Source organism: Toxotes jaculatrix, chromosome 11 (genome assembly GCF_017976425.1).
Source record: "Toxotes jaculatrix isolate fToxJac2 chromosome 11, fToxJac2.pri, whole genome shotgun sequence".
Taxonomy (NCBI): Eukaryota; Metazoa; Chordata; class Actinopteri; family Toxotidae; genus Toxotes; species Toxotes jaculatrix.
Genome location: NC_054404.1, coordinates 15,151,580 through 15,439,937, shown reverse-complemented (window position 1 = coordinate 15,439,937; position 288,358 = coordinate 15,151,580). Strand labels below are relative to the sequence as shown.

Sequence of the window (288,358 nt, the reverse complement as noted above, 5' to 3'; positions counted from 1 at the left end):
TATTTTTTTCACCCTTGGAAATAGAAAATAGTGAACAATTGTGGACATTTTAGCAATGGGTACAGTCCCCTCACAGTGCGTCTTCATGGAGTGTGACGCTATGCCTTCAAGTTCAGACAAATCCAAGGTTGGACTGACTAAGGTATGTCAATGAATCAATAAAAGACCCTGTAATCTCTCTCTCTTGTTTGGTAACCAAGTCTCCTAGAAAGGAAGTAATGCCTTTGAACAGAGAGTATGCTGCAATCTCAGATCAAGGACGATGTGTTTTCTACAGGGTATTTTGTGGAGGTTGTTATCAACGCAGCGGGGGGAAGCTGTTGTAGGAGCAGAATGAGACAGAGCGAGACAGACAAAGGCAGACAGAGCGCGAGAAAGAAAGGGACAGACAGAGAGAGATAGAAATTAAGAATCTGTTGAAGGCTCTTGTCATTTTCTCTACTCATTAAGACGTTTTCATCATACAAAAAGCTTTACATGCAGAACACATGGCTCACTATTATAAAAGCATGGTGTGCTTACAATGTTGCCCGTACTCTTGCCTTTAAAGCCTCTTTGTGCTGAAAATTTAAAGCTGCTATAAGCAACATTTTTATGATAACAATGGTCCACATTACTATTTGTAAAGTAAAAGGGATCACTTGAATTGACGAACAGAGGGAATTATCACCCAAATGAAACTTCTAGCTGGAGGATTTAAATTTTTTTCAGTTCATTGTTTTGATTTTTTTGATCTGCAACATTACTGTTTTGGTTCACTCACACCGCTCTCATCAGCCAAAAACAGACAGACAAACAAACGAAAAATCTTACTGATGATTATAGCCTCTTTCAAATCATCTGACATAAATGTTTGTTTTTGAACAAATTAGACAACTTCGATAAAACAATACTGCTTTTGATACTACCACTAGGAGTCAACAAAAACAGGAGTTTTCAAATCCTATACATAGGGGCATTAAACCATAAAAGCACATCAAACACTTTGATTCCCCCAAGCATGTTCTCCCAATAAAGAAGATAAAGGGAATAAATTAGGAAATAAATTAGTGAAGGGAATAAACTTAGAAGCTCAATGTGCTTCATATGTGTGCTTGTTACAGTTAACTGAAGGTTTTAGGTTTCATCTCTTTCTCATCCATGACTGGCCATGACTTCAGGCTAACAATGCTACCAAGTCAGTTTAAAAGGCATTCAGGGGATTTCCCTCAGATTTTCCACAGTTCTGTGTTGAATATCACGTTAATATCTGGATTGTGAAGGTATATTGTTTAAAGTCAGATACCTACACTAACTTATACTGGAGTATTTGAGAAACTCAGGAGGGCCAAGTCCTCAGGTCAAGATCCATCAGTTATAGTTAGACGTTACAGTAGAGAAACCATCCCTCGACAGAGGAAGAGGTGAAGCCTCATGTGACTCCAAAAACTCCAGCGACTGTTGCTTAGACTTGGCCTCAGTTGATTCCAACTGCCATTACAACAGCCAGGAGCACTAACGAACCAAGTGATTAACGCCCTTAATAACGACCTTACAGAGGTTAAACACCATAGACTTGGTTGTAGATGCTTGAACGTTTTCAAGCATCTACAACCAAGTCCAGGTGCCCTCGACTGAACTCTTCTTGGATAACAATGACCTGGATGATTCAGAATCTTCACACACATATAATTACATTTCTCTTTTAGAAGAAATATTCACCCCCTTTATAATCTTAAAACTGTTCAGTTCAGTCATCCATTGGTGGTGTCCACTGTGTTCCAGGGAGTTATTATGACAAGTGTGCAGTTTTTCCTGTGAACCTATTTTCCCCCAAAAATGTTTGGTGAGCTTTTGCTTCAGTCAGTGATTTCCTGCAGTTCCCACAGTGACTTTGAATGGCCTCAGAAAAGAGGTTTCTTTGTACCGTAAAGGTTCAGAGAGTAATCACAAAGGCAATATGTTTTTACAGTTGAGAAAAATAGGTAATACAAGGAGGGATCAATGCTGTGGTGTTTTGTGCCCATTTGTTCAAAGTACAAACAAAGAAATTATTTGTGATGCACTGTGAATGCCTCAGCTCTAAACTGACTCAGGATTAGGACCGGGATCTCTGGTGTGCAACCCAAGGTGAACCCGTGTTTCCGCTGTTCGGTTCATGAGAGAGTTTGTAGCTTGGCTGTGTTCTGCAGCGCCACAGGGACAGAAGATTTTTGCTTTTTAATTTTGTCCAAGCGACCCTGAGATTTAAGTAGTTGGCAGACACAGTTGAAAAAGGTTGAAAATGAAAGTGTTGTACTTTTGCATGCTTGCGTAATCCTACTGAGGTAATGAAAATGTGATCTTTAACCGAACTTCAATGAATTTTCATCCCCTTTGATTCGGAGGTACTGACACCAAAACTTAACATTTAGTACTGAAAATGGATGACATAAGCTGACAGCGATTTCTCTTACTGACAGCTGAGAAGAAACGGTACTGTAAAACAAGAACTGTGTCACTGACACATTTTGCCAATTAACTGTACAGGACTAACAGAAACCTGTCACAAAAACATTTCATTTTGTTGTTTGTCTGATGTACACAAATTAACATGGTACCAAGTACAAATGTAAAATGGTATAAATGATAAATATTCAACAAACGCAGCGAAGTGGAATACTCTATCCACTCTGTGATAACTCTAAAGTTGGCATTAGCACACTTAAAAACACACGTCGCAACCAGTCACTCATTTATCATTCTTATCACTGTGATATTTCTGCTAAATAAGATTAAAATATCCTTCGACTATAATGCTATATTGTATACAATATAAGCTGATTTTCACAGAATCATTTTGTAGCAATGCACTGAACAAAAGTGAGGTAAGACTTGTTTGAAGCTGCCTCTATTGTACATAGGCACCATGAAATAATGTGTGTGGAGGCGTACATTTCTCAGAACAGTGCAATCAAATTAAAAACATTTTTTATTTCTCGTGTGTGGCTACAAATCAAGGTTGTATTTAGCAGAAAGTAGAGTCCATCTGCTTCTGAGCTGTACATAATATGAACGTCTTTTCAAATAATAAAACACTGAAAATACATGGTTATCATAATCAAACAAATACCTCTGAAGTAGGTAGCCAAATTACTCTTTTTGTGTTTATCCCTTACTAAAAGTCCATTTGGATTGGCTGGAGCTACAATAGTTTTATGTGTTTTATGTTTTTTTCTTTTTCAAGGACATACCACTGCTTCACACAGAGACTGCTGTTATGTACTAAATGTACACTGAATTATATGAAGCTTATCTTATTTACAATATTAGTGTTATCTATAGTAATTCACATTGAGGCAACTCTCTGATAAATTAATTTCACATTTAGCAAACAGATTTATCAGAAACACTTTATCTAGGAAATGCCTCATTATACCGATACTTAATGAAGTCATGGAAAGATGAATCATTTTCCTTGTGTCCTCTGTCAAGCATCAAACACTCATCCTCACACAGCAGAGATTATGGCAAATCTAGTATGTGGAGACAGTTTGTTGCTCTTGCTCTCGTAGGGAATCTGTAAAAGTACACAACACATGTATATACATACACATGCACAGACAAAATACCTGTTCTGAAATGAATTCTAAATATGTCTGACAATTTCCTTTAATCAGACTTTCGCTTAGCTCTTTGAGAATATTTGATTTTGCTTCTGCAGCCATCTGACCCACTGTGGTCAGCTCAGCCTGCAATTGTCAACCCTCCAATCACCAGTCAATGATATACTTCTAAGCCATCAATCAGGGAAAATTGCATAGTAATAACAGAAATATAGACTGAATAAAACTTTTCTAATCTAAAGAACCAAACAGAGAGGAAAAGAATAACTTCAGTAGCTGGTAAGATGGACTCAAATCCTATGTTAGCACAACACTGAGTGTCTTGTAGAAAAATGAAAGGTCACAAGTTCAGGCCAGTGAAGTACTGGCTGCATGATAATGTATCAAAATGGTAATGCAGAGTTTCACACCTGACCTTTTGTTAACACAAGACCAGAAAACAATTAGCGAGATGAAATACTATGGAAACACAAGGAAATTTATGGGTGCCTTTATCTTGATCTTCATCTATAACAGTTAAACTTGTGTAGAGTGCAACACCCTGTATACAACGAATTTGGAGAATGTTTTTTTTTCTAGACCTTCCAAAAACAAAAACAAAAACAAAAACATGAGAGCAAAAGTGTTAGTAATGGACTGAACACTATGTTTATCTGCTTTAACATAAGCTGCAACCCTTGCATGCCTGGCTAACTAGCTTACCTCCTACTGTAGTAACTTTATATACCTGTCTTTTACCTGAGACAGGTAACAAAGCCTCTTCTCTTGTACCATTAAAAGTGAAAATCTACAGTTTGAAAATACAAACATGGATATATGTTGAACAGCCAATGCCATGTTACATTATTAGAACTATATTGGGAATAGTGAACATTGCAATACAATGCTGTTGCTTTAGCCTCAGTCTTTTAGCATGATGTGAAATATTTAAGCCATCAAGTGCATATTTAGGGACAGCCAAGTTCTGTTCAAGGTTTCTATCTGTTAAAGGGGAGTTCTTCCTCGCTACTCTCGCCAAGTGATTGCTCATGTTTGGATTGCTGAGTCTCTGTAAATACTATTATAAAGAGTATGCTTGCTCTATATAAGTGCCCTGAGATAATTTCTGTTACAATTTGGAGCTATTTAAATAAAATTGACTTGACTTGACTAACTGAGCTGACATTAGCTTAAAAAGCTAGCAACCTACAGTTTGTAAAATTAGCAAAAGTTGTAATTTCAGAAGACAAAATTGATGGTTTTGGGCCAGAAATTTGAAGCCTACATTTATCTACCTCTGTCTGAAATCAAGGACCCATTGTTTCAAAAATTACAGAGTTTCAAGAGATAAATCTCCCACTGTTATGATTGTAAACTGCATTTATCTGCTGTGCTAGAGTGGAAAGCATATCAGGGTTAGCAACAGTACCTAATGGGGGGTGGAGCTTAGCAACCAATCAGCTCATGGATATTCAAGATGTGATGAAAGAGCATGCTGTATTGTAGCCTTATGTATCAAATAAAGACCTGTATATCATTGTGGAGAACATACATGTAGATGTAGACTTTAACTGCATCTGAATGTAAGGTTAAAAAAAAAGAAAAGAAACAGGTCAGTACGTGGGAGAGCAGCTGCTACTGAGGCCTCAATCTCACTATTCAAGCACACCTTTCCTCTCACTTCAACTGTGAGAGCAGGAAAAAAATGTACAAATTTAATTGTAAACATGCAGCCGACAAAAAATATTTTTTAACAGAGGCGCTTCAAAAAACCCATTATACATTCAGATCAGAGTCATAAACTGCTGCCATTTTTCTTTTTCTTGAACCAAAATCAGACTCAGAGCAGTGACAGTCTCTATATGTGACACACAGAGGTTCACAGAAGGGGGTTTCTTCTCCTTTTTGTCCTTCCTGTCTCAACTCTTTGTCAGTGCCCACATCCAAAACATTTCTAAATAGATCCTGTGCAAATTTGGCATCTCGCTGCACATGAGCTGTGCAGGGGAAACTTCATAGTACATTAACCCAATTTCAGTGGATTAAATCCTGCCTCACTTCCACCCACGCCCCCCCCTCCAACCAACCCTAAGGTCTTCTCACCCCCTCTTACCCTGTCAAAAGTCATGCTCCATTTCGTGGCTGCGGTGTTTGGGAGCATTCTCTGTCTGCTTCTCTGGCCAGGAAGATGTGAGCGAAGGAGGACATGAGTAATAACAAAAACCCCACTTTTCTCATTGGAGACCGCTTTAAAACTCACAGCATGAGTGCAGTGTGGGTATATCATTAAGCGTATCTGGGTCTTGCGAAAACCCCCAGGCAGTATAAATGAAACCTCTCCTAATGGTCTAGAGAACCATTTACAGCCAACAAATACACTGTCTCTGTCAGCTAAAGGGAAATTTGAGTGTATCTATTGAGTCTATTCATTTTCTGCTGGTCATAATACTGTTTCTCTTCAAATGGACCTATAGAGTAAAACGATTCTTTCAAAGGATAATCATGGGTTGTGTGTATACTTAGATGTGTTTTCAAGATCCTTCCTTTTCTACAGCACAACTTAAGCTGGGTTCTTGAAGCTGAAAAGTGCTTAACCACATTGTATAAGCTCACTAAAAAAGCACAGACCAGATATTTTTTAACTGCTAGGGCACACTTAATGAAATATTGATATTTTTCCTCCATTCATTGTATCTGTTTACCAAAACATTTATGGTTAGGATAAGGATTAAGGATAATTCAGACTCTCTGACATAACGTTATATAAGTACATTTATGTACATTAGCTCAAACTACTGATTCTGTGGTCGAGATATATCAGTCAGTTGGCATCTTGTCAGACAGAAATGAAATGTAAATAGGGCCAACAAAGTTTTCTAACAGAACATAGCATCTTGAGTGTATTTCTGTGAGCCTCCTCTTAGACCTCTCTGAATCATGAAAATGTCCACCAAATAAAGAGTTCCACGATACAGAGAGGTCTGAGAGGAGAATCAAGCAGAACACCAGCACACTCTGTGATGTATGTTCTTCAGAGTCAACCAGGAATTCAGGGAAAAAATCCCTGCACAGAGTCATATTCGATGCAGCACATACTTTTTTAAATCTCTGTGGGCTTGACACCACCTCTCACTGTTTCGTCAGTCCCAGCGCCTCCTCTCCCAGGGAGGCTGCTTGACTTGCAGCAGAAGCTTTCTCCCAACTCTTTTGAAAAATCTCCTCGGCGATGTATTCATACAAGAACGGCTGAAGTATTGGACTCCAAAGAAATGTGGTTGAAAATATTGTCACGTATTAGCACAATTCCACACTCGGTTACTTTGACATTGTGTTCTGATACAATGAGGAGCTGAGCTGTTGTCATACCTAAATAATAAAATCAGAAGTTTGTCAGTGGCATCCATAATGACCCTCATTATCATGAACGTTTTCTGATCTGCCATCTCTATAATTAAAGCTGAACTAATCAATGCTTTCAAAGGAACAATGGATCAAGTGACAATCTGCATTGTGAAAGCTGTCGCTCATAGTGACAAACAAACAGTTCAGTCTACTGGGCCTTTTAGCATCTATCAGCTCTCTGTATTGGTTTTCTCTTCTCCAACTTTACTGCTTTGGTTCATCAGCCTTGTTTCCAAGCAGCTTGCTGCTGTTTTAGGTGAAAGAGCTCTGACAAATCCAGTGTACACTATCTGCCCAGCATGAAACCACAGACCAAGTGTGTGACTAGCTAGTGAACAAAGTGGAGCATTTAGCAGCTAAAGAGCCAGATACTGCCTATAAGAGTAGATGGTGTCCAAAATCATGCTGGATGTGTCATGGGCAACTGTCTGGTAGCTTATCGAAACATATTGAAACTCTAGACTAACTAGACACAGATATCCTTAGAAATTATGGCCACAACGGACAAATATGCACCTCAAGATTTATGTCCAGTGCACACATTTTGTGTAGCCCCATCACAGATCTGCAATAAATGTTTGTCTTTTTACTAATACTACCATTTTTCCTAAGTCCGATGCAAAGAATGTCACAAAGACACAAAAACAAATACAAAGAGATGCAAAAACAACTCCAAAGACATAGAACAAAAGTCATTTTGTGTCTGAGTCTGGGTGTCTGGTTTCTTTGTAGGACATGCAGTAGGACTTTTACATGTCTGTGTCCAGGGCATGATTATCCAAGTGTTTTAGTGGCCTAGTTGCAATCTAACTATCCACACTGATCTCTTCAATATGACCTCTATACTGTAAAATGATGACACACTTCTTGATTTAGGAATTAAATGTAGGTGTTTTCTGCAAACTGACTCAGTAATACAAAATACCTTCATTTAAATTCCAGAGGCATTTTACCAATTAGGAAGCTAGTGAAGAAATGGGTTATTTCACTTTGAGATGCATTGCCTCCTTTATTAAACTCACTTATTACTGTTTAGGTTTGTGAACATTACCCAAATCTAATTTAATGCATGGATACCTAGTCAACACTTTTACAGCCACATATACATTTTTGAACACAAACTTACAAATCCAGTTTATGTTATGAAATAATGCTGCAGTTTAATATTCACCTAGACACATTAACATTCAAACAACCTGTTTTCAATCATTCTTTTCATCTAAATCTCAACTTGATCTTTAGGCAGTCTTGTTACAGTTCATCATACATGAATATTATTTGAACAGGAAAATAAGGACATGGAAAGTTAAGTAATCATGTTATGTGTGGAGTGCTGCCTATGGCACAAACACTGCATTTTGCTATGGTGATAACCATCAGCTGTGAAGCAACTCGTTTTCTTCACTGGAGGAGGAAAGATGTTTGAACCTCTTTTTGATAAGACTCTATAGAGACGCACCTAATATGATGACTGCCAGATAAAGCAGCAGGTTTACAAAATAAAAATCTTTGCTTATACATTTTGCACTAAGCTCCTCAGAGGGAAAGTGCTCAGTATGGTATACTGTGATGTGAGGGTATCACACAACAGATTTACAGTTTAGTATTTTTTTTTCCTTTATTTGAGATTAACAGATACAATATTTTCAAAAGTGAATTTCAATTTTGGGGTTCATTTTCATGTTATCTGATTAACTGCTAGCTTCCTACTCAAAAGTTATAAAAACTGGGAAGAATTTACATCTGGATAAATTGGAAATCAGCACAGACTATTATAAATGTAATTGGTTGATTATATTGCTCATTATAAGTGATGAACACTAAGTGGCAATATTAATTTGACTCATGAATGCCACCTCAGTATAAACAACACCAAGAGACAATGAGGCAGTCACATCTGTGGAGCCGGCAGTGTTTCTATGTGAGGAAACAAAACAGCGTTATCATTGTGTTAATGAAAATCTTTCCTTTCTGTTTGACAGTAACAAATTAAAACCACAAGTTTACTTTCATACAGAATTCATTTCCTGCCTGCAGTGATGTTATGCATCCCACAGCTCTTCATCCTGGCAACAAATGTGTATAATAAAGATGTTTCCATGTTCACATGCAGGGGGGTGGACAATGACATGAACACCTGTACAACATACTGCAGCCCCACACAGTCCCGCAATAAGTACCGGGTTTCTGAAGCCAAAGGCTTAATTTGTCAGCACTTCTGAGACACTGTCAAGACAAACTGAACATTATAAGCTTCACAAAGGCTGCATTTATTGCAGGATTACATAATATAATACAGGTGTTCACATTACTGTACCTTATGCCTATCAAGACTTTTATTGGAAATATTGTGGAAAAAAATGAGAAATTTGTAGAGGTCTTTCTGAAAACGTGTAATGGAGTTTGCAGGTGTTTTTGTGATCTTTTGCAATGAATTACAGAAATGTTCAAAAATTGCAGCTCATCAAGAAAAGACCTGTAATTTTGACCTGTAAAAGTAACAATCACCAGCACATGTAATTAGCTCCAGTAAGAGTCTGAAATGATCATCAGAGGTTTTAGTTGAAAATTGAATTTGCAAATTCCTCATGGGACATAGCTGTCAAGGGCATTTACTGTTCCACTGTCCTAAATAATATTTTTTTTCAGAAACTTTAATTCAAGAGTGCTTTTTTTCCCCTGTCATGGCAATATTGGTGCCTTTCGCTTTCCTTTTTAAAATCCTGGACATCTTTATCATGGATGCAGTGGTAACAAGAAAGAATGTGAAATGTGAGAAAACTGCTTGTTAGTCAACAAGGCTGCAGAAAACTGCAACACAGTGTCCTACATTTTCACAGTGAAAAATGAAGATCATTTTTCTGTTTTTTTTTTTTAAACCAAGATAGCAATAGACTTTATACATCAATTTGTTGTGGCTTGTGTTTGTTCTAGGTGCCATCACCAACCCTAACTTTTAAAAAGAACATTTCACACCATCTACTAGAAAGTCGAAGAGGTACAGCTTTATTTTGTGTACCACTGTATCACTTCTTCACAGTCTGGTTGGCTTCTGCTTCCTCCCACTCTAAGGCAACAATTCATCTGCAACACTGAGCGGCTTATCCTCCCTGCCAGTTGTCTTCCCTTGAGGACTCAGACGATGTCAAAGAGGAGCAAGAAGGCAAAGGGCAAAGAAGTTTGCAATTGATCTTATCCATGCAAAGGACGCCTGTGTGAGAAGAAGCTACACTCTGGGAGGACTGGCCCATGTTCAGTGCCTCCTCACCTCACAGACTGTGTATTTCTTTGGTAAGAGATGTTTAGCATTTGCTCATCACTAAACACACTTTATTTACTTAGAGCAAAACTAGTGTAGATCAGCCAAAATAAATAAATGAGCAGCTGGCTAGAATTAAAACAGTACATATTTATACATATGTGAAATTATTACTTTTTTTACATATATAAAATCTGTGCCTGTCTGTTTCTGAAATATTCAAACCAGCAACAACAACCATGGCACTTTCAAAGTCACTGAAATCACCTTTCTTCCCTATTTTGATGCTCAGTTTGAACTTTAGCAGGTTGTCTGGACCATGTCTACGTGCCTGAGCGCACTGAGTTGCTGCCATGAGATTGCCTGATGAGATATTTGCCTTGACGAGCAGTTGAACAGGTGTACCTAATAAAGTGGCCAGTGACTGTATACTGCACTGGTGGTGCGGGACTAAAAGGAGTCATATGTAAGTTTTAAATTAAGTGGTCTTGTTTTTTTAAAGTCTGTGATTCCCTTAACAGGGGTTAAAGGAATTCTTTGAACTTCCCTGAGTGTGTGTGAGTCAGTTTTCAAAGATACTTTCAGTTATGAAACCTTTCAAACATGTGCTGATTGTTCTTTAAAGTCACTGTCAACAGAACATTCTCCTTTGAATCCATATATATCCAACAACAGCCTCTTTTGTTTTTACAAGATAACTCGATGATACCAAAAAGTATTCATCTCTGTATTTCTTGTGAAGCGATTAAACTAGAATGTCAGGATGCATCCTAAGATGAATGCTGATGGACTGTCTTTCTGTACTGAAGGACAGAATCAAGTGAAGCATTTACCAAGAAAAATCTATCAGAGTAATGTATTTTAAAATAACAGTGTTGCGGAAATGAACGAAATAAAATCATCCTCCCTCTCCAAGGATCAGAATTACAAGTTTACAAGGTAAAAACCTATCCTGCAGTTTTTATCTGATAACTCCTACATATCATTTTAAAATGTGCTCTGTGAGGACTTACTGGAAGGAAGATGAGACGAAACACTTTTGACACCAAGAGCCAAGAGCTCATAATTTGAAATGTCAACACAGTGCACCAAAACTATAGTCTAAATGTACATACAGCTGAAAAACAAAACAGCCAAAACAGTAATCATAAGTTAAATTGAGCAGAGCACAGAGTAGCATGCTGACCATCAAAAAGTGCTATAACATGCCACTGAAGGGCTCAAATATTACTGCAGTGTGATTTATCAAACTGTATGTTATTTATAAACGCCCACATAATGCGTAGTATATCTTTCACACATCATTTGTAAAAGCATCATAATTAATAAGGTAGTAAACGGCTGACCTGTTTTACCATCATAAATCAGTGAGTGAAACAGATTAGTAGTATTTTATGTGCTGTCAATCAGTAAAGCAATGTAATACATTAACTCGCTTATCATCTGCTAAATGTGCATGTAAATAATGCCTGCTGTATCACTTGCTATTACAGAGTGATAAAGCACCATGGATTCAGCTTTCAGCTTGAGTGTAAACCTACTACATGCATTAACATCTGGTTTGCGTAGCTATTACAGAAAAAAAAAGACTCGTCAGGATTCCTGGCAGTGATATATTCTATATGACTGGAGCAGCAACAGTGGCTTGTTCAGAATAAACAGAGTCAATGAGTAAACATGAGCAGCGATGGCCAACGTGGCTGAACCGACTGACAGGAGCAACACCTACAGAAACCTTCATCAACAGAAACTCTACGTACAGCAGAGTGTACACCCACGCCGTCTGACAAGTGCAGAGCAAAAACACCACAACAATGACGGCTCAACCGAGAGCATGTCACCAAAAGAAAACAAACACACATAAATGAATAAGAATTTGATAGAATACCATGTTATATACTTAAAAACAATTAAAAGATGTCAAGAAATTTATTTTACCAAAAGAGGAGTCTGTATCTCAGAAGCTAAGTAGCAAGTCTGTGATTACTAATTGTAATAGTATACTGTTTCAGCAGTTAGCACACACAAAAAAAGTCAACATACTAAACCCTTATACTGACTTTGGAAACTCACAGCCAATGAATAAATAATTTCCCTGAAATTTAATACTTATTTCTTTGTTTTCTTAGATCTTTCTGCAGCGGCTTCACCACTACCCAAAATTTATTTAAAGCACGTACAGTTACGAGCAGCTCTACCATTCCCATTGTGCAGTGTATCATGGGAGACTAACGTCACCAGCACATTCACTCTTACGCATTCACTCTTACGCTGTAAGAGTGTACAGACCATACAGAATACATGCTAGTGTTTCTGTGAGGCTGTACTTACAGTGAGTGGTGCTTTAATGTTGTGTTCTTGTTACATCATTTAAACCATAATTGCGAACAGCCGAGGGGAAAAACTGTCACATCATCGTCCAACTTGTAAATCCTAGTCACAGAGGATTTCTGACGCCAATGATATCTCCCATTTGGTGAAAAGAACGACAGGCATGTCAACAAACTGCTGGCAGAATGGTTGCAAATGCGCCACCGCTGGCAGTTACATCCAAATAAAACCCAATATCAGGACTTACACAAATGATTCTGCTAATATGATAAGAGCTAAACACTGTTTATTTGTTTGTGGTTTCCCTTGGTAACAAACTGCTACACAGACGTAAGACTACACAACTAGGTGATTTAGAGTGTTTATCTGGTGTGACCACAATATTAGCACCGGGTCTAACCAAGAATACCAAACACTCCTAAGTCAGAATAAAGTGCATTTTTCTGTTCTTTTCATTCTGCTGACACTACTTAAATGCAACATGAGCTTAACCTTGACATCCTAGCATGCTGTCAATGACAATGTTAACATGTTTAGCAAGTATATTGTTTACCATGTTCAATAACTAACATGCTAAGTGTTGGTTTAGCACCTAATTTGCACCAAACACAGCTGAGGCTGGTGGGAATATAATTATTTAGTTTTGTGGCTATTTGGTCATAAACACCATATTAAAATTTTGACCTGATGGTAGCACTTACTGTGTTTCTTCTTGGGGTACATGAATGTGTGTATCAAGTGTCATGGCAATCTAGCCGGTAGTCTCTTTGCTGAGACATTTCTGTCTAAACTATGGGATAGCTACACATGTACAAGAGCTGATTACACTCTTCATTTGCAATAAATCATTCATAGTTAAAAGACCGAAGCTAAACTAAAATAAACATAAATAAAATATAACCAAATATTCCCACTATGAAAGTATATAGGTATAAACACTCGATGCAGTCAGACCTGAAGTGAAAAATCAGGTGATGTCCGGCACTATGAGGAGGCTGTCAAACCTGAAGAGATGAGCTGTCAAGTCACCAAAGACTGTGAGGCAGTTTACAAAGACTTTCGCTGTCTCCCAACTTTCCAAGCTACAGCAGGTAACCAGGCAACTCAAACTCCCTGTTGGCTGGGAAACAAGTTCCTGATCTCAACAATTTCATTTTTTGACACAAGTTTATCTTAGTTGTCTCTGTCTCTCTCCTCGTTGTCCCTACACCTGCCATTAAACCTTTTAGGAAATAATTCAGCTGTTGTAATTCTTATAAGAGCACATACAATGAAAAATAAAAGCGTTGATCATAAATAACCATATCTGAGCTTCAATATTTTTTCTAATCGACCAGGCGCAATAAATTATGTTTGATTTCATACGCTTGTTTTACATTATTTAAAGTTGTGGGCTCCAGTTGTTTCTCTGAACTAGATATTTGTTCAGGAGGAAATAATGAAGACCTCATGTGAAATTGTACTCTGCAGCGACACCCTCATTTATGAAATATGGATTCTGTTCCTAATCCAGTAATCATAAACTAGAGCTGCTGTGTTGCCAAATCTCACATCTTGATCATCAAGGCCTGATGTTGAATATATCTGAACAATCCACTTTGTTTTATGGCATCACAACCAAGTCAATTGGTTCCAAATCATAAAGTCCTTCGACGCAGGGGATGATATAGTCCTTTTGGCTCCCAGTGATTGGATTTAGCAGTCCTTGACTCCACATTTTATTGGTCGGTGGGACAGATCTACAGAGTGATCAATAGCTAGAAAAAAGACTGACCTTGCTGGAATCGTCCATCTTGGGGTCATGTGAGGATGGAGGCACTGATGTGTTGCTTCCTGGGTCGAGGGTTGACGGGAGAGCATAAACCGAACTGCAAATTCAAAAGGAAACGGCTGGTTTAATGTCAGCCAACCAGTGAGTCACAGGAAGACAAATCATGCTACTTTCCTTTTAGACATACTACGCCTCGCAGAGGAACAAAACATATCTAAAATAATTACATACAACTATGACTTTGTTTCAGGGAAGTTTAATAAACCCACTGGAGGCATGTGAGTGTTCCTTTATGCAAAGTGAAATTTTAATCTTGATCTCACAAGGCCACTCTAGCGGGGCAGAGATTTGAAACCATCTGTCTCCTGCAGTAAAAAAATATTTTCAGTACCGCGAGAGAGTAGCTGGTTATTATCTTTATAAAAGCAAATCTGTGCAGATAAAATGGGAACAAAAGTAAAGTACAAAGGTATGCTGTGAAAGTGAGAAGCAGTTTTTTTCTAATTTTATGATTAGAAGTTAGCAGCTTAAGGTAAACTTGAATTACTTATTATCTGAATGTTTTGCACATGATGAGCAGCCCAAGCTAAACATCTGTACATCTGTTTATCTGATATGAAACAAATCTGTTCGCACAGATCATTGATAATGCATGAGTGTAGCTAAGTACAGCCATTCATCACTCATAAATAATTTAAGAAACAGTTAAATAAATAAGTGAATAAGTTGTAAAAAAATAAATAATTTGTAATTAAGAGTCGATAGCCTAGCTAGGCAGCCCCATGAGGCTGTAGTGCTCAGTACACACCAGAAAAGAACATCTTTGGGTGGATGCTGGACAGACAACTTTGCTGCTCTTAGATCCTCACTACTGCTTACTTAAAAAAAAAAAAAAAAAGTAACCATGTGGTGGTTACATCAGAACATCTCCATCTAGAACATATTTTTTAAGACTACACTGACCATTTGAACGCAAATTAAAAGGAATAGTCTGTGATTTCTCTGAGATAGTGACTGCAACAAAACTTTGTTTTGGTCAGTTGCTTACTGTTTACTGACTTTAAACACACTTGCCTTTTCCAGTAGTAGCGCATAGAATGGCTTCCAATGGGGAAAAGAATTACATACCTTAAGCATGTTTATGTTTAATATTGTGATTAAAACAACTTATGATGTTGTAAAAACAAATGACAGATTATCCCTTTTAACAAAACTTGTGCCATGGACTTTGAAGTAAGTCCAACTTAAGTTGTATTTGTTGATTTGTTGCAAAATAAAAGTCTGTGTATTTCCACTAAACTGCGTATTTGCACTGCTATCTCTGCCGGGACACCAGTTTTTCATGAAACATAAAACAGCATAAAACAAGCTAAAACAAGCAATAAATTCCCTTCCAAACAATGTGCAGTAGTCAGTGGTGTAAAGAAGTATTCAAATCCTTTACTTAAGTAAAAGTACCACTATGCTAATGTTACCTGTTAAGGTGTGTAGTTACATACTCTTTGGGAAAACAAAAAAACAAAACGTATATCCGGCTTCCGCTCCTGCTTTCTCCACTTCTTAGCCATTACTTCCTCCAATTGTTCACCTCCACTCACTGGCCGAGCTTCAAGACCTGTTCACTAACCACCAGCACAAGACGACGCGACAAACCACGGGCCAACTCCCAACCGAGCTTTGAATGTTAGCTAACAATGGGCGCAACCAAGTGTGCGGTTGGGAGGGGGGAGTCACACACTTTTGTTTTTCCCCAACAAAAGGAAATAAATTGAAAATAACTAGGAAATAACAAAAGACAGATCAGTTTACAGGTCTACGGGGTTCATAAGTGAGGACATATTTAATATATTACTGCTAAATTTCTCTGCAGTATTTTCTCAGAATTGGGATGCGGATCCCCAGAGAATGCGCAGATGGAACGTTTCGCCATTCTGGTGCCAGAGTAAAAGAAATCCATCCTCTAGAGACGACGCGACAAACCACGGGCCAACTCCCAACCGAGCTTTGAATGTTAGCTAACAATGGGCGCAACCAAGTGTGCGGTTGGGAGGGGGGAGTCACACACTTTTGTTTTTCCCCAACAAAAGGAAATAAATTGAAAATAACTAGGAAATAACAAAAGACAGATCAGTTTACAGGTCTACGGGGTTCATAAGTGAGGACATATTTAATATATTACTGCTAAATTTCTCTGCAGTATTTTCTCAGAATTGGGATGCGGATCCCCAGAGAATGCGCAGATGGAACGTTTCGCCATTCTGGTGCCAGAGTAAAAGAAATCCATCCTCTAGAGACCATAAATGTCCTTCCAATAGTTGTTCATCATTACTGTTTGTTTGTTTCTTCTGTCGACAACAGTGTTTTGACATATGAATGTCACATATTCCTCTTATATTATCTTAAAGTGGTTTCCATCCTCCCCACACAAAACCCCCTGCAGGCTTTGCTGCCTTGCATTATGCTAATTAGCTTAAACCAATCATAATGAGTTGTATGACATAAACATACAGGCAAGGCCCTGGCTTGTCTCATGGAAATTACTTGCACCCTCACACTATGAGGGTTTTGACTTTGTTTACATGAAGAAGTTGCTACGCTATCTTCAGCTATAATAGCCTGCCCTTTGCTTGCAGCTAGTGCAGGCATTTTGCAAATATGCCAACGATTCAATGGAGACTTTAGGTGAAAAAGGCAAATATAGTGTGCTATGGCTGCATGAGTGGAAATAACCTTTTTGCATAGCCATCAGAAACAGCTCTGAAGCTGATGGGACACACAGAGTCTACTCTGGATCAACCTTATTCCAGACCTGGACAGGTGCCTGGATGTGCAAGGTGCTATAATATAAACATATAAAAAACATTTGTCAGGCAAGCAAGGCCAAGCTCAGAAGTTTTTGGCAACCATTTTGTGATGAGTCATCGCTACCACAGACCTCCAGTATAGAGATATAAAAAAAAAAACTTAAACACCTCACTAGAAAGGACATTTGAGTACAATTCCTTGATAAACTCTGAGGTGCTACACTTCTTATAAAATGTTACTCCAGGGGGCTTTAGAGCTGCATCAAAAGAGGCAATTCTGCCTTTGACACCGTATTACAGCACAGAGGCGCATCGCCCCACACTTGGCAGCATTCATAAAAAATGAACGCTATTGTGGGTTTTTAAGGTGTCTGAGAGACCCTTCTCAAATACAAGGAGATGATACAAACAGAATTATTAGCCTGTAGTTAAAGATATCTGACACCAGCCCAAAGCATTTAGCATCATAACATCAATATCAAAACCATCAAGACAGGGATGACATGAAGGAAGAATGATCTAACCTACATGTCAAACACATCATCATGTGCAGGCTTCAGTGAATGACTTTAAAGGACACCTCCAGCATGATTAGAGTTAATGCAAATTCCCTGCATCCCCTCTCTGTTTAGAATGACTGTGAATTGTTTTTAAGTGCTTTGATTACATTATGATCTGCTTGCTATTCTTCCCTCTTTTTTCATTATGTGAAGCACATAATCTGGAAAAAAAAACTGCTTAAATATTGCAAGAGTCTCTAGAGAAGAGAACCCAGACCTGTATAGTAGTGTGAAATCAAGTTTTAATTTTGATCTAAGATAAACTGACTATTGCTGGCAGAAGCATCTAAGGTTTGTCTGCTGTTCTTTGACATTTTCTTGCAAATGCATAGACATTCTATCCTTATACACGGAAAATTTCCGTGGTTGCACTTGCTACAACTTTGGCATTAACATTTGAGTTTATTCTTTACTGTGTGAGTTTCAGTGAGAGCCAATGAAACAAGGAGGGTAAATCTTTAATGTTGATTAACTGGACCCAAGTGCAAAGAAAACATAATACAATGACTTCTGACTTCAGAAACTTAACATTTATTTTCTTGGGCATACTATAGGCATACTAAACGAACTAGCCAAAGACAAAGGTACTTTTCAAACTAAGTAACTTGGCGCCTTGGCACTGGCATCTCCAAGACTCAGCTACCAGGATCTGGAACAACAAGGTATATATTGTGAGCTTGGAAGCTGAGGCAAATTACTAGCAATGCCCAGGGCTGCCCCAGATTCAGCACCATGGACAGCAGTTGTGCTAAAAAACAGATTAAAGAAACTAACTTGTATGCCCCAACCCAAAAAGACAGTATGCTTCAGACTTCCCAGTAAATGGCAAGGGTCTTTAGAATGACAGATATGCGACAAACACTAATCTGTTCTGTGGAAGTTTCTGCACCACCTTCAGAACTCTTCAAAGCTTTATAAAGTTATACTGTATACATAACTTGAAACAAAATGCAATAAAAATGCAATGCAATAAAATTAAGAATGACTACATTATGGGTTACAATTTGGGTTAGCATCAATATCACTCTGCATTGTTGCACTTAATTTAGTGTGCTTGCATCTGGAAAGCACACTAAATTAAACATACACTGGCAGAGCCAACAGGTGTATGCTGGGTTTGTCTAAAATGCCAGTGACTTTCTGTTGTAAGTGCTGCGTGCACAGCTTTTCTGCTTTTGACAATCCCTTTGTTGTTGTGACTGTTCACTGTAGACTCATTCTCTTTGCTCAAAAATAAATATATTAAACTATTTGAGGAGTACAGAGAGGATTTGTCATATTATGCGCTGAGATTGACTGAGCAACTTGCAACGTGAGGCCCAAATAGGTGAGTACAACAATACGCAGTCATTAGTCACTGATGGGTTGCAGCTAACTCTGCAGAAGAGAATGCCAGCAATCACTGTATTGCTTAGTGTGAGCCTATTTGATTTCTGTAGGCCTATTTATGCATGTTTCTCCCAGCTTTTATATTTATTGTTGGTTATTTGAGTTGAGTTTTGTGCTCTTCTGAATAATTTTAGGCTATAATTGGTATTCAGTTGTACGAAGCACGCAAAGTCCCCATCAATAGAAAGGGCAATAATATATGGTTCAGCCACAGGGCTTGGTGTGAACTTGCTCCTCTAGTCTGCAGAGTCTTGACATCTGTGAAAAGGTCATTATCTAAGTAAATGCACCTCTTTAAGTAAATCATAGCTCTAGTTCATCCAGCCCCCAGCACTCATGTAGAGGATTTGGACTTTCTACATAAGTGAGAAAAGCTGCTTGTTAGAACTACAAAAAAAAAGAAAGAACTCAGAGAGAAATTTGACAAGAAATACAGCAAGTGGAGAAGAAAATGGAAGAAAAAATGAATCTGGAGACAATGACTACTATCACACATGAAATAACTCTATCGAGGAACTCTATAAAGACTTGAAGGCATACAAGCTGAAGAAATTTGACAGAGACACTAAAGACTACTAAAATGGTACTGTTTATAACCTGCAAGGCAAGAAGATGAAGTTCTACTCTTTAACAGAAACCACAGAGTTTTGAGAAGACTACAGAAACAGAGGCTTCAGATTTCAGTGACTCGGATACTTGCACGGAAAGAAAACCTCTGACAAACCCCATTATAAGACAGAGAGGAGACAAGAGGTAGTTGATAACAATTGGGCCACCATTGCAGCAAGAACATGCAGTGATATACTGCATATCTCCTGATTTCTCTTATCAAAAAAATCTTTCTGGCTTCAGAATATCAGTGCATACATATCATGATGCATGTAAAATTAACACTGAAAGGATGGAAATGTAAAATTGAGCAAAAACTCAAATCATGCAGAGATAGATCGGGCTGTAGATTACATATTATTACAGCAGAGCTCACACAAATTTCTACACTGCTTGATAAATCAAGCCCCAATACATTTTCACTCCCACAGTGTGTTCAAACCACATGCTGTGTAGTTGTTTGGAAAAACGGGTCATTGCCTTGATCATGAAAGCTTGTACACGCTGTAATAGACCGTGATAAATTAAACTCACTTTAACAGCTTTCAAGCCATCATCTGCATTTTGGTGACGTTCATCTCAAAGCAAGCTCTATCCTCTTATTCATTACAGTAATCTACATCCCAGTCTTCTGGACTGGGCACAGAAAAGGTTCATTAAATCGCATTTTCACATATTGGATCACATTTCTTTCGTAACTGGCAGAGCAGGGGAAAAGGAAAAACATGACCTGATTAACAAGTGTGATACTTATAACTTATAAAACATGCGAAAGAAAGAGACAGATGAATTGGAGAATGTAATTTCAACTGCTTCCTGGAAGATTACTACACCTGAATATTTGATAGCCCCTCTTCTTTGTATCCGATATATATATCTATTTTTAAAGCACGTTTCTTCCACCCTGAATAGACATTAATCGTAACCCTCCTACTGATGTGTGCTTTCCTCTTTAAGGAGAGTTTATATTTCTCTATATCACCCCATAGCCTGCGCAATAATCCAAAGCTGTTACCTGCCTGTTCATGAGTATTTCCACACTTCTCTTAGAAGTGGATTAGAGCACAACACACTACCTGCTCATGCAGGGGCTGTACAGCAGCATTAAAGTCTTCTTCCAGCAGTATTCATGTCTCTCCTGGTCTTTACTCAAACAGTATTACATTGGGAACCAGCCTACTTTAGCGCACATGCCATCAGAAGTTACACAGTGGAACTGTGGATGTATGTGTCCATCTTCACTGACAGACAAAACACCTGAAATGTATCAAACCCATGGACAATTGTCCCTCTGTGATCCTTTGGGTGTATTTGTTGATTCACTGCACAAAGAGAATGTAGTATTGATCTGTCAAGCTGTCTCACTTTCTACAGCTTAGACTGAAGTGACGGTTTTCCGACTGATGGCCTTGCATGCTGCACCTTCCTTAAAGCTGGGATTCGTAAAGTTTAAGTCCTTACTATATTCAGCTTTATGTAGTATTGTAAAACAAACAGACTGATTTAAATGAATGGGCAAGTTCCCATACAATCTTCCATGAGCTGGCTGTGCTATGCAAGAGCAAACTAAGAAGCTGCTGCTCAATGCGTTATAGCCACAAAGGGGCCCTAAAACAACCAAGTTAAAATTCTCCATCTTCGTTCTTTCTGACACAATTTCAGTCATTTAATAAGGCAGAAATTTAACTGAGCAGATTGCATTCATTTTTATTCTCTCAGTGACTGTTGCAGTAGTGTGTTGTTCTCTACAATTACACATTGAACACAACAATTTATATCACTACGTCAAGTGTTGGGGTGGGCTGCACGGTGGCAGGCAAATTTAGCTCACGGCCCCCAAAAGGCCTGTGAGTCTACTACAGTGGTGGAAGATCCTTTCCTAAAGACACAATTAAAACAACACAAAAATACGCATTACAAGCAGTAAGCAAGTCCTGCATTCAAATTTCTGCTTAAGTAAAACTACAAATATTACCAGTGATACATGAAAGCCTAAGAAACGCTTTACAATTAGTTCTGCATTTTAGTTCACGATTAATGGAGTAGGAAAGAAGGAAAAACTTCAAATACATCTTTCTGTAATGTAGCATAGTAAAGTGTAAAGTAGAATGAAACAGAAATATTTAAGTATTTGAAATGCGCTAAAATATATTTACATTATTACATTAGTTTAGCAGATATTTAGCAAAACAGCAACAGCAAAAAAAAAAAAAAAAAAAAGTATTACAATTTAGAGGGAATCTAAAAATAGCTTCTATCTGAAACTCATTTTTTCCTCCACAGTTACCTGTCAGCACTAACACATTGTCAGGACACTGAGTATCCAGCAGTCGAGACTATTCAAGGCTAAGAGCATGTTGCCTCAACTGTCCTGCAAAAAATGAAGAAAGAGAGATGGGTTCAGGTTCAACAACAAATAATTCTAATTCCAAAATGTGCACTTCTTTCACTCACACACTTCACTAACATATTAGGTCATAAATAAATGGTCTTTTTAAAAATCACCGAAGCAACAACAGCAGCAAATTCAGAATAATTCTGAATATACACAACTCCCATGAGTCAAGAGGCATGTTTAATATAATTTTAAAGGTATTGCGTTTTTTTTTATTTTTTTTCCCAGAACAAAGTAGGACCATATTTAGCCCAATACCCTGATCACAGATATTAAAAGTAAAGTGGGTGAACAGACTGCCGGAGGCTTTTTGTTACACCTCATCGTAACTCTCTTGTGGTGACACTCATTAGTATAACCATTGAATATTTAAGCAGTCAGCCTTGCACGGGGCTAATTATGCATCCTTAACACATTCTATTTTTAAGGTAAATATGCACTCTGCTCTCACGTCTTTTAATTGCTTAAGTACAGCACACCTGGTCTATAGTATTCATGTTGAAGACTAAAAGGGCCCTTCAAGGCACTTACTGTATAAATCCAGAGGACAAAAGACAGGGTACTCAGGCTATTAAAGACAGAAAAACCATACAAAAGACAAATGAAAGTACAGAATACCTCAGCAGGGAGATGCACTTTGTGCCAAGCTTACCCATTAGCCCAGACTTTGACTTTGGTGCCATCAAGATGAGTTTGGGGGCTGTTCACCTCCTAAATGGATTCTGTCCACAGGTAAAAGAGTGAGACAGATAAAAAGAATTATCTGGATATGATGTGATAAAATATTCACCACTATAACACGGCTCCGTTCTTATCTCAGAGGGTCTGGCTTTTCTTGGCTCCGCACTTAGCGTCAAAGAGTTCATCCGCGTTCTCTAACAATCTTGTATTAAGCACTTCTTAAGAACCCTTGGGCTCTCATCTAGGTCCCCCCAATAAACCTGTCAGAAACTTTTCCCTTGAAGCTGCACTGGGATTTCCTCACTGGCTTGTAGGTGCAGCGTGTCCTTGAGTGTTTCTTTGTGAAGTAGGAAAACATAGCATTTGTAACATCATGTAAGAGCGGGCACATTTGTTTGCCTGAGCTTACGCTTCAAGTAGCACAAAACAATGTCTTAAGACCGAAAATTGTTAGAGATTACCTGATAAAAAAAGACATGAAAGAGACTTCCTTTGTGTCACACACAACCGAGGGAATTACTTTGTTTTACTACTTCAGCTTGAATTCCAAAAAAACAAAAATTTCACTTCAGATGAAACCACAAGCAGGCAAACAGAAAAGAAACCCAAACAAAACTAAACTAAAAAAAAAAGAGAACATAATCACATTTTATCACATTGCACCCTGCTGATGACTGCCTTGAACATAAGCCACGTAGCGTGTGTGGAGGATGTTTCGTTTGCAGAGCTCGTGGATTGATTCAATCCATTCTTGGAATTTTCTGCCAACATGCTGCTGTGATTTATAAATATCATTTCAGGATGTGGAGTCGCTTTTCTATTTCACAGTGTCTTTTCAGGAAGCTAGAGACCATAATGCAGTTTCCATGCCTTCCCCTCACAGAGTCGAAAGTACTGTGTGTAAGTTATGAATATTTTAAATTCCACCACAAAGGAGTGAAAGCCACCTCTGTGTTTGCACATAGTGCTTAAGGCTCATTTTTGACTGGGTTGAGAAAAACAACAATGGCTCCATTGCACAAGTATACTGTACATACAGTTTCAATGTAGTGATTCATTAGGCTCCACTGACACCCTGTGATCATCTCAGGAAAAAAGATAAAGGAATTTTAGAGTGACAGTGGAGGTTAAAGTCAGAAGTGAAAAATGAAAAGTCTGATATCCTCTAGATAAAAGGGGGCAGAGAAGGAAGGACCATTCCTTTCTCCCTTTAAGTTGTTGATAACAGCTGCAAGAGTCAACATAATACCCTGGAATCGGTCCCATCGATCGGACCCAGACTCCCTTTGAAGTCCTCACTCCTCTCATATAATATCAGTGAAGCTGAAGTTCGAGGGTGTGGACGTTATATTTAACCTGATTCTCTACGGTTGTGTTTCTTTTTTCATTCTATGAGCTTATTTTGCATAGTGTCTGCTTTGAAGTTGCAGAGAAAGAACTCTTTCAGGACACACGAGGGGATGCAAGCGTTCAGCCTTTCAGCTGTGCAAAAAAGTGTGCTTTTAGGAAGGGGATCAACATTTATTAGCTATTAGCTTAGTCGAGGATGCTACTTTAGACCAAAAACATCTCTGAGTTTGTGAAATTAAACCTTAAAAAAAAGTTGTCACGAAATCTTGTTGTTGAACTAAGTTTAATCTAAATTGCACTTGCAGTTTGCTTTTCATTTTCTGTCCAGTTCATCCCAAACCAGCTCCATGGGGTTTAAGTCTAGAGACAGTGCTGGTCTTCATCATATGAAGCCACAGTCTATTTCTTTTCTTCGTATGTTTTGGATCATTATTTTGTTACTTGCCTTTTTCTAACCATTCTGATAGTAACTGTAATTGTAATTGAACAAAAAATTCAACAAGCAGCAATTTATTGAACGTCACTAGTTACCTTAACATTAGCCTGCAGGCGGCTCCAGAATTTCTTGTTTGATAGAACCTGATCCCTTTTCGAAACCTCAAGCTACTGTGCCATGCTAGCACATCCTGGACCAGTCCACTGAACACCCAGGGACAAAAATAATAACTCCTGCATCTAACCCTTGGTAAAATAGGTAAATAACTCCTAAAATATCTGTACTGGAAAACTTGGTAGTAATCTGGGATTAGTAAATGCAATGTAACTACTGAATTTCAAACTCTAACCCCTGTGTGATGGAATACAACATCAGAATAGTTAACATTTGCATTTCAGGATTACAGGAGAAAGACTAACAATTGTTGTGCTTTTCAAACGAGTGCCCTTGAGGTCCTTATTGCATTTATTTATTGATTTATGGATGATGTATGGAGTTTGGCATTTTAATCGCTGTCATGAATGACTATTTTCACTTCCAGCCAGTTTCTCTCAGTTGAAATAAAGACAAACGGACAAGGTGAGCACATTAAACCCGAGCATATTCATTATATTGTAATCAGCACGTTTTAGGCTAAATTTAAACATGCTTTCCATTTTGCACGACACAAAGCTACAGCGCTCTCTCTATGGGCCATGTTCCCTTTGGCTTGATACCACCTGGAATGCTAAAGATGACCCAGTATCCATTTGCTACTATAGTGGCTCCATCCCAACAGTTTTCCCCTGGAGTCAAGCAGCTATGAATAATGAGATGAAGCTCCATGCATTAATGTAACAGCATGGCCCCTAAAGGAACGTGTGGTAGCAGGTGATTGTTCGCAGTCTCTGTGGGGCTGTCAGTAAACATGTGCCCCCTGTAGCGTGGGGCATTTTAACAGGAGCAACCTCCCTTGCCCACACCCCTCACCCTGCATCCTGGGAAATTATGGATGAGTTCCTACCTAACCCCAAAGCAGCATGTTAGCTTTCAGGCCACCTCTGGCTACAAGTGATTTATGAGTACACATCAACATGAGCATTGCTTATAATACAGTGACATTTAAAAGATGAAAGAGATGAGATGTGCATCATGGGTAATTGAGCACATTTGAGTATTTGTACAGTGGAATTAAATGTAGACTGCTTACCAGGAGATATCTGTAGGCGAAACACAAGCAATGCCTGGAAGCCTGAAATGACTGACAGATGTTACTCTCAGTATGCTGAATATTCTCATTCACGTGTGCCTGAATGTCAATAATCACAAGAGGATCCCTGGAATTTAAACTGATGTTTAAAATCTATCCAACTAGAAGCTGCCCCATTTGATCCAAGCATGGCTGAGCGAATAATTAGAAATAAATTGGTCTGGCTGATGCCCACAAAGTATGCCTTATTGACCACTAAAAGACAAGCAGCTGGTTTTGCTGGCCGTAACGATGAATCCAACAAGCGAGAGCAATCACACTTTCATCCGCTTCGGAAAACTTTTACAGCACCTGAACAAGCTCTTCATAATTATAACCTCATGGTAAATGAACAACCAGTAAATCAAACGTTATGCCAACTTGCATTAGGCACACATATACTACTTTCATCTTTATTATTATTAGTTTTCACTGTGTTTGTTATTATCATTATCATTTTATCACTATTCCCACACAGGCAATTTATTGATTAAAAAATCTTCCCGGGTAAACTGACCATGACAGGGGGCCCTCCACTTTGTCTGCAAATATAAAGATACAGTATATGTCAGCACAGTCAGTCAGCACTTTTTCAGATTTACAACATAATGTATCTTGCATTCAAATAGGATTATAGAGTGGTTATATTGGCTGTGAACAAATGAATTCCTGCAAGGAATTTAAAATAATACACCATTCATCAGTGAAGTGCTGCATTCAGGCAAAAAAAGGATTTAGCAGAGATGCCTTAGCTCTTTAGTTATTACCACTCTCCCAAAACGAGGAACACAATTTATTTTACATTAACAGGTACAAAGTAGGATATCCATATAAAGACACACATTTCCCATAGTAAGCATATAGAGAGAAGCACAGCACAAGAACAAGCCCATAAAACAATGCCTACAATTTAAGTCAGTTTATAAACAAGCACATGATGGAATTTACTGGACTGCAACTGACAGTTTGTAATAAAAAATGTTGTAATTTGTGTATGTGTCCTATATTACAAATCATGTATAGGATCACATCAAACAGCAGCCTTCATAATTTGGCTGTAATTTCTGAAATAGTTCACCTTGTTGTTGAGCACAAGATCAAGCTGCACTGTTGCCACAATTATGCAAGTAGAGCGTGAGCCAAAGTGAGAATTTTAAAAGTTTACTCCTACTAATGTAAAAGTGGAGGAACTGTGGCCCTTGCTGCTCCATTGCTTAGGAAACAGACACATGGAGTCCCTCAGGGAAAATACTTAAGTCTCTGTGATGGCATTTCAGCCTGCTCCAATGGTTTTCCTGTGCAATTTTTAAGCCATAAAAAGCAGCACTGTCTCAGACAGGTAATGGCATTATTACGCATCTCATTATATTATTTTAAAAGTGGAACAAGTGGTGTAGATAGTGTGTACAGAGACATAATGCAACCAGGTTAACCGAGTTGTGTGCTAATTCTGCAGGCCCCTTCATTATAAACATAAGACAGATTCCAGTCTGCTGAAAAAATAGATGCAAGTAAGTCCTTCTGGAGCTCTAAGGTTTTGCCATAAATAGGTACTTAATGACTAACAGCTGTCACTGCATGTACTTCTGTTTTGCTTTATTATTTTGCAAGTGTGGTATACATAGCATTCATTCATTACTGTTGCCTCAAATTAACAAAGAAGCCAAACTGAGCTTTATTTTAGTGCATTGTAGAGAGAGCACAAAACCAGAGTTTTCTGTACTGTAAATAAACCCAGTTATCCACAGTGTTGGCCTCATATTGACAGTCGGTGTCAGTGATGCTTGAAGTCTTTCTCTCATTTCTGGCTTCAGTTGTTCATTTATATCAACCTATAGCAAACAGTTTTATTATTGTAGGAATGACATTTTAATTTTCACAGAAAAACCATAAGCACTACATTATCACATATGTCAGTTTCCCAAGAGAATTATATTACATCTAGGCCTCGATGTGCACTCTTATTAGACTTAAAATGGGTACTGTGTGGGGTCTGAACACTCTCTGTTGCTGTGCTTACTGATGCAAGCGAGGAAATATCTAAGATGCAATCTTAAATAAAAAAAGAGAGAAAAAAGACCAAAACTGAGCAAAACAAACTTTGAAAGGCACCAGAATAATCCTGAATTCTTGATTACAGCACAGACACAAAACATCACTTAAGGTATCAGCTCCTTCTTACTACTTTACTGTCTTTTACACTATCCACCGTCTTTTCATCTCTAACACGTCTCAAGCACGTGTTACCAAAAAAATTACATAATCAACATGTTATCCATACACATCAGCCTGGCCCCCAAGAGTTTTCATTTCATTAGAGTTATCCACAAGATGTCCAAGATCAGAATGCATAATAAGTGCAGGAACACATGCTGTATCTGTACATGCTATATGTAAAACACACTGTTCAATGTACATGTTTGTATTCACAGAATATTCCCACATGATACCTCCTTGATATTTCAGGATATTTTTAGATTTGCATCCTCCAGGGAAGTATTAGGCTTGTCACCACACAGTGCAGAAAGTGTGTCTAATTTTTCTGGGGCGGTAAGAGCAGGACTGAACAGCAGTAGGTGGTGTTAGTTTCTATATTTTGTCAGATGTAACATACTGTATACATACTGTATACAAAAGACTTGTTTTAAATGAAAAAGGAAAAAAAAGGCTTGAAACTCTGCTTCTGACTGACTCCTTTTAAAATGAAAGAAAACTGCTGAAATAAAAGTAGTAATGTTCTTGCATTGCAGTACAGAGCTTATTAGCCCCAATAAGGTATCATATATAGATGACAACTGTATTCGTTCTAACATAACTAGATGATTTGGAGGCTAACTCTAGAAAAATATACTTAAAATTGCAGCAACGCAGAAGTGACAGTTTTACTTTATAGCTTGTAATTTCAGTGTTTTACTTTGTAAAGACAGTGTAACCCTGCTAACCTACCAATAATGACTGAGCACCAAAAGTAAGCTTTGATTAGATAGCTAAGTAATGGACCAGTTTTAGGTAAATGCTGCACTGTGTGACAGTCAGAAAGGTGAAAAATAGCCCCAGGGATGAACTTAAGTTGAACACTTTGTATTAGCATGACTTGCGAAAGAAACTGTGCAGAACTATAAATAAATAAGTTTTACAACTTAAATGCGGGCACTAATAAAAACACATCTACTAATCAGTGCACTTTTATGAAACCAGTAATATGAGCATCAACTCATCATCAGCATCATCAACAGAGTTTCAGATCAGAATTTCAACTCTGAGTTCAGTTCAGTTTCTCTTGTTCCAATACTTGAAGCAATTTATAGTTCTGCACAGTCTCTTTCAATCAGGTTGTCTAGTTTTGTCAGCTGTATCCTTTATGTATGAAAGTCAAGAGTCGTTAGTGCTCATCATCCTAGTAAAAGAGTCAGTTCAAGTTTCTGTAAGTGTTTTCCTTCTTTTGGGTGCACCCTATTATTTGTAATACCGGTAAGTCAACATCAGACTGGGGTCTGGGGACCACACCAGTGAACTTGTGCAAGGAAGAACGAATGGGTGAAATCCCTCTCTGATGAAGAAGCTATCAGATCTCCCAGTGGCTCGCCATCTCCCTCATCAGGGAGAAAATCCAGTTTCCGGAATCCAAGGAGTTTCCAGTGATATACACAAACCTAGCCTGCATTACAATATTAAACCCTTATTGTTTACAGTCATGAAATTTTTATCACTTATGGCCATATTTTAGATCAAATCTATATTCTCAGAAAATACAGTAGATATTACATTTATGACATAGTTCTGTGACAGCAGCAGCTCCAATCCAAATCATTTTGTGGAATATTTTTAACGCATGTTAAATGAATAAGAATTGTTTTTATATTTTAACCATGAAATAATAACTACTAGCTCTTTTTAGTCATCAACTATGGTTACAAAGCTTGATCATGAATTTTATATGCATTTCTTAAAATCTAGATTAAGGACATAATTTTTATCCTCACACATTCAATCTACTCAAAAATGCCAAATTAATAATAAAATAAGTAATACAGCTACAGTTCACGTTCATTTTCTTCATGTTAACAGTGAAATATACGCCCGGTCAATGAGCTTTTAACAGGTCAGCAGTAACTATCGTATTTTGCACGTAGCACATTAGCTAACAACTGCGCGCGCGCGCGCACACACACACACACACATCTAGCACGGAGCGTGACGAAGCCACACAAGCTACCGCAGTTAGCTACATAAGCTTAGCTAAAAATTACTCACCAATATGGTCCAATTACAGTAAACCCTCATCTTCAGGTTTTGGATCGCCTCAGTCATTTCTGGTATCCCTTCCACATACTTTTAACGGTTGAAACCAACTTATGTGCAATAACCGACAAGAGTTTAGTTCGCATTTGTCACTCATTCGGATAGTTCTTTCGATGCACGCACGACCGCACTACCGCACTACCGCACTTGCTACTTGAAAAAGGGCGGGGCTTACTTCCTCCCTCCTATAGCATTTCATTACTGTGTGATTGGACCAATAACAATAAAATAAACTTGACAGACACATAAATCAACCAAATAACTTCCAACAACTATAATTTTGTGGGCCAGAAAGTAGCAAGAAATTAAAATTATGATTAAATAGTTAACAAAATAAAGAAACTCATAAGAAACACATATCCTATTGTGTTTGGACAATGGAGCAAACTAATGACCATCTGATCTCAGGCTAGTCCAAAGTCCAAAGCTACACTCTTTACTTGCCACCAGCTCCCCAAAAGCCGTTATTGGGTTACACCAAGGTTTGAGGAAGGGGTGCAGGTAAACATATTGTGTAATTAATTCCTGCATTTGCTCTTGTATTTTTGGTTTGGGAAAGGCTAAAGAAAGACTTTGCCTTCCCAAGATACCAAATATTGCTGTTTATACAGCATACCACTTCAGCATTTGCTTAAATTCAAAGCAGGACAAGCCAACTGTGCCTAGTTACAGTTGCTAAGCTGTGAATGGGCAATCATCTTTTAGTGAACGGTCAGTTTTACATCCTGACATCTTTATGCATCTAATAACTAAGACAGATTTTGAGATTTGTTTGTGCATCTCTGTGTGTTTGTTTGCATGCGTGTAAGTGCACGTGTTTGGGAGCGGGTAGGGAAAGAGTGTGATGAGAGGTTGCCTCGTCTCATGTATGTTTGGCACGGAGCTGTTCTGCTCAGCGGTCTCATAGAACACAGACTGGAATGGTACATTTGGGACAAAATTATACTGCAAGGCATTGTATCAATTAGATAGATGAATGACCATGGGTTTTAATTAGAACACTGGGTACACATTCTACTTCATTATTCAGTGGAACCAAACTAATTCTGCTGCCCAACAGCAGCGAGGAGCCCAGCTGCTCCATCAGCACTCTGCCTCTGATAAGAGCACTGGGACTTTGAAAGGTGGTGACATAAAGAGGAATAATATGGTCTCATCAGAGGGAGGAAAAAATCCAGACAGAATGCAATGAACTTGGTTAAAGAACCACAGTACTGCAGTTTCTCCATATCTAGGCGTGTCTGCGTACTTTCCACTCATTGTCCTGAATGATAACAAACTTTGAGGACTTCAGAACTCATGTAATGTGTTGGGAAATGAGTGCACCTCATTGGCTGGATGAGGAAAAGTCCAGCTCTTTTTGGACAGTGAGCTCCTTTGCTTGTATTTAAAATGTGAGTTTGTATTTCAGACTAAGCTTTGATTAATCACCTCCTGTATGCAGGAAAGCATTCATAGATACAACAACACCAGAATTTTATCAAAGCCAAGAACTAGCACAACGCCATCTCACAGCTGGTAACATGGGTATAATTTTACATAAAAATTGGATTTACCAATGACAGAGGCATCTGTGATGTGGTGGCATGTACAGCAACAGTGTGCTGTGCAGCCGGTGATCTTTGAAGTCCAGCTCATAGTAATTTAATTTTGAGGGCTGTGGAAGAGGCTCGGTGCTGCTCTAAAAAAACAAAAAACAGTCAACCTGGTTCTGACATTTGCTGAAAAATCCAAAGGATGGCTAGGTTTGTTTTAAAATCTCAGTTGGAAATACAATGTGAATAAATGTATTAGTCACCCTAGTCTCCCTTCGTTTGAAATAATAATCTTTTCAGTATTAGAAAGCAGTGGATTTTTAACATTGCTCATATAACATTTCGGTTTCACCTCAACCATTATTGCAGAAAAATTCACAATAACTCAACTCCCTCTTGAATCACACGAACAGTCACATAGTTTTAGCGACTGGTTTGTTTTATTGAAAACATTTCCACCCTGGCAGATTTTTCTGATTTTTCTCATTTAAACTTTTTCAATCAACTCAGAGAAAAATGACTAATTATGGCTGAAGTGACTCTTGGGATGAGGGTAGTATATAGGTTTGCATAATAACTTCAACATTCTATTACGAAGGTCGATTACAAAAACAACTTACTTGTCTAATTGCGGGATTTTATTGCTGCAGATGAAATAATAATTGGCCTTACTAATGCCTACATTAGGGAGAAATAAGATTGCTGTGTTAATATATTTACTATGTATGAACTGAGTAAGTCTGCTTCCATCACATCTCATTCATCTATGGTCTGACCCATGTTATGCATCACTGACCCACTGCACCTCCTTCCAACATTACTCTCCATTGTGAGGATCAAAATTTCACTTTAATACACACTGTGGGAAAACGTGCTCATTTCCTCTTTCTTTGTTTGAACATTAATTTGAATCACAGTAATGGCTGTGTCATAATAAAGAGCAGCATATGGTCTTGGTCCAGTCTCTGGCATAAAGCACATTGAGAATATGTTTTTACTCCGTTCACCTCATTTTACAGACAAGTACTTTATTTAATATCAACAACAAGGTTAGATGACACTGTAGGTAATTAGATGAGAGTCAGTTGATGGCTTTTTAATTGCTCAGCAATGCACCACTATGATGAGAAGCAATAAGCGAGTGCCACTGTGTCCTCTTTGCAAACACAGCACTCCATTACGTTCTGGATTCCACTGCGTTGTAAATGTGACAGGGCTGTTATGCTGCATGATAAGATGTAGAGCTACCACCTCTTCTTTATAGTTTTCTCTAGTGAATCTGTCAACCTAACAGTTGTCAGCGTTGTTGATATCCTCTGCTCTCCTGTTTTGGCAAAAATGTAAAGCATAGCAATAGGAAAATGCTGAGACGGCACTTGCTGCCTTCATTTTGTTTTCTCTCTGTTTCTTTTTTTTTTCGGTAGCTCCAGTTGGCGTCTCGCTAAATTGCACAGTGACCCCAATACCCCACCCCTGCTACACACAAATGCACGCACACACACATTGCTGTCTTGTCCCCAAACAGCACAAGAAGGCCCAACAGATAGATACAAGTTAATGCTGCACACAGGAGGCAATTTATTGTTGCTCTTCTGCAGTTATCCGCCTCTGTAGGTCAAGATCAGAGGTGCCTCGTTGATCTAAGTGAGTCCAAAGGTGAGGGTGTGAGGCTGATAAGGCTTCATTCAGATCAACTGATGTCACAAAAAGTCGCCATGTGAAGGTAAATGTTTCACAGAAGAACGTAAGACTGGTGAAACAACTCTCAATTGACTTCCTGCCGTTCCCTGGCAGTCATTCAGAACAGATGATATCCTGTTGTAGTGACATAATACAAATAACCCTGACAACTGAAAACTGTACGTACACATCATACGGATGCACGGCCCTTACTGCACTTTCAATGATGTACGTTGTACTGTAGATGTGACTTTGCCACAGTGGAGCAGGGAAATGCAGAAAATGTCCTTGAGCTGAAAACAGAGGTACAGTGTGTTTTCCAGACTCGTAGCAAGAGCAACCGGCTCAGGAGTACAATAGGAGGAGGTGGTAATGGATCAATGACAAGTCTTAAAGAATTTGGTGCAAAGATATTGATCTCTGAAAAATAAAGGATAGAAAACAACCAACTGGCCTTTTCTTCAAATAACTTGTCTCTTGTGGCGTAAGCTTCAAAACGTAGGTGAGATCACTGACTGTAGAGTCAGCCACAGATTTACTGTGATTTGTAGCTTTCTGTTCCATCTCTTCAGTCAGTCAGCCAAATCAGGGGCTCTCCACACAGGCTGGAACTGAAATGGTACATTAACCTGAGACATTAATGAAAGTTACTGACTGATTAAAACACGAATGAGAACTGTAGAGGAAGTGCCAGCAGTGCATTTACAAAACAAAATTTAAATGAGGAGAACCAAACACAGCTGAGAAACTAAAAGTACAACTGCAGACTGTGGTCTCTCACCTATGTTGGAGCTCCAACAGGCAGGAAGAGATTTTTTTTTTCCTGTGACATTTCCAAGTTATAGCTACAATATGCAAGTTTTCACTTTGAGGTAGAAAATGTATTGTTAGTCCTGCCCTCCTCCCCCTCAGCTGGTCAAGTTCCCGCCCCCACACTTGTCACTCATCTTGACGAGCTGTCTACAATGAAACAGCTTCTAGCCTGAGGCTAATGTAACCGGCATCCATAAAGCCACCGCAGGTGTAGAAGAAGTAGACACTGGGTACAGAAAATCTACAATAAAAAATAAAGCATTTCTGGTTCAATGCTTTTTCTTTAGCTGTCTGTTTGTTGCTTGTATCTGCTGTATGTTTAGCTTTGCTTAGCTTTTAACTTCATGCTATGAGTGTTCTTGCCATGACTATCCTGCACTTAAGGTTATAAGTCAATTCCCTGCTAAGGTATATACAACCTTAAAAAGGATGCTACTGATAACAATTTTGGGGAACATGAGGCCATGAACTTTCATCTGGTCAATTTTTTTTATGTTGAATAATACTAGATAATAATCGCTCACAGCTAATTCTCTCTATGTTCAGTCCAGGTTTCCCATGCTCCTCCATCCAGAATATCACCCACATTTTTTTCCTTCCTTTTTGGCCTTTTCGGTACAAACAGCACTGTAGTAAGTTCCCGGGTGTTGTGAAATAAAAGACTGAAAAAAATCTGTGCAAGTTGGTGGAAACAATGTGTGGTTTGTCCAGTCTTTGTAGGTAGCAGGGGGTCTTCAGGTTTGTCCCAAGCTTAAGCTCAGACTGTCTGCTTGTTCTTGCAGATGTGCACATGCATGAATAAGCCAGTTTTGCTATGCAGTACCATAAGGAGTTTTTAGTCACTGCAGCCCCAACTGAATACATGAATACCTTTAAATGGATATCTCCAGTGGAAGTAATCACCCATAGAGATCTTATGGTCTTGGCAGATCACTACATCCTGGAAAACAAAAAGTGAATTAGAGCTTTAGCTACCTAACAGCCAGAAGTACACAGAGCTCATTTACTTGGTATACAAAGGGTCACTAATTTGCACTCATTTAAAAATAATTTGATTGCAAGATTCCCCCCTGTGGGCCTCAAGTAAGTTTGACTTTGTATTATTTTAATTAAAATAATTATGCTCACAATTTGAAATATTGTGGTTGATATTATCATCTCTTTGTCTGGGACTTTTTAAACAAATCCCATTCTGCATTTAGTCATTTTTATCCTGCTGTTTAAACCAAATCACTCTGGAAAGCGTAGATACTGTATCTGGGCTGAAAATCAATAACCCCGGGAACCTTGTTTTCAAAAAAGTAAAACCCCCACAGTAGATCACAAGAGTGAAAGAGTCAGTGTGCCATTCACTGATTTGTATGCCATGCTGTGGTTCTGTACATATTGTGCAGCTGATGGAGGCAAAGATGACTGTAGTCACATGAGAATGCACTTGTGAACAGGGGAGGCCTCACTATAATTACGGTGACTCAGTGCAATGTTGACAGCATGTCTGTGCACTGCTCTGCTTACAGAGAACATAACTGAGCATCCTATTAAACCATGGATAGAAAATGGCCTTGCCTTTATGTTCTCAGGCGGTGATGACTCAATTATGAAGGCAACAACCGCAAGAATGCACTTCCTTCGCTAGATAAATAATAAATTGTGACCTTGTCCTGCACAATAAAAACCACAGGAAGCAAGGGCTTAGATTTCATTTGAACTAGTGGGCGCATTCCTGATCTCCCGTGCACCCACACCCTTTTCCCTCCAGCACTTCCATGTTAAGTGGCATCACATAATACCTTTACAGTAACATGTTCACAGAAGAGACTGTAGGGCCTATTCATCCGAACATTTAAGAAATGTGTTGCTTCCCCTTTGTTACTGTTACTACACCTGCCAAGCTAGCACAGCACACAATGCAATTATTTATTTTTTTTAACCTTTATCTAACCAGGTAAGTTGGTGGAGAACCAGTTCTCATTTACAATGACGACCTGGCCAAGAGGCAACAGCATGAGGCATGTTATGCAATAACACAACAAACAATAAACAATAATCGTGATATTGAACACTCACATAAACAAAACATGAAGTCCACTCTCACAAATGTATACAATACATACAAGGAGATCCCACGAGCAAACTAGAAGCAGGTTCAGGAAATTATAGATCATAATGAGTTTTTGAAGGTAGATAAAGGGATGAAGGTACAGAGCTTTAGTGTTTTTTCTAACTCATTTCAGTCGCTAGGGGCAGCAAAATGGAATGAGGAATGACCGAAGGAAGTGTGGACTTTTGGAATGAAGTGATGAAGTTACTGGAGCGTAGGTTGCGGGTGTTGTTGGAAATGTTGATTAGTGAGTGAAGGTATGGAGGGGTTTTTCCAATGATGGTTTTGTAAATGAACTGATACCACTGCAACAACCTGTGGGAGTGAAGTGATGGCCAGTTGATGAGCGAGTACAGATTACAATGATGCGTGTTAAAAGGCACAATTCATTGTATCACCGTGATATATCTGTAGATTATCTGTAGATATCACCGTTATCAATTAACAGAACTTTGCAGTAATTGGTCTCTGGTTTCACACAGAAGTCAAAAGCAGGCTTCCCATCTGTGTGTCAGGACTGGAGCAAGGACTAGGACCCAAATGCACGACCCCACAGACGAAATCAAAAGTAATAGTTTTTATTCTAACAAAATGGCTAACTAAGGATCACCCATAAAGGGGAAAAGGGCACAAAAACAAAGTTACAAAACGTGAACACAAAATCACTCTTAACGAGGAGAAAGACGAAGCAAGGAACAAAACCTAACAAGAAACAAAGTAACAAATTAATACAAAAACCTGACCTGGGGTATAAAGACGAAAGGCAAGATGAAATCAAAGACAAGGCGAAAAACATGAGAGACAACAAGAGTCCAAAACATGAGGCAAAGGCATGGGACATGGCATGAAACTCAGCATGAGACAAAACATGAGACAAAAAAAGAACTGACATAAACACACGGAAACCACGATGCTTAAATACACAGGGCAAAGGGAAACAGGTGACACCAATTAGGGAGGGGCAGACAATCACACAGGCGGGAAACCAAACACAGAGAGGAAGTGAAACAAGACATGATACGCAAGGAATATACTTTCAAAATAAAACTAAACTGAAACTGAAAATGTCCAAAAGTCAACAACAGAGTTCGTAACATAAAGAGGGCTCAGAAAACAGCCCCATTAGGGGCTAGTCATGACACTGTGGCTGCCTGACCTTGGATTTTATCAGTTGAAATGGCGACTGTTGTTAAGATGTTTTATCAGCTGTAAGTAGCTACAAAGCTAATGCTAATGCTAAAACTCTGTGAGATGGTTGAAAACTTTGTTTCTAGTGCCCATTTCACACTGGATTAAAAATCCACTAACACCAAGTAACATCAGGCTTTTATCTTTTGTGGGGAAGGATACAATCGGCATTCATTCCCAGACTCCCAAATGCAATTTTTGACCCTTTTCCAACAGGATGCTATGACTTGTGTTCAAGTTCCAGACATTGCCGTGTAAATAGGCTAGAACATTTATTGCCTTTTACAGTCTTTGGGAACATTTTTTCTTACATTATCAATAACGCCATGAAATAATACAGTTGGCTAATAAACATAATGCTGTTATGGTTTTTGTTTTCTAAAGAAAATCCTAACAAAAAAGACACCACCCTCCACATCCCTGATCCCCATGAAAACCCCAACAGGCCTGCTGTGTCTCTTACATTTTCCAAGGTATGAGGTTAAACGCATGATCAATTGAAGCAATAATCAACTAATAAACTCTGTACTTTAATAAGGTAAAGGGATGTTTCGTTCTTTTACTCCATACACACCATTCTTGCACATCTATTTTTCAACCAGTAATAATCAGGCATAATCAAAGGCTGTCTTGAAGGTATGAGGAGTAAAAGCTTGGACATGTGACATCAAGAAAATTAAAGAGGCAAAGACTTCCACTCTCCATTGACACTAGTGCCATACATTCCCAATATTGGCCTCTTTTCTTTCACTTTCACTATTGCACATTTTTCCTCTGGAATACTGACAGAACCAATGCAAAATAAAACCTCATGTAACATTGATCCAAGGATATTAAATATTGATTTCAGCATAATGATGGATCCCAGAAGCAGAAAATAAATTTCATTTGAAAGAGCATATTTAATTCTGTGAACAAAGATCATACCCGCTGGCACAAATCAATCAGCTGTTCGTCATCTTCATCATCATCCTTACCACCACCACCACCATCGTCACCACCACCACAACAAAGATAATGATCGGCTCCATCTCACAGGCAAAGAGAATGTGACTTTAGCTAATGAGATCCTTCCTCTGAGGCTATGATTAGGAGTTGGCTGACAAAGATAAAGTAAATATGCTCTTCAGATAAGACAATAGATATGCAGGGTGAGTCTATTTGTGTTATGACCTGTGCTGCTCTTCTTCCTGCTGTAGCGCTAAAATTTCATGGAGCATCAGAAATATTTTTAAAATCTCCCATCACTTCCAAATGAAGGAAGATGTAACTGGTGTGTCTAGAAACTTTTTGGCAAAGGAGCTCTGTGGATCAAAAACTCCCTTCAAGAACACTTGTTTAACATCGACAAGTTCAGCCTGCGAGCTCCTCAGCTCATTTTATTCTGGCACATGGAAAATCTGAATAACAGACATGATTTAAAAAAAGAAATCTTCTATTTAAAATCTGTTATTCCATCAAGAAAATATTAGATTAAGGTGTGCAACAAAGTGTGGTTTAGTCTGGCTGCACAATATGCCTGTGTTACACATTTCTTTAACATCAACAACTTGCACAGCTTTCGGCAGGCAACCATTAGAATAGCTTGAGGCTGCTATTAATGATTTATGGTGAGTTTTCTTTTTTTATGCTCACTTTAAAATGTGTATAGTGTAAATTTTGTTGTGTCATTGATCGTTTATGGTGTTTAATCAATAATTTGTGAAATAGAAGCTTGTAATTAGAATGAATGAGTCCCTTGCTAACTTGCTAAAAGACCATTATTGAACAAACATTATTTTTATGCTGAATGCTAGTACAAGTTTGGCTAGACTAGACTATCAGCTCTCAGTATCAGTACTGTTTCTGTTATAGTCCAGGGTACATAATTCAAAACAAATGGGCAAACATCAGTGAAATTATGTTGAGATATTTCTGGTGTAGAGAAAAATTAGTTTGCTGGTAGAAACTCTGCGAGGTACAGGTAAAACAGGTATAGTTTCAGTTTCAACATGGTAAATATCAGTTCCTCGTAATCAAATTGCAAACCTCAATATAGTGCACAAACACAATATTGTGTGGACACTGATTCTATTATAGGCGAGCAGAGACGACCTCTGCAGACAATGCACCGTCGCGACAAGACCTGTTACGTCCACTGTCATTGCTGTGACTCTCACTGTTTCGGTGCCAGAGCCACTGGTGCTCTCTCCACCTAGCTGCACCTAAATTTCACATCATCATATTGGATATTACTTTTTTGGTTTATGTTTTTCTATCACAAAAAATCATAAAACAAATAAATGCAGGTGAATGTTGTTATAGCTTGACCTGCTTACACATTTTTTTCAGTATCTTGGCAGAATAGCCAGGTAGTCAAGAACAAATGTTAATGTACTCTAACTTCACTCCAGTCACGTATAGCCAGCAATGGAAAGGATGTTTCAGAGAAGGACACGCAACCTGAAGAAGAAGCAGAGGGAACAGATATCAGTAAAGTGGCTACAGCTCCAAGGCCAATTACAACACTTCACTGCAATGTTTGCTGATGTTTGTTGATATAAGGACTGGGATTTAAGAATATTCCTTTTTTTTCTTGTTCAAATCATTTATCCAAAGCAGTAATTTTGGATCAGAATTTTCCCGTGCATTTCTGAGTGCATATCTATTTGAGAAAAATCCAAACCTCTGAAAGGATTTGATTCCCCATATAAGAGTGAGGTCTGACTACCAATATGTGAGGGTATTAAGTCCCTGCTGCAAGGATGCTGATATGCAGCCTAAATCCTCAGGTACTGTATGTCCTCAAACTTGTAGCCAAAGTAAGAAACTTCACTTCCTCTTTGTTTTATTTTCATGTTCTTAGAAGTCATGTGAAGCGAACTTCATATAAAAGAGAAAAAGGGAGAAAAACTGTCACCTTGATGTTTCCACTGCAGTTTTTCATTGAGGCCAGTCTCAGAGGACAAGTGCTAAGGAAAACATCATTATGTGGGGAGAAATGTACCGGTAATAAACCCAAATGGCACTGAGAGGTGCAGTTGTCAACCATGATAAATGGCACCTATGCATCCTGAATGTGTTTGGTGCCCTTGCCATGTTGACTCCCTCTCCTGAGGGCGGGCTCTCGACTGCTGGGTTTGGCCTGGAGCTCCAACCTTAACCCCTCCACTCAGGGATCAGCACTGACAGGACGGAGGCGGCACTGAGATTGCCAAGAATCCTGACTCACAATACTTCACGTATTCTTCTGTGCACTGTGGTGAAAAAGCATGAAAAGTGTTATCTTCTTCTATCTTTCCTCAAAGAAGGACTGGCGCAAAATAATCAGGTTTTCCTTTTAAAATTGTAACATAGCCTAAATGGAAATACAAATTAATTGTATGTATTTATTTATTTATTTTTACCAGAAATAGTTCCCTGCTTCTCTTTTTGTTTTTATTTGTTACTGCTGTAGATGGATTCCCAAGTATACATACAGTGGTTAGATGTAATTTTGTACCTACTCCTGATAATGTATAATAATATAATGCAATTACCACAGGCAGACTTAATTTACATATCTTCCATTATCAGATTGTGTCTTATGATGATCTCAGGTCAGGTATCTCATAAAGTAATGCAAGATGATGGGGAAATAAAATGCTGAACAAGCAAATGTTAACAAATAAAGAAAAAATAATTTGAAACTAAACTGAATGAAAGGTTCAAAGGTTTTTCAGACTCTGTACTGTACTGTTAAAGGCCTGTAGACACAAGCATCGGTGAGTCATGATTCAGAATATTTTTGGAGCAGTTTACAGACATCACTCTGTCCCATTAATTTTGCAGAATTGCATCAGAGCAGACCAGGTTGTAAACTTTTCACAAATTGTATTGAGTTTCATTTTCAGGTGTGTCCTTGGGAGCAAGTGTTGTGTCTTATGTCAGTGCTCAGCTTCTCTGATTTCTACTCTTTCCTAATCAGAATTATCCAGTTACCCAACCCAGTAGTTCTGAGGTCAAACGGGGCATACCATCATCGGTCAGTCTCACATACTTACCAAACCAAGCTGCTCCAAGTAGCTGCATTCTATAAACTAAAGCAGAGGTTATGACTAGATTGTGCACAGAGGTAACTTCAAATTCCTAACATCTTCTTTGTCATAGTTCAAAATATTCATTTTGCAGTTATTAACTAGAGAGAGATTTACAGTGGTGCAAAGCACAATTGCAATCATTATAAAATTATTTTGTAACTATTCAAGATATAAAAGAACAGATGGAATTTAAACATACAAAACAAGAAAAAAAACAAAAAATATATTAAGTGTGTGTACCACCAAAACTTTTTGGTATCATAAATAGAAAGGAGGATCACACCACGCATTACAGATAGTTAGAAATTGTTTTGTGGTTTAAGCAGCCTCACTAAATGGGTGCTTACAGATGCAGTGAGCGTTCAGCGTGAGAGCACTGTTTTTAGATTGTGTGCCTGTAAAACGTAAAATGTTCCTCAGTAATCTTGTAAGACTAAATATTTTTCCTGCATGAACCCCGGTTCATTTTCATTTGATTCAGAACGTTAATATTAAATTGTAGTCTCAGACGAATGCGTGATTATATCTACTTTAACCTGGTCAGCGAGAGCTTCTATTAAGCAATGTCGATTCATAGCAGACCAGCATGAGGTTTCTAAACAAATACAGAATAAATGAAATGAAAACTGATGTAGTCTGGTGTACTGCTGTGAAATAGAATCCACAAGACGTGTCTCAAGTTCGGGGAGAGGGCATGAAAACGGGAAAATGGATGATTATAGAGAAGGCGAATTACATTAGTGTGTCGAATTAAAGGGACGTCTGGTATATCCAGCTGAGATAGAAGCAAAGAGCATGAGTGAGAGAGGGGGAAATGGCACTAGATGAATTCAAAAGACAGGGACAAAGACATTGTGTGTGAGAGTGAGAGATGCAGGGGAGGGAGGACAAGAGAAAAGGATAAACATGTTGCTAAAAATACTTCCCCACCCCATGAGTTTTTCGTCTATTGGCGGAGACGACGCAGGCTGAAATAAAGCCATGAGCTTGTTATTGTTATTTCATTATTCCCTGATTTTTGTGTACAGCATCTACAGTGTATCCTGGGGGCGGGGGGGTCGTTGGCTGTACTGGATAAAGAACAAAAGTGCACAATCGACCCACCGAGAGCAAATTAAAGAAAACAACATTAAAATTATGTCATTATGGACCTCTACTGCAATAATAACATAAAAACTGTCTGGGTCCATTATCTGAAATTCTAAACGTGTGAAATTGACTGGACAAACATCAAGCGTTTTGTGATGTGAGACACCTCTTTATGACTTTTGCATTTTTGATTGCACAGGGCATTAATACCCCAACTCCATGCAAACAATGCAGGTTCTAAAACAAACAACACACCCAAAAAAGAAAAAGGCTTTGTGAATGTTTTATAAGCTGGGAATATATTCAACCTGTTTCCTAGGCCTTCAGGATACACGCAATTCATTATGGTGAAAATATTTGAATGAAAACAAAACAAAAAAAAAAACAAAAATCAATTCCCCCCATCTGAAAGTGTTACACAAATCTATAGGCCCTCAACATTTCACCAGAGATTCCTCTCTTTGTGGCACGAGATGCTAACCCTCCTAACATCCCAGAGGCAGAACATGCTGTATATTAAGGATGATCTGCTCGGCCTTGAAACACTCTGGCTCACAGATTCCAGCTGTGGGTTCTTCAAATATATTGTAAATTACACAAGGAGGACATGACAGTATTTATTGTCCGTGGATAGCTTTGCCATTTTGTTGTGAAAGAAGTGAATAAATCACATGAAGATCTTAATATTCTTTCTCTCCTGCTGTCAGATATTTTATTCTCTTTAAGAGAGAAACTGTTAACACCATCATTTCCTCTTACATCCTACTTGTGTTATCCAGGGTTTAAAAACCACATTATGATTTTGTGATTGCCTCGAATGAAAAAATGGTTAGGCTTAGGTTCCTATTACACACTATTGAGTCTCTGACATGGTCCAAAGATGTGTTTTAGATATCCTGTGATATGGATGACTGAGAAGGTTTGTGCATTGCAGCATATGAATACCCTGAGATCAGTGCAGGAATACAAAATCCAATAGCTGTCAAGACATGGAAGCTCCATAGTGACACAAGAGGAAAAATGTGGTGATCACCACAGTCAGCAGGCTTCATCTGTAGGAGGACCATAAATATCTGTTTCAAATTTCATGACAAATCAACCACACACTAACAAGTCTTGGTCATTATCTTGTATATAGCTGGACTGCATATGGTCAATATGCAGAAACCACTGACATCACAGAGAAAATACAATATTGGACTTCACTAAACATGCACACTTAGCACAACAGAGCCGCTGTAAGAGGGAGAATAAGTTCAGCCCTTTACTGTTACAAGCCAGTAACACTGTAAGGGCAGAGAGTAAACCTGGAAGTGGAACTGCAGGACATCAAGAAAAGTGGGTAACGAAACACTCAGAGAGAGAACTTACCCAGACACAGAGAGAATTTGTAGCCAAGTAGTTAAATGTGCCCGTGGCAAATCTTAACATGGCTACGGAATCAGCTTTCTGTAAGAGCAACAAGGAAGAAGCAGAGGAAGAACAACTCAGGTCGAAAGTCTCTGCAGCCTTTTCCAGTGCAAAATCTTTGCAACCCAAGCGTTCAACAGAGCAGAGCTCTGACATCGATTAGCAGGGACCAGAATGTCACCATCCTGCTGCTGGAGGAAGGAAGATGCACTGTTGTGCTCAACAAAGCGGACTGTGCTCTGACTTTTCAGTGACAGATTCCTGAGCAATACACATGAAACAGTAAAGAGAAATCGCACTGCACTAATATCTGTTGGAAAGAGATCATGGACTATTTAAAACAACTGGAGTAGGACACTGATAGGAGCTCAGCTGTACACGGCTGAGAACATAGTGGCCTTATATTGCCATATCACATGTTGATGCAACATAACACACAGAGTAGCTGAATGGATCTGTTATTTCCCCTAAAGTACAAGGCTGGTTTCAGACAAACAGAAACACAGTTGCACTGTGGCTTCAGTGGAGTCTCCCAGTGTACACAGCACAACACCACTACACAGCAAGGAGGAAGGAGAAAGTAGAGCTTTGAACTACCTCTGGGGAACAGCAGTCTCTGGTTAAGATGCTGTATGTGGAGGTCAAGATAAAAATCCATGAAGTGCAAATCTTCGTGGAAAAGATGAACTCAGTGGACAGTAACCTGAATAACATAGATATTCCATATATGGATTGGCAAAACACAGGGACATCTCCAGGAAACAAAGCACTCTACTGCTTTTCAAAACATAACAACACATTCAGACAGGTAGACTCCCAGCCAGAGGAACACACACAAAAAAAAATTACAGATGCTTTGGAGGAGAAGTGAGGGATGCTCTATATATGAAAGTGTCCTTGGATGCTGAGGGAGGAGGTAATGGTTGGCCAACACATTACAACATATCAGCTACTTAGACTGATGTCTTGACATCTTTTCCCAAGTGACGTTGCAACAATTCACGCTTGAATTCACATGAATCTGACAACTCTCACATGCTACATGCTGTGTGACCTGTTCAACTTGTGTTTGACCTCAGTGACTCTCACATGACGCCAAGGTGTGAATGACCTACAGAGGTTAAATGAAGTCCCTATACCCTTCAGAAGAAATGATGAAGCCTCTTGTAAGGATGATGAAATGTCCATTTACTTTTACTTTACTTTAATATTAGATGTATGTGTTAGTGCTATAACTCCTCTACACTTTTGCTGGCCTGTGATTTGATCTAACCATATTTAATTTAACTTTGCATTATATTTTCAGCAGCAAGGCAGAAGATCCACAAGGACTGTACAGAAAATAAGTATATCTTTTAAATGTGATATATCTCCAAATGTGTTTTATAAATATTTTCCTCAACCGGCTTGATTTTATTTGATATAATATGTATAATTAGATTTATAATGTTTCTAATGATGCTTGAGGATTATTAGTCCAAAATATTTAGACGAGGACATCTGACAGACATAATTGGTGTTCATCATAATAAAAATTAGGTCAAATGTACACATAAACAGTCTGAGTGACTGCTGTTTTTGCTGCAAAAATAAAAAAAAATCAGACACACACACACACACACACACACACACACACATATATATGTTTTTTTTTACTTGGGTTCAGACCATTGCATTTCATCTTCTCACCAGTACTTGTAGCACCACACCCACACCAGCATAGGTCCTTGATTTTTTTTTACTTCAAAACACCGTGCTAATTTTGTCTGAATGTGCCCTGATGTGTGATATTGTGCTAGCAAGCACCTAGCCTGCTGAAGTGTCCTTGAGCAAGACTATGAGCCAACTGAAATGAGAAATTTCCATATGGAGATCAGTAACATACACTGCACATTATCACATTACAAAGCTGTTTGAGCAGCTGATGAAGAGTTGTGACAGTCGGGTGGACTCTCTCGAGGAACCATCTGTTTGCTGTAAGGGTTTAAATCCAGCTCATAGTCTATCACACCTCTGTGCTTTCATTCCTGTCCTTCTCCTCTGCTCTATCTGAAAATCAAACCAAGACTTTGAGTTGTAAGTAGGACGCAAAGCTTTAGCTGAGCTGTTCTTTTAGTATAGTTCAAGCACCATTTTCCGCTTCCTTTGTCTCTATTTGCACCTGCGTATAGATGTAGTGTATGTGTTGAGTCATGCTTCAGAGTCAAGTGCTCTATCTGATCCTTGGTCAGACTATCACTAGACTTTTGGGCAGATTTTCCACTGTGAGGCTGAGAGTTTATGACTTCAATTTAAAATCAAGTAATAGCTCAGTACTAAAAGTTAATTTAGCCAGACGAGTATGGGGGCGCCTTATCTGATGGGGGGCATACAGTTTACTTGGAGATAAAAACTAACGTGGTGACTGGATAGGTGTCTTCGATTTTATACAGCTGAATTCAGATGTGTTTAAAAGCAATCGATATAGTGCTTAAAAAGGCCCTAAACATGTCTTCAAACCTATATTTTAAATTTATAGTAGTTATTTTTATTTCATTTTACCAAAGTCATGTGGGTAAATAAAAGCAATATTTCAGGGAGTAAAACTGTTCATAGGCTGCTCAGAAAATTTAGGAACAACCACTGTAGATTTTGATATGTCAGTGTTTTCTTTTTTTCTTTTTAACAAATCATTATAATGCATGAATTGATGCAATAGTTAAATGTTACACTAAGAGCCAGCTCATGTCAGTACTAATGCTTAAAGCATAACTCCACCAATTTTACACATGAAAGTCTGTTTACAAGTCTGGGGAACCACTACTGCTACTTTAAACTTTCAGTCAGATAATGTTACTGAAGTGCAACGCCAGTACTCTTTTAATGAAACGAGTGTCTGCGTGATGATAAATGAAAATCATATAAAACCTGCATGTGTCTCTGATACATTCTGTCAGTAGACTGCTTCAAGTTCACTTAGGCAATATTTTATTCATTTGATTTTTCAAAACTAGTTTTTATAATTAATTTTTACGAGGAGTACAAGAGGAGTTACAGTTGAACATTTAAAAAAAACACTCGAGGAAATGAAAGAGGAGCAAACAAAGAGAATTTATAATCATCATTTATAGTTCATGGTCATTTTCCTCATACTCATTCCAAGTACAGGTCTCTGGAAAGCAGAATTGACGGACAGAATGACAGAACAAACACAGAACAGCTGAAATGGAGACATATTTGAGCTATTCTCCTCGGGTTTTGCATCAGCCCAAGCACACATTGGACAATCTTATAATACCACTTGGAAACACACACAGCAAGTTAATTTATCTTAATCATTGTCATCACCCATCATCATCATCATCACTCATATTCTTGGTCTTCATTCTCACTCATGTAAGTCAGGATTGAGGAGGAAGGCAGTGATTCTACCAGTATCCTTAAAAGATGCCACACAAGTTGTCATGCCACGCCTCTCCACTATCAACGGCCTGTGCAGTTTTTGGGAACAGTCAAGCTACTACTGGTCCGGGATCATCCATCTCTGGTTGGCATTTGTATAAAAACTATATAGGAACACATGTAAAAACAGGGGAGAATCAAATAATTATCCAACTGAAAAAAAAAATGCAGATGTCTTCATAAAATCTTCTATGTCTAGCAACACTTAATAACACTTATGTCTTCTTTTTGTCCATTTTTTTTTTGTTTTATTCCAAAATGGTTGAGGAGCAGTTATAGTTTGCATCATCTATACAACAGGCTATAAAACACCACTTTGTCACAGTCCAGAAAGCACATATAGATGTGGTTGTACTGTATATAAACATATGTACTGTAATAAGATAATTTTGCGTGCATGGCTCCCGAATGATCACTTTTGAGACATCCTCAGCACTTTGAGGAAACTTTCTCCTTTGAGTTCACATGATGTGAAAACGAAGGCCTCCAGATTTCTTACTGGCACAATGGACATATTCTTCTTTTAAATCGTAGTCTTTCAGGAGAAACTGCCATCCATTCTCATCTTTGCACTGTGGCAGCTCAGTCAGCCAGGTGTCAGTCTTTGCCGGCCATCACTGCCTCTTCTCTTCGGTGAGTACTTTGGCTGATTCCACAGACATCCATCAGGGATTTTTTTTTTTCCTCGCTGAATTCACTGTCACCTGATATTTTTTTTTCTCTTCCTCCACAGTAAATATTTGGCGTACTTATGAATGTATTTATTTATGCATTGTGTCATTTTCTCTAGAAAAAAGTCTCAACAACACAAACACAGGCAATGTAAATGAAAACATTAAGTTTGTAATGCTGGACCCCTCTTTGCAAAGTGCATCTGTGCTCCTCTGTTTACCAGAAACAAGGGAGTTAGATCACATCATCCTGGCCAAGGAAACAAGTCACAGATGGGTTAATGTTGTTTGGTTGACATGTTAGATATGTATTCAGTTCATTTTCAACTGGTTGCCAGAGCCATTTTTCCCATCAGTCTCTTTCTGGACTGTAAATCTTTTCGATCACCAGTGCTTGAGTCTAAACAAAGTTATTTTTTCATTTTTACTTTTCAGAGCGTTGTCTTTTAGGAAAAATGACTAAATAATGTTCATCTTTGTTGTTATACTGTACACATGTTGATGTCCTGATTTGTCTTTTTGATAAATGTTTAAGTTGGTCCTGCAAAGACCAAAGGTTTGACAATCACACGTAGTACTCCTTGTCCTTGTTCTTCTTGTTCTTGCTTGAGGTCTTTGCAGTATTGACTGGTTTCTCTTTGACTACTGTGCCGTTGGACTGTGCAGAGTTGCTGATGTAATTGCGACTCTCGTCTACATGGTACGAACCTTCGTCTCTGTTCCGGTATTTGTACATAGCGTAAAGGAGGATCAGAATACACAGCGCTGCTGCTGCTACAATACCAACCACCATGCCTGTTGTGCTGCTCGACTCCCTAAAGACGTCCGGTGTGCCTGGATAACCCTTCGGTCCGGAACCAGTGGGATTGGCTGCAAGAGAGACAGAGATATGATTACCACAAATGCACTAAATTCAACAGCTTCTACATTTTATCATTATTAGTATAACTAGATTTATGACAGTGAATAAATGCATTTCTTCTAGCTGCATGTGTGGATCAATATCACAGATTAAAGTTGAATGATAGTACAGGCATCATGCCTCAAGGTTGCTGGGGCAAAAAAAAAAAAGAAAAAGAAAAAAAGCAGGTATAGGCTGATAGGATTGGCTTTTTAGAAAAGCATGCAATTTCACAGTGACATGAGACAAAAACCAACAAGGGCTATCATTAATGATCCTAAATGAAATGGCGTAAAATGATGAGGATGAGAGAGTTCCTGTCAAACTCTTTCTGTGAAACTTAAAGCATTTAACAATTCCATTAAATACCAGCTAAAACTGTCAAAAACGACCCTCTCAGTTAAATAAGACACAAAACCCCTATGTGGATTTTCTTATAAAACTCTTAAAGATTATACTTTACATCCTTTGACACTCACAAAATCCAAAATTGCTGTAGAAATTATTTTGAAATGCCAAGTAGTCATTCATTCAGCACCCTGAAGAAACCCAAGTATCTATTAACTTTCAATAAATGTAGGAGCTGGACTTTTTTTTTAGACTTTGCTTTAAGTACATGCCATTTTATCTGCCTAATCTACTGCCTATCAGCATTATAATTCCTGCAGAACATTATTATTCTGATGAAATTCACTGAACTGTAATTGTTCATATTTCAGAGAGCAAAAAAGGTGACATGCTGTAGGATAGAGATTTGCTGAATTCAGAAGCAAAGCTGACAAGAAGAGTAATGTGTTAATGATTCACAGAGAAGCACAGTTAAAAGCTCACTGCTCATTACATGTTTAACAGCACAGTCATGAATGAGCAGACCGCATTTCCAGCATTCATTATATATCCAAGGAGCCTGACTGTATTACATAGTCTCTGAAAATAAATCTTTCAGGAAGAAACAATTCTTCAATTGACTCAGCAGATTTTGCCAAAGGCTGTCCCCACTTCTGTTCTGAAATGGTGCCATTCAGTGGAGCATATTCTGAAAACACATCAGCCCCCTGATATTATTCAGTCCTCCTGGCACATCTCTCTGTGTTTTTTGTAGCAGTCATCATTTCTGCTTAAGCTCTCTTTGTTGCATTTATGAAATCCAAACACTCAATACTAACATTTGGAAATGAAAGCACTCTGGTTCCAATGGATTGGGGCACTAAATAGTTGAGGGATTTACAGTTGGTTTCAGATCATAGTTATGTTGACGTGAGGATGGTAAGCTTTGCATTTACACTAGACAAACTAACAGTAACAACAGAAACCTAAATAGATGTGCTGAGATGTAGGTCTGAATAATTTCCTCCTTGTTGACTGGACAGTTGATTTGTGTTTAATATTAAGTAACATTTCAATATCCTCTTTTACTGCGCTTCAAAGTATAAGCTAGCAAGACTGCTAATTAGCTTAAAGAGCCGCAATTCTGTTGCTCCTCATGTGCACAGTGCTGCCAACTCACTCACACAGTTGACACAGATCTCACAATCTTACACCAGATGTGCCTTTTCCCATGCTACCTTTTGGTCTTGGTTCCCTCCAATGTAAATTTTGTGATTTCTAAGGGGAGGAACAGCAGTGCATGCAACAACAAATCATTGGGATGCACCTTCCAAACACTAACCGACCAACAATGATGGAGAGAGCCAGATCCATTTTATTGAATGATTGTTTACTGTGGGTGGCAGTAATGTGACAAATGGTGCCTGATCTGCCATTAAATCTGAAGAAGAAGAAGACAAACTTTGGAGGAACAAATACAAATTGCATTTGTCTAATTTTATAAATTCGTCGGGTATTACTCAGGATCTGTCGGTGTAAAGTTGTCGCACTGCAACACTTTTTAAAAATTTTATGCTAAAAACATGACAAAACATATGGTGTTGGTCAAACATCTGGACATGTCTAGCAGTGACGTGTGCTACAATGGCTGTCAATGACAGCTCAGCTCAAATTATTTTATTTATATATAATCATTTTGAAAATTATTAAGCATGTACAGATCTTTGATACTGCACAATTACAACTCAATTTTGCTTGTAATTGATGGAACAAATTTGAGCTGTCTGTTAGAGGATGTTCACTTCATGTGATGCAAGGTTATTTGATTTTTTTAAAAATTTGATTGATTTGATTTTACACTTGCAGTGACAGGTGTCAACGTTTTTGTTTTTCAGTAAAATGGGTGTTTGACATTTATTGAAATTCATTCCACGTGTGCCGTCCCTCATGTCCCATTTTGCTGTCCCACTTCTTTCACTTGCTTTTTCAAGAGCATTATGGTTTTATAATTGCATTCTTCAGCTTTGATATCAAACCAGTTTTAAAGAGAGATTTTACTCTAAAACAGAAACCAGACATTGTCTCTTCATTATTCAATCCTTTGATCTTGGCCAATCAGAGTAACATTTCCACACACGTAACTCTCTTCCTAAGCTGGAACCAAGTAACCACAGTACAGAACAACTCTCTATACTATCTTACATCAAAAGGAAAAGACATGGAAAACAAATTTTAGCTGCTACTGAAGTTTGTCATAATCACCTTCGTTTTATGACTAACTCTTCTGAGTGTGGGCAAAGAAGGAAGTTCTTGTTCTCATTGTACAAAAAGGTTGTTTCTTCCTGATCCATGACGGACAGGAAGAATTAATAAGATGATACAGCACATCCCATCCTACATACTACTTTTGTGGCAATTTCTCAATGTCGAACAAGCACAAAATAAACTCGAGAGAGTTCTCTGGCATTGTTCAGTGAATGTGTGAAGGTGCGTCTGTCCTTCAGATTACAGAGAATATAACCAGCCACTGGAATTCCAGTTTAAAGGACTGTGCCAATGGTTTTGCATCCTTTTTCCAATTTACCACAAATCCCACATGCTTCACACTACAGCTAACCATTTTTTTACATTTTACATTTTTGAATGCCATTTCCAAATGTTCATTGGTTTCCAGTTATTTATTAAGAATACGATACATAGAATATGATATTATTAGCAAACTCTCTTACACTGAATAAATCAGTCGCAGTGAATATTAATACCACTGTGAATTTTGTCAATGTTACATTATCATTGCTTGGAAATGTTGTATGGAAAGTTTGTCTTACTTTGTAGCCTGCAAAGAAAACGCTTCCTTGGCAAAGTAAAATGCAGATTTGATGTTTGCAGTTTACTACGGTTTCACTACTACAGTTGCCATTAAATTTTCATGTCATATGGGAAATGAATGGAAACCAATGCCTGTCTAGAGAGGAAGAATGTATTTTTAGTACGAGACCAAAAATGCATCTGGAAATCTAATTTAAAAATGCTCAACAAAAATGCAAAGTATGCATGATAAGTTGCTACAGCAATACTTACTTACCACCAGCATTATACAAACATTACCCCATAGCCCCCCCTCTTTGGTCTGTATTTCACATCTGTTTTACGATAATATAGTTATTTTTTCTGTCGTTATTATCCAGTGTTTACGCAATAAATAACTTTAAATGTTCCAAAACACTGAGCGCATGCTGCACTTATGGGTATCATTTCCACCAATGAATAAGGGAGTAAATGCACATCAGCATGCCCACTTCATATTCTGAATGCTGTCCAAGTTATAATACAGCACTCCCTATGCCTCTGACAGCTCTCTTCATTGTTCCCTCTCTTGTGTCTCACTCAGCGTTGATGGTTTTAGAGATAAAGAGCTTTTTTTGGATTGTTTTCATTTCTCTCCTTGAGTGACAGTGTATTGTTCAGACAAACATCGATTCCAACAGTGTAATATTAGCTAATGAATCACACAGATGGCACACGTGTCCACTTTAGGTAGATCTCGTTCATGTCAGACTAAAGAGCATGAAAAAGTGTAAACTGCAAAGGGCAAAAGTTCTCTAAGCTGTCTGCCAGGAGAGGAGATGCTGCAGCCGTTCATTGACATGTTTTCCACTATGGTTAGACTGATCAGCGGCCCATGTATGCTTCCAATGCCAGCAGACATTCAAGGACAAGAGCAGAGTACCACTGGGGGATTGAGTGTGACTGAGCGTTGCAACAGATTAGCTCTGCTTGTGACAAGCCCACTTATCCTTGCAGACAGGTGTGAAGAATGCTCTCGCCTTGTGGGCAAAAGCCACTGGTTGACACGGCTCTTCCCCACCAAGCCACTGTGTGGGCATTAACGGTGAGTTACTTTCATATTTGCTATCTATCCTTTGTTCGGGGTCAAAAAGTTGAAAGTGTAGATAACATAGCAGGTTGATGGAGGAGGGACCTCTGGATGTGGCACTTGAGGGTTGTATATGAGACCTCAGGTGGCTCCTACAGCGAGGTGACAGAGTTGGAAGAGTTCTGGAGGCAGGTGGCCTCAGTCTGCTGTATCAGGGGTGAGTCATGTGATAACAGTACCATGGTGTGCTATTCTTCCTTTAGTGATCTAACACCTCCAGCTCTGGGCTTTGTTACTTCCTCTTGCCTGGATCTGTTGATTGGCTCCCCATAGCGTCTGTTCACACAGATACTTGGGAAACCCTCAATCAACTGACCACCATTTTTTTTTTCCTATTACAGGAAAAGTAAAAAAAAAAAAAAAAGCCAAATAAGTAGGCTATGATCCATTCATTAAATTTTATATCTACACAGAAAGATTCCAGCCAAACTTCCAATCTTTTCCTGCAAAATCCAATTTAATATCTCAACAAAGAAAGCTGAATCGTGACCACTACTTAAAGGATTAACACTGCATTTAGCACAGTGCTGACACAGCCATGTTTTGTCCAGAAAGATTAGCATTCATTACAACTCATAAGTTTGCATTTACTCTCAGCAGTGTCTATCAAATAGTCACCTAATAGCAGGCACGGATCATTCCTAGTCCCTTAGATTACCTGATACACTTGATGTGGCTCAGTTGTTACACATGAGCCCAGCTGTGTACCCTGCCCGGCTGTCCCTTAAGATGGGCTCAGGCAAAGTTATATAGCAGACACAAGGCCTTCGAGAAAGCCTCATAAGACCTCAGTCAAAATGCATCTGCCTGTCTGTTCATTAGCACTCCATCACCTCAGAATGAAGGCACATAAACTGAGAGAGAAATAGCGCCTGAAACAAGTGTTTAAAATGATGGCTGCTCTTATGCGCTCTACTCGAGCGTACCCAACGGTAAAATTAGACATGGGGAAAATGACCTTAAAGTGGCGCCTAGCTTCATGGCAGCATAGCGGGGGTGCACTTGTGAAACGATAGAGGTAAACTCAGGGGGGTTAACTTTTGAAAGATTGCAGTTGTGTAAAAGCAGCCAGAATAACTTTCTCCTCTCTGTCTCATCCCACTGCGAGACTTAAATTACAGTATGACATCCAGACCATCATAAAGTCCTTGCTGTTTTATTCACAAGGACAACAGTTAATGTTTCAGGCATTTAGTCACAAATCATTTACATTCACCAGGCCTTGCTGAGATTCCTCCAGAACAGGTGTACAAGGAAAACCATAAACAAGAAGAAGCATACAGTGTATGATCTTATATATGATGCTGATCCATAAATGTTAGTGAAGAAAATGAAATAGCCCAGCTAGGAATTTCATTTGCCATACTAAAGAGGCAGTCTGTGAAGAGCACAATAACATGAACGCTGAGGTCGGTTTGGCTTTGATATTCTGGTTACTCTAGGGTTTATTTGATAGTATCTTTTCTCTTAATTCTACCTGGATTTACTATGGATACATGAGATGGCGTCTCGGAGATATTAACTTTGGCACAATAAAACTTGTCATTTGAAAGCCTGTGCAATGCCTGATGTGATTCCCCTTCTCTTTGCCTGACTTCTTTTTTGCCATGTGCTCTCAAGGAGAGGAATGGGATCAGAGATTCCACTCTGTCAGGCGGGATTTGAATAAATGGTCTTCTTCAAAGACTATTTTTCCTCATTTGTCTCCAGCGAGAAGGTTCATTTGTTTGGTAATTTGTTACAGGGTGAGCAGGTTGACGGGGGCCATGGATGAAGGAAAACACGGAGAGTGGAGCCAGGGGGTTACTTCAGGTGTGCGTGAGGCTTGTTGAGAGGTAATGGAGCAACCAGGACTACTTAGGATATATTGAATGGACAGAGTGGGCTTGACCTTTCATTAACTGGTGATGGTAATGGGTTGAGAGTTTTGCAGACTAAACACGGATAATGCTTTTTGGGAAATGGATATGTTGGTAATGCTCAGTTTATCTATCAGCCAAAATAATGTGAAGAATGAAGTTATTTTTAGTGAGAAGGCCATAACAGGAGACTCTGTGTGAGCTGACCCTGCAACCTGCAGCAGCTGATAAACATGAGCAGTGCATCATGCATCTTTGGGAGCTTAAGGAGGTGTGGCTGCGGGACGCCTTCAGAACGACCCAGGCTTAGTTGGCATGCTCGGTGACACATTGCTGTTATTCAGCCAGATTAGTGTTATACCATCTTCTTACTGCACATATCCAGCCATAATCACATGCTGTCAAAGCCGTCATATAGTTGGGGATCAGTCTGCAGACAGGTCACTGTATCAACTGCCGCAGAGCCAAAACACTTATTAAATCCCTCTTCCCTCTTTAATTATCTGAGTGTCCTCAAGAAGTGATGCAAGCCATCCTGTACTTGTGACATGCTGGCAGTATGCCTGATGACAGCATGCATGTGTGACTCTGAAGTGGCTCCGCTCATGCTGATGGTGGATGATGAACAGAGAGCTGAGTGAGCATGAAATGAGGTCCAAGTGAGAATTATTAAAAAGTGTTTGATTTATTCCAGTAAAAGGTATGGTGCAGTTTAAGCCTTTTGCCCAGAGGGGTTCCACTAAAAGAGGCGAGATGAAAGAAGAGGGCTAAGCTTACTCGGCTAAGTTTGCTCAAGTTCATCTCTTGATTAGATTCCTAAAGGGTCAGGTTACATGTTCTGTATTTGTGATATTTACAGAGGGGCCTATAGATACACAGCGTCTTTCAATTGTGTTGACAAGATCACACAAAATACATAGTAATTCCACACAGTGATTCTTTCATTTTGTAAAAAGCTCTTGCTTTTCTTTTACTGGAGGCTAGTTCTTGTCCTCTCAACAACATAATGGGCAAAATTATATGATAAATATTAAACATCAGAAAGTGCACTGATGAGAGGACTTTTATACTGTTGCTAGATGGAGAAGTCAGTTTCGTCTTTAGAAAGAATATGATTGATTGATTGATTGGTCAGCTGTGAATTGCTGGGTAATATTTCAAAGTCCTAACTTGCTTATACTATTATCATAACAGACCTTTGGCTGGGCTTCTTTTCTTTTCTCGGCTAAGCAAAGCCTTTCATGCCCTACTTAGACTTATAAACAGACACATTGTGTTAGCATCAATGTCAGCACAACCCAAAAGATGTGTGGTAGAAAAATAAAAATAATTGAAAATACAAATATGGTGGGATCAGTAAAGAGAAAGACTGACAGTGAGTGTGAAATCCTGTTTTCACTCAGAAACTTCATTTAGAATAGGATGTAGAAAGAAGACTTGGATGGCATAATCCTCACTGAAAGAGGGCGGAAAAACAAAAATGGCAGAATTCCACAAGACTCGCGGCATAAATTGGCAAACTATGCAATAGCCGCAGCGATATGTTTAGCGTGACACTTGAAGGTCATCAGTTCGTTTTGATGGGAATAAGCTCTGATCACATTCAATGGGCATGCAGTCTTCACAGGGGTTTTTCATTTGTTAAACTGTCTCTGCTAGTGGCAGTCTGTTGGCATGCAAGGTGCGTGCCACTGTGTTCAGTGAAGGAAGGAATGAACACACACACACAGAGTTCCAGCTGGGTATGATTGAATAACCTATTAAATGTGGTCAGTGACCTCTTAAGCCAGCGCAGTGCTCTTAATGTTTCATTAATCTCACAGCTCCTTTTAAAACAATAATTTACTCTATTTTTTTCCTCCTGGCTGGGTGCATTCCAGTCATTGCCATCGGGTTAAAGAGAGTATTCATTTGCCGTTTGATTTATTGGTTTACTCTATGTATTGTTTCTCCACCCATAAATTAAATCTATTAAAACAAATGTCAAACACATTAGTAGCTGCTAATGTCACTACGGAATGCTTCGGGACAGAAAAAGATGAGAGAGCATAGAGAGAAGTGAAAACTAGAGATGATTAACCTTAACCTGCCTATGGGCAATCCACAGTGAAGGGCTACTGGAGCTGAGAATAAAGGCACTAAGAGATTATTTGTGAAATGTAGAAGCTAAACTCTTACTGAGGCTGGTGGCCTGAACATATAATTGACAAGAGGCCCACTTTTTTCACAAAAATCGCATTTCACATGACTGCATGTTACATTATTAATGATGGCGGAATGGTGGAAAAGGTAAAGTTGTAAACATATAAAAGACAAACATCCGGCTGATGCACCCGATGTTATGTTAGGATACATCATTCTACTTCTGTGAGCTCTGTGCTACAAAAAAACACAAGAGGCTGAGATCAGAGAATTTCAAGTTCAGAAGAGAATCAGTGTGTATTCTGAAAACAACAGTAAGAAACGCTTCCTTATGCTTTCCTTAATTTTTCCCAGCATGAAGCACAATGTATGGGGTTTGCTCAAAAAAAAAGAAGTAAGTAAGATACTTGGACCAAAAGCCAAATGCTCTATATTTGCTGTAAAAAGAAATAACCCATGTCAAGAGACATATGACATATAAACGCACTACGTATTACATTGTGCATGTACACATTAACATATTACATTACATATTAATTTTAAATTACCATTATTTGTTTTTCAACCTCTGTCTATCATTTCAACCAAAAAGTGTTATGGGTAAAGAAAGCAAGACTGAGCCTGGGTTGGTGACTACAATTTGACTCATTTGAACAAATATGGAGGACTAGCAGCCGAGGCAAGAGCGCTCAGAGGGAAAAAACCAAATGATGAGGAACAAAGGCAGTTGCCGGATGTAACCTTGGATATGGGTCACCGTGCAGCAGCTGCCCTCCATCAACGGCCTGCATGACGCCCATGAAATGAAGCAGGTAGGTAAGAGACATCCGTTCCATCTGACCCCATGCGGCTCCGCAACAACCTGTTCCATTAACTTTCACCATGAAACCTGAGGTTGGTACTTGAAAATCAGCACCAGGCGGCATCTCGATAGACTGTTCACCAGGCTATTTTCACACAACCGAGACTACAGCTATATTTTATCCAGATGATTGGCCAACACTTCATACTGGCCTTAAAATGAACAATCACTTTTTTTTTTTTTGTAGGACTCTTTTAAGCTAAATGTCAGAATTTATACAGTATTTCTATAACATCAGAACAACCCTTAAAGGCATAACATTTTGCATAATATTTGCATATCTTTTGTTACATTTTATTTTGTTTTCCCCAATGGGCATTGCAGACATAGGTGCATTAATGTGTGTGCCTGTAATTGAAGACACAGTGAGTACATGCACACTGCCCGAACCAGCCTCCTATTACAGATCAGATGTGTTGCAGCATCATGGGCCTGTGTATTCCTTTGTGGTTTCCTGAACCAGGGGGGTGGATTCAATTTGCTGCAGTATGATCTAATCTGAGTCCTGCCGGGTGATAAGCTCTGCTGGTACCGCTGGCTTTCCATGGTTTCCGGAGGTAAGAGAAATAAAGCATGGCAATAAATAAATTTACCCGATTGATGTCACTCAACGGCTGATAGGGACTGCTGTGGGACGAGACTCCAGTGATATACGGGATGATCTAGAGCTGACCTTGGGCCATAGATAGCTCACATAATAGTCTGTTTCAAAGCTCACCTCTTGGGATCACTTATGCACCAACATTATCCTTTTGTATACATGTGCTGTGAAGCCTGGGTGCAAGAGAGAGTGAAAGAGTGAGATATCAAAGGTGTACGCGTCTGGTCTATGCGTTTGAGTTGGCAGACTGTCAAGGTGTTGCATGAAAAATGATATATTATTAGTGTCATTAATAGGAGCTTGCCGCACAGTAATCTGAGAAAGTAGTCCTTTATGGGCAACAGTGGATCCAGTTCTTTATGCACAGCAACACCATCTGAGATGTGGCAAGTGCTTGGCAGAGCGTGTGAATCGTTCTGAATGTAGATATTAATCAGGATACGGTGTTAGACAGCTGCCACCCTGGGAGCCCGCAGCTCTGGTGTCAAATCCCCTTCAGTGATCACAGAAGGAGAGGGATACTCTGCTCTGGGAGTGTGCGTCCCTGAGCATCACACAGTTCGCGACTGATGTTTTGGCAGATGCCCTTGTCAAAAAAATATCATAATGCAAGCTGCTGGTGTGAATCGGTAGGCACACCAATCTCCTGTGTATGGTATTTGACAGAGGTAGCAGATGTACATTGGAAGTACCTTTGGTGATGCTGCCCAATGGGAATATCACTCTAATGTGCAGTATGAGAGTTATAGGAAGAAAGTAACTGTGGCAAAAGCTAATCTTGCAAGTGGAAGTCCAGAGGAACAGGAAGAGAGACAGACTAGAAAGTTGATAGTCTTTGCTGTGGAGCAGACATTAATTTAGTGGAGGTTTTATGACCACATACTGATCGATACCACGTCTAGATGGAGTGGGGGGCCTTGGGTCTGGACTTAATTGTTCTCTGTGTTTCCCATCACTTCAGAATGCATTTGAAAATCTTTCTGTTCATAGGCATAGGGCACTAGGGTTAGACGTAATTGCCTACCATGTGTGGCAAGGTAAGAGATTAAAAGTTTGCCAGCATTGCAGGGAACAAACAGATTTACAATGCCAATTTGTACAGCTGATAAAAACAGTGGCATTTTCAAACACTTTGGGGGCATCGTTTCATTTTGAATACGCGGTTACAAATTAGAGGCCAAAACCGGTATGTTTGTTGCCGCAATCATAAACTCCACAGGCTGTTACGTGCAGCTATCGGGAATAATAGTACATGAGAAACAACAGGATGAACTCCCACCGCTCGCTGTCGAACTTAATTAACAACAGTGGGGACCCTCAACACACATGTGTAAACATCAGCCTTCACACACTCCTCTCTGGGTTTACCCTCCTTGATATCATGTGTTGGAGTCATGTGGGTCTGATAATTACAACTGTACGCTGTGCTGTCTTTCTCAGAACGCCCTTAACAAATTAACAAATGCCATGAACCGATGAACCGAGGATGAATAGGTGCACAATTAAAACACGTTAATAACAACTGCTCTAACACATACAGAACACCTCAAGCAGTGTGGAGTTTCAGTTATGCATGCAAGTCTCAAAGATGGAGCTGTGAGGTGACAGAAGGAAAAAAGTGCAATTTGTCATATTCAAGAAATAGCTTTGAGAAACATGCTTTCTTGCTTGCCAGCTAGAATCAGCAACCAGTTAGCTTAGCTTAGCATAAAGCCTGTAAATAGGGAAGCCTTTGCACTTAGCCCCAAAATAAACCCCAAAATTGTTGTATTTACATTCAGCTTTCGTGTGGATTAAACAAAGTAAATAACATGGTAATCAGTGAGTTTTACAAGTACTGGTAAGCACGTGATATTACCTTTGTACCGATCCAGGCTAGCTGTGTCCCATGTTTATGTTAGGCTCATCTAACTAGCTGCTGGTTATTATAGCTTCTTATGTTGTGGAAAGATATCAAGTTATTGTTCTTATTGGACTTGTAGCAAGAAAGCGTATTTCCCAAAATAATCTCCAGATAAGCTAGTTGGCTTATGACTGAATACTATAGTCATAAATGAGTGAAGTTTTTTTTTTTTTTTTTTTTACTGCATTTATATTTAACGTTCCTGGCCACTGAAATATAAGATCCAGTAAAAAGTACCCTGGCAGAAGGGAAGCTTTCCAGACAGACCTAATAGAGAGCCTGAAGCCTGCTGTATCTTACAGTCAGTGGTAGCCAAAAGAAGAGCAGCTCTGCCTCTGAGAAGTGTTTGAGCCTCAACTAAAACTCCAATCTGCTCGTTTAAACACTGTGTGTTAGCCTAGAGTGTCTTGGTGGGGGTGGACTATGACACACAGAGACACACTGACACACCCAGAGAGAAGTAGAATAAAAAGAGATGACTAACCTAACCCACCTGAGCTCGGCTCACAGGGATCAATGTCCTCATCATCACTCGGACACTCAGCTGAAGCCACCAGCAAGTCGTCGGTTGTCTGAAAAGAGAGAGGCACACAGTGGAGTGGTGAGTGCATGAAAAACTTAGCTTGCATCAGTGGGGTAAGATATAAAATAGTGGTGTTTCCAGAGGGTTAGGTTAAGGAGAGCAGGGCAGATGAGATGTGTGAATCCAGACAGCTACACTGTTTGGCTGCTGGATTTATCTGTCAACACGGTCACACGCTGCCTGGCGCTGCAGCAGCTGCTACACTGCTTTCCAGGCAACACTATACTTACAGAAATGAGATCTGATTATTGAGGAACAGTGGAGGCTAAAGTTCACAGCACAATTGTCAACTCGCATGCTCAATTTGTGCTGCAGTGTGTAGCTTTGCATAGACCTTCAAGGGATTGTTAAGAGCGATCACAAAACACCTCTGACATTTAGAGGACACCAGCCATGAAAACTTAAAAAAAAAAAAAAAAAGAGATACTGGAAAACAAATGGTAGAGGAGCAGAGGTTTAAATCAATATTTTATGTTATTTCTTTCAATGTGATTCAGTATCTCTTTTAAAAAATAGATTCAAAACAAACAAAAAAACCCAAACAAAACAAACAAATAAATAAATAAATTTATCCATCTGTATAAGTGTGTATTCTGTATACATATATATATATATATATATATATATATATATATATATATATATATATATATATATATATATATATATATAGAGAGAGAGAGAGAGAGAGAGAGAGAGAGAGAGAGAGAGGCGCTTCATTATTTTGCTGCCACATGCACTATAACACCAGACTTTTTTTCGATGCACTTCTTCACCTGCCAAACACGATACGTTCTACCCTCCTGGAAAATGGGAAAGGGCAAACAAAAGACCAGAAAAAAGTACACTGTAAAACATTATACTGCAATGTTCTTTTATAGTCTTGCTTCAGGCCATTTGATCAGCTCTGCGTTAAAGGTCATTTCATTTAAGCATGGCAGCCTCTTCAGGGCCGGGTTAGATTTTCGGTTATGGAGCTCTGCTAAGCAGAATAACCTGCTGCTATACACTTAGCCTTGCACCTCTGCTTACCCTTTTTGTGATAATATTTCTAAATCCCCAAACACATACTCAGCAATATTTATTGTACCTAAATATTTCATACTCTTGGTTATCCATGTGTTATGACAGTGACAAAACAAAAAGAAAAGAGATAGGGGAAATGCATAGGTACCAGAAATGAAGATGGACTTCGGCTTTTATTGAATTTGTGCTATCACTGATGTTTGACTGTGCATCAGAAAATTTCTGGAAGTTGGATTAGTATTGACTCATCTTAAGGAAATTAAAGGTGATGTCATTTTGCTTAACATCCATTTGGCTGCACATAATGTGATTTTATTGTGACTGTAAAATCATTTTGACATTCTGAACACGGACCAACATCATCTTTACATAATAGACCTGGAATTGATAGATCAAACCCATTAAGGGAGTTGTGGTGGAGGGCTGTTTTTGGTGCAGCTGTGCCGGTTGAGGCCCGGGGAAGCCGTCCAAATGTAAATTTAATTTGCTGTGCATGAGGCTGATATACAGTGTCGGCCATCCAGATGGCAAAACCGCCGGATCCTGGAGTGCCACATCCATCACTTCAGCCTTGTGATTTGTTTTTCCTGGCGGGAGATCTTGACACTACGCTCGCTGGCAGAGGTACGGGAATCAAGGAATCAATACTTCCTCTCTCTTCTTGCCACCTTACCACTCTCGTTGTCTCTCTCTCTCTACCTCTCACATCCCTCTTGTCCTCTCTCTCTCCCTTCAACTCTGTCCTTCAGATTTATTTGCAAGAGAAGAAGAGGAAGCAATGTGATGTGGGTGTAGTAGATGTAGGTTAACTCCCTGTAGAGTAACCCGAGTGGAGGTGTATGCCCGTTCATAAGTAGATGTTTCTGTCTCTTCATTCAGGTCAGAAAGCTACAGTGTTAGGCCTTCAGCTTCATCACCACAGTGAAATCCAATAATGAATATGGATATTTGTCTCTTTACAAGAGAATCTTTGATTTTATAATTAAAGGTACAGACACTGAATTGAGTTGTTTGTGAGATTTGTCTTTTTCTAGTTTGGTTGTATAGATAGAAGAAAATATTAATATGTTGTTTGAGTTCATGAAATTCTATCACCAGGTCTGACCTTTAGAAATGTACACTATAGGGCCGCACCTGTAACTGTAAGGAGCTGAATAAGGGTTGAACCTTGATTGAGACTTTCAAATAAGTGACAGGGAACCATGATATATACTCCCATAACAACACCATAAAATAGTCATTCTCATTTTACACTCCAAGGACAAAGGCTGTGTGTAGATCTGTTACTGTAGCTCAGTTGTGCCAGTAAGCCACCTCAAAGTTCAATTCTTTGATCTTATCAAAATATCAACCCTATGCTACACTTCTAAATTAATCTTATGTGTGTGTGTAGTGGATGTAAGCCTCTAAATCAACACTAAAATGAATTCACATGTTACTGGGCATCTGCCTGCCTTCCAGGATTAGTGTGTAGGTCAACAGTTTGATGTGGTCATGACCTGGTTGAAATCCAATAACATTACCAATTCATGGTGTCCTCCTCCAATGCTTGGCTTCTTTTTCACCCGTGACGATTCAATGTGGGCTATGTGAGGGGCTTACCATGCAATTTAGCCACTGTGATGAAAACTGACAGGTAGCTCGGCTGAGATGCCAGAAAAGGACACTGAAATCTCAGGAGAGCTTTTATAAGGGAGATGTCGTAAATAACACAGGATATGCAAGTAATGATTTTGACACTGCAGTGATTTTAAGTTGGAAAAAATAATTTAAAAAAAGTGTGTTTTCTCATTTAAATAGCATCTTTTTCTGAAGTTTTCCTGAAATACAGTGTGTTTTTGGGAGGGTTCATTAGCTCGGCAGAGTCAGGGTTACTGATGCGAGGAGCATCATGCCCACAGGAAAGATGCTCCAATAGATAAGCGTATAAACAAGATGTACCTGTAGTTCATTTTATGAAGGTACTTCTAAAATGCTAAAAGCAAAGGCTCGGGGCTTGCAAAGCATCATTAATCTAGCGGTAAAGTGCTGAAGCCATGGTGAACCTACAGCACAGCTCATTTATCTGCCTGTGCTCAGAGCAGCAGAGAGCGCGCTCCTATGAGATGAACTAAGAAAACCTGGGGAGACAGATGGGAGTACGAAATACACAAAAAGTGAAAGGAAAAGAGAAACCGTAGAAAGAAACCCTACCTTTAGTGTTCATGCAAAATGTATGAAAATGTGCACAGTTTCTAAGTATAATCTCATTTCATATACTTTACAATGACACAAAGAAAAATGAATCTTAATATACCTTGTAGTGAAATAAAACTATCGACTGACCTTGGCTCATGCCCTGATTGAACCATCAAAGGGGATGTGGACCAGGAAATTCCAACCTGACTCAGCCTAAGGCGCCCGGTGCTTTCTTTAGCAATGTCACGTTGGTTTCGATCTCTGAGGATTGATAATGGTCCCCTTAATGAGATGTCCAGGCCAGGCTGTGGTCCATGTGTGCTCGCTAAACCTTAGTCAGCAGTTTAATTCCGCTGGACACCAGGTTATCTACAATCCTACAAACACTTATGTGTTCCCTACTAATGCTCGACTACACGGCGTCCGATGCCACTCTCTAATAACTGCCGGTGGCTTTACTGTAATGCACTATATTTGTACACTTCTCCCTGAAATGCATATGTTCTCCCTCTTAAAATCCTGGGCTGTGCAGGGAGAAGGCAGGGAGGGAAGGGAGAGGAGGGCTGCTCTTCAGGGAGGATGCTGTGTGCTGCTGGCCCAGGTGCTCGAGAGCAAGAGACACCTTCTCTGTGATAACCTGTCGGCTGTCTCTATGGAGAGCTGTGGGTTTTCACATTGTTTTCTCTCTGGTCTAATTTGATGAATGCTCTCTGGCACACAACATGTCTCTTTGGAGACGAGCTGAAAGTCAGGAGGACACTGAAGGCATCTGAAGGGTTTATCCGAAGCATGCCTCTACTGTCCCGGTAATGTATTCCACTGAGGATGCTTGCTGTTTTCTTTTGCTGTTCTGCTTTTCTGTTTTTTTTTTTTCCTTAGTAAGCCCTGTTTTTTTTTCCTATATAAGCTCTTGTTTTGCAAAGCTTTTTCTCTTGCTGATCGGTGACAATAATAAAATTGATATTTTTCACTCAACGTCCATTATCTGTTGCTCGTTAAGATCTGGTGTAAATCCCAATAATTTTTCAAAATGCCAGAAATACTGTGCTATTACCAGCCAGTAAATTCTGGCTTGACTGAAAAATCAAAGAGAAAATGGCTCAGCTGCGTATTATCATCACACATAAAAAGCCTTCCTGTCTGCTAAACCTAACACAGATTTTGCCTCATAACTTCTCCTGACCTTTGTCTGACTATGTCTGATCCTTCATGTCCACAAACCGTATGCTCATACTGTACAGAGTCCGTTAGATGTAAGCATCCTACTGAATAACTGTTCCCCGGGGGCTGTCACCATTTTCAGATAACACCATTCAAGGAAGAAATCACTAATCATTGTGTATGAAAACACAAAAACAGCATATACTGCTACAAGGCTGCTCATAGTGTTCTTGGCATACTCCTCATGTTTCTTTTATTTCCATTATCTCATAATAATCCTTGATAAATCATATCATGGGTATACTCAAGACCAACGCTATAGCTGGAAATGTTATCTGTATCTTGTCTATAATTGGCACCAGTCCTTGAGGCCAAAGCTCCAAATACCCCTAAAAGCAGAGGAATCAGCATTCTGTATATGTTCCTACTCAAACCGTGTACCATTATTTCTCATACTGGCACAGATTTTCACTGATAGTTGTCTGCTACCCATGGCAGCTATCACACTGCAGCAGTAGCTCTTATCAGAACGCCTGATGACATCCAAGTATCTAACTTAGCACCCTGGAACTAGGTCGATGTTGATGAATAATTTAGTCCCAGATGCTCAATAGATTCCAACTGAATAATGAAGGCATGTGGGCCTCTAAGACTGTGAGTTCAGCTCAGTGTATTGCCTGGCCTTCGCCCACACTCTTCCTACTGCTGGTCTGCCAAGCTGTCAACATCATGGACTCACACAGCTACAGAGTTCAGCAAGGCCGGAAGACAATGGAATGGAATTATCACTATCACAGCTCAGCTGTGCAACAAACATAATAGGCATCTTATATATATATAAGATGCCTATTATTTTCAAAACTTACCATGTGCAATATAACTTGATTCTCTGGGCTTTTTAACAATAAAAAGAAAAAGCTCTGACGCGAGGCTTCATGGTGACACAACAGATTGGCACTGAGACTGTCACGTAGAGTAATGAACAATGGGGAACAACCAAATGGAGATGTTCTCTTCTGTGTCCTCACTGAAGAGGATTTAATTCAGATTCAGCATTTCTCAGCAAATGGATCAACAAAGCTTCAAAAACAGGCACTGCCAGAAAACATCAGTCAATAAACAAACCAAAAATATATGCAAAAGAGCAATAAACAAGACCAGGTGCTTCATTATTTTTTTTCCCAGGAAAAGAATTGTTGAGATGTTACTGCAGTGTTGTCAACGGTAAAATGAGTGTTTCACTGAGCACAGATGGTTCCTGCACTGTGTGTTCACATACAAAATGTAGTCCTGTCATAACAGCAAAGCTCTGCTATTCAAACAGCAGATTTGAAACCTGAGTCATCTGGTCATCACATAGTTCACACTGCAACTTCAATTTAAGGAAACATGAGGTCACATTACATTTTTTATTGTTCAGAGCTGTCAGTAATTACTCTAACTGCACTGTATTATTCATTATATGATTCTGATATGAGCAGGCCACTGGCTGTGTTCAGCAGGTAGTGTGATTCTTCAGAATACCAGAGAATTCCTGATAAAAAAAGCTAAAAGGCAATTAACTCTGAATAATTGGCATCTGCTTCTTTCTGTTTTGACTGCTTGTGTATGCCATAACATACAAACTGGCCATGGTGGACAGCTGTTTTTACTTGCTAAGCTATGAGACACTGTCCCTTTTGGGAGAAAGGCTTTGCTTTATTTAAAACGAAGCAGCTGTTGCTGCAACTGGACCTCGGGCTGAGTATCAGAGTGTCATTAAAAAAAGAATGGTCAGAGGCTCTCCATCTCCTCCCCTGGTACCCACATGTTCCTGTCTTGCCATACATCTTTCTTGAGGCTTAAGGCACTGCACCCCAGACAGTCTAACAAGGTGCTGGGAGGCAGCTTCACACACCTGGTACACCCACAGTGCGCAGTGTGGAAGCATACAAGCACAGTTTCGCACAGAAAAACACACACACACATGCCCAAGCTGACTGGTAATGGCATTTGTACTATTGCCTCAGCCATAAATTCAATTCAAAATTAGGACTAAATTGCATTCAGAAGGAACAGAGATTATAGAAAATATCTTAGGTTTGATTATTTCTGTTACACATCAACAGTCCAGAGGATCCAATCTGTACAGAATCAGTTGTTTATGAATGTGTATATCTGCAAAAGAGCATTGGATTTCATTACTACTGATGTGTGTGAAGACTGTTGGACTGTTGATGAATTTCTTACTGTGGAAGCAAAGTCTAGGAAACAAATGCAGTAAAAACAGAGGGTTTAGAGTCTAAAAAAAACCCCAACAAAATAATAAGTCTCGGGAATGAGTGAGCAGTGACAGGTCAACCGCTAACTTGGTGCACAGGTCCGGAAAAGCTTGTGCTGTGTAAAACGAAAGGCTGCATTTAAGAGAGTGATACAAAGGGACAGGCAGGGGCTAATGTAGGAGTGTAAAGGTGTACTGTACCAGAAGATGTGAATATGAGGTAATTACAGAGCTGCTTCAAGATGTACACATGCCTATGCCCTCGTTAAATACGTTCCCTCTCAGGGACCCAAGAACACTGCTGTGTGAGGACTCCTTTTAATGTGGCTGCTTCAAGGCACTGCTGCGCTGGTTTGTAGATGTTCCTCAGGACCTCATTCAACTTTTCCAGGAACAGACACCCGCACGGCCCTAATGCAAATGCAACACTTAACGTGGCGTATGATACGGTTCAGGCACCAAGGTAACCAGGAAAGTTGTCTGGCTGCGTGGGAGGAAACACAAAGTCCATTTCCCATTCAGCGCCTGCGTTACGCTGTCACCATGTCAATCACTGACTCAGAGCGAGCCATGTGTGACTGGCGCCCAATTTGTCCTCTCATACAACTCAAGACTTGAGACTCTCTGTGCGCCGTATGATAATCTGTTGATATTTTGATTTCTAATTAAGCAGGGTGCTTATTATTTATTACTGCGGACACATAAATAATGTGCACACAATATGGACGAGTGCCTGTAGTCACCTCACAGTGCAGAGAGAGTGCACATTGAGCAGCTGCCATGTAGCATACAGCTTCTAGCAGATTACAGAGGAGAAGGCTGGATGCCTTCTGTTAGCTACATGCTCTAAATGATAAAATCTTAATATGAAATTCATAAGACACTATCTGCCTCCATCTACCTCCTACGCTCCCCCCTCTTGTTCTCTCATTTCTTCTCTCTCTTCCCTATGCATAAACACTGCTCCATAGAAGTATATTACATGGTCGACTTCGTCCCTCCCCCTTATCCTTGCTTTCACACTTCTCAGATAAATGAAATCTGTCGGCATTGAAGCATTTTCCCCTCTGGATGCCCTGATATTTTTGTTATCTGAAATCGAATCTGGAGCTCTGTGCGTGTCTGTAGCTCGCCTTGGTAGTAATCTGGCCTGAGAGCAGAGAACTGCCCAGGAGGAATATCATACACTAAGGATAAGCTGGGGAGTGAGGGAGGAATAACAATTACCAGAGAATGGCTTGTAATCATAGCGCTTTCTATCAAAATGCTAACATACAAGCACTTGTCATTTTGGGGAAATAGTTCGGTTCAATCCAAAGAGACTGTGTAATTCTTCATTTTCTTGTTCCTTACCCTCAAAATCTAAAAATAGATGACAAATCTAACCATGTGACTGTGTGTGTTTTGAGAGAAGAGAAAGCAGGAGAGGAAGACATACTCAGCTTGGCCACAAATCACTGTCTTCCCGACTTTACCTGCGTCTTGACATGCAGTCCCAGTCCCTCATCAGGTGACAGGAACAAATTTGTCATCCTAATATAGATGCCATCACTGCCGAGATGAATGTACTCGGGCCTAATTCCCATGTGTAACGTTTGCAAAAACATGACATGAGGAAAGAGGAAGAGCAGCTTTGCCCTACAACAGCAGACCAGGTCGCCTGTAGCTCCCACAGAGTGTCATCATAATCAGATTCCTGTCCTCCAGGTCTGGATGTGTCATTCACAAAGGGCCAAGTGCAACCGCTATAAACTAATTCAGTGGGAAGGAAAGAAAAAGACGCTGTAATAAAATTTAGGGAGGAAATCATAATGAAAAAAAAAATCAAAACAATGGAAAGTCTAAATTGGGTACCATTTATGAAGTCTCTCAAGTAAAACAGATTTTTCATCACCAGTCTATCCCTGTGGCAGTGTTAATGCCAGAGTTCAGGACTGCAATTTGTGACTAGATGTACTCTTAATTGATTATACAAACTGTTTTCATTTCTAATGTTTTCCTATTTTATTTTATTCAGATTTAAATGAAGAGTTTAACATTTTTTGAGAAATAATCCGAGTAACTTTCTTGTTGAGAACTGGATGAGGAGATTGTTGCCACTCTCCTGGAACTCAATAATGGAGTTATATCCCTTTCCCAAGACCATTTCTCTGTTCCTCTCTTTCTCGTATCCACTTGTTTGATGAACTAACAGGCTTCATTTGCCGGCGTGCCTTTTATTTCATTCCTGGAATTTGTTTTACTTTAATTCAATCTATCTGGTAATGATGTTACTTTATATTATCCTACTCTCCATCCCCAAACTCGCCTTTGTAGTACTTAGGCTGGTGCTGAACATCGGATCAAGATGGCTGCTCCCTGAAAAGAACCAGACATCTTAATATGCGTACAGTACAATCTTATTCTAAGACTCTCAGTAACTTTAAACTCAGTTACCACACTGGGTCTCAAGATACAGAAAGCAAAATAGATGAAAATAGATTTACACTCAAGTCAATGTTCTTTGCAACCATATGCAGTGCATTATTGCCTACAACCGAAAGGATAAATTACGGGTTTGATCTGAGGATGTAACAAGCATATGATTTCTAATATGCTTCAACTAATATGTTAAATTTGACTCGTAGTGCGTGTAAGAAAAATAAAGGAGCTTTTTCAATGCACAAGCCGGTATGTGCCTGACACTTTCTACCAGCTTTTGAGGAAATTATTTATAAAAATGGAGAGAGAGCTCGGCACAGCTCAATGAGCAGCTGGCACGGAGATGGTGCTCATGAATGTAACGTATAAATGAGCTGATCGCAGAATCTTGCAGGTGGGAGCAATGCATTGTAGGACAAATTGTATCTTATGTTCAACAGTTGGCCCAGGACTAGTTTCCATTTCTACAAATCATAACAACAAATGTCCTGAGAGACAACAGTATGGTCTATAAAACATGCTGTAAAGCTGTCAGTGTCAGTATCTCCTCCACGCACAAGCCAACACTTTATAAAACAACAGCGACAACATTCACACTGCGTAGGTTTCATTCTTGTCATCCAAACAGACTTAGTGGGACAAACTGTAGTCCTCTGTAACACTGCCAGCGACACGAAACCTGCAAAAACAAACATGCTTCTATGTTGACTAGCTTAATACTGGAAGTAAGTACAACGATTTTGGCTGTGGCAAATTTAGAATCCTTTAAAACAATCAAACAGATGATAAACCACAAAAGGAAGACAATGTGTCTTGGTGCCTCAGCCGGCTTAATCATCTACCTACTGCAGCCTCTGCGGTCAACTATCAGAAAATGCAAACATTCATCAAATCATGCGAGCGCATGTCAACACACACTGGCATGCATGTGTTCACCCCTGCCAAGGTGGACTGGATCAGCGAGTCACATGGACTCTATGTGTACACCTCGATGTTGAAGGGCAGTTTCCATAATGGCCCCTGGTGAGGCCGAGATGATGGATATGATCTGTCGCTGGGAGTGAACGCTGTGGGCCCGGGGCCACCGCAGGTCTACAGCGTTACCTCCTTTGCCATCTGTCAGCACTGGGTGGGCACAAACCCATGACTGGGCCTGGGGCAGCACACACCAGGACCACCTACAAAAACACACACCTCACTTTAGGGGCAAGGTGGAGAGGTCAGCAAGACACACAAGTGCGGCACAGGAGCTGCACCGGAGAGTTGTCCGTCTACATATCCAGGGATTCAACTTGTTTCTGCTTTCATCAAATTATTGTTGTTGTCAGGGTGTGTGGCTGTTGAATTATCCACCCTGGCTTTTCTGTTTCTTTGGCTTGTGTAGGTGGTGACACCGTTTTCACAAGGGAAAAAAAGACAATAAATAAAATAAAACCAGAAAAATCAATAGTGCACCTCTCAGTGAAGGGAGCTGTTTGACAGCCTTCGCTCCTTTTTTTTCCCCTCAAGCTTACACTGTCTCAGTAGCATGATGGTCAATCCCATACATCTGCATTGCAGGGGAAATCTAATCCCGAGGATGTTTTCTTTCTGTGAATAATTGAAGGCACCACAACCTCACAGGGCACTGACACTCAGACTAAACACTGCAGTATTTCTTTGAGTCCATGAGACAGTTAGGTTTAATATCCTGAATGAAATAAGAGTCACCCAACACGACTGAACCCTTGCTGATTAATCCTGGGACATTGTGTGTTTCCTTAGTAACCTCTCAGTTTGCTGTGCATGTGTCTGTTTTTTAATTGGTGAGCACACAGAGGTAGAAATTAGAGGGAAAAAAAAGAAGGCCTGGATTTCATCTTACAAAAAGATCTGCCTCTAGACGAGTTGAGGAAAACAGTTCCACTTGGGTGGCAATGTGACAAGCAATGTTCCTATTAATACAAAGAAAAGGAGTCGAAGGAGAAAAAACTGTACAATCATCTCCTCAAATCACTAATTTCCCTTTTAGCTCTACTCAGCGCAGGAATATTAAAGTTGCAAAATTGGCTCTGATTGTATTCTGCGAAGACTCAATGACTTCCTACTGTACTTAAAAGACTCCCATGTTTCTGCTTGTGTTGTACGTGTTTTTATTAGTCTTTTTAAAGTGGAGCATTAAGATGACTCTCAGATGGATTTTTGATGAAAAAAAAAATGTGCGTGTGTGTGTCACGATAACTGGCAATGAAGTGTTTCCTCTGATGAACGGTCACTGACATTTCAGGGAAGAACCACCTGGGTTCAAAAGGTTTAGTCATGTTTTATATTTGGCAACATTAAATCAGAAGATCTGCCTAACTTAAAAATAAAGACAACACAGTACTTCATCACATACTATAATGAAGTGAATGCAATCAAAATATTTCTCTTATGTTCCAGTCACAAAAAATAATGATGTAAATAAAGAGAAGCAAAGAAATTTGTGAAATTTTATCTAAATAGTCAAGCAAGATGACGAATGGACTGATATTAGGAGGTCCCTAATATTGTGGACCTTTATAAAACCACGATTTCACTTTATCATGACACTCTAAGACTCTAATAGGATGTGGATCTGCTTGTGCATCATCCCTACATCTGCTGAAAACGAGCTGGGCATACTCTGTGTTTCATTAAACTGTCATGTATTTTCACTTTTGGCCAAATTGCATATCATTTAGCTGCAACATCCTGGTATATTTCCTCTGCCTCTGTGACTTCCCAACAAAAACAACAAGCCATAAAAGCCATCTTAAAAAAAACAAACAAAGAAAACAAAACAAACAAATCAAATATCTATCTTGAAATTCAGCAGTGAGAGAGGTGTGTATATGAATGGTGATCACATGCTTGACTGCAGCACAAACACAGATGGGTACAACTTCAAATGCCATGAAATGAACAAAGTAAACCTATGCTTTTTATTCTGCAATAAAACGAGCAGGAACATTAATTTTTACTGCCTGCTATTCAGAATACAGTTCTGGCAAATACACTATGCTTTCTTGTTAAATACTTGATTTTTTCTTTTCTATTGGTTGAAGAAAAAAGTGCTTTTTGTCTAATTGGGTGTATGCCTGTCAATCAAAGAAAAAAAAAAAACGTACTGTACTATTGATAGCAGTCTGTTGCTTAGTAACTTGGTAAAATTGAAATTGAAATGCAGGCAAACTGATGACCATCTTACTGATACAGAAACACAAAATGGCTGATCCTGTACAGTAGCAGAGGTGGGCTAGGCAAGTGAAAGAGTGGGGTCGGTTTATGCGGGTGAGTAATGTAAGCACACTGTTAGGCCCTTTCTACTATAGGAAGATTAAATGAGGCACAACCTAGAACCTAGACTACACTGCATCTTACAGGTTCAGGTTATGGGAGGCTCCAGATAACGGGTTATTACGTTCCTTTAGTGGAAATGAACTACAATAGAGATGTAGCGACCTGGACAGAAAATTAACTGCGCTGACTGGTGCCAGATGAGTCTGATCCGGCTTTAATGCCACATCTGAAAAACAAAAATTGTTACACAGTAAAAAGTAGCTTTTCATAGCCAGACATGAGTTTAATTCACTACCAACAGGTATGAACTACAACATAAAGCTGCAGGATTGGTCTTTTGATGATGGTTTTGGATATATTTGGCTATGAGAGAGTCTTGTTCACAGTCAAATCTATTCTTAAGATTAGAGGGGCAATGTCAAGATGTAAAAGCAGATATCACGCATCTAAAACTAAATGACTGAAACATCCTTAAACTCACGTCCAAGAATCATATCATGTAGCACAATTACAGAACCTGCACTGCATGTGAGCCGTTGCCTGAGGAGTGCTTAATACCCAAGATAAGTCTCAGGTCTGAATATTGATGCATGCAGGATTAGTATTAAATCTAGGCTGTGCAGACTTATTGCAGCCTTAGCTTGTAAAACAATAATCCCTACCAGTATCAGGACAATCACAACAATGCCTAAAGGTAATACCAGACACAATAAAGAGATACAGTGCATGGATGATTAAAATAGGAGAGAAGCTGCAGACTGAGCAGTTATTGGGTACTAAGTTACAGAAGATTTTTCACCACAAGATTACTGTGACACTAAGTTTATTATAGTGTGCTTGCAAGAGCCAGTGATGGAGGCTAGGAGGTACCCAAACACTGCACTGAAGGTGTAGCGGTGCAGCATGTCAAATCTTCGATTATTCCTGTGAATTATAAAGAGGCCAGGTTTCTGCCCCTCGTCTCAGGGACCAAGATAAACAGAGCCACTACAAGCCAGTTCAGCTGAAACTGAACCATGTGCTGTAAGCGCAAATGAAATGGCCCACACAATGTGTTTTGAATGTCCCTCACTTCCCCTGAACGGCCATTACACCCACCTCACCTAGGGTTAATTCAGAAATAGTGGGGCCAATTGGCTATTTGGTGGCAATGATATGACATAGTGGCCATTCATACTCCCTAGGAAAAGGCTATAATCTGCATTTCTTGAATTTCCAACAGCAACAAGCCATAAAACAGAAATTGTACATTGCAAAAAGGTTATGGAAGAAACATGGCAAGCATGAAATGTCAGATGAGGTCAAATATTACTGTTGTGTTTAAGAAATACCATATTGGTCTGAATGCTGTGCAAGTCAGTGCTTCTAATATTACATCTGAGAGAGGATAGTCTTATATGCGATATTCAAGGTCCCTTGAGCAGAAGTACTGACAATTTTGATTTTGAGTCAAATATCTTGACAACTATTCGATGGATTGCTGTGATTTTTTTTCTCTCAGATATTCAAGGTTCCTTCAAAATAAAGTCTAATATTTTTTGATTCCCTGACTTTTCATCTAGTGCCATTATCAGATCAGTTTATCCAGTACTTTATACAAAACTACATTCCCATTCCAATCAATCTTGTTAGCATTGTAAATGTTAGCATTTGGTTCAAAGCGCTGCCATGCAGCCTCACAGAGTTGCTAGCATGGCTTCAGACTCTTAAATCTTATATTTTAGTAACTTTTTATCAAAACAGAAACAGGCAACAACTTAAAGTACATGTCTATATTCATTTTTCATTTGAAAAGAGAAGGAATAAGCAATACATGTTACCAGCAGTAAAACCAAGCTGTGGTGTACAAATTTCCTGGGAACCATGTTTGGGCGTCTGCTATGTCAAATGTCAAGTCACTAACTCGTCACTAATTATAAAGATACTTAATGTTGAGAGTTAATATTACAAGGTAGACAACAGCTATTAACACTGACTGAAAAAAAGAAAACTCAGTTCACTTGATTGTAAACTGAACATTAACACCTGAACACAAAATGTTGTGTCCTACTTACTCACACATTCCCAAAACAAGGCCACCATTCTGTAACACTTCTGAATAAACCACATAAGACCTTACTTTACAATGTTTGTCTCCTGGAGTATTCTGTCCTTGTATCTCTCCATGATGCTGCAGCCAATACCATCTTTAGAGGATGTTCCTGCAGACAGCGCTGGTGGAGGATGGCAGCCTCACACCATGACCACTCGTGAGATTTATACACTGTATGTGAGCTGGCCAGGGTTGATAATACAGAGCAATGCAGGTGAGGATCCATCACTGTCAAGAGCTCTCAATGGCTCTTCTAGATAGCAGGCTTTCGAGTTTTTCTTTATTTTTTTTTCAAGGGGAGGGTAACGGCTACATAGGGCTCTATCTCTTATCCTTGAATGGTTTTGATTAAACATCATGTGGTATTAAATGCTATCTTTCTGCAGCTTGACATTTTCTTCCATTTTGTCCACCAGCCCTTAAAAAAGGTTTGGCTTCCATGTATTCAATATTTACTACAAACATTACTATCATATCCCACATTTACACATTTGCAGGAATTGTTGATAAATATTACCTAATGTAAATGAAAAAGTAAAATGTCAGCAGAGTTTCAACAACTTTTTCTTTTCTTTTTTCTAAAATTCAGCTTTCTCACAAATTAAATTGATGACTGAACCAGATTAATGAGAGCTAGCTCAGCAAAAATGCTGAAAGTGTCTGACCATTGGCAGCTAGTGTTGCCATTAGACCTGTGTGGTTTGGCAGTTTGGGCTCCAAATTGACATCAGGAGATACTGTACTCTAAATCTCAGATTCTTCTCCAGTTAGCGCAAACAAAGTTTACTACTTTAGGTGCAATGAGGGAAGTGCTCATTTTCCCTAACAATAAATAAATGAAGCTCAGGTACTAAATCCAAATCATATACAAGAGAAGTGAGTAGCACTTCTTGGTGTATGCATACAGTAGCTGCAGCACTGTTTGTGAATGCAAACACGAGTGCATTATGGTTTAATTGGATGTGACCAGGCACCACCTCAGGGAGCAGACACTTCATTAAAACATGACAGTCCAACCCATACAGTACGCTACCTCCCCCACGTAGGGCAGCAAACACACAACCACTACAGAGATGATTTGACACATAAGAGCCAAGTGAAGAATCTCCCAGTCCAGGAACCTTAAGATATGATCAAAATAAAGGTATGATCAAGGCTAAGTCTCACTACTACTTACTATCTCTGTATATGAGTGGGTTGTAAACCCTGGAATTGAACCAATCCAATTATCCCTTAAGCAAATGTAAAATTTTAATCACTACTAAAATAACAGTTCTGACTCATCAGCTTTTCTTTTTCCCATGGTGAATTTCTTTCCTGATTAGGCCCGTGTGGTCTAAGATGATAATATTCTTGTTAATAAAGCATGAGTGGACACCCAGTGGTTTGAGAGAAATGACATTAATGTAATGTTACCCATAAGCCGAGGCCCTCAGTATTCAATAACAATATAACCCCAGACGAGCATTTAGAGAACTTTTTGATGGGACACCTGAGAAAGCAGAATCCCCTCTGACCCTTCAAAATCATTACACTAATGATGATTAGCACTTATTTTACCCTCTAGGAGATAAGTGGGCCATTGCAAAAATACATACCCTAAATCTACAGAGCCAGTGACACTGCAAGATTTTTTTGGGCTGGCATTTTGAACACGTGTGTACAGTAGTGTTTTATTTAAGGCATGCAACCCAGCTATCACAGACCACGAGTTGTGTGTGCTCATAAGCAAACTGATTACTGTATTCTATCAAGCTCGGTTTCATGTAGTATTCTCTCACTGCTGCAATCCTGTGGACATCAGTTTACTGACAAACTGTCACAGACTCTGTCTTTGTGTTAAATGTTCAGTCGTACTTTGGTTTCTGTCAAACATATTCCAAAACAAATAATAATTTTGCAGTATTTTTATGTTAAAATCCCTCTTTTTTGTCTTGCTGTAAAACATAAAAAGACATTTAATGACTCAACCTGAACTCTGTGGTGTACACATGAGTGTAACCAGTCAAATGTGTCTTGGTTTGACAAGCTGGGTCGTACAAGCTGGCAGAGAAATATTACAAAAAAAAAAAAAAAAATTCTCCTTCACCCTCCTCCTCCTGACCTAAAAACGCAGATGAGGCAGTGGGTGGAGGTCAGCTGTTCTCTACAGCTTGGCATTATGTCGTGTTTGCCACTCACACTTTTGAGTGGTCCAGTCAAATGTAAAGGATTAAAATCAAATTCTTATTGTGTACCATGTCTTATTCACTGGGAAATGCTCTTCCTGCCATTTCATTGTTACTATAAGGAGTGATATTGAAAGCAACAGGCACTTTCAACAAGTGACTTTAACTGGACTTCAATATTTATATGTGTTAACACCAAAGTGCCTTGGTCATCACCTGTTATTGTTAGACGAGGTCTCAGATCTTTTTTTTTTCCTCACTCAACTGCCCTCTTTGTAAACCTGATACACATTTTCCAGAGCAGCACTTTCACAAGGCTTCAGTGGCTTGAGCCTGATACTGCTGCTGCCAGTGTTAGCCATTCCATTTCCACTGGGGCCAGCCATACTAAAAATGTACATGTCCCAGTAATGTAAGGCTCTCAGGATATAAAACCATTCACTGTACTGCATTTGCCATCAGAGGGGAGATGGAACAGCTGGACAATGATTAAAATGCTGACTATTCAGGGGAGAGGACAGTGAATGCGCCATCTCTTTTTACAGGGTCCAGACATAATGTCTTTCTAAGTGTAGTGTCCTGAGACAGTAATGTTGTACCGCAGGAGCTCTCCATGGGAAGGTCGTCACGTTGAATCTAACTGAACGCACTGACATCTCCCAGTGCACACGTTTTTGCTTGCCTCATTCATCTCTCCGCCTACATCGCAGAGCAACTTTTTAAGCCAACGACCTTTTTTTTCTGTATGAATGCATTAGATAACACCTAAACCTATAACAGTTAGCCTTGACTATTCTCCTCCTTCTGAGCCTTTATACGCCACTTTAAAGGTGAGTTTGCAACATAACGTGACAGTACAACACCTGTCTGAAGTTTATTTTGCCAAAACAGTATCAGCCCACTTGAAACCTTACTGTACATTTTTAAGACAAATCTCAAAACCTTGGATTCCCCAAAAACCCTTCAGATTGAACTTTACACTGCTTATATACAAAAACAAGAGCTGTACACATGATTGCTACAAGGTAAACGCTTATTGATGAAACAATTCAGGCAGAATCTGATTAGCATAAAGCCATAATGTCAGATATCCAAATATCAGATCAGATCTGAGGCACAAAATGAGTAAATTAATAAATAGATGTAGATGCCCTGCACATATTGCATATCTCTGTAATACGCTGCATTTTGAAATTGTCATGGTCATTTATATCCCTTTGTTTCTCTCCAGATGAAAAGGCCTGGAAAAGTCGGGCATCCATCTTGTCAAGCCTGTTCCTCTCTGCCAATCTCTTGGTTCCTTGGTGGCAATTTATAACACTGCATGGAGCTGGGATATAATTATAGTCTATTGTCTGATATTTCGCCTGCATTACACGCTCTTGCAACGGTTCAGGAACCATGCTGAGCCTGAGAGAAAACCATTCCACTGGATCAATATTTATGATTGTATTATTTGTCTGCATCTGCAGACTCTTACACAAACTGTTATGATCTCAGGTCAGTAAGAGAGAGAGAGGGAGAGTTAGGGGACAGCCAGTAATGTGGGGTCTTTACTGCTGCTAAGTTGAAATCTGTGGGAGTTTGTCATTTCATAATATGAGCTGTAGGTTGAACAGTCTGCTGAACTGAATGAAAAACCTGACACTTTGTTTTTCTTGGAAAAAGAAAAAGGTTTGAAAAAGCTCCATTTAAAAGCTTACGCCTGGCTTCACAGATACATCAACATCAACGCTTTTTAGTGCTTTCATTGTAGATAAAGGCAACAGTAGGTCTTAATGTGAACATCATTTGAGTTACGTCTGGACAATGAAACTAATCAACACAGAATTTCACCAACAAAATCCTTAAAAGGCGCTGAGATGTGTGAGTGTATTTACTGTTGTCTCAGAGAAACTGTAAAGACAGAAAAAGTTATACAGTTTGTCAAAAAGGAATTAAAATCAAATAATTTTGATTGTGTGTATATTTTTCAATATGAAGTTAAACTCACCCCCTCATGGAGATGCTATAATCTTCCTTTACCCAATCCGATTAATCCAAAATGAGTTAAATCCTAAATGATTTTAAACTATATTTGTGAAAGCTGATTAAGCCCCGATTAAAGGGTCATTTTAGTCTACGACTATGCTTAATTTAAGCTACTGTGTAGGCTTTCATTGCAACTGACTCACAGAATATTTGAAATTCTGACACATATTTTAACTTGTGTGTCGTCCCTGCATGTATAACTCTCAGTTTCTTCACTGTTTGTTTTTTTTTTCACTAACATCTTGCTCCCTTTCTTATCAAGGTTTACTTGAGAATTTCATATAATGTAAAATGCTCAGCGGCTAATCAAATTTGAACGCTCCCACTGAGCAGTTTTGGCTCCATAACAATTACAGTATATTTCTCAGTTATCAGTGAGGTCACTTTTTGATTGTCTGCACAAGCTGAAAGTTTCCTGCGGGCCATGAAGCCTCTTTTTTGGTTTTGTACCAACCCCTACATTCTGACTATTCTCTTTATTGTGATTAAAAAAACTGAAAACTGAAACTATTTTTCTTTGTGACCTAAATGAGTCAATAATATTTTCTGTTCAGTGCACAGGTATTCCTACATTGTAATGAAGTTCTGTCAGCTAATTCCCACAGCAACAAGCCAGTACATAAAGTCACTGTTTTGTTTTGAAATTCCAGAAAATGTAAAGGAGAAAACTTAACTTCTACATTTGTGAAAGCCTCTAGAACTCAGCAGTCACACTAGGATTAGGAATTTAGTTCTTATATGGACAATGTGTGAAACAAATATAGTAGTTATTTCGACTAAGACACAAAGACATTTCTAAATGGCACAATAATTAATTTTTATAGAAACTATTTTTGATTTAAACCCCATGGCTTCTGCTGCTTTGCAAGAGATTTAACAGGAAATGTCTTTTGTTCTGGGCACATACTGTGCAAGAATGGTCTGATCACCATTTCATTTGATAGGACACACATTCTGTATTGCCTTGTTTAGTCACACATTGTGACGTTTGAGAAGTAATATGCTCCTGCAGATGCTGCACCGCTCATGCAGGACAGATAAAGATGATGGAGGACCTCTACAATGGCTATCACTCTAAGATACACACACACACACACACAGTGCCACGTCTGATTGCGCAGGGAGAAATGCTCAGCAGTGTGTCTGTGGTGCTGCTCCCACAGGTGGAACAATGGACTTATTTTCCTTCAGTTTTTAGGTCAGAGAACTCAAGGAGAAGGAAGACGTGACACAATAAAGTACTTATATATATATATTCCTCATTTAAGAGCGTAATGATGAAATGTATTATGTTAATCCAGGATGTGCTTAACTTCATGCTGTGCATTGTAATGATTTCAGAATGGATCAAGTAGAGACAATAATGACTTGAGCGAAAGTCACTCACAACAGAATCATTTAAAGACGATCTTACCTGCTGAGGCTCTCGTGGTGTGGTCTGCTTAACTCGCCTGCTGGACGCCGTGGTGGTGGTGATCTCCATGATGGACGTGGACGTCTCAGAGCGATTGGCTGTGGTGCTCGACTGTGGTGTGATAGAGGAGGGCGACTCCCCCACAAGCCGCACGCTGCCTTGGATCTTTATGTTGGGATCCCCCTCTGCGGCCATGTTGAACACCTTCAAGCCATTATAGTAGAGGCCCGAAAGCTGGCCCTGAAAGGATCGACTTTGGTCTCGCTCCCAGCCCCCAATCTGAATAGTGGTTTGGCTGTTGAAGATTGTAAGCTGCCGCCCTGTGGGAAAACAATGTTACATATATACAAGAATGTTGAACTGTGGACTCAGCCACTTTTACTGAACAGGGGAAAAAAAAAAAAAGACAGAAAGACAGATTATTTGCCCAGTGGCTAATGAGACCAATAAATTACGGGTTGTAGAGGCAAACCCTGGTAATTTATTGCAGTTATAATGATGAGATGCCTATGAAAAGACAAAACATAAAATTAAAACACAGGATTCAGAAAAACGATGCAGCTTTGCTAAAATGGCAGTCTAATCTAAAATAACAAGAGAAAAAGATTAATCAGAAGTGGTAATGTTATGGGAATGCAATAGATTTCACTGCACTTTAAAAGATAACACAATCTTTAAAGCAACGTGAAGCAACCAAAGAAAACACATTTTAGGATGGACATGGTTGGGCACACGAAAAAAAAATGACAGAACTTTTAAAACATAAAACAGAAACAAAAAAACACAACATAACATGAACATAAAAATGATAGGGCTCATTTCACATTTAAGTGAAAAATATGAATTAGTTATTGAACTACTGTATAAAAAACAAAGCATGCACTCAGTTTGTTTTATATTACAGTTCCTTGATCTAATGCCCTATACATATTTACAATGTCTGTTAAAGGGACTCAAAATTCTGATGCCAATTCATATTGCACACTATTTATCACTGCTAGCAGTTTAATCAGAATAGATCAAATGACACTAAGTGCTGTGCTGTACAGTATATGTACTGTAATGTTTCAAAAGTGTTTCAAATAACACTTAGCAACTAATGAATGACTAAACTAAAACTTTTAAAATTATCATTTAGATGTTTACAGCAAAATGCTACAGTAATTTATATACATTTTAACAATGCTGGTATTACTTCAGTAAGTGGATTTAAATTCGTATTTACAGTCCCTTTAACCTTAAGTTGACAATAAACACGTATTAAAAAAGCTGACATCTATAAAATAAATACATTATTATGAAAAGTATGAAACACTACAAACTAAATTTAACTGTTCAAATCATTTTGTTTTTAAAGTTTTACTGAACATTTATTTTTTTAGGTTTATTATTTACAAAATAGTGCTACAACTTGGTTATGATCAAATTATTTTATTTGAAATTTTAATCAGTGATTTTACCTTTGTCGAGTAGCCATTCGTCAACTACTCGACCAAGTCGATATGGGATTCGCTGTCTAGCAATCGCCAGGCGTTCGTTATCATTGTTGCCTTTAAAGTTTAAAAAGACATTTCATTGGTTACAATCTGTAAGGTCAAAGGTTAAATGTTCATACTTAATGCTGGAGCTATACAACTGCACAAGGTTTTTATATTTAAAAAGTTTTGTATATTTAAAAAAAACAATATTTACTAAAACATTATTTGAACAAATTTCACTCATTTTATTTTATTTTAGCCAACAAATTAGGCCTATATTAATTGAAAATAAGTGAACTAGCACGCAAATGTTTCATCTAGGTTAATAGAACTATGTTATAAACCAACCCAAATCACAACTTTATACATTTCCATTACAAAATCTTTACCCAAATATTTCCATCCCATTTGTCTTTACCCTCTATAGCTTTTTAACTGGCTTTTAAACTAGTTATATACATTTTCAAACAGAACATCATTTAAATTTATTGTTGAATCAACCTTTTATGGTTTAAAGGATAAAACAATTTAACTTTAACATATTACAAATGCCCACCCCATTTATAAATAGCCTAATTGACAAGAAATAAGCTAATTGCAATACAACAGTTATAAACAGTATATATTCAGAGCATCTAGTCAGAAGGCAATGTCACAGTAGGTACAATCACTGTAAACTCTTTAATAAAACAGCTTTGACAAAAGCTACAAGTCATGAAGGAGGAAAACTCTTGAGTTGCTGATGACGCTGGATTCAGGGGAAAAGGGGTTTGTGAACAGTATTCAGGGAATAAACCAAGTAAGTCTCAGGAGTGAGAAAGAGCAGCTACAGAAAAACTCCACTCCAAGATTGGAGGGGCACTTTGGCATTAATGAGGGCAAACTCTGCATCACCCTTTTGTCAAGGCCAATAACCTCTCCAGAACAGAAGACTTTCAGCAAAGTGGCACTGTCTCTGAGTGCTTTTCCCCTGGTATTGTCTGCTGAGATTGAATTCAGTCTGCTCCATTCTTCTGGCAGATTGACAATGTTTGTCCCATCAACTATATTAATTCAGTTCTGGCAGATAAAAGATCAGGTAGCTAACAACGATTCGGTAGAGAATAGCTTCCAAGTGGAAAGAATCCCACAGACATGAAGGAAAGGAGGTAACCTTGTAACAGATGCACAGTTTGGTCTGATGAAAGGTCTTAAGAGGTAAGAAGACGCATAAAAAGACATTTTTTAATCGCATCAGCTTGAATTACTGTAGAGGATCAGCTACTCAGAAAAGGGTTTAAAGCTTGTCTGTACAGCTCATGGAATTTGGCTGCAGTTGATTGTGCCAAGTTTGAGCACAAAGGCTTTGTGAAGGAAATTCAGTGGAACACTTCTCCTTCAAAACTGATGTAGAAAGATGCCTTCTGTATTACAACAAAGCCACACAGGGACACAATGTATGTTATTTGATGAGGATCTCCAAATGTTATGCAGCACGAGCCATCCTTCAAAAACAGCGTCTAGTCATCAGAAGTGATGCTGTACCTGTAGGCAATCAAATCAGCTGCAATGGACGTGGACTCTGTGTTCCCCCTTTGTCATATTTATTATATCACTTTATATGGAGCACCTCTTAAACCTGCGCATGGATGTCATTTTCAACATAAAGTGGTCGCAAGTTTTCAAATTTCATGTAAAACTCACTTATTCAGTCAAGTGTACTTGCACTTCTACTGATTGAGTGAGGACCTATGTTAAAGGACAAGGCTAGCAGCATTCTGTACTTTTCAACATATCCCATGAAAAGACCTAAAACAACTTCATAAATCTTTAAAAAACAGGTCACAAATGTATACTTTTTCTTTTTTCTTTTTTTTTTTTTTTAGATATAGCCTTAATGATTTCCCACAGAAGATGGACACACCGGGGGCAAATATTGTTTTTGTTGGGGACCTATTTTCAGCTGCAGATTAATACACATTCTGTGCTCTGGTTAGTATTTAAGGCAGCATGGTGTGGGTGTAGTTGATTTGAAAAAAAAAGAAGAAAAAATGCAGAGTCCACCTTCATCATAACATAGCATGTGAGCCAGCACAACAGTGTGCCTCATTTCTATGTTTTTAACAGTGTTTAGATAACAATGGAGCTCTGCGGCACAGAGGAATAAGCTAAATCAGGCTTTGGATACACAGACAATATGAGTTAGAGGGTCAATTCATTGTTGGGTTTGGTCCTTTCATGTGATTTTTGGACAAGAAAAAATACAGAATGTAGCTAAGACTTAAAAACTTATGTTCTGTGACTGGACACTGTTGTTGTAACTAAAAAATTACTGAGCAATGTTTTTAATTTATGCTGCAGTTAGAAATCCTCTAAGCTACTTTCAGGTATGTGGATGCAAAACACACCAGCCTCCAGCTGCTTTCGGCTTATGTAACGTCTCTATACTGCTTAGTGTTGAGCACACACTGTATTTCCCTTACGCAGGGCTCCTGGAGCTCTGCACCACCTAATTCGCCTTAGCACTGTGAACAAACGAATAAACAAACAAGCAAGTACACACACAGCTGTACTTCCTTATATTCTGAATGTGTTAAAGTAGTGAATAATTCATTAATTGTTGTCATGGAGCATTCATGGGCTTTGTTAATTGCTGTCACTTCCATTTGACAGTCATGGGGTATTAGTTATGTCACCTCTCTGTATTTCCTGCTACTGTGACGCCTCATCTGAGGAGGGGTCAGTATCAAACTGGGCTCTGGAGAGCAGTTAGCCCACAGCTGTTGGGAGGACAGTGAGGACGCATGAGTTTAGACTCAAGAAGAGCAACAGTCAGTACAATGGCATTTTTTTTCTGACATATTTGTTATTAATTAATGTAAATTCCATCACACAAACACCATTCAGCCACATTAAAAATGATAACTGGTTTTAATGGTTTGTCTGATCTGTGTTTTTATTTAAAATAACTTGGCATATCCCCTCAAAAATTTTGTAACAATGACAACAATTTGCTGAAGAAGAGGGACAGGAAACTAATAGAAAAACACAGAGGAGTGTCAGGTGGGCAGGCGATCACACATACAGTAAACATGCACACACACACATACACATACACACTCTCACACACACTTATCCTCACACGCAGCGTTGCCACTGTGCCAAAATCCTTTACTTTTGTGCAAGAACATGCTCCATTTTCAAAGACAGTCGCGCTTTATCTCTTTGGCTGTGCAACCCGTGGCATACTCAGTCTATGCTTATATTGAGGTTAATTAAGTGTGGATATAATCAAGGTCTGATCATGTATTGATCCCCACTGTGGGACACCGGAGTGTTAAACAATGCTATCCCCTGGGCTTTGGTGCAGCAGCAGAGCCCCATTCATCCTGCCTGCGAGCGGAGCCTGTGACTGCTGCCGAGTGCTGATTTGGTTTGGTATGGGACAGCTTGGCTTATCTCCTCCGCCAGACAGCAGCGATTCAGCTGAGCCGTCCCAGCCGACCCGCTTTGCCCTCACTCACTTGTTTTCTTTTTTGTTAATAAAGTGGTCAGATAAGGTGGGAGCTTTATCTCATTACAAGCCCTAGGACACTCGCCACATTAAATGAACAAATATGCAAATGCATCCTCTGTTCATGGAGCCGGGAGAATTAAGAAGGAGGGACCTACACAAATCTCACTATTATTTTTATTATTCTGCTCAACCTTTTTTTTTTCCTACTCTGTGGCTGTGGCAGTCATTGCACCATTTTTTAAGCATGCTCAGTGATGACTGCTCGCACAATAGGCTGAATAGGCTCATGGATAGAACAGAGGGGAAACCAGAGGAGATAGGATAGAGCTTTGATGGATAAAGCTAACCCTCCTCCTCTTTATCCCACAAATCAGACTCCACACCACAAGGTGGAAAAACAGGACAGAGGGTGAGATGGACATGGGGGCAGGGTTGGACAGATAGAGGGAAAAAGGACAGAAAAAGAGGGAACTGAGAGCTGAGGGGAGTGGAGTGAGAGACAGAGAGCTCTGTAAGTGCACCACGCTCTGATAACGGTAAAAGAATAAGGCCAGGGACCTCTCCATTATCTTTGTGTGCGGTGCGTGTTCATTGGGTGCTCCGATAGGATACTGCACTGTACCCTGCGGGCCTGGCAGCACCATTGTGATGGTATTACTTCCATGGCCAAGACTCGGGAGAAGGGGCTGATTTTTTGCTGGCCAGCCTTTTGTGTGCGGCGCAGAATGAAAGCCGGGCGAGAAGAAAGAGAAGCGAACTAAACTACAACAAATAGAAGGCTAGTTATGTGTCTGTGTGCGCGCTTTGCATTTTAGATTCTAATAGTTGTGCTAAAGACTTTTAATGGCCCGTAAGTATGCAGTACGAGACTTTTTAATGAGATTACGAGGGCAGCAATATAGGCCCTGGTGAAGCAATTATTTCCTTGCTTTGAGAATGATTGCTCCCTCCCATATAATCTCCTCTTCTCTGTCTTTCTCACTCTCCAGCCATCATTTTTATCTTTGCTGTCTACTCTTATTATAATCACTGTTGATCTGTGAGTGGCCTAAGAGTGGCTGAGGGCTGCTATTATGAGTGCGTTAGAGGCATACATGGATACTAATCAAACTACAGGCGAGCTGAGAGAATAATGGCTTTGTGTGCTGGGGGTGAGGGGAGGAACTGCACAGTGATTGTGATTAGATGTAATTAGTCTGCAATGAGCCTAATAAGGTAGCTGGACTTGGCATTGTCACTGACACATGATTGGTGGGGATGAGATTGGTCACTTTTTCCCTGCAGCTTTAATAACTCCACACCTATCATAAGCGGAACTAATCTTATGTTAACATAGACTCCTCAAGGTTTGAAAATACATTGACCAAAACATATTCAAACATATTCATATACCAATTCAGTTCCCATTGTTGTGCCCTGTTTTACATTGCTAGGTCTTAAGCAGTCCAATAAAAGATTAAAAAACTGTTTCCAGCTTATGAGCAGCACATCTGAATGTATCATAGGTGTTTTGGGGACTGAGGGTGTTTGTCGTTTGAAGATTGAGATGGTAGCATCTAGGCATTTAACCCTGCTGTGCATTCTGCCATGTCCACGACATGTCAAAAGCCATTAGCTTCCCCTTTTCCACCTGAGGCAAACAGCGAAGATTGAGTCCCAGTCATAAAACCCTCTTTCATTTGGATGAATGCACTGGTCATAGCTAAAAAGGTCACCAAACATTAAACGAAAGGGGAGAGACAGGTTGAATTTGTCTTCTGTTTATCCGGTTTCCCAGTCATTTTATGCATGTTCAGAACATTACAAATGTTTTTGATTTGGGGGGCCTCACAGCTTTTAATCTTGTGGAGTAAATGCTACACTTGTTCCCACAGTAATTCTGGTGTTTGTTTTGAACAAGTCATATTCACACTCCTTTAATCCTCTATAGCTTTTGTCAAAGCCTTTAAGCAGTTAAAAAAAAAAAGTTAACAATTTCAACAACACAAGCAGTGGCATTTAAATTCTTCCAGAGAGCCGCCATACTACAAACATCTTGACATTCTACAGAAACATATCAGTGTTGCTGAGTTGTTTTCCATTTCCAATTTAATATCTTCCCCAGCAAATATCATGACATAGAACTTGCATTTTCCCCATAATGAATCTCCCCTTCCACAGACAAATTTTAATTTATGTAGGATATCAGGTGCCACTACACTTTACAAGAAAGTGCCAGTAAAAGTATTCTGGTCATATAACGTAAAAACTATTACATATCATACATTTTCAATTACTAAATACTCATTACACAGGCCAGTAATTAGTGAATTCATCTTCTACTGCCGTGTAAACTGTGTTTATGAAAAGAGCAACACCAATGAAATTATTAGTAGTGACACTAATGGCAAAGAAAATTAATATGGCTTCTTCTTTGTCTGTGACTAACTGTGGTGTTTGCTGTGGAAATGATTAATATAAAAGTGAACTGTCATGGTTAAACCACATGCTGTGATACAGCCGATCATCTGGTATTTAACTCCGAGTAAGCAACAGATTAATTCAGGTATTCATTTCGTTTGACTGTTCGTCTGCCTAGTCACCTTAATTCAATCAATCTACCATATTGGCAGAGAAATAAATACTGAACTGGCAGACAATTACTTGCCACAATAAAAGCGGTAATTTGTCTGTAAATAGCCTATTGATTTGACTTACTGTGAACATACGCTGTAGGTGGATTACTTATTTTACGGGGAATATATTGCAGATGTAGACAGCGTAGGTGGTTGCCCTTTTATACAGCTTATACTTTAGACTATGGGATTTTTTTTAAGTGCAACCTATTTACATTCACCTAGGTTGTTTAACAACATTGATTAATGTAATGTGATAAACACTGGAGATGAGAAAAAAACTCAACAACACTGGTATTCTTCTTAACAGCTGCTGGAAACAGAAACATAAAAAGCAATTAAAGCACATGCCAAGTCAACATAAAACATCCTGACAGATAAGACTTTAATAGTAGGTTTGATAATCTCTTGGTCATTTTATCGCCTTTGAGCAGCAGCAGATGTAATTAAAGGCAGAGTGGGTGACTCACCTGTGGGGTAGCGCTCAATGACTGGCAGGTCATCCACCTGCAGAGTGGCATTACCCCCACTCCTCGTAAACTTCACTATATGGTACTTTCCGTCATTTACAAACTTTGACGTCTCCTCAATATTAATGTCATCTGTTCCGACATTAAATACAACGGCAATGTTTCCTTTCTCCTGAAAAGAGAAGAACACAAAGAAGAAAATGTTTTAGCGATGATAAACATTACTGCTTACAGTCTACGGTATGACCTTAGGAAAATTAAAGTAAAAAAGTAAAATCAGTGAATCAGCTCTCAGTTCAAAAATAAACGATGGCTGGAAAATTTAGTAAACACAATACATGATTTTGTTCTATTCTGCAAATTGGTCGCTGCATGAAAATTATTATTCTATTAAAATATTAGGGTTTTCATCTTAAATTCCTTTTTGTGCTTTTAGTTACAAATGGAAAAATAAATTGTACAATTCAGTAGTGTTATATTACTTTGAGATATTGTGGGGAGGTTGTTCTAATTTTCCTCTCAGTCGGTGGAAGGGACCAAAAAATATTAAAATCACAGAGGAGGGTGTAATATTCACCCCCCCCCCCCCCCCCCCCACACAACTTTTGTATTGTCCCTAAACACATCTAGACACTTTAATAACAACTGTGTAAAAATTATAAATTATAGTTTTAGGGACACATTGTTTTGTAGATTAAATATTTATTTTTCTTTACAGTAATTCTGGGAAGACCAGTTATTGATCAAAGGCAAAGGTGACTAATTACATGGTAACTCCATTGATGACTTAATGGAAGAACTATAATCGAATTACACAAACTCTGTTCATAAACTCAGTTTGTAGACAGCATTTACTCTGCATTAGCTGGACTGCACTTTTTATAGTGGACCACCAGCTTAATGAAAGTAACCATATGGCCACTGCTGTTTGGCCTGGAGCCCATTTTAAACATGAAATGCTTGTCCCAGCAGAAGGGTGGGAACAGAGGGGGACCAGGGTTGGCAGTGACATCCACCAGATTCTATTGTAATAGATTTTTTTTTTTTTTTGCTATTATTCAATAACAAAACAGGTACCAATTTTAATGTGATTTAAGTCAGAAAAGCTTTTGAATGGTGTATTTTTTCCTCATAGAATCATGGTGAAACATGAAAACATAAGGAAACTGTACATGATGTCATTAGTATAACTTATTTTCTCGATGTGGTGTTGCTGTGGTCCTGCCGTGTTTATATCTGTCACCCCCTACAGGAACACATACACCAGCTTACGCCCTGCGTGAGGACCTTTTCTTTCTGTGTATGTGCAATGTATTATGTTATTCCAAGTGTGTATTTCGTAAACTGCAAAACCTGCTGGGTTGACCATATGCCAGATGACTCAACGGATGATTGCCCTGGATTGACAGCCACATTTAACATATGTGTTGCTCTTGAACGTGTTAGTGCTGCTGGAATTTATGCTCTTCTTACAAACTTTATAAAGCGATTACATCAGCACAAATAGGCATACTATGCCTTTTGTTGTGTTCATAACATAAACTGAATAAAATTATATAGTTAATGTTTAAAAGTATCCTCTCGAGCTCCAGTGCTCCTCTGTGTATTGCTGCTGTCTGGTCCTTTAAAGTACAATAAATCTGTTTTTCTTTTATTTCTTTTATTTATTTATGTTTTTGTTCCGCCATTCCATCACACTCAAATACACATACACCAAATCCCTATGTCTCCCATTCAAAACACTGTAGATACACCCACATCACCACTTAAAAAAACCCTGAAGTAGCTTCAAAGCTTACTGAGAGGATATCAGGACGTTCACTGAATGTGAGAAGTTTGTATGAGACTGAATCATCCACTTGCAGTGAATACTGCCATCAATATATAGAAACATAAACATGGAAATATAAAGAGAACGTCTCAAAGGGAGTCTGAATCCAGCTTAGGCTGAGTCCGCTTAGATCCACATGTGATGGGTATCTACACTAATAAGCTCCTTTTTTACAGTACATGATCGAAGTCCCTGAATCCTGCTGCTTAATCCAGCTAAGATGAGCGCATATGTTGGTGCAGCCTCTCCCTCTCTCTCTCTGTGCTTATGAGCTGCAGTGAAAGGAGCATCTGGTTGGAGGCTCAGCCTACTGTAGCAGCACAGCACTCTGCATGTCATTATCCAGTCAGCACGGCCAATAGTACACTGCATCTCCATCTCTCTCTCTCTCTGTCTCTAAATATCCCATATGCACAAACTGACTCTTTTTCAAGCCCCCCGCACAGACTCTCTCTCACACACACACACACACACACACACACACACACACACACACACACACACACACACACACACACACACGAACACAAACACAGGGTGAGCCAGGTTCCCTTAAAGTGCAGAATGGGTTGAGCATGTCTCAAGAGCCAGAAGCTAAAATGCAATTAAAACCATTTGTAATGTGTCACACCATGTTACCAAAACTAGGACAATTGTATGCTTTGTAATGTAATTTCAACAGATTATATAAGATGATGCATTCAAGCTACAGCGCTAACACAATTTAGTGACTGCTTGAGGACATAAACACTCATCAACAAAAGCTGAAAAGCAGATAGTATAGTTTGTGGCAGGTTTTCAGATGTGAATGAGTGAGAGGATGATTTGTAGTAAAAACCTTATGTCAACTGTAACGTGTCATTTTGAGAAATGTGGCTCTCCTGAAACCCTTCGGCACAAGTCACAGAGACAGCGGCGCCTCAGCAGGACTAAATGCAGATATAGAGGCAGCATCTGAGCATCTGCCAACATCAGACCTCACACCACAGCTGGTTTTCACACAGTTCTCCATATTTCAAGCACTTGAGTATAAAGTAAAAATTAAGGTGATATATAGGGAACTTTCTTTCAAGGACTACCACACATCGAACACATTAATTGAGAACTTTTTTAGTACCATTGCTCTTGGAAAAAAAAGGAGAGACAGGAAAAAAAAAGCTTTAGTGGAGGGACCAACCCAATTAAAATCCTGCTTTTAATAGCCTCCTTCAATTGACTTTTAATGTTCCCCATGGTCTCGTTAATAAATTTACTGCATTTAGTCACAAACTGCCAACTCGAATTTCCATAGTACAAAAAAGCCCACTTCACAGTCTTGAAAGAGATGAAGAGGTAGATGAAAGAGAGTTACAGACAAAGGATAAAAAGTAAACTATCAGATTTAGGGAGTCAGACGTCAGATGAGAGATAAGACCTAAATTTTAAAGCATAGAAAATACAGTTAAATTTCTGACATGCTTAGCGCCCATGTTTCTTCCATATTAACATGATTAACTTTGACTGTTGTTACTGCCTCAGCTTTCTGAGATAGGGCTGGCTCTTGCTTTTAACACCAATGTTTTTTTTTTTTTTTCTAAATAATAATCCAATACATTTCGGCATTTCCTGAAATTCAATCTATTTAGACAAGTAGTTTCTCAGTTAGTGCAGCACTGAGAGGAGCCTAATCCTGGCACTGTAATAGGGTGCAGGCTTATGTCAGGGAGTGATTGATAGCTGCTTACATAAACCCAGCCCATTACACCCTGTACAATTTTAGGGCTGCTCACTTGGTAAGTGCTGCTCCCCACAGGGCTGCCCCCCTGGGAACATACTGTACGGAGTACACGTACCGCACCCGAAGAACTCAGCCCCTGCCTGACACTCGGCACGCTGCCTTGATTAATTGCTCATCAAGCTGCAATAGAGTTTAATTAACTGATGAAGTTGATCCACCATTCTCCTCTAATCGGCTCTTTTTTTATGCTTTCTCATCCTTGCAGCTGGAGGGTGGAGTAGCTGCACCAATACTCAGGGTGTCAGTTTCTCGTTAAAACTCCCCATCTGCACTCATTATACAGCCATAGAGATACGTGTTTTACTAGCTATAAAGCTGCAAAACAGCCTCTGCAGAGCAAGTGTTTTTTTTTCTGAAATTATTAGTAGCGCTGAGAAGCATCATTTTTTTCCTTCCAATCATGTCAACCAAAACACAGCCTGAACAAATATGTGTTAAAGATGTGGACCGCCTTCAAGTCAATAGAACTCCTAGCTTAGGTTGTTTAGATAAAACTGGCTTAAACCTCTGGATAACAGTGTTCCCATAAATAATAAATCAATTAATTAATAAATCATACTTTTGTCTTTATGTTTTTCATGAAAAAGATATGGTATGTTGTTCATGATCTGCTTGAGGGTAAAAATAAACCAAGTGCAAAACAGAACCTACTGAGTGGAAATGATCCACACGTTTGTAATGGTTTACTGGAGCAAGCTTTTTTTTTTTTTTTTCCCTCCCAGCCCACATAAATACAACGCAAAAAAGAAAGGAAGTGAGAAGTGGTATTTGAGACGGTGTCGGGCCTCCTCTTCAATCTCTGCAAAAATGAACACCATGGTGTAGGCTGTCCTAATGTTTTGCTTGTTTATGAGTCATTCATGTTGACAACCATTGTGCACCCGTCACATTTCATATCTCACCAGTCCGACGCCACGGGACTGCAACACATCTCCCTTCAGTGCACATGTCTGTGAGGGGTCTGTTGGCAGGTGGGAGAGCACCTCCGTCATGACTTCAATGTGTGCGTGCATGTCTCTATGAGAGCGTGTTGAGGGGATATTAAGCTCCCACTGTAGAAGCTAAATGTCTTAATGTAGCTAGGGCAAAGCAGACTGTTCTGTGCACCTTATCTTTTAATTACCTTTGACAGTCTTCTGCTTCTCCCTTTTTTTTTTTTTTTTTAGCAAAGCTTGGTTAATGAAATTACAGATGTAATGGAATAATTAGAAGAAAGAAAATGGATTTTTTCCCCCCCTACAGCATGTGGTCCATATATTGTACATTACACTGTAATTCATCCATACACCTGCAATTACAGGTACACAAACATAAACAGATGTACAAATGTGTATACGCAATCAGACATCATTTTTAAGAGTGTAAAAAAACTAGAATATGGTAAAAGCATAACTACGATTTTGCTGGAAATGAAATTTCAGCCTCATAGAAGCAGCATATGATACATTAACTCCCTAATATCCAAAACGATTTAATGATGTTACGGACCGTGACAAACCTACAGTATATTAACTCTGTGGGTTTGAAACCAGTGGGGCCTCAATATTCAATTTTATTTTATACTTCTGCTATATAGCTGTAAAAGATAAAACTTCAAACTTCATCTATCACATAAAGTATCATTACATGCAATGCAAATCACATATATACATGCAGCACAACATTATAGTACTTAAACATACTATTTTGTGCCACGAAACAAAACTCATCACCTATTTTTGGAGCTGCTTCTACATGAAGCTCCTTATCACTGTCTAACATGTAGGTGCTATTATGTTATGTTGAATGTGACAAACACTGTCAAATCGTGGCACACACATTAACATCCATGACAGCACTGTCAGCAACTGTAAGTCTCACAATATTGCTCTCTTTGAACACACAGGTGAGCAATGAGCCCTTAAACGGAGAGACCTTAACATCAGTTGTGCACATGTGAAATTGATCTTCAACTGCACGAATCTTACTGTATAAAATTTTTTAAAGTTTTCTTTCTACATCTGTAAAACCCTGGTCAAGATTTTTGACCTGGCTGTTTACTTGAACAGCTTCCACATTTTTTTTTTTAAATAATTCAGGATATTTTCTTTCCTCTTTACAGCTAATTATCACTGCGTTACTGTGCTCTGTTTGGTGTTAAATCTGATGTTAAAGTCTGAACTATGCTGGGAGCATGTAATTACTGTGCTGGAGAAGTATAAACAAATCACCTGCAGACATAAAGTAACTTATTATTTACTTATTAGGAGACTAAAGGATTTACTGTATACATTTACAGCTTAAACAAAAATGGAGATAATATTCCACCCTTCGTAAAGCTACAACGAGTTAGAGTCCTAGCTAACCTGTATGGTTTCACAGGCATATCAATATTTAGCAGATATTTACTCCTACTATAAATATTGTGGTGGTGGAAAAACATTTATTTATTACTCACTGATTTTACTTACTGTCAGAACACTTCCTAAAAGCTTGGATAAAACTGTGTCTGTGGATTCTACGCTGGGGGTTAGTCAACTTTTAAAACATGTTCTAAAACATGAAACTCAGTTCGACAAGGTTTCCCTCCCCCCGTCATACCACCATCGCCCTGGGGCATTTCCACTGTGGTGAGGTATAAGTGCGTTCGCTGGGAGCTCGGCTTGTTTCAAAATCAAGTCCGCCGGCTAAAGTGCCTAATTATCTGTGAAGTTGGCTTGAAATTGTTCCCATTGCTAGGAGACTCTATCAAGTGGCTTTCTGTAGGAGAGCTTCATCAAATACCTCAGGTTAATAAATCATCAAGCCAGACGCAGCAGCTGTTTGAAAGAGGGTGCTACCACTACAAGGGATATAATGTGAAAATATATTTTTTTTCTAATGCATAATGCAGCAGTATCTTCTTTGCGTCATGTGGTAAGAAAACACACATAAGCACAAGGAATTATCACAAAAAAAAATATGGATTTCTTCTCATTAGTGATAGAATAATCCTGGATTTCTGAAGTTTACGTTCAGATGGACGTGACAGGAGTGTCTGTAATGGGAGCTGGCCAGTGGCCCTTTTCAAAAGGCACTGCTTGTCTTTTCTTGAAATGACATTTGCTGTCTGTCTGTACTCTTTCTCTTGCTCCATCTCTGGACCGCCTGTGACACATTCCATCAAGGGAGGTCAACAGATATCTGAAATTTCGTTCTCTCTCACTCAAAGAAATCAATTCAGGTTTCAGGTGATTCTCCTATCTGTCCACTTATGACAGCTGGCGCGCAGTCGGGGTGAGTCGACCTTCATCTCTGTCCTCTCCCCGTCAGGACTTCCTGCGTCCCCCTGAGCATACTCGTCGAGTCCAGCTCACTTCATCTGTACGATTCATACAGCACGGCTTTCTGGCTAAATAAGATCAAATATAATCAAGCGAGCGTGCGGGGAGAGTGGGGGATAGTGCAATCACCTTAGTAAGAAATGGAAAAAAAAAAAAAAAAATTGCGAGCTTTGGTAGAGCTGGGGACATGTGCCCGAAGGCAGGGTACATATGCTATGACTGACTCTTAATCCTCAGACCACACTCAACATGATAAGGACACACATCATGACAAACATTTTGTTGTGTCTACTCAGATTATCTATAGTTCACAGAAACAAAAGCAGATGAGTAAAACAAATTTTAAACATATTTTACTAGATTTAAGTGTAATGTGAAAGAAGTCATGCAGATGTTCTGCAGTCTCAAAATCAAACTTGCGTATAATCAAATTTTTTGTTAAGTTTTACTCAGCGTGTGAAAAGGTGTTATTATTTTGTAGGTTTTCACTGAGCTGGGTCTGAAATTAAGGGATCGTTTCTCATAAGCAAACAATCCCTTCCTGTAGTATTGAGATCTGTTCCACTATTTTTTTGCACTGTATGAGCTCTTCATGTAAATATGTGCCAGGTTTGCTAATCTCGTAAAGGGTGTTACACACATTTCAACTCGGTAATGCAGAATCGCAATTTTAACACAGTTTGGCTAAATCATGTCACAGCTCCATAATTACGGCATTGTGTTTTCAATTTATAATTGTGTAATTATTTGGGTGACTGATATAACTATGAATTTATAACACAGGATATGTGTCATCATGACTGCCAAAAGAGACTGATTCACGGATCTGGATTTGTCATAAATTTGTAAATACGAGCATAATAGTGCGTAAGAGGGTACGGGCAATGACTCTTTTCTCGGAGACTAAACATTCATTCTGACTGTTGCCATAAAATATTTAAACTCTCAAAATGGTTCCCAGTGTTTTCATAGCTCTAATTTTGGCTGAGACAGAAAAACAATGGGACGTGGCTGCGTTCAGAGGCACAATAGCTTGATATCACTGCAACACAATAAGATATGGTGATGAAACGTTCAAACTGGTTCAAACGCAGTGTTCATGGTTCACAGAATTTGTGGGAAAAAGGGCAAAAAAAAGTATTTTAATATGAATGAGTTAAAAACAAACCCAAACTATTTTGGATTGAAAACAACAGCTTTAGAAAGAAAATTATGTTCTTGAGATGGAAACATGGAAACAAGAGCCTGTAAATCTGAAATCAGTTCCACCTGTGTCAACTCATTCTCATACTGTGAAGAGATTTTCTAAAGGAAAAAAAAAACGTCACATTATTTTGTTTCTGTACTGTAGCTCACTTCAGCTGATGTAGAGACCTGAATAATATTTGGGATATGTTTCTATTCCTGGTAGCTGTAGCTGACAACACTTTCAGTAAGATCGTGGATCAGGGTTGCAAATTCAACTTGAGCCATGTAGAGCAATTTCTAGTATTTAGAGCTGCACAGGAGAAAAATTATACAACGCAGGGTATGGTGGGATGCTCCTGTGGTGATATGTTGTGACCTGGTGACAGAAAAATGAACAAAAATGGATTTAAATCTGTATGGATCAACATGTTTGCAGTCAGGCCTAACTCAGACAAATCCACGTACTTCCTGCAACTGCTGTACAGAGAAATCCTCCTTGCTTTACACCTTGCTTTCATTAGACCTGTGGCAGCTGGAAGGCTTTTGCTATAACGCAGTTTCAAGCACTTCACACATACACAAGTGTTTCAACTAGCATTGAATTCTAACGTGATACTTCAGCAGTCTGAAAATCTGAAACAAGATCCCTCATTCACAGTGACCTGGAGCCAGGCAGTGTGTACGTCACATCACACCACAACACTCACAACCATAGGACTAAATTAGACTTGGTCATTGTGAGGGGTTTCAAAATAAGTTCCTGTTTCTTTTCATTTTTGTGTTTTCTTTTGTGCCACGATGTTTGCATCTTAACAGCGTAATGAGACAGTTGTTGTAAAATGAATCCTTGATGACAGTGCTCAGACCAGGTTTTAAGATATAATTAATACTTTTCCTCTGTCCAACACTTGCTCGGTCGTGCATGATTTTAATGATAAATTAAGGTCTTGTCATTGCTGCTCCTCCGAGAATTAAAAAAAGGGAACTAGTCCACAAATTATCTTGGAAAACTGCTGTATTTTTCAGCTAAAAAGAAACTGTCGCAGAGCTGAGAGACAGTGGAGGAAAAGTCAATTAAAGTTCAACTTGACATCTTAAAGGATCTCATGAAAATAAGGACAAGAAAAAGCAAAAAGGTACAATAACTGAATGGTTATAATGCCTTTGTTTCTCTATCATCATCCAGATAAAGAGATGAAACATTGCAAAACATTTCTTAATCAAGTGTGAAGGAAAGCTTGGCACAATATTTGGCTGTTGTTATTGTGGCCTTTTGCAATTCCAATTCCAAATGCAAAAATGTCCAATTATTTATCTTCAAGCTCTGTCTTTCATATGGTAATTAATGAATTCAATCATCAGAGCTGTATAGCTTATTGGTTTGAGATGATGACCTGTGTAAGAATCTTGAATTAAGCTCATTATGTGATACTAAGTCACCGTTAGCTAAACAGAAAAAACTTACACCAACGACACATCTCCATTTTTAGCATGGAAATGCTAAGTGCAATTCTTACTATGATAGGCTCTGAGAAGAAAAAGGTCCTAAAGCACCCAAAGTATTTATTCTAAAAATTCATTATGAGGTGCTTTAAACAACATGCAAGAAAATTAGTATATAGAGCTACTGTAATGAGGTCGATCTACCTCCTGTGCCTCCAGTGAGGAGGGAAAGTGGGAATAAACAGTAGGTGAGAAGTCAACAGGGTGCAAAGATGGTTCACCACATCACAGCGCAGCTTCTGAACAGACCTCAAAAAAAGAGCAACTCAAATGACTATCACCTGAATTTCACACATGGCACGGCACTCGGCACGCGCTCCAAGTGCCCAGTCACATATTCAATATGCTCCTCACATACAGAGGGGTCCAAAAGTCTCAGACCAATAGTCAAGATACTTCTATTTTGCATTTGTTTCTAATGTAATACTTAATAATTACTGTAATGACAGCACACAAGTTGACGTGAGCTCCACAAGTTTGTGCTAAACCTGATGACCCATGTTCTCCCAGCATGACAACATGTTTCACTGTGGGTTTGATAGACTGTGATATCATTCTGTCTCCTGTTTGTCTCCTTACAGGCACCCTTTTCTCACTATCGTAAATCTCAAACTTGGATTCATCAGTTTAAACCATTTTTTCCAGTCATCCACTGTGGCATGATGGTATTTCTTAGCCCACCCCAAGCATTTGGCCTTGTTTCCCCTCCTGACAAGTGGTTTAGAAACTAGAAACTGCTACTCCACAGAGTTCACTACAGGACGGTCTTCTTCTGACAGTACTTTTGCTGATTGGAGTTTTGCGTTCTTTATTTGGCAGATTCTGTATCAGTGATGAAGTTGCTTTTCTAGCTCTCAGGGTACTAAGCTTGATGTATTGATCTTCTGATGGTATGGTCACTTTTGGTCTGCCTGATCGTGCTTTAGATACAACTGATCCAGTCTGTAAAGCGTTTTAGACTTCCATGCACTGCCCGCCCTTAGAAACCTTTAGTCCAGCAATGATTTGACACTGAGAAAGACTCTCTCCCCTCGCTTTGCTTAGAGCAACAACTTGACTTCTGACACTCTGACTTAGTCCTGATGGACTGCTGGAAACTTGAGCCACAGCCTCTGATGAGTAGATCGAATCCACCTGAGTGTCATCAGAATTCATGCTTCAGCTTAAGGGCTACAAATTCAAGGAAATCTGACCTTTTGTACAAATAAGTACATTTGGTCAATAACCCCAAATCTGATCGCTAACCTAGAAATAGTGCAGAATTTTAAATATATCTTCTGCATTTTACATAACTTCCTGTGTTTTAAAATGTTTCAGAATCCTCAAACTTTCTGATCATTTCCAGGTTTGTGTGAAAATAGCTCAGCATTTCAGTGTGGTCTCAGATTTTTGGACACCACTGTACTTTGTTTTATTCCAACAGCTAAAATATCTCTTCTATTTCTGTACAGGAAGACAACTTTTTTTTTTTTGAATCAGTCCGTAAAATAAAAATAACTTGGTGCGATGAAAAGACTGTGACCTGTGAAACAACACTGCAGCCTCCGTACTGTACTGTACATCCATCTTCTACTATAGGCACTTCAGAATGAGACTACCATGTTGTTGTATTTAGAGCAGTGGATGTTGTCCAACAATCTTCGACACCACCATTAACTGGTACATTGCAGCTATCTTACATTTGGCACGAGGAGCTAGAGACTCCTGCCTGTTACATCTACAGCACAAATTAATCTTGGAGCATCCTGTTTTTAGAAAAGTACATCAGAAATGAAAAAAAGTGATAACAGTTTAGAGTGTGACTTGAACACTTGAATGGCAAACAAAACAGAAAATTTCATTATGAATATACTGTTTGCAATAAACATGTATTATTTGCACAAAATGTAATCAATGCATTACTATTGATAGACATTCCCATTATTTATGAGTTTACTGAACATTTGCAAATATTGGTTGCATTTCTGGTTGTTGATGGAATGGAAGTTGTGCTTTAATCATTTAGATCTTTCATACTATATTTGTTAGTACAATTCAGCTTCTGAGGCCCTTAACATGAAATTATTAAACAATTAAAACAACTTTTGAGTAAACTGCAAACTTTAATGCTTTACTTTAAGTTCCCCTATGTAGCTTTTACAAACATTATATATTATTTAATAAATGGTCTTCAATACATGGTATTGCAGTTCTATAGGAGAGCTACCTTTGTCAATGTTGTGTGTTCTTTACTGTATCATCATTCATTATCTGTTTTTTGGACTTAAAGTGAAATGCTGCCATTCTGAACAAATTCTTTTTTATTGGGCTGTAAAAATATTTCAGAAATTATCTACTATTCTTTGAACAAGCTGTCTGCAGACCATAATCTAAAGCTACAACAAAGACAAGGATTAGTATAGAGGTTAGAGGTTATTAAGCTTGTTGTCATAGTGATGAGGGGAAGATAGAAATTCAGTTAGAGCGACTGTCATAATCATGGCAGCCAGTCACAAGCGAAACATGTGGTTAATGTTATCTTGGACACTTGAAGTCTTTTGAAGGTGCAGGATGAATATCAAGTGACTATCAATATCAATTTCCATTATCAAACCTAATTCAGAGTTTGAATTGAGAGCAACAGTGCTAATGGTATCTGTTGTCTCTAACTGAAAAATGCTTAAATCAGACATGTACTGCAAGAAAAGAAAACCCTTTTCCTATTAAGCTGCCCACAGCTCTAGTAGCCAATAGTAATGTCTGACTGGTTATCAACAGGAAGAAGAGAAATAGACTACTAAACACCAAAAATGGACCCAGTATATTGCCAATAGCTGTTATTTAACTGGGGTAAGGTGTTTTAGGGGGCATGTTTCCTTTAAAAGAACCCTGGAGTACTTGTTTCTAATACTTCCACAGAACTGGGAAACTGCCAAGGTTTAAAATTGCCACCATCAATCAAGAGGTTTTTTAAAGAATGCAACAAGCAATTTCATGGATGACTTTTTTCAACTTCTCCAGCATTATTCCCCATCAGCTCCATGTATTATTGTGCCATTTCTCCCTCCCCTGTTTCTGTTTGATTCCAACGCCACTGACGGAAAGAGTCTCTCAGTGCCCTCTCACTTATTCATGTCCGCTGACTTCTCTGTCTTTTAATGTTAACTTAGCTCAAACTGATTTTCTTATTCCCACACTGAAGCAAGTTCATCTCAGAAGAAGAATACATTAAAAGATCTGGAACAAGAGGTGTTAAGTTATGACAAGCACTATGCTTTACTTAAACCTCAGAGGAATGAACCTCGTCCTAGATTTTTCAGATAATGGAGGACTACGGTTGCATTCACAATGTTTTAGAAATGTAATTCCACATTCGGTTCTGCGCTCGGGCCCCATTTTCATCTTTAACAATGCCCGGCAGATGGACGGGATTAGTGGGTGTGGGGTGGTTGACAGGAAAAAAGAAAGAAGGGAGAGGCGGATATCTGCTGCTGTATTGGTGATACAGAGTCAAGCTTCTCTGTTTGCCTGCAAGCTGAGCATCCCTTACAGCAAACGGGTGAGGAGAGATCTCATTTTATCCCAATCAATCAAAGCTGAGCACATGAATGGATGTGATATGAATTGTTAGTAAGAGGACTGAAAGTGTATCTTTGACAGGAAAATCAAAGCAATAAGAAAAAGGAATGGTACAAAAAAAAGGACAATGTGTAAACAGGCAGAAAGTACCCTAACACTGAGTCCAAGTAAAAGAATAAAAATACACCAATCCATATTTTTGACTGCTCCCTCCAGATGTCTCCCATTTATACTATTTCGCCACAATAAAAATCGTTTAACAGCAATAGTCAGATGCACAGGATGGTGCTGTCCTACTTCACAGTTCACAAAAAAAAAAAAAAAAAAAGGGATTTGGTATAAAGCAGAAAGAAAACACATTTAAATTATCACGAGGGATAACCGTGAAAATGTGTGATTTCTGCAGCAAATGGGGACATTTACTGAATTGTTTTTGTCTTGTTTTTCTCAGACAGTCCTCAAATGCCTGTCTGCTCCTAGCCATATCTTTTCAAAACACATGGGAGCCTGATACTTACACAGAGCACCCTAAAGAGATATGGGATCATTGTCTTTATCCCTGGGTCCAGCAGCTATTTTTGAGTGAAACTGACCCAGTATCTCTGTGCAGATGGATGCTTCGATATACTGCAGAAGATTGTTAGGCGACAATAACCTTACTAGAACCAGGGGTATTAGAAAATATATTGGGTCTTAGTCTTTTGTGATGTGCTTCTTTTGCTGTCTTTCTGTACTGACATCTAATTTTTGTTGAGGCTTTTGAGTACACAGCTGAGTCATCACTAATGACAGCAGTGGTTTTCTCAGTTAGAGCCCACAAAAGTGGCTCTGCCATTAGTTAATGACCTGCTGCAGCTGCTGCAGCCACTGGACTTCACTTCAATACATTTTAACAAGCAAGTTATAGTTGGTGATTTATCTGCTAGGCTAGACAGCAGTGAAGGATACTGACACAAATTGTGCAGGTGAGTTAAGATTTTGATGCTAAATGCAGTAAAACAAAATGCATTTTCAGATCAAAGAATCTAGATATTTTTGATATTTCCAGGTATCCAAACCAAGTGTGTTCCAGTTTAGATGCTTTCTTCTTGGTTTCACAAGCTGAGTGAACAGCCATCAACACCTACCAGCTTCCTCTGCACACACTGCAAGGATTTAAATTCATCTCCCTCCTCTGTCCCATGGCAGGCTGACATTATGGTGTCGAAGAAAATGCCTGTTAGGGCCACAGAGCAAGGTGACAAGTCTAGCCAGGAGCTGTCATTATGAGCCAGCTGAGTCAGAGTTGAACCCAAATACATTTTCATAAAATGGCAGTAGCAGTGCTTTTCTTGCTCTTTCCTTTCTCCAAATGAACACTCTCCCTTTGCAATCACCAGCACAGATCTAAATTGATCCCAATCATCAAAATCAACGATGAGACGCTACAACTCCACATTAATTTTCTCTAAAGATTTGAAGAGGCAAAAAAAAAAAAAAAGAAAAAAGAAAAAAGAAAAAACTTGTCCAGCCCACTCAATTTCAGGATTTTGTCCAATTATTCTCACTTGTCATTTATTGTGAGTGCAGTAAGGAACACCTGCTCTGGGATAAATGGTGCGGGGTGAAAATCTGCCAATGGACACACTGACAGTGGTGCTGACAGCCCCTCTGGAAGGTGATGACAAGTAGACACCAAGTGACAGATATTTGGATGTTTGTCATCTCTGTGGAGCTGACCAGGCACTTTCATCTAAGTTCACTGTGTTTTGATGCACCCTTGTCTCTGCTTCCCTTCCCTTCCTCTATATTCAGATGCGACAGCATGTACATTTTAGGTTTAGCTGGAGGAAAAAAAAAAAAAGAAAGAACAGTGCAGTGCAGACAACAAGGTCTCACAATGATCTACCACCTTTTTAAACAGCAGTTTCTGTGTGTTTGCGCCTCTCTTAAATTATCTGTGGCTATGATCGATTGATGCTGCGTACAGTGGTAGCTACGGGTGGCAGCACAACTCTCTCCCCTGAGATATAGCTGTTTATGCCACTGCCTCGTTCATCTTCACAGGGTCCATGCAGGTCATTTGATATTCATCAATTGATTATCATTAGCGGCACTGGGCTTTGTAACTCTGCACTGTGTAGCCATTGAATGGTTAACTAGATGAGGCATTGACACATTTTAATTGTTGTACTATGAAGTAGCCAATTACATTTGCTCTAATGAGAGGAAATTGATTAAGGCAGGCTCTTGGGTTGCATCAACAAGAAATTGATGGAAGAAAAGTGTGTGGTCCTCTGGGTGCAGTCGTTTATTTTTGAGATTATTTAGCACCTTCTAATGAGACAGTGTCACCTCGCCAGTGGCTTTGTTTGCATAGTGATGTTTTTTTTTTGGGGGGGGGGGGGGGGGGGGGGGGGGGTTCTGTAATTGATTTTCTGAGAGTGTGACCCAAATTTCCAACTCTAAACTTTACCGTCTGGGTTCACTGACAGCGCATAATCAAACACTGGACAGGGTAATTTGGCAGATTCCTTTGGTTTTTTTCTTTTTTTTTTTTCATTTACAACACTACACATTTTCAACCATTGTTGGCCTGTTTTCTGGACTGTGGTCGATCATTTTCTGGGCTGCTGGTTATGGCACTTAAAGGAGTGACTTCTGCTTGTGGTGAAATTAGAGCAGAGCACCTTAAAACCTGTCAGACAGAAAGCCCAGCACTTTTGATTTGGCCTCTCCAGAAGTTGTGGCCAGGATATGGAAGAGAGGTAATTTGCTGATGCCCTTTTTTTCCCTACAGTTAACCTACTTTCTGCACCCAGGACAATTTCTGCTACCTCCTCCTGAGACAGTTCCCCCTGCAGAAAGAACAGTCTTGGTTTGACTCCCCTCTGGGCCTGCTGACACCTCTAACCCCAGAGTACCACCCAGACATGTAGGTAATAACTATACTCCAACCTCGTTGATGTAAGCAAACTATCTGGACCTCTGGCACCTTTGGAAGAACTGACCTGGAGCTTCATGGTAACTGGTGACATAGAGTATACTACAGAGCTGTAATGGCATCCCAAGTATAAACATTTCAAAAAATATAGTGGTTTGTTTCTAGCACTTACATCTTACATCTTGTAAAATCATCACTTGTCTTCTCAATTGAGAGTCGTAAGAGGGGCCTTGATCCATACAATTTTCATCTCCATTTCATCATGAATATGTAAACTGCAGCTATTTTCTCTGGTAAAACATGATCCGTAGGGGCCAAGGCACTGTGATGAAGACTTGTGTCAGGCCAAGTGAGCTGGAACTGATGGTGCACATAATTAATGGCCTGAAATAAACTGAGAATTAGTGCTGGGCTGGGATGTTAATTGACTATGATACTTGGGCTGGTGCCTCTCAGCCTGAGGCTCTTACTCTTTTCCCCCTGCTTTGCTCTATCACTTTGCTTCGATTTACGCTGTGTCCTATTTCTTCCACTCCTCGCTTTGCTTACTCCTGATTTTGCCTCCTAATCAATTCCCCTCTCCCTTCTTCAATCTCATTTTCCATGTTTCTCATGCTTTCCTTGTCACTCTCCTTTACCTTGAAGGTATCAGGGACTTCAAATACAGAGAGAAAGACATGTGACACACACTTCTCATGTTGAAGCAGCCACCTACACAAACTTTGCAAGCTTTGGTTGCATCTTATGGGACAGGCAGGTCTGTGTAATGATACCAGAGTAATACCAGACTACACTAATAAGACTAACATGTTAACATGCATGCACACATACAGTTAACATGCATGCACACATACACATACACATACACACACACACAGAGCGAAAGAGAGCAGCAAGTTTACAATGAATAGATGCCATGGCATTGTCTTGGTATCACCTGTTTAGCATCCTCTTCCATAATTCATCTGCTCAAATAGATGACCTGTGCAACTTTGGAGCAAGAGTGTGGGAAAGGTTGTGTACTTCGATAAATATGCAAACAAACAAGGTCATAAATAAGCTGGGCCCAGCATTTTCTCCTGTCTCCAATTCCCACCTTTTCTCCTTTCATGGACACTTTTCTTTTTTTAAGCACTGCATGATGCATTGGCATGACAGGTGAAGTAGGTTTTTTTTGTTTTTCCCACCAAAAAGCAAGCGGGGGCAGACACTGATTCCTTAGTATGGCTAAAGACCCAGAAACACTGGATGCTACATTTCCCATAATGCACCTCATTAGATTTATTAGACAAAGACCTGTCTTGAAGGTTTCTACTACCCCCTCTAAGTGAAGTTAAGCCCAAACGGTACATGCCTTCGTGTCATCTGTAAACAACACCCCCCCCCCACCCCCCCCCAAAAAAAAAAATCCAATTATATGTTATGATAAAATTAATAATTAACAGTGCAGAGACTGAGACCTATAGTAGTGTTAGCTGGCAGGAGTATATACTGTAGAAATGAAAAGCTGCTGACACTTTTCCAAATGACTGCAAGCCTACTACCATTGAAAATCAGCATATAAAAAATGGATATGCCCTCTAACTACGAGCGTATTAGCTGTTTGAGGGAGACATTTCTTATGTGACAGAAGCAGTGTCCACATGGGCTCTTGATGCTTTTACATTCAGCAGCATTTTTGAAATGCAATTTTAAAAGAAGGAGTCTGTAGCTCTGTAGTTTTCTAGTCTTTAACTGATTGTTTATTAGGCGCAGATTGGGTGATTTTTTTTTTTTCCATTCGTGTGATATACACATTCATTTCACTGATAACAGAGCAATTCCAGCTGCCATCGCCACCACACCCAAACAGAAAATACAGCCCGGCTGCGGCAGTTCAGTTTTGATAATAGAAAATCAGACACCTGCCAAAGCTTCTCGACCACCATTAATCTCCTGCCCCAGTGCCTGACTCACAGGGAGTGACTGGTGATGGAGAGGAGGAGAAGTCGAAGATAGAGCAGAAAGGAGAGACTGTAGTGAATGAGAGAAGTGAATTAGAGAGTAAAAGAGGAAGGCAGATCAAAGCAAGGCTAGAGAGATGAAAAACTTGATTACAGAGAAGAGAGGAGGTGGAAAAGTATAGAGTAGGTGGACTTAGATAGAGCTAAAGAGAAAAGGAATTCAAGGTATTAAGGCAAACAGCAGGAGCAGGTCCAAAGGGAAATAGCTGGACTGAAGGAATAGGTTGGCTTCATCACTCCATCAGAGATAACATCGTATCCAGATGTCTGGTTGTCCACACGCAGATAGCAATCACAGTCATCCTCATACCTCCCCATCTCAACCCATTACTCTATCTCTCAACCACAGACGCCTGCTTCCTGGCTACACACGTTGTCTCAGTGATGATCCCTGGGACATCACACTGTCATGGGGGGTCTCACCTGTCATTGCACATGAGCGTTACCTCCCATATTACTAAGTGAGCTTTCTGCGTAGGCAGCTGCGGCTGAAACAGCCGCTGGCCAGAACGAAGGAAAAGGACTGCCATTGATTTGTTGCACTGAAGGACAGGCTGAGGTTGGAGGCCTGAGGTTGCGGGGCTGAGGCTGCGCCGGCTGTCAGGAGTTTAAAGGCTGCTGGAGTTCTGAGACAGCTCAGCGTCTACAGAGGCATTTATCATCATGCAAGGTAACTGGCTTCTCTGAAAGCAACTCAGGCGAAAAAGTGAACAGCTGCCATGGCTGTGCTCACAAATACCCCACCATTCTTTCTGCCTTTCACCGGCCTCAGATTCCTGCAACAGGAAACAAGTCAGACATATTGTCATTCAAATACATAACTACTCACAAAGAGCCATATTTGTCTGACTGGAAATAACATATTGGAAAGGGAGGGCTCCTAAACAGCATTCTGTATGCAGGAAGGGAACAAAAATAAGAACAGTTCAAATGCAAGTACAGGCACCTGCATGTTTTCTGTGTTTGGATCTTTCACAATCTCCAACCTTCTGGAAACCTGTTTCTGATAAGGAATATTTTGAAGCCTGCCAAATAAGCTCAGTAGCCTCACTTATGTTTTAATCAGCTTACGCCTTTTACGCTGCCCATGCTAACAGGTTAACTCACCCAGATATGCAAATTTGGTGATATGTCATCAACAGCTCTTTTTGACAGCTCAACCATGGACTGAAACACTGTTCTTTGCACCTATTCAATTTACACCTCATCAGTCAATTAGGTGGGTGGCATTGATGCTAGAAATAGACTGCGGGCCTTCGTAGTCTCCTTTCACCTTAACTTTTAGATGCACACATGCATTCTATTCTAAAAACAGGGACAACTTTTGTGCTGAATAGATGCAGAAGGTGTAGCGGTAATCAAGTGTTTTGATGAAAATCTACTGCATAAGGGAGACTAATAATTCCTGTCTTTCTTAAGTGGATGTGGAGGGTCTGCAATGTTGTGACTACCTATAATAGGGAAAGTAATGAATACTAAAATTTCTTCGCGTACAAAAAGTGGATATAGAGTGTCACACACACCAGCTTCAGTATGCACTTCTACTTGAACTGAATGATGTTTTAGCCCTTTAGATAGAAAAAAAAAAAGTCATTGTCATTCAGTGTGTCTGTGCTTCAGCGCCCTCTTCTACATCTCTAGATGAGTTTCATTATCACAAGAGCTGCATGTACAGTACTGTATCTTACACAATGAGCCTCTTGCACGGTGATTGCTCTTGGGTCTTTAGTACGAATGCATTAGCAATGTGTGTGTTCTTCTAATCAATCAGGTGTTGGTAACCAGAAGCCTATTCTATAACCACAGGGGAGCAGGGTGTATGTGTGGCATCCAATGACCTCCCTTGTAAGACAATAATTAGCATTCCCAATAGGTTATTTAACACCTTTAATGAAAAAATGTTTATTCTACACTCCCCTGCCCTTCCTTAGTGATATCCCATTAATTTCACCCTCCTAATTCTCTGTTATTTTACCTTGGCTTTACCCTTCTCTTTCTGCTGTCCAGCTCATGGTTTCCATATCTCTGTCGTATTGAAGCTCAAACAGAATGTGGGCCCATTTCCCTGTGCAGTGCAGAGTGTTGGGGAGGGCTGCAGATTAAAAAGCCTTCCCTTGGGTGCGCTCACCAGGCTGTTCAGCACTGCTCGCCAGGGAGATTCACTACATACATTCTCTTTTATGGCCCTTTCCTTATTCATCATAACACAGCTTCAATTTTATTAACTTCTCCAGCCAAGCATACATCTTTGCCTGTGCCATCAGTCTTTTTCTAGCTATTTCTATCAGTACAGCAGCCCTCTCCACCCAGTTCCCCATGATGCCCATAAGCACACATACACAAGCGCACACTGTTATTCTCTCACATGTATACAGATTTAAAACTGGGGATGGCTGAGTAACTGGACACATTTTTTTTTCGATCCAGGCAGGTCTTTATCTTCCTGTTGGGTAAGTGTTGTCCCCCAGCTGTGCCTTGCCTCGACACTGTCAAAGGCCCAGCTGGACTCCTGCACAAAATACGCTGAACATGGAAAACAGATAGAGGGACATTTCTAAACTTTATTATATGCAAACTGGAAAGAAGTGAAGAATACTGTGAATACTGAGCAAAGCTGTGAAACACTGAATTTGGAACAAGACTGAGCTCTGACACTACAAACATCAACACTGAACAACTAAGTAACAATACCATTATTCCTGTCTTTGTAAATATAAGTTAATTTCTTAACCATGCACACATTAGGACATTCATTTCTAATGTATTTCTAAAACTATACTGCATAATCTGAACCAGGAACTGCAAGGGTTTAGGTTTCAACTGTCCCTGAGACCATGCACGTTAAGAAGAACACATAAACCCATGCTACAAAAAGGCATCCATTAGATTTCATGCAATGTCACGAAAGACAGCAAAGTCTTTTTCATGGATGCGGTCACTTGCATGTAGAGAAATGATTGTGAAGTTTCCTATCTCTGGCATACACTAGAGTGGTAATGTGCTATTTCATAGCATTACATGGCATAAGACATCCGACTTCACACATTTACAAGATTTGAGATCCACTCTATTTTTAGTGCTGTTTTTTTTGCCCTTTCCCTAGGCTGTGTAAGTGTTACACCACAGACACTGCAAGAAAGGCTAATTTCACTGGTCACAGTCTTCCTCGACATAAGAAACAGGCATATGCCCTTGAACCCAACAGGGAGGTAGCGTGGCAAGACCACTAAAACTGCTGTGATGACTTTAGTAGAGCTTACTAACCGTGGCTGAACTGTGCGCTAAAAAAAAAGCAAAAGTAGATGCAATGGATCCAACCACAGTCTCATGAGGACGGTGATGGCACGGAGGCCATCTCAGCATGAAAAGCTTTGATGGAGGAGCTTTACTTATACTGTATCATGAAAAGACAGAGCACAAGGGAGACAAAGGGAGAAGACCCAGTGATGTGTTCTTCTGAAGATTTTTTTTTTTTTTTTTTTTAGAGAGAAGAAAATGGAAAGAGTTCATGCCGAAGGTATAAAGTTTTACTCACGAAGCAAGTGCTCTTGCTATGTTTGTACCGTTTTTAGCCATGACGTTGAATAATTCAGTATTGCAACCCTATAGCAAGACAACGGAAAACCCACTGTATGTGATGCAAAATGTGATATGGGGGGGGGGGGGGGGGGGGGGGGGGGGGGGGGCGTGTGTGTGTGTGTGTTTGAGTGTGAGTCAGATTTGTGTTTTGTGTGTTATTTGTGTAGTACTACGGATGGTATAGTGTGAATGTCACTGGTAAATACGGTCTACAAAAGCGTTTAGCTGAACATGGGGACCAAAGACACAGAATAGCAAATGCTGAATTCTAGCTAACTACAAGAAACTATGAATACAATGTGCTGTGTGAATACTGATATTATAATCAGAATCTGTCCGTTGTTGTGATATAAGAACATTGCACTGATAGGTGAAATAGCAGCCCCATCAGAATGGTGTTAGGAAGAAATTTGGTGTAGGACTCCATAGAAGAAGAGTGGTTAGATTTACCATACAAGTAATGTAAATAAATCTTTTTTAATTGACAGCATTTCTGAAATATTGAATACTGGAATGGGATATCTGATACTTTACTTTTAAGTGCAGATTTTTCCAGTGTTTCCAGAAGAGTTCCAATGGACCAGAACAGACTGCTATTACTTTTGGTGGCTGTAACTACAGTATGTGTTAGGCTCACGTTAACTGAGCTTATTAGCCGCCTTGCACAAAAGCATCTGCCAAATGCATATAGTGCAATGTGGTATATGTGTGATTTCTTGTGTAAGCCACAAGATCTCCTAAAATAACACGGCAGTGGTGCTGCCTTTTTTAAGTTCAGTTGTTCCATGATCTTAAATGTCTCATTTTGATTTTCAGTTGAAAATCAAAATGCAAATTTGTATAAAACAGTAAATGTTTATACTTTTTTTAGCACGTAGTTTGAGTTAAGTGGCTAATTAGCAAATGTTAGAATACTAACATGTAAGATGTTAAATATTGTACCTGCTAAACTCCACCATGTTTGTATTGTGACTGGGAGGATTTTTGCATACTGATGTTAACATTTAGCTCAGCGCACCACTTAACGCTGAGTGAAATGCACAGCTATCATGACCTACTGAGCCACCATAACAAAGTGTTTGTCCAAAATGAAATGTCCCAGTTATTGTGTCTCAGGTAAATGACATTAAGCAGCACCTGAAGAGATACAAAAACATGCCAAGGATGACACTCCGCGTCTCATTAAAGATTCATGAGTTGCCCATGGCTATCTTATCCCCAAAAAGAATTCTACACAAAGACACATTCATCATCAAGGCGCTGTCCAGATCATAATGAAAAAAGCTAAAACAGAGAAGAAACTGTCGTCTCCAGTTGTCCGATTCTCACCCTGTGCTGCGGCTCCTGTCGACTACTTGCTGCTTAAGAGAGAGCCAATTTATTCCCTCAGAAGGATGGACCACTTGTGACATTTGGCAATGGAGCATCAGACGTTTCTTCCAGCTGTTCCAGACACAGACACACACACACACAAAACACACACACACACATACACACAAACACACCAAGGAGGGGGTAGGAGTTCGCGTAGCCACCACTGAAGCCTTGATAGGCTAAGCAGGCTGACTTACAGCTGCTACATTTTAATGTGTAATGATCTGTGCAGGTCCTCATATAACCCCTCCCACCCACCTATGTTCTGGAGCCAGAGTGCGTTCACACATGAAAGGAGACACAAAGGCGCACACACAGAGCCAAAATTGTTGTGTTCCAATATCCTACTGTATCAATTCTACAAATAAATACTTCCATTATTGCCTTCCTCTGTGATATTGCGTTTGGTTGAATGGCCCCCACAATATTTACCGTGCAGCCAGGAATTGTTCCTCAACGCAAGTCAAAGCAATGGGCTGTTTTGCCAGAAGCTATTAGGGAATGATCTGTTTTCAGCATGAAAACATGGGGCTTCAAGGATGCTGATTCAAATCACAAAGTACATATGAGTGATTTCCAATTCACTGAATTGTACCGACAAAAGGACTCGTCTACTCAGTGAGAATGAGACACAATTACATTTCATTAATTTCGCACACTGGAAATTGTTGAGTATTACAGCAAAGGCACATTCAGTGTTCAGACAAAGCATCCAGAGTTGTTCTATTGTGTTTGAAAAACTGCAAGGATACAAATATAAAAATATATTTATATAACACGTACAAATTTAAAACAAGTCAGCCTCCTATCATAACTCACATTTCCTGATGGTGATTGCATTGATTTGACATTTAAAAACTGTATAACCCCCAGTGAATGGGAGAAGTGACATCATCGTCATCATGTAACAATTTCCTGAAGACCTATTGTAGACTGAAGAGTATCGGCTGCGTTGTATTGATTTTCAGTGGAAATGACAGCTAAGCATGAGCGGCAAGGAACAGCACTGAATGCATCTGCATCCCCAATTGTGCACATATAAATGTCCTACAGAGCACATCGTCAAGCACGCGGAAGAGTATGTATTGGTGTGTGTGTGTGTGCAGTGGAGTTGGTGCACTGCCCCGATGGAGGGGTCACGGGGCTAAAATGAGCATCGAATCTGGAAAGAGGGTTATATGAATAATAAAAAGGGATGGTCGTGCCAGGCCTCCTGCATGCAAGTCTAATAAAATGCTTCCATTAGCAGAGCCATCCAGGTGTAACGTGGCCATGAAGGCTGGATATCCAAGCAGAGGGGAAGCGCTGAAGCCTCGTTATGGCGAGAGCAAATCCAAACCCACTCTACCAAACGTTAATCCATGTGATGGCTCAATAGAGTCTTTATGTCTCTGTGTGTATGTGGGCTTATATTTGTGAGTGCCAATGAGATGGGGAGAAAGAGGCAAGTATGTGTGTGGAGCACTTGATTTGCACAGAGACATGCATCGCTGTCAGTGGGTGCTGAAGGCAGGCCCGCACGTGCATGTGCTCAGATTTCCATACTGAGCTATAGGACACTTTCTGATGTGATGTAATCACTTTATCGTGGTAATGGAAATTGGATTTAATTTTCTCTTTTCAGCAGCTGCATGTTGATTCACCCTCACTTTAGCTCGGAGGGAAAAATTGACGGTAAATGATTCCTTGCTGACTGCCCCTCATCCAGCCCATAAACACAGATCTTATTTGTAGAGGCGGTAAAATCGTATAATTAAAAACAATAATTCACTACAGGTCGTTATCGTTGCTGCTAATTAAGCTGAGTTGACAGAGCAAGGTGTGTGTGGTGGGGTGGCAGTTACAGGAGATATATTGCCTTGTAGTCATTACACTGACAATGTGGAGGGCATGTAGGAGTCACTTATCTTATTTGTGCTTCTTGCTGCATGCAGATTCAGTAAAAGATAAAAGACAGACCTTGACTCATGCTGAAAAATAGAGGAGAACTGACTTTTACAACTGGCCCCCAAAATGTTTCCTCAACAAAAACTCACGACACAAGAAACTCTATGGCCACAAAACTGGCTCTACCATTGAAACTAGCTGTAGGGAGAAAAAAAAAGCAGCTCCCTCTCACACTGCTAAACCTCCACCCTTCAACAAGAAGCTAGAAGAGCAGTTTGGCAAATCCACCCAGCAGATCAAAGTGCTGCCATGTTCTAATGGCTGCCACCCCTCCAACAGCCTCTCCTGTGGAAGAGCACCATCAGCAGAGAGCGTCTAAGAAAAGCCAAGACAGCCTGATTAATCTTCTAATAGTTCCAGAGAGAGATAAAGACAGATACTGTAGGCGCAGAGAAGGGAAGAGACAGGGAAGGCTGTAACTCAGTTACAGTATTGCACTGTATGTTCCAGTGGAGAAAGTGAAAAGTGAAAAGAAGACAAGCAATGGGGAAAGCTGATGAAAATGACTACGTTTTGTCTTTGTTGTGACTCTTACACATTTTAGCCTTTGAAATGATAAGGCTCTTCTGTAAGATGGCTGCCACACTGCAGCATCATCTCCTGCCCTCCTGTCTCTCTTTGACAAACTCCTCAGTCCGCTTGACAGGATGATAATAACTATCAAAAGGATTCCATAAATATGTGAAATAAAGATCAGCGTACAAGATGAAAGGGAAGTTACTGCCAGTTCTGTTTCGAAAAAGGGACATGTCTGTGATGGAGAATGTCATCTTTGACAAGGGGGAATTCAGAATGCAGACAAATTGAAAGAATGAGAGCGCATGCTACGATTGACAATTTCGCAATTCACTGGAAGATTGAGCCACCACCTGAGTGCAGTTTGTTCGAACACAATGGATATGATGAGTGTTAAATCCTTTGCGTTTACCTGAGTGAAGCAAAACATGATGTGTTTTACTATTCCACCAAAAAGAGAAAAAAAAAAAGACACCGACATGCCAACAAGCCACCTCCTGAACACCTTTTAATCCTTTAAGATTAAAACAGACGATTTGACAGTGCAAAAAATTTCTTTTAGGGGAAAACGTACAAACTCAGTTCACAATCAGCAGTGTAGGTGGGTTTGCGAGCTCTTCCTGTCCATCTTGCACACTTGAGGGAATATCACATAGGCAAAGGCCTCAGGCAATAAATATGCAAATGTATACACAACATAAGCACCTTCCCAACATCATAAAGCGAATGTGTGCAGAGACAAGGTATATGAACAGCAGACTATGAAAAATAACTGCTTCGGAAACATGCTTACACAGATCATTCCCCCTTTGGTAGCACTTACATTAATAAATATGATTATATTGGGCACATGGAAAATAGGCATTATGCTTGTTTATAAAGACTGCATTTCCATAATCATTTCTCTAGCTTATGTTGGACGTCCCCCATTATTAAACTGTGGAAATGTGACAGACAATACTTTGACTCAATATCGCAGCTCCTCCTCTGGCAACTTGTGGTTTGAGATAGCGACAAAAGGAGCGATGGGATGGGCTGAGATTAAAGACTAGAGCAGCTATCACGTATCCCGTTTTTTAAATGATGTTGTTGTTGGTGCCAGGCCTGACATTCGGCAGAATTTTTGTACAAACCACCCATGTTTTTCAAGAGCAAAAAGAGTCTGGAAATTGCGTAACCAGGTGTGGGAGCTCCTGAGCAATAAACACAATATAACAACAGCCACAATAGGCTACGTGTTGTGTTTACAAGTCAGTGTTGGTTGCAAGTTACCCCTTAAATATGGCAATTGCTGTGACCTATCCCTGTACCAACTTGCTTCATTCATTCCCTGTAGTCACAAGTAAGGTCTGCTTATTTGTCCTGGAGCACAACTCTATCTATTATTATAGTTTTATTTCTTTTCTGCTTTCTGCCTTTTAGGGTCCCAGAACAGATTTGCTTTAGCCTGCAGAGAATCAGCCACACTATATTTGGTGAACGCTCCAATGTCAGCACCCGATCTGTCAGCCAGCACTAAATGATTCCTCTTTTGCCATAATAACCACCCAATCAACACACGCACCGTTTGGAGCCCAGCGACGGGATCTGATGCAGCTGATGCAGTAACATCATTTCTCCATTTACAGCAAACTTTAGAATTCTGAGCACGGCTCGCTTTTTCAACCAATTATCACTCTACTCTCACAGTAAGTGGTACCACCTGGGTTAGAAAGACATTACGAACGGAGTGCATTATTTTCTATAAGCACGATATCAGCGTTTCACAGCATGCGTGCAGCATCACAGGTTGAGCGTGACTGAGAACTTGGAGGAACAATGATGAAAGTGCACACTAGACTTTTGATTCCTAAATCAAGCTTTGGTTTTGAGTTACTGCCTGCCCCACTCAAGGCAAGAGTATGGAGTACTGTATTGAAAGGTCCCTCTGCCTGACAAACTGGAAAACTGCTATGAGTGACTGTCGGCTTTTCAGTTTGTCTATGACAGCGTCTGTCTTCATTCACTGCTCTTAAATTGGCTTCGGAACCGAATGGAAATGGTTCTTTTATTATACACCTTCCATAACTCCCCCTCTCATCAAAGCCGGGCCATCTTTTATCTGGAAGATGACGTTTCCATTAGGGTCTGCCAACCTCTTACTGCTGCTGTGTGAGTTGTGGTGCTGGGGGAGAGCATTGTTAACCAACACAACAACAACAACAGGATCTCACTGGCTGGGGCGTGCACAAGCCTCGGCCATGGCGAGGCAGTTCATCAGATGACTGCTCACCCAGAACACACACAGGAGCAGGCACATAGACACACGTGGTGTCTCTCTCTACCTCTCCCGCCCTCTTTTACTCTCTTTCTCTCTCTCATTCTTACACACACAAACAAAAAAATTCACAGATCTGACAAAGTCAGACAACAGAGACGCAGAAAGAAGACAGAAGTTGGCCAAAGGGAGTGTGCCTGTCAGCTCTTCCTCACCAGTTTCAGTGTTTCATCAAAGGTATGAGAGGCCCATAAGGTTCAGCTGCCAATCTGGCACCACTTTCAGTCCCCAAACACAGAACTGGGTTTCTTTCAAGCACTCAAGCCCGATGGCTCCCTCCCATCTATGTTACTGTCTTCATTAGCTTCATCTCTAGACGCAGCTCACGTTAGCACTCAGCCCTCGGTTTTAGACAACAGGATAGTTTCAAAGCACCGGGATGCACACAGAGCAGGGGCACTTTTTGCTCTCTACCACATTTTAAGGCTGCGTGTTGGCCAGGCCCGGTGACATTGTTGGTGCTAATGAGGACATGGCTGTGCCCGGTGTGTGTGGGTCGGCAGAGACATACGCTCTAGTCCCACTCTGGGAGTTTTAATTAGATCTACATTATCAGACTGCCTGTCCGCACGGGCCCTTTCAGCTACTATTTGGATGCATCATAAATCATCAGTCTAAGTGACCGCTAAAGATCGGTCTTCTAGTTGTATATGAAGCATTTCATCCACACAGGCCTAATATTTACCCTTCACGTTGGTAAAACTGAAATTTCATTTCCTCCTCTGGTTAATCTTCTTACATTGCTACTGACTTTCTGTTGTTTTCATTTCTCCTTTTCCATTTGTTCCTCTCCTGCCTCTCTCTTGATTTCTTGAGGTGGCTGGGGTAAAACAGCCTTTCCTCCATCATGATCTCATCAGGCCCAACTCCTTGACCTTTGCGCTTTGCTGTAAATGTCAGCTTTCTTTATGAGGCCTGTGATGAGTTTATTGAACAGTTCACACTCACTGACACACACAAGGGCACACACACACACACACACATAGACACACGTGTTCACATCACATGTGCATGCGCACACCTGCCATGAGATCTGTCCTTCACAGCCAACTATAACTGATTTCTAGGTGTCTACTGAAAATTCATGGTCCTCAGTGCTGGTGGGCAGCTTGAGAGCGGCTGCCCACCATCCTCAACAGAACCACCACAAATAAATCAAGATTTCATGGGGAATGTAATGGCTTCCAGCAGAGCCTTATAGAGCTGCCAGGCTTTACTGAAGGTCTGTCCTGTAATTGTAGTCGCTGTCTATCTAAAACTTAAACAAGTAGCCATTATCGGAATGGAAAATGTGTTGTAATAAACCACACTGGGCAATAAAAGTGTAGTAAAATCTGTCCATATTGTTTGCGTCTTCTATACTACCGTGTGAATTAAAATGGGCCAACAATGTGTCATAAAAATTGGGCCAATGCAACTCTCACCGTATGCTGGAGCACTGATCTGATCTCAGGCCGTTTCTGACTCAGCGTTCTGCTGGAGATGTGGTTTATAACAGGAGGAGTGATCAGGCCAGGGTGGCAAGCACTACTGCCACGATGATAAATGTTGTGCATTAGAACTGTCTGGATCTCTATGTCCAGGTTGGCCTGCAACTCTGCCTAGTGGAGCACAGAGCTGGGGGAGAGCGGAGGAAGCAGGTGCGACATGGTCTTCCTAAGCACTTCTTTTTTAATCTTCTTGTCACTCTTGCTATTGACTGCAACACAGCGCATTTGAATAAAGGCCAATGAAAAAGCCACGTCTATGGACTGTGCCTCGTCCCCCACGGCGGGTGTCTGCACAGACTTAGATCTTGCATGCATGCTTGAGCCATCTCCTAAAAAAAAAAAAAAAAGGAGATGAAGCAGAACAACAGTCACACACACTGAATAACTTCTAACACTGAGGAGGATGCACACACACACATGCATACTGGTGAGTGTCTCAGGGCCACAGAGGCAGCAGCAAATGGTCACAGTGGTTCAGAAGACCAGGCTGTACCTGACAACCTGTCAGTAGTTTTTCCCAATATGCAGAAAACACAAAAGCAATATATACAAGTAGGACAGACATGAACTCATGTGAGTGTGTATGTGTGCTTATATACTTTTCCAGACTTAATCTTACCACCTTCCTCATTTCCTGTTATCCTCCTCATCCCCTGTGCCAACATCAGGCTTTTCCTTTAATAAAATGTTTGGGCCCTTACACGGTCTTTATCTTTTCAGTTTTATCCTTTCTCTTTCCTCCAACTTATCTTCTGTCTTTCCCTCCTTCATTGTCTTTGGGCTTTTATCAGTCATCTTGCAGAGAAAGGTAATAAAAGGCCAACACATTGAAGGAGCCTTGCTCTGCTTTGTCATTTTGTTCTCTTGCACCCTCCTTTTTGTCTTTTATTTTTGTTTGTGGCAGCAGACCTTATCAGGGAGATGGGCATGAGATAAGGCCCATGTGGTTCTTTGTGGTGAAATAATACGACAGGCCGATAAGGCCTCGTGGGTGACTAGTTCACTGCTGCGTCTCTGCACCCGCCACCACCTTTTCCTCTTTCCAGGGTGTGCTAGGAAGTCCCCAGTGGGGCTGAGATATATCAAACCTTTCTGTCAGGTTTTGATAAAATTTCTACTCACCACCTTTGACACACGCAATTATATGTTCACTTGTGCAGTTGCGTAGCTCAAATATTTGAAAAGAATACTTTGATGTTTGCATGTCTTTGTGTTTTCCCACTACCAGATGTGCAACTGTGATGTCTACTGCTGGTCTATTAGCTCCCGCTGCCATTCACACCTGTAACATCCACATTTTTTGTTTTTATTGTTTTTGCCTTGTGAGCGTGTGTGTGTGTGTGTGTGTGTGTGTGTCATCTTGGCAAACTGTGGCCCTGGAGACACCTAGTGTGGCGGGAACTACCACAGAGATGGTTTTGAGTATTTTGGCAGGTGTTGATATGTGTGTCTGTCTACCTGTCTGTCTGTCTGTCACCGTGATAGTGTCACAACTGTGCAAGATGAAGTCATAAAACTTTACAGGTGTGAGTACTAAGTACTCATGTAATCATTCAGTGATACTGAGTACTCATGGGTCAGAAAGTCAACATGGTATACAGGCATCACAGCTGGTGTGATGCCTGTATACCATTTTATCAAATAAACTGTAAGCTGTGGTCGTTGCTGATACGTAAAATGTTATAACCTGAAGGAACTTGTTAACAGGCCCACACCAAACTTATAAAACTAAACAAACATCCCCACAGATAAAATGGAGGAGTACAAACAATACAAAAGGGCTATAAGTTAGTTCCTGATAGACACAAAACTTTTCCTTGCCATCTGTTTTACTACTGATGGAGTCACAAGTTCCTGGCTCATGCCATTACTTTTGCCTCTAATCTACAGCTCCTATTAAGATTTCATGAAGTGGTAATGATTATACAATTACTTCCAGCTTGGAAATACCATAATAATGGCTGCGACGACCAAGGTTTGTGAGTTTATGGAGTGGATGTTTATGGATTAAAAAACAAACACACACAGACTGGCTGACTGGCTGGCCATCGATTTGTGTTGCTATTGACTAAAGGAGGGTGGTGGGCGACACTGCCGCTCAATAACAGTTACATTTTCATATAAATAACAGCGGCTTTCTGGCCTGTAATTGCCTCAGAAATGCCTACATAGATGAAAGAGTGGGCATACGGGGCACTGTATTGATTACAAGGGTGGCTTTTTTGAGGCTTTGAACAGTGAGAGAGAGCACTTGGATGGCATGACCAGTCCATTCAATTTTCTTATCTTAAACTGTTCTCATAGTAAACTAGTTCTAATTTTATTTGAGGAGGTTTGACTGCACTTCATTGCAAACATGTCTCTTAATTCTCCCTAGAGGTAAGTTCATACACAGAGGAGGAAGCAATAAGCAACACCTGCATAAACTATAGTAACCCTCAGCTGTACAGTATGTACTGTAGATGTTTTTGCTTTATACCCGATCAGACATTATAATGCTTCAGAGCTGAAAGGAGATTAAAACTTTGACATCGAGTGTTAAGCTCAGGCTGGATCCAGCAGAGACATACAATTCCCACAACAATTTTCTACATCTTTTATAGCAGCTCCTTGTCAGACGCAAGGCTATTTCACAAAATGCACTGGTGAATTAAAGAGTTAAGGAGAAGCAGATACTTCAAGCATAACTGATTTATTAGGCCAAGTGAAGGGAGGAGACGAAGAGAAGAAAATGAATTAGGCCTCACATGCACTTTTAATTACTGTTGTCAAGGTGTTTGCTTTGCCCTTCTGGGAAAAGCAAACCAAACCATCACTCACTCCAGATCCTCAGAAGACCCACAGAATAAGCTATAAAGTTTAACACCTCTTCGACGGTGCAACATTTACTGCAACATAAACAAAACTCAACCATCTCCCTGCAACATCTCTCTTCTCCTCTGAGATGAGGCACACTGCATGGTTGATAAACTGAGCGGAATGAGGCCACAGATCCAGGGGTGCTCTTCTCACCTCATGCGCTTACCTGAGGGATAGAAGAGGACAAAGGCACAACATGTGCCTGTCTGTTTGATCTCCCTGTATGAGGCGCACTGCACATCCAGGCTGCTGACATGCCACGGACTGTTTGCTCTTGCGTGGACAGCGCTGCTGGCCTTCACTGCACAGCTCTTATTATAGCAGGGGAGTCGGGGAAATATTTTAATGCACATGTGCACTCAAACACACAAAGCCTTTGCCTTTGATGGGGCTGTGGAATAAGCTATCTATGACCAGAGGCTCTGTATAACAGTGCTTGGCTGCAATGTAACTCTCTTATAGCTGAGAGACAAGACACTGGCCAGACAGTCTTGCCTGAGAGCAATAACGATGAAGAAAATACACAGGAGTCTCGCAGCGTTTAACTTGAATGTCAAGTGCTGCTCAGTGTATAATTGGAGTTAAAGGCTCTGTGTTGCTCAATCGGACCTGAGTAATATTGACTGGTAGCTATGGAGGATATAGGGAGGGTCACTAAATCCATTATTCATAAACTGGGGACAAAACGAGGATGAGTGTTTCTGCTGACAGTGTGGTTGCTCTCCCAGAAGCTTGAGACATTTTAAAAGCGGATACAGTTCCCCACCTCACCAACCCCAGTCAAGATTGGTTTCAGTTGTGCTGATTTCCATGCGTTCATACGATATGTCTTGCCTCTCAATCTGTAGCTTCCTGCTGCTCATTTACTCTTAATGTTTTATGAGTCTGTGTGGTTTATTGGTGAAAGCAAGCTGTAACAATAGAGCATCATTTTCATGTTCCTGGCAGATCCGGTAAGATATTCTCTTAAATAAAATAAAACAAGATCAAATAAAGAAGACAATAAATCATGGACTAAAGTTAACCGAGCTAGACCGCCAACAGCATACACCAGTTCACCCACTATGGCATGCTACAAAATGTTTCCACAGCAGTACATAATTAAACACAGAATGCTTGTATGTGCATTATATTTTAAACAGACTTGGATGGAAAGCACAAGGGGCTGGAGATGAGAGCAGTGCAGCAGTGAAAAAGGTAATTAAGTTGACCAGAACAAGGCGAGCTGTCTTTAATATTTCATGCAACCCCACACCAAGCACTGTGGAAGCCATCAACAACAGGGCACCAACAACAATTATGGAATAATTAGCTGAGAAGCACCCTGGAAGATTTTTCTTTGCCAGGGATATATGTGAGTAATTGCACAAGTAATTTCAGACTTGGCCTGGTGCAAACTGACTTTGCTCTTTGTTCGACTCTGGTAAACAACAGCAGGCTGACTTGGCATACAGTGTATGTGCAGTAGTGTGTGTGAAAGCACAGACAAACACGTGTATGTTTCTTTTCAAAATCTATGTAGAGGCTTTCAGGAAATACTCTCTTCTGTGTTTCAGTCAAACAGCAACTTTTCATGTAAAGAAATTAAAATTGTACTTCAGCTATTGTGCATATTTGTCCACTTTTCAAAAGAGGATAAAAATAATTATTTGACAAATTTATTTAAACACGTTCTAAACTTAGACCCTCTTAGACCTATTTCCCATGGCACCTCTTGGCTGAGATTTTTTTTCTGCTTCCTGGAGGCACACTGTCTAGTTCCATCATAAGCTACATCATAGCATAGATTTAAGCCTGTTTCTTCATAAAATTCATCATTTGGAAGAATAAGTTATGCTATTAAGTTTGTACTCCACTTTAATTTTGTATTTCACTCTTTCAAAATGAAAGCTAGCAAGCTCGGACAAAAATACTGATGCAAATTACAGATGTGGCTAATGCTAACAATGCTAGCCTGCAAACTGGTTTACTGATTGTTGACCATTTTTACTGTCCACCCACAATTATGTGACCAATCAAATTAAAAGTTCATTGTCAGTCAAAACCAAAAATTTACAACCCCTGGAGAACACACACACACACACACACACACACACACACACACACACACACACACACACACACACACACACACACACACACACACAGCTAAGATGTGATAACTGTAAATTGGACCAAATAAGCACACAAAACAGTTACTAAGGATATACAGTATATACCCATTTCTTAGCAAAAGGGATTTTTAATTTTAGCCCAACTTTAACTGCCTTAAGCATATTCATCCTGTGTTCCCTGACACTGCATCTATTTGTTTGAACTTGACATGGACAAAATAAATACATATGAGAAATATTGAGAAGAGATGACAAGGTGTACAGAGTGATTCTGGAGAAACTGCGCTCCATATGTGTTAGCTGGGAGACGCTGTACTGTGAGACTATTTTTATCCCTCCCTGAGGCCTGGGGCAGCTGTGTCAAAAGTCAACAACTATAGTGAATCCATGCTGCGCCGCTCCAGTCTAAAACACACACAAACACACTCTGTCTTCTGCATAGATTACAATATATGCAAAGACATACTGAGATTTGACTTTTAATATTTACAATACATAAGATTAAAGAACTCTGAAAATGAGAACAGCGGAAAGAGGTAAAATAGGCCGAACGGTTTACTGGAACGTGTCCAACTAGAACATAGGGGGAAGGATGGGCCAATACAAACTAAATTCATCCTTCGAACTGTAATAACAAATAGAATGTCAATGCTTTTAACCTTGTAACCCAGCAAAAAGCGAACATGCCTCACAGTGTAACATTGACGATGAAATCAAATTTACCCCATGTTAGCCATGGCAATATTGCTCTGTATGAGGCAAGCCCATAACGTATTGATGTACAGCTTTGAGAATGACAAGCTGTACTCACTGTGATTTGTTACACTAATAAAAGTGAAGACACATTATTGTCCTGCCCTCACAAATACACACACACCCACCGTTCTCTCTCTTGCACTTATTTCTCTCACTCTCTCTCTCACACACACTCACACACATACACAGACCATCATTCCTCTTCATGGACCACTTGGCTTTGTAGTGGCAAAGAGCTTGAACAAATTGAGAAATGATTGGAATTGAAAGATGAGTAATGGTGATTCTAGCACTGGCCCTTCTCAATATGGAGATGATGAGATTTGATTCTTTGAGGTCAGGTACATCATCCGAGCCGAGTGGCTGCCCCGTCTATGACTAAAAGAGGTAGGAGGCCATTCGCTATCACATACAGGGTTTTGCCACAATCGGTCACAGCTGACATAAAATCGATGCTGTATTTACCTGTGCCATTACCATACAATTACCACTATTCAGTGCCACTTAAACAATTTCAGGTAAAATTCTGTATCTTAACCATGTGAAGAACATGGGAATGTGTTAAAGGAGTATTGCCCTGCCTCGTTGCTGTCTCCTCCCCATTCATGTTTATGTGATTGAATCAACGCTGAGGGACTAAACGAGGTCAATGAAACTCCCCCATCCATTCCTTTCAGTGCTGTGTCCTCATCTTGGTCTGCTATTAACTCACCATTATAGTGCCATTAGCCTAGCTTTGCCACATACTGCATTGCAAGCTGCCAAACACACTGACTAGCAAATGGCAGTTCTGGTTTCACTGACACTCAGTGAAACGAGGAGAAAGCAGGGAAAGAGGAAGATGGCATCTGGCTGTGAATTTAAATGTGGCGGAGCTGGCTAGAGCAGGGAGGTTTGTTAATATGCATCTATGACACAAATCCAGCTATGATTACTAGTATTCCTTCTCTGATTAATTGATCCCACAAATCAGGAGTATCGAGAGACAGGGGGGAAATCTAATTTTCATTACAGTTCTTCATAACTGAGACACGGAAGAAAAGCAGAAAAACAAAGTGTTCAATTAGAAGAAAAATAAATAATACACTAGGGCACCTTACTATCCACGACATTCTACTGATGATCGTCAAATTACACGCTCCGCTGCTTTTAGACCCTTTTTGCCGAAAGTGGAGAAGGTTCAGTAGCTCCGGCTGTCTTAAGATATCATCCCAGTGAGCCGGGTGGAAACTCCAAAAGTAAGAGTGACTTGTGTCAGCACAAACCATGGAAAGTCAAATCACCTGTGAGATGGATGTGTTTACTTCTACCCTCTGTTCATTAGAGCATGACAGTTCAATGATGAATCATCTCATGGGGAGCAAATCCGTGTTGGGACACTATTTCTTTAATACCAAAATACTTTGGCTCAGCTTTTTTTTGTCAAGACTAACATATTTCATGTAAAGTTGCAATGAGAACATGGTGTACGTGTGAAAAAGCTGTACATTTGTAACTTTCAAAATCTGTAACAATTTTCATAGTTGGAATCCTTCAGTTTTGATCGCTCAACCATTAAAAACCAGGATCTCTGCTTGGTTTGCCTTCTCTTTTCTCCCACTAGTCTCCAACAATTTCTTTTACACACATGATTGAGTTTTGAGCAAACTGAACAGAGATGTGATATTGCAATTTCAAATTGAAAAAAAACAAAAAATGCTGTCTTTAGTTTTGAACTTGCTTAAAATGCATATCATCACTGTGTGGCACTAAAAACACCGTCCCAGTTCTATACTGGGATGGTTACTATAGCAACAGCTGATAATGTAATGTGTAGAAAAAGAAGGTTGCCAAACTCCGAGGTGACAACTGTTCAAACACAACAATAACACCCAAGATAAAAAAAAATATTTGAAAATGTTCAGCTGGAGATGGAACCAAATACTTAATCTGCACCCACACACAGGTTAATATTTATATGTATTTTTGCTGCATTACTTTTCCATTTACAGTAGATATGAACAAACTGTATTGTGATAATAATCTGGTATCTGTCTCTCCAGAGGCTAATGACTGATTGATGTGCCTTGACTGAGCAAGCAACACAGGAAAGCTGTATACCAGTGAATCCTGGGGGTATTACATGCAGGTCTGTTCTATGTCTGCATGCAGTGCATGCATGGGAGGTAATTACTGGGTCTGAGACCTTAACAGGAGCTGTGGCTGAGAATAAGATACTTTCCCAGGGCAGGTGTTTTAATAGGAGTATTGGGGATAGCGTGACACAAGATCTCTCCTGAGACCTGCAGCACCTCTCCCAGGTAACAATCTCACCTGTAGCATCAAATCAGCCAGTACAATATTCACTTAATGAAGCACGCAACTGTGCATAATCAGAGCTCCAACAGTAAGGTGAACTGCAAAAACACATAAAAGATGACATTTTCTTACTCCAAAGTGGAGATACTCAGACAGTGGGCTTGGTAGTCTCTCTTCTCAGGCCATTTTACATGATTAATAGGGTAGAGAGCAGGAGTTGAAACTGCAATTAAAGGTGTCTTCCATCAGAAGAAGAGCCCCCTTTCTGGTAGTCAGCTAAAGGAGGACCAAGGGGAGCAATGCTCCACCAGAGAAGTCATTATTTCTCCACCATCCTCTCTGCTCTATAGAATACATTAACTTCACAGTGTCGCTGTGTCTAAGCCAGAGTGCCTTCATTGCTTGTTTTTTTAAAGGGATGCATGCAATTAGAAGAAGGGAAAGAAGAAAGTGCTTGGAATAGTCCTCAGCCCCCATACGGAGATTGAGTGGAAGCACAAAACAAGCTCAGTGGGCCCCTCGGGGCCCTGCCTGAGACTGAGGAGAGCCTCTGATAGTCACTGTCACCGCTGCTCATTGACAACAAAAAAGGAAAGAAAACAACTGCAAAGCCTCCATTTCAGAGTAAATGGCTTCCTAAAAATGTACAGATGGATTTCCAATAACAGACATCCACCATTGTTTGTGCAGAAAAAATAAATAATACTTCCTTTGTGGGGAATAAAATACCTTAAGAGCATCAAAGTAAAATCTCTCTACTTTAATATTCTGTGCAGAGACTTTACAGACATTACACAGTAAAACGTATTAGCATGTTTTACAGAGAAGGTACTGCACACCCACATCTTATATGGAACTTGGTTCCAGTTCTTCTTCTGTATGGATTACCCTGCTGCATAGACCAACTAAGGATCATTACATCCATAATTCCCTGTTTTGCATAATGTCATTGTGAATATTTCCCTGGATTTGACTTTCAGCTACAGTGCAATTAATTATATATACGTACATACTTTGCCAGGGCACACTATCATGTACAGACAAGTCTTATATCCTTGTGGATTACTTGTTCAAGTAGCCTCATGAATATGCCTCACCTTAGAAAAAGTGAAAAGGATTGTGGAGAATGGTAATTGGAGAAATGGCAGAAACGTTATTATGAATCTAGTCCTGCTTCCGTGCGCGCTACAGTAATGAGCCTGAGGAAAATGATTGTTGTACATTTGATGGTTCGCTGACTTGATAGTCATTGTCTTTATCTGCGATAGAAAGGAGAGGCGGGGGAAGGATCACAATTCCTTTGAGGTGCATTTAAATCATAGTCTCCACGTATTACTCAGAAAATTCTCTCTTGAGAGCGTGAGCTGAGATGGCGTCCTTCAAGCCCCGCTGGGTTTCCTGTCATCATGAAATGGGAGCAGGAGATTAGGGGGGGTAAGGGATGTAGAGGATGAAGAAGGAGGGGGGTAAATACTGAAATCTGGTCTAATCCCATCTCATACAGCTGAAGATACACTCCTCGTAAGACATTTGTGCTCAGAGCTGAGGTAACTGAAAAGAATGAGGAGAACACCATTGGGAATCAGCCGTATAATACATTGTTTGCAAAGTATGCATCTCTCAATGAAGCAACAACTCCAGAAATTGGCTTTTACATATTCAATAATGGAAATCAACCGTCTGTCACACTTATTTAATATATTTACTTTCGGAAATAAGACAATTTGGCCAACGTGAGTGAAACTAACTAGTTCCCAATACAATGTTTTTGCTAATCAGGCCTCAGAGTGATTACATCGTAATATTATCCTATACTACGGCATGATCCACTAAGGGTACAGTTCAACCAAATAAGGTTTTCGCAGGTGACTAGCTGAGTGCTGCTATTCTTGCATAAAAAACGCATCAAAGTGGCAATTTTGCACAGCTCATTGTGTTTAATGGAGTGCTGTAAAACACGTCCTTTCCAGTGTAATTAATGAGGAGAAGACAGAAGCGTGAAACACATATCTAGAGGGTCTGTATGATAAGTATTCCAATTTCATAATATTTTGATTTCATTTTCTGCTCTTCCGTTTGGCTGCAGCAGCTTAGAAAATATTCCTTATGACAACTGAGTGTAACAATCAATTATACTTTGTTGAAAGTCTTCTAAAACACTCTTTAAACATAATGTCAGTTTTGTTATATTTATATTATTTAATTTTTATTTGATGGAACATTTTAATTTGTTGCTTCATTTGCAACTGTTGCAACTTCATGATGCACAGTACCAAAATCTTGTAGTACACAGTCTCATTGCTCATCTTTAGTAACTAGAAAACAAAAATCAAGACCATGACCCGTCTCTTCATACCCCCGATCTCCTCTGTCTCTTTAAAAAGCCTTTTCTCTCACGCTTCTCTCATTTTCTGATGAAATGCAGCATTTCACAAAGCCCCCAGATTAATGTGCAGAAATAAATAAATAACTGGGAGCATTCAGAGTGACTGCTGATGCGAGAGGAGAGGGGATTCTCACAACCCACTGCCCCTGCTGTAAGAACATGCCTTATCAACATTTTCTCCCTGTAAAATGTCAATGGAATGCTACACATTTCATCAACAAGGCTATGCATGCATCTGCTATAAGCTACATGATCACTTAGCCTTGTTATTCCATGCGAGACTCCCCTCTCTCACCTCACCTGTCTGTGCAGCTCAGGTCTCTCGCCTCTAACATTCATCACTAGTACAACCTAAAGCCTGTCATACAGGCTGTCTCCTTAAGAGAGGTTGCCAAGAAGATCTGACCTGTGTCTTTCCCTTTGCGAACATCTCTTTGTGCATTGGCTCTAGCACTCTATAGAGAAATGTTGTACAGTATGGGACACATGCGTATACACCTGCAGTGCACCAGGTGCAAAAATCTCAGTGTTTCTCGGAATTCACCTGTACCTCTTGTCTCTTGTGGGCTTGAATGACAACTAACTACATGATATTTAAATGAATTGCAAAAGGTTGTGAATTGTTCAGAAATAAGTTAGCAAGTTTGCGTGATGTACAAGCAAGTGAGCAAATTTGTATGTATATTAATTCAGTACTGCTGGGATGAGCTACCTAGCAAAGCCCTGTTGTGCCATTTTATTTAAAAAGGCTGTCTATGCAAATCGGTGGAGAAGACATTTTTCATCACTCTCATGAAAATAGGGTCTAAAGGAAATCTCGCCCGTTTCATCCCTGTTCAGGTGTTTCATGCAGGTGGAAAGGAGCCCAGAAAACCATGGAACACAGAGGGATTGAAGCTGAGCATTTGTACATCTGAGTGAGCACATCTGTACACATCTTTTACACCCGCATTCCAATTTATGTTCTTTTGAACATCTTGTTTGTGTCCCCTTGTGCCATTTGCTGATGAATGCTGTGCATGAAAGTGGTTGTATCATTTTAAATTGGCCAGTTGCTCCTAGATTAAAACTAGGGGCTAAAAATCACTTAGCCATGAGGCCTGGGAAAAAAAAAGTGGTAAAAAAGCAGATCCACGCAGAGCAAGTACAGAAGTGTCTCATAAGAACAACAACATGATTGCTCTGTGTCCTCAGGACAGGCCTGCTTATGTCACTGTGTGCTTACTGTATGTGTGAATCCAGGTGTGTGGGCAGCTGTCCATGTATATGTGTGTGCAATGTTCTTGTATGCTCCTGGCCGGCATCAGTGTTGTTGTCAGTAAATGGGTGGTAGCGAGGGGAAGGTCATGTGATAGCCAGCAGAATTATGTCCAGGTCAGAGATGCACTATATGGAACCAACCCTTATTACCACACCATTTCCCTCAGTTCCTGCTGTACACACACAGCAGCTGTCCCATGTAGACAACAGGAGGTGAACAAGCACGGACTGCCTTTTACCACAAACAACATTAATGTACTGTTGATCAAACATGTTGTACTTGCCATTAAATTGTGACCTCTTCCTTCTTCTGTGCTAATAGAATTCAACACATACACCATTACCATCACCATTAAAGCCCCTGAAAATCTGGCTTCAAATCCCAAGTATTTCTCTATATTTTCAGGTATTAATGACAAAATAAGCAGCAAAGGTTACATAAACACCTTTAGGCACTATTTAACACATTGTGTTGGTGTGGTTTGATCAAATGTGACTGACAGTAGCCAAACAAAACCCATCAATCGTTGACAAATTCTGAATCAAATATCTTAAATTCCCAAGTTAATGACATCATCTTTTTTCTAACGCAGCCCCGCCCACTTTAAAAAAAGCACAAAAAAAAAAAAGAAACAGAAATGTGAAATAACCAAAAACTTTTCCAACTTTGGCAGAAAATAGAATAGTTATCCCATCACTCCTAGTAAAAAGCTGATTGAGAAAATATGTTTCAGGGAGCTAATCAGGTCTACAGCACTTGAAAGCATGTTCTTGACTTACGATGTGGAGCTTCAAGAAGTCTCCGAGACCAGAGGAGCTATCCACCCTCACCAGGACAGCATCCTTCAGGTGTGTGCTGAAACCAATGGCTAACCGGTCTGCCCTCGTGCTGGGACGGTCATTTGGCGGCCATGTGTATGTGATCAGTCCACCATCTCGCCCAAATATGTACGTTGTTCCCGCTGGAGAAAAATAAAAAAAAAGAAGAAGAACAAATAGAAGATGTTAACAGTGTATAGATGTGAACCACTGACTGTCAACACAAACATTATTAACACAGCAAAACTGGCATCAATGCCATGTGTACAGAGCAGTCTGGAGTGTTATATTGTGCTGAGTAATGACTTTGCAAAGCACTGAGCAACATATCACTCTTGAATAGCTCTCAGCCCTGTCTGAGGGTTTAAGTACACTCATGTCAATTCATGAGTAGGGAAAAATTCAGCGGAAATGAGGGAGGCAGGTACCGCTTTCCTCATTATGCTGCACAATTACTCAATTTTACTGCCACTGCCTGCTTCACCTCTAGAGGGAAGAGATACAAGCGAATGCTAGTGAATTTGCAGTCGTGTCCCTGGTGCCAAGGTAACCGGCATGCCAAACGGGCACCTCCCCGTCTCCTGCACTTCATTAGCAGCCTCAAAGGCAGACGCAGTCAGCAGTATTATTGACTGACCGGCCCAATTATGCCCTTTTTGTGACCTCCAAACCAACTATTTCCTGTCTCGCTGCATTACCTTGTTGTCTTTAGAAGCTCTATGAAAGGTTTGAACATGACCTGGTAGACGGAAGAGTGGTTCTAATTACCTAGCTATTCAGTGAGAAGAAGCCTTGTGGTAGTTTGCCAGTGATCTAGTAAAATTGATGGTTAGAAATAAGTCCTTCTCGACGAATGAAGAAAGTGGTCCATTAAAAGCAGTAAGAGTAAGCAAGTTAGTAAGTAATAATTAGCATGTTTGTGTATAAAGCCTCAGTCTCAGGTTTTGATGCTTGCCAACCACCCAGGGCTTCACCATTTCAGAGCTGTTTCAGAGTTGTCTCAATCAGTGTACATTTCCTCCTAGTTAGAAACCTTCATTAGGACAGTTTCAATTAATTTTTTTTTTCCAGGACATATAGAAGAATGGTCACGGAAGAAAGTGTGTATATGTGTGTGCAAGTGGGAACGAATGAGTATGTGATTGGGAAATAAATGTCTGTGAGAAAGCCTGAAAATGAATGCAGCTGTCAGATTAGCATAAAAACAGCTATCTTCATGAAAAATTAGACAAGGAGCTCTGCTAGAGCATTTACACGTGTGTGTGTGTGTGTGTGTGTGTGTGTGTGTGTGTGTGTGTGTGTGTGTGTGTGTGTGTGTGTGTGTGTGTGTGAGAGTGAGCAAGTGAGAAGGAGAAACAGAGAGCGTGTGAGAGAGAGACAGAGTGTGTTAATATTCATAGGGGCAGGGAGTTAAACAGCCTTAGCCTGAACAATAGATTATAAATCATTCTGACTGTAATTCCAATATTTTCTTGTAAACCAGTTCACAAGGATATAAAACTATCGATAAATTTTGCATTTATTTATATATTTCTCTTGTTTTCTTCCCTCTGGCATTTCTTCACAGTGCAGTGATTAAAGCGCGTCGCTCTACTCTCAAGTTCCTTTTCCAATTTCATTCCCTTATTTGAGTCAATACACACTGTCAACCATTAGCTAAAAAGAATTGCATCATTAATTAACAATAATGTGATTAACAAATGATGTTGGGACATACAGATCCATGGCGGGATTTATTGTTTTCATAAAGCAAAACTCGCATTTGTAAAACATAATGAAATAACACTGTAAGCATTCTTGTTCTCCTAATGGATAAAGCGTTATGAAGCTTGATGACTTCTACAAAGAAAAAGACATTATGTGTAATATATTTGCGAGGCAGGCATCATTTCTTTTTCATGAAGTCTGCTGGCTACCGCTGAAAACTCTCCTTGTTCCACTAATGCATATCTGATGTTGGCCCCCTTCACAGAGCAATCTCCAATTCGTGTAGCTCACACTGGACTGTTGTCACTGTCTCCGAGTTTCCCCCCAAGCCACCAAACACTTGCTCCATGCTCCAGCTTATTATAATTAAGCTCTTTTAAACCATGTCAGTGTTGGAACTCACTGGGCCCTTAAGCGTCCATTTCCCCCTCTGTCTATTCATACAATTTGACACCCACTTTATCCCACTGACAGCTTATTTACTGTTGGTGACCTCCAAACCCGTCCACCGCCCCCCCCCCCCCCCCCCCCCCCCCACACTATCATATGAAGATTGCTCATTTCAGTGGACTGGTGTGCAGATCTGGATAGTGTCACCCTTAAGCTAAAAGGATAAACTGCAAGACCCTCGTGTCAAGGCGCCAAAGGTCAACAACAACTAGTCTGTGACATGCAGATTATATAAATGGTTCCAAAACAGATTCAGAGAGTGCAGATAATAAGATTGCCAATGTGTGGTAAAGCACCCTAAAATCCATATGAGATTGTAAGACTAGAGGAAAAAACTCCTTGAGGGACTGTTGAGGATTAAGATACATGGAGAAACATGGCTAATGCACACCTACACAGTTGTGAAGTGGCATGAAATCAGCAGACACGTGCCTGTGTAACTCCAGTGGTAGGAGTAATTATGCACTGGCTCCATATTTGTTATTTGTGCACTCTCCTGGGACTTTGGGGCCTGATATGGATCTGTTGTAGTCATTAGATACAGTAGTGTCCTGGAAATACTTGCCTGTTTGTTGTTGCTTTAATTTGACAAGAGTTTTAGTTTATTCCCAGTTCACCCAGTGTCTAATAAAAAACAAATGATAGGACTGGATATAGGTACAATGAAGGGGGTTTTCAGATACAAAGTGCTTAGAGGCATAGCTGTATGCAATACAACCCTTCGAAACAGAATGTAATTAAGATTTCCCTGCTTCTCGTACTCCCACATGCATTTGTATCTCCTACATTCATATGCATTTCCCCAGAGGTGCCACGGTACAGACACCGAGAGGCAGTGAGTTTTGAGCAGGTATAGGTAGGTTCTGTTCGAGGCTGTTACAGATGATCAGACCTCCAGGATGAACTCTTTAACCACCAGCCTCTCCTGTTAAATGATAATGAATTAATCTGCCCTCATGTTGGACTACATTGAGAGCTGGCTGCTCTCTACTGTGTCAGTTAACATCAAAGAAGATAAACATTGGCAGATCAAACACTCTGCTTTCATTAAAAATGTAGCACCATCCCAGGAGTTCCCCTGCATTTGGCCAAAGAGGTGTGTGGGATAGTAGACTGTTAGGGCCCTCTTGGTTCTGACTTCTCAATGTCTCAATCTATTTCTGCTGCAGCGACACAGGGGCATATAGCAAACTGGCCGTTAAGCAGCATATGTTAAACTGTGCAGTGTCACATGAAGAGGCGGACAGGTGTGAGCAAAGGAAAGTGTACTGGCTCTGTGCCTCGGTGTAGCAGTTGCGGGGAGGTTGGGATACACAAACCAGGCAGTGTGTTTGACTATTCTGCTCAGCTAAGGTCAGGCCCGCAGACTGTCTTTCCTCTGACCTCCAACACGGCCATCATAACGAGCCTCATATTACCACCTCTGCCGAGAAACTGGGGAGAAATCCAATCATAATTACATAGTTGTGATGGAAATATGAAAAGGAGAGATGACATTATGGATCTGCTTTCTGTCAGCACCTAGCAATTGCGTTTCTCTCTATTTGCTGCCAAGGATTCCCGTAATGACTGGTGTGCAAAAATAGATTGCCCAAGATGTGGCATATAGTATAGCTTTTAGAAATTAATTTTTGATCATTTCCATGAAGCTCTTGAAAGGAATTTCAAAGTAAGATAACCTCTTTTCCCAGTGGTCCCCCTGTCTAAATCCATATATGTTACACATAGAGATAAACATAGTCTTTTCCAGGTTTACGTTTAACTTACATCTTTACAATGGAAATGAGCTTGGTGAGGACAACATCTGTAACATCTGTGAATATTAACATAAATTGCTACGCGTTTTATTTCCCCAAACCATTTAAAAGGACAAAACTATATTAAGGATTACATCATTTGAGTTTATCTTTGGTCTGTTCCTCCCCCTGGGAGGAGTACAATTAAAAGAAGCTTAATGATGTCTATTGGATTACCATTTCAGTTTCCAGAGAAATCATTAACACAATTTATGAGGACACTATTATCCAATCAAACACTATTGGTATCTGGTCAAGGAGCTATCTCTGATCAATGCTCCTGAAGATTTAGAGCCATGAGGGAAAATTGTGAGTCAACATGATCAATTTTTTTTTTCTTGCCCAGCCCCCCTCCCCGATCTACCTTCCTCTCACTATATTTTACCTTTTGTGACAATTAAATGGTCTGGTAGTTGAGGAGATGAGGTGGTAAATAGAATGTTGGGTTATGAGCAAAACTGTTCAAACTCCTAACAAATTAAATGTCTTTTCAGCTGCATGTTCTAACTTGGCAGCGATTACAAAGCTGTGAATTACAGAGACGGTCGACTAAGGGCACCGTTCACACAGCCTCAGTGTATAATTAAATGGTACATCACACCCCATGATCCAAAATAATGATGCCAGCGCAATGACATCTATCTATCTACAGTATATAATCTAGGGATTCTTGTTTGATCCATAGTATCATTCCTCTCCAGGTTTCGTTGCCGGAATTGCAATTATTCAAACCTCTTATGACATGAACCAGCAATGATAGCGGGAGGAAAAATATATAATTTGATTATTTAAATGTAAGTGGATTAGATGTCTGAACTACAATGATATTTTCCTCTTAACCAGTCTTGTAGTTATTTCAACGGGCAAAAAGTATTGCAGGACACGGGGATCTCAGCTTTCAGCTTTGATGTCAAACACCTTTCATTTATATTTTAAATGTGTGCATGTTTGTTAGTGACTGATCTTGGAGGTAATAAAAGAGAATCTGTGGCTTTGTTTCACAGTCACTTTCCAGCTATTTTTAATGAATGTAGAACCACGAAACCCACCATTCAAACGGCTGTGCACGCTGCATCCAAGGACGAAAAGTCCTGTTGCATTGGAAATTTTTTTTTTTTAATTATCATTCAGTTTCAGTTCTGTTAATGTTTAAATACATGGCATTATTTTATTGTAATTCTTTAATGAAAAGGGGTTTTATATATAACTTTCTCAAACCTTTCACACTTTTAACTTGAACTTTTTTTTTGTTTAACTTTCTGTTAATTAAGTTCAAATTTCCATACTGATTTTTTCTTTGTCTGGCATCAGTTGTGGCTGTACCCTCTATTCTGTGCTTTAACCACTTCTATACAATTTATTTGTGATTTGTTCACTGTTGCTGCTGCTGTAAATGTAAATCCTCTCTTTCTGTACACCAGTAGGACTGTACTTCCCTGTCGGTGTATGGTGGAGCTTTGTGTTCACGAGGGTGACATTCCTGTCAAGGTTTTTTCTTGTCTGTGTCTGTTTGGTGTTCTGGCAACATGCTGTGAACTTTACTGCTAAAAAAAAAAGAGGAGAGGAGCTATGGTATGGTAATCACGTCACCCGAGATTTTTGCTTGTCTTGGTCACCTTCCGAGTCTGCCTCAAAGGTGGTGCGTGGTGCACTGCGGTCATGTTCCGTGCTACTTTATCAAGTCATGTGTTGCATGTACGGATCCCACTTATGGGCTCACCAAGTCCTTTTGTGGATATGTAGGCCAATTTGACTTTGATGTAATTCCCTCAAGCAGGAAAAAAATAGCTTAATTTTTTCACTCCAAGTATGTGGCTGTACTATGAATGAGGAACAGGCTGCACCTTTCCTATAGCCAGGCAGCTCCTGGAGCGGACTCCTGGTTCTGCTAGACTCTACATCTAATGCCACTGAACCATTTCTTGAACGAAGCTCTTAGCTCCAGAGCAGCACAGCAGCCTAATATGTTATCTCCACCCAGAATGATTAAATTTAAAGTGCCAAGTATTCGCTTGTGGCAATTCTGCACCTTTTGCACACAGACACAAGTTTTTTGGGGTTTTTTTTGTGGTAGATTTTGCTTGCCAGAGTTTGCTTGCTCTCCACTGTACATCAGGGCTGTCAGAGCACACTGTTTTGACTGGTGATGAGAACCACATCTACTGATTATGTATTCTTCCCCATTGCCAACAGCCCCACATTTGCGCTGTGAACTTATGGTCATAACAAAAGTCACACACTGTGTGCCATAGGTTTTGTGCTGTGTTCACAGGCTTACAAAAATAGAGCCCCGAGTATTTAGAATAGCAAATGTAAGACTTCTGGGTTAAAGAGGTCAACTCAAGATGGAAATTATTTAAATTATTTAAATGAAAATGTCACAAATTATTATTTCTTAGTGAATTAAGCACAACATTTTTGCTCGAAGGCGGCAGTGTTAGATGCAGTCTGGTCTCAAGCTTGTAACTTATGTTAATTTAGCTCACATTCTAGTAATGTAGGCATGTTATAGTTTTTGTTTAACCTTTTGTCTGCAACGCCAAAATACCCTTTTTAGCCTAGCTTTTGTCCTGAGATGACTTCTGCAGTCATTTTAGTGTTTTCATGGTGGGTTTGTGTTACTTTTAGAAAAGCGTTTCACGGTGTGTAGGCGACTGTTGTGGTATGTTGGATTCGGAGGCATTGTAAATGGAGGATGCAGTTATTACAGTACAGCACGTCTCCAAAAATCACCTCACTCTCTTAATTAATTGGTGTTTTTTCAGTGTGTGGCTTTTGTCTTGGCTAAGTCTTTAAAAATGAGTCACTATTCTTTAAAAAAGACAACAAAAAAAAAAAGAATCATAAAATCACTCTAAAATGTTTCTGTGTAATTTTCATGATTGAAGCAATTATAATGTTTCATGAACATTTTAAGAAAACAGATGCCTGCAGAAAAGAAAAAACACTGACCTTCCTGTCAGGTGTCAGTTTTGTAGCTGACACAGCCAAATGCTTTGACATGTGAGGTGATTAATTGCCTGTCATTTTTGACTGCCAACCTTTGTGTGTTAGGATAATTTAGTACAGTGAACAACAGCAGCTCTGAAAGTACGAATTTGAGAGCAATTGTTCCTCCAGTTGTTTGGAGTCGGCAGTTAAAGCGCAGCCTCTGGTTGCCGGTCCCGTGGGTACAAATGAAGAAGATTCAGCTGGACAATGAAAACTGGGATGCGAGGTACAGTGGATACAGCTAGATCCCTATGGCCACCCCTCCGCCCCCACCCAATCTCTATTTCTATATCTGTTCATTGTTCTATTGCAGTATGGCAAGGTCCTTTCAACAATTTAAACCTCGCTCTCGAGCTTTGCTGGTGGAAAAAGCCATTCTCTATCTTCAGTGGTGTGTGAGCAGCCCTTTGGGAGACTAAAAAGACTATGGATTGTTGACTTGTCTTAATCCTCAGCACAAACAACTGCCTCCCTTATAATAGGATAGGCTGTTAGAACAGAACCAGCAGGCATGAGAAAAGGTTTCATCACAGGTTGAGGCTGGAACAATCTTGTGCGATGTACGACAGAGATGACAGCAAAACAAAAACTTTTAATGTGACCATTTAAATTGTATGTGAGGGGCTAGGGTTCGCTCAACAAGATAAAAAATATACAGGATTGAATAGAGAATACAGTTTTGTGTGAGCATCTCATCCATTTTATACATCATTTCGATCTTGCTAGTGTGCAGAGCCAATACATTTATTGTGTGAGCACAGAGTGGAAACTGAACAATTTCACCAGCCGGTCTATAACTGCTGCAGTTCTGTCATGAAACTAACCCATAACATAAAATACAGTATACTGCAAACTCTGCCACATTTTGCTTTGCTTTCCTCTACGCTCCTTTTTTTCTTTCTTTCTTTTTTTCTTTTTTTTTTTGGAAGTGATAAATCCTTCCTTCAGTCTTTATCAGAAGGCTGGAGCTGAGCTATTCTTTTTGCAGTCAGCAGAAAGCAGAGTGGACAGAGGTGCTAAATCAGCCCAGAGCGCAGACTGCCTGCTTACTTTGTGTTGGCTTAATAAGTCTGGGCATATTGGCATATATACAGCACAGTCAATATAAACTTTTACACTTCATTGCCCAGAGACTTAATCTTCACCACCGGCCGATAGGGTATTCAGCTATATCTACTGTTGAGATATAATGTACACCTAAGCTAACATACAGTAGCACGCTTTATTTTAATGCTTATAGGCTGAAATAAAAGAATATTTCAGTGATGGCAAATGTAACAATTTATTGCTAGTAATCAATATTATTAAACTGTATTTTTCACACTGGAAATTGTTTTAATAAATCTCAAGTGGCACAAAGGCAAACATGGAGGAAAAAACCTAACCACATACAAAAAAGGAAGAACCAAGAGTCCTCAGGCAGTCACCCTTAGTCTCTAGCCTGGAGTAGGCAAATATTCTAATTAGTCCATTTCCACAGTATTGTTTTAACAATATTCAGTGACCTATGAGCCTTAAGCTCCTTCTAATGAAGACAATCCCAAAGCAGCATTTCTGCATAGGACAGCTGACAGTGTGCAACCTGCCTTCATAAGCTGCAAAGGATTAATCCTCTCCCTCTCGCCCCCCCCCTTCTCTCCCTCTCTCTCCCTGCTTTGCTAATTTGATGTAATTAAATTAAGTAGAGACTAAAAGTGGGGCATTGCTGCTTGCCCCCATGATTGGTCATCCCTATTAGAGGGTATAAGATGCCGCCTCCAAAATCATAGGAGCAACAAAACCTAATAAACACGGGGAGAGAGAGAAAATATAGGAGCACTTAAGTCAGACCTCAAGGCGAGTACAGTAGAAAATGACCACAAAGAGGAAGGAGGGAACAAGAGAGGAAGAAAAGGAGGGAAACAGAGAGAGAGATAAAGATTTGTGAGAGAAAAGAGGTTGGTTGGAAAGTGGTTTCATATTTTTTTAAACTTTCATACTGTTGTATATATTGTCATACTGTACTTGTGAGTACTGTAATCACTAATATGCGATATCAGCAGGCTGAATTAGCCATGTCAAGTGGGTACAATACAATTATTGTGCCCTGGTGTTACACCCAATTCTGTGGTCCATCAGATTCTGTGTCCAGATTAGGAATTTCCACTACATTACACTACTGCAAATATTTTTATCACACACTTTGTTTAGATTGACGTTGATTGCTCCCACAGTTTTTAGATAGGGCCACAAATTGTAATAGCCATTAATCAAAGATTGTGATGAAATACAATTTTTTAGATGCAGACTTTCTGATTGTTGTGGTGTACTGAGCTTTCTGGAGAGCAACTGACTCCTCACCAGGCGATATTTAGTCAACACACTGGGTTTTTCTCATGGAGAAAACACACAAACAGGGAATTTTGTTTCAGAAGATAACCTACAGGAACTTAAAACATTTCTGCGTGGAACAAGTACGGTGGATTTTGATGCTATTACACGCAGTGAAGTTAGGCAAGGAAGGAAATGCTTAATGGCCAGTATGGACAGAAGGAATGATTACAGTGATTCAACATACATATAACATGTTAGTATTGTATTAAGATAGACTGAATCTATCATCCAAGCAGCCATAAACCGATAATATCTGCAGCTTCTGCCTAGTCCGACAGAAACTGTGAATCAAGACTCTGCCCCTGCATCATACTGTAGCAGTACTTCGCCATATTTTATCCTCACACTGCTCTGAAGAGATAAGCCTTCACCTCATCATGACGGGGCCTCGGGGCAGCCATACCAACCACCCTCGCTCTTCATGGCAGGGGACCATCAATTCATGGTTGAGGTAAAGTTCTGCCCCCCGGGCTGGTAACATTATGCCATGAATGCTCAGTCGACCAGTGCCACTCACACCCTTCTGCCCCCTCCTCTGCCATGCTCACTTCCCCTAAGCCCTGAGTGATACATGAGCCCCTGCCTTGTGGAGCAGAATGGCCCATCCAGGCAGAGCTGACAAGACCCAGTGTCTTAATGGAGCAATACACCAAACGGGCCCTTTGTTACCCTGACCAGCTGCATATCTGCCTCCCCAGCCAACAGCCTTGGCTCTGATAGAGGTGTCTCACAGTATCGACAGCTTCTAATTTACTCTCTCATCATCACTTGCCTCATTTGCTTCTCAGACACAATGCTCCCTTTCTCTCAGTTCAGGTCAGCCATTTTGTTTGCCAGCAATTTGTTGATTAGATTTTTCTGCATCCAGTGTTTAATTTGCGTGCCAGTGAACACACATATCAAAGTTAGACTTAAAGAAAATCAGGCATCTGTCGATTCTCTGCGTTTTTATTCCCAGTTAAAAGCCTGTTTGACTGATTAGATGCCATCAGACATCAGTGCATTATTTAGTTTCAGTGTGTCTGTGTGCTAACATGTAGCAAACATCAGAGACTCCAAATGGTCTCTAGAAGCTGTTGTCTTCTCTATTGGGGAGCCAACAGATGTGGAGTATGACTGCAGTTCTAATTACTGAAAAAGACAAGTGTGGGGGATAATTACACAGTGGAAGTGAGGCAGAAAACAGAGTCCAGGGCCAGAGCTCTGATCTGAGACTAGAGACAACTCTGGCTGGCCATCACCATATGCAGCCCAACCTGCATCAGCACAAATACTGCTCTCACAAAGAAGCTGCTTTGGGATCACACACAGCTACAGTGCTTTCCAGTGCACACTCCTACATTAGCACTATTCATAAAAGCAAATGATGTTGCGGTCTATACTAGACCCGCATAATTACAAAATGGTTGTGCCGCAGGAGGGCTTTTCTTGAAATGATTTAATACATCCACATCTCAACCTCTACATTCAAGGGAAAATATCAGGTAAAACCCTCTCCCTCTGTCCTTCGTCTTTAACAAATCACTGTTTCGCTCGAGGCGATGTACATGTGCAGTAGGTAGCTCGAAAACTGGAGCTTAAACAACACAGAATGAAGAAGACACCGACAACACACTCAGCTTGGTACATACAATGTACTGCAGAATATTTATGAACTTCATTTTACATAAAACATGACGTGTAACATAAGATCATGTATATTAGAAAACATGTATTATCGTGGATCAAAATGTCTTCTATACATTTTGTAACACAAAACAAGCTTGTGCCTCATGCTAATGTGCTAATTTTCATTTTGTCCCTGCATGACATTGCTTTTATTTGTACTGTTTACTCCTTTTGTAAGCCGCACCCATGAGACAGCTAGCACGTCTTGGCCTTAATTGCTGGATTAAATATCTGCTTTGCCTATTGCTGAGTAGCCTCACTTTGTAAGTAAGCCTCTACTAAGTGGTGAGATATTATTTAATTAGCTGCATATCTTATGGAAATGATACAATAAAAAGAATTCAGAGAAGATCAAGAGAAAAAAAAAAGATCACCAGAAATAAACATTGCATGTGCATGTGCTGAGGTGTATGAGAGGGAGTTTTTGTTGTGCTGCACAACTGCCTGCGATTTATATACAGCTCTTCCTCCCCCTTATCAACAGGCAATGTAGGAGCACCATAAGAGAGCTGTGCTGTCCTCTATCTCACACCGATGCCACATATCTACCAACAAATAAATATATAACAGAGAAAAAAAAGAAATGTGCGTGGGTATGCATTGTGTATCTACACTATGTTGCAAAATATATGCTAATATTAGCTTGCACTTAGGTGTTAGGCAGGCGTGTTTTTATCAGCCCTTGCCAGGAGGCCTGAGGCTCCAAGAGATGGAAGGAGCAATGAGGAAGGTGAATTCCCACACAATCCTATTAGAGTGGATTAGGGGGCAGCTTTCTTTCTGTTGCCACTCTGCTGCAGGTGAGCAATTGTAAATTGCAAAATAAATAAAAAATAAAAAAGTGAACAGTTATGACATGTTTGGTTCTTAGTGAGGGCTCCTATTGTAACACAGGGCAGCTATTCATTGTTTTTATTTCAGACCATCATTAAGGATACATATATAATATTAAAGTTGTTAGGCAATGACTTGTTAGCTAAGAATAATCATAATGCTGTCAGTCAAACCACCCACACAGAAGAGCTTGAGGATGGACCCTCCCCCGGACCCCCCAAAACAGCCATGTTTAAGTAAAGGCTCACGATCGATCAGATGATCAATGGCAATCATACATTTTTGTCTTCTGCAAGCTGGCTGCCACAGAAACCCATCCCTTGTGGCCTCCCTTGTGGTTGGTGTTATCAAGCTGTAAAGGCTGAAAGATTTCACTCTCCATCTTCTGTTGTTTCTTCTTTGACCTTTCCCAGAACCAATTAGTCCATCACTGTACACCTGAAACTACCGCGCATCTGGACAATTATAATTTCATACCCTCCAAGTGCATTGAGCATCCTTACTCTTTATGAGCCATTTTAAATTATAGCCACTGATATGTTACGCTATATAAATTGAAGTTTTCCCATGTGCACATTTGCATGTCACTCCAACTACCCACATTCACACTCGGTTGTGACAATGATTCAAAGTGATCAAAAAGATGAAAGCTGATTTGGGAGTGTTGCTCTTTCTGTGTGCAGTGAGCTTGTGTGAATTTGTGAGCGAATGTGCATGAGTGTGTGTGTATCTACAGGCTTGACTGGCGCAGAGATAGCTGCTGTCTCATTATAATGACAGAGAATGAGGCTTCTCCAGGGTGACTGAACTCAATTCAGATTAGATAAGAAAAAAAAAAAAGTGGGCTTTTGCATTCTTGATCTCCAATTTATTTATTTCAATTTAGTTTTTTTTTTTCCCTTTCTTGTGCCTCGCCCTCTGGGAAATGAGAGGCAGAGAGGCATTTATGGAGTCAATCAGAATGGACTGCAGAGTACTATTTAAGCTGTTTCATTAGCATCTTTAACACCTTGACCTGCACCACGGCTGCATCCCTGCTGCATGCTACCTGCCCTCCATACAGTTAATGTTGGCATGCAAAAATTTTGCTATGACCCAAACATTTTAACAGTTAGTGTGGTAACAATCCCATTTTACCCACACTATATTTATAAAGTACTGTCTTAACATAATTTCTTCCTCTTATTTGTTTCAATGCCAATGAGATGGATTTATCGTCTTTGGCATGTCAAAATTCTACTGGGCCAATTTGAATATCATTACACAATACCCTTTTTCTTCTTCGCTTCCATATCTGCAATGCATCCTGCTGTTAAAACAACTGAAATCCGTCCCATTGCATGCTGGAAAACAGTGAAATTTGTTGCGCAATAGTTTTTTTTTTTTTTCTGTGCTATGTTGAGCTTTCCTTATTGCACTTGCTCATGATGTCACATGGATGTAACACTAGCAATGAACATTGACCAGACAACTTGTCAGTATGAAGTACGCCTTTTTTAAAATATTACCTTAAAGGAAGCTATAGGTGTAAACAGACAGACTGAATGTATAAACAAGAAAAGAGGAGATAGGAGGAAAGAAAGATGCTGTTGATGATGATTCACTGAGTGCCTTGTGGGTAAAGAGCTCCCTGACTCAAACTCATCAAGGACCTATGCATGTGAGGGGCGCAGACATCCCCTTGAGTCAAAGGAGGGGGCTCTACTTCTCTCTCTCTCTCTCTCTCTCTCTCTCTCTCTCTCTCTCTCTCTCCCCCCTCTGTCTTCCAAGTCTCTAATCCGAAACCGGACACATTACTCAGCTGACCCCTTGCTGCCCACCGCACGCACAGTCAGGTCTCATTTCCTTTCATGCCAACCATAGCCTGGTCACCACCGAAACCACACAGACCACTGCAGGCGCAAAAGCCTGCCCACTCTGTCTGCTTGGATGGGCTCTGTAGACCAGCAAGGAAGCTGGGGGTGGGTTAGGCAGAGTGGTCGGGAAGAAATGAAGTGCAGAGAGGAAGGACGGAAGGAAGAGAAGAAGAGATGGGAGTGAGCGAGCGAGCCTGTATCATAAGATGCAAGTAGGTTAAAGACCTAAAGCACACACAAATAAAAAGAGGGTGCTTGTGTTCTCACACATCAGAGGAGGAGGAGGACGGAATGACTCTCTCATTCATGGGTCAATAACTGCCTATGCTCCCTCTAGAGCAGAGGAACATGTACTCAGATCCTTATCAGGGCAGCTATCATCTCCGCTGCCTCACAGAAGCAGAGATAGTGTCATCCTCACACTATCGCAGAATGACATCAGCTCAGAGACATGGGAGTAATTATATTATACAAGCCCACAACACACCGGCAGTAAGGCAACATCAGAGACCATCCACTTTCTCCCTCCTCTCTCTTTCTCTCTCTCTGTTTCTCAATCTCTGTTGTTCTTCCATCTCCATCTTCGTTTATTCCTTCCCTCTGTCCCTCTCTTCCCCAACTCATCTGTTCTCTGCAGCAGCGCCAGCACAGACGAGCACTGTTTCTCTAATCCATTCAACCATTAGCTCTGAAGGTGGAGAGCTTTAAAATTGATTATAATCACTTAAATTGCTTCGCCGACTTTGATCAAATCAGAGTTTTGAAATACAAAAGCCATTTATGCAGTAGCTGAAGGAGCAGGTGCTCTTGGGGTGGGTGGGTGGGTGGGGGGCTTTCCTCAGACGTGTTAAGTAGATCACATCATCATTATGAATCTGGATCTACGCATGTTATACATATGGGTGATAATTTCTAAGAGGATGACACACACATGTATACACACAGTATAGACAGAGCAGACCAGCAAGAAAGAAGGTGCTGTAAACTTTGCTCAGACAGTGGGAATTGCCAAATCACTGCAGATCACTATCTCCTGCTTTAGCCAATAGAAGATCAACAGAAATCCCAAGAAAATCCACTTTCCCATTAACCACTGAAAAGATTCATTGTTTAAACTCTAAAACACTTCTCCTATTGATCAGACCATCTCATCTATCCAGTCCCAATGAATAAGAACAGCAGGTACAGAAGAAAATATGATAACCTAGTTATCCAGCATATCGAGTGTCATATCCATCTCTGGGAAAGAAGACTATCACCTCTGGGAGTCTATTGATGATGAATGGTATGTCTGCTACTCAGAGTTGATACTGTCTGAACCTCATTACTGCTAGCCCTAAACAAACAATGCATCACACTCCAACTCAATTTCATACATCCTGACCATGGTAATTTTCTTCTTCTTTCCACATAAATCAATGACAGACATATAAGTTCAACACAAAAGGGAACAAAGGATGTGTTCTCTTACAGGATGCTGATAGATATGAGAGAATAGGGGAAAATGGATGGATAGCAGAACATTAGAGCAGCCAGAGTTACTAAATTTAGCTACATACTAAGTGAAAAAGTGCATTTTCATGAAATAGAGATGGAGGCTATTTGCATATAGAACTAACTGTCAGCACTCTATTAGCTTTGTTTGGTCTAATCACTTGAGACAATGTTAAATGCACTGCAACAATAATAGTGAATGGCAGGTACAGTTACATAAGTATTGCAAATAGGATTAGATTTTAACATTGACCATGACACCAAAAGCTATGAGAGAGAGACAACGAGACATGGGGGGTGTGGGGGGGGATTGAAGCTAACATGAGGTTTGTTTCTGTTGTTTAATACAAAGGGAACTACTGAAAAACAAACCCAAGGGGCTTTGGCTTTTGCATTCATCAATTAGACTGAAAAAAACAAAAAACAAAACAGAGCTATACATGTTTAATTGCTGCAGCGAACAGACACCCCATGTAAGGAACAAGCCCCATGAAAATTAAACCAAATGCAGCACAGCTAAGACAACAGCACTGGGGCTTTACAACAGCAGGCTTTGTCCTGGAGCCAGGTACCATGTTGAACAGCATGTCTCCCATTTTGCGTTTATGCACCCTCCGTGCGCTGATCAACCAAAAATGTAATCATGTTTCTCAGAGAGCTTTTTCTCTGGGCCCCTACAAGTTCTCTCGCACTCTCTCTCTCTCTTTTTCACTGGTGATAACAACACAGAGGAGCAGCCATGATAACTGTGATATTAAGTCATGGAATCTGCCTGAAAGCACCATATGCCCTCAGGGTCCTTAGGGAGAGCGGGACGGCGAGCTGAGTGTTGTCCGCTCCAGACAGGTCATGGCAGAGTGGCTTAATTGCCTCTCTTGTTGTCTCAGTAGGCCGGCAAACCTCCCATCTCCCTCATCATCACGGAGGAGCACCGACTCCCTTGTTCCTACAGGTCTAACTCTGCCCAGTGATCCAGGCTCCAGCCTTGTTTATGAGCTGCTCCTGTGTCCAATGAAATCATCCTCAAAAAATGCCACTGCTGCTCTCTAATGGTGTAATCACTCACAACTGCTAAACTTTAATATCAGAGAATCAAGAATATTAAAGATTTGTCGTACATTGTCAAGCAGTGTCTACTCAGTGGAATCGAGGGTACCTCAGCATTACGTCAGTGTTACACCAATAGTGATTACGTCACTCAAAAAAATGCCTGGGTAGTGTGATGACTAAAGAAAAGAAGTATTTTGGTCTTCTAAGTGTCATACACCCTCAATCTTAATCATCCGCGTCACTCAGAATTTCAAGTGAAATTCGCACAGCGGAAAATACAAGTGGAGACAAGTGCAGGGAAAAAAAGTGGGAAAAAACAAACTGCAGTGTGTCTAAAATCATTCACACATATTGTATTGAGGCGAGCATGCTGCAGTCTACCGTGAATACTTGGGGTGAGGTTATATAATTCCTCATAGTTGAGATTCTCCCTCTTTTCTTTCTCTTCCACACTCTTAATGCTTGTGTCATGAACCTTCTTGCCACACAGGGTAAAGAGGCCTCATCTACACTCCACGCTGGGCAGGGGCCAGGAGCAGCCCGACGCCCCACGGAGCTGGAGGCAACACATCTTTGTCTCTTCCAAACGCCCAGGGGCTACATGGAGCGCCACAGCATTCTAATCCTGTCTAATCTGGACACAGTGGAGCATCTGGAGATAGGGATATGGCTAATCTCAGACATGGAGACAGAGGGCACTTTGCTGAGAAGGAAATAAAGGGGATGGATCTAAGCTGGACTTTCTGTGTCTTACAGAGCTGTGTGTGTGTCTTGGGAACGGGATTCTTAAATACAAACAAAGTAAACAATATCAAGCAATATTTCAAGATTGAATGGGCAGTAACATGCACCAAAGAGTGAATGAAGATTGCTGCAAGCTCATAAGTTAACAACAATGATGAAATCTAAAAAAAAAGAAAAAAAAACTGCAAGAAGTTGTTGTACGCAGGGAGGTATACTTTTGCTGAAACAAGGAAATACTTACTGTGCCCTGCTCTTAGGGATGCAGGTGATCTGTGGATAGCAATAGGCACAATGTGGTGACGCTTGTTTCCATGGGAGAGGTGAATGTGGTGGAGACTCTCCACAGCACCTGGTTCTGACCCTGCCACAAAGCCCAGGGCCAGGGCAGTGATCCACAAGGCCAGGTGGGTGAGTGAAGATGAATTCCGTTTTAGGGGCTCTGCTACGGGCCTCAGGGGAGCAAACTGTGACCTCCAGCCTTCAAACATCTTCCCTGAGTGGCCGGATGAGGCTTCAGATCAAGGTGGAACTTGCAGTGAGCCTTACAGCCCCATACTTCTCACCTTGCCAAATCTCACTATGCCCAGAGACACTCGCACAGATCCACAGAGAAAGAAAATAAAAAAAAAAAAAAAGGGACACCACACAAAATGTCGGTTGAGGGGGGAAAAGCCTCTTGCTGTTCTCCACTGAGTTAGGAAATCCGTAGCAGCACCCAGGGAGGTAAAGAGGTATCATAAATCATCATACAAAAACAATCAAAAACATTCACTCAAGAAATTAGGGCAACCTCAAACAGCAATGGAGAAATCCCAGCTTGCTCCAATTCCCCTAGTTCCCTTGTTCTCTGTGTTTCTCTCTTTCTCCTTCTGTTAAGCCCTCACAAAATTGGAAACATCTTCCCATCAAAAACTGTTAATATTCCAAAAAAATTGCCAGGAAAAGATGAAAGCCAACTTAAGAAGAGACTGATAGAACCTGTGCAAAGTGAATTTCTTCAGAAAACCAAGACAGACATTCTGAGTTTCCCTCCTTTTCCTCCTCCTGTGGTCTCAAAGGATGTCCAGAGGAATGGGACCATAGTTAAATCCGAGTCTCATTTGCATGTGTCGGACAGCTGCAGCAGCGCGCGGGAGATGGCGTGATTGCCCCTGTAAGTTGTGCCAAGTAGCGCACCCGTTCCCCATCTAGAGATCTCTGCTCTCAATGAGACCAAGCGATAGCAACGACAGTACCTGAGAGAGCAGCCCTAGGCAGGAACACACACTCACACACAGGCAGCATCGGCAGCGCCGTTCCAGAAGATGTGCGCAAGAGGAAGAGGAGAGAGAGGAGGAGAAGGAGGAGGAGGAGGACAGAGGGAGGGGGAGCCTCAACAGCCAGCCAGGAAGCAGGAGGGAGAGTGGCTATGCAAATGGGCAGCATTCACATAGCGAATCACTGGTGCCTGAGTGCATTGCAGAGGAAGAGCCTATTTAGGCAGAATAGCAGGAATTGAAGCTATGTCCCCCAGCACTGATTCCTTTCACAATATCTCTCTACTCTCCCTGTTCAGCCTTTTTCGATTCCACTCTCCTGTGTGGACATTCATGAGCAGTAAAAAGAAGAGAGAAAGCAAATGAGAATGCAGGACAGGCTGAATTCATTTCTGTTTCTACTTTTATCATCTCATCTCTCCAGATTCTTTTATTCTCTCTCTCCCTGGCTCTCTTTTTCTTCTCCTTCCTTTACTTTCCCTCTCTGTAAATTTAGGGAAGTTGTGTGATAGTAGTCCTGTGGATGTAAAAAATTGGAGCCAAGCGGTCCAACCCAATCCTTGCCTCTCCATTGCCCGGGAAAACTGTTTTCTATAGGTTCTCAACCTACCGGACTCTGCAGTCTGTCGTTAGCAAGATTTTAGAAGAGTGATGATGCTGCAGCTCACATACTGTAGGCAACTCTCTCTCTCTCTCTCTCTCTCTCTCTCTCTTTCTCTCTCTCTCACAAACATATGAACACGCGCACACGCACTCACAAACACACACACACTCACACACACTCATACACACAAACACACACGTAAACAAAGCATGCACAGTGCCAGAGCTGGCAGTTGAGCACTGTCCACAGGGAGGGTGCTGAATCTGGGCAAGTCTGACTCGCCTGCTAATAAAAGACCATTTCTCACAAGAGAGGGAATGCTGATCGCAGACTCAGTGTGCAGCGCGGGTTACGGGAATGTAGAGAACATGTGGACATAAAAGCCCTGCTGATAAACACAATCCGGTTCAGCTGGGAAGTGTGCTCAGTGTTCGGAGTTCAGGACTGGAGAGCACAAGGCTCAGCTGCAGTGTGCCTGCTTCTGTTTGCACACTGCCCATTCAACATCCTCCCCGTTCGAAACACAGTGTTCTAAGCTGGGGGAGAAAAAAACACTGTAAGCACTGCTGAGCTGATCTTTACGGTTTACAGGGAATACACAGACATTTCATGCTCAAAGAAAGCCAACTTAGGCAGCGTGACACAGAGGATAATGTGTCCTCCATTTTCTTTTTCACTTGACTGTTCACATGAAGACATTGAAAGAAACCCTGAGGAAGGCAAGAACCAATTAAAAGAACATTAATGATGAAACATTTCACTTGATCCACTTACTGAGTACAAGAACATTAGAGGTGAGGTCTTACTTTAACCGAACAGAACAGATACTTTATAGTTATAAGATGAACATAACCAGTAAGATTAATATAATCTGCCATCTGGCATGAGGACAGATGAGGATACCTCTCTGTAATATCTGGTACTGCGTTACTGTATAGTGGTAAAAAGCAATTGAACTACAAAACAGATGCTGCACACATTAGGCAACTGTGTTGTTCTCACCTTGTAGAATCTCAATAATTTGGTTTAGCCACCTGGTGCTAAAAAGTCAGCAGCATGGAACCACTGCTCCCTTCTCATTTGCAATGGTGAGAAGGAAGGTTCCTCCTGCATGTGTTTACACTTTTATAATTATCAGCGACGCAATCTGCATAATTACACCTAATAAGGCAATCTATCAGGACTGCTTGCCAAGGACAACAACCTGACTTACAATGTCCTTGGCAGCAAACTTTTACAGAGAAACAAAATGGGATCTTAAATTGCAAAGCTTAATGTCAGGGTAAATAAAAGTGTAATATGTGCGTACTGTCACTCTTTTGTTTTTTTTTAAGTTTGCAATGGGTATTTAGTAGAAACACTGCGTTGGTATGCTGCGCCTAAAGTTAATGACATCAGCAGTGGGGTTATACCTTTATCAGGTTTATCATTAGTTACTTGTTCATTTGTGCCCCCAAGTGGCAAAACTGTAAAGTGCACAATGCATCTGTGGGTTTATCACAAGACAAGCAGCTTCTGCTCCTCACTATTCTGTGAGGTTAAACAATAGAAAAGGACTCATCTCTGCATCATATCACTCCACACATTTAAACTCAGAAGAGGAAATTCAGTTGTCATCCACAGATTGCTCTCATTCTGATCACTCCCTAACAGCCTGGTTGGTCAGCAGGTTGCCCTTTGCTTCAAGGATTTTCCCTGACAAATTGGCCAACTCAAGTATGAAAAGCCAGAAAAGCAGAGACCATGCACACAGCCTTAGGGAAATCATTCACGACTAAATTTCCTTCTGCCTGCACAAAAGCAAACACCTGGGACCACGGCCTAAACTCATTTCAGCTAATTTCAGCACAGTAACAGATCTCATCCCACTTTAACCAGATGATTGCAGAACGTTGGCCACAAAATGAGAAAATCCTCTTCCACTACTAAACTTTCACCATTAAAGAGTTTCTTGATTTCTTATTGTGTTCTGACTCTTGTTCCTGTTAGTGAGATGTCTTCTTGACAGAGAGCCAAAAACAGCTTGTCTTTGTTTCCATTTAAGACCCAAAGGATTGTGCAAGTCTCTGATGCATGTGATGCTTTGAGCACATATCCTCTTTTTGGATCTACAGCCCTCTGTTTTCCTTTGTTTCTTTTTAAGGTACAAACCATAAAGTAAAGCCACGGAGAGTTATCTAAAAAATAAAAGGAGAAAAAAAAATCTGTTGGAGAAATCTGTTTGAAAGTGTGGCTGACTTTTCCCCTTCGAACTAAGTGATCAGTGAGAGGAGAAGAAATTGGTCTTGGGTGTAATAGTCCCTCGGAAACGAAAGAGTATAAAAGGACAAGAGTAGTCTCTTGTTACTCACTTAAGACTGCAACCACAGTGCACTGAGCTGATGAGATGATTTTTGGAGGGCTGGAGGAAAAGCGGAGGGAGAGCAGCAGATGGGTGGTCTAAGAGTACCTGACCCGACTGGAGCAAGGCCTTTAAATCAGCTAAAGGGCCATCAGGCGACACTTTATCACACATGGAGAGACCGTTTAGAAAAGGACAGGCACTTAAAAACCACTTTGACAGCAATGTTTCTCTTCTTCAAGAGCCAGTATGATGTTTACTCTTGCCATTACAAGAAAATATATCTAACAACTTGCTATTTTAATTAACACAATCAGTGGCTTCCTGAAAAGTCAGCCCAAGGATGGGAAGATTACAGTAGTTTACACATTGCTCTCTAAGCAGGAGCAATTTAGTTGTATCAGATGCTTTTGTTGGCTCGGAGCAGATCAAGCATGCAAGCCAAGTCGTGCATGAACCGGGTTTACCTGTTGTGTGCTGGAGTTGACACATCTGTGTCAGGCTCAGCAACATATGTGTTCCCTACGAATGAGAGTGTTTAGAGGCCTTTATCTCTGGGGTATGGTGTGGATAAGATGCCTGTTATCAAGCATGTTCAATGGAGTCACCTGATCTCTATAAAATGTTTATCAGATGAATTGAGGAATATTAAAGTTGCAAGATTAAATTCCTTCCATTACATAAAGCAGCACTGAGGGACCAAATAAGCCACAAACATGTCGGTGACAGTATGGTCCTTGTTTGTTGCATACAGTACATACAGTGTCATACTTCTGTCACAAAGACACAGGTATTCAACACTTATATTGTCATGTACTGACATACAATATCAAACCTGAGCCCTGTATGCAACTGAGAGTATCCCCGAATATCAAACGTGTCATTACTCATCCAAACAATGCTTCGCAAAAGCTACAGAGAGAGAGACAGAGGAGCACACAATGAACTGATGCTAATGTGTGCAAGTGTACGGAAATAGAAACACAGTGCCGTCTTAGTCATCCCGAGATGTGACATGATAAGAACAGACAGATACAGGGAGTCAACACTCAATACAAACACACAAGCTGCACAGTATTTCAGCACAGAGGGAGGCCAGAGTGTCAATACTGTTTGTGTTAGCAGAGGATGTTACATGAGGGTGCCTGTCTGTCAGATTACCCTGCTGTATCAGTTAGCGTAAGTGAACTCTGACCTCCGCAGGTCAAAAAGGCACCGACTTGCTGGTTTCCAATTCATCTCCACCTCAGCGTGTCTTGCTGGCTTTTGGGCTGCTGAGCCCCTGAGTCTTTAGCTTAAGGTTTAAATCATCACCACAGCCACGACTGCCCTCTTCATTAAGTGATTAGCTCTTTCTATGAATAGCTATTGCTCATGCATGTGCTGCTGTCACATACTCAGTCATTATTATGTTAAAGAAAAAGAGCACACATGCATGTGAGCTTAGAAAAATAAGCTACACCAACATCAAGTGTCACGGTTTATGTAAAATGCAGCAACCCTTATGCACCGCGTAGAGATTTGTGCAGCACACGCTGTTCATTATGCAAGCTGTGAAGACTACATAAATAACACCACTCAAGCTGATAAAACAGCCCACTAATAGGAAATAATGCACATTTAGTGTTGTAAAATCAAATCAGCAAATGGCGGTGCATGGTGTTGTAATGGAATGACTTCATTTTCACTTAGAGGAAAAACAAAGAAACACAAACTTCACATCAATTCTCATTTATCCTTACTTTAATTTAGCCTCAAATGACTTAGACATTATAATTAATTTAATGACGCTACTAAATGAAGTTAAAGAAGCTCATTTAAAAACACTCTTTTGATATCATTAATACATGAAGTTATTTGGAGAGATTTACATACTGCAGCAGTTTTGTTTGGGTAAGTTGGTTTCAGGGAGTGACACAATCCTGGATTGTACAAATAAATATATTTAGGTCTAAGTTATTCAACATAATGCTGGAATTTCTCTGCAGCACCATTTATCATCATAAAAGCACAGTGACATGATTCCGGTCAAATAATGATATTGTTTTCTCTTCTCTTGTTTAGCATAAACACACATATGCAGTACATACACAAAGAACAATACTAACATGTACACAGTGCACACAGCATCCTTTCCATTACCAGGGCTGGAGCAGGCCCAAACTATATGGATGATAAACAGATGGATTTTTTTTTTTCATTGCACGCTGAGCTGTTTGTATAGCCAATAGGCTGCTTTTGCTGCTTTCACTCATTGGATACTTCTGGCATAGGATGCTCTGGAGTCTGGCTGATGTGACAAACTAGCATTTTTTTCCCTCCTAATGCATAAACGATGCCACAACAGTATTATTCATTTCCATAAATCCATTTAAATACACATTAAGATCAAGCGCAGAGGAAATAACATTCAAAAATCCTTGTACGTAAGTGCAAATAAAGGTTGTGTGTGTGTGTGTGTGTGTACACACATGCTTACGTGTTTCAGTGAGTGTCAGTGAGTGGTTGTGTGTGTATGTGTGACGATGATGTGTCTGCGAATGCATAAACCAAATCCTAACTGTCAGTGAGAGAGATAGGGGTCACAGGTCGGCAGCTTTCCAGAGGCTTTCTCTCTATCTCCCCTGACAGTTCCCAAGATGCAGTGGGCCACCGGGGCACTGTGTCTGTCTCTGTCTGTCTGTCTCTCCTGAAATCCGTCCCAAGTAGATCAGGTCCCTTCTCATCCTGAACAGGTCAAGGACGGACTGTGTCTCCCTTCAGGAGTGCACAGCTTCTCTATTAACGAACCACTCTGCCTCGCTCCAGCTAACCGGGACAACAAAGAAGGTTTAGAGGAGAAGAATAAAAAAGTCTTTTTCTGAATTCAAAATTGTTTATAAACAACCACTTCCACTCTGCACAAAAGCCCCTTTCCTTTTGAATGACGCTCATTTCTTTTGGAATAAAACTACAAAATAAAGAATAAGGAAAGTCTGCTCACTTTGGAGAGGCCTACTACAGTGCACTCATTTTTGTTGTGGATTTTGAAAACATCATCAGAAATATAGCTCTTAAATACAAAAGCATCCTGCAGCCATTACCGGTAGTCAAGTAAGGATCCCTCTTCATGGAGTTGCATAATGAAAGAATCGCCTTTATACTCAAAGTTTAATTAGTTAGCACTGCTGCTACTTGTTCTTCAGTCAAAGTGCATTTCTATTGAACTTTTACAACATCACGTGATGTCATACATTTCAAGTATCCATCACTGTGCATTTTTCTCTCTGTTCTGAATCATTCAAATAACATGAATCCATTCAGGTATCATGAATCAGGTGAATGAGGGGGATGTAAGGTCCCTTGTGGCTCTCAGCTTCATGTCACAAAACACGGCAATTGCAGTTCACACAAGCTTCACACTCAAAGCTGTTCAGTTAGATATTTACACTGCTGGAGATAGAGAGGCTGTGTCGAAACAGAAGGTAAAGCTGTGCTGGGCAACCTGTTGGGGTGGAGGAAGGTAGAGAGGAGCAGCTAACCAGCGTCTGCTGCATGACAAGGAGGCACAGAGGGCAAGCTTTGGATGGACTGTAGAGAACAAATGCTGTTTAGAACAGTCCGTTTGAACAGCTGACAGTAGGGCAGAACCTGCTGCCATCGATAACTTCAGGACATGGGAAGAGGTAACACATTCTGGGACAATATCCCCTACTTGCATCCAGGTTTTCTTCCTAGCTAGCTATGTCACACCCCACAAGGAGCTAGATGAAACACCTGTATTGCAGGTTGAGAATCATCCCTGGTTTTGACTCTGGTTCAACATAACCCTCAGAGAGAGAGGTGTCATGGGCAAAAGCTGTCTAATGTGCTGCCACTGTCCTCCAATATATAAAAAGCATGGAACTAGTGTGACCACTACATTCAGAACAATGCACTCCCAAAAGATGTAGCAGGCTGTGATGTGTGCTGTTGCTCGATGGAAAGTTTGGGTGTGGTATTTATTTATAAATCCTGCAACAGATGGAGTTTTGACAGTGTATTTGGCCAAATTACATCCACAATTAATTGCGCTGCTCCATAATGCAGAGTGGTGAAAACTGTAGGTTCCCTGTGTATTGAGTCAAAACTGAAGTCCAGTAAACATTAGCAAAACACATTTAAAATGTAATTAGCTGTGTTGAGACCAAAATTATTCAGGGCAAAATTATACTTAGCTTGGGTCAAGAAAAGTTGCAGGGACAAGATATGCTTTCTTTTTCCATGGTGATAACGCCAGATGCGTGCAACAAAGTCCAGTGGAAAGCAAAGCAGGAAGCCGCCTGTCCTAACCCTCCCAGCATATATGCAGAGCCATTCATCTCTAAGTGAAAGCTTGGTATATGCTGTGCTTTAGGCCAATGGCCTATGGCCTAAAGCACAGCACGCAATGTATATTTGTGAAAAGTGTGTCACATACACAATGAGTGTAAGCTTCACTGCATTTCTTTCCTTGTGCCCACAAAAAAATGGATATTTACAATTGGCCTCATGCCACCTCTATTTTATGACGACCAAAATTTACCTTTCACAGAAGAAACACCACTAGTACTAGATCGACGCATCTTGTTCACGATTATGGACCTGAAAGAGTCTTACATTCGCACAGAAAGTCTGATATATGCAAGCATCTCTCTAAATGAATGATTTTTGACCAACCACCACTACAACATCTCTTGAATAGAGTGGCCGAAGGAGGAACCTCCATTGATTCATTCCTGAGGTTTGCGAGTAGGATGGCAGCTCCCAACACCAAATATCCAGTCTAAAATATCTTTCAAGCTTATTAAGTAGGTTTCCCCTCTAAATCACTCAGTCAAGACAGCTCTATTGCTGGGACTGACTTTGGCTAAGGCAGTGAGTGATCTATGTGTGCTCTCCCTCCTTGCTGCCTCGAGATAAGAGAGGATTTGAGTTGTGCCACACATAAAATCTGTCCTTTATGCATAAAAACTTCAGAAGTTGGTTGAGTTCAAGGACAATTCACACGGATAAGTTCTACTGACCTCCCCATGATGGTGAAAGAGAGAAGAGTTTGCACTGTCTAAGCCCTCTGTGCATATTTTTAATATTACTAGGAGCACACAGCTATGCTCAGACATACTAAACAGTTGTTTGTTTGCGTTGGAGACTGGCTGCCAAGCCCCTCTTGAAACTAAGGCTCCTTCATTTGCTTTGTGACAGCATTTTCCAAGTTTATCTAGAGGCTCCTGGGGCTATACTGCAGGCACAGTATATGTCCTGTAGTGTATTGCACCAATTGTGGTATTTAGTAAAGAGAGTGTTTAGGGGAAGAAAATGTTTATCTATCAAGCATGTCTGATTCATTCTCCAGGTCTGTACTTAATTTGGAACTTGGGGGGCTTTTGTACCAACAGTAGAAACTGGAAAACAATGCAAAGGGATATCTTGGTGAGAAAACACAATGTTTGGCTACAGGGTGTAAATTAATGAAATGAAATACAAGCTAACAAGCCCACATTTAAGGCTTATCAAAAACCAAGACACCACGCTATGGTGTTTGTCCTTGGGCTTCTTTGAGGCCAAATTTTAAAACTGTAGAAAGTTTATCAAGTTTATTCTTCACATCAGTGCTGGTTAGGTTTGTAGTTAATTAGCACAATGGTGAGCCTGCCCTCACAAGAAGAGCAATAGCATCAGTCTTTTCAGAAAATGCTCTAAAATGACAAATATCATAATGTCACAATGTTCATGTAACAAAGCCGTCCAGCAGCCATTACAATTATGGCAGGAGCAAAAGAGGAAGTCCAGTGATGGTATTACAGAACAACAAATGGAGACCACTGTTTCCTTTTCTTACAGGCAGTCAACCTGCAGTTTTTTTTTAAAAGTATAACCCCAATTATGCTCTAACCCCACTGGTCTCATTTCACCCACCTTAGAAAAAGTACACTTCATATGCTCAGCAGGTAAAAGGCATAATTTCCAAAAGCAAAGCTTAGCAACCTAAAAATATCCAAGACTCTTTGAGTTAGCACTTGCAATTGTAGTAAATTATTTAAATTTGCTTCATTCCTGAGACATACTGTATCTGTTCTCTCTTTTGTCTGCCTTTGCCCACACTGTTACTGTAATGCTGTGACCTTCCTCCTGTCAAAAGATGCCAAACATACATTCATAGTACTCATACAATGAGTGGTATAAATAACTATAATTCGTTAGAACAATCCTCTGCTCCTCGTGTTCCTGTCACTGGGAATATATATATAGTTTTTTTGGTGCAAGTTCTGATTACAATGTCCATCCGCATCTGCATTTGCAATTCAGTGAACAAAAATCAAATTTTCTCCTCAATTAAATTACTTCTGATTGTGAAATCATCACAGAAGCAATCAAAAGTTTGTTTGTTTTTTTCTAAATAGTTAAATACAAGCAAGCAATCTTGTTTTTAAAGGGATGTTTTAGATTCTTACTACAGTTCCCCTAAGTGACATGTTCAATTGCCTGAGTTTACGAGAAAGGGGAATATTCAGTGTCATTGTATATCACCCAGCAGGGTAGTTTAACAGATATCCTGTCTTTGAGTCAACACTTTAATTAGGACTGTGTTGTGGGGAAACAACAGCTTCTTATTTCCTGTCAACATGCCCCTCTGGGCTACCAATTAATAAAAAACACCTCAAAAATTAGGTTCTCACCACTGCACCGCAATGAGTTTTAGATGAGATTCTGATTACAACAGAGATTACAATGAAGACAGCTAAACGTGCGTAATGCTGGTGCTCAACTCTGATCTGACCGCATACTGTTCATTGACACCAAAATAATGTTCAGAAACTCTTGTAAAACACAAATGCACAAGAAGTGTTATCACCAACTGAGTTTGTGTTGTTGAGGACACCCCAGAACTCTGTCATGGCATATGAACAGCGGCATGGTCTTATGAAGCAGTCCGACATATGCCAGACACTGTTGCTCTTTCATGCTAATGGAACTGTCCCAGCATGAAGCTACATCACAAGTGTTATTTGTCATGTGTTCTCACTGTTGTATTCTATGTTTTACTATCAGACAAGTGAAATAGTCAACAGTCAAATTCATGAGCATTCGGTATTTTACCAAGCCTGGATAAATGATTTTAGCGATTCCAAACCACTTCCTGCAGAGACCTCACTGCTCGGGCAGAGTTACAGACATGTTACAGCATCCACGATGGGAAGAAAGGAGACCTGGTTTCCATGCCAACAGCCTTTACCCACATATGGCCACTGCTTCCTGGCACAGAAACCCATTTAAATTCAGATACTCAATCAGCATGAGGAAATTATTGGAAACTGGGCCAGATAGTGACCATGAGTTGGAGGTGGCGGAAGAATAAGTGAAAATAAGACAAGAAACAAAAAGAGGACAAAATTATTAAACCCTCTTAAATCGCTCAGCAGTGATAGAAATCTCAAGTGACAGACCAACTCAGTTTCCATTTGAAACAGCAAATACATGCAGCTTCAAGAACTGACACTTACAGTATGACAGGCATGGCAGTGGCTCTAGACATACCATAACTTCACATAAACAGCTTCAAATAATTACTAGGTTAATATATTTTACTCTGTTAAATGATTTAAAAAGTTTTAATTACAAAAAAAGGTAATTTCCTAAAACAGGTGGGTACTGTATTTTTTATTTTTTTATTTTGGAAACATTCAAACTGTAAATAATGCATTTGTTGGGGACTATTTTCAGCAGCAGAGTAATATGCTTTTGGTCCCCCAGGCCAGTATTGTGCATGTGCGATTGATTTAAAATAAACTACAGTGTCCCTGTTCACAGTAATGAAGGAGCATGTCAACCCCTATGGTAGCAGTGTGGTTCAGTGATGTGTTTTAATAGCTTTTGGAGAACAGTGGAGGTTGCAGGAGAAAAAAAAAAGCTATATCAAGCTTCAAATACACAGATAATAATTGTTACTAAGGTCAGTTTAGTTTTAGTCTTTTCATGGGATTTTTTGAAAGCTTATAACTTAAGACTCATCCATGATGACCATTAATATCTACAAACTATCCCCACAATTACTCCTACAATGGATTGGTTTTTACATTACATGTAAACACACAAGTTAAATGTTAAATACTTAATCATTTAATGATTTCTTCATTGATAACATTGAAAAGCCTTCCGCTGCCTTTAACAGATCAGTTAAACTTTACATTTCACGTGCCATAATTCTTGTAAACGTGTGTGCACATTTTGTGAGAATGGCCACTGAAGTGAATACACAGAAGCACTTAAGACTGCTTCTCTCATGTCTTGGGGCACAATGGCTGTTCAAAGCTAGGCCAAGCGTTCAATACACACTGAAGCCCAAATATTTTCAGACCCATGGATTTGTTTCGCTGAGCTGCATTAAAAGAGGGCGACATTCAAGGCAAAGAGAACATTACTTCCATGTGACAGCAGGCTGTTTACTCCAGTGTCTCATATCCCCTTGGCCTCACTACTGGACTCGGTGTCCCCTTGTATTGATCGAAACCAAACTAAGTGGTCTAATCCTTGCATGCCACCGCAGAGGAATGGGACAAAACTGTCTGGAGTACTTCCTGCCTGCCTGCCTGTGTGTGTGTGTGTGGTATGAGTGTGTGTGTGTGTGCTTCTCTGTATCTTAAATCGGAACAATCCTCATGACTGTTCTGAAACACAAGTGCCCTATTTTATACAAGAACATTCCAGTAACATACCTGAAGTTTTACAACAGGCTAAACTGGGGCAAACAATTGATCATGTAATTCCTAAATGTTCTTGGCTAATTTGACTAAAAACATTAGACGTACCTGGACCTGATGCATTGCTGCTTAAAATACATAACTGTCAGTGAAATCCACCGCTCTGTGGATTGGTTGTTTTCATTTTCAGATTTTTTTCAGATTTCTAAGACTTCGATTTCCAGTCTTTTTAAAATATTTATTTGAATTCTTGCTTTTCTGGACTGATGCAATACGTGCGTGGGTTTGTCTGTGTTACAAAGTATCTGTCTTTAGATTACATGAAGCTGAGGCTCACGACATGAATAGAATCCTTTTACTTTCTTCTGTATGTGCTTAAGAAAAATCAGACCCATGTCTATCACAGATCACATAGTAGATACCGAGCCCGAGGCCCAGACGGACTATTCTCCAAGTACAAAGACACAAGAATGAGCATTGACTCAGACACATTAGAAATCAAGTGAGAGGGACTCGTCTTTGCCTCTTGGGCAGAGACAATGGATCCTAGACCCGCACACAAACTCCATTGTTGACACAATATTGACATGGCACTAATAGCTCTGGCTATAGGACTGGGCGGATGGGCAACCAGGCGAGACAAAAATTGCATGAAGGCCAGGCATACCCCTCACTGTAGCCTTTCCACGACCCACTTTAGCTCAACAGCAAACACCATTCTGTTTGTCTCTGTACATTACTCTCAGATGCTTGACCACTACAGGCAAAGTCCCTCAGGAAGTCTAGACTGGAATTTAAGTCCCACACACACGCATACACACCAAGCCTGCTTCTGAATGAAAACTGGAACACTTTTTCAAACCCCAGTGGACATTACAGAGAAGACAAAACGCAACATGGCAATATTAACTCATACTAAAAGCTTTGAGGAAGGCACTGGTAATGTTTTGGCTGATTATCAGCATCGGTTAGCGCTTGCAGAGCAGCACAGATGACTTAGCCACACACAGATACGTACAGTCTGTGTCTCCTGTCTGGGTCACTTACTAAAATGCGTTCTACATGCCATTTTATTCCTACTGGCATCAAAAACAGCTTGTAGTGATGAGAGCAAATGCATGCTTAACACCATTCACAACCGTCTTAATTCATTTCACATGCATGATGATCTGAGAGAAATCTGATTCATCCTGGCCAGCATGGGTTTTTTTTTTTTTCTTCAGTTAGACTGTAGGTATCCAGAGGAGCGATAACTGATTCTATAAATAAAACTTACAACCCACAGTTCATTCAAAAAAAAAAAAAAAAAGAAAAAAATCATCAGTGGGATGAAGTGTTTTGGAGATGATGAAGAGAAGATGTGAAGATTATTTTCATTTCTGTTCCAACATCTCGCCAGTCAGTCTGAAGCGAAAGGTGCAGAGCTGCTATGAAAAGTTGAAATACTTTTATCTTAACACACTGAGGAGCACAGCCAAGAAATGGTGGATTGCTCTGAAAAAACCCAGTGCAGAGCGGATGCATGCGGTGCATTCTCACCATGCTTACTGTAGAGGGATGTTAGCCTGCATCCCTCAAAGGACAAACCAGTTAGAAAGCTATTTGTGTTTGGCAGTAACTTGCAAAGCAGTGATTCAGAGGATTTGCCATGCTACTGTATGTTCAGTTTTCCTCTTCTCTTTAATTTATTGCTTAAAAAATTATGCCAAGTTACTGATATCTCATTTTTCTTTGTACAGCTACAAACCTCAGAGGGAAAAAAAAGCATTTTCAGAAAGCCAAAAGTAAATCTGTGGTACTTGTTTAGAGAGAGAATACAGTAATTTAACATATTCATAACAAATCAGCAATTGGGATTGTCTCCGAAGATGAATACACAGTATATCAGATGACATATTCATTTTGTGTTGAATTATATTGCTTATTAGCTTTAAATTATTTGAAAATACGTGTGCAAATATTCTTTAGTCAAAACTTATCATCATCTCTGCTCAAGCATCTTACAAGATATAATGTATTTCCAAGGGAAAGGCTCCAGAGCTGCTATCTGTCTTTGATTTGATTATTTTAATTCACAAAGTAGATGAATGTTCCTTCTTGTAATAATTACAGTTGTGCTAACAAATTAAATCAAATTTAATTGCAAGTCACTGTCACCTACAGTTTTTCTTTTTTAGCTGAGACGGAGTGCACTGGAGACGAATCTCGTGATTATAAACCGATTATAACCAGCAGGAAAAACAAAAACAAAAAGCATCAATACACAATTTTCTGCTCAAAACAATTTACATTTTGAATTTACAAGAGTTGAACGATGAGACGGTATTGTTCTATCAGACATAACCTTAGTTCCCTTACGATTTATGACTGACAGCTGTACAATTCATCCTGGCTGTAAATGTTATGGGGCCAGGAGATGTGAAATGGAGTTTTTCTCCTTGTGAGAGGGCAGGATGCCAAGAATACCCACTGGAGAAATATCTGGAAATGCAGCAAGCTTCCCATGAAAGTTGCTTTCCCGGAGACCCATTGCTCTGTTGTAAATTGCCTGCATTTCAGCTTATGCAAATATATCTGGTAAAAAGTGATATGTTCCTTAGAGATGCTTCTCTCGTTCCCTCTATCCCCATGACAATCCATCAACACAGATAAAACCCAACCATCGCCAGCTTCATTTTTCCCTCTCATAGATTTTCTTTGGCAGAGTGAGGCTGTCTTGCATCACTATTCTGAGGACTAGTTCAGTTTATCCGGAGTGAACAAGATTTCTTGGAGAGAATGTTTTTGTGGCTACATATTGCATCCCTTGGGCCTGCACATTGATCCGTCCTATTGTTTTCCTTATTGTTTTGTCAGGTCAGCAGGAATAATGAGACCAGCTACAGTAACTAGACTCAGCAGGTAGATCACTTTGGCTCAGATTTAATATATGCATACATGTCCTGTGAGCCTTTTTGCTCCCAGTGCTGAAATGAGTTCTACAGGCCTGCTCAGGATGAATATGTATGACAGGAAGAAAAAAAAAAAGTTCCAAACTGCATTTCTTCCCCCTTTAATGCACAAGGAAGGTTCACAAGGAGTTCGCCATCAAAAATATCCCTCAACACCTCCAGCATGAGCCCTACTCCTCTGTTGATCCAAACACGGTTTGCGGAATGAAAGGAAGAGTGAAACGAGCAGAGAGGAGGGCTCGGATCAGGACGAGCTACACTCACGCTCACATCTCATGGACAGAAGAATCCTTTTAGTGTTATCATAGGCTGCAGATATGTTCAGGCTATGAGGCTGCACGAGAAACTATTAACACTTTCTTTTGATAACAAAAGACGGGGTCTTATCAGGATGGTAGAAGTGACACAGAATGCATTAACATTTATGTTGCTCTCTCCTCTGCTTTTGTGTCATCTCCAGAGTGCCCACTCTGTTCCTTTCTCCTTAATGCAGTTCAGCACTTTGCCCATTCACCCCTTACTGTGTGAACCGCTGCAGAAGAAAATAATGACCATACAAAAATCCCCTGTGCATGTTTGGCATAAGAAAGTAGCCCATTTTCTAAAAGTGGAGCAGACATTACCCTAGTTCTCTCAAAAGCTAAACATTAATGAGTAAATAGTCCCTAAAACCAGATGCCCATTTAACTGTCTTTAAGAGAGATTAATATCACGGAACTTTTAAAGTGCATCATCATCAAAGTGCGTCTGAGTATATATATGTGTGTGTGTGTGTGTGTGCATGTGTGTGTGTGTGTGTGTGTGTGTGCCACTCAATGCAATACTCAACAGAATGCATCCTGGTCGAATTTAAGTGCATCTTTTTGTAAATGTCATTTATTTCTTTTGCTTGTTTGACTTGTTGTTGATGTTTTATTTAGCAGAACACAATGTTTGTTGCTCCCTCTAGTGGTACATCTTCAATCAAACTTTCATGAGCTCTCACTGAACTGTCAGCCAGATGTCACAAATATGGAAGCTTCCGCCCTTCAGTGTGACAACAACTCACTGAAGACAATATGTACTGTATTCAAAGAAGAGCTACTGAAATAAAACTTGAGTCAAGATTTATTCTAATTGACCTAGTTACAACATATCAGTCACCAGTGACAGTAGACAGCAGAGTCTGGGCTTTCGCTTAGTTTAATCGGAGAGTTTACAAAGCAAATTATTATCATAACTCTGGCAAACACCGTGCTTCGTGAGGACACAAACATAGCGCACAGACAGGAAACCATAATGAGCTGGGATAATATGAATGCTGTGTGAGCGCATAGGATAAAAATGGCCCTGCTGCTGCTGATAACACCCACCTTTAAACGCATAACTCCAGGATTTTCTGGAAGTATTTAATTTGCTTGACAGATGGAATGAATTATGCATCTAATGCTGTATGATGTGTGTGAGGAATGTCATTTTGTGTGATTTATTGGGTCCTGAATGAAATGACTCATCATTTAATGTTATTGAGGGGCCACCCTAAGTCAACAAAAATGCATGTTTACTATGTATTTTTCTTGCTTCTATGAAAATACAAAATAAATAAAAGTCATTTGGACTTAGAGAATTAAGAAGTGGAAGCTTACCGTCATTGCACAGTGGTCCTCCGAATGTCGTCATGCTGCAGTCACAGCTGAAGCCCTCCCACTGCTGAAGGCACACACCCTGGTTGGCACATGAGTCCTCCTGGCACGTAGTGCTGGGGCCTGAATGTGGAGACAAATAGCAACTTGGTGAGCGGACCTTTATAACAACGGGCAGCTAAGTCTGCAGATTGACTCTGCAGTGAAATTAAATGTCACGCAGAACATACAGACAATAGGCTTCTGCAAATGGAAGCATACACAGGACAAACATACATGTCCTAGGCCACATTGGCCACTGCGTATTTAGTCATTTTTTTGTTTTCTTTCCACAAATACTATTGCAAATTTCCACATGGCTAACTGCCCGCCTCAATCTTCAATGAATTTTACTGTTTTCAGTATATTAAGACGTATATTAAAAACAACAATAAAAAAAGAAACATCTGAGGTATCACATTAGTGATTTAAATATTTTATTTAATGTTTTATATTTAAGAAAAACAGAACGCAGAATACTAAGTGGAACAGTATGGATTACTGGTCACAGCCTCCATTTACATTTGTTTTTTGAACAGCACAGAAGTGTGACTTTAAACTGTGTCTCTTTCTTGATTATTGTTACACCACCAAGTAAAGTGTGTCTGCTTTGAATAATTCACTCTGAACCCAGTTCTCCTTTCCTTCTCCAGACTGTCACACATCCCTGACCACCTGTGGAGATGGTTTGTGCAATCAGATTACAATCTGCCTTCAGTGTATCTCACACACCTGTATTTTAAGCGCCATCTGATTGCAATCGAATCACCCAATGTGTTATTATCAGCCGTGAATGGGATCACAGGACAATGATTCTCAGTTCCTAAGCAGTAGGGTCCTGAGTTATCCATGAGCTTTTAAGTAGCAATGTAACAGTGTTTCCAGACGTGTTTCCAGTCAGAGTGTTTGTTGCCTGTACAATCAGTCGGTCAGTCGTTCTGTCAGACTGAGCTAACATGCAGCAAGTATATGGCTGAACTGAATGTGTTGTCTGGCCGTCTGTTTGTGTGACAGCGGTGCAAAGCTAGTTCAGATAATGGAGAAATGTTAGTGGAATGGCAAGGGTTAGTGTGGATGAATGTTGGTATTATTATATATATATATTTTAATTTCAAAGAAATGAAAGAACAAAGAGATATTTTAACCACTGTAATTATGGTGGTTTTGGTCTATTTGCCAGTTTTTGGCCAATTTATTTTCAATCATTATTGATTATTATCAACATCTTGAATAATCAAACTTACATTTATGACACGTGAACATCACATAATCTGAATATTAACATAAACTACTATATCCATTCATGTAGCACTCCCCTTTACAACCACCTATTTATTTAATAGTTTAGTAATTATCATTGCAATGGCAGAGTGTGTGTTTATTTTTTAATTTTATTGTTAATTCATTTTCACTTATTTAAAATGAGTTGCTCTGCAGTTGAATACAGACATACATTACAATCTTATCCTTATATATGATTTTTTCTTTTCCTGAATAAGGTGCAGCAACAGTGGTTGCTGCTCAGCCACTGAGTAGCTATGGTAACTGCTTAATAGTTTAAGCATTTGCTGCAGCCCACTCAAGGCTGAAAATGCAAAAAGCAAAACACTGTACACAGTGTACATTTTGCAACAAAAAAAGAAAGAATGCAGTTTAATTTGATGACTGCAAGTGGCTCTGAAATACATTTGAATACATTACAATTCAAATTACATGTAACTACACAACATACTAATGATTCCACTGCTTAACTAATCTTTCACATTAAAATATGTTTAATGTGTCACAGATCTAATGGGTCCTAAATTGACTTGACTTGGCTTATGAATCAAGTAAACAATGAGCCAACAGATGTGTAATGGCGTACGTCTAGTTAATATAAGACATGAGAATTTCAAACAATTAAGATACAGAATTACACATTTCTTTCGAGGCTTTCCTGTGTCTGTGATGTTTTCTGATTTGTATGTAAGGCATAAAGCAGAGAATAATTGACTTAATTAATTTGAAATTTATGTTAATTACAAATTCAGCAGCTACAATGTAGTCATACTGCTATTTCTGTATGTAAATGCATCTGAATTGACTTTAATTACTGGCCAGTGGTGCTATTTGTTCTGTAGCATACTTTTAAACGTTAAATTTTAAAAGGTTTACGCCCGCTGCTAAATATAGTTCCCACTTACAAAGTGGTAACAGAGAGTAAGAGACTATAACAGGAATATGGCATTGATAAACATGAGACTTATAATAACAATGATTTGATTAATGTAAACCATAAAAATGATTTAAGTTTGACTAAGAACCTCAATTTTAAAAAGGAACATCATGCAGGAGAAAACATTGTAATTAAGACTATTATAAGTCATGCAAAAGTATCCTTTACATGGACAGTATGTGAACAAAAAATGAGGAAAAAAAATACGTAACCACAGTTAACCAAAGGTAAGTCCAATAAAAACAACATACAATATGTTAGTGCAAATCAAAGTGTGAGGCCCATAGATTGTGATACAAGATGGTAATGATACTTGTATTCCTATGGGATTGAAGCCCACTCCATATGGCTGGTGGGTGAATGGCAAACTAGACAGTTGTCTTGCTCAGGGAGATGCGAGAAGTGTGGAGGTAGAGACTGTGGAGAGGTGGGGTGGGGTGAGAGTCATTACAGATGCAAAGAGGGGAGGGATATCAAACTCTGTATCAAACAGACAAAGCTATCTACCTTGCAAGTCAGCTTTCATCAATGCAACTTTTGTCGGCAAAATAATAGGAAAGGAAAAGGCAAAGTATACCAGCTGTTAGTAAAGCACCAAGATGTCAGAGATGGAGCAACAGAGACACAGACTGTTGAAGCAGGAGAGACAGAGCGAGGAGTGAAGTGTTTGTCCTCAAAAAGAGCCAGAGGGGAAAAAATGTGCTGCATAATGGAGGCCGGGTTAAGTCAAACTGTAACAGCAACTAGGCTCAAAATGGCATCAGTAATATGAAGTAAAGGCATGCAACTGTTAAGTCATTATGATGTGAAGTGGATATGCTTTGTCCATGATCCAGTAATATTAAAAGTAACAGAAAAAAACAGCATATTTTCTCTCATGCATATTCTTCAATGATTCCTGCTTTATTCAAATACCATCCTCAACTATATGCTACCTCCTGACTCCATCACCACAGTCCAATAAAAGCGTTATCATAGAAGCCATTTTCCACTGAGAGCGGCCACTGATTCTGTGTGGTATACAATGAAAACAGCAAGTTCGACAGACCCGCACAAGGTGCTGAATTTGATTACATTTGTAATGTTGGAACATGAAAAGATCAGACGTTGCGTACTCAATAGAAAAAGAGTGGATGAATTGTGAAATTAAACTAAGTGAGTGACGATGAAAAATAAATCAAATATTGTCTCTGGATGTGGTGCACACATTAGACTGGGCAAATGATATTCATGCATGCAACAAAGGCTTCATACATAATTCAAAAGGATTGCTTCTGGCAAACTCTCAGATCCAGAAAGCATGCATAGAGCAAAACAGAATGGGGATAAAATGGGAAATAACACTGGCAGTACAAATATGGCAGAGAGAATAATCAGATTATGGCCAAGTGAAACAGAAATGATTGCCTGTGGAGGAGTGTCAGAGCTTGATGCATTCTAACAGAATACTAACACACTTTATGGATGTTAAATTATGTGCCACAGGTTGGCAGTGTGGGTGTGCTTCACAATTTGTGTGTGTGCGTGTGTGTGTCCTTGTCGGACAAGTGTGACAGTGGGAAGACTGAGCTGCAAATGCATGGTGCCGCAATGACACCCTAGGTTAGTTTTGTGATAATGAGAGGAAACTAAAGTGATTAAGAGAACTGAAAGAAAACTTTTCTTATTTTATCACTGAAATCACACTTAAAGGGAACATGTTTTTTTAAGTTTCTGTCAATTATCAAATGTTATTAAAGTTATTAAACCAAAGCTTTATGTAGTTAACCCCACAGACAAAACAAGTTTGACAGCAACTTATCACCAACAAAAGAGTGTTACGTGTCCTTAGTGGGCTGGGGGTCTACTCACCTTCACATCCTCTCTCTATCTGTCCCACACAGTCCAGAGCATCTGACATCAAGTCTGGGAGCCGCCCGTTCAGATCCACTGATGCCAGACAACCTTGGAAACCCTCCTTGGCATGCACCAGCTTGGGCAGCTCCTTGTACATCTCCTTAGCCACCCCACCAATGTAAAGGTTACCTGTAAACAAATTAGAAATATGACAACACTGACCCCCAGTGGAAAGAAAACATGGTACAGAGCTTACCATATAATGATTTTTAAGGTGAAGTCAAAAGCATATGATTTTAGACAGCATTGTAATTTGGCTTGAGCTGAATTTGAAAGACCAAAAAGTTTGAGATGTATTTAATTAATGATAACAGTTATTTGATAAAGTTTTTAATGCCCGGGAAGAAGTGTAGGAGGTTAATTAATGTCACTTTTGCTTGAAAAACACTTTTCTAATTGCATCCAATGACATTTTCCTCTGCTGTGACACAAAAACATTTTTTTTCATGTCCAAGCCAGAAATTCGTCATCCATTTAGTATTGATTCATTAAAGATTTTTAATAACAATAATTACAACATTTTCCAAGGTAGAGCACTAATTATGCCAATATTCTTCCAGGTGGAAAGTTTTTTTACGTTGTTCACTGAAAATTCTTTCAAATTGCTTTCATCCAAGGTTGGTCAACTAATCACAAATGGACTTTTCTATGAACTCCCAGCTCCACATGCACACCATTAGTGTTGGCTACTGAACAGACAAGGGCTGGGTTCTTGCTCCAGGGTACCTTAGTGGTGGTAATGAGTGAGGGCCAAGCCTTGCATTTTCACTCCAACCCCCCAGGGTTTATCCTGCTGCTGCAACCTGTCGGCCACAAACCTGTTCTTCTCACCTCCAGGCCACTTCTGCCCCAATTTGATGAAATCTTAAAAGGATATATAAATTCACTTCATGCCTACACACCTTTCAGGTCCAGGTTTTTGGCTCCTGTGGTCGTCTGTGTGGTGATCTTGGTATCAATCTTCACAGTGTGGAGGTTGTTGGTGTCCCTGGAGATTAGGACATTGTGCCAGTGGTTGTCGTTCAGGGGCTTGTTGGAGTTGCCTTTGATCAAGTGGGCTCCGTTCCCCAGGTCAGATACATAGTGCAGGTAACTGAAACCAGATATTGAGCAACATGAGAGGATTCAAAAATGGACAGGACTGGAAGAACATGAAAGCATGGCGTTACCACAAACACTTAAAACCTAGAATTGAATGTTAGGTTTTGCAGTAATATAAAAAAAATATGCAGACATTTTTTAGATATATAGTATATAAATATTCACGTCCAAATTCCTTACAGCTCTTTCCTAAACCTTTATTTGTCACCAAGTATTTAATGGATAGCATACATCAGACTATGGCAAGAATATTGACATAATAAAGTAGAAAAGTCTAATGAACCTCTGAAAACTGGAGCGGGAGTGGGTATGTGCATATAGTTGGTGTTGATGTGTTACTGCATCCAAATGTATAGATATAAGAGTATCAGCAAGTGCAGCTGTCTGAAAAGGAATTAAATAATTGGCAGCTTGCAAAAGGTTCTGGGCTGTGCTGAACAAATGGGTCTTAAACTCTCTGGTTTATTGGCAATTTATCATTTGTATTCTCATTTTAATTAAAATTAACGCCTTTAATGTTTAGCATACTGAATAATACGTTAACTTCAGGCATTACTTAAAAGAAGGTCATTCTATAGCAGCATTTCAGCAATAAGAAATGCACCCTTGTGTAGCTGATTCCCTTTTATGTTGGGTATTTGTTGTGCCTTCATGAAGATTTAAAAAGAACAGTAATAGCCAACAGCTCTTTCAGAAAATATTCTGGCATGGAGGTGATAAGAAAAGCATTTGGATTCTCATAATAATGGCATAAAAAGCTGTCAAGAATTATATTCTGTTTGGAAAGTGTCACACAGTGTGAAGAGCTTCATTATTTAAACCATAATCCATTTATATGGATATTCTTACATAAATAAACATCTTGCTACACTAGTCTAAAACTAATTCAACACAGTTAAACGCTTTTTGTTTTTCACATTTGCTGGTCTTTACACCTGGTGGCAGGTAGGTCTGCTCTAAAAAAAGTCATGTGTGTGTAAGGAGGAGAACTGAGTAGTTACTGTAACCTGAGAAGTGACAGCCACAACAGCTAAATAAAAACATGAATGCCGCCTACACCAAATCAAACTTCATCTGCAGGAGAAAAAAATTATCCGATTAGTGGCAACATTGTTGTTTGACAAATCATCTCCTAGCAGAGCGGAGCATTAAAAAAAAACCAAACAAACAAAAAAACACAGCAATGACTACTGCACTAAATACAGAGTCAGATCTACAAAAAAAGAACAAAATCTTTTAAAATATCCGCAAAAAGCCAAGTTACAGCACTGGAAGACTTAACAGGAGTGCATCTGAGTGTATCTGCTGTAGATACACGGGAGAGCACTCAAAGCATCTGCACTAATACTTTGATAAAACATGGAAGCCTTCACTTACCCTTTGACCAGCTCCACCACGATGAAGTCATTTCCATCCCCGCTGTTATAAAGGATGAGGCCATCAGGGGAGGTGGTTTTGAACTGAAAGAAAAGGTGCATGGAGTAGTAGGCCTGCAGAGTAGTGAGGGTCACGTAGCTGGAGCGCGACTTGAAGGTGACGGGGTCAGCAATGATGTTCTTGAAGCCAATCATGGCGTTGAGCTCACAGTAATCAATGTCGCCATTTTTACAGAGGTCTATGTAGGCCATGCCATTGAAGGAGAGGCTCTGGAGGTGGCCAATGAAGTTGGACGGCACCATGGACAAGAAGCGCTTCTCTGTCACAATGCCTGTCTCAATGTTATGGAACTCCAGCTGGGTGTGGTCGCCCGCCATTTGACCTTTGATCAGCAGAAGAGGGGGAGGGAGAGCAGGTGTTATTGGACGTATATGGCATTCAAAGAGGTGATGCTTTGCAGTTAGAGGATCAACTAATGACAGTAACTCCACATTGTAGAAATCCAATATGAATTAAAGTATAACAAATCATTTCTACATTCTCTAAGGCTGTCTGTCTTAATAGTTTTGTTGTAAAATGAACAGTAGCATTAATTTATTGGGTACCATTCTCCTATAAGAACAAACTTGAACACTGTTCCCTGTTATTGAATTCTTTAGCCTTCTTATCTAACATCATTATATTAGAGGACAAATTTTTAATATTTCCCGATGAATTATAAAGAGCAACATTTTGTCCAAAATGGATAAGAGAGCTTCAATAATACACTCTTTCAAAAAAAAAAAAGACTGAAGGCTCTCTCCAGATGAGCAAAACATCTAAACCTGCCACAGCACACCACAACACGGAATTATCAAGAAGTCTTTTATTCTGTAAAAAAGCTTGTGTCTTACCTAGAATCTGAGAGCCCAACACATGTTATGGGTAATTTAAGTTTACAGGGGGAAAATACTATTCTGTCAGAGGAACAGAGGATGAGAAGTACCTTCTACAGGCGGCAGATCATCTACGGTCAGTTTCAAACTCTTGCCCCTCCTGAACACACGTACTGTGTGCCACTCATTATCGTTCAGATTCTGACCCGCAAAAATAGTCTCTGGACCTTTGCCTGTAGGACAGTCCAAACAACGGTTAACACACATGCATGCATACACACACACAGATAATAGAAAGGATGAGAGACAGGAGATATAAACAGAATCAGAGAGGGGGGAGATCGAAAGGAGGACAGAGTGTGTGAGTTAAGTAGTTTGACAGAGACAGAAAACATTAAGGTAAACATAGTTAATGGTCCATAAAAAACACATCATTCTGACTTGCATTTGCTGTACTGCACCATTAGATAGGTCATCAAATTTCTGGATTCTCACTGAACACCATTTTCGTCAAATCGAGAGGAGGGAGGCAGTAATCAGGATGCCACATTACTACTACCAACAATATTCACACTAACATGTACAGCGTCTGTGTGGGTTTAGTTAACATAAGAAACAAGGGATAATTAGACTTTCATTATAGCTGGTCTCTTATTTCATGTGATGTATATTTTTTTATTATTATTCCTATCACACCACTTGGTGGCAGCAAATGACTACCAAAAGAGCAAGGCACTTAACTGAGCATCACTCTCCATCTTGTTTACCTACAGACTCTGCAGCCCGGTATTTGATTTCTCTCATGTCCACCACATGAAATGAAATAGTGATACGCAAAGAAATACTTGCATAATGGAAACAGTGTGCTTGGCGGTGAAAAGAAACCTTTTAAAGCAAAACAGACAGGCCTTTGTCCCTGGAAAATACAGGAAATACAGAATGTGATTTTCACTAGCAGCCTTGAAAATGAATGAGTGTTTTAGGAAAAGCAGCACGTGACAGGTAGCTGCAGTAACACTGGAGAATCTGCAAAAATTCTAATATTAAATCTAATGCAGTTTCATTAAATCCATAAATAATACCAAATAACCATTCATTCATGACATTTAAATAAGAAAAACTACTTCAAGTCTCATAATAATTCCTTCACTCAATCCTGAAACCTGCATATTAATATTCTGTGTGTCACTGCTCACAAATAGTAAAAGAGATATCAAACAGAAGCACGGTGCCAAAATCCATAGTGATTCCAAATAATCAAATTTGGAATCACAGAGAAATCACTGCAACTGCAACAAATCTCTGTGATCTCATGAGCACAAAGAAAAAAAAAATCTCTCCCAGATACACTTCTGAATTTAAAAATTCCAACATTGGTCCAACTGGGGCAACACATTATTTTTTCATGCAGCCTCCGTCTTAGAGCATCTTTGAATTGGTATATGGCTCTGATGTTCCCCTCCTGGGCACACATAACCAAACAGGCCAATGAGGACGTACCACTGTGACAGTATTAAAATCCCCAGGCTCTGGATACCTTGCCCACTGTGGGGAGCATTTCAGATGGGTGCCAGGTTCATTCCCCTGAACCCATTTATGGCTATTTATTTCCTCCTTTTCTGCAATCTTCAAAGCCCCAATGCAATGTGTATGCAAATCTGAGGATGCCAAAGTACTGGGACACACTCAATCTCAGAGGCACAGTTCTGCTTTGTAAGCACTAAACACCGGGGCAGGATTGAAACCAGACGACTGGCGAGGGATTAAGGATGAGAGATATGAAATAATGGGATGGAGTTGGACTTGAAAGCATGCTTGATCTTTGCCTTCCATCATCCTGTCCTTGTTGCTCTCCAAGGAGGAAAGAAAGGGAAGGGGAAAAGAGGTCAATCGTATTAAGAAGCACATTCCTGCACAACATCCACTACTGTAGGGCCCCGTTTTACGCTTGTTGTGCAGTCTGTGGTCCAAACTGCCAGGTGCTGGCCAGACATTAAGGGCCTTTTGTCCACTGTCTGCGACGTCCAGCACTCTCTAGTGCCCTCACTGATGGTGATCTATCTGCAGTGATGGATCTACAGTGATCTCTCCCTGCCTCATTGACTTCAGGCCCAAGGGAACAGTGGAGAAGTGTGGCACAGGGCAGCATGAGAAGATGTGATTATCCAGTCAATCAGCTCTGGCTGGCTGGATGACAGGCCAGATACTGGTGCTGCCTGCCCCCGCCCCGGCACTGTGACTCACCCAGGTGGAGAAAAAAAAAAAAAAAAAAAGTCAGGGACTTGCTGACCAAGCAGCAGGCCACCACTGCTGGATTACCATCAACACAGACATCAAAGCCAGCACACATGGATGAGAAAGCTTAGCAGGCTGCCATGCTAGGCGACCTGCTTGTCCAATCAATGCCTTGCTAACTGAAAACCCATTGCGGAAATGTTTAAGCAAGCAGAGGTTAAATGGTGTTAAAACAATAGATGATGACAATCACTACTAATCTGCTGTTTAGTGCCATTTGCACTAATGTTTATTCATTCTATAAACTGAGACTGCTCCATACTGAACATGCTGAAAGGCTGTTGCTCGATCTAGCTGCCATCGCATTCCTGAGATCAGAGTATTTTTAGCAGTGACTGCATAATCATGCCATGTTAACTACCTGCTGGCTTGACAGGAAAGTCCCTCAGCATGCTGTAACTTTGGGGGATGTTCGCTGTTTATTCTCAGCGCTTAATCTAAGTTGCTAATGTTGGTTACAGGGACTGCTGAGCCAACATGTTAGCCTCTTTATGAAACTAATTCATTGCAACCACAGAGAGCATCATCATAATTACTCCCTCATCTAAAGCACTTCACAGTTCTTTCTCTTCACTAGATACTCAAAAAGTTGAGCCCTCCTTTACATCCCCATAATCCCATAATCTGAATAGTCCCTTACTGGATCATGCTTAATGCCATCATGAATAGCGATATCTATTTATTTTTTTTACTTGACCTTTTCCCTAAATAACATTTAGATTCAAGCAGTCTGCTCAAAGCATTTGCTCATTTGTTGCCAAAGATTAGGAATGTCTCCTTTACCTTTCCTCGCATAAAAGATGGGCACCATTAAACTCTATAATCGGTATTTTTAATAAGACAACGGTTTGATTGCTGTTGTGAATGTATTCACCGTGCATTCAGTATACACTACCAATGTTAGTGATGATGGAAAGAGTGGTCCACAGAATGTATTCCTCTACAATGCTTAAATCCAACCACGAAACCACTTAGTTGTGCAGTGATGTAGCAAAAATCAATCTGAATTCTTCCATATTTTTTTCCCATTATTTACTGTGTATTAAAAGCGCCTGGTAATAGTGGCAAAGGAATATTAGTTTTTGGCTGATAAGCACACAGTGTGTACTTCACCCCCTATGCATCCTGCCTTTAAATCATCCTCTAATCTATCATTTTAACATGCAGGAGTAATATCCATGTAAAAGAATCTCCTGCAGCTCTTTCATACTAAATAAGCCAAAAATGAAAGATTGATGCATGGAAAAGATCAATTATGAGAGGAAAAACTGCCTTGAGATGTTGCTCAAGAAGGTCAGGGTGAGAATAATCACATGAAGTCGCCCTCATCACCGCATCCTGACTACACTGTAAATTGTGATTATCCTGCAGTTCAAATTAATGAATAATAGAAGACCAGAATGGCAGACGAAAAAAGCCAATCTGTCACAAGATATTTTTAGATCATATTTTTAGTTTGTTGTCACTCAGTGCCTGTTAACGGTGTTTAAGTCGAAGTGGCAGTGTTTTCTTCAGACAGCTCTGGGCAGCCCCAGGGAGCCCAGGTCCCTAATAGACAGTGATGTGTTCTTTGAGTCTGTGCTGAAATTCTTCATCCACCGAGCTGACCAGAGCTGCAGCGCCTGACAAGACACATTAATTAACACAGAAAAAAAGGAGGACAAAAATAACACACGGAAAAATAACAACCTTAAGAGAAAAAAAAAAGAATTAAATGCTAACTCCTCATAAGTGAAAATGCACGCACTGACTCAACACAGTCCTTTCCAAGAACTTCAATTAAAGATTTTCTTATGACAGAATTAGGTCTGGATCTATTAAAGATCAGTTTTTTTTCTCTATTTTACTTAAACATTAACCATCCTGGTAGCATGATATTAAATGTTGATGGAATCAAAACAATTTCTCTTTGAATTATACAGCAGATTAGTTATGTGTGGGGATCTTTAAAAGCAAATAGCTTTCATCTATAAAACATCAATTAATTCTATGTAAGTGACTATTATTTTATAATTTTTTAGACTATAATTTTTATTTAAATAAAGAAAGTACATGAAGAAAATGTTCACAGACAGAATTCTGACCAGTGAAAATATAACATGGTCAGAATGATAGAACTTAAATGCAAAAACAAACCAGTGCTGTATGGTAATTTAATTTTACATTATTCCCACAACCAATTAACACACACTGCACACAGCCTATTTACTCTACACTGTTGCTAGTGACTAGAGCCACAATTACCTACAGTGGTTTACATCTTAAAGATTGTGTACTTTGTGAAATGCTTTTCCAGCATTTATTCCACCAATGCAACACTGAATCAGACTACCCAGGCTCTGGCTACTTTTGCAAAATGATGCATGAAACTAAAGAGATTTGGGAAATACCAGTAAAGAAAAAGGAATAACTATAGAAATAAAGTGATCGAAATAGCAAATAACAACCACTGGTGTCCATGCATGCACAGATTATGTCTTCACATTATCCTCATAAACCAAGAATGACCTTTTAAAGCACTGGAAGGGGGAATTAGAGCTTAGAGCGTTTTATTTGCATACACAAACAAGGGATGCAATCCAAGATGCATGAACAATGCTATTTAGCATTTAGAAAGGTGTTAAGAAGGGCTGGCTAGAGGTCACATCATGTGATTCTGTGTGGAGGCGTTTTGTTGTGTAAGTCTCTGCTTCTCATCAGGCAATGACCTTCAAATACTGTAACACTTCACACACAAAAGAGAGCCAACATTTGTGTTTTCAGAACAGTTTGTCCTTATATACAACATGAGACCCTGGCACTATATTATGGAGCCTAAACTGTCTAATTTATTTACTGATACTGAGAATGTGTGTGTCACTTCAGAATTGTTAAACAGGAAGAAGGCTCACGTATTATGACTCCGGAGAAGTAATTATTAATTCATCACTGTTCCTGAATAATAAATGTCAGGGATATTTACCTCCCAAAATATTGCAATGTAACCTCTTTGTTGAAACACACACACAAACACACACACACACACTCACTGTGAATCCCAGCACAAGATCTATTCTCTTTCCCTCCCTCTTCATCCCTTTATTTCTGCTCTGTGAGGCAGGTTAATGAGAATAATAAAATCACACTCTGTATTTCCTCTGTGCCTTGAATGGCCTCATCAATTTACAACCAGCGTGAAATACTGAGGTAGAAAGGAAACAAAAAAAAAAAAAAAAAATGCGAAGAGGAGACAAGGAAATCATCCATGTCTAAAATACCTGCGCTTCCAAAGCATGGGTTTTATATCAGCCAGAATTCATGAGCGAAAAGGTTCGTTAATTAGAAACAACTCAGTGTGTAGAATCACTGCCATGTTTGGGTTTGTCATTAATTCAAGCCTCCCTCCATCTCCTCCCCATTGCTCATTATTCTCCTGGACAGCTGATGCACACAACACCACCAAGCAATTCTTATGGAACCATAACTCTTTGAATTGGTATGTTAAAATGTAATGTCTATGTCAATGCAAGGTGCAAGTCAGATATATTTCAGTGCACTGATTGAATTCCACATCTTTAGGATATTTTAATGGCAGGATCATATACTGGCTGCAGAGAAGAAATTGTAAATCTGGCTACTTAACAACACAGCTAGGGACTAAAAAACATGAATGTCCAGAAACAGTAAGAGTTAGAGAAGAAGAAAGGTGAACAGTAACTTACTGGAGGTACAGTTAATCCTGATACAATCTAGATGGGGAAGAATAGATGAGAGATAAATTCATCTTTCAACGTTACAGCTGCAGACATCATTAAAGCATACAGTCCACCCCTCTGGGGACACACACACGGACACTGTCCGTCCTCTGATGCTCTCACCCATGGCCCCCAAGCTGCAGTGAGCTGGTAAAAGCACTGCAGTGGAGCTGTGCCAGAGGAGCACAGCATGGTTTAGAGGAATACAAGTTCCAGCAATGTAGAACAGAGACTCATGAGAGTTTAAGTTACATGACATTGTTTGTTTCACTTTGCTTTTCCAAATAGCCAAACAAAATGTTTTTATTGCAAGCACGGAGAATTTCTGTGATATGATCTTCTATTCAGTGTGAGAGCATCAGATTTTGGTCAGGGTCAGACAGGGCCAGCTGGAAGGTATTTCGATTGTCTCCACCCCTGGTTCTCTTTCTCTAACAGTTTATTCCTCTATCTGTCTCCACATGACAACTTCAACATTTTAACATTTTACTTTTCCACATCATTTATATAACAGCTATATCTATATATACGTTTGCAAATTACCATATTACATCCAAAACCTATGGTCAGTTTATAAACTATTAAATGTTATTATAGATTTTAATACCCACTACAATATAAAAGGTAAAATAATAATAATAATAATAAATTTAGCTCCACATTAACCATCATTAAAATTATGCTTACATGTTATTTCAACAGTTAGCATGTTAATAATGTAATTATATAATGTCTATAATTATATAATACTCTTGTAGGGGACATACTGCATAGTGAGTGTATTAATCTTTGATGCTTTTTCTGATACATAACCTTATTTAAGCAAAAAATTTTGAAGGCAAAACTATTCAAGTTAGATTTTGAATGAAGGTAAGTGTAAGTGTAGTATTGCCGCTTTTACTGTAAAGTAAAATATCTCCGAAGACAAACAGAGGCAGCAGTACTGTCATTTTTTTCTGAGTAACAACTAATGGTGGCCTAGTCATCATTACTGTCAATTCAGTAATGAACTAATCTTCTAGCACGCAGCAGTAACTGCCTCTGTTTCTGTATCTTTTTATTTTACCTTTCTGTTTCCTACAGCTTAGCTTGTGTCGTGCTCTGTGAAAGGTGACCCAGATCAAGCTCCCTCTCCTCCTTCCCATTTGGCCCTGCCTGTCGTGTGTTGTCAACCACAGCAGAAAAGTGGTCGCAAACAGCCAGAGACCAACACTAGCCCTACCCTTACAGGGAATGCTCAATGAGGAAGACAGGCATCAAGGGCTGATGGCCGGGGATGAACTCCAAAAAAAAAAAAAGAAGAAAAAAAAAAAAACCTCTAAAATGTGTCAAATGCAATTTATAAATAAAACAGTGACCTGTTGTTTTCATCAGAAGGCATCTTTTTGAAGTTGCAATGATCTGACTTTCTGGCTTGTGAGCCCAGTCAGTGTGTGGCGCTGTTGTCTTCCAGTGGTGGGACACATGCTTCCTTGTGGTTGACAGCAGACACAGAGTGTCTACTTTGTATGCACGGCTAAACGGCTCCGCTTAGGGAGCCCATTTCTGTTTAGCCAGTGGAAAGGAGAAATAGATGGCTATCATTTGTGCGGCATTGCTCTGTTTGAGAGATATCAAACTTTTCACAGGCATCATTGGATTCTTTCCTGAGCAAATAAGCACACACATACACACATACACACACACACACAGTCTTTCATTTTGTCCTCAATTTTCTGTTTTTGCTGTAGGCAGGGGGAGGGGTGGGGCATGTCTTTCCCTGTGCTCATTTAAGACACATTTGCTGATTTTTGTGCAGTCATGCATTTCTCCTACAATGATTAAAGTGCATAGGTGATCAAATGATTAAAAGGAATGTGCGCAACTAAGGGCTGCATTATATTAGGTAACCATCAGCTGAGAAGAGGTGTGATTACAAACACACTCACACTCACACACACAGAATTATTAGCTTCCTCATCTGAACTAGAGCTGGATGAAATCAAACAGCACCAGGAAAGAATACAGCTGTGTGTGCACTGTGAGGGCAAATTCCCTTTAGAGCAATACACATGTATGGATGTTGATCTGAGGCTAGTTGATGGAGTGGGCAGAGAGCATTCCCTGCTGGGCAATGACAGCTATGTGCTCAACTGGCAGTGAGCGGAGAGCCGCAGACTCTTGCCATTGAAAGTCTTCACACCATCTCCTTCTATTCAAAATATGTATGATAAAAGAATAATTGGTGTGCATGTGTGTGTGTGAGAGAGAGATAGAGAGACAGCGTATGTGGCGAAGTGTATTTGAAAGTGTTATCAAGCTTAATTTAGTTTTATTTGACACATGACTTTGCTTCTGCAGCCGGTGTATGTCCGAGGCGTTACCTAAATTGACAGTCAGGCGGACGCGGCCGCTCTCCAGCTCTAGACGGAGGCTGTCAGCCGAGTCCCGAGACGTGGTGGCTATTAAGATGCCATAGGCTCGCTGGGAGCGGAAGCGCAGAGACACATCCTCAGCTTCTGTGTGCATCACCACTGGCAGCTGGACCTTCATAAACTTGCTGCCGTCATAGCTGAGGATGGTCGCCTCTGCAGAGGGAATAAGGAAGAAAACAAGATGAGTGATGGGTAAAATGGAGTGTAGCAGTTTTCCAGTAAACCAGTGAGAGGGGGTGTCATCTCAGTTTAAAATGATGTCTTATTTGTGGATATAATTTAGAGTTGTAACTTTCAATCTTGATCAAAGAAATACATTAGAAGAAAAAAAATTAAATAGTGAATGTGCATTCAAATAGAGGTCATCAAACACAGAGTGAAACAGCCTATTATCTGTTTGAAAAATGAACTGAGATCCTCCTTCTGCAAAACAAGCTTTGCAGTGAGCCTGCACTGACTTGTCATCCAGCATCTAGTCCATTCAGGAATGATTAAACCACAAAGCTGACAAACACAGGGACAACTACAGTCTTCCAGAAGCGTCCCTGGATGTGCTCCTCAGACACATGCTTCACTGACAGCTGATGAATTCAACAATCAGGATGCAGCAAATACAATACAAAAAGAGCGGGTCAATTCAAAAGAGTAAGTGACCCCTAAATGGCACGTGCACAGATATGCAATCCAAAAAGCAGTGTGCAAACACTTGTCACTACTCTAGCATTGCATAATACTGTGTACTGCAGCTGACAGCTACCCAAACTCCCTCCGAAGTCTGAGTCCTGTCTTCTCCGTGCCAGTTTACATTCTGGCCTTCATCAGTGAAAACACAGAATATGGAGGTAGGTACATGCTAGGACAGTAGTATATATATATATATATATATATATATATATATATATATATATATATATTTTTTTTTTTTTTTTTTTTTAAAAAGCCCTCACAAGACAATGAACACATCATGACAAACAGGTAAATATCTTATTGGAAAAGAAATAAAGGTAACTACATCAACAGGCAATGTCCTCCAAAAGAACAAGTGGCAGGATTGCATCCACAGTTTTTGTATCTGCCATATAATAGTGGCAAACTACAAAAGGACAAATTGGTATTGACTGAGGAAAAAAAATACAAACGGTGACAGAATCGTAATAGTCTATGGACCTTGAATATTGAGCTTCTGCTCAGGGTGACTGCATTTACTCAAAGCATTAGGCAGCCGCCTGGAGAAATGCTGGGGAGATTGTTTAACGCTGGCAGGAGGTTGTAACAGCATTTCCGGTAGTGTAACTAAACCAAAACTCAATAACAAAGCCATTACTGCAGCTGCAGTGCTGAAACAGATAGAAGGCGAGTTGGAGGGACAGGAGATGGAGAGTGGTGGGGGTGATACGGTACCAATGTACACACACCACCTCATCACCACTTCCTCGACACACAGAGCCAATGTCACATCCATCCCCTGGGATGACTCCGTCACATTCCTCACCCAAATCCAATTTCTCCACGCCCTCCTGGGATATGCTGCAGATGACAGGGGCGTGTGACAAACGAGTTCTCACTGCTAAACTGTCTGCTTCCTGCCAGGCAGCTAAAGCAAAGAGCTGCATTTGGAAACTGTTAGCAGATGCCAGGAAAAATGGAGCAACTGTTCAAACTCCTAATACTTGAAAAATGTTTGTCACTGTAATATTAGCCAGCACTTACGCCCAATGCGAGCGTTTCCTGGCTGTATTGGGCTCTCTGTGTGTAACTATGCTTCATACTGCATACAAATAAACAGTCACTGTCTGTTGTTCAGGTGTATGTTTACACTGGGAAGATGGGACGTGAAAATCATTACTGCCAAACGATGAGTGACAGATCTGAGTGCTGTGCTGTATAGAATTCCTGCTCCAGCATAAACCTTACTCCTTTTAAAATGTCTGTATGAAACGGGATCCATTATAATTGTGAAAAAAAAATGCTCAAGGTAAAAAAAATTGAAAAAAAAAAGAAAAGGACTGAAGAAGAAAAATCTAACACTGCATTGATGATGACAAAAAATGCATTCATCCATTCTTTGAAAGGCTATAGCACTGTGATAGCACCAATTTGTTAATTACCAACTGTGTATAATAAACAGTATGGAGTCTTCTCGATTGACTGCCATTATTATAAAAACAAATACCTACTGGGAATCAAGGTGAGAAGAAAAGTAATGGTATGATGTGACCTTTTGCAACACCTCATATAAATAAAGAACATTTCTCTCATTTGAATAATATTTTCAGACTGAAGAGTTTGGATAGAATTAATCACAACTGGAGTAAATATTGCATTTCATCCAAGATGTCACCTCTGCTGAGATTTATATGAGAGGTTGTCTAAAATGCCTTAAAAAGAAATGTCTGGACAGATATGAAAATATGGAGAATGACATGTGAGGGAATCATTACCTAATGCAAAGTGAGCACCTGTCAAAAATCCAATCCTGGCAGCCCAGTCATTTTTAATGGTACTCCAGTGTTTAATATCAAAATAAATTGAGAGGACTGAAGCTGGAGTTTCTGTCTGTGCCAACCCAACGGGAGGCTGTCAGAGGGGAGATGGAGCATACCAAACTAAACCAAGCATTCATTTTCTGTCTTGTAAAGCACAATACAACATTGTTTTCTGATTTTCACCAGAAAACAAGGAGCAATGGGAGGAGGGGACTTTCAGAGAACTAACAAATAGGGCTGTGCTACTAATAAGGGGGAGTAATGGCAGGCAGGCACACAGTTCTTCCTCCACTCTCCCCCCGAGCAGAGCAGGCTCTGCAGGAAGGGGGAGCTGTCAGCTGCATGTCACAGGATTGTGATGTCCCACAGTGTCAGGGCACCAGGCCCAATCCAATTCAAAATTTACCGGAAAACAACCGCCAAAGGCTTTTGGAAAATGTATGTTCAACATCCACAATAAACAGGAGGAAATGGCTGAGAGATATCATAAATAATTCAAAGATGCTCGTGTCTTCTTCACCGCAGCCTTCTTTGAGTATCTTAGCATACACAATCCAAGAGATAGACTCACTGGCTATTAAATGTGTGAAAACAATCTGCCGTCTGAGTGGATTTCTAGAGACAGGGAAACTATTCTCCCGCAACACAGAAAGAAACGGCATTATCATGGGCCAGCTTCACATCTGCTGCTCTGTGCCCATACGGCAATTTCCTTAGGGCTTCGAAATGAGAGTAAAGACAGGAAGTGGATCAGTGTGTCCGTTCAGAGTGGTGGAATCTGCAACTTCAGCTTGTGCTGTCAGGAATACATGCAACAGCCAAGATGGTAAAGATTTAGTGCGAATTAGGTTTCACAGCCCACTGAGGCTATTAAAGGAGAATTACCATTTAGTTTAATGATTTACAACTTAATCTTCAGTATTTGGTCATTGCTATGCTATCAAGGTCTTTCAACGAGACCTATTATCATGAGCTGTAGAAACCGGAAATCAAAGGCCCTAATGTGCAGCTTAAACATAGTCCTTTGACGAAGAGTGTGAGACTAATTGAACGTTTCTTTTAAGTTTGTATACTTAAACAAATTTGAATGTTTATTTCTCTCCTAGCCAAACCTCTGTTCCACAACATGTGCCTATATCCCCAGATAATCAGCCCTCACTGCTCTTACAGTCACATTTTCCATGTTTTTCAACCAATTTTCTGCGCATCTGTGTACACCGCTGCAGGGCGTGAGACAACCAGTTCTCTCTAATTTGTGACTATATTCAAGTGTGGTGAATGGTGACTAACACACAGTGTGCTGTCAAAGGGCATGGTTAAAACGTGTTTTAATGCTAAAACTCAGCCATATTCCCCTTTAAGGGCATTTCACAATTATGCAATAACATTCTGCACCTCTTGGCTTTCGCTTCGGACCAATGGCAAATGGTTTTTATGCTCTGAAAAGCAATAAATGTGCTCAAAGAACCATTTTTTTTTCAACAGTTATACCGACTTACATAATGTTTTGATGTGTTCTATTGTCCTGGTCTTAGGTCTATGTTTTGGAACAATACACCCTACAACTATTAGTGGATAATGGAAATAACATATTGCAAAATTATGGATTAATACTTTCAGCGAAGCGGAAGAAAAAGATTTTGTTTAAGTCTCTGCTCACGTCTGCACGTCATAAAGTCGTATGTGTGTGTGTCCTACAAATGTGGTGTACAGAACTCATGTGTTGATCTATACATTGATCTGCAGCATCTATCTTTAGCTCAGAGCAGGTATGTGTAACCACTATCCATGTGATATAATACAGGTGCTGTCAGTGCTGAAATCTAGCATGTCGTATCTCATTAGGGAATATGTGCATGTGCTGCAACGCACCTACTACACCATCTGGGAGGCTGCCTTAGCCTCACACTGCAAGACTAATATTTGGACTAATTAGCAACTGGAGGAACAATGAAGGGGAAGACATTTGGGATGCAAGGGGGAAAATTGCTTTGTCTGCTTAATTAAAATCTCTCAAATTAGAGCGAATAGCTCCATGGTTCTCTTCCGAAACTCCACCTCCTGTTCCCTCCACTCGTTGTCCTCCTCCTCCTCCGCCATATGCAGTAGCTATATTTTGCCACCGGGTGGTACACCATGCATGGATAAGTGAGAGCTGGGGTAATTCTTTTGACAGCTCCTCGGCCTGCTGGTGCCTGCTTCATCCTACCAGTGCAGAGGCAATCTGGAGCCATCAAAACAGCTGGCAGTACGCCGGGGCCCATCCTCCGTACCACTGCTCCCACTCACACTCTCGCTGATGCCAGTCTCATATACACAGAGCACAGACAGCCAGAAAGAAAGAGAGTTGGACAGAGGAGGCGAGACGGCATAAGACGCTCGAGGAAGAGGAGAGGAGGTCCGTGTTTCCCATGCACAGGCTGTTTGGTAAATCTTACATTAGAACTCCTTATTTCACTCTTTTCAAACTATTATTTGGCCACACATGTGTCTGAGTTTCGTGTACTGCAGTAACTGCATGGGGACTAGAAGCTTCTCTGTGCACAGCCGCCTAGCTAGCATCTTCTGATAGCCTGCAGGTGAGCCATTTAGAGGACATCTGTAAATTGTAGCTAGAGAAAATAACCTGGGTTAGACTCTTCCCCCTCTAAACTGCATGAGTCTCTGCGTGCACATGGGTCACATGGCTGTGCCACCCACCACCACAAGTAAATTCTCAATCTGCGGGAAACACTGGGGGTCATGGTGATGGAGACCTTAGCAACATGCAGCACTTCCTGTGAAGCTGTTTCAAATGCACAGACACAGGTTTTCTGCTTTTGTGTTTGGATGAAGTCAGAGTGGATTTTTTTTAAAATCTTTTTTGAATTCAAGAACACTCTCTGGATAAGTAATTATCTTCCTGAAGTCAAACAATCTGTATCCCATGCCCACTCCACCTCCCTCATGTACTATGCCCTAATTCCTGTCAACTCATTAGCTAGAATGGAAATGCACATGTGGAAAAATCAGAACAGTGCAGAGCCAAGCCTAACTGACACATTCATCAGAGATGGAGGAGATTTAGAGTCTCTCTTTTTTGTACTCTTTTAGTTTAAATATTAATTTTCCCTCTTAGCATTAACTTCACTTCTGCGTTCACAAGACCGGTCACGTTAGACATTCATTAGACATTCACAACTGAATAAACTGCACTCATTACAGTAAACTATAAGTGCACCATCTTTCTGGTATAGTGTGCTTTTGTGTTATTTTGCTTCCATTTGACTCAGCAGATTTCTATCAGCATCAAGCCGTCTCTTTAGCATGTCTTCAGCGAGTTTAGGCAATAGCATTTTATAAGGCGAATGACTTAAGTGCAGAGGAGAAAGCATGAGCACACGTAGAGCTGACACATGTAGCTGTGTGGGATTTATTCCAACTAGAGTTCTCTTTTTTCCTCCCCCAACGAGAACCTGTTCCGGCTGTCGTTCCTGCGCAGATGCATCACACTGTGATAACGGTGTCACATGCTTGGGCTCTTTTTGACATTTGCCTTGATTATGCATATGTTAACTGTTTTCGCTCATTTGCTGCTTTCGCTCTGTTGAGATTTCATGATGAAATTTTTGTACATACTGCTGCAAATTAACATCTTTACCACTTGAGAAGCACAAGATATATATTTATTTATATATGTAGTAAACATTGGTTGAGGGTAATTTTTGTGTTGATGTGACAGATAATGTGAATTCACAGTATACAGTGGCTTTACATACAGTGAACATCTGCTTTGCTTGACGCCCTTATTAATTAATGAAAAAAAAAAACATATAATTAGGCCACTCGTCTGTGATTATTCAAGAATCTACTGAATAATATTCTGAGACTTTCAACTGATTTTCATTGCTCCCAAATCCTGGGCTATTAATATAAGTTAATATTGCAAATCTCTTTGGTGAATGAACTATACATTCAGCATATTTATTCATTCAGTCTGATTATGTAAATAGGCCTGAAATTCCATTTTTTGAATAACTGCCTCAGAACAGACTATATTAGCAAGTGAAAGATTTGGCTTTCTCACACAGCTGTTGTTGTTTTAATCGAGCTAGATTTCAATCAAAGGGGTCAAAGGGCAATCTGCTGGTCACCACGCCAACAAGCTAATGCTGAGCAGGCAGAAAAGCGAATCCACGCTGAGCTTTTGCATTTGTAAGCAAAGAAATGTCCTCACGACTGCTTCTTATTTTCAGCTACATTACAGACACAGTACCAACAAAATAAAAGGGATCTGCAGTGGAGTGTTGAGGCCAGGTTATAGATAGTCTCTGTGTTAACATCATGCAAATGCAGCTCTTACTATAGACATACACGTACTGGTATATACTGGTACTGGTTATGAAGTCATAAGTTATGACTCAACTAACATCAAACACCACTGAGGAAGATGGGAAGATGCTGTTCTTTTTATTTTAGTATGAACATCTATAAAAACCGTGCAATCCATATAATAAACTCCCGCAGAGTCAGGTGCGGTTCAGCTAAGACATGGAGCTGGGAGAGTTTGCTGTGTGACACTCACTTCTCCTATTTCTCTTCTCTGGAGGAGAAAGGGATAAATATTCTGCACCAGGTCTGGTCATGAGCGAGTGGTTTGATGAGCCAAATGGTTAGCAGAAGACAGCCAATTTACAGGCTAGTGTGCATGGTGGACGTGACCGGGAGCACCTCAGTGGTGCATCAGTCACCTGCCACTCAACATGGTCTAGCATCAGCCAGTCAACCCTTTACGTTCCCTGAGTCATTCTGTCTGCTTCTCCCTGGTTTGTCTATCTCCACATGCACACTTTCTTTCCTGTCTTACATTGCTTTCAGCTTGCTGTTGGAGAGTTACTGATGTTCAACCATCAGCTTAGATAAAAAAAGACCACCTGCAGGCTTTTGTCTGGTGATGCTGCTCAGGCTGAACTTGAAAGGAGGTCCCTTTCAAACAAAGAACACTAAATCTATAGCGGATATAATTAAAACCATTCTTTTTCTGCTTGTCTTTGATGTCAATTCTATTCACACGTCTATGATCGCATGCCTACCTCAGAGGACAATGCATGATGAGGAAAAAGTGTGCCACTGTAAAGCACTGTCAACATTTTACACACACAAATCCAGATTATGCCTACCAGACAGAAATGACGTGCTTCCAAAACAGCTGGGTAGACAAAATGAAACAAAAACAAAGTCCTACCTCTTTCGCAGGAGCGTCCCAGGTATCCCGTCCCAGAGCAATCACACACGTAGCGGTTCCAGCCCTCTCTACAGATCCCATTGTTCTGGCAGGGGTTGCTCAAACACTGTTTGGGAGGCTCCTTAGAGCACGAGGGCTTCACCCCGGCAGCCTTCTGGACCTCGGCCAGCCGCCGGACATCCTTACTCTGTCCGTCAATGAATAGATCCCGGATGCAGCCCACGTAGCCGTAGTTGAGCAGTGCTGTCCACACCTCAGTGGGGAACACCAGCCCCATTTTGTTCTCTGGCAGACCCCCAAGGTAGAGATTGTCATCCAAGTCCAGGATCTCACTTTCTCCAGGGGCTGTGTAAGCAGTACGGAGGGTGTTGATAGAGATGGTACCTGAAAAAAAAATAAGACACAGTAGGAACAATTTTATCTTTTCATTTTTCAAACTACTATGAGTTTATTCACCAGATGGACACCTACTGATGACTGTAGATGCCAAAAGACACTATCTGCCCTGCAGAAACACAAACATGCAGAGAAGACCCATTTAAAGATGGTTTGATGAAGAAATTAGCGTAATTAGTGTTATCCATCTGGACAGGGTCAGGATTTTCTTCATTTAGAATGACTGATGAGCGTTGATAAGACACATTAATCACAGGGCAGCTAGTCTATTAGTAGCCTAATCTTGGATCCCTAAGAGTATCCTCTCCATTTTCCTTGAATTTCCCATAATAAATCTCCTTTATCTATAAAGCAGTGGTCATAAAAAAGAAAGGATGGGAAAAGAAAAATCATTGTCCCCTCTATCATTTCAGCCAACAAAACAAAAAAAACAACAACAACAAAAAAAATCGTAGCCATCTTTCTGAACTTGATTAACGGACTGCAGGCTGTTTTTTCACCCTGTCTCTCCTTCTGTTTGCCTCTCCAACACATAAACCTGCAATGAGAGTTTGTGTGTTTCCCCACCATGATTTATCACTCTCATTCAGGTTTAATTCTCGATCTGGAGCACGGTAAACAACAGCGGACATGACTGGACTGTAAAGCTGTGGAAAAGGAAAGCCTTACTGTGGGACTCAGACCAGGTGATTAATTTGTATATGGATCTGTTACTCTCAGTGCAGGAGCCATTGTGGATCTTTAATTAATGGCGCCTGCGTTCACTGCCCGCATCCTCACCCAGTAATCTATATACTGTGCTGCTGAGAAGCAGCTTGGGTCGCCGCCTGGGGAGAGTGGCAGAGAAATGACAGGCTAAGGATGCTCAAAAATAAAATTGCCATAAAGTCATAATTTGCATTTTGAGTGGCAGATGCATGCCATGGCAGATATGAAGGAGCTATTAGCTGATTGCCTTGGGCTAAATGGCAGAGTCCTAACTGCTTGTATGTGGCAGAGGAGTGCAGCTTTTAAGTTACTTTTTGAGTCAAAGTGTTTATGTTGGAAAACAAGCCCTAAGCCACACATGAATTTTCAGCAGGGCTGCCTGAGACACATTAGACATTAAATGGGGCCTTTCACATTTCATTACAGCTCCCATTAGCATGCATGAATGTACATATCTCCATTAATTATATGTATGATAAATATCTATGTCGTTTTTTTCAAAGAAAGCATCTAAAGACACATTGCTGCAAAAGAAAAGATATTGAAATCAGTCTGTAAGCTAAAAATAATCTTGGCTATATATGTCTTTTTTATTGCCAAGGTGAGCTGGCATTCTTGCAAAAGCGCTTGAGAGAGACAGCTAAGGACCTAGTGCACAATGATTAACCTGGTCCCACTAACATGTTCCAGCTCTTTTCTCAGGGTCTTGGCCCCAGGCATCTGTTCCAGCACTTTCCTGCCACCACCCACTGCCCCTGCTCTCTCCAGCCACAGCTGTTGTGACTTCCAAGCTTTGCACACTTGGCAAGGGCCACCCGTCATGCAGCCAGAACAGCTCCCTTCAGGTTATAGCTAACGAGCTCACTACATCAAACTCATTAGCGAGGAAACTTTTCTCGGAGTAGAGCAGGTGCCTGGCTGAAGAATGATGGTCAGCATGAATCGTGATGGAAATATCTACACTACAGTTATGGAGTGTAGATATTTCACATTCACAGTAAAGTCTCAGTGTATGACTGGTAGAAGCTATAGAATGAAATATTTTTGATTTATAGATTTGTAAATAGTTCAGGAGTCATCATTTAATGGTTTCTTCTCATGGTATATATACTTAAGCCTTATAAGTGCCGTAAACAGCGAACAAAGATACTATAAGTCTACAAGCATGTCTGTCTAAATTGATGTAAGTGCAGACAAGAGAAGGATGTCAGCATCTCTCAGGCATCTGCTTAGAGTGCTCTGCTCACTTGTCAAAGTCCTGTAAGGAAGTGTGTAAACACAGTCAAGCTATGTTAAGTCAGAAGGCACTATACAATCCCATGGGGACACGTGCCATCACCAGGCTTGCAGCATGGGAAACATAACACATGTACATGCACTGCAGGACTGCCTATGTTTGGAACATTAGTTATAGCCAAAAGGGGAAGGGGATGTGTCCCTGTGAATGCTACCGAGCATAAAAGAGGAGGAGATGGATGCAGAACAAGATGGGAACATGGAGATAAAGATGTCTGGAAAGAAGATGAGGGAGGGCTATATGATGACAGATAAGGAAGAAGATGAGAGAACACGGCAGCAAATATAATCTTGAGAAGCAAGTACAGGATGCACAGTAAAGGAGAGTTGATCAAAATGATGATGCGTGCAATAAATTAGGATGAATAACGATGACAAAGATCAGCATTCCAACAAACTCTAAAATACTTTGACCACATTTCTCTCTCTCTCTCTCTCTCTCTCTCTCTCTCCCCTACTTTCACTATGGGCTGACCCATAAGTGGTACTCCATCATCAAACCTGAAGGCAGGGGTCCAAATGACAGCTCAGATCTCTCTCACACTTTCTGCATCAGCAGCCAGGCTCAACTTGGCATGATGTCCCTTAACCCCACTCACACATCCCCAAAACATGTTAGACAGGGGATTACTACAATCCAGTTAGGGCGATACGGCCAAATCTCTCTATGTGATTGGATTCTCTGTAGAGAGAGAGGCTTGTGAGTGGGCTGTGAGGATGGAGAATGTGTTGTCTATACGTGTGTGTACGTGCATGCGTCTGTTTGTACACTGTAGGCATGTGCTAGTGTGTTGTAGTAGCGGTGCGCGCGGCCTGGCAGGAAGCTACAGCAGAGCAATGTCCGTGTAATGTCTCTGATGAGTGACCCACGGCAGTCCCAGCCCAGAAGCCCTCACTTAAAAGCAGAGTGTCTCTTAGCGACTCTAATGCATTGAGGTTAGAAGATGCTGTCTGAGAGTGAGAGTCCATTTACAGGCTCGCTTCCTGCAGGAAGAGCTGGCTAAACTAAATAGGGCAGGGATCATTATCCACCATTGTCACGGCTGCAGGAAGTGCTGCACATGGAGGACCCCGCTGCAGATAATTACGTCTGGCTGTTGTGTTGTACTTTTGTTTTGAGTGATGTGCTTGGTGGTGTGTATTAATAAAACATCTGACACACAGATGAAAAGCAGAGCTTACCACGTTTCATGACTCATGCTCTCAGGGGATTGGTGAATTATTTTTCTTATGCTTTAAAATGACCATAATTCTATAAAATATTAAAAAGTATAACAAAAAAGTCACATTGGTGTGTAATAGCCTACATGAGTCAGGCTAGCATTATGTCATAGAATGGACTCTTTTTTTATGAGCTTAACATGTGGACTTGGAAGGGATTTATTATGTTCATTTCGGCTCCCATAAAGTTAACAAATTGTTATCTGCATGTCACAGCATACACTTCAAACATAAATATTCCTTTATGCTTTTAAAAATAATCTGTTATAAATCTAAAAAAAAAAAAAAAAAACAGAAGTCTGCATTGGCTCAGCTTTTATCCAAATAACAGTATGTGTCAATAATTTATGGAAAAAAAATATATAAAAGGCTCCACTTAGAGAAGCTATTGTGAAAGTTTTTATTTCACTCTGTTTGCACAAATCTGTTGTTTAATGCACCATTAAAATTACATGTATCCTGTGGGAATGGAAATCACATGAGGCCTATTCAGTACAAAGGAACAAGAAAACTTCCATTGCTTCCATTTGAGGTGCAGTGCACACATCATTACACACTGCAAACAATAGTGCTTTGTGCAGTTCATGGAAATCTCGAGATGCAAGATTTTAGATTTAGTAGGTCTGCAGACTTGTAGGATTTTAATTGGCTTAAATTTAAAGGGTGAGCAAAGATAAAATAGCTCTGGTAAATTTGAAAATTGCTCTGTAATTTGAATCACTGTGTGCAAGTCCACCGTGTCTAGGCATACTTGTCGTTTTGTTACTCATCTCACATGGGAAGTCATCATCTTGCAGAGACCTTTTTATGTCCCCTTTACACTCCAGTACGTTAAGTGTTGATGCCGTAGACTTGAGGAAAGGAAGAAAAGTTATTCTGAAATGTCATTAGTGCACAGCTCAGCACAGCGCTGTGCAGTAACTGTCTCAGTCCTGGGAGAGACCACCTCCTGTTTCCATGGAAACTTAGGCAGGGTAGACAGAAAGAACAGCGAGTAGAGAGAGAGAGGTCGACCAACAAAAAAAGATGCTCGATAGCTTTTGTGTGCGTGTGCGTTTGTGTGTGTGTGTGTGCATGTACTGTGTGTACAGTAGGTACGCGGGGGCAGACGATGGGAGGTTACTAGACAGATAATGAACACAATGTAATTTAGTGATTCTTATAGTTTAAAAAGCTGAATGTTGTAGATTTATGTTATATGGGAAGTCATCCACAGCTTTTCCCCCACTCTAATTTTAAGCAGAACCTAGTCAGTGCTATATATTATAGTATGAGACTGTATTGAGCCACCTCAACCAGAACCGACTTTTTATATAATTTTCTAATAAAAAAAAAAAAGAACAAAAAAAAAGGGAAATCATCAATGATGAAAGCAGATGAATCTGAACACCAAAGAACATGAATGGGCTCTATTGTTATTTTTAACAGTGTATATGGCTCAATTTAGACGACAACCCAGTATTGCTTTGGGGAGGGTAATGAAACAGTTAATCTAATTTCCACCTCTTGAGATGGAGTGGAAAACATGGTCAAGGGGTATATCTAATTTGCAGCATGACATTGCAAGGCCTTGGCTCTAAGCACACGCTAACAAATTGCTGCTTAGATAAGCAAATCAACAGGGACCAGAGCAGAGCAACCCAGGGCTTAGAGGACATGACTGGGGACAGGGCAAAGTTATTTTGTGGCAAATATGTCTCTGGAATCCCGATGTATGACACATAATGGTACCTCCACCTGAAGTTAGGTTAATAGCAACAAAAACTTTTTATATTAAATTGCTAGTATGGAGAAATATTTGCTTTTCACTGGTGATGTAGTATCCACCTTTTTGTTTCACAGAAAACCCTACGGTGGTATTTTTGCTGCCCTTAAATAATTTATCCACAAGGTGCACAAAAGAGCGCCTACTCAAGGATTCTGCTTGATGGTTAATTGTATGTATATATTCTAGTCATTCAGACTAATATAACAACAAACATTTCAATATTTTTTATGATTACATTGGCAAGACCAGCAGACATTCTTCCTTTCCTTGTGTTTTTACTTTTTGATTATATTTCCTTAGTGTTGGGCTCTCAGGGCCACTGAAGATGTAACAAGAGCCCACGTGTTCCCGTAACATGTTTTTCATCTAAAGATTGTATATGCCACTGGACTTGAAACTTACCTGATCTGCCATCTCGCTGGAAGTCCACGTGGTACCACTCGCCATCATTGACCTTCTTATTGACTGCCTTGGTCTTTGTGGTTCCTGAGCCCATGTCCAGCAGCAGGTACAGATGGCCGTCCAGCATCTCTATGGCGAAGAAGTCCACCTTGAGAGTCTGAGGACTCTTGGAATCCTTCGGTTGCTGCTTGGGCTTGCCATGGCTGAAGAGGAGAAGGCCGTTGGGCTCTGTGGTCCGGAAGTCAAAGGAGATGGAGCCTGTCTTCTTAGCGTTCCACTTGTTCAGGATGATAAAAGACTCTGGCGTCTCAAATGTGATGGGGTCCAGAGTGGCCACGTTCTCACACTTAAAGGCCACGGTACCATGGATCTTCATCTTAGGATCACCCTGCCTTGCCAGCCTGGACAGCTCAAGTCTCACATCATTGTTTTTGTACACAACCTGAATTGGGAGTACAGAGAGAAAGTCAATTCTACAGTTATTCAGAAAGTAGCATCTCACCTACAAAGTGAAAGTTCAGTGCCTGCTGCAGTTTACTGAATGCACTGCAAAATGTTACAGGCAATCTATCAAAAATATTTCATATTCGGATTCAGATTATCACATTATCCTCAGCTGCACTATAACAAACAAAATTGCATATGCAACATTTGTGAATATGTTTTTTTGCCTGAATAAGATCTGATTGATTGAAACCTTGCATGGTTATAGTCAATAAAACATTGTGGAAGCAGAGCAGCGTGTGCACTCTGCCTCTTCTTTGCCATGAAGAATTTTCTCTTTTGGTCTTTTTTCTCTTTAGGTGCTGGACAACACATGCATACTGTACTCTGGCTGGGTGAAGTGTAAATAGTCGAGACATCCATTTCTGACATTTAGCTCTACTTTCAATGAACAGAAGAGCCAGTATGAATATAAACAGCAATAGTGATGATGGTTGGAGAAAATGATTCCATCAGGTAGCATCTCTTGGGATGGTATGTGAAAAGTGAAATGGCGAGTGATAAATCTAAACTGCTGCCATAATTGCAGGTGTGGAGTAAAACGCTGATTAAGGCCCCTGTTGGAGCCTGTGATTAGAATAAAAGTGGGCAGACGATGGATATGCCTCTCTAAAGCAAATTAAAAAGGAGTGCATGAGCCTACACATAGACATTTCAACGTTCAGTATGCTGAACATAATTTTGAAAATTGATGCAATGCAAAAAAATAGACATATTTTTATGCAGAAACCCTCATATTAGTAGCAGCAGTTCATATTCTCAGACACAGTAAACCAGACAGGGTGCTTAACTAAATTAAGTGCATTAGTGTTGTGACCTTTGAGGTGCGAAAAGCTGTAGAGCTCAGGTGCAAAAGTGAGAGACAGTAACAGTCCATTACAAAGATTATGTCATAATGTCATTAAACTACCAATTGGATTAGGATCATTATCATCTGGCACAAGTATCACCACTAACTTGACACCCTGGTCAATTTTATTTACTATTTGTCTTAACTCCATTTGTGCATAAAAAATTTAATCTTCTGTTTCATAGTTTTATAAAGACAGTATAAGAGACAAATCAAATCCTGTTCTAAACACTGTAGAAAACTGCTCCTGAAGTAAATCTTCAAAATATTGATCAAGTCCTAGAAGTCCCCACAATATGTGCTGGGGGGATGCAGGCTGCACTGTAGAAATCAAACAGGAGTGCTACTGTAATTAGCAGCAATTTTAGAAAAATTAGAGACAGCAATAACCTCGTCATTATCCAATCTCCATAGTGAAAGAGTGTCTGGTGTAAGTGCAGCTGGAATAGCAAGGATCCCTCTGTCTAGTTACATTCAATTTCCACAAGAGAAACTAATTAACATTTTGGTAAATGTCAAAATCTTTTCATTAAAGCCTCAGTGTGGTCATGATATTTTAAACAATTATCTCACCACCAAAACACACACACATTAGAGGTATTTTAATATAATCTGTAGATGAAGAAGCAAAGCAAATATTACGATGACAGGTCAGACTTTAAAACACAAAGTTGTCAATGGTGCGCCAGACAGAGGGACAAAAGAGCAACTAATATTTAATAACAACCCCCCCAGGGAGCACAAGCAGAGTGGGAGCTCTCTTCCACCATGCTCTAGCATTACAAATTGGTAGATAAAATTATCAAGTGACAGATAGCCCCATTATGGTTACAGCATGCATATGTATTTGCATAACAAGAGTTCAAATGGTAAATCTGTATCACCTTTCAACAAGCCACATCCAATGGGTTACAGCTGTGGAAAAACACTGGCCATGTTCTTTATTTGCTGTCATGCTAAGCATTCACCTGAAAAAAGGGGACACCTCCGATGGGATTGCATTTGCATGGAGCATTATGTTTATCACTGAGTCAGATCTTCTGTGTCTAACTGTTCAGGTAGATGGAGCTCATAGCGGTGCATCTGAATTAGGTAAGCTCAGGCTTAGTTTCCTGTAAATGCTTTGTGACTTTATCAGGCTGCATTTAAGGGCAAGGAAAACAGGAAACAGATAATGGGAAGCTTTTATTCTCACATCATTATCTTTCTTTAAACAAAAATGTACAACGCACTGCGCTCTCAAGTCTGACGAGGGAAATGGAATGTTTTAAAGATTTTATGGAAACAGAAGGATAATAGAAACGTAATTTGACAAGAATCCCTTGACACCAGGAAGAATGTAAAAGTGACTAAAGGACTAAATGATGATATCGCTGCCTGGGCTTAAGTCATGCAGACTAAAGGTGCAACAGATACAGCCAATAATCCATAATCTTTATAGTCAAGACAAAGGGCACCTTTCAGAGTCAAAGGAGCTTTGGTCTGAGCTACGACTGGTGCTGCACTGGTAGTGCTGCACTAATTTGTCATCAAGCTAGGGCTGTGACAACTGAGCTATTACTGCACCACCGTTTGTTTTGCCATCAGAACCAACAGGCAGGCGTGGCAACTGAGACTGGAATCTGCACACAAATACCACAACAAGCCACTTGGGAACATGCCATCAATCAGGGCCTACAGCACATGCTGTTAAACCACCACTCATATGTTATCACGACATACACAGAAGCTGACTTGAGACAGGGCTTCTGTTTAATTCAACAGGCTGGATGAGGTGATGCAGAGAGCTTGTCAATGTGATAAAAATGTCAGAAACAGATTAAAAGCCAAGTAGATGAAAGTAATTATGGATTTTACAGTGTATGGGGCCTTTTTTAAAAATGTGGTATTGACATCTGCATTTGTCTGGTAAAGCTAAATAAGGGATATTAAAAAATCCCATGAGCAAAGAAAAGGCGGGAAACTCTGTCTGTCTCATGTCTCCCAACAGCTCTGCAAAATATTGTCAGGCTGATGTAGACCAGCAAGTGCAGCTCAGTGGGGTGGATGTCCATGCTTAGGGTGCACCAGTCCCATTCCTGTTGTCACCACATCTGCAGCACCTCAGAGACATGTAGTTAACTAAGACAGACCCCCTAACAACCAGACTTCTAATGAGCAGTACATGACGTGTGGACTCCACACCCTGCCTGCTCATTAAACAGAGCTGGCTCAGACCTCTCCTAGAGGCTCACAGGACGAGCGCCTGTGCTTGAGGTAGGAGACGAAATGTAGGACACCAAAGGAGCAAGAGGAGCAAAAAAAAAAAAAAGATAAAGGAAGAGCGATGAGGAAAAGGGGAAACAGCTTTTGAAATTAAAAGATAAATGAACGCATCATTTTGCAGCTCTTTGGAGATTTGCCTGGTGGATATCTTTGTATATCTCAGGTGGCTCCCGGGGTAAATACTTTAGGTCAGAAACCCTATTAACCAACAAAAATAAAAAATACTACCATACAGCTGAAAGTGAAAGGCCTAACTTATGAACCCGCTGGTGGAGAAATTGCCTCTTCCTCTCTGTCTCCTGCCTCATCTCTGGGGATAAAGTATAGACTATATATATATGCCTAGAGTACTACAACGTGCACGCAAAGGTCTGAGTGACAAGTGACATAGTGTAAGTCATGAGCCCATTACACCACGAAGCACCCAAAACACAAAATGTGCTGAATTCAATACATCACCTGACAACATATATGTCAGAACAGTGTTGTACATTTCTGCACCTTGCATACTTTGTTTTTTAGAGGTGAGGGTTTTAACCAAGGTAGCTCAAATTACACATTTCAAGCACTTTGAAGTGACAAACTACTACTGGTAATGACCAAACATCACAAGGTAATAAGAGCAGTCATTAGATAAGTAGTCTAAGATGCTGCATATTCTCCACTGGAAGAATAGTGAGGTGTTAAGTGTGTCACCTGGCTCACAGTTCATGAAAATTCAACTACCTGATCTCAGGATCGCTGCTTCTCTTTGAAGTGCACCTGACAGAGCCGTATGAAGCCTGTGGTGAATTCCGGTCCAAGACAGAGCTCCACATGTGTGTTTGAATGGTAAAACCTGCACCTTGATGTGCATATATATGTGTGTATGTGCATGTTTGTATAGCATTATGAGTGCACTGAGGGGGTGGCAGAGGCAAAATAAAGTTTGCGTGAGAGCATGTGAGGAAAAGAGTGAAACTAAAGCAAAGTGTAAAGAGACAGGGTCAGTGTGTGGGTGGAAGGGCTTGTTTTGGAGTCCTAAGGTGAAGCCAGTCATATCCTGTACACCCACCAGCCTCAGAGTGCACACAGAAGTGGTGTTTACCTCCTTGAGGCAGCCCATGAAGTTGTTGCTAACTGGAGATCCAGGCAGGTCAGCAGTGCTAGGACTCCCTCCAACATAGAAAAAGTCGTCAGAGCCTAGCATGGTGTAGTCTTCCTGTGTATATCCTGTGGTGGTCAGAATCCCATCCACGGATATTGTTACCTAGACAACAAAGCACAGGGAAAGGACATGCTATACTCAGACAGCCTATATACTGCAATATTACTGCCTTTCCTTCTTGTTGTCTATGACAGACTTCCCTACATGTTTCTTTTTTCTGAAACCCATTTTCATGTCTGTTTTCATTGTCTTTTTTCTTGTTTTTTATTTTTATTTTGTCCAGTTTGATTAGTTGGAAGACTGCAAGCCTTCAAAGAAATGCTATTCTAGTTAGAGAGTTAGTGAAGTGCCCATACTACAGTGTTAGTATTGCTCCTACTGCAACTTAAAAGTTCTTTAGCAGACACAAAAATGGTGTTAGTAGAATGTTATCTAGGTTAGTTTAACTATTAATTCCATATTAGTACGCCCAGAAGTTCTACAAAAGAAATCAGAACGTGCCACTAGGTTAGAGAGGGAGCACATGCTATGAGAATCACAGTCAACTTTTAGTATAGGACAATGACTGAGGGTATTAGAGGAAAAAAAAAAGCATGCATTTGTCTTTTCTTTTTGTTTACGAGCATACAAAAAGAAAGTTTTCCCAAATTCTTGATTGGGATACAGAGTCAGTAATATGACACTTGCCACTGTGTCAGACACATGCGAATGCTCATGGACACTGCGAGACCACAAAGAGAAATAAGAAAGCACCAGAGAAGCACCAATGACAAACACAGTTCAACTGTCACATTCATTTTGACAAATGGGCAGTGTGACATCTGCAACACATAGTCAAAGTGCATGCCATGCAAAGTGGATGGGGATACAACTGGCTGAGCCAAAGAGCATCAGGCCAGCCAGACAGGAGAGGGTCCTCATTATTAACCACAGCTTGATGCAAAAGGCTCGAAATGATGCTCCTAAAAAGGTGGATCAAACAGAATTGGACAGGAAACAAGTGAAATAAAGAGGGTGAAACCAATGAATGAACCAAGAAATTAAAAAGGATTCAAAAAGTAAGCAGAAGAGTACCAACCGCAATTTCCCTTTTTTTGTAAATGACGTCTACAGTAAAAAAAGAAAGAAAAGAAACACACGGCAAACCCAAACTAAGAAACAATTAGAATGATATCTACCGAACAATGTAGTTTGTTTACCATAGCGTGTCCAATGCCTGAGTGCTTTGTGGAAAAGGGGGGAGAAAGGAAATTAAAAACTGTGAACAGAATAACGATTGTTACTCAAATAATATATGATGGTCAATATTGTTAGTACATTGTTAAACGGCAAAAACCATACTGGTTAGTAGAATGGCACATTCCATGAATGATGTTAGTTTGTTTCCAAAGCATGTTAGTAACGTAGAGGAAAAAAGGGCAAAATAAGTTTAACAAGAAAAAAGCAGACCAAGGAAATAACAAGAATGCCCCACAAGAGGTACCAGAGCTCAACCAGTGACTCTCTAAGTTCCTCATGGTGTTTTTTGCACCATGTACCATGTATATGTGACCAGACCACTGAGTAGCAGAAGAAACTCCCTTACCCAAGTCCTGACAAAAGGTTATGATTGACAGACATCAAATGGTTCATAAGAAAGAATGCCTAAAGCACATCAGTTGACCCTCTTTGACAGTCCCAAGTTCAAGACCATTTTAAAGCTTTCTTTCTTTTATTGGTATTAGTATTTGCCTTCTTTTGTACTTGGTTTTAGGCTTGAGACCAATCCAGTGTATCAGACTTTCCGGCGTTCATACAATACTGTACCTCCTTTTGGTCTTATTGATGAACTTTAGGATCACTTTACTGCAATGAGACAAAGCAAAGAAGACCCTGACACAGGATGAGGAGGATGGCAATTTTGATTCCCCCACAGAGCATGCACTCAATATGCTTTGGTTTCTTTTCACAATTTGAATGCAGTGAATGTTCAAGCTGGCCAGATCCTTAGGTTTGCCAATAATCAATTTTCTGATTATGCAAAAGAAGCAGCTTTGGTAGTGAGGTGAAGACAAATGTTTCCCACCAAATGAGCAGGAACAAATCTAGAAATCCTGTCCTAATGATGGGTTTGTAAAGCCTGGTCTTACTGTCCTTAGAGACCTCAACAAGTACCTTGTAGGCCAAAATAATCAGTTTGACACTTTTGGGTACACTGGACAAAAATCTGTGCCATTCTATTTAACACAACACTCTAATGGGATCTATGTGAATGAAACTTAAACTAGCAGTCTCAGAGGTCCCAGGAAGACAAACAAAGCAGTCTTTTTTTTTGGCTACTTCCTGGTCCCCAAGGAGACCATGGATATGAGACCCCTCTTGGATTTACACTGACTAAATTAATGCATCATGCACATTTTTGCAGTTTTAGTGGGTACACCTAGATGATTGGTTTACTGCAGTCAACCTCAAAAATTTGTACAATATTTTCATGTTGATATGTTTCCTTGAAAGATCCAGTTGCTCCAGTTTTCTCTGCTATAGGTTTCCTACAAATATCTACTTAAGTCATTATCAGGGGACTTTCTTTCACCTAGATAGCCTTCAGAAATTACCTCTCTGGACCTAGAGAAATCTCTGAACATATTCTAGAAATGATACACTAGATTTTACAGGACCACAGGTCACTGGCTTAGCTGTTATGTAGCGACTGGGCCTTATGGCAGTGTTCAGCATATTGGCTCCTTTGGGTTTTCTTCACAAGACACCTGTAGCAGCGCTTTGTGCACCTGGGACCAGATCCCAAATGCCAGATCATCTCAGTCTTCCACCTGTGGCCACTGAGGCCCTTGAGTATTGGAGCAAACCCCATGTCCTGCTTTAATAAGACTCCCTGGACAGAGTGAGTCATAACGCATCAACCTGCTGTCAATGGAAGCAGTGATCAGGATCCTGTTAGCGTTTAGCCAACAGGGATGTGAAATTCCAACCAACAACTGCCTCAGTGTTGACTTACATCAGTTGACTTTGTTGTTAGTGTTGTAAAGCCACTGAGAACATGTTGGTCTGCACTCCAGCAAACCTTTGTTATCTTCAGATCGGTCAGGGGTTCAACAGACTAGAACTGTTGTAATGTCCAAGGGTTTTCTGCCACCCACAGAGCAGCAGCTGCATCCTGACATCATTAAGTATATGTTGGCCTGGTACAAATGAACAGTAGTTAATCTGTTTGCAATGCAACAAACACTCACTGGTCTCTGTAACATCACTCTTTGCCAGGATGATCTGTTCTTGCAGGTGGATGCGCTTGGACATGGCCAAAGGCTCTGCTTTACACCTTTCCTTCATCGCACCTGATTCATCTGCTCTTGGTGAGAATCAGGGAACAGCCAATGCTGTTGCTACCCTGTCCACTCCCCCACTTATTAGCAGCATTGCCAGAGGTGGACAGCAGAGTCAGTAGGATGGCTAGAATGGACTATCCTCTGATTTTAAGTAATGTGAGTGGCACAAGTTGCTGAATGGGATTTCTAAAGAAGTTAGAAATCTTATGCTGCCTGAGCCTTTCACACTGTCACTACATAGTCTCTTAAGAGTTATTAATGCAGAGGTGAGTCCTCAATGCGACGTAGAAGAGCCCATCAGAGCCTATAGATTCAGTTGGAGGGATTTACCTTTGCTCATAGGACTTTGATTTCAAAGCGTAAACCTATATAACAATATAACCTTGCTTTATCTTTATACTTTGTATAGAAAGTGGACTTCTTATTAAGTCTAATGTGTAAATATATGTTTTTATATCTCTACAAAGATGTCATCTTTAACAGAAATGAATGCTGCACTAACATCTCTACAGGAACATCAAATCTGAGATTAAATGTGGTCAAATGCTTTTATGACAGAAAAACAAACTACTTTTTTTTTTTAAATAAATGTTGATACGTGCTATTCCCAGTGCACTGACATTTAAATTTAGTTATATTTCAAGTGCACATGGATACTGAAAACTCTGAAAATTGTAGTGTCTCTTACTACTAAGTCATAGGAAAAAATAGCATATAAACTTATTAAAAAAACAGAACACTTTAACAGTAAATAAATGTCATAGTTTGCCTTTGTTGCCAAACGTCTGAATGAGGCTGAATGCTTTGAATTCTGTTTTAAAAGCTCTGTCTCTCTTTTCTCCTTCAAACTGTAACTTAATAGAGGTCTTGATTCACATCTAGATATCCCTGCTCACTTGTGGTTCTGTTTTATCTCCACCATAAACCACCATGATTCAATTTAGAAATCCAATTACAATGTCTGGAAAGAAAAATAATATATTGTATGATGGTAATGATTTAAGTGCATTTGTTTTGATTCATTTACTGAGTCTCTGCATCATCCTCTGTACTGTTACCTGACGTAGATTCCTTGTTACTTTGACATCATGCCAATCATTGTCATTAAATTTCCCATTGACTGGCTCCACAAGAGCTTCAAAGGCTCCAGACCCCAAATTAATGACGAGTGAGACAGCCCCATTTTTCAGTGCCAGGTTGACGTAATCAGCTGATTTGCCCGTGTGCAGCATCAGTCCATTCCTCTGTAGAGTTTTGAATGACAATGTGATTTCATCACTGCTGCTTTGAATCGGGTTCAAGGACAAGTCGTAGCAGAAGAACTCAGATCCTTTGAAGGTTGCGACATACTCCTCTTTTCCTGCGGAGACAAAGAAAGAGAAATGTGTTGCATTAATATCACGGGCTCTTGGGTGCCTGTTGGGAAGCTGTCAGAAAAAAAAATGAGAAAGAATGTCTGAAAATGTTGGATTAATAATAAACACACTGAAATTGGAGAGAAGTGTCGAGCTGAAATGTGATGGAAGGCACATTTAGAGATACTTACTAGCTTTCAGTAGCCAGCTAGTACCTACCTTAGCCAGAGAACACAGGTGTGTAGAGCTTAGCACTGCATTAGGTTCTGCCTATTATATGTCGACTTTTAATACATGTGTAGAGTAACTAAACATACACTTCACATGTCATATTAAGTAGAGGTCTACCTTGTACATGTTGAATGTATTTGTCGTACAAATGAATTACTGCTCTGCTTTTTCTATGTGTAATTTGTGACATGTACTGTTTCTTTTATCTGACACTATTGTGTCTCTGTGATCAAGGCTAGGGGACTACAACTTCTCACTGCTATTTCAACGTGCAGTTGTAGACAACAGCTGCCCCAAATGGCAATTATAGACAGACACATACAGAAATCTCATGAGAAAAATTTTAGAATACTAACTTGATGTCAGCTCATTGGATCCAACACCACATTCGCACACAAAACACTGAAAATAGACCCACATTTGTAAAGCAATATGATATGAACGCACCAGCATGTTTACATCAATTATGTGACATGTATTATTGTCATCAGATAATTTAAAGTCTGCACATGGTCCTCAGACAGCTACACAGACGGATACATGGAGCACGCACACTTACAAAGGTGACCACTGGGCAATTACAAACAATACAAAGCCTCTCAACTAACACAGACCACAGGCTACACAAACAATGACTGAGATATCTTTCATTTACACTGATAAAATGGACCACAGGAGTCAGCTGTCCATTAGGTTCATTACTTGCTGGATTGATATATATACTAACTTTGGCTTTCTCTGGAAAACCACAAGTAATAAGAACCGGCAGAATTAACTGACCTCACTAAAGAAATTCCAATAATAGACACACATCTAGGTTACATGTCCAAGTACTGACCACATTTAAACAGTGACTCCTGTGACTAAGTAAAGATGTGGGCTGCAGTTTAAGTTAATTTGTTTTTATAGTACATAAAAGAATCAATAATCAACATCTTTATATTTCTACAAATCAATTTTCTGAGACCTCTGAAACCTAAAGTTGTATTGCCCAGCTCCCCCATACTTCCAACAATGGTATTTATCCAGTTTCCTGACAAACAATCTCTCAGAATACAGCTATTCATGCAGAAAGCATGTCGGTGACAGCTTCATAAGGACTCCACCGTTAATAACACATCATTTAATTCTGCTACATATGTTTCTCAACATACTCGAGCAAGTCAGCGCTCATCAGCCATCAGACATCTGCAGATTTTGACAGGGGCTTGACAAAGCAACAATAACCTTGAGAAAAACCTTAACACTGTTATTGTGAGATAAAAACAAAGCAGCACCGAGCGTCAGGGGGTGATGCATGTGAACACTCATTAGAAAGCGTTTAAAAACAGGTTTAGACGGATAACAAGCCATTAAAGCCACCAGCAGAAAATAAACCACCAAAACACAAATGGACCAAAGCATTCAATTATCATGAATGGGAAGCGCTGTGCATTTCTATATACTTGCCAGACACACACCCAAACACACACACACACACTTAGAGTAGCATCCAGGCATGGATACAACAACGTAACAAATAAAAGGGGTTGCTGTCCACAACAATTTGTCACCTCATTGATTCCCCCTTAAAGGCACTATAGTGCACCTCTGGGAAAACTACAAGGGGCTGTAATTGAAGTTGACTGGATTTCACCACGCTTTGGTCTTTCCCTCAATGTCTGAGCCCTCTATCAGTGAAAATGAGAGACCTCTGCCCTCTTCACTAAACCCACCCATCCCCACTCCATGAGCTCAGTGGCCACATAACAAATAGAGCCAATACTTTAGGGTCATTCTCATCTTTCTCTTCACACATCCCCATGCCTGCACTTCACAGTTAATTCCCCTAACCAATGGAGAATGAATTGTGTGTGTACAACAGGGGCGTTGTTAGGAATTTACAACACTTGGGGCAAAGCCCAGAGGCAGTTTCAGGACCGTGGGCATACATCTCCTTAAAGAATCATATGTACATTCTGGTTCACTCAAAAAATAAGAAGGTCTAAATGGAGCATAATAATTTGAGCAGCAGTATGTGCTTATAGCTGCCGTATTTTTTTTTTTTTTTTTTAAAGAAAATGTGTTAAATCCAAAAATCAATCAGCTCATTTAATGTTATGCCTCATCTCATTTTGACCACCTAACAGAACCAAAGGGGACAAACGTGAGATGATTGTTCTAATTACTGTCTAACTAACAAGAGACAATTTTCACAATATTGACTCTGGCAAAGTCTGACTTGTCAAGCTTTAGACATTTAGCTTTTGGAGGCATTTCATCACGAAGCTCTCAGCCAAGTCAAGTGTCAGATCAAGCTAGCACTCAAGCTTCCATCTGCCCACTAATGGCAGTCAGCTCACAAGCACACAGCTGGCTCCTTTTAACTGTCTTTCCATATTTGGATAATAAGTCACTCTACTATGCAAATCATATTCCTCCTTTTTGGAAAAGGTGATGTGGAGACAAACACCCTGCATGTATAGTCACTGCCTTTTTTTTTTTTTTTTTTTTTTTTTTATGTCTAAATCCAAAAAGCTGCAGTTGAATGTTTTTGTGGCCACTAGGGGGCAGACACACTTTGTGAAGAATTTACGACAAGATGTCTTTATGTTATTTATTATCTACTGTGCAGTTTTTAATCGCCAACATTTAAGCATACAACAATCCCTAATCTTTAATCGTCAGGGAGATTTAGAGAACTATGGGTTAAACTTTGGAGTCCTCTTTCACACCACCTTTAACATTCAAGTCCAGTATTCACTGGTGCCTTCAGGAAGAAAAGCTTCTGTATCTCTTGCTAAATATTTGATCTTCTCTGAGCTTAAATCTGCAAAGTGAGGAGGTATGAAATAATATATTTTAAAAAATATCCAAAAAAACCCACTAATGCTTCAGCTTTAATGTCACATTAACCGTAAAACATTTACATTTTTTTCTACTAGAATTACATGTGACAGTGACTGGCAGCGCCCCCACATCACAAAACAGACATAGGTATTACAAATGCAGACAGCTTGGCTGCTTTGCATCATGGTGTGTAGCTCAACGCACACATGCTGTATTTTAAAGCAGGATCGTGTAAAATACAGACTACTAAATCAAGCATACCCAGCCCTCTTGAGAAGTAAGCACATTCTGCAAGTAAAATTGAACATTTTTGACAATTATCCCCCTAACATATGCTTAAAAGGGAGAATGACTTCCACCTGAATTCACCTCATTAGACTACTATATGCAAAGAGTGCTCTGAATATTTTGTGTGTTCAGTGTATAATTTCTGGGTACCGACAGGTAGCCCATGCTGACGCAACTAGTGAGCAGTATGTATGCCTGTGTGTTCACCTCTTTCAAACATAGGATCACAGCAGACACGGCAACATGCAGTGTTAATATTTAGCAGCCGACATGTCACTCAGACGTGTCACTTTCCTGCAGAAAAAGAAAAAAACAAAAACTGCTTGAACTTGAAGAAGATGACATTTTTGTCTTTGTGTTCTCATGGGTATTTGGGCGTGTCCCAGTTGTCTCTCTGGGCTGTCCTACAGTCTTCAGTCAATCAAACTTCAGCAAGCTACCAGCACCTTAATGCCCTTGAGTCATGACACTGAATGAGAACATGGATAAGAGCCAGCTCCTTTAGTCTTTTTTCTTCCTCAGAGAACAGAGCACAGAAAAAGACATGAACAGAGTGAAAGTGTAACTCCTAGGGAAAGGCCATAAATAGACACACAGGTAATAACTTATCACAGTCTGTTGTTCTGTGTCATTCAAACCCTCTTTTGAACAAAAAACAGAATATCGGTGTCTTCACTCACATCCACTTCACACCAAGATCTTCACAAGATGTAAAATCTACCATTAGCAGCACATATTTGAAGGAGCATGTGTCTTTTCTTTTGTTAGATTCACAACAAATGTGGCAAATATAACTGTGCTTTTCCAGTCTGATTTTCCCATAATCTTTTCTGAAATTTAGCATTGTCCTCTGTAATATAAATAATTGTTAATCAATAGCATGTAATTGTTAGTGCCATTCAGGGACCTCATTCTCTATGGTCACATTACATTTGTGGCTGTGGTGCAGAACAAACTACCCATATTGATGGAAGTAATACAATTATTCGCCACTCAAATTAAATTAGTGTCACAGAGTCAAAGAGGTATGGTGCTGAATGTTGATACAACGCAAAGCAAGGTATACCTCGCTGCCAAAACAGAAGAGGCAGCATAAATGCCTCCACAGTGTCATTTAACCCTCAGTTAATAGAAGCTGAGTGTGTAAAACTGACTCACTCATTTATTATGTAGCACCAAGGGGCTACAAGCGGGAGCACGTCATATGTACAACAGTGCCAGCATGTGACCGAGCAACCAGGAGGCTCCTCATCAGTCACTTTTCCCTGACACTAATCTGGCATCTGCTACTCTATGGCTGCTTTTTAAATTAGCTTGCACCCAGGGGAGCACACTGCCTGTCAGCATCAAATCATGACACAACAGTCTGAAACTGACTTGGCAGGATATGAGAAAAATTACTTATAAAATGAATGACAGGGGAAGCTTTGATTTTAATTGCCATTATTCCAATCTGTGACATTTTTGACCTATGATGTAAGTAATAAATTTGTCAAAAATGCCAAGAAAAAGGTGAAAAAGGATGAAAAATGACAGAAATGCACCATTATTTATCAGTTCAAATACAAAAGAATATTCATATATATTTTTTTATACATGCGTAGGGCTTGTGGCTATGGACCTGGAGTTGAGGGTATTAAAGGCATCGCTAAAACAAACACAGTAATTATGTTTCCCATGTCTAATGGTTTTGTCCTGTTCGTTTCAGTCCCCAGCATTAACTGTGACTACAGCACGCAACTCTATACATCACCGTTTCCCTGTCAGAGATCTCACTAACGCCCACCTTCCTCACCCCACTAGAAATACCCTCCTTCAGCTCTCAGTAACAAGCTGAAGTAAAAAAGAGCTTGTTGTGCCATGCTCAGTTTTCTAAGGTTCAGAGCAAGTTCACAGTCCTGGAAAAGTAAAATGCACTTCCACCTGTGCCACCTGTGGATTTTTAAGGGCTGGATGTGCCATAAATAAAACTGGACGCTAAAGCCATGCAATCTGGAGACCGAAGTTGTTTAATCGTCGGTTGCACGGCTCAGTGACTGACACTGGATTTTGCTCTGTTCTCATTCACTCTCTTTTTCCTTGTTTGACTGGTGGCCTATTAGAATGATACAGAAGTTAGTGTCTGGCAGCCTATTAAAATGATAGGAAGTTAGCGTCATGAAGCCGGCCTAAGCCTCTTACGTTATGACAGAGCGAAGAGTTTCTGAAGTGCTGTATTCTCTGAGAACACATTTTATTACATGATTATCACGCCATTCAAAAGACTTCATATAAAATGTCTCAAACTGCTTTGTTTGTAAGGTATGCATTCCCACTTCACTTTCACTTCTATTTCATATCGTTTCTTGTTGTTTTTGTCATTATTGTATTTTTTTTTTTTAAGTCTGCAATAACAAATCTCTTTGAAGCTTTTTGTTGCTGATTGTGTTGACAGAACAGCAGTAATGGGAGAGAAAGCCTCAATTAGCTCAGTTAAATGTATCCAGGCATTAAACTGAAGGAGACAGCACGTGTGGATGTGTGTGAGCTTACACAAGCTAAGTTCTGTCAGACACCATACTGCGCTAGCTCAATGTACAGTGTCGTTTAGATTCACAGTATGAAGGATGGCGTGCTGTGCTCAGAGAGAGTCCCCTCCCCCCATGTCAGTCCGCAGAAACAGTTCATCCACAGCAAATATACTCATAATTGGCTTTGCCTTTCAGCTCGTCATTAAAGTGGGAAACAGGCATCAATTAGACACTTATTAGATGTGTGGCTCATATTCTGCAAACTGATAGTTATTGAAGCTGTTTATCTGCAGGTATGCAGATCGCATGTATTGGTGAACTGTTTTGGTTTTTGCTTGGTTATGTAGTTTTAGCTGAGACATTTTTATATGATATTTTGTTCAAATGAATCATAATTAAGTGGATGATCAATATGATTAAGCCAATACATCAGTTTTGTTTTTTTTTTTCAATCTTTCATTTAGCAGACAGCTGATTGTCGAATGTATTTTTTCTACAGCTAAAACTAATCACTATTTTCAGCATCTGTTAACCTTTTGGTTAACTGGTATTTGTTTTATTTATTTTTGATTAATTATTTAGTCTACAAAATGTCCAGCATATGTTCCCAGGGCCCAATTTCATTGTACTTAACATCACATTTTATCTGCATAATGGCACTAAAGTAACTATATTCAATTTACAATGCTAATAATCTCCACATTTAAGAAACTGTAAATGTTTGGCAATTGTGCATAAAACATTTTCAACAGTTTATCAGTTGTCAGAATTGTTGCACATTACTTTTCTTTTTGCTTCCTTGAAACTTTCTGTCATACCTTTTGAGTTTCCTTCCATATCTAGACAAAGCTCAAAGCCCTCTGTATTTGAACTGATTCTTTAAATTCAACCACTGAACACAAATACAGCCACAGGGCTACAACACAAATAAATTATGAACGATCTCCCAATACAACAAACAAACCGTCAAAACAGAAACATGTTTAAACATACTTACAGATTATGCATGAACAGAATTAGGTAGGTCCCTGGTGAACTAATGAAGTCCCCTTTCTCAGCAAACTGCTGTGGAGGCAGCATGGTCTAAACATTAGCTTCCTTACAACCTTTGAATTCTTGCTTTTCCTCTAGAAATACAGGAAGCACAGGTGCAAGCCTGAGAAAAGACTTCCCCTGGTGGCCAGGAATGCAAACTTGTTAACATGAGAGCTAGAAGCCTCCTCCTCCTGCTTCTTCTTCTTCTACTACTACCACATCTTCTTTGCATTTTTTTGACTCTGTTAGGGGCATACAGCCACCTACTATACTGGAGTATATAGAAAAGGATCTAGTTCTATTGACTAATTATATTGACTTCTATTTTGAGTTTACCACACCTTTTCTCCATTTACACCTGGGATCCCTTTCAAATTCCATCCCTGCCTGGCTTCTCTCAGCCATTGATGCAAACTTTCTCTTTCTTCATTATATGTGACACAATGCTTTCTTACGTTTTCAGTGTTTTCAGTTACATTACAATGTGCATATATTTGAGAATTTACTTTATTTATACCAGAGTGATCAAACTATAATCTGAATCAGAACTAACTCCTCTCTATTTCAATGCTCTTACTATCCTCATCCCAATTTTTCAAATATTTTCTTTCTTTCCCCTTCTCTGAATGGAATGTCTTTTATGTTCCTCATATTTATGGATCTTTTAGCCATCCTGTCAATAATCCATTGCCTTTTAAAGGTACTATATGTTAGCATTCAGAAAACCCTGGTTATCAGTGGCACCTTTCATTATCATTCACACTGGTGGCCGTTAAGTGAACTGCAGTCAGCTTTGCGTTCTTCGTGCTTGTGCGTATGCTCGAACATTCGATTTTCCTTGCTTGACTTCGTCTGTGAACTTGTGAAATGAAGACCAACGAAACCATACTGTATATTCCTAAAGTTTTCTTTTTGGTCTGTTATGTGTGTTTGATATTTTGAATATGTTTTATTAATAAACATAGTTGAAATGTAGTAGATTTAATTGTGTAACATCACATCAGCAAGGTTGACAAAAAATAATGGAATTGCCTGAAAATATGTGAGAGTGGTACTATTGTATTTTTTTTCCCTTCACAACACCTTAAATCCTCACAGGATTTCTGCCATGCTACATCCTGAACCATATCTTTTGTTTTTTGTTATTTAATTTAATTAACAAAGGGTGTGGAAGTTTACCTTATTGCCTTATTACCTTATTTATTATTACCATATGTCATGTGCAACCATTGTCATCTTGGAATATGGGAACACCATAACACAAAACTGTTTGCACCACACGGTGTGTTTGGTCTTGTAAATTAGCTACATGTTCTTTTACACACTCATGCAATCGCCAGATCAAATTATTTCCACACAGCTGCTGCCAACAGAATCACAGATAGTACAGTGTTTAACAGCTGGAGACAGGGATTCCAGATACTCATTACTTTACTTTCTCATTCATTCAAATACAGTAACAAGGGTGAAAGGTGCCTCATTAGACCATTTTCTTATTGCTCAGTGGTCCACCTTGTATGCTCACTATCAATATGTTGGATACTACATACATGGGCAAACATACCGTATACTAATGACAATCATAACAGTGATTGGATAATGTATGCATATGGCCCAATAATACAAAGGAACATATTTGTAACCTTTCTTGAATTAACCTAACCTTTGGATTATGCAAATGTATCAATTTATATTTATAAAGATGAATAAACGGCTGCATAAAATGTACCATGGAGTGAAGCTAAGCAAAGTCAAAGAGTCAAAAGTCTAAACATTGTCTTGATAAACTATTCCTTACAGAAAACAGAGATGTGTTTACAGCAACCACTGGCATGAAGCTAGAATGAAGGTCAAAGCTACATCCTGTTATTTATAGCCACTATCTTTATCAGCATCCCCCTGCATTAAAGTATGATAGTGTGATGTGTATAGCATGTGAAAGGGGATATGACTTCAAGCTGATGTATACTATAATTTCCTAAAATAGAAAATAGAAATTTGGGGGTCAGTGATTTTTAAGAGAGGCGGAAACCAGCTAATAAAATCTAATAAAAATAAATAAAAAATAAAATGACAGAGACTCCAGCAGTTATTTCAGCGTGCGTCAGCCAGATCACACACACAGCCCATGTCTGTTCACTCTAATTGGCAGTGTCTCAATCAGGTGCATAGACACCCCTCCTCTGGGATCGGCCCCCACGAGGACATGAAACCACCTCATCCACAGCTGTAAATGGCATCGCATCGTTGATGATGCACACACCTGTGCGCACATTCATTCATGCATAAAAACAAACATTCAACAAACAATGGAACCAATGCAGGCACAGACAAACGTGCCGAAGAATTTCTTCTCCCAAATAGCTCTGACACACAAACTGGATGAAAAATCTGACTCAATGTCCACATCACACAGCTTTCAGATTAAGGTATTAGGTGCAAACTCACCAGCCACATGTCAGAGAAGATATTTTATTTTATTCAAACTAACCACTCTCTAATAATGTCTCATTTTCTCTTCCATAATGCTTTTAGTAAACTTGATAGCACTGAAAGCACAATTATGCGGAACAAGCTGTGTCCTCATGAATCACAATATCACAATCACAGATTTGCACCAAAATAGAATAAATGGCGATGCGTGTGAGTGTCTCGGCTTTAGATTCTCTGATGATCAGTGGAGTTTCCAAGAAAAGTGGAGAAAGATTCGTGTTTGAAACTACAGGAGATACTTGAGAGCAAATATATGTCTGGCATAAAAAGTGGCAGACATTTATAGTTGGCAGCTGGGCCATTAAACTAGATCTTTTGGTGCACTCCCCCACCAACAAGAACATTTCTGTGGAGTGGGTTTAACAAATAACTCCCCCAAAAGCAGCATCTTGAGGACTTAATGGCACTGGCAAGAGACAAGGTAGTCAATCTCTTGACAATATATGGAAGCCTCTTTTGATCCGAAGTGGTAAAAGTCTCCAAGCCTCTCCAGTTCTTCAAGTTTAGAAATAGCAAGATCCAAAAAGAGGCAACTAAATCGAGCAGGACATCAAAATAAGAAAAAAAACTAGAAACACAAACACTCACAGACAGGCAAATATGCATGTGAATACCCATGCACTTTGGCAAACAAACACTGTATGAATACACATACTAAACAGCACACTTTCAGCTGCAAGGCTCTCATCTGCTCTCAGCCCATTACAGAATCACAACAGCATTACAGTGAAGAGGGCGAGTAATGTGCTGAATACTAATCTGTAAAGCCCAATCCATTTCAGCAGAGTAAATCCAGAAGATAATAATGTAAGCCTGAGGGGAGGGGGAGGGATCAATATCCTCATTAAAATAGAAGCATTTTGATATGAATATATAGTTACTACTTATACATAGTTTTTCTCCTATTGGAAATGTAATGAACCTACCCCTACTAATTTATAATGATGATTGATTTACTAACAAAGGAAATGAAGTGCATGAACAGGTGTGTAGTAATATTTGATAGTAGCTTTCTGACAGAATGGGCCGTATATGAAATGAGCTGGTAGCAATAAATCTTTGCCGTACGCATCTTAACAAGCTGCTCAATTTGGACGTAACCTTGTCAAGGTTGCCAACACAGATCTAAAGTGCACACTGTGAGAGAGCTGCGGAGGTTACTGTCCACTTTTGATTACTGGAGCAGAGAAAGCAGTGTCTGACTGTAAAGGACTGGCATTTGGCAGATGTCTAATTTGGGCCATATACACGGAGACATTCCTCAGACAAGAGCAAAGTCAAGAGGCGCTGAGGCATGTCATTGCACAGAAATAATTCATGTGCTAATTACATAGCCAGTGTGTCTCAGGATGATTTCTGTGCAGAGCTGCTCTTGTCTTCCCAGCTCTCAGCACTGAGATCCACTCTCTGTCTGACACAGCATGAATCCTTGATAGTGAGCAGACACCTAGGCACATCAGCAAAGACACTTTCTTATCCTTATCCTCAGTGCTCAGCCACCGTTGCCCAGACAATGCATACATCAACTTAAGTATTTTACTACACAGCTTCAGTATATCCTTGGGTAGACTGTATAACTCACGAGCAAAGAATTACGCTGCTAATACCTACCATTTGAATATTTAAACTAATTGTTTTTGCTTAATTTAATTAATCTAGTGTTTTAACACTTTGGAAAGCTCATTTATGGTAACACAACATACAAAGGATGTGCATGAGTGTACATTCCTGTTATGGAATTATTACATAGGTCTTAACCTCCAGCAGAGTACGCCTTTATTATTTTTATGTTATGTGAAATGAAAAAACAAAGCCAATAAGGCTTAGTTCTGTGAGACAGACAGAAAGAGAAAGACACAGAGACAGAGAGGGAGAGAACCGAGCAGAGCGATTCAAGGAGATTTCATTGTCAAATGTTCACCACCATCAGCAGAGAGAGCAGCAGTTTAAAAAAAAAAAAACAAACTCAAATGTGTTTGCTCTGCCAGAAGTTTTCTACCAAAGATTTTGTGCTACATCGTACGTCTGTGGCTCTCAGACCTCAATAAAAGTAAAATTGCTTAATCAGCTGTGGAGAAAACACTTACTGGTGTATTTTATGAGCTGCCAAAAATAATTAAACCATATAATTTGGAAAATAATCATCATCTGGGCCATTGCCATAACCCTTCATTTCCCACAATATGAGAGCATTACTAGAAAGGTCCAAACACTGAAACTGTTAACCTAAATGTTTGTAAAAATTCTGAATGTAAGAAAAAGCATTTATTACCCCAGAATAAATGATATTTGCCTTTCAGGAACCATCTGAGCTTATATGAACAAAGGTACCAAATTAATTATTAAAACTAGGGTGTAATTAGTATCTTCAGACATTTAAACATTTTCAGTTTTGGTGACAAACTTGAAAAACTAAAATGGAAAGAAACTGTATTTTCCTTTGATGTTTCTGGGGTAGCAACTTCCCAGTATCATGTCTTCCAGTGGCACACATATACACTTTTGTTCTTTCAGTTCCAGAGTCAACACAATGAGATCAGATTGTTCATTCATGCCTTTTATACTCTGACACTGGCGAAGTGGCCTGTCTGTCAGGACCAGTTCTTTCAGGTGCAGTGAGGTGAACTTGAAATAAATGTATCCTGAATCTAAACCAAATCTTCCCAGCACATCACCTCCGCTCTTTCTTACTCAGACAAGAAAAGGGAACAAAGAGCCCTCACCTAGGTGTTATGCACAGCTTTTTATTTTGTTTTTGTTTTTTGAATTGTGTTTTTTTTTTGGTCAGATTTTTAGTGGTCACTCAACGGGGGTTTGCCAATAGCCCATGTGTTAACTCCCCTGTGGTGAAAGAGCACAGCGTAGCACGTTCAGTAGCATCATTGCGTGTTTAGAAATGTGCACCAATGAACAAATCGCTGCAGGACAGAGAAGCCTGACAGAATCCCAGCATCACCTCGCTGAGCTGCTGGGCAAGGTCACCAACACCAGAGTGGGTTGTTATTCTCATTGGCTAAAGGATGGCAGTTTTCAAATCGCATTGTTATATTTAGAACATTTTCAGGTTGCTTTGGTTTTGATATCTAATGCATTCGAACAAAGTAGCTGATAAACCAGCAGCCGTCCAATTATTTATTTTCCTGTTGAACTAGGAAACAACTGTCCCAAAAATAGCCTGCGGATAAGTTATGGGCTTTGCTGCCACATACACCAAGGAATTTCCTCGGTGTATGTGGCACACACATTTTTCCTGTTGTGTGCATTTAACATCTTCTCTCCCAAGTTGCCTGTTGCAAAGCCAGAACTGTACTAAGGGATATTTCAGCAAGGAAAGACAATTCCTCTTGGTGTCTTACAGAGAGCCTCCCAGCTATGAGTAAGATCACACTCAGGTATCCTTAGCAGTGGAGAACCAGAGGCACAAGTGTTTGTACTGAGCCAAACACTCCACGGCAATGGAGATGAAACACCGGTAAAAGCAGAATGCCTGACACCAGAAGAGGAGCATTCATACTGACACCATACCACTTCAAATGCTAAGACACCTCACTAAAGTTGTGCTAAAAATAAAGCGCTACAGCATGGTGTTTTCACTTAACAGGTGATAGGGAACTATGGTCCCGTTTTAAGGCTCAGCTTCAAACAAACAAAAATAAATAAAAAAATAAAAAAATAAAAAAATAACAAAGTAGCACTCTCGAGGCTTTAATGAAATCCAGTCTGGGAAGAGGATAAATAAATATATAGACTAATTAAACGGCCCTGCAAGGGAATGCAAAGCAAGATGCAAGTGCGCTATTGTTAATCTATTCCTCAGTTTTGCTGTCTGCTTAATCACATCAGTCCATCGCTTTAATTTCATTGACCCCGCTGTCCTTACCAAGGTTTGCTCACAGACACTTGTCTTATATAGTCACCCCTTCCTTCCCTACTGTCACCTTAGCAATTGCTAATGGCAAGACCCCCTCCTCACCTTTATCTACAGGGGAAGATTGTCTGTTCGCAAAGACGCTGACCTATGAAGGGAAAATTACTCACTTTGGGGCGTTACTGTTTCAGCAGCACTATGGCCCTGCTGACACTAGACCAAGGTCATTTCATAATGGGTTGTCCAGCTGCCACTCTGCTGTCAACAGGCCTGAGTGATGAAGGAGAGTGTAGCCAGTTACAGTGACAGGAGTCAAGGCTACGGGAGCTTGATAAAGATCAGCCTCCATCAGGAGTGAAAACAGCAAAGAAAGAGGGATAGAAAAAAGATGATCCTGCGTTTTGCCCCCTGAGCTTTCAAAGTGGTGACAAATAGATCGGCTTTGTAGCTTGCGTCTGCACAGACGTTCTGTTTTGCATTCTACCGGGAGCTGCAAACGGCCATGCCACAGGAATAAATGCATGTGATTGGCGAGAGCAGTCATCAGAGTGCAGCAATACCCTGAGAAGTATTGACTGTGTTACAGCTCTTTTCTCTGGTCGCTGTCAATCCTGTCAGTCCTATGAATTGATCAGTGGGGGTTCACATCCATCAGAGTGACTCATCCAACACAGATATGATGTTTCAGAGTCCAATTTCTTCTTTCCCCTGGGCTGAAGTAGATGGAAGTTTGTAGTTTTATCAGGTTGTTTCCTATTTTCAAGAAAGTCTTTCTTGTATCTCTACTTTTAACATCTATTTTTTTTCCATATACAGCATATGTCATATTTGATTTTTGCAAACATTATCTGTGTCTGGCTCTGAACCACATTTCTGACCCTGATAAGCCTGAATTGAACTATTAATGGTTGTTTCTGTAGATCCTCATGTGTGATCAGAGATGACCTTGCACCCTACCAGAGGAACTTTAATCCTTTATATTTCTTTTGATGCATACAACCAACCAACCATTCTAATTTTACCCAGAAATTCTACTTGATGTTCTATTGCTCTCAATGTGCCTCATGCAAGTACATTTTTGTGTTCCTGTCCTAAAATTCTCTTTCTCATGTGAGTGTTCCATGTTGGATTCACCAGATTCTCTCTTTTTGTTAAAATTCACTTAAGATTTTACAATATTGGAGCAACCTAAAGAACCAAGTAGGAATTTTCTAGCAGGCAATCAGATAAATAGTTGAAACCTCAATGGAAGCAAATTGTAGAATTCCTTAATTTAATATAAGTGTTTAATAGTGAGGGGCACAGTGAAGAAATATATTTATGCATTGCACTGAGTTGTCAAATTGCTTCTGAAGAAAACCTCTTACTGCTTATGTAATGAAAATGATAATGTTAAATCCTTTCATGGCAAGACTTTGGTTTAGCTATTTGACCCCACAAAGACTGGTTTACATAAGTCAAATTACTCTTATTACTCTATCTGCGGATGTGACCTACAATCATCTCCATGATTTGTATTATTAATATTGTGGTTCATGTTGAACATTTAACCATTGGAAACACTTTGTGCATGTCATACATTCATAATAGGAAGGTAGGATGGGGATGTGGGAGGCTGGTGGGCTTCAGAACTCTTTGGTTGATCCATGACAAGAACCGTTATCTGGTGTAAGTCACAGGAGTGAGTTCCAGTCTACGCATGTGTATTTTCTGTTTACTTGTCTGCTTTGTACTCATAATGTGTTATCCTGGAAGAGACTATGGACTTAATGGGATTTCCTTGTTTCAGCAGTTTAAAGACAAAGGAATGATTCAGTGCATACATAGCCTAATTCCATTTTATTCCTTCTGCTGTAACAAATAAATATACAAAAGCTGACATGCATACAGTATGCAAAATACACATCCTACAAAATGCACAAAAAAATCTGCAGATTTGTGTGTGTGTTCCCATGTCTCTACTGATGCCTCTCATGAGGGAAGGACTCATTTCTGCAATAAAAGGCTGGAAATTTACGAATTAATTAAAAGAACAGGGTTGCTTTTTCTGTTCCTCTGAAGTGTGCTCCAGAGACTGGTGAAACAGCCCTAACAAGGGTCCCAGCATGTGCTTCTTTAAGAAATACATACGAGACAAAGAGAGACAGGGGACGGTGCAGATTGTTAATCATTTTAGTGCCTTTTTTTGAAACCGTGTTACTCCCCCGCTCTACATAAAACACAGTCATTGTGGTCCACATGTATCATTGCAAGTATGCTGCTTGGTATATTTATTCATCACAGAATATAAGTGAAATAGAAAATGATTACCTATAATACACCCTGTTCTGCTGTAATGCTTTAATGTCACATAAATGCTTGGTCTCAGTGACAAACGTACAGATTTACCCATCTCTCTGGCAGAAACATGAGAGCAGAGCAGTGAAATGAAAGGATCGTGTTTTGTGTGTTGCTTTCTGGAGAGTCCTTCACTAGCACTCTCCATCAGGGCCATAGCCCTGGGTGAATGAGCCTTTTACCTATCTGCAGCATCCAGCCACCTGCCATGGAAATCACGTCTGTTTCCGCCATATGCCTCAATGTTCTGCCAAGCCTCTCCGGTCTGTTCCGCCTTGAGCAAATTTCATTATGGGATGGCTGTGAGCACTCGGCGCTGCTCATTAAGGCTATCAGCGTGGCACGTCACCGTCTGTAACATGAGGGATGCAGGAGGTTGCACACCCCCAGCAAAGAGGATCGCTTAACAACTTTAGGAACTGTGTAACTTTTCCTCAAGAATTGGGGTATGATAACATAAGATTGACTCTCAAATGCACACAAAAATGATGCTGAGAATTAAGGTGTTTGTGAATAATAGGATAAAAAAAAAAGTTGTGAGTTAAAGGAACTGGGTTTACAGTATGCCACGGGCACAGAAAATAGCTAGAAGGCATACATTAAAATCATATCACAGGACGTCTCAAATAAAGATCCAATCAAGAGTTTAACCACTGTTTTACAATCTTTGCACAAGGCATATTAAACTGAGACTAAGTTTTGAAAGATGATTTAATACATTTATCCTCTTATAAATGAAAAGATGAATTCAAAAGCAATAAAACTCACCCTTCAATGTAGTAGGGGGTTTTGTTGCTACAGTCTTGGTCTGCTGTGACCAGTATCTTACACTGGTTAATGCTAGCTAATGTTAACAAACTTTAGATATCCTAGATGCTGCCATGTGACTGACATTACTGAGTCAGTTCACAGACCTAATAACTTTGCTCTACTTGTGCGACTGTTACACCGTGTTTTAGCATTACCCTTATCCTTTAATGTCACTTGTAGTTACAGTGTCACTTTAACTGCAGGTAACTGAATGCACAGCAGCAGTACTACCATTCTGATCTGCAAATTCTGCATTAATTATATTGATATAACACAGTGACTCAACTACACAGGCTGTTTTGGCCTTTAAATAACAATCTTAATCTGCTGTGGTGTTCATGGAGCTAAACGGCTAATACAGCCCTGGCAGCCTATTCTGGCAAAGCTGGCACACAATATTTTTAATAAGACAGAGTTGATTCACTAAAAGATAAGACATCCTCCACTATCCTACATGAGCCAGTGTTGTGTTGCCATGAGGCAGTGGCAGTTGTCCACTAACATGGTCAGTGTATAGCCAGATGGAGCTAAGCCACAGGGATCAAACGGAGAGTTCTGCTGCTGGAGGTTTCCTGCCAGCTAACACCCACCACCCTCTGACATTTCGCTGTCGCACCATTCTCTATCTCCTTGCTACCCTTGAAGATAAAATGAGTTCACTTTGCTCAAGTATTACAGTCGCAGGGCTTGGAGGTGATTCTGAGCACCAAAACAATAATAGCTTATCTCGCCGCCTGTCTTTTGCATTGTTTACTCACAATTGTATCCTCCTCTGTGTTCTCATGCGAGAAGGCCAATCTGTGGCCTGTGCACTGGAGAGGCAGAGTTTAGCCTCACTATGCTTCAACGTGATGTTCACTCAGCCATACCAGTGCCATGCACCCAGAGCCATCACAGTGCATTAACCCCTGGATGCTGCCTGGCACTGTCTCCCTGGACTGCAATTCCAGACTGCTTCTAGTCCTGAGGGTCTGTGGACCTCAAGCTGGCTGAGAGAAGAGGGGGGCAGGGTTAAATAATGCTAAGAAAGAAAAATAGACAAGTAGAAGGGGAAAAAAAAACAAAGGAACCTTATCTGGCATGGTGACAAATCTGTTGTTTTGACTGTCTGACTCAATGGTTGAATAGTTATAGTAGGTGAGTGATGTATATTGAAAAGTATATTGATCATTTCTCAATAGTCCCTTGTCAGAGATGGATGAGATACAGTGTTAACCAATCAATGCAGCTAGTTATTTACTAGCTGCAAGTGTCAATAAGCCTGTGCATATAAGGCACTTTAGCTGTGCTGCCTTCTTACCACATTTCTGTGGTGAGACTACACAAGGTTTAAGGACAAAGCAGAAACCTCACCTCTGATTTGAGTGCAATATTTTACATTAAACATCTCAATCAGAGTGTAGCAGAGTTTGGCGGTTTAAGAGCCTGAGCTGTACCAAGGCTAGTGATGGATTAGAGGGTGTTTGGATGTGGCATGAGCTCTGGTCATTAACAGGAATTCAGTGGGCTCACATTAATAAAACACGATCTTGTGTTGCTCATGCATTAGAACACAGTAAAAATAAACATGTAAAATGTAAATGGAAAAATAACAGAATTTGAATTTGCTGAATTTACTGAGTTTCTGGCCACTTGGGGGCAGTAAAAACAAACTGAACACAACACTGATGATATCCTTTTAGGTTGTTGAGTTCCAATATTCACTCTCCTGTAAACTCTGTTTTTGGTCTCCACAGAGCTGAGGGGAACTGAGTTTGGTAACAAATCAGTGTGTGTTTGTCAATTCCACCAAAACCTTCGACATCACAAATATTCATTTGATCCACTGTAATTACAAAAATATTCATTATAGCTGCTTTAAACCATCAGAGGATTTTACCTTAGCTTGCAAAACAACCTGCACTGAGGAAGTGACACTAGAAAAACTTAAACTCTCTTATACATTTCAGCCAGAAAACTGTCCCCTCAGTTTACTGTGAATGCTCAGACCTTATGATGGCAAATAACCACACCTTTTCAACAGAAAAAGGAAATTTTCTGCACTGGAATTGAACCTGAGCCAATCCAACCGTGCAGATGAGTGCACAATCAAGACTGAGGCACTACGTCTAACAGACAATGACAAACAGTGAAAGTGTTGACAACTGTCTCCCTCCAGGAACCCCAGGCAAACAGCAGTAGCAGTAGTCACAGGGGGGGCATGATGGGTTGGCACTCAGGAGTGATGAAGGGCATGACTTCACATCCAAATGACCCGCACCAGCAGCTATCAGCTCTGCACTGTTGGAGAGGCAATCCACGCTGACGTCTGCCCTCATTTACTACAATGCTTACGGAGATTAAAATAGCCAAGCAGCTTCAACAAATTTAGGGAGCCAAGGGATACAAAGCTAGAGGCAATAAGTCATTTGTGGAAACTCTACTCTCATTGTTGTGTCTTCGCAGGTCCTTTTTTTGGAAGCTAAGACTGTCCTTCTCCTGTGACCCCAGGGTGGCAGTCTGTCAGGTAGGACTGACACCAAACCAATGTCTAATGACTCTTAAGCCATAAATATGGCCCCAGAGTTGACAGCCTGGATCTACAGTTCCCCATTATCTTGATTCATTCCACCACATAAGGAGTGACTCTGCAATGTATTGTGTCCAACTCCAGAAGAGAATTCAGAGGGATCCACAGACATGCCCCAGTGGATTGCAAACTGACTGAAGCCCATTCCTCTCTAATTAACATTTACAGGTCTTCTAGAACAATCTGTTATGATAGAGCACCAGGAGTGGCTCTCAGACGGATACTGAAGCAAAAAAAAGGCTTTTATAAGAGACCCAGATAATTTAAAGTGCATTTCAGCACTTATTAAAGATTCATACTGCGTCCCTTACTGTAAATAATTGTCCTGCTTTCTTTGAGCTAGCCTTGTGGACACATTTCCGCAGGACATTAATTGAAATATGGGGCAAGAGTCGGTCAGTTCAGCAGCTGGTCTACCGGAAGGATGCTAATGCCTTTCAGCAACATCAAACATGCAATGTGAGAGACCAGGTTGATAAATATTTCACTGTTTCTCCCCAAGATGCTTATCTAACACATTTTCGCCATTACAACTCTACTCTCTTACAGCACATCTGTTTGTGCCTACAGCTGTGGAGATCAGGAGCATTTCCCAGTAATTAAGTTCTGAAGATGAACCATCTAATCTTGTCATACAAAGGGACACATTCTCAAAATAAATAAATGAACATTTTGAGAGTAAAACACCATGTATAATTTCTTATACCAAAATATAATGTATAGATGTAACATTAAAAATATAAAGAGTAGTTTTCAGTGGTATTTTATGACTGAATGAGAAGGGGGGACAACCTCAGACTATGCCTCTGATTAGTTTGTAGGGATACCCGTCTAACTCATCACCACTAGTTTTTTCTTTCTCAAATTAAAATATTCCTTTAATATCAATGTATATAGCAACTACAGTACAGTTAAGCTATGGCAACTGAAACACTTGTTTATGGCAAGTGCTGTATAATTACACAAGATTAATAGTCTACAGCCATGCTAGTGGCACTGTGAGGCTTTACTCTGGCACAGTGGTGTTTTGAGCTAAATGCTAACGTCAGTATGCTTATATGCTCACAACAGACCTTGGCTGTGTCCCAAATCACTCCCTTGTTCAGTAATTCTCTACTTCTTATATAAGAGACGTGTATAGTGTTCATGCCATGGACACTACTTTTTCATAACACTGTGGTATTGTTGCCCTCATATCTGATGGCAGTCAGATGTCAGTCCATCTGGTAGATGTTGAACTGCTGTTGGTGCTAGAGTGAAAGTTGGTCTGAGACAGTCAAAGAGCCCCGGTCTCTGGTGGCGAAGTCAGATACCATGTACCATCCCTTACTCTTCACCATAAAATGCATACTACTCCATTGGCACAAAATGTTGTAAGTAAATCATGTGCAGCATCATTAACATCATTTATGGGAGTCTGGGCTGCTTCAAAATATATACACCATACACTAACATATGTATTCTATAACACTAAATGAGCAAAATACTGCAATAATGTGGTCTTTGCTCTCTGTAGTTATCTGTGAGTGCCCCCCACTGCTTATTTACACAGCCATGTCATTAGATTACACCAGTGAATGTGCAGCTTTAGTGAGTCAATCTTTCCATTGTGCGGCTGCTCATAAAACACGGGCTGCTGTGGCAGTGGTGGCCAATTACAGTGCAGATTAATGTTGTTGACAGAGAATTTATTCATACAAGGTAGTGGGTGCCCAAGCTTCTCCCCAGGCCCTAGGAAAAGAGATGCACTCTATGATGTTGTGCCAGGGGGAGGAACTTCATTACTCACAGTTGAGGCTCAGCCACTAGTGTGAAGGCAAAGAGAACAAGGAACGAGGGAAAAGGAGAATAATGCAAAATGCTGAAATGAGGCCCAGTTCTGCCTCATGACAAAAATGCTTAAAAGTTGCTTATCGGTCAGTATAATGCAAATGGAAATACTCCAAGGGGCTAATAAAAATGTGATGGATGTCTCTATCCTTCTGTCTCCCTCCATCCACGTGAATGCTGCCTCTGCCTTCAGCCCCAAGGTCACCTGTGTTAGCCTTGGCCTCAGCTCCCTCCATCCCCTCCGAGCTTAGCATGCAGACCATCCCAGCAGCCCTGCTGACCACAGCTCACTGTCAGGACAGCTAGCAGGGCTGAAAGAGAGGAGGGAAGGCCAGCAGCTATAAAAACAGGATGGATGAAGGCAGACAGAGGGATGGGGAAGGGGCACAGACCGCAAAAGAAGAAAGAGCAGCCACTCTGAACTAGTATCATAGTTCAGAGTGTATCCCATACCAAACTGGGTGCTGACATCATCAAGCAGGGCCAGGGATTTCTGAGAAAATATGCCCTCGTGTCATACAAGGCCAAGGATCCTTCTCATGCCTAGAACAAACAGCTGTGCTATCAAAGGGCTGCTGACGGGGTGAAATTGAACTGTAAAACAATGTGCCACGCCTTGCAACTAGTGGCTATCTACTACTAGTACATCACCCATCATGACACCTCATCAGAGTGATATACAACCACTATGTTTATATAGTAAATGCACCTGGAAACTGTAAAATCCTTCTAATTTATTGTGGCAAGTCTATTAAAAACAGAGAAAAAAACAAGAATTTATTTTTGCAACATAATCTAATTTAATTCTTTGTATGGCAGTGCGCGGTCTGTTCATTTTTACAGCCCTTATTCGGATGCAGAAAGAGGGCAGCTTCCCCACGGCCCTGTGTCTGGTCATGCTCCCTTATAGCTTGTCACAGACCTCAATTGCAGATAGTAAATGAAGCCATAAATTTGATGGAAGCCCATAAACAGGGCTTTTAAATTGGCATGCTGTTTTTCCTCTCTGCTGAATAATGATAGGAAGCACTTCAACGCTGGTAAGACTCAGGAAGATTCCTTTTCGGTATTTATTTCCCAATTTCCTCTCATATCATCAGTCTGCATCGCATCACTTTCTTAGCACGTTCAATAATTTCAGAAAATGCCACGGCCGAGATGCAATCTTACACTGGAGCTTAAAAGGTGCACATTTGTGTGTGTGTGCGTGTGTGTGTGTGTGTCAGCATGTCTGAGCCAGAGCAAAGACCTTGTGAAACAAAATGGCTGCAATGAATAAAGAGTGAATAGGATTTATGAATAAATAGAGACAGATCACTTGTAGACTAGAGTGATGGACAGATAGATGAACCCTTGCCAGCTGAGATAGGGAGCTGATTTGCACTCTGTATCCCTTCAATCCCTCAGTGTGTGGGGGGAAAGTGCCATCTCAGCGTGTTGCTGGCAAGAGGAGGCAGAGGGGGGGAGTATGCACGCCTACTCACCCGGAGCACCCTCCTAGCTGGTCTGTCCCTGTACTGTTTGTAAGTCCCATGCAGAGGGCTCCAACAGCCAGCAACATCCTGTGCATCTCATATATTGCATTTAAAATCTTATTGACATATTTTAATCAGTGTGATATTATGACATCAACTAGGCATGGTTCAGTCTAGCACCGGTTTGGTCAGCGCTCACATGATATGTCCAGAATTTCACTTTGATGAACACATGAAATTCTGCAGCCATTATTGCAAACAATGGAAACATGGAAATAAAACGTGTCAATTTCTAAGTAAAGGCACCCTGTTAAGATTTTTACCACTAGTAACACTATGCATGTTTGTGTCCTGTCAACACACAGAATAACACATGCAAAGCACTTTTCTGCTGCCACTTTAAGGCTATTCCTGTCAGTGGCAACAACACACCACAAAACGCTGACAACAGGTGACGAAGCATAAGACTGTTACTAAGCAAACATGTCGTAAACATTGCAGGTTTAAAAAGACATTGAAAATTGGCATTGTTTCACAGGGAGGGAAATACATTCAGCACATTAGTTAACCTCAAGGTTACACACAGTTTCCCCTATTCAGAAGAAAATGCAGCCACATCAGAGATCACAGTTATTGATTATCTGGACTGTTGACCAAGTGTTAGTACTGAGTATTGTAAGAACTAAAAATGAACTTGCATATCTTTACCTTACAATAGCTGGATAGAAAGCGGCTAACATGACCTGAACAAAGGACCTGTGAAAACACTGATATAGCTGACAAGGTGCTGTCAAGGAAAGTTAATGAAAAATAGACAAAAACACATAAATAAGTAGGCCATTACTAAAGAGAAATGGCTTGAGGAGGCAGAGACAATTAAATATCAGGGAGGAAATACTGTGCATACTGTACCGTGATTAAACTAATGGGTTGGCAAAGACACTGAGATCTCAAGCCTCATTTGCCTGCTCCGAATATGATTAAACTATCAAATGTTTAATCATTTTGCCACTTGTTACTCAAAGTTATCTTTGTCCATTTTCCTGGAATCCATTTTGATCTCCATCCAACTACACAGCAATCCTATCACTACAACTTCACCATCACCACTTGTGTAGGTCTGAATCTCTGAGTCACCTCTGTAGTGACGCTTGTCATTTGAAATCCTGCCAGAGTCACAGCCCCTGCAGAGTTAAGTAAAGTACTAACGAATAGCCAAGTGCTAGAGGAGGGCAGTTTCATCCTTGAGTCACAAGAAAGGCTAAATAAACTAATTAAAAAATATGGCTGTGAGCGTGCTGTGTTCAAGGGGAATGGGTTTGAGCTTAATGAGTGGCTTAACATCAGGAAACATTGCTGGGGGCACAAACATACTGAAGCCCTGTGACAAAGCTTCTGTGACTGCTGCATCACCTTTGCTATTTAAGTCCGTGTCCGTTTGTGTGCGTGTGAGCCAAAGAGAAAGAGTGTGTATCCATCCTGTGGTGAATCCCTCCATAGTTGGGGTGGACGGTTGGCTGCTCTAATCACAATGCGAAGGAGTCTCTAGGTGACTGGTACATCAATCTGACATGGCTCCTCAGGCAGCTGAGAGGAGACAAGGCCCTGCCAACTAGTGCCATGCCATGTGATTCATTATGCCGGTGGGCAAAAGAAAGAACCTCTCTGCATGGTAAAACTGACACCTGAAGAGGAGGTTAAGAGAGGAGGAAGACACGGCAGGTGGGAAAATGTAAAAAAAAAAAAAAAAAAAGGTAAAGAAAAGCACGTGAAACAAGAACAATCCCGCAGTTATTTCTCTGTGGTGGCCCTTGTAACTAAAAGATCATTGCTATGATTGTCCTCTGTGCTACACAATATGACAAGGTCAATTTCACCCTCTGCTATATGTTGCCATTGTGTTACTATAATAGCAGCAAGAACATAGTACACAAAGAGCAGCCTGGCACACGGCCCTACAGATTAGTCTAGTGAATGAAGCTGATGAATGTAACTCTATGCAATACAAAGCAGTCATTTTAATCATACATGAGTTATTGTGCTGTTGGAGACGACTGTAATGTGATGTGTTTTCAAATGGAGCAATTATATTATATCAGTCTCCCTAATATAACCTAATGGGTTCATTACACCTCTGGAACATCTTTTGTAAGTTATGTTACGTGATATTATGTTTTATAAATGGTCAAGCCTTAATTGTAGACAACAATGGAAAAGTGACCATTGTAGCTCCTCTAATTTTACTATGAAGCTTTAAATGAAAGTCAGCAACATAGACTAAAGCCCCCTTTTCAGCAGGGGGCAGAAAGGCAGAGTTCCCAGTCACATGCATCTGGCATATGACTCACGTTTCTGAATGCAAAATTGTGAAATTGGCCAGATGAGAGCTCAAAGACTGTCACCTGCAAACATTGGTTCATCTACAAGCCACAATGTAACAACGAATTATAGTAATTTATCAGGATGTTCATGATAATGTTTGGAGGATTTGAAAGACCACATACATGTATTCATCTACAGTATGGTCTGGGTCTGACTTTCTTTGCTGTTGTGAATTAATGAAACTGATTTGTGAGCAGGAGCAGGAGCTTTTCTCTAGCAAAGGTGCCACTGAAAACATTTTCATCCTCATCAGCACCGTCTAGAAGCCAGGATGAGATTTTGGATCACAAGCAAATTCCCTTCTAGGGCTGTGTATCTCTCCTTCTGTGACAGATTCAATATGCACCTCAATATAGACGCAATAATTCAGAGCACCTATAATATATTTGAGGCAGTCAGTTTGATGTGATTCAATTCAGGCCTGTCTCAGCGCAATACACAACAATATAACGCAATGCAATCTGTTTCACTTTACTTCAAATGTGGTTTTGGCACTATTTGAAGGATCTTTCAGAATAAATCAATCTAAAACTCCTACAGAATACAGAAACATTACTGTATGAGTGTCATTTGAGTATTTTGTCAGAGAGGAACCTGTGATTGGCTGTGATTTCTTCAAAAACTGCTGTCAGACGCAGCACTGAGCTGCTGAGAGAGAGTCTAAGACAGGAATCCTCGTGAATTGATTTAAAACAATTAGTTATTATATCTTATCTATCAGACCACTTATCATGGACTTACAAATATAGATATTAAACAGCATTATAATATAACATTAGGCTTTACAGAGAGAATTGTTTTGTGTTTCATAATCCTACTTCCTGAAAAAAAAAAGAATGCAAAGACTGAATGAAAGTTATCACATGTCTCTGGCTGACATCCTCTTGCACTGCACATTGTTTTATATTGAAATCATTTGATGACGCTCGGCTTTTCCCCCTGTCAAACTGCTTCATCAAACCGTTTGGCCTCTGCTGTCTCACCTGCAGACTGCGGCGCCTAAAGAAGCAGCTGTCGCTGTTTGCTCAGCGTGATGCTCCACTCTGTTTCCAGAGAGGAGCAAACAGACTCCGGAGTGAACAGTTCATAATCACATCACATGCTGCTGCTGTCGGCTGTCTATCAAGATGACAGAGTGGCAATACAAATGCACTATTATAAAAAGGTGCTGTGGCAAAAATAAAATGTACATCTAGACAAAAGAGTGACGTAATCATGTACGTGGAAAAACTTAATGTTCTGCAGTAATACATGCTTGTTACAACCAACTAATTTGTTAATGTATTTCGCATTATGGTACTCAATTAAATCATAAATAAATAATTGATCTAAAAAACACAGAGGGATGGAGCATTTTCATTGTACCTCACAACTGTCTCCAGGGAATTAAGAAATTGTCTCATCTCCTCTCACCTGCTGCTGCCCTGCAGGGCTAATGTCACCTTCATCTGGTACATAATTGTGTGATTTTCAGCTGTCGTGTCACACTGACAAGCATCGTGTGACACACATGCAGGCATGCATACTCTCCTTCTTTGTGCCCTTTTTGTTCTTATTACCCCTCAGGCTCTGTCCTCTCCAGATCTCGTCAGTGGTCTTTTCATTATAGCCCAATAGAAAAATCATGAAAAAGTTAAAGGGAAATTGCTTTAACCAATCAGCCTCTTCCACTGAATAACTGAAGCCAATTAGAATTATTGTAACACATTTGTTTAAATATAAAGAGAAAAAATTCAAACTTAAAAACTGAAAAGATGTTAACGATTCCATTAAATTTATTGGAATATGATTATTACTCTAGTTCTATTTTTCGTACTTTCAACATGTGCATCGTTTCTTAGTTTCTCCCATTACAATGATTAACTGTCACTTAAATTTGTAGGTAAATCTGCCCTGCAACAATGTACACACTCAAGGCCAAAGCAAGGTGAAAGCTGAAACCATATCCCTGCAGCAATGCTGATATCATAATGGGACCTGTCTGTATCTTATTTTTTATTTAACATTCAACTGACAGTGGTCTATATTGTGGTATTAGATATGTTATTTCAATTAGAATGAGCTAACCTGCATATTAGCCTCGCTGTCTCTGGAAACCATTTAGAGTCAACGAGCAGTACACTGTTGAGGACATCCTAAACTCCTTTCTTATAACTGATTTGGTTTGTTTTTACAAAGAAGTATAAAGCTAGACAGCGCTGTGATTGACATCAGTTCAAATCACAGAAAACTCCCAAAAGCGCCGGCAAATCACAGCTGCAAACATTTTAATCTGAGCTGCAGATCTGACAAATTGTATGAGCCGTTTTTATGGAAAGATGACCCCATGACGACAGTTTCATGAAGAGGTCTAATCACCACTAAATTGTGGTTTCGCAGTGATTTCACTCGCAGTAAATCTTAGCCTGTCCTGACTAAAATGGAGAGGAGCATCACCCTCAGATTAGGGTGGACAGGTTAGCAGCACAGGTGATTAGATGATAAAGCAAGTTAATGAAGCTAAAATAATTGCAGCTTTTTCGCTGATGCCATCACATTAAAGTGATGACCACTGGCATGTTATCATAGCGATGTTTGTGAAACTGATCACAACTACTGCAGAATCAGAATCAAATAACATTCTCCAGGATAAAAATATGAAAGAAAGACATTTTGAGAGGTTGAAAAAAATCATTTCTAAAGTGTCTAAGCCCCAAGGGACAGGTGAAACTACTGAATATGGCATCATGTGTTCTGCACATTTCAGTTCCCTTTGGGGAAAAAAACATTTACATGTTGAAGCATACCGTTCAGTTCATCCACATAGACAGTGACCTTGGGGCAAACACTGCCAAGGTAACATCACTGGCAATGGGCAATTTTTCTTAAATGATCTTGTTTTTCTACAGCTTGTGCATGATGGTGTCCATGAAGAGGAGAGCTAATACTGTACTAACTGCACTGTGTTGGATGTCTGTTCTATACTTAGTTGTTTTCAAGTCTCTCAATCTATCCCTCCAAACCCTGTGCATCTCATGAGTCAGACATGTTGTTTTCCTGTGGAGTACTTTTCCCCTTTCTTTCTGCCACTCCATGACCGTCTCTGTATTTCTCCCTCACCCTTGTATCATCTGTGCTCTCTACCAGAGTGCAGTGATGAGTGCATTTCCTACTGCTTCAAGGTGCGTTAGTAGGCCCTGAAAAGCAACAGGGGGTTTCCTGGCGCTATACACTCTTTACTCTTAATGTTGTCTTAATGTTGAGCATAACGGTGTGTGTGCCAAAAATCTTTGTACACTTTTATGGCTGCACACAGGTAGGCCGTGCTGAATGACACTTAGATTGAGTTCTGCTAAGGCTGCAGTGAAGACTAGTAAGGAATATCACGAGTCAAATTCACATTCAACTTCCACAACTGCAGGCTGAAAATAACAGTGACTGCTGACATCAAGTTAAAGAGCAAGGGGCAACTGACACCACTGAAACATTATTAAACAAAACAAAAAAATTCAGCAGCATCAAATGAAAGAAAAACACTGAGTATAAATACATGTTGCTGTATTATTTTAAAGAGGTAGTTTGGATGCAATGTTGTTTTCTACACAGTGGGTACTGATAAGAAGTGTGTCTTGAGTTTTTGTCTTTGAACTAAAAAGCATTCAAAAGAGCTTTTTCTGTACAGTAATAACATCAGTCGAGGAGAAGACTTTTGACAATCAAGTAAAGTAAGTTTTGTCTCCTCTTAATTCAAATTCATTTACATGATAAAAGAGAAGAAAACCTTCACTTTAATAACCTATCAATGACGTGGTGATTACATATCTTTTTAAACACTCATAGAAAATGATGTCACTGTTGCACTTTTACTTTTTATTCCCTTGCCTAATTACATCAAAGGATGTAAATTATCTATTCACTGAATTTGTCATAATCACATCCAGATATCAGGTTGCATAATCATCCACCGAGGCTGATGAATCTGTGATGCAGAACACTGTATGTTTCGAGATAAAAGCCATGCGTTTAAATGTTGTGACTCATATTTATGGTAATTAATCTTTACAGCACAGTTTGCACAGTGATGTAACATTTGATGCGCAAGGGAATGAAAATACCGAAAAAAGCTGTTGTGTACTTTTCACATAATCCATTTACTTCTCTTTCTTCTGGTAAATCATAATCCAATCAGGTCTAATGTCAGCTGAAATATTTTCATGTTGGATTAGTATTGTACATTCAGTGATTTGTTTACTCTGAGGAATATCAGAAATGTGCTCCTCGTTTAGTCTGTGTTTAATTTGCATACTTTTCAGTGACCTGGGTCAAGGTTGGATTCTTACTTACTTTACGTTTTGTTGTATTTAATTAACATAAATCTCATAATGTGCTCATCTTGCTGGAAACGCTTTCATTGCTGTGCAAAACATCAAGTACGAGCAAAATGTATAGTGAGCAGTCAGGTATATGTGACGTCTAAATGAGACTTAGATTGTTTGGAGGACTTTGATTTACACCTAATGTAACTGTGTAAGTCCTGTGTCTCTCGGTAAATAACAATGTAAACACAGCCTTTTTGTTTTTCTTTCTGCTTCTCTTTCTCTTTTCCAGCCAGTTAGGGAGATGTGGTGTTGGTGTGTCCCACACACCGTAATTGGCAAATTAATTTGGGTCACCCATAGAAGAAGCCCCGTCTCTATGGAAACAGTAGACATATCTGTTATGCTTAGGCCAAAGACATCTTAACGAGGAGATGGTTTTCAGAGACTACACAAGTCAAACTGAGCAGCATCTACAGTGATTATGACACATACACAGGTATTTTTATGTCTCAGCGTTGCCATGTGGTCTGATGGAGCCATGCAGACAAGTCCTTATTGAAGCTGAAAAAAAAAAAAGCTCTATGTATAAAGTGAGGGTCAATAAAAAGCACTAAGCAAAGTCCACCATATTGGATTTCTCATACACGGGAGGGCTGCCCAGTAGGGAGCTTTTAAAACACAATGCCTAATGTCTACAAGGGGCACTTGTGAAGAAAGGTGAGGAACAAACTGCCAATCACTGGAGTCAAAGGGCTGACATTTTGGAGAAGATAAACATTATGTAGGATTGCTGAGGTCTTTTCCTGCCTGCATATGAGCAGTAAGATTCACTGCTCTCCCTATTAGAAGAGCAACCCCTGGCACAGAGTATTAAGTGGATATTAATTTTCCCCAGGGTGCTTATTAAAGATCTGAGCATTAATGATCCAATTCCCCATCTCATGATCCTCAAGGACCTTTCAGGTGCTTTCTGACTAGATTCTCAACTTAATACAATGCAACTGCAAGGACATTTACTTGTCTAATAAATACTTTAATAAAAAATATATATAGCATTGTGCATTAAAGGAAAGCCTGACAGGTGATTCCAAGAAGACAAGTGACTTTTTGCCTCACAATATTACCATGCAAAGTGCTCTAAAATTTTAAGCAGTTGCACAGCTGGGATTTGGAACACTCAACAAGATACAAGACATAAAAAACAGCACTTGCAGGGAGAGTAAAATACCCTAGTTTAGATCTGATTGTGACTCTTTCAGTTGTTCCCATCAGCTTGTTTTGCCTGAGAAGAAAAAGACATACTAAAAAAGATAAATGGAAAACTAAGCATGTAACTGCTAAGAGTTGTTCAGGGGTTGAAAATGAGCTTACTACTATCATTCAGCATTAATGTGAAAATGTTGAGCTAGATGACAAAATATTGCCCTCACTTGCATATTTTCACTTGTTTTTCTTGAGTTATATTTTCTTGCTGGGATTAAGAAAAATGCTCTGATGTCATTTGAATATTTCAGATATGAAAAATTATGAAATTCCACAGGTTCAGCATTTTATTTTGTCTTTTTTTCTGTAGTGAGAACAGAAATCAGACAGCATCTGAATTTGAGTGATTCGATAAAAAACTTAAATACCCCCCAGTAACTATATTCAGAAGGATCACAGTGATTAATAGCCTGCTTTTCAACACACAGCCTCTAGACCTCCCTTATGAGATCTAATACAGTTGTCAAATCAACAATGGTCTATCAACTGGCCCATAAATGACTTAGTAAATCTAATATGGCCAATATCAGCTACATTTAAATATTGTGTATCTATCAGTCAAGTTAAATCAGCTGTCATTCCTTGTGTTTCTGGCCACAGGCAGGCCTGATTGGGATGCAAGTGACTAGGTGGATTGTCAGCACATGCCCTGCACTGGCGAGGAATAGTCTGAGTCATTAACACTCAACAAGCATGGTGCAGCCCCAGGGCACCCTGCTTTCTGACAGTAATGCATTCTAATCTTGTCAGCCCATTGAGAGCTTCAGCTACATTACAGATAACAGGAGCAGAATCAAACACCACTGTCTGTCAACATCTCAGATCAATCAGGAGCTAAAAGTCTGTGGGGCAGCCATGCATGCTAGACAACTCAGTCCAGTCACCATAGATCCAGGATGAAGAATCAGACCCCAGTATCACAGGGCAAGTCATTTCAGACATTCTAAAATAATAATAATAATAATACTAATAAAAAAATCTGAGCTGTCTTCTGCTGGTCACAAACACAAGCAATGTCCCAAAAGTGATTTCAAATAATGTCCTTCTTTTGCCACTCACTCAGCTTGCTGAGAGTCAGCACAGAAGCTGTGCTGAGAGTGGTAGCTGGTATATTTTATTTAGAGCAGAGTGTGTTAGTGAGGCTCCAGACAGTGGCGAGAGAAGGGGCAGGGAGTGAAGCTGAGGAGGTTTTATTTTGAGGGTTTGCCGGTGCATTATTCAGCAATCCGCATGGCAGAGAGTCAGACATGTCAGGTTCACCTTCCTCTCCAGCACCATTCCTCCCTCTTCAATACATAAAACAGCATTGCTGCTCAGTCCTAATTAAGCAGCATGAGCTCTAGCTATTAGTAGGTAGTGATTACTTACTGTATAAAGTCAACGATCTCAATCAGCTCTAAAAGGCCTGGCACTTGGGATGAAGAGTCAGTTATTTTCAAGCCATAGAAGCATCTGATGAATCGCTGCAATATGTGGATCAACACCCCAAACACATGTGAAAGAAATGCTTTTTAAAAGAACACAAATGAAATAGATATTAGGCCTGCATGTGCTGTCTACTTACACTGCATCATGTATAAAGTTTTTCAGGTAAACTCTTAAGGTAAACTGTCTTGTCTGTTTCCATCACTTTACGTTTCCAGTCAACCAGTATACATACAGCGATACTCCAGACCATTAAGTAGATTCATTATTCATAAGGAGATTATTACTTTGCTGGTCCACTTCCCATAATTGTCCTGACATTTTTCCCTGTGATCCATGGGTACAGGAAGTGCACAAGAAGGGGGAGGTGATAAACATCATAAATAATCAAAAGCTTGTCATCAATGCAGACGTGGCTCAGTATACAAAGAGGTCACTTGGCAGACAAAAGACACTGGCCACACAAGGTACATATTGCATGCAACAATCACTAACATAGAAATATACACAAATACACCAGCTATCCATTCATCCATTAACTGAACCACTTATCCTTCTGAGGGTCCCAGAGGGGGCAGCCAATCCCAGCTGACATTGGGTAATAGGCGGGGTACACCCTGCACAGGTCACCAGTCCATCACAGGCCAGACATATAGAGACAAACACCCATCCATGCTCACAATCACATCCACAGAAATTTAGAGTTGCCAACCTGCATGTCTTTGGACTGTGGGATGAAGCCGGAACACCCAGAGCTAACCCATGCAGGCCGAAGGGGAACATGCAAACTACACACAGAGAGGCCCGGCAGGTCTGAGCCCACAATCTCCTTGCTATGTGCCAACCACTGCCCCACCATGAGGCTCCAAATACACCAACTACCTTTCTTTTAAGCTACAAAGAACTGAGAAGCTTAATCAAAGGCTGAATAGATATTATAAATTTGAAAGAGAACATAAAACAATTTAGGGTCTTGCTTCTCTGTAAATACCTAAAATAATAGTCTAGGTACAGTGGTACACAACTGATTTATAGATTTAGTAAACAGATAGATATAAACCTGTTGTAATGCAAATTAACCCACTGAAAGTAGAAAATCTTTCTGTCGCAACAAAGAATTATATCTTTAATTTTAGCTTGGAAAAACGATCCAACAATTTATTCTACATCCATTCTGGTCTGGCAACAGCGTGCATGAATTAATTTGAGACACTAGTTCTCAAGAGGACTGTACAATACATGACAGACAGTTCTCTCCTCACTGAAGCATCAACATGACCTCTTTCCACACCTGACTGGAAAAACACCCCACTTACTGAGCTGTCTCTGTTTCAGATTTCAGTCTGGAAAAACATGCAGGCTGTTCTAAAAAACATGACATTTCTCATAAACTATCCACTAAAATTGGTTAATAAGCACCGTTACGCAAAAAATCAAGCTATCCAGCTGCAGTATCATGTTGCTCATGAAATTCTCTGTCTCTCAGCAGAATTCCTCAAATTTTACCATGAAATCCTAGGGAGCACTACTGCATATGTGAAATAGGTTATGTTTTTTGTGGCTCCAGAGGAGCTGCGCAACTGCCTCCAGTGATGCCACTTGAGTCAGTGTCAGTTGAGGATGAAGACTACAAGTTTGAAAGTGAACAAAAAAAATCTTTGATCAAACCGTTGTCAGCAGAGTTGCATTGTGAGCAATGGTTTTGACAAGGAAGAAGAATGGCTTTTGTGTGATCTTGTTGTAGACATAGAGTTTGCCAAGTCAAACTGTACTTAACATGTTATGATTGATTGGTCAGTTCATATCAGAGCTGCCCCTGTAATGTGTCTATATTTTGGTGAAATCTTTGTACATGCTGTTTCCACCCACAACACCAGTCTCACAGCCTGCCTGTGGTGCAACACTTGAGAAATATAATGTGTGTTGTTGTTTTTTTTGTCTGCTGTTTTGCAAGACATTTTTTTCATTTTCACAAATTAAGATGCAGTTGTATAAAATCTTAGAAGTGATGAAAATTCTGGTTTAGTCTGCCTTTTCCCTGTAATTATACTTCATCACATTTGTGTACATGCCAAAGTTGTTCCAGCTCCATGAAAACTGGTCTAAGATAGTACATAAGTTGAACTAAATTATATTCATTTCTAGCCATTGTCGCTATTATAAGTGTAAAAGTAAACAAGACACCAAGATTCTATTGTTTGTCATCATGTCCAAAGGTAAAACTATAAATTTACTTTTACTTTTATGTTATTTTTTGAAACATTAAAATAGAGGTAAATACAAGTGAGCTGGTGAAAGGTTCTATAACTTTTACCAGCTCCCTTTCAGAAACATATAAAAGGCATACTGTGTACGTGCAACAATACGTAGGCACAGTAAATATGTTTTGTGTGGACAGAAGAATTTAGCAAACAAACCCAAAGATAACAAAATGGAATCAAAGTGTCTCTGTGGAGTAAGTGCCTCTGTGTCCCTGACTGCTCTGTTTGTCTATTTAGAAATGTCATCGGCAGCGGGACTCCCCAGGACGCTGGCTAAAAGCTTCACTACAATGGTCTTCCCCATTTATTGGCTAAGCTGGCAGAGAGATAGTGCTCTGTTTTTTGTGTACCTGTGGTCACCAAGAGAGTCGCAGAGCAGAAGTCTTTACCCTGGACTAGACCCAGGCGAAGATATTAGGTGGCGACCACCCTGGGGAAGGTTATGGTGCAGTGCAGATAAGAGATTCTCACTGCAGCACAGATGAAACCAAAGAAGTGGACATGAGTCAGGACAACAGTCACTGATTTGTGCATAATATTATTATCATTTATTTATTTTCTGTCTCCAAAACTACTTGAGAGATTATCTTGAAATTGAGTATCAACATTCATTGTTCACAGAGGATAATTCCTAATGATTCTGGTGATTCTCAGATTTTTCCTTCCTATAGCAGAACCATCAGGTCAAAATTTCCCTCTGGCAACCACATGTGCCCATATTTTATTTGAAATAACCGCAATTTACGGTAGCAATGCATGGATATTGTGGAAGGAAAACACAGGCATTGGACGTCACTGAACGTAGAGCATGTCCAGGCTTTTCATACAGTATGTCAACATTCAGCATTGCTTTAAAAAAAGAGTTACTTTAATACACCTTTAAAACTAATCAACATCACGCAGATCCATCCCACTTCAGTGTAACTGATGCTCATTATTGAAACACCTCCACACGACTGTGTAATGAGAAATTGTTCAAATCAAGCAAACACATAATTAATATCAGTTGGTGCTCCATATGCATACCTCCAGGAGGCTGCTTGATGATGTTAAACCAAAGTTTTAATTAATTAACTGAAGCAGTAACAGTGATATATATATATATATACACACATATATATATATTTTAAGTGTAGCCCTTAGGCTCATGCTGTATGTAAAGAGAAGAAATCTCATCTCAAGGTAAAAGCACCAACTTCAGAGTGGATACTGTATGTGGCTCATAAAATGAAGCTCCTCAGGGGACCAGCTGGGGATAGGATCCACACTGGTGCCTTTGTTACCACATGCGAGTCACCAGGGAGGGGGAGACGACAGGGATCACAAGAAACAAACAGTGCAGCCAATCAGGACGCTCTCTGAATTACAGTGCATACTCCCCTGTTCAACTTGATGGCTGGAATGTTGTTTTTCTCTGGCCCCTACTGTACGTCATTAGTGAGAAAATCAAAGGGGGATAGAAGAGGGCTCAATGGAAACAAAGTAAAAACAACAGGATGTGTTATAAACTAAGCTCACTAAACATGTCACAGAATGTTCACTACTATTAAACAATGCATGTCTGTTAATTTAGACGATAAAAACAAAGTCACATTATTCAGATTTTAAAGTTTATGTTTTTTTCCCCTTCATATTCATTCTTGTCAGTACTTTGATCTTAGCATATTGATTTAACTTGCGAATCAATCACCAGTCCTGGCTGCAGATCATAACCTTTGTCACAATAGTGAATTAAAGGCATTTCTGACCCTTACTTTTTTTAATGGGCAATCAATCAATTTGAAAAGACAGTGTATATAAATGAAAATGTAAAACACTGCATTAGAGAGTATGGAGAGCATGCCCAGATAGTCCGAGCTGTAAATTATGGAGACATGGTGCTTAACGGCAGATGCGGCCCTGAGGGTCACCCTTTATTAAGGTTTGGCTGTCATAAATCTACTCCATACGGTGTACTCATTGTCACTGTTCACTAGTGGACTAGATATTTGTGAGGATGTCAGAGGATGTGTGCTGTCGGAAAGTGGGGCTTTGAAAAGAAAAAAGAAAAAAAAAAGGGACACAAGCAGAGTCCCGCAAAGCTCTAAAATAACGAGGAGGCAGAACTGTCAGGAGCATGGCTTATAGAAAAAAATGAAGTTAAAGGAACACATCGGGAAATGTCAAAACTCCCCAGTGGGATCCAGCAACACTTCCGAAGAGATGTGGGTCACAATGTTCATGTCACACAGAGCTCTACACTCATGGACATTGTGGGAAATCTGTTTAATGTGTCTTTAAAGAGATAAAAATAGGATCTATCTATTGATATCAATGACAAGCTGCAAAAGGCAACAAGATGGCTTAATGCACTGTAAGAATGGCAATACTCCTGAGTCAAATCAGAGGACTACTTCATTTTTAAATTAAACTATAGCTAATGCAATTGTTGGTTCATTTCACACTTATTTCACACACGATAAGACCATTATTATGAACACCAAAAAGGAGACACATTGTATGCAAGTGTATTGGCAATAGCAAAAAAAGCTGCACCTACAGGTGAGAAATTCAAATAATTGCAAACTGAATACAGCCCTAGGTATGGGTAAGAAAGGAAGCAGACTCTTACTGAATATTTTAATGCCACAAGACAACAAGAGTCAGATCTTAAAATGACATTTTAAATACCAGCAGGGAAAGAATATATCCTCAGGTATATGTACCTCAGGTCTCGGTTTATGAGCTGTGTCTGTTTTATTGCGGCTCTATCTGAGGATGCCCGTGGTTGGTCTTGAAATTTATTGAGTCTGGACTGACCTGACCTCCTGACACTTTGCCGAGGTTTTATGGGTCACCAATATGGGTCGCAGGTCATGAATTACTACCAAACAAGCCTATGTCAGTGACTTGTTATCCATCTAGGGACACAGAGGAGAAAAAATAAAAGACACCTCTATGCCTTTGATGTCTGTGTAACTTAAAGATTGTTTTCAGGGAACGTCTGTTTAACAGCCTTTTAAAAACATGCTTCCAGTGTCCATGCATAAGCTTGGCTGTATCAGTATTATTACCAATGGATCAGATCACTGTATGTAATGTGAAAAAAGATCTTGCGTGGAGATGGATCCCCAGAGAATTCCCCTCTGCTCTACAGACGTGTCGTCTCATTGTTTTGGTTTTATGGACCAAAGCTTAACTGTTTGGTTTACGCTCACTTCTCACATCAGTCCTGTTTTCCACCCATAGAAGGCAACTGTTCTCTGCCTCATCAGCACCAAACATCTGACAAATAAAGTTAGCATCTAACTGATGAACAAAGTGGAGCATTTAGCAAAGAAAAAAAGGAATTATTTCATTACTATTGAAAACTACATGTCCCATGAGTCTTAGTCATCACAGCCTTATCTGAGCTGTACTGCAGTTGTTGAACGCCATCAAAATAATGGTTAAAATGCAGAGCATCTAAAATGTTCTTGTCCATTTAGATTCAAACATGAAAAAACATTTTCCCAGTATCACATTTCAGCCTTTCAGCAAGAGTAATGAAAAAAGCCCTTTATTAGAAAATATACTGAGGCTAGTGGAACCGAAGCTAGCTTGAAAAGGGTGAGGGACTTAGTACTGTATATAGCAAAAGGATTAGGAAAGATTAATAAAAGGTTTGGGCCCAAACAGTATCCTTGTCCCTAATCATAAAACAGACATAATCCATCCCAACAGTCTGCTCTGATCAGCTAAAACAGGTATTTCTGTGGTGTGATTACAATTTTCAGCAAACTACAACTCACTCGCAACTGCAAAAAGTAGCAGTAAGCCTCTCTTTATTGAAACCAACACGTGGGTGTCAACAACAGATGCAGTGACATGCATTTAAATTCAATCCTGATAAACACTCATAAAGTATTTCCCGTTCCTCAATACCGGCTTAATACACCATTAATTCCCACTTTGGCATATATAACTGCTTTCTAGTGCTGTAAATGTGAAACTGACATTCAGCAGCAATACTGCTTTATAATTTTACTTACAAATTTATCTGAACTGTTGATTGTTTAAAGATGTTTATTCAGTGTGGTGTCTCAAAATTCTGCAGTAATTCATACTATTATTATCATCATTATTTAGTGTGATCTGCAGTATGAAGCAATTTCATTTACAGCAGTGGTACAAAATTCAGTGTATTACTTGAGGTCACGCAGGCACTATCAGCCCTCACACCACACTTCAACGTGGCGGTCATTGAGTGATACTTTGCATTTCACTCATCCAATCTCTGTTATCTCTCTTCCCTTTATTCCCCTCTACAGTCCCTTCATCCTGCACATAGAAGTTCTGCCACCCCCATGTGCACGCAGCATGATTTATTTATACAAGTGTCTCTCTGGAGAATGAGCTGTTACTCTCTTCCTCCATCAGTAAATGCAATCTCACCACAATATGGCCGTGGCAATTTGTCTTTATTTAAGTCCCCATTTGCCTTCTCTGCCACTGCTGTGTGGGTCATTCTCTTCCAGTCTGCCAAAAGTGGCCTTTAGCTTGCTCAGTACTTCATTTGTCTCCTTTCATGCTTACAGCAAAATTTCGGTTTGGTAAAATATGTACATTGTAACGCTCATGCCACACTATAGCTTCATGGGAAATGCAATTCTGTGGTGTCAGCAGATTTAGCCCCCATAGTTATCTTTTACTACATATAGAAACATTAGAGTATGATTATTTGAAAATCTTTCAAATTAAAAGCCAGCAAGTCATGTTATTCACAATAGGATATGCAAATAGGATACTGGCTTTGTTTTGTTAGGAATTCCACAACCAAAGTACTCAAATAACACTAAGGTGACATAATACTGCAAAATAAAAGTGTTTTTGTTGCAAGAATTTCTAAATAAGAATACATTTTGTTTAATATAAAAGCAATTACCTAAATAAAATCCAAGTGGCTTCATTTTTCCAAGGAAATTAGTTTTAAAGCCATTAGGGGAAGTTGTTTCCTGTGCTCATATGCTGACAATGTGCTTAGCACTCTAATATGAATTCACTTGAGTAGCCGCAGCCTGTGTAGGTGTGGCTCTGTTCCGACTGTGGTCTGACCCAGCACTGAAGGCTGGGCATCTGACTTGAGGCGCTACATCTCAGGACTAATTACAGCAAGGGTTGCCAAGCAACTGCAGCAGTTGGGGCCTTGCGGGTCCAAGGGTGGCCTAGTGGTCCAACCAGCACTAGTCAAGGCTGTGATGGATCTTCATCTGTCCCCAGTGACCCTCTGGCCCTCTCATTTAGACCAAGCATCCATGCTCCACACAGCCTGCTGGACACTGTGAGCCATGAATTTCGTGAATACAATGCACAATGAAATATGTGAATTTACAGGCTTGTATAGCAGCAAAACTGTTCTAATTATTTTACATCTCAACAAATTTAGGTGGGAGTCTGTTCAGAGTTTTCATTAAGTGTAAAGCCCTTATTTACAGTGCACCCTTCTGCACCAACATGCAGGCTAAATACTTGACTTCTAAAAGGAACTTTCTGTCATACATTCTATTATTCATGTAATTCCACACCATTGCATCCCCATCCCGTGCTTAGCCTCCTTGCATGGCAATTACGAAGCTGTTTTGTCTTCTATGACAGCGTGGACACATTCAACACATGCCACCCCTCCTCCCCCCATGCCCTCCTGTTCCTGTCTCATTGTCTTATCCCCCGGTGAGTTATGTCTCTTGCAACGAAGCAGACAGCAGTCCCAAGACCTCTTCCTCATAATTACCACCCTTGTTTTTTACCACAGGGATGCCAACAAGCTAATTACTGAGGAATAATCACATGTTTGTCAAGACCCCTGCAATCTCAGGTATGTAAACTGTGTGTCTCCTGTCAGATTGTCTCACAACAACAAACACACACAGCCTGCCTCCTCCGCACTCACTAATATAAAGATTCTCCTTTTCAGGAGCAAGGCGATCATCTCTGCAAATAATTATTAAAGGTTGCAAATGTTGACAAATCTCTTCCACATTTGTAGAATTCGGGCACATTTTATGTTGCCAGGTAATTTTGCATAACTTTTTAAAAGGCTGAACAAAAGAACAACAACCCTCTAGTACATGCATGTGTGCCAGATGCGCGTGAGGTCAGCCCAGCTTTTGTGGGCCACTTTGTATTCTCAATGTGGGTGTAATGGCTGAAGATGCTCTAGAGATGCTATCTTCAAACGGCCACCCACACACACTCGGAAAATGTGAAGTGCATGCTTGACCTTTTTATTGTAAAAAGCATATCGCGCACAGCCATGCACAATTAGCAAAGTGGTTTTCCACACTTATAGTACTTAATGGAAGTGTGACAGAATTAATTTCAATGACAGACTCTAAAAGCCTATGTTTAGCTGTAATTGTTTAGACACACCTGCTTGAGCAGTTAATGTGTTGTAATAATTTTAAAAAAATCAAAACAGTGACTTGACTGGCAGTCTGGACCTTTACGTTTGTTTGTCCAGCTGCATATGGTGTGTCCACCTATTTGCCTTGTACATAAGAGCTATATGTCTGTTTACTTTGATGTATGTTTGTATTGGCTCTGCATGTAAGTACACTCAGAGCTGCTGACGAATGGATTGCAGCCTACAGCCCTGTCAACAGCAGCAATGGGTGCTCATATTTTGTTTAACCCTATCACAAAATCCAAACAAAATCTATTATTGTTATTGCACAGTTATCAGATCCCAAGAAAACAAAGTTTGAGGAGATAAAGCAATAATTAAGTTCTCAAGATAAGTGATGGCTGCTCACAGAGCTCGCTCTTTATTTACCTTATAGCCCAGCCCAGTACTACATGTTTTGAATGGTAGCTGTTCTATATGTTAAAATTTAAAAATGCTGGGATCATTTGGATCCTTTAAAAAGCCTGATGTGCTGTGCAGTTTGTTCAAGTGCTTTGTGAATTAAATCCTGAACTTTCGAACTGGAACTTCCCTTTGAAAAATTATATTATTGCATCATCCTTTTCCTAACAGATGCTGCAGATTAACACTATATTTCACTTCATGACCTCGGTCAATGCTGACGTCTCACTGGCTGGAGGGAAGCCACTGTGTTTGTGATGGCAGCCTTTATTGCCTTACATATACTCAAGTTCTTACTGAAAGAAAACAATTTGTTGTTTTTACTCAGCAGCATTGATGTTACAGCGTAAACATGCTTGTTTCTCTTACATTCATAGTGACTCATGCTTTCTTACATCAGCTGACCCAGCAACGGCACTGTGATGGCAGCTTTACAAGAAAATATGCAAACCTTAAAAACAGAAAAGACTAGCTTGTGCTTTTTTTTTTTTCCTCCACATAATATCTTTCTCTGAGTGGGGTGTCTTAGTTAGATTAAGGTGCAGCTATGAGGTAAATTTTCTATTTAATGTTTAGGGAAGCAATGTTTGACTTTTGGAAGGTCAGTTAAGTATTTTTTGGCAAACTCATACCTGCTGTTCAGCCCATTCAAAGAGCTGAGGTAGCAGGATAACCAGAAACCTGCTTAATGCAAAGGTTCACCTTTGCTGAAAATTAACAGTGAACAGCAGAGCTGAGTTCATGCAAATAAAGTGGGCCATGGCGATGTTTTATTGTATTAGCATATGGGTAGCTATTAAATAGTGGATTCTATTTTTAAATATGTAAAAACGTGTCTGTAATTAACACAGCAAGCTATTTCACCATACCGTATCACACGTATGATTCATAAAGCTGTCATTTATAGATGAGGAACCTACTGCTAACGACTTGCCAAGTTTTAACTGATGTGAAGATGTGCTGTAAGAGCTGCCGAGCAAAGTTACACGGTGCTTCACTTTACAACACCAGCACTGATACTCCCTCCATGAGTTCTCCTAGTAGCCAACAACACAGGTATACATTAATTACTTTACTACCCTATTACAGATTAAACACAATTATAACACTGTTCTACAACTGTTCTATATAAAAAAAAAAAAAACACCACAATTTACATCAGCAGTGGCTGCTAACAATCAATAAAACTCTCTATGAAACAGATAAAACATAAGGAGACAACACAGAATAAATCAAGTAATAATCTACCACTGACAAAGCTGACTGACACCTGCTGATAAAACACTATATAAAGACATTACTTGTGCAACCCTCAATGTTCATTTAGTAAAGTAACTTTAAAAAGGTACCCAAGGGGAAAGTCCTACAGATTTATCATCAGATAAGTACAAGGGGAAAAGAGGGGAAAATGTATTGATGGAAGAAAGTTCAAAACTCCAGAGAATAGTGTGTCCATGGATCCCATCTCCTTAATGATGACGATCCCATCACTCATAATAAGAAGCTGACTGAGAAAAGAAGTTAGAAAATAAGTCCTGGATTGTTGATTCATCCAAATGATCAATGATGAATTACACAGAGCAGTGACGGAATCTAATTGGCAATTCATTTAAACCACATGAGAGTTCAACACTTATAGGCTGATGTTGAACTCTAATGAAAAATGCATTTCACAGAAACTCTCTCTCACACACACACACAAGCACTGAGTTTGAAGATGCTTCCTATTCTAACATCATGGTCCCATCCAAGGCTACAGAAATATCTGCTGAAAGTGGTTGTGTCCTTTCTTTAGGTGGCCGGGTCACAGAGCAGCAGACCTCACTGCTGCCTCCACACAACACACAGCTCCCCACTCAGCAGTAAGGAGCACATTATTTATACTACACTATTGCACAGCACGGATTGGTGAAAAGCAAAACTGGTGATATTAAAAACTAGGACAAGCAAGGAGTGCTGAGGAGTGCTGGGTGTTCTAAAAGACCTAAAGACTTGTTTCCTCAGTTGATCTGCCACTTTACTGAATATTCCCTTTATTCTTGCATCAGCACCCTGTTTCCATCCTCCCTGTCCTCCTGGCTCGCCTCCCTCTCTCCTGACCTCCTTCTGAGCGACTGTGGTCCTTGCAGTCCACACGTCTGGTCATTAATAACACTCTCTGCTCTGTTTTTCCTGCCAAACAGAGCAGTGCTTTCCTGTCATCCTGACACAAATTAATTCCCCTTATTTATCTTCTGGCACCAAGGCCGGCATAGGCGGAATAACTGTTTATGGAAAAAAAGGACAAAGAATTATAGATGGTGTGTTCTTGATGACAGGACCATTTGTTTCTCAAATAAGACTCAAGATAAAGTTCATAACAATCATTTTGGTACCAGAAATCCATTGTCAGCTCTCTTCTCCTCTTATCAATCTCTGACTGAGGGATTTGTGTGGGGTTTTGTGTTAATATGATTATATTTGCATGTCAGAATATATGTATACAATACAGCGGCTGTGTTTGCTTGTTCTGGGTGTCTTGTGGGTTCTGGTTTACCATTCAACTTGAAAGGATTAGTCACGAATAGTCAAGACTGTGCTTCACTGAAAAAAATGGCAGCATTGGTCATTTGTTCAAATGGCCTACACGTCTACATTTTCCTCACATACAATCTCTTGTGGTTGTCCTGACAAACAATGGCATTCTACGTTCATTTCAAAAGGTTTTAAAGAGCATTATGTTTTCTAGACTGTGTGATCTGGCTGAAAGCTCTGGATAAAGCTGGTAAGTGGACCTTGAGCTGAAAGCGCTTTGTCAAACTACTATTTCCAAGACCCATCTCTGTGGCAGCTGAGCATTTGCTGACTCTGCTTGCTGATATGGAAAGCTCCTGAAAGAGCTAGTAAGACCATGAGTGGGGATTGTTTTGCTATCCATATGTTTATCTTCAGTAAATCTAAAGTGACACTGTTATGCTGCTGCAAAAGTCTGCAGGCTGACATGGATGGTTGTGTATACACGTTTGACACCAGACAAGGCAGTTTACATCCCATCTAATATCACATCTCTATGAATTCTATGAATCTGCACCAGCTAATTGGTTTCAAGAGAAAACATAATGTTGCATGGTGAATTTCACTGTTTATCAAAATAATTGGGAAAATATTTTACATCTAGCAGATCACAAAGAGTTCATACTTAAGTATCTGTAGAATGCTCACTGGCAACATATATATTGCACAATATAGCATGATCACTGTCCTTCTAGGATTAGGCACTCTACACACTTTAAGTTTTTGAAGGTTAAGCTTAGAGAAAGATCAAGCTCTTCATCAAATATGAAAAACGTCAAAAGTGACTTGCAACAGAACACAGGAAGTGATTTAAAAACTGAAAATTGCTTTCACTGCAGACACACGGAAATCAGGGTGCAAACCTGGTCTCCAGTGTCAGTCTTGCACTCTGTACATCCTCCCTGACCACCCACCTACAGCTTGTGTGTGATAAATGTACTTTGCAAAAAAAAAAATACACTAGTGTATAAACATAATTTATAGGTGACCGATATTCAGCACTGGTTTGTTTAACTATTAACCATGACAACAATCTTTCCATGAATTTAAGCAGATCTCCATCATACACCAGAAAATACTCACTGGAGCTGTTTGAGACCTATGCCAATATTAAGGTACAAAGAATCTATTCATCTAATAGCCTGATAGATAAATAATGCTGGGATTAGTGGAGTCTTTCTTGTGGCATACCTACATAGTTTTAAAATCCACTGTATAAAGTTAATGATACAAAACATCAACGCATTTCTTAACGCAATCCCAAACTGACTTAGTTCCTCAATAATCCAGCTGTGACACAATGCACAGTATGGACTCCATGTCCCTCAGTGTATATATAGGTCCCACAGCAGCAGGAGCACCAGCATCTCCTCATTCAAATCTAAGCCGCTCCAGCTCCACTGACAGTGAGAAATGGATTTAATAGCCAGAGAACAGCTTGTCAGCAGTCTAAAAAACCACAATGTTAGGAGACTTTTTTAAACTCATCTCTGGATCCCCAGGGTTCTGCAGTGGGAGGGATATTGGAAAGATTGGAAAATACCAATGTCAACAGAACATTCAGAGCTTTTTTTTTTTTTATTTCTCTGTAATGTATATGATTCATTGTCCATTCACTGTGAAGCTGTGTACAGTAGCAGTGATTCTAAGTGTAAAATCGCATGTGCAGATGGGTTATATGTATCACCAGAGAGCACTAAGATGCCCATAATGCATAATAAATTAAAGGTGGTGTGTGATTTGGATGTGCTGCATTTGCTGTTGTGTTATACTGCTGCTAATTATACTTCTGCTCCAAGCTTGTAATGAAATGACTCACTGAAGAGGTATTTGATTATATTTAAAAGCTGACAGAGTGACGGTGATGCTACCTTTGCCAACATTTCGAGCCAAACATACTGTACCTCTAAAATAAGCACACAGTTTGAGAGCAAAGTAGAAAGGCTTTTCATGCAAACTAAGGAATAAAAAAAGGGAAGACAAGGCAGAGGAGCACAAAATCCAGCCTTTTACATAGAGTATACTTCAGCTTTCAATTTTCCAAAGCTGTATCTTCACACATAATGTGATGTTTTCTTTGTCCCTTTCCAGGGAGCGCTTGGAGTGGTGTGAAATAATTCCACTGATAATCTGCCTGTAGGTACACTCTAGGCTCATGCATTGCCATAGCTGTGCAAGGAGAACTTTAGGAGCAATAGAAACCCAATCAGAACTACATTAGCTTTATCACTGCCTTACTGGATCAGAGAACAAACACCATTCAAAGGATTTTGTACTTTTGCTATCGGGTGCTTCATGTAGTGGTGTACTGCAACACTCTCCATCAGAGCGGCTTTAAAATGAAGCAATGTGAGGAAGGTAGGTCTGTGGCTCTCTCAGCCATAATTGTGCAGAGCCCTATCTAGCTGTCGTCTCTCCAGGGGAACAGTAGGCAGCTCAGGGGCGTGTTGTTATATTTCACACTTAATGATGTGCAAGGCATCCTCAGCTCTTATCTGCAGGCCTATTTTAGTCACTGACACTGCCTCTAAATTACACCTTAACAGCAAATGCAGCTCCAACACTGTTAAACAGTACATATAATGTTTCCTTAGAACCACAATACTGTCAAATTCATACAAATGTCATCATCTGCCACCATTAAGTAATTCAGTGAAGAACCTGAACCTTAATTTTTCCAATGTTTTGCACATGATGTAAACTCCTCAGGTCTGCATATTGCTTGTTACACACTCTAGGCTCCTTTTAATGCATCTTACCAAACAACTATTGAACCAATATCACTGAATCATTTGTTGCATTTACGCATTTATATTAAATCTGAATTGTAGCATATCTTGTCCTAACAGCTATTAATAACATATTTATGGTTTTCTTGGGGGAATTTATTTCATCATTTCAATACTTTATTTAACATACTGTACTGTAATTGTGTGTAAAGTACATCCACTTTAGAATGAGTAGTATTTATAATAAATCTTTATGCATCATGTCATTAAAAAAAAAAGAATATCATGTCTCATGTCTAACTGTGATGAAAAACATACTGAATATTCAATTCACTTTAACTTTGACTCATTCTATATGAAAATGTAGGATTAAAAAATAGTTGCAACCCACTATACAGTATCATTGTATCATCTGTCAAATGTTATTTAATTAATCAGAAAAAAAATTCACACATACAGAAGAATATTAATCTCTAACTGCTGTGCCATGGGTTGGTGGGTTGTTACGTACAGTGTTTGATGATCAAATTAAAAAGTGTATTGCCTTGAATTGTTTAATGTCATGATTCTCAAGCAGCAGAAAACTAGAGCAGCATACAGTTTTCATTAAAAAAAACCCCATCATTTTCCTTTCCTTCCTTTCCTTTCTGACTTTAGTCAGAATGTTTGATAGGCTACAGTATAAGCATAACATATCCATAGCCAGTGCCAATGCACTTAGCTATACTGGCAATTCTCCCTGAAAATTGTTCTTATCATTAATTATATATATGATCTACTGATACTTGTTTGTTCCAAAGCTTAATTGTCTTTATGTGTGGTTAAATTACTGTTTGTTTAAACTTAATAATGAGTCCCTTTAGTTTGAATGTTACTGTCTTGCGGGCACATTCAAACTAAAACACCCAGATACAAACAGAAGGACAGACCCAGGATATGAAAAAGATTTCTTGAATAGAGAACTCCTTCACTGCTGTTTAAGAGACAACTTTGTATTATGCTTTGATTTTTAATTTCCTGTGGGTGAAGTGACCATTCTCATCGCCAGAATTTAATTTTAGCAAGTCAGAAAAATGCGTGTGATCTCAGATATGGTGGATCGGATGCCCTTCTGCCACTTTGTGATGGTGCCTGATATGATCTTTTTTTTTTTTTTTTTTTAAATCTTGTCTACTTTGGTTTTAATCAAAAACTGCTCACTAGCATAGTGTGGGGTCATAGGAAGGCTAAGTTGTTGATTGTCTGACCAGTTGTGTTAGGTCATGCAAGGTTGACCTGCAAATGGTGTCATAAACTGTAACAGGGTCTGGTAAACAGTTGTAAAGTAATTGAACTCAGGGGTTAAATTCTTGGTGTGCAATGGGGGTGGTTACTTACGATATATAAGGAGTTGTTCTGAACTGTTTCTTTAGATCTGTGACAGAAGGTACAGGGTGCGTGTCACAGGTCTCCAGATATCTGAATCTGAATTACCCATATATACTTTGTAAGAATAAAGTGTATTTTAAATTGGAGAATTTGAGGTTCAGTGATTCCTTCTTATTAAGTAAGTTGGGGTGAAGAGAGAAAGCATTTCCCCAACAATTGTTGGAATTCTTAAATAAAACCAATAGGCACTGGCTGCAGCTTTATCCAAGCACTATACGCATCCCAACAATGCCAAAAAGCCTTTTCCAGCAGAGCTAAGGGATAATGATTTCTCCCATAATAGAACAAATGTGATAACCATCAGTATACAGTCTGCTGCACTCACATCAAATTAAATGTATGTCACAGAAAATCAGTCCATCAGAGATCGAAAAGTTACCTGGAATAATGTCTTTTCAGTGATTAGCCTTGCTTGTTCCTGACTAATCTCAGTGCTAAAGGTTGATGTAATCCACAAATGCTGTTCTACTTGTCAGGGTAAATGTACAGCCTAGGCATGCTGCTAGATTGCCACTTCAAATTATGCACTCAAGGCCTCATGGGATAATCTAGCTCAATCCCACAAGCTCAAAATTGTATGAACCCCAATGATAAATAACATCTGACGGTGAACAAAAATGAAAATTAATGATCCAGGTTGGCTTGATTCAGACAGTCACTTCAATTCTTGGGAGCTTTTCCCGTGGTTGCACGTTCATGGGAACATGGACACTTTGACAGCTCCCCAGTGACCTTCAGCTGAGCTCAAGGACAGGAAATTATGGCCTCAGCAGAGCCATGTGAAAGCAATATATTTACAGTTCATAATGTCATTCCCAACAGGCAGCACAAGGTTTATCAAACACTAATAAGAATACAAGCCTATGTTTTTTAAACAGTAGCAGTTACTTTTTCAACAGGGAAAAGAGCTCCTGCATTAACATAGCAATGAAATTCTCTCGCTCTTTTTTCAGAATGATTACAATTATTTGAACATTTTAAGGGAAAAAAAATTGTTGTTTTTAAACCCTGATTTTTAAAAAATGGCTGATTCTGTCAGTATAACAGCAAAGAGAATGCAAATCTAAGGGCATTAGGCTTTGCTGTGAAATCAATCATATACACTTGGTGCATCACAGTATTGACATCAAAGTGCACCTGTCTTCTCACAAGCTGACAGTGATTGGTCAGATCTTTTCGCAACCTAAAGTTAAATCTGAAAAATTCATTCCTATTAAATCCCACTTAATTCTCTCACTTGCATTGGCACGACACTGTGTTTTGCTGCAGTGTGCTGAGACAACGTAGTCATTCCTTTGAAAGATTATTATTCATGATGTAGCTAAATGGGAGATTTCATTGAGGCTTGCACGAAACACACCTATTACAGTGATAGAAATCAGGGAGAGAAATTATAGATTACTAAAACACCAAAGGGAATAATACCCAAATGAAACAATTAGTTTCATCTATAATTCATGAGAGGTGTGAATGCCACTAGAGAGAAGAGATGTGGATGATAAATCCCCAGTTTTATCTTATGAGGATATTTATACTGTAATAGACATTTAACTGCCCATTCTACTAACAGGAGAGTAGTGAAATTATTAGCTCAGACATATCAGCATTAGAAGGATCTTACATGTCATGGATTCAAGCTAAGTGCTGCAGTATCTTACTTTTTTTTTATTTGTTGTTTGTTTTTTACAGTGTTCAGTGTTGCAGCTAAATGATACTGCAAAATAATACACTGTCATTACTGATCATTCAAAACAGTGAGTTTTGAACATGAAGAATCTTATGTTATGGGATGAGCCACATTTAATAATTATAAACACACCATGGAACTTTACACACAAATATATGCCAAAAATTACAGCATTACTTCCATAATTGTAATTAGCAAATTGTATTACACTGGAAAAAAGTCAATGTATTGATGTTAAATGGTTATACAACTAATCACACTATATTTGGCAGCATTAAAGCATAGTATTGTCTTTTCATTATTGTTAGTATTATTATTCTGCCAAAAGTGCATCAAATTAATACTTGTCATTGCCTTTAATTTCACAGATTTTTCTGGGTGCGTTTAAAACATAATCATTCTTATGTAGTGTTATTTACAATGAAAGGAAGCCTGGTCTCATTTTTTTAAAAACAAACCTTTTATTAAAAACAAGCCTTTTATGGTATTTCTGGTAGTTTATGATCTCAATACAACGAAAAACCCAGATTTGCAACATATCAGCTCGCTTCTCTGACTTTCCTCTAACAACAATACAATGAAGAGCAAGAACACTTCTGCCATTTTCATGTTGCTCTGAGCTGGCTCTCATCGACAAGCTAAAACAAGACTGAGCTGATAACTGAAAACTCACTGATGGAATAACTATGGATCAAGTGGGGTCATGTAATCTCCCACTGTCTTTCATCGGTTCCTTTTCTCTTTTAGGATGTGTGGGGAACGTACGGGGGGGATTTAAGTCGGATGAGCAAAGAGAAAAAAACAAAGGCAGGAAATGAGAGGGAAGGACAAATGAATAACCCAGAGGCAGATGAATTTATTGCGTCCAAAGTGAGCTTAAGTGTAAATCAAAAAACGTGGCACTATTGTAAACCATTAACACCATATATGACACCTCTGCATCATTCTCATTTGGAAAAAAAAAATGCTGACTTATGGCCTGTAAAACACAGCTGAGATCTACAACAAATGCTGTTTGTCATTTTTAGTCATTACCGTTTAAATTTTATTCAAAGTGAATTGATCATCCACAACAAAATTCTCAGTAAAGACCATCTCTGAACAACTGAATTAGCAGAGAGGTGCTTTTGCCCACACATATAAAATTACAGGGTAACAGCATCCAGCGTACAAATTAGCAACCCAGTCCTAAGTCACCTTCCTCCTGCTAAAACATGAGTAAACTATTAAGATTGATAGCAGCACATTATGCCCATTAAAATTCATGATACCTGTAATCTGAGCTACAACAAAATTGGTCTTCAAAGTGGAGATGATACGGAACTTCGCTTAAAATTAAAGAAGGGACATGGGCAATTTGTTAAAACAAGACGAGCAACTCAAAAATAGAGGCTAATGAGATGCTGCCTTCATTATGATAGAGGAAAGTGTTCTATTGTGCTGGTCATTTCGCTGTTACGCAACATGCAATTTCTGAACAGGGGGAAAAAATCTTCATACCTGTTTGCAAGAAGGAGCGCAAGGAGAGGTGGGAAATATTTTATACATATATCAAAAGGGAATACAAGTCTCCCTTTAAAGAATGGTTCTGTCCCTCGGGACATGTTGGTCTTGAGCGTAATGACTCTCAGTGCAGACCTCCTGAGACAAATTGCCACTGACCCCCATGGATTTTCCAGGGCACACTCGATTGGAAATGGACTATTCAATTTCCCACAGGGAGCCTTGCCATTTCCTCGCTATGCATCATTGAAACAGCATCCAGTTTTTGGTTTGGTGCGGTCAGACAGAATTATTCACAGAATGTTGTATCAACAGTTCAAGAACTTCCAAGTCGTAATTATAGAGTAATTTATTATATTTATGTTGTTTTTGTGTATTTAAATCTATGGCGAGAAATATGTTAATAGCAGGGAGAAACGCATGGTTCATACTAAAATTTATTAATTGTTTTCCTGTTTCCATTTATTTCCACCTTGGTGTTCATTAATCTTATAATATTTGCATTTTAAGATCATGTGTGCCTGATTTAAATACTGTCTGATCAGATGCTGATCCTATACTGTATGTTCTCTGACTTGGAAATCTGAAATGAATGAGCTACAAAGTTGGCTTTTTAAGTTTTCAACCAGCATCTGAATGCTACATGCACCGAAGGACAATAGACTCTTGAACTTCAATACAAAAGTAAGAAAAACCACCAGTGTCACCTGTAATAATTTCAAAAAAGCTTCACAAATGTTTTAGACAGTAACACAAACAGGTGGTGCTCAAATGCAAATTAATTCAATGTATGTGGAGTACTTGACTTTGATCTAAGCCGTGTTGCATTTATTTGTAAAAAGATCCTCATCTGTAATTTGTTATTTGTGGATCATGAAAAACATCGACATGCCACAGCTGTACTGACACTCATTTCTCTCCGCCTTTAACTGTATACGTTTCAATGCTACAATAAAAAGACAGGACAGCAGTCATGGGAAGGACATTAGAGAATGAACAGGAAGGTGAGTGATTCCATATAAGTCAGCCACACTGTTTCCCTTTTCTTCAACATGTCTGGAAAGTAACACATTGCAGACTTTTAGTATAATGGGGGATGAACTAACCCTTAATGATGAGGGAAATAACAATCTCTTTGAAGGTAGCTAAGCCACTTGCTCGCTTTCATAAACAGCCTCCACAAAGCAGCACTACAGTGCCATACGTTGCTCTATAAGCATGTATTGTGTGCATTTTCATCTCCTTTCACAATACCTACTGAAAGGATAAATGGGATCTCATACCCTAGACAGAACACCACAACAACACCCGGCAGCAATCCATCAGTGAAGGCCAGTAAAATGGCCATAATCCATGATCTCAACGCTGGAATATAACTAAACAAACCGACATGCAAAGAATGCATACAGCTAAAGTATAGGTATCTCCCTTTTATCTATTTTCTGCTACGATTCATCCACTCCCTTCTGCACGCCATGAAATAGAGTTTTTCATCACTGCAGTCTCTCACTGGCATCGACCAGCAATATTGATCTGGAGCAGATCTCCTTCCACTCTACCTGGGGAGCCAGATGAGCCTTGTTCATAATGATCCAACCTTTTTATTCTACATTCTCCTTCACCCTCTCTTTAGGCAGAGGGGAAAATGATATTTTTGTCATCTTTTATAATAAATATTATCTGGGCAAGACATTGATAACTATTAATCCAAAGTCTGCTGTTGGATTTTGTTGTCATTGATGACAGAAATGCTGTTGAAACCTGCCTCCAACCTCAGAAAAACTGTCTGTTATGACAGTTCGGAGATGTGAAGGTATTCTGCTGTTTATCTGATTGAGGATGCTGGCGATGAAGCTGAGACTGGCACATAGAGGGAAAACATGTCTATCAGGAAGCCAGGCGGGCAGTTCTGATGCATGAAAATAAATATTTGCTTGAAACAAATAAACCTAATTTTCTTCAAAAAGAAAACGCTCTCATTGAACTTCAGGCAGCAGACAAGTGTTTTTCTTCTCTCCTTCATCACTATATTTTCCATCTGTATCTATTCTAATCACTTGCCTCTGCTTTATAATCCCACTTTTTCACACCTCTTCAATCCACATTGCACCCCCCACCCCCCACACACACACCTGCCTTTCCTTGTGCTCATTCTTTAAATGCCTCTTTCTGTCTGTTTTAAGTCCTTCACTCTCTGCGTGTGTCTTCCTGCCTCCCCCTCAGGAGCAGAAACTGTGGTAATGTACTAATCTGTGGAGCTTTAGTGCAGTCTTGCCAATCTGCCATGTCAAGATACACAAATCTCACTCCAGGCAATTACAGGTCTTTTTTCCCCTCTGCACTGCAAAGGAGTCTGTTTCTCCATCTCTGTAGATGTGAAAACTGCCTCTGTGACCCATCAAGTACAATTACCTTGTTAGTAACAAACACTGGTGGCCCCAGGGTGGTATATGGAACAGGTAACCTGGCTAGTGCAGGCACAAAAGGAAAAGGGGGGGAAATTAGTACGCAGCAAGTAAGCTTTAAGCGAGACAGGAAGTCGAACAAGGAAACCAGTTACTTGGATATACTGGAAACTCCTCTCGATCTAAGAGTTCTGAGAAATTAAAGATGTAGTGGAAAATTTTCCAAGGGCTCTAAAGCAGTGAAGTTAGTAAGTCATGTTGACTAGTGCACATCTGAACTCATCACTTAGTCTGAGTCATATTCACATGTCTGATTAGAGTGACTGTCAAGGTGGTGCTCCACTTAGTTTAGCCTAGATGTCGGGATTACCTGAACATTTCTAAGTGTGTGTGTTAGATTCTAAGATTGTGATCACACCTCACTTCTCAACTTTAGCCTGAAATGTTCGTACGCACCACAGTTCTTTGAGGTACCGGTATTACAGACAAAGATGACTTTATGAGCATCACCCCTCTGTACAACCAAAGGATCAGATCCTCACTAAAATAACATAATAATGACAGCTATTTGCACGTTCCCCCTCACTCTAGCATTAATCATGCTTTTCACGCTATTGTTATGAGGGCCCATGAGTAATTATATGTGTGAAATTAATTTTGACAGAATTTCAGTGAAATTCTCTTGACTCAGTGCATGTAAAGTACATGCAACCACTTCTGTTTCTGTAGTAGTTTAACAATTCTTTTTAGCTGGAGCAACAATTACACATCTTAGTAACGGCCCTGGAGGGGGTGGGGGGTCTGCTGCCTGCAGCTAATAAGGGCTTTAGTGCAGATAAAACTGTAAGTCAGTATTTGTGAACTTTTTTTTTTTTTTAACTTTCCACATAGCAATTTAAAGATACTTAAGGGAGGAGCCTGCTTCCTACAATTCAATGATTGTCATGCTAAGGGATGAGCTTTAATTTAGGTCCGTCTACAGGAATATTTGCTTAAGCTTGCAAAAATAAAGGTATGCCCAAACACTTCTTGACGGCTTCTCAGCAGAAATCTTCGCAAATATATATATATGTGTGTGTGTGTGTGTGTACATTTACTGAGACTTAAAACCTGGAGCTGAGCAAGACTGTGGCACTTGCAAAATAATGCCATGGTAAACATTTTCCCCTCACCTCCATGTTTTTAATTTCCTAGTGAGTTTCTCTTAAAGAGCAGCTTGAATATGAGAGAAATTGCAAGGCAACACAGAAATATGAGGGCAGGTCCCTGACTTTCTGTTAGTGCTCAGATTTTACTTCATTGAAATTTTGAAAGCTTTGCCTGCTAGAAGAGACATGTTGTATACAGGATGTTATTTTTGTTTTTTGTTTTTTTAGTTTATCTTCACAACAGTAAATCACCTTAGTGAACAAGCTAGTTCTTTGACCACCAAACATAACAGTAAACTAATCTCAAATGGACCAAATGCTCATTATTTTTTGTGCCATATTTTCACAGTCATTTTCTGATTGGGAAAAACAAAGAGCTACTGCTTTATATGCAGTATGTGCTTCAGTCAGGCTCCTCAGTTTGGGGGTTTTTAGACCAGATGGCGATGATGTTACCCATATGCCAAGACCTAGAGATAAAACCAATTGAGTCCTTGTTGAAAATTCTGAGTCAGCTTCTCAAACACCACTTCCATTGACATTTTACATGATGAGATACAGATGACCACTCACTGTATGGTGTTATTAACTCTAAGTATGCCCTCCAGGAGATGTATGACTCAAGACTGCCAGAAATGAGCACTCGGCGCCACCCTCACTAAAGGACATCTTTGTTTTCTTAATTCTGAACATAACATCCGCTTTAGAGGTTAATATCTATTCAAGAAGAAAAGACTGCAGCCACAGATTTGCCCAATATCTGGGGTTAAAGCTGAGAAATTGTAATCCTGGTGGAGTCAATGAAGCTGAAAGGATTTCACTGACAGTCTTCCAGGTTTCAAGTGAAGCTACAAAGGCACATCTGTTGTTGATTCAACGCACACCACATGGTGTTGTGTTACCTGTCAGATAAAGAGTCTTGGTAACTTGCACTATTACATGCCATCCCACATTATTTATGATAACTTGTTGTGCTCTCACTGCAAAGGTCCTTTGCAATGGACCACCTCCACCATCACCAATATCACACACATACAGTGACACACACCTAAAAGCAACCACACACAATCCTTGAAGCTCGAAATGACACTACGAATGCCTGCTATAAGAATACTGTGACAAACGTTTCCATTGCTTGTCACAATAATCGCTATTTCCGACTGACATGTACCTGTACAGTTACATGTAAAAGTATGTTGTCGTATTCTGACAACCAGCAAATTTCTGCTGTCACAAACCTGTCAAACTACCTGTAAAGGAAAGAAGGAAATGTAAAAGCTGTGAGACCACCCAACCCTTACGCGAGCCCACGTGGAGCCAGCGTGCACCACTCTGACACATTTTCTCCACCTGCTGCTTCGACACTCTGCTCTGCTGCCTTTCGCTCATACATACTATAGCCCGTGTGAGGTCACTTATACAAAGGCCAAAACACACCAGACAATCAAAATGACTCTGGTACAACCTCAGCTGTGGCCCAGTGTGCTGTCAGATGCAAAAAGCCAGGAGATCACTGCATGGTACACTGGCATTTTATCACCACACAAGCATTACAACACTTACTTTTCTGTTTTCTTTGGCTGCTTTCATTTGATGGCTGAAGATGACATTGAAGTCACTAAAACTCGCAGACTCACAAGTAAAAATGTGAGACAAATCATTGCAGCACAGCTTCTCCTCTTCTCTGGGAGCAATTGACTTAAGAAATTTTCAAGCTGTGCTTGATAATGGGAAGTCTAATCCTTACAAACAAGTGAGACAAGACAATAATGTCACTCTGAGCAGAGCTTCAACAGATTTCACTACAAGAGGCTGGATAGCGGAATGAGAGGTTGCAAATTACTATACGTAAAATATTCCAAAATACATATATAGTAACAGCATTGCTAATATGTTTTTAAGTGTCTGAGTGTTGGGGTCCTTAAAACTTTGGAGAAATAATCTTCTATTATTATTATTATGGCTTGGATTTCATTCATAAATCATACAATGATGTGTAAATTTATCACTAACACATACACATCTTTGTTCTACTTATGTCAACTGTGTGATTTTTTTTATCTGTTTAAACCCACAAACCACTGTGTGTGAGAACATGACTAATATCCACACCCTATTAACTCCTACAATGGCCATGAAATGGAAACGTCTGATAATTCGACGTTCAAGTTCTGCTTCAGCTCACACAAATCTTGCATAAAACTACAAGACAGTTTTAAACCAGCAAACTTCTAACAAAGCAGAACCTCTGGCTTGTGAAGCCGATTGCTGGACGAGTCCTAGGTTACTGTTTGAAGGTATATGTCAGCTTGTGTTGTCTTTGAGTGTGTGACTCCCTGTTAAAAGGCCCTGGTGCATCTAGTGCATTTTAAACACCATGTAAATTTGTCATGTAATTTCCTCATGTAAAATATTTTTGCACATCATGTGCAAACAAACCAGCAAAGGGATCCTCTTGCCCACTTCGCAGAAATCCCAGGAAATGTGCATGGTAGAATGAAAAAGGACAATTTCCATCTTTAGAAAGTGAAAGCAATTACATTAGAAAGTAGACTAATTTAGAAATAGCCCGGTTGTACCTGTAAGCCTGCCTGCACAGCCTGCCGTTCCTCTTAAGCTGCACATGGCAGTTTATTGTGATGACAGCAATTAAATACCCTGATTTGTGTGCCAGCGGTATTACGATTTATCCTACAGTATGCCCTGCTTTCTAGAGCTGGATGGGACAAGGTTTTACGAATCCAGTGTCAGTACACAAGCTGAAAGCAGCTCACATAAACTAGCCCATCCTCAAAGGAACAGCCATGAAACAAGAGGATAAACCATACAAGTGGTTAACGTGACACAGGAGGTCCTCAGGGGGCCTAACATAATACACAATATTCTCACAAGCTTAAAGCAGACAATAAAAACAGGCACTGTCCTCACCTCCAGATTTAACACTCAAGTGGGGAATATGTGCTTGTGACCACACAGTACATAACCAAACTGACTAGGTTTCACACTGTAAGGCACAAGGGACAACTAACCATGGCCCAAATTGGAAGCAGTGTGCTACGTATGTCAGATTTGTGCCTCATCAGCATTCTCTCAATCTCTCCCCGTGGTTTTCCTTCTGCCACATCCAAGCCGGGTGTTTGGTTTAGTGTAGTAAAAGCCTGCTAGCATCAGATGAAGCCTTATAATGTACACTAAAAACACCAGTCAGTACCGAGTGTGTGTCAGTGGTCTAAAAGGTGTTTCAAAATCCACCACCTGATTAATTTGTGTAAAACTACTAGTTACTATAAAGGACAGTAAACAAGTAGTAATGGACTGATTGTAGTTTTGAGCATGTACACACGATGTACCCTGCAAGCAGTTGTGGTGAAAAATCCCAAATCCCAAAATATTTTTTATACATTACTAGGTCAATGACAGCTAGCATATTAGTCCAAGGATTTTGCAAAACTCAAGGGCTTCACAAACATATAGTTCTGGAACCACTGACAGCATTGATTTTCTAATTTAAATTAAAAATTCAAAGAGGAATTACATTCCGTGAATGTACAGTATAAGTGTGAAAATGGACATGACACTTACCTTAGGAGATGGAAAAATCAATCTCAGCATATTAAAATGGGGAATGGTTTTGTGTGAGTGTGTTTATGTGTGAGTGTGGGAGTGTGTGTGCAGCAGATCATCTGGCATTACAGTAGCTATGATTCCTGTTCACACAGTATAAAGTAAAACCTCACATTGTACATCCACAGGGCAAAGTTTGAAGACTTACCTGTTCAGATGATGCTTCACAAGTATATGATAAGAGATAGCATTTAATAAAACACAATATTTTGGTTTGGTGTAAATAAAAAGAAATCTAACTTAACTTCTAGCTTGCTTATAAGAATTTGTGAAACCAGAGCTAATAACATAGTAAATATCAAAGCAACAATAAGTGCAAAATCAAGGAAAAAGTTATTTCAGAATGCAAGTGAAACACTTGAATGTCATAGTGTTAATCACTGCTTTTCAAATATGTCATTTTCCATTTAGTAAAGCGCACACAGTGACATTCAAGATGCCCACACATCAGTGAGCTAATGATGTCTTGCTAAAATTTGGCTTTGCTTCGGTAACCAACTTGAAAGAATCAAAGTTTTACCTGGAATGCTCAGTAGGGACCTTAGAAGCCAAGCCTCCCCTTTCTGCCCTGAGGAGGAGAGTCAAACGGGAAAGATCAGAAGTCCACTTACCCCACAGGGAGAAGAGGTGAGGATCACAGCCAGGATGGGAGGCCCACAACACTATGATCAAGCCTCACCCGAAAACCCATTATTTGAACAGAAAGTTTGTAGTTACCCCTGGGTGGTAGTGGTGGTGGTGTACTGGAACTAGGACAGCAACTATTGTTTTCATATGCCCATATGAGTCTCATTTATGATTCCCATGCACCAAGCAGAAAATAAACAGGTGGCACAGCTTAAACGGGTGAATGCGAAGCGAAAGCGGCACCTACCTTGAAAAGCTTTCACTAATAGTTGAGAAAGCAATTTTTAAAATGCCAATGACTTTATATACTTCACTTAGCATGAGTATATAATGCCACAAACACTGCTGTCATAGTTTAATGAATTTAGAGAATTAAAAGGGTAGTACCTTTACTTTTACCTATGAGATTTGATGAAATGTTCCATGAAGAAAGCAGATTCCAGACAAAAAGGGAGAACAAAAGGAGAGGAGACACCAATAAGTGTCATGGTCAAGTTGGAAAAGGACAGAGGAGAGGAGAAAGAGGCTTGATGGCTGCATATATGAGTAAATATAAGAGAGGGAATGCGTGACAGCAAAGGGGACTAACAATGGAAAGTGGAAAGAGAAGAACAATACTTCACATCCTTGCTCTGAGGCATGATAAGGATATGCAGTGGCCACAGAAATGGTAAGATAAAGATAGAACAGACAGACTGTCTGTGCAGACGCTCGCAAACATGCGTTACAGCAGCGAGGACAGATTAGGATTATCTTAAAAATTCAGTAAGCTATTTTCCACCACCATGCATTGTGTCCTAATAATGTTAATGCAAATGTCCCTTCACTTGGAACACATCATCATAAAACATGAGAATGTACAGTAGATGTGAATAATTAAAACGAAACAAAGGAAATATGGGGAGAAATGACATGGCTATTCCCAGTAGAGTGGGGAGTAGAAAGCCAAATGAGCTTGAAAAAGGGGTCATAACAGAAAAAAAAGAAGTCACTGGGAGAATGGAAATCAAGTAGGTCATTCAAAATAAGTGAAATGACAGCCCATATCTTAAGCTTCAAGCCTGAGCATCGCACATGAGTTAGAGACACACACATTTCCGAGCACAATGGGAGCAGGAGGGACAATGGAGGGATGGCGGGATAAAGGAACAGAGCTCATACCTTGGTCGCCCATCATCAGGTGTGCCAGACCTTAAAGGAAAACAAGAGCACAGTCAGCAGAGAACAAGGGATCATGGGAAGCTGTGTGACACTGACACGCAGGCATCTCTTTCAGAGCAGATGTCTGTGTTACTTGAGGAGTGTTGGGGAAAGGGAAGAGTGGGACGGAGAGAAGTAGAGGGGGGATGCACAGACAGGGTTAGCATGATGAGCATTCAGTCAACCAAAGCCGGTTGCAATGCATCATCAGCCACTTACTAGACATCATTCAGAAATCTAAATTCAGGTTGACCTGTTTTTCTCTAAGATGAGAACATCCTACATTTCACCGACAGTGCAACACCTATACACAAATATAGCAGAAGACTGGTTTACCTTGACCTTCAACAACAACAGTCAGATGTCCATGTAACATTTGAGTCAAATAGCAAAAAAATGGAGATGATTGGACGTGGTCTTGTCACTGTGCCATTTTGAGCAGCAAGTTGCTCAGGTCAGCAGTATAATTGTATTACAATCATTTGACTGACACAGTTAACCAATTAACCATGAACACCAGGCTCTAGGCCCAGCACTAACTGCTTTTTTGGCTGGTGGATTCAGGTGGCATATTTAAAGCTAAACTAAAGTTGCAATTTAATTCAAACTATTTCAGGTGCACCTGAAAGCTGCTTCTTTGCTCTCACTGAGTCTGCCTGCTAGTTAGCTGCACACTAGTTAATTCCAGTGCTTTCTGTTGGGAAGCTTATCTTTCTGCTATACAGTGTACATTGGCATTAGCCTATTTCAATGGTATTCTAAAACAAGGAAAGTGAATGTTCTTTGTCACTTTTCAGAACAATATACTTACCGTCAAGACATTTCCCATATTCAACCAGATAAAAATTTCAAAACTGATTTAGGAACCTAGCATTTCACATAACAAGAGCTTATGATTGCAGTTACCATGAATACACAACAAGGAAAAAGGCAGTGCAGCAAGTAAAACTAAAGATTTAGTGTATTTAAATTAAACATTGGGCACTTGTTGAAATAATCAGTTTGACATTTGAAATCATTTTATTAATACTGATTGAAGGAATCACTCTATATTGTTCTGTTTTACAGTAACTATGACTGGTCCGGGTCTGTATCAATGTTGCTCTCAGAGTCCAAACCCCTGCTGTTCTAAGCACTTAATTTACACCTGAGATAAAAGCATTTCTAGTTGGTAGCTTAGAAAACCAGCAGTGCTCTGAGGCTACTTGATCGGTCATTCAGAAGTACTCTGAGGCTACACCAAGTACTGCTGAGCAGCAACAGTGAAAACACTAATTCCAACCTTACCCTTCGAAACTACATGAAAATCAACACCAAAAAAATTATCACAGTGAGCTGTGAATTGTCTTCACACATTATATGTGAACATGACATAGATACCTTTGTAAATACCAGAGAAACCATTAATTAGTCATTTAAAAAAAAAGCTTAACTGCTTGGCTGTGACAGTTATAGCATTTTTGGAAAATTAACTACATGCCCAGTCTTGAAGAAAAAAAAAAAAGCAACAATAAAAACCTGATTAATCAGACTTACCACTCCAGTAATATCAATACCATCATCGAGTATAAAACATTGGCTTAAATTTATTTGAGGAGCTTCAGCCATGACAATGTGTAGGCATACAGATATTACAGCAAGAATGGAATCCAACAATCACAGTAATATACCCACCTTCAGTAAAGCTGTCTTCTGGAAGCACGGACAGGCAAAGAGAAAGAGAGGAAGACATTCATTAAGCAGCATGCAGACTAGTACTGGCCATTGCATGTCGTAACCATGCAAGGCGTTAAACATCACATGCAAGTGAACTATTGTAACCGCTGCAGAAGAAAGGCTGATTTACGCATAAGCTTTTATTTTGATGTCCCCCTTTTTGGTTACACACTGACCTGGAATACAGGACAGGGCTATGATTGAATGAGCTTTTCTAAATGTTTGATATAGGCTAACCTTGAAGAATTAAATTCTTTCAAACAAGTCTGTGTTGGGAGCAGATAAAAAAAAAAAAAAAAAAAAAAAAAAAAAAACTGGCATCACCATTAAATGTTTTACAAACCAGTATTGATCATGAGGCATGAAAGGGTGAGGGGATGAACAGCACATCTTGAGGCTTGAGGCCGGTTCATCCTGTTGTGTTAGGCTTATTTATTGGACTTTTTTTTAAAACATGATTGACTGAAACTGTGGTATTCAGTTCAGCAGACTCAAAGGAATCTGTGTGCAGTTCTATTATGATTAATATTATTTTCCTTAAAAGAAAAGCTGCTGTACACCACATGTCATGAAATGCACTGCGAGAGAAAATAACCTAAATAAATAGAGTTGGCTGTGGTAAAGCAATGCCTCTAAGGTTTCAGAACAGGCAGCGGGGTCTCGTGTTACTAGAACTCCATTCAGGTGATTTGGTCATAGTACTGAAAGAAATGACCAGTGAGGACATACTGGAAATGCAAAAGGAGATTGCCTACCAAATGAAATAGCCCTAACATTAATTTTGGCAATCAAAGTGAGGTTTGTGGAGGTGAGAGAACTGCCATGTAAAATCATCTGTTACTCTAATAAAGGAGACCAGTGAAGTTGGTAAAGTAATGGCAAACAGGTGAGGTAATCATGCTACCGTGGGAAAATAAATTGGTTTGACAAAATGATGTGACTGGAAACATGCAAAATCAATGAAATGTGTGTGTAAGAGCCCACAGACTGCCTATAAAAAGAACAAAAAAAATGGTCAGTCAACAGTTCTATTAATTATTAAGTGCTTATGATTTGTCAAGAGACAAATTATATTCAAATAGTTTGAAATCATAATAGCAGAAATACAAAAAAAAGGTATAAAAAGGAAAACTGAATTTGATGACATTACATTATTATTATTTTCTCAACAAGACAATCATGAACTGGAATCAAGCATGCAATGTCTAATCTATATTTATACAACAAAAAAAATGGTCCTGTCAATCCAGTTACTGTAACCATGCAGCCAGAAATCCCAATTTCCACTTCAAAATAAACTCCTACCTCTTTAAAATGGTTTCTTGCCCAGATTCAAGCGATTTTTTGACCCAAAACTTACCATCACCACAGGTTCCCCTTCCAAATCAGACACCATGCACAAACACCAATCCAAATCATCATTTTGTGAACAAATCACAGGACAATTAAACAGTTCACTGCTCCAGTTAATGTCATATGAACAATTTAGTTCAATCTTAAGCAAAATTTGTTTTACATACATTTTATGAATTGTTAACGTGGAGTACTATCAATTGAAATAGTGCCACATTTATCCAAGCTCTGATTTAAAATAGAAATTATTTTTTGTGCAGTTTTTATGTATTAAGTGGATTGTATTTCCTCATTTCTAATAGTGAGAAGACCACAATAAATGAGATTCTATTGTGACAGAAACTAAAAAGTGCACTTTGTTCACAAAACGTTAGCTTGATGATGAGAAGCTTGCTGCTGAAAAAGCATTCTGACAAAAGCAGGCATGAAGCTGGCAGTTGCAAAGTGACCACATGAGAAGAGAAAAGTAAAAGAATCAAGACCATTTGCTGACGTCAAGACCCCAAAGACTGATGTTGACTTTGCCATTTTAACACTATAACTAATAATTTCTCCTGCTGCATTTGACTTCAGCAGGTGGCCTTTAAAAGAGAACACTTTTGATGGTTTGCTATAGATTGTGTACAAAGTTATTGTGCAATTAACACTGTACTTTAGTGATTCCCTTCCTCTAATTATTGGTGATCAAATCCAAATTAAAATCAGGTTTAGAGGTGCAATGATTAATTTATCCTATTACTTAAATACAGATTGAGAGGCATGCAGCATACAGTATCATGGTATTAAATCTGATCTCAGCACTTGATCTTCACACTAAGAGAGATTTACTCACAATTTACACCCCAGCAGGGGAGAAAAAGACATAATTACGAACAGCAAGTTTCTAATTGTGATACATAGGAAAATGCAATATACAGAGGGAGTTCAGAGAATTTGATTGGATGAAGAATTATTCTACAAAAATTTAACCTAATTGTGTCTAGTAATTCTTTTGAATCAAACTTCAGCAATCTTTACTGGCCTCAACAGATGAGGTTTCATTTGGTAGTGTTCTGAAGAAAAGAAGCTTTCCTCTAACAGCAGTATCACCTGACAGAGACCATTAAAACAAGCCCCCTATCACACACATACACACATATACGCACGCACACACACATACTTTCTTTCACAAATGTACCCAGCTGGTTACATCCTAATCCAGAGACGAAAATCCATTTAATCCCCTTGACAAAGTGATCCCAGTGCTATTGTGCTGGTAACACTACACCAAAATGCACTCAACTGTCTATCAGACGATCTGCATCTCTGATGGTCTTGTGCTGTTGATCATGCACATGGTGTATGGCTCATGGAAAATAATTACATTACTATTCATGTTAATGCCTAACTGAATGAAACATCTGCTGTGTGACAAAAAAGAAAGAAAGAAAAAAAAAGAAAATCAAGGATGGTATCTTTAAATCGATTTTCTTTTCTGTTGGATTTGCCTCCTGCAGATATGATTCTGACACCTCAGTATAACCTTGACCCTCTGACTGTGAGCTCAGAGCTGTGACAACTGATCCGAAGTGATAGTCAGTAGAGAGCCAAACTAGCCGCGCTCAATCCACTATTATACACTGCACTGGCGACAGTCAGCCAGCTCGACAAAGTGTCATTAAGACATCCATGTCTGTCCTGCAGTGTGTCTGAATGAAGCTGGCTGAGGAGACATGGCGAGAGCAGGGAGGGTTGTGGGTGATGCTACGTTTCATATAAAGGAACATGTGTCACATTCACTAGACACAACATCCAGATATGGATATAATTCATTTTTCTCTGCCATTTGACAATTTTAGAACATCCTACCTCCCTAAATCAACCTTTTGTCATCTACTCTTAAAGTCACCATATCTGCAGTGCCGTTTTTTTCCGTCTCTGTTATTGCCTTGTTTCAGCTGGATTTACAGTATTCATTCCAAATTCATGGCATGTTTATTACAAGCACTCCCTTCATGTGAAGGAGCTTAAAGGTGATATACCTCAAAATGAAATGGTTACTGCCCTTGAACCGATTCAATTCTCCTCTGAACGGAAACTGTTTGAGGTCAAAATTAATGCAAATGACACTGAACAAAATTTACGGAGGCAAACGTGATAGACATATTTGTTCCAGCCCAATTTCTTTTCCTATTGCTTTTTGTCTCAGAATCTTGAAGCGTTGTCCTTTCAGATGATGTAGATTAAATAAAGATTCAACTGCATGCCATCACAAATAATCCAACAACCACCCTCCATTCAGCCTGTACTCACACAAAGACAGCATCTATATCTTGTTTTTTTCCCCCTAAATTCTTCACTGAAATACTACATGTAATCGTAGCTGCCTCACATTAATTACTTTCAGTAAAAATGATTTTTGCAGCATGTTCTAAGAAAACCTAATTGTGTGTGTAATGTTGCAGCTCTTGAACAAATGGCCCCATTCTCTCTTCGAAAGTTGTGTATTTAAAAAAATGAAAATCTGAAAGTTCGACTTTATCTTAAACTTTTAAAAAAGAAGTTTGACACAAAAAAAAAAGTATGTGTTTTCATGTTCTGCACCCGTAATGGGCCTTTTCATGCAGTCATTAATCAGGGAACTCTAGCTTCATGTTTTGTTTCTCACAATATTATGCCTCTTTGGTAGACTGGTCAGTTACGACATGAGAGAATCACTTAAATAGGGGCATGCTGTATAATATATAAAACATATTACTGGTGTAATTAAATGAAAACAACTGACACTTCCTAATGAAAGCAGTTCACTTCCATTTTAAATAGCCTCAAACTGAAGCAGTTTATCATGCCAGCATTGCTTTGAAGAAGTGGGTCAGCTACCACTAAGTTTCATTGTGGAAAATCTGAAACCCAGAGCATTGCCTTGGTGAAAATTCCATGTGAATATGCCTTTTAAGATGCTGCAGAGGACTTTGCAGGTTGACAGCTGCAAATGACAGTGAGAGGACTGCAAATGTTGAAGTAACATTATGCAATGTGACGTCTGTAAACTGCACAAAACACGCTCATAGTCCAGAACTACACTGCTGTTAATGGGACAAGTTTGCACTTCATAAAATTAGTGAGGCACCCTTTTAAAATTATTTGTGCAATACAAAAGCGCATTGTCCACATTGTTTCCTCTGACAAAAACACATACAGCTCACTCTACCTAAAATCTCTTTAAAATGTATTGGATAAAATAAGAGCTCTTGTTTAACTTTTCCTTTTCCTGCAGTGTTATTAATCAGTGGGTGCTAATGTCACCATCATACATGCAATAACAAAGAAGAACAAAAGGCAGTGAATCCATTGCCAGCCCATTAGACAGTTGCAGAATTGAAAAATACGAGCCGGAAGGCTGCTCTAAAATCCCTTGTCGCAGAGGCGCTTTAAGGGAAAATGTAAAAGCCTCACAGCAAAGGTCAGAGCTACCAGAGGATCGATTTGTTGTTAAATTACAATTTGCACCAAATCAAGAGTAATGAATATAAGTGAGGGCTCATCTCTTAGTAGCACAGCCCAAACCTAATGCATCTATCTAGCAACGGAGTGTTAGTGGCATTACACAGCTCACCATCTCCGTCATTATCCTCCTCAAGCAACAGAAAGAGAGGAGAGAGAGGAAACGGGTTGAGTGACCAGCCACTCTCATGGAAATTGATAGCTCCCACACCTGTAGCTACACTGCACAATTTCTAAGCTCAACACATGTACACTACATGTTTTCCTATCACTTTTTAGTGAGATCAGCCCACTGACACTGGATTCCTCAAAATGGGACAGAGTCGATAGCAGAGTTCTACCTAAGTTCCTGCTAAGTTAGTATTATCTACTTCTTGGCAGTTTTTGGGATGTGGAGACTGTAGATGTTTTTGGTCTGTCTGAATCCTGTTCGCAGACTTATTAAAGCAACAGTTTAACATTTTGTTAAATATTCTTATTTGCTTTCTGGGGGAGAAGATTGAAACCACCGTCTGTCTCTAAGGCTACAGCCAACTGATACAGGGGCAAATAGAGATCCTGGCTCTGTCTTAAGGCTAACGAACCCCACCTATCAGTATGGTATAGTAGTTGGTGTTTTTACAAATTTTGTATTCACTAATTTCTGAGCTTTACAGGTGTTGTTAGACAGAATGTGTTACCTTGAGACAGAGCCAGGCTAGCTGTTTAGGGAGAGGTAATCATTTTCTCATCAAACTCTCCGCCAAAAACTGAATGAACGTATTTCCCAAAATGTCAAACAATTTTGTTTTTTTGGGACAATGGTGGTCACACAGACACTTTATATTTTAAAAATATGCTTAAAAATAGATGTTTTAATTTTACTAATTAAATATACTCAAACAGTCTTAGTGTTAGTGATTTAATTAATCTTATTATGCAGCTACTCTGAGGTTCTCGAGACAGATGGTGTGTGGACAGTGTATTCTAATCCAGATATTTCCAAAGAGACAGACCAAACAGAGAGGATTGTGGGAGCAGATGTGCTGAAGACCTCTCCATTCTTTTACATCTTGTGGGTTAGAATGATCCAACAGGATAATCAGACCAGCTTATACAGTAGTTCTAATAACCTTAATCCCAGGATTGACGATATCTGCGATAGTATTACAGATGTGGAGTAAATCTTTTTTGCGATGCAGAGTCTGTTAAACACTTGAGTATTCGAACTTGCAGAGGAATTAGGAAATCAATGTAAACTGCAAGTTTGTAAGTATGGGCTCAGCTTATTTGTTACTTGTATTAAAGATCTCACAGCTTCATGTTTGAGCAATATACACAATGTTCACCAAGCACCTTCTCTTGCTAAATATGCTCAGCAGTTGCTTAAGGAAACTGTAGTTGTGGCTCCCACTGCTGACGTGTGACAAATCCCTATCTGAAGAGCGGCTCTTCAGCTCAAGTAAGAAAAAAAAAGTATTAATAAAGCACACTGAGCGTTAAATACAGCTAAGCTCTGTTAACATTAAACTACATCCTTTTCCATTATAAATGACAAACAAGACAGAACTGTAAAAAAAAAAAGGTCTGGTGAAAAAACAACCAATGATTTGTGATAGAAAAATATGCAACAAGTGTTTTAATCATCTTATAACATCACAATCTATAGTAAGGGCAGAGATATGGATGTTGCAAGAGGGAGAAGTCTCATACTTCTACTTTAGGTAGAAAACCTCTCAAAATGTGACACATACCCTACACTACACTGTAGTCAAGTAAGGTTTATTTGTACTGTTACAGTCACAAAGGGCTTCAAAGTCACAAAAACTGTTCCTGAAAACTGATTTGTCTTCGCTCTATCATTAGCACGACAGCTTTCAAATTATGGCAGTGCACTTTTGACTTGTTTTTAGTATTTCAGACAACTTTCATGAAGGATGACACCCAACCAGCAGCATCAAAGGCAAGTTATGTTCAAAGTGAAAATATCATCTACAGGCTGGAATTTAAAGAAGCAATTTTTTTTTCTTGCCTCTAAACAGCTTTGTTCTGTGTCAGTTTAGAAGAGATCAAACCATTCCGATAGCACAGAAAAGCAAAAACGAAAACAAACAATGAAGAGAAATTATTTTAATGCCATAATTTCACCAGATCCATGTATACACGACAAATTCATGGCAGTGGTTGAGAGATAACGGCATTCAATCAATGAATTATGCATCTTATGATATACTGTAAGCTCCGTATATCATCTTAGCATGCCCCCATAAAAAACATACTGTATAGCCCAGTTTAAGACGAGTGTATGTGTGTGTGTGCGCGCCATTGATGTTCGGATGTGTTTATTTGGGCTGTGGGACGAATCCCGTTAAAGGAGGAGTTTGGTGTCAAAGAATTTCACAAACACCCTTTGACAGTCGGGAGCAGTTGTATTTAAACAAGGCAAAAATCCTCCGGGAAAATCCCTCTAATCTTTTGATCCCAATAGGCTATCTGTCTTTGGACTCAGAGACAGCAGTATACTGTTAATCTGCTTTTGTCTGAATGAAGCTGCAGGAGGCTTCGAGACAGAGTGACACTTACAGAGATACAGTAAGGTCACATGGTTTGTGCTCATACAATGACAGACATGCCTGAAAGGGAACGCTCGTTCAAATTAAGAATTTATCTTCCTCTACAGCACGACTCAAAGCAGTTTATTTCGTCTATGTAAATGTGAGGAAAGCCACTGAGTACTTAAAACCACGTGATCAAAAATTGTGTATGCCATTCACATGCAGCCATCCACATTGTAGGATATTTCTGAGAAGAACAACTGATTCAGACATTCCTGAGGTGCGATGACTTCCTGGCTACCCCCCAAAAAAGTCCACCCCTCCTTTAAACACAAAGAACTATTTCCCTGACCAGATACCAAACAATGACTAGTGTTTACATTTAATGGCAATCAAAGCCCTCTTGGAGGATGAAGGAGATGGGACCAGATTAACAAGTGGCCTCTCTAGCACCTGCTATGACCATTGTTTAACCTCTAGAACTGCTCCTTCAATCTACATGCAACTTTATACAGAAAAGCAGAGTACTGGATTCTTAAAGATGGGATTAAAAGAAAAGGGAATCCAACTTTACTTTTGCGTTGGATCGATGCAGAGGTAACGCAATTGGCCTGCGTCATTACACCACCAAAACGCAAGTTGGCAGTGGGGTTTCCATGCCACTTCTTTGTGTACTTAAAACAATGGTGACAGATCATGTTGGAGCTGGAGCTAACAAATGTCGAACAACTTTAACTGCAATTACTGCAGCACAAAAGAGAACAGACGCCAAAGGACCCAAACGTCAAACAACCATGGAACCCTTTGAGACGGAAGAAGGGCAAATTTACTATTTTTCTGACCACAAAGACATGCTACAAAGTGGATCAATCGCAGTTGTTGGGGTATGCATCGTTTCAATGTGTTGTTACATTACGTCAGGCTACGGTGTAGGGAACATGGTTACGCCATACCCAAGCCATTAATTCTAAGCAGAAGTATAAACTGGCCTTCAGACCAACAGAACCAAGTAGGGAACTGTCCTATCATAATGTCTGTCTGAACACATAATTACACAGCCATACATTCTTCAACCTAGGCTGTTTACCCTCTTCACTATTATTTATATTTATTATAGTCCCTTTACATATCCTTTAATTCTACGCTGCCTGTTTTAAGTTAAACCAGCTACCGATTTTAATGTTGTGGCTGATCAGTGTATTTCCTACTACAGTCATCTTTGGGGAGTTAACAGGACTTGGACTGATATTTGTCAGAGACACAGCTTCAGGTGAATGCTAATGTATGCTCCGTGTTTGCTGGATGAGTAAATATGCTACTGTTTGCTATATTTGCATTAACAGTTTCTAATAACATATCAATGTTGTGTTTGCAGCTTGTTGTACTGCCCCCAAGTGACCAAAAATTACTAACTGCTGCTGTGACATGGAAGAAAGACTGCTCCACCAGCTGAATCTGGATTAGCAAAGTTGCAAAATGAGCAAAATGTATATTAGGACTGCAGTAACAGCCACAAGAATTACTTGTTAGCACTTTTTAACACAAAAAATCTTCACTAGTCTGGTCTAGCCATATAGTTAAGATTCACCAGACAAGACGCTGGTCCAGCTAGTATTCTAAGAGATAACTATCTGACTAATGAAAATATAGGGTGTACACTACTGTGAAAAAAAACCTCTCAGCCCATTACCAGTATTCAATTTGCATTATGACATTTCACGCCTCTTATTCCTCCTCCATATACCAAGTGGTGTTAGAACAGGTAGCGAGTCATGGTTGTGACAGATACTGCAAAACACCACCTCTAATGTAATCAAGGGGTTGCCAAAGCCATCACGTTTCAAATTCTGCTGGCAGAACATTTTTACTAGGCAGTCTCATTGCCACTGATTAAAAATCAATTCGTCTAAAGCAGGCCCAGTCAAGGAAGCAGTGTAATGACAAACACAAAAAGAACCAATGGCAGATACAAATAGATACATCAGAAAACTGCATGTTTTTGCATAACAGGTACTTCTAAAATTCACTAGGTAAACACTAGTCACCTTGAGCTATTTTTCAGAAGTTGAACACAAATTAGTGACACTGGAAGATAAGGGTCAAACTACTAGCTGTGGGAAAAGATTCAGGAAAGGTTCCTGAATATGAAAAACTTGTGTTGCACTATTCCTCCCCTAATGTAGCAGGCACAAATCTGTTGTTGTTCTGCTAAGTTAATTAAAATTTTCACATAAGCAAGCTAGCTGATGATAATGATTCAAATGTGAAAATAGGTGTGACATAATTTCACTGACAGTCATTCTTGGTACCATGTCATCATGCACTAGCAGCTTAATCAAGAGGTTTAGGTTATCTGACTGCCTGTCCTACAATGAGTGATGCTGGTTTCAGGGATTTCTAACTATATCTTTACAAGGACCTAGAAGCTACGCTCTCAGCTAAAATCATAAAATTAAAGTGCAGTGCAATCACAGTTATTTACTGTATGCAGTCAGTGTGAGTTATCCTCTGAATTACATAATGCACAAAATGAAAAATAACATGCTGTACAGTCTTAGTTGTGGTCTGCCCTACTTTTTTTTTTTTTATTTTTTTATTTTACCTGGACTGATTTATGTTTGGCTAATGTACAATGAAATAAACAACATCATTCCATTTTATCAGGATAAAATATGGAGCTATGCAATGCGTCTATGTTATTTCTCTAATGAGAAACAAGAGGACAGATTCTGGGAACTTACTGACCATAGAACAGTGCATTTAAATAATTGTTTTAACCGATCAAAGGGATTTATGTGTGTGTGTGTGTGTGTGTGTGTGTGTGTGTGAGATCATGCAGTGTGCAAGCTTGTGGTTGGACAGGGCCGAGTTGACAGGTCTGGTGGCAAATCCTGTAATCCTTTCATCTGATCAAAGTAACACAACAGCTTTTAAATTATTTAATGGAAAGGTACATTCTAAACCTCAATGTACTTTACCGTTGAATCAGTGTATGGGCATTAGGTAAACGTGTTACTATGCCTCTACAGTTTTTATAATATTTTTTTTTCACTGCTGAATATTCTGATTCTGACTGTGATAAGACCATTTATTTGAGAATACTCCGGGCTACAACACTGGCTTTAATGACTATTTTAAATTGTTGTCTGATAAAAATTCATGCACAGACATTTGCAGTAGTTGTTTTTGTTGCTTGCCTCCTCCATTCAGCTCAGAGTTGTGAAAAAGCGAGCAGCAATACCACATTATGGGGTGGGAGAAAAAAATCCATGTACTTGCTGCAATACTGAATTAGTTGGCAAAGGTACAATTTGGTGGATGCTTTCATCCAAAGTGACTTAAAGTACCATGAGTTCATACAATTTCAGCACGAATGGCTCCCTTGGGAATTGAATCTCTATGTCTTGCAATGTTAGTGCCATGCTAAAATGAGCTATAAAGAGCTACCAGACTTTCTTCACTGCAGGTAGTATTACTACATTTTATATGGTCAGTGTCAAATACAGTGTTGATAAAGACCCGACTGACAGAAACATAAAATATAGTTGATGTAAAGAGTTCAGCATGGACCAACCGTCTAATAGTGGTTAATCTCAAACAAATGGAAGGTGTCAAGAAATCTCATTGTCAACTCAGCTAGTTACACTTAGAGGCAAGGAAAGCAGGTTTGCTCTTTGCTCTCTTGACACAAACAGAAGGATGTGATACAGCAAGGCCAAACATTCCCATTTTTGCATTTGAACTGATCACTCTCCATTCTTTATGTTTTAAAGAATATTTTGGCATTTTCAAGAGCCCTTCGTGTTTTACACATCTTTTGTGCATTTCTAGTCCTATCTGGCTACATGTAGCTAGATTTAAAGCTGCACAAATCAATATATATTTTTTTTTCTATTAAGAATGGATCAAATGACAGTGTAATGTGAGAGGGCCCACTCATAGGACAAACCCACAGACAGTTAACACCTGAATCTGCAGCCCCCTCAGCTCTCTGGGACTTTAGCGTCTTTCAGTTCATTGGTTTTGGTTTTACAGCCTGCAGTTTTCATGTTTTTGTTCAGTCTCAGCTTTCATCCCCAACAATTCCAACAGCAGCAGGAAGCTATTTCCTGTGAAAACGTGATGAAACCACTATACACCCAGCATCAAATGGTGGACAAAGTTAGTGACTATCTGGTGAACAGTGTGACGAATTTAGCAGCTAAAAAGCTATAAGTCCCCTAAGGAGTTGGTGGAGACCAAACCAGAGTGGATATTGGACTTATTTTGGTTGGGAGGCCAGAAACATTAGCTGTTTTAATGTTAATGTCACTCCGTGTCTGCTGAAAATTAGGCAACAATTTACTAACATGTTTTCCGAAACAACTTTGTATATAGCATAGCACACTGCCTCTCAATACTCCTTCTTGTATGTTTTGCGTAATTCCATCAAACAGAGCAGGAGCATGACTGTGAGAGGGGTTTCCGTCCCACACTGTGCTTTGTGGCTGGCTGGGATGACAGCAGAAGACAGCTCTACTGACAGATTCCTTGTTTGTCTTTGAGGCTCCTGTTGTGTAATCTAGTGGATCTAATGATTTGCATTTAATAACCTATAGTTTTCCATGGCTTTACATAGTAATTCAGGCAAGATATAAATACATATCCATATAAAAAAAAAGTGAGCAGATGTAAAATGGTGAATCTAGATGTTCAGGTTGAGGTTGTTTTTCTTCCCACCATCTTGAAACTTGCAAAATGAGCTCTCAATTCAGGACACCTCCTAAATCTGGAAAAAGAGACTGCTTTGTCACTGTCACTGCAGCGCAGCTAAAATTAGGATGAACACTGTAATATTCAGGGTTTCAAATCTAAGTTTTTTGTCTTTATAGTTGGGTTTTTGTAAAGATAAGTACATGCTTACTTTATTTGTGAATTTGCGAGTATCCTGAGATTTATTTACGAGAACAGGTTTAGGACTGTGTCCACATAAAGCTAGTCCATGAGTCCCTTATATGTGAATATGCTCTATGGGAACTGATTATACCTTATTTTCAAGACTATTACACATCTCTTCACTATCGCCATGGTAGATTCACTACATGGACCTCTAAGTGCTCATCCCTCATGCAACAATATCTTTAACATAATTCATCTGAATGCCATAGTAATATAACCAATTAGTTATTTCATTGCTGTAAAACTATTAAGTACCCACCCTGGTGTGAAGATTTTCCTAAGGAAACACACAGAAAGAAATGTATATACAGTATGAAAGCACCAATCATCATTTTCAAGGCATTATTTAATTTAGAACCACCCATAAACACAACCCTGAACACTGGAATATTTAAATTAACTTGATAAGTGGACAGCTTCCTAATCTAATGTGTTTATGCCATTATAGTATCAAAGGGGTTTAATTACCTCCGCCAAGGAGGTTATGTTTTCACCCATGTCTGTTTGTTGCTTTGTTTGTTTGTTTATTTGTCAACAGGATTATGCAAAAGGCACTGAACCGATTTGCACCACATTGGTGGAGTAATGGGGCTTGGACCAGGGAAAAACCCATGAAATATTGGTGCAAATGTGGTTAAAGGGCTTGATCAAGGAATTTTTATCACTTTACTCAACATTGTGTTTTTCAGGAAATAATATATGTATCTGTATGTAAAGGAGTCTGTACAGTTTGGTGCAGATCGGATCTGGTGGAAGAAAATGCCAAATCTGCATTACACAGAGAATTTTTACTTACTTACTATGTTTTATGACAAATACATCATTTATGTTACCAAACTACTACTAAACATTTCCCCTTTCATTTTTCTATCATAAGAGCTAGACAGACATGTGTAGGATTGTTTGGCCTTGGAGGAGGTGTGTGCTCAACTGACTGCCATTCTAGTTATTTGTATGTTTCCTATTTATTAACTGAACCCAGTATTTTGTTTAAACATATTTAATGATATGTGTTTATAATTGTTCTAAAATTATTTCACAGCTTATGTATTTAACATCTCTCTTTAGCAAACCTTTTGTCTGTTAAAATCCTGTTCCAGTATTACTGGGTGACAGGTAGGATCATGAATAGGCACAGTTTATAAAGCTAGTTTGCTTTGTCTTATATTTTTAGACGACTAATAGTCAACTTATCTCAAGCAGGTAATAATTGATTACATTGAAATGTAAATTTACAGTCATATCCAGCATCTTACACAGCGAGTTAGTGCAATAAATAAGGGCAACATCACAGTAAACATGTGATTATAGAATGCAGAGAGTCTGCACTCTCACAACAGAACAAGAAAGAGAACTATAATGTCATTTACGTGATATGTCCAAGTATATTTACTGCCACAGTTAATTTTCGATCTAGATTTATTGAGAGTGCTTGGATGCAGTGTGGCAATACAGCCTGCTATTTCTCACTGATGTGGAGTAGTTTAAATACACAAAGACTTAATGCTGCCCAACACTGAAATCCTGTTAGTGAACTACAGCAACAATCATTCATTGTGTCAGTCCATGAGGTTGGTAAAAGAGCCTATGTTCCCCCTTGAAAACAAAGCCTGAATAGAACAGAAAATAAAAAATAGCTTACACAGTATGTAGAGGACATTTTAATTAGTTGTGTTTCATATTTGCCTCAATAACTAATGGCAATCAGATGGGAATATCTTATGCTGCAGCAGTATGTTATCCAACCATGCCCTAATGAGCTTATTGTTAATAAAAGATTTATGTGCTTGAATAAAGATATTTAAGTTTATGAAATGAAATGTAAATTAGATATGGCTAACGTTAGACTACAGTACATCTAAAAATTAGCCTTTAAGTCCATCTGTATTTGAATAAACTTGAAAAATAAATTATATTAAAAAAAGAAGAACATATAAACAATCACACCCCTCCCCCATCATCAACACTCGGCCTGAGCAACAAACCCGCTCCTCCCCACCACAGCAGTGAGCTGCCAACCTGTGGGAAGCTCTGCATTGAATACCCTGAATACTGATACATTTTCAATACAAGCAATACTGAGAATGAGAACCAAAAGGGATCTTGATATCATGATCACAATATTGGGCCACGACAGAGTGATACATTCTTGCTACCTCAAAGAACCCTGTGTTCTCTTTGTGTATTGATTGAGTGGGGCTCTAGCTGTTTTATTCTCCTGCATTACACTGCTGACTTTTTCTGTTAGAATTATGAAATCATTTAGGCCCACAGCTTTGAGGGAAATTCTGGCTAAATCATGCTACGGATACATTTTGTTTTGTACATTTTTGTTTCTAGAAAATGATAAAGACAGATAATTCTCACCCAGTAAATACTTTGGGTGTCTTCTGTTGCAAACTATGCCAATCTATCGGATGCTTTTTTGTATTGTCTGAAGTCGATGACATCATACATGTTTACTCCGTCTGACTTTGAGACGATTACTCCTTCTATTGTATTTGAGGTAAGCCATTGGAGATGATGTTTCATAGGTCAACCAATCCCTATGGACGTGTTTGATAAGAATGGAAGACACCTTAGGGGATGGAGAATACCTGCATGTTTTGCTAATGAGGCCTTGCAGGAGATTCACTCATTACAAACACCTGTATTACAGATCAATGGGACACATTGTAAGCCTAACACAAACATATGGCTTTAGCCACGTAGAGGAAGGGAATGCATTACTTTAGGACTGATGGTAATTATAATAGGGTACTTGAATTTGTAAATTCAGTCCATGATGTCTGAAAAGGCTGCAGAGAACATGTTGTACCAACTGTATGATCTAAACTTAATCCAGTTGTCTTACCTTCACTGCAGTCCTTTCCTTGAAAGCCCGTCTGAGAGCAGTCACAAGTTGGTTCATTGTTAATTAAACTGCAGACTCCTCCATTTAAGCACATGTTGGCTGTACCGCAGAGGTCCTTCAAAACTCCTTCACTGTTGATCATTACAGCCTCCGTGTTGTTGACCTTTATGTCTGTTATCCATCCACTGAAAGGCAGCTGATCCTTGACTGCAGCTGATGTCAGTCGCAACGCCACAGATCGTAATTCCGGTGGTATTCCACCAACAAACAAATGGCTGAAAACAGTCATATCCCGTCTTTTTGACTTCACCTCGACCCACTTTATCTCATTGTCCACCATTAGGGTTGTGTTCTTAAAGTTTCTCCTTATTGTGACTGCGTGCCATTGGCTGTCATTGACTGCCGTGTCAGATATGACGGTTGCAGGCTCGGCACAGAAGATCGAGAAGCGAAGGCTGAGCTTACCATTCAGTATGAGAAGTTCTAAAAAGTCACAAAATCCCTCATCGTCGAAGTAAACGAGCAGCCCGTGGGAACTCTTCGTTTTCATATTGAAGCTCATTTCACTTTCGCAACATGCGTTCCACACTGGAAATCTAGCCCACTGTCCCTCAGCACCTGTGAATTCTAGGCAAGTGCCTATTTCTACAAAGCAGCAAATGAGAAGCCCAACCCATATGATATGGGCACCATGTGGCTTTTGTAAAACCATTGTGCGATCACAAATTCTGTGTAGGTGGACAGGGACTTACAGGGCTGAATTTACTTACAATAACCTTTGCTTAAGCAGAATATATGTTGAGCTGACTGTGAGAGAGTAGACTCGCATATAACTGACTGTCTACATGGATAAACAAGTTTGAACTGATGCATTTTAAGACAAACGATTAAATGCAATAATATATTTGCATAGGAATAGGCTTGGCCAACACTTATTTCCTAGAGCAAATACCATTACCTCACACTGTCCAGGCCACTGGCCAAACCGCTCACTGTTCACGCCAAAATAGTTTGAACTGTTTAAAGGTCCTCTCTGCCATGGCTATTTAGAGCAAAGTGACAAGGATTCAAATATCCATTGGGCACACTTGGTCTAATTTATGTAATTATGGAACAGTCCCTTCTGGTGCCAGTTAGAGAGTACACGGTTTCACTTGAGTTGAAATGGCAGCTTTAATCTTCATGTTCATGCCAGCATTCTTTGGCGGGTAACTAGAAGCCTTGCTTGGGGCTTTTCACCCTGCATCCTCTGTAGCAATGAGAAAAAATGCCATATGGAGCCACGCTGGCGATAAGCTCAGCAAAAGAAGCAGTCTGTCTGTCAAGGCAGTCCTCGGTCCCAAAGCTCTCTGTAAAAGAAAAGCAAATTCAATACAGTATCAACATTTTCACCATATCCATTTCCAAATCCACTCTGGCCCAAGCCTTAATAAAAAGTCAGAGTTAATACTATGGCCAAGGCAGAAGAACCAATCAGGCACTTATATCCAGAGATGCCTTTGTTACAACAAACAGGAGCCGTTTCATTAGATTAATATCAGCGGGGGCTTTCCAGGAAGCATGCAGCAGCAGTGGGCAGTCAGTATCATTGAATCCACGCATTACTTCATCTCAGTGGTGTTGAGTACTGTTTAGGAAACACATGCAGCCCTTCGAAGATTAAGAGGAACAGAGCGTGCATATATTCATGCAACATGAGGGGAAAAAAAACAAAAAAAACAAACGATGTGCAGATTCGGATTTTGGTTCCCTGTAGCTTGCATCATTAATCGTAGGCGACTCAGACAGTTGCACATCCAAAAGCAATTCCTGCTGACAATCTCAGTCACACCAGAGTAATAAATATATAAATAAATAAGAAAAAGAAAAGGGAAACGACTGCCTTTACAACTCTTATTTTTGTTCGGAACATTACTTTTGCTTACGCTGATACCAACTTCTGCAAACGTGAATGGCCATTATCAGCATCCTTCCGCTAGGTATACAGTATCCTAATCACTGGCCTGCCCTCTACTGAGGACCTAACATGAGGAAAAAGTGCGTCATTTGATTCACAGTGGTTGGTTTGTGTAAGACGAACCAGTCGGGCTGCCACTGGGTCTCAGTCAGACCCCAAAAAATGTGCTCCCCATAGCCCTAATATTTGCCTCGTCACTATTTTTCCCGCGGACTATGAGACGGAGTCTGGCTTTCCTCCAAAAAAACCGAACGCGTTGAAATTCAGAAATTAAAAAATAAAAATAAAATAAAATAAAATTACAGCAACCACATTCAAAATCTCCGCAATGTTAGTTTGCATTTCAAAGAAGAGAAATGTAACCGCTGCCTGGACTGTAGATCGGCTTTACTTAGGCACCGCACTTTACACAGACAGAAGCATTTCCATAAACAGCAAATGTGATGAGACATTTACATGATCATCATTCTCTGACTAAGATATGGAATAATCCTCACCGGGATTCAGCGTTTAACACGATTTGTCAAAACGGGACAGCAGTCCTATTTTCGCCATCACCTCATCAATAATTTGCCCCATACCTTAACATCTTACCCTGGATGACAGCTGTGAAAGGGCGCACTATAATTAGAGTGTTATTTTAAGCCCCGTATCTGCGGCAAATTTCCAGCTCACAACTACAAAAATCCCCTGACAAAACGAAATGAGACGTTATTATTACCTTTGCGTGCGCACCTTTACTTCTACGGGACCCTAAATAGTTGGCACAAGAGAGAGAGAGGAAAAACAAAATTGCGATTTCATGCAAAGCACCAAAATCCTGCAAACCACGACCATCCCATCCGTATGTTCGGTCTGTTACAGAGCCTGTATATCTCAAATCCTCTCTGGCGAAACCTTCACATCAAGATCTGCTTTCAAGTGAATCACAGCATCAACCAGAGAGAGAAAGAGAGAGGGAGAGAGACGGGTCCACTTTCACTCTAACTCCTCTAAAAACCTTACTGGCTTAGTAATAAAAAAAAAATACCTTAAATATTTCGTCCTCCAAGTTTGTTTCCCGATTTAAAAAATACACAAAACACAACTAAAGAGAAATGGAGTAGGCGGCAAGCGCGGATCGAAAATCCAGTTATCTTTGTGGAAGAGAAGGTGCAATCTGGTTTCCCTGTTGAGCTTATCCAGCGACTGTCAGGAGCCACAGACAGAGCATATCACGTGTCTCTCCGTGATGTCTACCGGGGAGGGGCTGAATGCAGTACCTTGGACACCGCCTCTGCCTCCATGAGCATCCATCCTCGAACATTTATGGCATAAGCAACTTTGGAGATAAGGCTTGTAAAGCTGCTGTGATTGATTTAACTGGTGGCACTAAAGACGCCAAAACGCAGGGAAGCGGCCAGGAATGGTTTAGGTATACTTAAGGCACCGGGTAGTGTCTTTAAAGCAGAGCACATCTTTTTATTCCAATATATTTGTGTGTGTGTGTGTTATATATCTTAAAAATCGATTCTGTTGAATTATTGCAGCACATACCAAGAGAAAGAAAATGAAAACAGCCAACCAAGAGTTCTCAGTTTAGTGGTTATTATGAGATCCAGCTGAATGAATAAATGCTCGAGGGCTGTTTAATGCTGTTTTCTCAAGTAGTGCTTTATTTTTTATGACATTTATGGTACATTGTATATTTATTACCTTCTCCAGCGTCTCTAAGGAGGCTCCTACTGTATTTCATACTGTATAAATGATAGAGGAACTAACCCTTATAGCGCCTACTGTATAGTCTATATGGTTCCATTAACATTAATGTTGGATTTGTCAAATTATTAGCATTTTCAAAAACTTTTTTTTTCAAATAATTTATCTCACTAAGACAGTATATGTTTTTTCTCCTATTTCTTTTGGTATTTATTGTTTTTTCCCTTATTTTACAGTAATTTACAGAATCTAATACTGGATAAGAAATTAGGTACAACAAAACTGATAATTTTGTTGAGTATATTAAGCCACTTAATTCTAATTTCATGCGTACATTATATATGTATCTGAGTTTTATCTACATAGAACTAAGCTTGCCTGATGCATGTTTCATCCACACAAGTCATCCAGCCAAACTTGTATATTCATGTCTGGTGCAGTTTGGGTGCAATCAGTCTTTCAGTTCAGTGGAGAAAAGCTTCCTTGTATGTTTCATGTGACCAGTGACCTCACACATTTCTAAAAAGGATGCACGTATTTACACACTGATGTTGTGTGACTTCTAGTTTTAAGAATGTTTGCCCCAGAAGAAAAAGTCTTGACATTTAAATATTGATGCTATCATTAATCATTAAACCTTTAACTGGCCATAGAATTTGCTTGTTGGTAGTAGCTGCTAGCTTACAGCTTAGTGATTTTGTAGTTTATAACATTATTTCATTTGAAATTTAAAGTTACAACACTCTAACACATTTTTAATAACTTTGAATGTTATTACCTGCCCTCAAGTGGGTTTATATTGCAAAACTGGTCGATACCACTAGGTTTACTTTTGGTTGTCCACTGGAAACCAAATTTGGAAAATGGAATGAATTTAAAAACATGTAGGACGTTTGAATCTGAAGGTGTCATGTGTTTTTAATTGTACAAAGTACAAAAATCCAATATCACTTTTCCATTAACTTTATCAGAAAGAAAACTAGGCTTTGTAATAAATTGGGTTTTGTCTTTTGGAAGGGTTAGATAGCACAGGAACCAAGGTTTAAAACAAAAACTATTTTCTTCAACTTTTGAGGTTACAGCGTTGCTTGTGTCACTATGATGACAGATTGAGGGAAACATAGAGATAGTGCATTCAAGATTAATAGAGGTCTGAGCCTTGTGGGTTCAAACCAGGATAAGATAAGGCAGCTTTCTTTTTATACATTAGTAACCTCTCACTTTCCAAAGTAACCGAAGTCAAAAGTCTAAAAACCATGTAAGATTAAAATCAATTTATTTTCTGAGGTTAAGTTAAAATCAGTTTTGGTTTACAAATTGTACTTCATTAGAGAATCAGCTGTTTTTGTTTGTCTTCTTCACCTGCTGATGCTGATGCTTCTTTAACGTAACATAACCTCAGAAACCATGACCCACAGAATGTAAACATTTCAGATGTTTTTTAGATGTCACACATTTCTAAAACATGAAAATTCTCGCCAACAGAACAGATGGTACTGAAAAAAAAAAAAAACATTTTTAAGATTTGGCCACTAAACTCAGATCCACCTGTTCATTTTTCTTACTTTCTGCAGCACAAGATGAGTTGTGCTCATTTTTTTGTGAACATCTGGGCCACAGATACAACTGAACCTTTTTTGCTAAACCCCCCTAAAAGTGAGCAAAAGATATTTGATACTCCATATTCCAACAATTTCAGGATGCTGCACATATTTTATTTTAAACAAATCAACTATGACATATGTGAACTTTTGTGGTTTGCTAAACATTTGGTTCTTCCTCCAGCTGGGCTAAACACATCCTGGTCCAGACTCTCAACTGAATGTTCAGAGATACTGAAATTGATATTGATCTTCCCATCTAACTCCAGGTGAGAAATCAAATATATTTCCCCAAATGGTGAAGCAAACTGTAATTTAACAAACAAAAAGAGAGCTGAGGGAGGAACATTTTCACAGATATACCATAACAGACACATAACAGACTCTTATGAGACTAGATGAGTGAAGTATGACTTAGTTCTTTATAGTTTAAGGCCTTTTTCACTTGACCTGTTCCAACTCTGCTGCACACCAACAACAGGAATGTGTATTAATGTTTGAGACATTTGCATGAATTAAAGAACTAAATCAAACAGATGCACATGAATTGTCTGCTGATCACAGAAGCTGCTCTGCTGATCAGGGAAGGGATCTGGAGGTCTGTCTATCTAAGATCTGCATCTGGTAACCATGGTAACACACCAGCATTTTGGCTTCACTCTTGAAGTTAAAAAAAAAAGGAGAAGTGTGTGTGTGTGTGTGTGTGTGTGTGTGTGTGTGTGTGTGTGTGTGTGTGTGTGTGTGTGTGTGTGTGTGCAACTGCTTTGTCAGCTCCTCATTAAAGCTTAAGTGGTGGTCACACTCTTCGACAGATACCAATTCCACCATAATATCAAGTCACAGCTCTTTTCCCATCCTCTGTTTCCAACCATCCATCATTATTCCTGACAGATGCAGTCCATTCGTAGTCTTGACTGATACTAGTGATCAATTATTTCCTCATGTGCTCTTTGTGACCACCAAAGAAGATAAATAAAGCTTTGAAACAGGATTTAGTGCTGTACGACTTGCTCTGACGTATTGGAATAAACTTTTAAGTGCCCCCTCCACTTAGAAGTGAGTCTGGCTTATTGTTGCCTTACTTGGATGCTTGACCTTCACTGTGCAGAAATGATGTATGAGCACAGTTTGATGCTAGAAAGCTCTTTTCAGATTAATCTGTTGACTGGAAAGGTTTCTCTCTGAGTTTAACATGTTTTGTGGAAATCAGTCTTATGTCTGCAATATGCAGCTTAGACAAGTGTGATGTGGAAACTTGCAGCCTCCAGTACACGTACACAATGAAGGAACTTTTCAGTGGAGTCAGGAGACGTCTTGTGCTGAGTAGTTAAACATTTTTAAATTGCCAGTATTTGCATATTCATAGAGTCTGGAGCGGATATAATTATAAGCATCTTTAACTGAGAATTTTAACTTAAAACCACGTCAGATAAAACAATATTATTCTAAAGAGATTATTTTTATATGTCTAAAACATTTCAGGAGGGGACAATGAATTCATCTTTCCTTGTGGCTCAATATAGTACTGATTATGCAGAGTGACAGGTCAACAGAGCTGTCCAATGAATGTGTTACCTGTCAGTCCATGGTTCTTTGTGTTTACAGCTCAGGGTTCATTTGTAATAAGTCTTTGTTAACCCTAAACGTACAATAACAAAATGGTATCAATTGATCTTTTTTCCCCTTTGGTGTGGATGAAGGTAACCAAGGCTGTGAACTTCGAATCCAGTCACTTATACTGACCCTGTTGCACATGCAGCAGATGGCTACTTACTACAAATGGCTATTTGGCACTTTATGAAACATTAGTCTTCTGAAGCAAGATTATCTGACTCCAGCACTGCTTCAATCAAATATAATTAATGGAGCAATCTTGGAGCCATTTAACTGAAAAACTCACTGTGTGTATGGATGACATGTCCTGTATCAGTGTGTTACTCTGCTTTCCAGTCCAGTTTTAATAATAGACGCAAAATCAAAATCAAAATTACATTACACTGCATGCACTGAGCATAATAATTGCCAGATAATAATCTCCACCTGTCTGTTAATGTAAGCAACGTAAGGTGTTTATCTGGCTGTGGAGATAAACATATTTCTTAGGGAAAGTACATAGTGCAAAAACAGATGTAAGTGGAGCTTGATATTACCAATCTGTTTCTTACACTGGGC

The 288,358-nt window shown here is 39.8% G+C and overlaps 1 protein-coding gene and 1 long non-coding RNA gene across 4 annotated transcripts; both read right to left on the bottom strand.

The window, feature by feature from the left end:
* Nucleotides 1–21,406: 21,406 nt before the first annotated feature.
* Nucleotides 21,407–30,186, bottom strand: LOC121189966. Its single transcript, XR_005894913.1, has 4 exons — nt 30,033–30,186; nt 22,736–22,805; nt 21,976–22,059; nt 21,407–21,567 (listed from the first exon to the last, which is right to left on the bottom strand). It is a non-coding gene; the product is annotated as an uncharacterized LOC121189966 (long non-coding RNA).
* Nucleotides 30,187–47,923: 17,737 nt separating this feature from the next.
* LOC121189347 (neurexin-1a) lies at nt 47,924–281,642 on the bottom strand. 3 transcript variants are annotated; one of them, XM_041049375.1, is made up of 23 exons: nt 280,931–281,642; nt 265,727–265,744; nt 264,014–264,043; nt 263,240–263,251; nt 262,746–262,793; nt 204,125–204,426; nt 200,943–200,966; nt 199,684–199,845; nt 194,978–195,419; nt 189,187–189,570; nt 181,426–181,629; nt 179,030–179,056; nt 173,144–173,266; nt 172,159–172,540; nt 170,583–170,773; nt 169,636–169,809; nt 165,531–165,650; nt 131,053–131,234; nt 89,292–89,463; nt 82,693–82,782; nt 81,233–81,552; nt 61,083–61,170; nt 47,924–48,936 (listed from the first exon to the last, which is right to left on the bottom strand). In XM_041049375.1, the coding sequence occupies exons 1-23, from the start codon at nt 281,640–281,642 to the stop codon at nt 48,632–48,634; spliced, it is 4,512 nt and encodes a 1,503-aa protein (XP_040905309.1). In that variant the 3' UTR covers nt 47,924–48,631. The 3 variants fall into 3 exon arrangements, with proteins under 3 accessions (XP_040905309.1, XP_040905310.1, XP_040905308.1); XM_041049376.1 differs by having other exon boundaries at nt 61,092–61,170; XM_041049374.1 differs by lacking the exon at nt 263,240–263,251 and adding an exon at nt 168,292–168,318 and having other exon boundaries at nt 200,922–200,966.
* Nucleotides 281,643–288,358: the final 6,716 nt, after the last annotated feature.

Coding starts and splice junctions, on each gene's coding strand:
- LOC121189347 (XM_041049374.1), bottom strand. CDS start 281,642: ATGGTTTTACAAAAGCCACATGGTGCCCATATCATATGGGTTGGGCTT. Junction 181,630..189,186: donor GGGACGCTCCTGCGAAAGAG/GTAGGACTTTGT, acceptor TTCCCTCTGCAG/AGGCGACCATCCTCAGCTAT. Junction 173,267..179,029: donor CAGGATTAACTGTACCTCCA/GTAAGTTACTGT, acceptor ACTGTCCTACAG/GCAAAGGTCCAGAGACTATT.